Below are 288,358 nucleotides of genomic sequence, written 5' to 3' on the forward strand. Positions count from 1 at the left end.
GTTTGGAGGGAGTCCCAGAGAACTAGAGTGGAGGATCAAAGGAGATAACAAATGAAAAGCACTTTGAAAAACCTTCAAGAGATATATGGATGCCAGCTATTACTAATTGTGATCACATTATTATGGTGGTCACTGAGTCACAATCTAGAGAAGTCATATTTGAGGAAAACCAGATATGAAGGAAAGTTCTCTAAAGCAGTTCTTAGACTGGGGTGTTTGATTTAAAACTGGGGTGAATTTAGACAGGAAAATTTTACATCTTTATTTCTGGATCATTTCTTTCTTTTGTAATTTTATGGAATTTATTTAATGTTCATTCATTCATTCATTCATTCATTCATTCATTCTCTGGTATGAGTTTCATTGCTCTTCAGTACTCAGTCATTGGTAACAATAACTAGTGATAAAAGTATAACTCTAAGGAATTGTAGACTCTACCCAGGTCCTAATTACCTTTTCCATCACACCTCCCATCTAGAATTTGACCCTCTACCCTGCCAGAGCATCAAACACAGCAAGCGTATCTCATTGTCACTACCACTTCCATGCTTCGATTGCTCTGTGCCTCTGCCTTGAAGAACACACAACTGTTAGTTATCTGTAGTCCTCTACCTCAGAACTCCTGACACAGACTTCCTCTTCCCCACCTCCATCTCAGTTGGAGAAAAATTCTAAGCATGTTTTGTTTTAAGTTAGAAATAAAATAGTCACATCGAGGGATAGCAGATACATCATACTTCAGAAACCTTCCAAGACCAAATGCTTGAGAGACAGAAACCTGCTCTCTTATTTACTCAGGGGTAGAGTAGCTCAGATGTGGCCTCAGGTTCCACAAAAGATTTGAGGTTTTGCCCAGTTTTCTAGCTGAGAAATCAGAAATACAGGGATGTCACGCATTTTGCCCAAGGACACCCGGTGGGTGGTGGCTGCTCAGCTGGAATTTAGAGCCCAAGATCCTTCCCAGTTACTAGTCAGGTTCCCTAACCACTAGACCACACAGCCAATGTTTAATGTATGCTCAGCAAACCTCAAATTCCTGGACTGGAGAAACAAGATCTTCCCCAAACAGAGCTCTTTTTGTGAACAATTTCAGCCCCCAAAATATGTATGTATGTATGAATAATATCTGTGTAAATATGTATGTGTGTACATGTATATAAATAAAATTCCAGCTGTAGGCTGGGATTCATGTTGGGAACATTGGTGTAAATTAAACACATCTAACTTCTACAGTTTTGGCAACAAGACTAGAATACTACAACCTTGGATTTTGTCCTAGACTACCTTTCTCCAAAGAGCTCAATTTTCTTTGCAAATAAAATTGAATTCATCTCATAGCACCTCAGCAAGGGATTTGTAGGCAGATATCATCATTCTAATTTTACAACTAGCTCAACCCAATAACTAGCACAAAAATTTTTACTGAATTAAATTGCTTTGAAAGAATTGAGTTGCAAAAGTTGGATATCATAGGACCATCACTGTACAGTAAATTAGTAGCAAAGAGGAGAACAAGAAAGCAAGCCTCTTGATTTCTAGTCCAGTGAATTCACTGGCAAATGATTTTTCTAATTAGTGTTAGGAATTATAACAGAAAATCAAATGTTTATCTTACTTGAGTAGCTTTTAAATATTTAGAATATGTCCCTCTCAATTTAGACCAAAATGTACTTCAATGAGGACAAAACCTTTGACACAGTATATTGAAGGATTCTGATTTCAGTGGTCTTCCTAACATTGTTCTTGGGGGGGCGAGGGGGGAAGATAGTGGATAGAGATCTGAGCCTGGAGTTCATACTGCCTCAGATACTTGATAACGATGTGACCTTGGACAACTCACTTAACCATAATTTGTCTGTAAGGCTATGGAACAGTCTAGATATTTTCAAAGAAATTCATCACCAGAAGGCTGGACACAAGATGATTTTTTTTTTTTTTTTGGCTATCATAACTTCTGACTAAGATATGGAGACCAAGATAAGTGATCTTTGATAGGGTTGTAGGGGCAGTGTGGTATAGTGGAATGAGCTCCTGAGTTTGAATTCCAGCCCTATTTACTAATGGTGTGACCACTGATGATTCAGTTCTCTAAACTTTGTTTGTTCATCTGAAATATAAGGGCAGAAAGAATGGTTTGGAATAAGTGATTCCTCAAGATCACTTTTGGTTCTAAATCTTTGAGGAAAAATACTCACACAATGTGAAATTATACAGTATGGAAGTTCTAAAACACGACTATTGAAGTTCCAAGAGATTGTCACGAAGTGTCCTCATCCCTTGCCTTTTGTTGGTCAAAATGTATTTTTTTAATTAATCGATGAAACAGACAGGAAAAAATCAAGCCAAAACCACATCATTATGAATGATTTTTTTTTAATCTCACACAGTTTAAAATACAATATGAAATCAGGCTACAGTATATAAAAAACTCTCCAGCAAAATGATGTGCCAGCATCAGCTACTAAAACAAATGGAAAAAAAAAATCTCCCCCATAAGAAATGGCTTTTTTGCATTTTCTTAAAAAAAAAAAACAATAAAACATAGACATGTACATCGCTACATCTCTAAGCTACCTCAGCTCCAAGTTTTTAAAAAGCACCTGCTTTTCCTTTTTTTAAAATCTTGCTTTTAAAATTTCCACTTTTAAAAAATATAAATTATATGAAAATACAAGTTGGAAAATAGTCAAACACAATATAACATTTTCCCCCCTACACTTCTCAGCTTAAAAAAATTCTTATGTAAAAAAACAACAATGTTCAATAACTGAGGCAGTATTCTTGGTGGAGATATTCCATTACAATATATATTTTATATTATATATGTATATATGTATACATATATTTATTGTTCCTTGAAACTTCTTTGGAATGTAGGCAATAATGCAACGGATTTATATAGACCCCAACAGAGAAAGCAGCATGCACAGCATGACCAGAGTAGAGATGGTGCGTTTATCCACCATGAAGAAAAGGTAGGTTTAATGCTCCAAAAACCCAGAGTGTTCAAGGCCAAAGTTAGGACAGGCAACACTGGGGGATATCCAGCTGTCCTGCTCAGAGAAGGCCCCAACCTTTGATGCTCCTTCCAACCCTTTTGGCCATGGAATTGGGCTAAAAAGAGGGTTAGCCTTCTCCTGGAGAGAAGAGGGAACAGGAGAACCTGAAGCCAAAATCCATTGACAGTACATTAGACATCTCCATAAAAGTCAGGGTGACATCAAGCTGACCCAGAATTGCCCATCCCTCCTCTAGAGTTAACGTGTTTTTTTTTTTTAATTAAAGAAAGCAAAAAGAACAATTCAGGTACATTTCCAGTGTATAAACCATCCACCATTCATCCTGGGATGGTCTGTCTTTTGGACAGAGAGAGGGAGAACAAGAATCTGGCTAGGCCAACACAATTTTCTGGGCAAAAGCAGAAGCTGCAAATACTGAGTATGGTGACACTAAGGAGGGATTAGGGCTGGGGGTGAAATGGCCCTCATGAAAAGCAAGGTTTGTAAGGTCTAGGAACTACTAGATGTTTCAGCACTCTCTTATGTTTACTATAGAACTGTAGGAATTATGGAATTGTTTGAAAAGCAGGTATTTTCAGCCAAAATTCAAAAGGAAAAGGGAAATGAGATGAATACATGATTCTATGCCAGGTTGCAACTAGCAAGCAAAGAGCTATGGTAAGCCACAGGTTCTTCTTTCCCCCACTGCTGAAACAGGAAAAGACTGAACTGGGAAACTCAGACACTTTTTCAAAGTTTTGCAGCACATGCAAGTATACACAGACTCGGACACAGACACACACACACACACACAGACACACACACACACACACACACACACACACACACACACACACACACAGCTTTGCCAGTGACCAACAAGACAATAAAATGTGGGGGAAAGCAACATAGTCCAACTTGTTCCACCAAAGACCTCCCTGAGCAGCCCCAAAAATCACAATGGGAGCTTTTTTAAGGCACCTGGCATATAACAGGCAAAATGCATAATGTCCTGACCTAAATCCACTTTGTCCACCACTTCCTGTCTTCACCTTAGCAAGCTTGGGACAGCTACGGATCAGTCCCAAAGCCCCTTTTTTGATGATCCAGGCTTTGGGAGCTGACCTAAGAGTAAATATATCCTTGGATATATACCACAAGGTTGCTCAAGCATCCAGTTTCTCACTGAGAGTCTAAAAAGGGCTGACCTGGAAGCAACCCATCTTGAATTTTTTCCCCATTCTCATACTGAAAGCTGAACTCAAGTCTTCCTTTTCCTTTTCTCCATCATCATCTCGTTTATCAGGTATCCATCATGGTACATATGCTAACATCAGGCACTTTTTTTCTCACTAGCTGCTTATTTCCCCCAACACCACATTTTCGCCCAAGACTGAGATAATGGTTCTCAAGGGTCATGTCTAAATAAAAAATAAATGAAAAACACTGAACTCTTGGGGTCTGGTTGGGAGGGGGGGGAAGTGTTCTCTCACAACACACAGACTACCTTTTCTTACTAAATCTAGTTTCCTCCCATCATGCTTCCTTTACCTGCAAACCTTTCCTCTCCTCTACACCATCTATCCATCCTTACTTCTCCTATAACAAGATAACTTATCCAAGGCCCAGTCCTAAGAAGGCACATCCTGACTACATACATACTTAACATTCCTAGTCTCAGCTGATTTCAGTTCTTTAAAGAAAAGCCTCAGGCTTTTTCCCTGCTCTAGAATTCTATACCAAGCTGTTTGCTATGCACCGCTATCCAAACTTCTATAACTCCCCTTACTAAAACTCAACCAGCCAAAATGACTTAATTAGAAAATCTCCAGATCTTGCCCTCTCTCCTGGAGCTTCCTCTCCTCCTTCCTTCAGTAAATTACAAATTTTTCCTTACTGGGAAATGGGTGGTTGGAGCGAGAGGGAGAAAAAGGAGATAACAGAAGAATTATGTGTGATGATCCTAGAGGAAGGAGGGAATACGGGTTGGAGGTGCATAAGTGGATGGCTAGGATATCACTGCACTCAGAACTCATATCCTTGATCTGATAGCTATCTTACATGCCTACACCTTCATTTTTAAAAAATCTACATATGTAATTGAGAACTAACAGGGAACCATCTCCAAATTCATCTCCCCTTCTCACTTTCTTTTCTAATACTAGGCCAGTGCTACTACAATGACTACAATTCCAGGTTACAGCTGTGAAATACATTCAGTTAAAAGACTTAATGATTTTCTTAGTTCTGCATTAAGTCCAAACCCCAAGAGTCTGCTAATAGCAAATGAGAAAATGAACGTGATGATGAGTAATATTCACGGGTGAGATGCACATGCACCAAAGAACATTTTTCTATCCCTGAAACCCAAATCAGTCTTATTTTTCCTCCATATACGAGTCTTAAATTTTGGACTCCTGAATCTCAATGACAACGCTATACTTTTCCAGTGGGGTCTATATAAACAGTTTTCTTTCACTGTGACCGAATTCTCAGCCGGCACATAGAACAAACTCGCACAGAATGGCAATACTGAGACCACCTTAGAGCTTAAGACGATTTTTAAGAAAAAAAAATACTGGCACAAAATTTAATAAAATAAATTTTAAACACAAAAAAAGTTTGGTCCCCTCCCCATTGAAGTCCATTTTTTTTTTTGCTCCGCAAGCACAATAAAAGGCAAAGAGTAAAATTCTTGTGTTTTTCCAAGGTCTATCCCCAGAACAGAACCTTCTATCCCACCCTTTTTGCCCTCCCAGCCCTTAAAAAATTCTACCCTTTCATCAGTCTTTTGACTTCCTGAAGTGTCAGTTTCCTTTGTTTATTAATAAGGCCATAACCAAAGTGGCATCTTTTCAATGAATGGTTTCTATAAATGATTCAATATTGAACTCTCTCATTTAAACCAGATTCTTCTGGCTTCTACAAAGACCCTCCCTTCCCCTTAAAAATCTGTCCTTCCCTAGTTCAGAAGTCCTTCCTTGCTTTCCGTTGGTGGCCACACCACCATCAGTTATAGCTTCGGCTCAGCTTCCCACCCCTGAATGTAAAAACTGAGTTTCCTCACGTCTGGAAAATAATAATAATAAAAAACAAAAAACGAAAAACAAAATGACAATTTAAAATCAAGAGTCCGACTGATGCAGTTGATCTTTGAAATGCTTCAGCAAAGTTCTCCTCATTTCCTTCCATCTCTGTCACTCATCTGCATCAGGTTTGACATCTAACATGGCATGGAGTTCCTCAGGGGTGTACCCAAGCAGGCTCTGCAGGTCACAGACAAAGCGATAGACGTAGCGTTTACCCGCCGTCTTGTGGATGATGTTTTTGTCATAGTAGTAACGCAGGCCCCGGCTCAGTTTTTCGTAGTTCATCTTAGGTTTGTTTTTCCTTTTGCCCCATCTCCTGGCCACCTGGAAGGACACAGTAGAATAAAAATAATTAATACTGTAATTTTATAATACATCTAACTATATATACACACTGATATGTGGCATATAATCATAAAGAATTGGGGCATTATATGTAAAAAAAATTGTAGCAGCTTTTAGCACTGAGGAAAAGAAAGCAATATCTCAAGTAGTGTCCAACTATTGAGAAATGGCTAAAAAATGTGTCATATGAAAATAATAGAATTGATCCATAAAAAATGAAATAGATTGTCTTAGAAAAATCTGAGAAGAACCGTATGAACTGATGCAGAGTGAACTGGGCAGAACCAAGAGTATAATTAATGCAATAACATTATAAAGAAAAAATTTCTGAAAGACTTGACAACTCTGATCAATGTAATTAATTATAAACCATGATTCCAGAGGCTCAAAGATGAAGCATGGTATTCATCTCCCCTGACAGAGAAGTGATTGAATTCAAGATTCAGAATAAGATACACATTTTTAGGCACAATCAATTCAGAAATTTTCTTTGTTCAGAAATATTTATCGTTGGGCCTTCCTTTTGCCTTTTTTGTTTGTTTGGGAGATGGAAGGAGAAAAAAAATGAATGTTTAATTTAAAAACATCTTTATTTTTAAAATAAAATTTTAGTTAAAATTAAATTAAATTTTTCAAAAGAATTAAAAAGTTAGGAGACATTTTTGGTAAGTTCTATTTTTTAAGGACCAGGGAAAATCAAAGTTGGTAGATTTTTGTTTCGGTCAGCAAGGAATACTGATGCAGAAGAAGTAGGGAAACTAATCTAGGACCCTACACAATGAGTAGGGACAAAGTTTCTCAATTTGGAAAAAGAATAAAGTCAAAGCCCTACTCTGGCATCAATACTATTAACAGTATTTAGTCATCTCAGGAATGACTTATCTGATTCAAGAAGGTAGACTGGTACTGCCATCAATATGCAAAGGTCTGAGAAAACCCCCAAATCTTTCACATGACTACAATAGTATCTCTTGTTTAAGATATGAGAAGGAGAAGAATTCCAAGGCTTCTTAAACTCACTTGAACTCTTGACTTTCCCTTCCTAGGTCTAACTTTCCTCCTCTATAAAATGAAGGTAGACAAGATGATCATTAAGATCTCTGAATCCCATGATATCCTAATGGTCAAGAATTCATATCACTGGAAAAATGGAATATGGCATCCAGCTCCAAACTAGTCCTTGTCCAGAGTTCTTTCTCATAGTACTCTCAACATATTCCCTTCTTACCTCATCTGGGTCAGAGAGCTTGAATTCCCAGCCATCTCCTGTCCAACTAATAAATGACTGACAGGATTTATCCGTGAGTAACTCCAGAAGAAACTGCCACAGCTGGATTGGTCCACTGCCTAAAAACACAAATAATTGTGAAGCATTATACCAGATGCATCTCACTTTTCACAAATGTAACCAAATTACAGAGCTTTTTCTTCTCCCCTCCTACTTTCCATTCATCTCTAGGACAAAACAACGAGGTACGTAGTACAAATGATATAGTCAGGTATGATTAGATAAGGTAGAAAGAAAGGCAAAGAGTTATCTTCCCAAAACTAGGATTTAAAGACACAATATGGCCTTATTTCTGATTAACCAATATCATAATCACATTATCATTAACCAGCATCACTTAAAACCAAATTGCAACATAGATACAGATTTATTTGTCCTTTGAGATTTGCTATGACATTGTACCTTTCTCAATGTGATTTTCAAAAAAATCAAGTCATTGTATTTTCCCTAAAAGAATGTTAGAATGTGAGACAGGGAGGTTGGGATAAATGCTTCTTTATCTTAGGTTTGGCTTCCTGACTTGCTAAAAATTTCCTTCTTTCCTTCCTTCCTTCCTTCCTTCCTTCCTTCCTTCCTTCCTTCCTTCCTTCCTTCCTTCCTTCCTTCCTTCTTTCCTTCCTTTTGTCTCTCCCTCTCTGTCTCTGTTTCTGTCTCTGTCTCTCTCTGTATATCTCTCTCTCCCTCTTTTCATTGGAAACAAAGGGACTAATTTACCATCCTAAGTAACCTTAAGTGGCTGGATTGAAAACCATATTGGAAATTCTTCATGCATGGAGTCACTAAACTCTACTTTTAAAAACTATTTATCCCTTGTCTTGGACTTTGGAGCTGTCAAACCCTAGGGTCTGCTAGGGCTCAAACAATTTAGTGGTTTGTTTATTTTATACTGAAAGCTACATGTCACAGCTCCTTCCAAGTCTTTTCTTTCAATACTTTTACTGTCCTCAGTATTCATAGACTACTCTACTAGTACTGATCTCTGCACCATAAATGAAATGGCCAAAAATGAAAAAATTAGTGCACGACCAAAAGGTCTTGGTCGTGTTTTGTTTTTTTTTTTTAATATCAGTGCAAGGCAGTGAACCTTAGAAAAATACTATGGGTATAATACAAGCAGAGGTAGAAGTGAATAGGATGGTATGATATTATGGCTAGGCTGGGGATGAGTTGACTTATGAGGATAAGGCTCATGGTGCTGTAGCTTGGGTATGGAAAAGCTAGCATTTCAGTGCTCTAAATCTGTTCAGTTTCAGAGTATCGTCTTACTTCCGGCATGCTGAGATAAAATAAGTTTTTTAAAGGAGTTTACTGCACATTTCAGGTCTATTCTTAACCTAATGTAGAAAAGCCATGTATAGTAGGTAAGAAGAAAGTCTCTACAACTGGAGGGGAAGGAACTACTAGCATTGGCTATCATATGGTAACCAAAGAACAGCCAATTACTCCAGGAACAGTTCTTGACAGTGCCTTATTCAATATATCATTGGTCTCCATCAAAACCATAACTCAAAACTGGTCAACCCCAGCTCTTCTTTCTTTCTTTTTAGGTCTTGCCCTTTTGATTTCATCGGTCCATAGAGTTCCCCACTGAGGAAATATTCTCAACCAATGTAGAAGGCACTTGCCTTGCAACCTGCAGTCTTAGAGTTGCCTGGGGGCTCTGAAGGGTTAAGTGACTTGTCCAAAGTCCTACAGCCAGTTTGTGGCTATTTAGAAGAGGACCAGGAGCCAGGTCTTCCCAATTCTGAAACCAGCTCCTGCCTCCTCTTTTCAATAATACATGGCAAAGCTTTCACTACATTTGAAGATAATTTTTTAAATTGAGGAAAAATTTTAAAACACTGGAAGCTATAATTCTTACATCCATCTTAATTGGTGAGGGGAAAAAATTTAGAGTGCAATAAGACAAAATAAGAGAAAAAAGTTTTCAAGATGTTATTTTCAAACCACAAAAAATATACCCTACAAATAAGGTAAGAAGGTTTACACAGGGTAAAAAAGACAGCCAATATCTGCCTTTGAGGAAAGTACCTAAGTCACGCTGGAGCCTCTCTCCCCATCAAAGGAGAGCTTGAGAGTTTAAGTAGAATTGATGGGTATATATAACTTTTTCTAGGGAAATTAATAAAAATCACTTAAATACTCCCTGAGATGCCAAGCTAAAGATGAGTAATCGTAAAGACTTCTCAGAGATATGCCATCCCAGGGAGCAGAGAGAGGTGAGGAGGTCAGTAGTCCTTATTGTTTATTCTAGAGCTTGGAGCATAACATGCTGTTACAGGTCCCACCCAACTCTAACATTCTTTGCTTCTGTGATTTCTAGAGGCATAAACATCCTTGGTCTGTGTGTGTGTGTGCTGATGAAAAGTGTGACCCAAGGGGGCCTGCAAGGGAATGCATGAAGGTTGATTACTTTAACTGGTGAGCAAAGCAATGGTGAAACAACAAGTAAAAGCTATCTAAAATACACCATGGAACACTTCCCAAAGCAATCTGGCTTGAGAGTTTGCAGAATATTTCTTGGGCCATAGAATGAATCTGAACATAGAGGAGGAAGGCTCTGGGATGGCCTGTGAGGACATTTTGTGCTACATGACAATTCATGCATCCTTGCACTTTGGGAATGCCACTAGGCAGTCAGAGGTAGTCCCCCTAGGTCTTCGGCAGCAATTCTCCTCCTCAGCTATGGCTTTCTAAGGGACAAGAAGCCCCTGGCTTCAAAAAAGAGTAATTCCTTTCCTCCACTCCACCATGTCACCTAACTTTCTCCTAACTACTGTGATTCTTCTCTACTTTCCAAGCCTCCACTGGCTATTCTAATACTAAGCTTCAATTACCTGTAAGGTTTAGTTTAAGTCTCAATCCCTTCAAGAAACCTTTTCTTGTCCGGTGATCTCACCCACATCTGAATTTACTGCCTTTACTAATTTGTTAATACCACTCGTGTCAATAAAGCATCGACCACCTATAGCATCCCTTAGGCCCATTCTGACTTAACTCTTATATGGCTATCTAAACCCTTACAGGCTTAGCTTTTCTCTTTAACTAGACTCTAAGCTCCCAGCAGGCAAGGAATGTGTACTAGACTACTTTTATGTGCTGTGAAACACCTTGCAGAGGGTCTTATAGGGATCACTCACCAAACTTCGCCCCAAGGAGAGATAAAAGAAGGTACTTCCCTTGCTTCTTTGCAAAACTGAGGAACTATGAATGTACAACACTTCATACAAAATCAAATGGTTTTCCCCCTCTTTTTTTTTCTTTGTTATAAGGAATGGCTCTCTAGGAAATGGAATAGACTATACAGGGAAATGCAGGCAATATAAAAAAAATTGCCAGTAAAGTTCTCTTAAACAACAAAAAAAACATGGATAGACTGATTGAAGACAAAAAGAATTTATTCATTGCTTACTATGGGCCAGGCCCTGTGCTAAGCACTAGGGGTACAAATACAAGTAAAGAAAGACAGAAGCTTGAATTCTAATGGGGAAAGACCACACACTAAAGGGAGCTGAAAAGGAGGACTGGGATTTACCAGCAGCAGAATAGCGTTCAAGTCTGAAAAATGCAGATAATTTAAATAACAGAACCAAAATGTAAAGCTTTAGTCAAGAAGAAAGGGATAAACTACTCCAGGATGGGAAAACAGGAGGCAAGACTGGGTTCCCTACAACCCCTGAAGCACACTATTCATCAGGGTGGAGCAAGCAGAGTTGAGTATGACATTTGGCTGGTGCTTGCCCCAACACAGACAAAAAGGGGGGATTGCAGTTCAATCTCTGTTGGCACCAAGCCAGGGAGGAAAAAGAGCGAAGGTTATTCTTGCTGGTGCTGCCAGAACCATTCGTCAAATCTTCCTGTGTGTACATGCCCTTTCCCAGGAAATGTTTGACCACTTACATTGGGAGAATTGGGAGGAAGGGGGAGAGGGAGGGTCCTTTCTGGGCCTCCTTTCATTGAGACTTTTTCCTTGTTCAAAAGGACTACAAAATCTTTAAGTAAAGACACTGGGAGTTTGGGTCCTTTGCTCCATTTGGCTCCTTTCCATTTCTGGCTTACTGAAGGGAGGAAAGAAGAAAGCATGAAAAGGGGTTTTTACTCTCCAGAGAAAACCTATTGATCTCCAATGGAAAATTACTTTTGGAATAGAAACTTGCAATAGATAAACTTCTTTGATTGGCCTCAGGACAAATCAGTCAGAAAAGCGTATTTATGGATCACTTTCTAGGTGCTAGTTATTGCACAAAGTGCAGAGAATACAAAAAATAAAAAATTAAAAAAAACCCATAGTCAAGATCATGATGATGTCAGCATACCCCTACTCTTACACCCCCAAAGAGCCAGACACTTAACTTCCTTTGCTTTTAACCAGCTTATTCAACTGCAAAATGGGGATAATAATAGCACCTACCTTCCAGGGCTATTATGAAGATCAATTAAGATAATATTTATAAAGTGCCTGGCTCATAGTAGGCACTTTAAAAAAATCCTTCCTTCCTTCCTTCCTTCCTCCCTTCCTTCCAAATACCTGAATTTGCTAGTTCTAATCCTAACAGACAAATATACCTAACCCTGGGGTAAATGAAAAGTTTAGGCTTCTTATCTTCGGCTTTGGGGAAGTTATTGATCACCCTTGATAAAACCTTTATTCTTTCACCAAAAGAAAATAAGCATATAGGTACAGAGTATTAAAAGGGAACTTAGAGGTCACCTCCTTCAACATCCTGATTTTATAAATGAGGAGGCTAAGTGATTTGCTAGGTCACACAGGTAGCAAGTAGACTTGGATTTGAATCCAGGCCCTCTGATACCAAAAGGGAGGGGGAAAAATAAGCAGAATTCATAATTCATTTTTAAGAGTTCAAAGCCTATGTCCTCTCTCATAGGGAGGAATAAGGAGAAAGAACATCAACATTCTGCCTTCTACCAGATAATTCAGTCCAATTCAACTCAATTCAATACAACATTTCTTAAGTGCCTGAGAGAAGAAGTCTAGAAGGATGGGTAATTCCAGCAGGGTTGCCTCGACCTTGCCTCCAGCCAAGCTGACTCCCTCATGGGTACTTGACATGTCCTTGGTTACCAATAGTTAAAATCTTTTCCCATAGGACCCTCACAGTATTGTGTAATAGAAGCCTTTATTTCTCTTATGGGCTATCTTTGTCCCCTCACATCCAAGGTAGAGTTAAAAAGGAAAAAAAAAATCTCAAAAATGGATAACTTGAATGTTGTGCCGAACTAACGATACAGGTACTTTAAGTAGGTTGGCCAAGCAGTCAGCAGACTGGGTCATAGCTCCAGGCCTCCCCAAAACAGACAATGAGTATGAGACTCTAATTACAACCTCCACTGGAGGATATTTTAGCTTCGATCCCTGTAGGTTGGCTCACACTCACTCAGTTTCAAACTACCCTGCCCCTAGAATTTCTTTAAATTCTAAAACTCCAAGCTGCCCCTCCCTCCCAACACACACTCCAGACCCTGCTTATGGCCTGATGACCTTGGTCCTGGGGGAGGAGGAGGGTACTAAGAATAGTGTCAGTCATGGGAAGGGGGAAGCTCACATGCTAAATGTGACTCACAATGGTGTTCCTGTCTGAAGGCCCCCATTGGCAGTCAAGAGAGTCCTTTGCCACAACTGCTCTGGAGTGTCACACATCAGGAATTCACTGGCATCACTGGGAAACTATGCTTCTCAAGTCAGAGCACAGAGCCACAACTACAGTGGGGTCCCTGTTAAAGGGAAGTCTCTGCCTAGGGGGTAGGGGTTGGGGGGGGATTCTAATAGCACACCACGTACAGATGCATACCATTAAGCAGTCTATACAACCCCCCCCCTTGCCCCACCCCACCCCCACCGCTCCTTCCATCAGTTCCCTCTGCCAACTGATTTGTTTTCCTTGTTGGCTTTGTATTCCTTGGTATCTTCAAGTGTTCTCCTTCTAGATGGAATACTGGACTAAGTACCAAGAAAACCTGAGTTTTAATCTTGCCTCTTCCTTCCTACTAGCTTTGGGTCAGTGGGTAAGTCACTTGGTCTCTCTGAGTTTCAGGACCATCAGTCATAAAATGGGGAAAACAATAGCACCAGCCACGAGGCTCCAAGGATATAGGATATATAAAGTGCTCTGAAGACCTTTAAGTATTAGATAATGCCCATTATTATCATTAGCATTACTGTTGTGACTGATGACTCCCAAAATTGACATTCCTCCTTTTTTGAGACAAAGGTTGGGCTCTCTGGGGGTTATTATTAGTATTATAATTATTATTATTAGGTACTGTCATCATTATTATAATTCTCTCCTGAACCAAGAGGAAGATAGTTGGTTCAAAATTAACAATACTGATCTGAAGACACTGATACGTTTCTAGTAACCAGACCAAGTGGCAAGCCACACTGCAGATGCTTTTTTCTACAGAGGAGAACTTCAGGCACCTCAAGCAATCCAACTCTATCTTCATAGGGTCATAGATCTTGAGATGAAATGGTCCTTAGGTGCCATCAAATGAGATATTTGTAAAGCACTTAGCATAGGACTCAACATATAGCTTGTTACAGTTTAGTTGTTCCAGACTCTAAATGATGCCTTTTGGGGGTGTCTTCTTGGCAGAGACACTGGAGTCATTTGCCATCTCCTTCTCCAGCTCATTTTACAGATGAGGAAACTGAGGGGAAAAGGGTTAAGTGACTTGCCCAGAGTCACACAGCTAGTATGCACAGGAGGCTGGATTTGAACTCTTCTTGACTCCAGGACCAGTACTCACCTAGTAAATGCTTAATAAATGCTTGCTCCCCTCGTCCCATGTAGTCCACCCTCCTAGTTGTATAGATAAGCAAACTGAGGCCCAAGAAGTGACTTGTCTATTATTACATAGGCAGCAAATATTTGAGGTGGAATTTGAACCTCAGTTCTCTGACATTATGGCCAGAGCTTTATCCACTATACCACACTACCCACCATCAGGCCTTTGAAACTCTGATAATGCTTTAAATCCTTCCTTCACCAGCCACAAGCAAAAGGCACACTACATATCCTGACAATCTGAAGGTTCCTAAAGATCTTGAAGGATTCATCTTCCCCCCTACCCACACCCTGATACTACCTCAATGGCTTCTCTGCATTTGGGAAAATAGAGACCCTCACATAATGATGAGGAGACTGGATAAAGAGGTATCAAGCAGGTCTTGATAACATTCTCAAGCAGGTCTTGACAACATCTTTTTTCCCTCACTAACCCTGAGCTTTTCTCAAGACCTTTTTCCTCCCTGCTCTCTTAGCAAAATCCTTGCCAACCTAGTAGAAGACTGAGATGACACTGGATCAATAAAGCAGAACTAGCCCCAAAGCCCACAAAGCTCATTTTATCTGTTTCTGCTGACTGACCAACCATTCATCCCGTCTTTGACTTCAAAAGACTGCCTGCCCACTTCACACCTGCCAATCACACCTATTTCTCAAAGAGACCAAATCAAACTGACAGATAGCCCTTATCCTTACTTCTGTGCCCTAACTGTAACTGAACTGAACACTAAGTACAATATTTTCATACTTGAATCACCCCTGCTTCTGACCCCCCTCTGCTGAAAGCACATCAGTATCAGGCTAAAGTTAGGCTTAGGTTCCATCTCAAATTCCTCATTTCCCATTAACCACAGCTACCTTTCTATCTGTATTCTAGGAAGCAAACTTAGAAGAGTTCACTTCCATAAAGATGAAACCTCAAACTTGGAGGAAGCTGAGAATTTTAAATGAGGAGAGATGTCTGAAGATATCCCTTGGAGAAAGAATAAACATCTCAAATATGAAAACTAGTTGCTACCGTAAAAAAAAAAAAAACCAAGGTAAGATGAAAGACTCAGGCACTTTGAGTGCTTCTTCCTCTTTCAGGTAAAAGGAGCATAAAGACTCTTGAATCTCATCTTATCACCATCCTTGCAGGAATACGAGGTTCCACACCTTGTTGACAATGCGGGCTTAAATTATTGCTTTTTTGATGAGTTAAGCTGCATTAAAGGCCTCTGCACAGGGAGGGCACCAGATTTTATTTTAACCTATGAAACTCTCATGGTTGGTCAGCCTTGCACAAGAAGTGACTCCTCTGTGATCAGTACACATCTGGCAGGTGGCCCTAAAACAGAGAAACAGTCTTTTCTGGTCCCTCCCTTCTAGCCAGATGTCTCAACCCACAGTCAAAGAAAGAGAGCAAAAACAGAACACTCAGATCTAGAAATGACCCCATCTGCTCACAAGGCAGCTTTTGGTAAAACTGCACATCTATTCAGTTCCTCAGGCAGAAGGAACTCTGCTGTCTGAATGCCCATTCTCCCCTTTACTAATTCCTTGGCTTCCTATACATTAAATAAAACCTGAAAACTCTCCTCCATGAAGCCCTTTCAGATTGAGCAGAAAAGATTGGCCGGTTTTCCCTGAGCTAGCTCCATCTTGCCCAACTTGTTGCTTGTGTGAAATGTTCTGCCCGACTGCCTTTCCGTCTGTGGGAAAGGGTACATAACTCAGACTAAGGTACTATCATCTACATGGTGACCCAAACCACATCTAGGACAGAGAAAAACTGAAGAAGGGAAAGAAAAGTGTCTATTATTTAAAACTGGTCCCTATAGCCACCCTCCCCAAACTAAAATTATCTTGATTACAATTCATTTCAAAAACATTTATTCAGTTTCTACTACAGGTGACAGAAAGACACATATATACACACATGTTCATGCATGTATATGTATACCTACATACACTTACATATATGTACATCTAGATATGTATATATAACATAGATATATGTGTTCTATTTTATAAAATACATATATATGTACACAATATATGTATACATATATTGTACATAATACAATATATGTATACACACACATATATCATATGCATTTGCCTCTCCCATTAGAGTATAAGTTTAATGTGAACAGGGATTGTTTCATCCTTTGTAATTATTTTTCTAACTCTTAGCACAAAGCTTGACACATGGTGAAGACTTAGTAAATGTTTGTTAACTAATTGATTGAAAGGACTATCCTCAATGCTGGATATACAAGGATGAAAAATTATATAAACTCTGTCCTCAAGGAACTAGCAGTTTAATAAGGGGAGATAAGATATATAGACCAACAAATATGAAATAAAGAATAATGTGCTAGCAGAGAACCAAGCAAGTAGCTATAAGAAAACTGAGAGATGAAGTTACCCTTTCTGGCATAAGCAGTCAGGGAAGGCTTCATGGAAAATGTGGTGTCTGAGCTGGACAAGGAAGCTATGGTCCTCAAAGGGCATGAGCATGTTCCTAGAAGTGGGGTCATAGGGTATTAGCTCACTAGCAGGTGCTCTTCACCTTTTTTGTGTCAAGGATGACTTTAACAATCTAGTGAAATCTATGTCTACTCTGAAAAACGTTTGTTGCCTACAATCATAACTAAAGTCTAAATTTCAGTTACTGAAAGCAAAGATGTAATCTTTTTTTCCCCATCAAAGTTCACCGACCTGAAATCTATAAATAGACACCCCACCCTGAGGGCCTGTAGACCCCAGATTAAGAACTCTTGCTTTAGAAAGAATGAGAAAGGGTCATCAGAGGTTATCACAGCCTAAACCCCCCTAATTTTACAGTGGAAGAGCAAGGAAGTTAAGGGACTTGTTGAAGATAACAGATGTATTAAGTGTCAGAGGCAGAATTTGAACCTAGATTCTCTGACTCCATTGTCTGTTTGGTTTCCCCACTATACTATGTTCCCAGTTCCCCACTATACCATGAAGCACAGTTAGAAGAGGTCAGGACAAGAACAAGGAACAATTAACTCACTTTGGCACATGATGGCAAGTAATATAAAACGAGGTTAGTAAAAAATAGTTTGGAGACAGATTTTGGAGCTTCGGTGGCTTCCCCTAATCCTTAAGAATGGGGTTTCCATTTTATCCTACATGAAATTGAAGACCTTTGAGTAGGAGAAAGTCTGGCCAGTCCTATGGATGGTTTGGAGAGGGGGGAGACTGGAAGAAGGAATTCCATTAGGAGGCTCTTTCAATAGTTTATTGGGACTTTGGCACTGAGATAATACTGTGAGAGATAATACTGTGTCTCTCACTGTGAGAGACATTGCAGAGACCAAATCCACAAGATTGCGTAACTGACTGGATGAAGGGGATTGGGGGAGAGGGAAAGAGGCAAAGATGACTCCAAGATATGACTGGGAAGAAACAGGAAAGATAAAGAGGGAAGATTTTAAGTGGGGGAGGGGGAATCATGAGTGCAGTTTTGTCATGTTAAGTTTTCAACATATTGAGTTTTATGTGATAGTAAGACTTAATGCACTGGTGAGGGAGTGCAGGGCTAAATATACAAATCTGGAAGTTATCTGCATGGAGTTGATAATTGAAGTCAGGTGAATGGATGAGATTACCAACAGAGAAAATGTAGAGAGGGAAGGCCAAGGACAGAGGCTTGGGCGAACACTCCTAGTTAAAGGATTAAGGAAGGTAGATGAACTACTGAAGGAGACTAAGGAATAGTCAGAGAGGTAGAAGTATTTGGAAAAAGCAGTGTCACAGAGGACCAAGGAAGGAGAGATTATCAGTTAATAAACATTTATTAAGCACCTATTATGTGACAGGCACCGTGCTAAGCTCTGAGAAAACAAAGAAAGGTAAAAAACAGTCCCTGCTCTCAAGGAGTGCACAGTCTAACCAGGGAGATGACATGAAAACAATTACACACAAAACAAACAATATAGAGGATAATTTGGAGATAACCCAAAGAAGAACTACAATTAAAGGGGATCAGGAAAGACTCCCTAGAGAAGAGAACATGCAATATGCAGTGCTAGATGTTGTAGAAACATCCAGGCGAATGAACCCTAAAATGTGGCCAATGGATATTGAAATTAAGAATTTATTAATGGTCCTTGAGACAGCCCTTTCCATTGATAAATCAGTAGGGATAGAATTCAGATTACAGGGGCTCTGATGAATAATGAGTGGGTGGAGGACTGGAGGCTACAAGTTTAGATTTCTACTCTTTGTAGAAGTTTAAGTATGAGGGAGAAGACAGATAGAATAAGATGGCTGAATGGTAACAGGGTTAAGGGAAGGTTTTAAGATAAGGGAAATCTGAGCATGTGTGAAGACAGAGGATAAAAGAGGAAATATAATCCATGGAGAAAGCTCTCAGATGAAATGGAAGGGTATAAGAAATCAGTAGTCCAAGAAGTGTTAACTGTATATGTCATAAATTCCATCCATGAATTGTTTTTATTCTTCTGCATATAGGATTTAAAATGGGTTTCTATATGGGCTGTCTGTCTTAAATTTTGAACCCCTAGAAGGCAGGAATGGATACTTTTATTTTATTTTACTTTATAAGGGAAGTGCCTAGATGTGTGATTTCATTGATGTCAGCTACTTGGTATTGAAATTCATTTTGCCAAAACAGATCAGGAACTTGTCTTCAACAGTTTTAGAGAATTACCCAGGGTATGGACAGGTTAGTTAACATGTCTACGGTCAAATAGCAAGTATGTATCAGGGACAAGACTGGTTTATCTACATTGCTCTTACCAAGCACAAAAAGATGGGTAATTAAGCGTTCATTAAATATATTTTGTAACGGTGAAGAATTGTAAAGATTCAGTATAATGCAAAATGCCTCCCAAGAACCTGCATTAGACCAAAGATGGAAACTAACAAGGCAGCCATCACTGACAAGTGAACCAAAAGCAAATTTTGTAACCTAGTTCATATCATAAACATATTACTCCAAGAGTTAACATAAGCCATCTTAAACCTAAGAAGTATACAGTCACAGACTGAGCCCTAGAAATAAAACATTTAGACTCCACAAGATCTCACAGCCTACTTTAAAGACTAAAGTAGTGGAGAGGAAATCACTCTCAATTCTGACTCTGACTTGAAGTACAATTTTGGACAAATCATATAACCTTGTCAATCCCTACTTTCTCCAGCCATAAGAAAGGCAAGAATCCTATGTTTCTCCTACTTCACAGAAATGTTGTAAATTGTAGAAACCACATAAAAGGAAAGGATAAAAATGCTATAAAGAATGAGAATGGAAGGAATGAATGCAGATACTATAAATGTCATTGGATCAAAAGCATCACATGAAACGGAAGAAATTTAATTTTTGACAGAAAATTGTGAACAGTAGATAAGTGAAAGATACAAAGGAAAAAGAAGGAAAATGAATTTCTGGAATTTAATTTGTGAACCTTGACATGGCTATCTGGGGAAAATAGAGGGTATAAAATTGTTAAAAGTTACAAAATGTACGGATAAGTGTTGTAAATAAGAACACAATCACATCTACTTTCAAAAAAAAAACCATGGGTATGTATCCCTGCAAATTTATTTTTTCTAAGTCTGTGAACAGAAAAATAAATAGATGAAAACCGCTTTACAAGTAAAAGTGCTACAGAAAGTGTCTGAGAAGACCTTGGCCACAGAGAGGACTAGATCCTCTTTCTCCAAAAGGTGTTATTTCTCTTCATGTCTGTGCCCCCGATTATCATAGATAAACCTTCCTACATATAAATACTCTGTAGGCAAATCTACAGTCTCCTATCAGGGAGAGAAAGCTTTTGGACCTAGGTTCCAATACTTCCCTGGAAAGGAAGCTTTGTGGAACTATCTAGGGATAAAAGTCACACCTAGGCTGACAGGCACCCTTGTCCAAATCTATCTAAATAGGATCTGGTTGGGCTGTTCCACTTGGGACATACCTCATTATGGCTCATTCGGTGAGTTTTTAGGGTTTAACAGCAAGACAGTTAAAAGCCATTAAAGTTTTGGAGAAAAGACGCTTATTTTTGTCCTGTCTCCTCACACCTGCACTGCCTGAGTGTTCAAGTTCATGTATATGGGGGTGGAAGAACAAAACTAGGGGAGGGAGGAGTGAGGTAGAGGGGAAGCTGTAACTCTCTTAAAGAGATAGGCAGTATATTCAAAAGCAGCTACTTCTTTCCTCTAAACCCACAAATATTTCTTTTTAACCATGTCAAACCCAGCACTGACTCAATGCTTGATAGTGGAACAGTGAAGCTAGTGTCAGGAAGTGGGTTTCTTTATGTCTTTTCTTACCAATGTTTTCTAGGTAACTGTTTCTTTTAAGAAGCTCTTAAGGGTAGGGTGGAGTTGGATTTGGGGTGGGGATTTTGGTAAAGACAATTTATTCTGTGTTAACAACATGGATGACTAGAAGTTATTATCACTAGTCAGAGTTAAGGACTGAAAGTGAACTTCTGACTTCAGTACTTTCTTTGAGTAATGATTCAGTACTGGCCTGGAGGTTACTATATCTCCCTCGGCTACTGAGCTCCCTGGGAACCTACGCTGAGAAAACTCAAAACCGTTAGAATTCTTGGTTAGGTGATTTAAATCCAAGGAGAAAATTCTGGTGCTGTGAAACATCATCCATTCATTCAGCAAATGTTTACTGATAAGCAAGACTAGGTCTAGGAGTTGAGAGAAAAGTGAAATCTGGTGTTCAAAGGGACTCAGAACTCATCTAATCCAAACCCTCTCCCCATCTTACAAATGAAGAAACTGAGGCCTCTCTGAAGAAAGGTTAAGCAACTTGACCATATTCATACAAGTAATAAGCAGCAAAGCTGAGAATACAATAACATTTATAACAAAATAGATGTATTAGAAGCTGGATCAAAGAAAATAATGGGAATCTCCTCCTGTCTCGCAGCAATGTAATGCAATAGGCACCTTCTATTTGCAAGGAAATAGTTATCAAAGAATCCATCCTTCAGAAAGTCTCTGAGAAACTTTCCAACCATCTCAGCTGCCAAAGTTCAGTGCCTCTACAGAGGTGGGTTCTGTGAGTATCATTCAACCAGACCTAGTCCCAGCCTAGTCTCAGAGTTTCAACTTTCACATTCAGTCACCTAGAACTTTCACTCTTAGGCCTCATGTCTAAGGCACAAATGAATCAGACAGAAGGCTGTATAGTCAATAAAAATTCACTGAGTACCTCCCCTGTGCTGAACACCATGCTCTATTTCTCATACCTCAGAAGAGCAGTGGGACCCACCCGGGAATCTTGGGTCTCATGAGCATGGCTTGTCCAGACAAAAAACTCTAGGGAAATTTTACTGATAAGGACCAGCATCAATTGGCAATCAACTCACAGATGCAGCTTTGGGTATTCTCAGTTTAAAATGTTATAACTTGTAGATGAAGAGGTGGAAGGGACTTTAGAAACCATCAAGTCCAACCATCTTATTTTACAGATGAAGAAAATGAGACCCAGAGAAGTTAAGTGATTTGACCAAGGTTACACAGGTAGTAAATAGGAGGCAGTATTTGGACTTTTCATGGTACCATGATGCTTCCCAATCGACATGTTTTATAGTCAGTGCTTTTAGTCAGAACAAGATGAAAAAACTGAGGTCCTGGAGAGCTAGGATGGAGGGATAGAATTTGGAATTCAAAACTTTTAAAAATGTTAAAAAACTTGTTTTAATATGTAATTGGGAGGAAATTTTATATATATATATATAATATTATGTATATTATATATATATATATTTATATTATATATTAAGGCAAACAGAAGTAAAGTGACTTGTCCAGGGTCACAGAGCTAGTGTCTGAGGTCACAGTTGAATTCAGGACTTCCTTACTCCAGGTTTAGCTCTCTATCCACTAAGTCATTTAGTTGCCTCTAATAAAAGCATTTAGGGAGATAGGAAAATTTTAAAACTCTTTGGGATGCCTGGGAAGGAAGTGGAGGAGGCTAGGGGGAGCAAAAGGAGGCAAGTCACAGAAAATTTATTCAAGGAAGAGGAAAATGCCAAATTATAAAAGCAGAGAAAACCAACCAACTCAGGCAGGCTCTTTTCCAATAGATAGCAAAGTGTTTCCAGGACATTTCAATTAATTATCAGAGGTGGGCTTTGTAAGGATGACCCTAGAACTAGAGATCATAGCAGAACTAAGGAAATCTGGCTCCGTGGGATTATTTCACTTCAAAGAAGTAATGATTGAGCTTTGAAGTAGAGACTGAGAAGCATCTCCAGTGGTAGCCAACCTCTCTCAGGATAAGTTGCAGTTTCAGGTCTTATTCAAAAGGTCAAAAGACAAACAGTGCTGTGTGAGACTGAGAGGCTCTTGGGTAGAAGAGGAGAGGAGGTGTTGGAGAGAAGTCTTGCTTGAAACAAACATGGAGACCGACCCCACAAACAAGCAGTCTATTCCCAGAGAGCCTAGTTTTTGCTTACCAATATCAATGATTTGGCAGCTTCTACCTGATCAAAGAGCTCCAAAATGCTGTGACTGGAATAGTAATAGTTAACATTTATAAATCACTTCTTATGTGCCAGGCATTGTGCTAATCACTTTACAATTATTGATTTGATAATTAATAATTTGATCATTTGATCCTCAAAACCTGAGAGGTAGATACTATTATTATCCCCATTTTACAGATGAGGAAACTAAGATAAACAGAGGTTAAATTATTTGCCCAGGGTCACATAGTTAGTATTTAAACTTACATCTTCCTGATTCCAGGCCCAGAGCTCTATCCTCTACACCATCTAGCTGCCCCACCACCACCTCAGAAGGCAAAAGGCTGAAAAGGAAACACCCTCTGCTTCAGATACAACCTGCAAGTAAACTGCCTTCCCTAAATCATTGGCAACTGCTTGGAAGATAGAACAATGCATCACCCTACATTTTAACAATGAGGATAGATATGAACTGTCCTGCTGCAACAATTCCTTTGTATCAGGGGAAAATGATAAAAACAAAAAAACAAAAAAAACAAAAAAATAGCAACAAAAGCAAAAAATTCAGAAGAAGACGCAGTGAAGACAGGCACTGCAGGTCAAAGAAACACACTTCTCTCCAGGTGAACTCACAGCCATTTCAGTCCTCTGAGTTATTTCTATGGTTTCATCAGTGTCACAGTTTTGCTCAATTTCAGTCTTATCCTCTGAGGGTCCTACTCGATTTCCTTTAAATCACAACTTGGAGAAGTAGCCTGATATAGATATAGATAGACAGATATACAAACATACATCTACACATGCATATACACATACACATATATGTGTATGGATAAAACATTTTAGGATTTATATGTGCATAATTTCAATTTATATAATTAATGTATTATTGACATATAATTATATTATGTAATATATATTATAATGCTAGGAATCCTGGATTTGGAATCATCAGGAAAAGACTACCAATTTCCAGATGAAGTTTTACAATCTTGCTTAACCACAGAAAATTAAGATGCTACCTGTGTAATTGTGAACAAATCACTTCAGCTCTCAGGGCATCATTTTCCTCGCCTGTGAAATGATGCGGGTCAACTGATCTCTAAGCTCCCTAACCCTCAATCTGGGATTCTGTGGCATCTTTATCCTATGAAACTGTCCAGCATAAAATTTTTATTAGCAGCTGGCTTGGATTTACCCAGCCTACCTTTTACATGTTCCTCCAACATCCCAGAAGAAAAATCCCTGCTTCCTAAGCCTTACATAATACAAGCCTCTTCTCATTTTAATCCAAATAATCCTAGAATGAAGCTTGAGAGACACTCTTTACTGAATTTTTTATGACTACTCAGGAAAGACTAGTATTTATCAGTTAACAAGCTGAGTGACCTTAGGCAAATTATTTTACCTCTCAGGGTCTAAATTTTCTCATCCATAAAAATGACTGGATTATCTATAAAGTCTCTGCCAGCTCTAAAATTTTATGATTTGACATCTCAGGCTATATCCTTTTTTAACACTTCCCTACTTTGCTTTTTAAAATTCTGCCAGATCCATTGTCCTGTCAAAAGATACTAAACTGGAATCTGGAAATGTCATGTCCAAGAGATCATCATTAAAGTCCTAGTTAATCTGTAACTATTAATAGACACCTTAGCTACAAGTTCTTTCAAATCAATTTGAATTTGGATCATAATAATTGCTTTTAAATCAACAAAAATAATTTTCTTGAGAAAGGCACACAGCTTTTCCCAAACCCCACCATAAACATTGACCTCATCTTATTCCTAATTCCCTTTTCCTGACCACTAGACTAAGATGCATTCCAAGTCTTCTCATTCTAGTATTTGTCAACTTTTCCAAAGTTTTTGTGCTTTAGAAAGAATGCTTTGGCAGCTGAGTGGAAGATGGACTGGAGGAAAAACGTATGGCAGACAGTCCAAGCAACAGGTGTGAGCCAGTGTGAGGTGCTGATGAGAGCCCAGATGTGAGATGATGACGGTTTGCACAAGGGTGATTCCAATGTCAGAGGAGAGAAGGAGGCATAAGAGGTATTAGGAAAGTAAAATAGGTACGCCTTGGCCACAGACTGAATATAGGGGAGAGGAGAAAGAGCTAGGGGTCAAGCATGACACTTAGATCAAAAACATGGGTGACTGGGAGGATGCTGAAATCCTCAACAGTAATAGGGAGAGGAAGTATATAGCCAGTACAGGGATAGTGGCCTGGAAAAGAACTAAAGGATGAAGGGATCAGAGGGTCCAGTGAGGATGATAAACTCTGAATCTAAAAGAATGAAGAAGAAACATGCCATGCCTCTTGGAAGGTGATGAACTAAAACTGTAGAAAGAGACACATTTTTGGTCATGGTCAATGTAGGAATTTGTTTTACTAGAGCATTTAGCTATGTATTGAGGGATTTGTTTGTTTATGTTTTAAATTTGCTCAACTGGGGTAGGGGCAAGGAGGATAGATTTTTTTTTAACGTCTTGCTTAAAAAAAAGTTATAAAAAAAGATAAATGGCAGAGAAGTTTCCTAATCATTTTATCTTATTTAGGAAGCAAGGAGAATAGCCAGATTCCAAATATTATTCTGATTGCTTAATATGCAGGGGGTGAGGTGGAGAAGGGAAGGTTTCGCATTTCAGTGAAAAATATGGAGTTCAGCATTCAGGAGCTATCCTGTCTCCTGCGTTCTACCCTGGATAAGTCACTGTTTCAGTCTCAGTTTCATCATCTGTAGAATGGGGGAAAACATGTTGTTTGGTAATATGCTGAAGGTAATCTAAGTTTGCCAGGATCCAAGTTGTCAGAATATTTCATGTTTGAGAGTCCCAAAGACATTTCCCTGATGCCTAAACAACATACAGAAAATATTGCCCCAGGCACCTCCAACTTGTGATCTTGACTTGCTCATGACGCATTTGAACACAAGAAAAAATGGAGCTCTCTGATGCTATCAGCCTGATAACCGTAAGCAGTTCACAGTAAGGTAAGAAGGTGCATTTTGGCGGAAGCCAGCGTTGCATTTGATGTATTCTTAACTCTGCTAACAGGCGGCCTTTCAAGCCATGTTATCTGTTCCCACATCTTGACCTAATTTAACAAGTTGCCATGGGAGCCCAGAGAAGGTTGATGCAATTTTTCTTATCTATGGAGGAAGAATGTAACTGTGCAAGAGAACACAAAAATTCAGTTTCTAACTGATTTTTACTTACAGTGAAACAACTAAGACATCAAATGAAGGAACAGAAAGTACCTCTCTTCCCCCCTCTCCCACTACACACACACACACACACACACACACACACACACACACACACACACACACACACACACACACACACACACACACCAGAAACTCATCCAGAGACATTCCACTAAGCATGCCTTCACTACCTGTTCCTGAGGAGGTGAAGAAGGGGCTGCCCCTGGAAACTGAAAATTCTGTGTTATAAATGGGGAATGCACCACCAGAGAGGTAGCTAAGTGGCATAGTCAATAGAGGGCAGAGTCTGGAGTCAGAAGATTCATCTTCATGAGTTCAAATCCAGCCTCAGATACTTCCTAGCTGAGTGATTCTGGGCAAGCCACTTAACCCTATTTGCCTCAATTTCCTCATATGTAAAATGAGCTAGAGAAGGAAATGGCAAACCACTTTGATATCTCCTCCAAGAAAACCCCAAGTGGGGTCATGAAGAGTCAGATGTGACTGAAACAACTGAACAACACTAGAGCCATCAGAGGGTTAGAGTTAAAAAAAGAACCAGAGGGAAAGTTATTGGGAGTCACAGAGCTGTGAAGAAGAGTCCAGTAAGCCTTGAGTACAAGAAAATCAGTCACATTCAAGTCTCCCACCCATACCTAACAACTCACCACCCTCTAAAGGACTCCAGTGTCACTGAAAGTCAAGTCAAAGACAAAAAAATAGGCAACAGCATGAAGCAAACAATCTCAAAATATTTTAAGCTTATATTAAACCCCAAGAGACCTCCTGTGAGCAAGATAAGAAGGTTCCTCCTTCCCCTTCACAGAAATGAAAAGGACGTATCAAGACAGAAATAGATTTTCTCAAGGTCACAGAATGTGACAGACAAGAGGATCCCAAAGATCCTCTTTCTGGGTTGCTGTTCTCATCACCGTATCAGATCCCTACAGAGTTGTCATTTAGAAAACAATGAGCAGAGCATTTGCCAATCAGCCCACGCTCTCACATGATATTCTGGGGATCATGGGATCATAGATTAAAGAGTAGAAGGGACCCTAGAGGACATGGAGTCTATCTCCTTCTTTTTGTAGATGAGGAAACTGAGGCCCAGAGAGGCTGAATGATTGTCCAAGGTCACAAAGCCAGTATGTGACTCTTGCAGGATTCATTGTTTCAAAGAAGAAAGAATTTCTTTACAATTTGGAATCATCATTTGGGGTGTGATTATGGGTTCCTAGAAATTATTTACTTAGCTGGTTATGATGTCCAAGGATGCTTCCAGGAACTTTCCTTTTTTCTCCTAACTACTGAATGGCTTCTGCCCATATATTCCCCTCTCTAAACGAAGTAATTAACAAGTAAAACGGGGAAAGTCTCAGGGAAGTGCTCACACCTCCAGAACATTATTTGTATCTGTGCTAAGCAGTTTTCCATGTTGCCATTCAGGCCCTGAGGTCTGATCACCAGAGGAGTCAATTTTCATTACCCTTAAAGGGCACTTTGGATTAAGCATCCTTTCTGATGGCTCATTTCCTTGTCCCAGACTCAACTTGAATTCCACCTTCATTTTTTGTTGTATCTTCAGTCCCTGAGGCTTCGGATCTCAATCTTTTCTTCCTACCAAAGTTAGGTAACTCTGGTAAAGATCACTCAGGTCTCAGTAAATTGTTAATGGTGCTGTAGTAATACTCCGGAAAGCTCCCATAAACCACCCTGAGGAACTGAGAGGGTACAAGTCATCTCTCTGCACTCTTCCAGTAGGCCTCAATGCATTTCCCACTCAGAAAACCCAATAACAAACATGCTTAATGAAATCAGAAGAGTTCCTGTTTCAGCTTGGAATGAGGATATAGCCACTTCTCCATGTTCGCCACTAAAGTTATCCATTTCTACCGGAATCCCACCCCAGAGGGCTGACCACAAACCTCTGCTACTGGCTAGTAAAGAACTGGCCAAAATAGGGTTTCCCTGACCCTCTCTCCAACCCTTCAGCTGTGAGGAAACTCCAAAGGGAACAACCTAGATTATTTAAGCTTTTCCTGTGAGTATTTCTCAAGCCCTGGAGCTAGAAATACAATTTTATACCATCACAAAACCTTCAACAGTTTTCACAGCCAGCTGTGTTCTTAGTACCTAACACTTTGATACTGCTTGCCCATGGGAGTTCACAAGCAAGAAGACAGAGCACACACAGAAAAAGAGAGGCAGGGGGCTTCACCTGTAAAGTGGAGTAGGCCTAAATGACCTGTAACATTCCTTCTGGCTCCAAAGGTCTAGGATTCCAGTAGTGAGGGCACACTGACATTGTTCAAGGTCATGCTCTATGATTTTTATTTCACCAGTGGTTAGTTAGTTGCCAGGGTCGGGGAAGGGTTATATTTCAAGTTCAACAACACAGCCAAGAATCTGGTACTGGAAGTGAGAGTATGAAAGAGGGGTGAGGCCTTTCCAACCACCCCAATAGCAGAAGCAGGCTCTGACATTTTAGGGTGGCCCTGAGACTGTGTCAAACTCTTAAGACCAATACTGTCTTTCCTTCCCCCTTCCTAATAAGGTAGTCCCTCCCCTTACTTTCAGTGCCTTGTTCTTGTAACATCTGGAAGGCATTCCTAATAGTCAGCTAACACTCTGCACCATGGGTGTGGCTCACCCCCAAGCTTTCCTCATTCCAGGTGGCTTTAATTTAAAAATGGAGACCCCATTTTTATTTAGATTTTTACTCAACTGGCTTATTAAGCACCTCCTGTATTCATTAGGCAGAAGAAAGGAGAGGTAAGAGGTTTTATTGTAAGATGAGGAAATTAGTTTAGGTGAACTTTAAAGTCAACACGTCATTTTTAAGGCCATAAAATATACTTTCTTTCACTGAATCAGGGGGAATGAAACATAAATAGGAAGACTTTCCTTGAAGGTCAGTTGAGAATTTACTTCTATAAGCTAGTTAGTTCCTTCATCACCCCTTAGAACCTGATGAAGATAGCCCTGAACTTGATTGCAAGAGCCTTGCGAACAGTGATGCTTCAGGTCACTTTCAGAAATCATTCTGGGAGTCAATCCCTGTAAAGATACAGCCTGGCAACTGCTCCTGAAGAAAACCCAGAAAGGATAGTTCTTGCCTGCCAATGTCCTTGGCACTGTCAAATGGTTCAACACCAGAAACTGATCTGATTTTCGTTTGTGGGAAATGACATGAAAGAGATATTGACATTTGCTTTGCCACTGCACCCTAAGGATCATGGTACCTTTCAATCTGACTCGCTGCTGAAACCTTCCGTATTCTGTCTCCCTCCCCTGCCATTAAAACGGGAACTCCTTGAGAGCAGAGTCTTTTACTTTCCTATTTGCATCATGCTAGGCATGCGGTAAACTCTTATCAAATGCTTTATCCATCCATGCTTTCATTCAGTCATCAAAGCTGGACAAACACAAGACACTTGTCGACACTTCCATGGCAAGATTCAGTATGATATACTTGAAAAGCCACTACGCTGGAGTGATACAATTTGTAACTAAGGAAGAATATAATAAGAGGCAGGTGGGAAAGGGGAGAGAATGTTGCGCTTGTAATCAGGGAAGATAAAAGTTTGAACCCTACTTCCAACACTATTGTTTTTGGACCATAGGTAGACAAGTCGCTTCACAGTTCTGATTCTTAGTTTCCTGGTCCATAAAATGGGAATAATACCAATATATAGCATCTAACTCACAAGGCTGTCATAAAGATCAAATGCTATTGTATCACATTTGCATTAGGCTTTAAGATTTATGAAGTGTTTTTTCTTACAACAATCCTGGGAGGTCTTTCTCTACTGCAATTAGCATTACCCTCAGTTGAAATGACTTGCCCAAGGTCACAGAGCTAGTAAATGTCAGAACAGGCGCCCCATCTTCTAGCTCCAAGACCAGGGCTCTCTCTGATACATGAGGAGGAAAGTGTTTCTCCATCATGCCCCTATCCTGAACCATTTCCAGTCCAGTGGATTACTAACACATAAATAATCACTATTTATCAACCTGTTAGATCTAAAGTAAAAAAAAAAAATAGGAGGTAGGTTTTATTTAGACCTTAAATTTATTTAAATTTAAAAATTTTAACTTTTAATTAACATTCAATTAAATTTGATATTTTAAATTTTTAAGTTTAAAAATTAGTTAAAATTCATGTGGATTTCACTTTGAGAAGATTTTAAAGTCTTGAAGAAAATATTCAATTATTAAAACCTTAGTGCTCTGTAGATCCTATTTAGCTATATTTTTCATACACTTCAAGGCAGAAAAGCTTCCAAACTGCAAATGATTTAGATGCTGCCTTTTTAAAGCTTTGTTTCTGATCTCTGAACCAGATCTCACCACCCATATGTTAATTTCTCCTGTTTTTGGAACATTATTACCTGGGTGATACTGGGCAAATCTCTTAACCTCTGTGGGTTTCAGTCTCTTCAACAATAAAATAAAGTTGGATTGGATGACCTCAAGGTCCTTTTAAACTCTCTATGATCCTATGATCACTGTGTTTCATCACTGTCATGTTCACTACTGTAATGAACTCTAAATCAGAGGCTAAATTAAAAAATAAAAACAAGCCTCATGAGTGAAACAATCCTTTGCATCCTCCTTGACATATCAAAGCAAAAGTTAATGTTTCTTATAGATTCACCAAGGACAGATCTACAAGAAAGCTGAGAGATGAAGGACTTTTTAGCCCAGCTTTGAATAGGTTACTCAACAAATAATGGACTATAGTCAAGAGCATTCAGCAGGCATCTGAGAAGGTAAATTGCTGATATCACCAGATAATGCTGACTTTGGTGGAGAAACTCATAGGCACTGCTAGGGGTGAAACAGAAGAGAGCTAAAAGTACAAATATATCTCACATACTACTGTGAGATACCATCTGGAACAATCTGCTTCTTTTCGCTTCCAATAGCAGCCACTATGACCATGACACCCAACAGAGATGTAAAGTATTTACTATTCCTCTAACAGATAATAGGACCCTCCATTCCAGGACTTTTCATCAGCCCCATACCAGGAGTCATATATAACCACCTGCCCCTTGAGTGGTTGGTGAGGGACTCCTACCTGTGTAGCCTGCCAGAGCAGCTGCAGGAATGACGGGCTTATCCTTGTTGAGTTCAGCACGATCACGCACATAGTCCTTGAAGGTGCCCTTGGGTTTGTGGTTGGGCAAGGCAGCAGGATAGTCCTCTGAATCGAAGCTGTCATAGGAGGGGACACGCTGGAGGCTGTTGAAGGATGACTGACTGCTCCAGGACTGGGTGAGGCGGTCGCAGCTGTCATAACTCTCTATGCTCTCAAAGGAGTCCTGGCCTCCAAGTTTACCTAGAGGTAGGGAAGGAGGGAAAATGGGGATAGGGAGGGAGGGATCAGGAAAAGACAATAGTGAAAACCCTCTTATCCTTCAAAAGGATATTGCTCAGAGCTGCAAGGAGGTCAGTGGTTAAATGAAGCTCCATTGGAGCTACTGGCCATACTCAGGAGTAAGTCAGTTGTTCTGGGCTGAATTCAAGGAGTCCTAAGAGCTGTGCAATCCATTCTACAGCTCTGCTGAACATTCAGAGCTCTATGATCTGCCAGCCTCCCATACAAGGACCTCAGATTCAGAGATACAAACACTAACCAATTTCCCTGTCTTGAAACTCCTACTGTGGGGATTTCCATGCAGCACTTTTGACCTGCAGACCAAATGAGGAAATTGTGGCAGAGTCCTATTCCAAATCTAAACAGCATAAATATCTTAAAAAGAGGATGGCACAGCCTGGTAAAATCCTTTAGCCTTTAAAAAAGATCCATCACACTCTAAGTACATTGGCCTTCCTTGACCTGGGTTCTAAAATACTATCTGGCAGCAATATTTTATAATTATATCTTAGTGAGATACATGTATAGACCTATGTCTCCTACAGGCAAGTAAGGCTGTGGGATCCTTCATCCAGAAGGACACCACCAGCACCCCACTCTAGCCCCGGTCTGTATTTCATGCCCTTTCCAGGTATAGCACGTACTCTTTACTTGAGAGTGTACCTCTTAAACAAAACAAAAACAAAAAACTAAAGATCTGACTTAAATAGTTCATGTCCATAGCAATGTCAGAAATCTCTTATTCTGTGAGTTGCTTAATACATTCTTCACTGACCACAAGATCATGCAAGTTCATTAATTTCCCAAACCAGGTTAAAAACAGCTGCTGGGATTGCACAACAGCTCCTGGAGAAATTTCCATTGGCAAAACTGTTCAAAGCCCAAACACTGACACCAAATTTCAAAAGAAAGAGGCTGCATGGAAAAGATGAGGAGCTTATCAAAATGCCTGCAATGTTCTACTTTAAATATATAAATGCATTTGATTACTTATTAATAAATTAATATTTTAAATAAATCAATTATTTAATTATATATTAAATCTATTTGAATATATGTACACACACATATATACATATGTATGTCAATATGTGATACCAAGAAAGGAAATATAATCTGCTTGATTCAACATAACAGGAAGCAGAACGGTGGCAGTGATTGTGAATGTAGGGATGTATATGCTATCAACTCTCAATTAGTCATCTAGAGATCATTCACACTAAGTTTTTAGTGTCTCCCCCTGCAAACCAGTAAGCTTTTGGGCCAGCTTCCCTGCCATTATTTAGGGAATCTGAACTAATATGCACCTAAACTAAATAGAGCTAATACAAGAAATGCTGCTGCCCTCCTCCTACAAATTGAACAAATACACACATCTACATATGTACACATACATATATGCACTGTGTATTTATAAATATTTAGACATACACTGTACATAAGGCCACATGTGTGTCTGTACACACATATGTATGTACCACATGTGTCTATATAGAAATGTGTGTGCATATATATATATCCACACAATGCATATATGCATATATGAAGCAGTGTGTTAGATACTGAGGATAAGAGGAAAAAATGATGCCTGCTATCAAGGAATTTCTAATCTATAAGGTGGAATTGTGATAAGTCTAATGCAGATAAGTATAAAGTGGGGTAAGAAATAATGAAGGGGGGAAGAAGAGGTCAGACAAAAACCTGTAAGAAAAATCAACATGAGAGAGTGAGGACTAATAAATGGGAGAGGGAATGACTGGAAAAGGACAAAGGAAGGCTTCGTGGAGGAGTCAGCGCCAGAACTGAGCTGTAGAGGAAATGAGACTCTTGAGAGGTGGGAATGTATTTCCTAGCATGGTGGACTTTCTGTACTAATACATAGAGACTGGAGATGAAAATTCATAAAATAACAAGTTAATCCCATTTAGCTAAAACAAAGGGGAGTAGTATGAGATATGACTGGAATGGTAAACTGGAGACTGCTTGTAGGAGGTTTTCAAAGCTAGATTCCGGCACTTGTTTATCCTACTGGCATCCTACTGAAGGTTTCTGACTGACACAGTTAAAGGAAAATTACTTTGACAGCTGGTTGAAGGATGATCAATTAGAGAAGGTGAACGTTAGTGTCAAACAAAACCATTACAATAGTTCAAATAGGGTGTGATAAGGGCCTAAGTTACAATGATGGCCACAGAGATGGAGAGAACTGGGTGGATACGATAGAAATTATGGAGATAAAATCAAGAGAACTTGACAACTGAATGGATATTAGGGTGGGGTAAGATAGAAGGAAAAATTCTCATCTCCCCTCCCCCCCAACCCTGTCCTACGTCCAGTCCCACCAACAAAAACAGAAAATATGTTCTAAAGCCAAATAAATGATTTGAAGAATTATTCACTGTGTTATCTGAACCACTGATTCCCTCCATTAGGATAGATAATTTTGAGTTGACTACATTACAACACAATTCCTTCAACTCCCTAGTCATCCAAAGGAGGACAAATTCCAATGAATTAAATTGAAAAGACTTCGTGGAAAGGTTTGACAGTTCAACCATAGGATTACTGAGTCTATCCATCTGGTTTGCTGTTAAAGTTATAAACTCTCAACTGGCATTTAAAATGTATTGGATTTTCCCATCTAGAAATTCACACTTAGCCACATAATCCATGACCCCAGATGCCAGACCCCCTCCTGGGTCCTAAAAGTGAACAGGACCCTTTGAGATATAAATAACTCATTAGAGAGCTGTTTATATCATGGAACCTGTTAAAGTTAGAGGTCATTTGGGGTTTTGTTTTTTCTCTCTAGGCAATCATGCCAACAAAAGAAAGAAACCCAGAGTCTGCTGTAGCCTCAGATACTGGACCAAAAAAATTCAGTTCATTTCTATTCTCAAGAAGAATGGCACAACCAGTCCATGGAGATCCTTCAGGTCTTATTTGGAAAAACTCTTAGGCAATGCAGCACATTCCCGAGAAAAATGAAAAATGGAGTTGACCCAGGCTAGGTAGAAACTGATGTTCCAACAAGCCTGTGCAGGGCAGAGCAATAAACCACCCCTTTGGTGCTGTTACTGCATTTTTAACCACAGTCAGATGCAGGTGGGGAGAGTAGTGGTTTACAGTAGTAACCTGTTTGTATATTCAACTCTATTTCCCAAACCTGGAGCTGAAACTCTTCATTCCTCTCATTTTCTTCCATAGTGAGCTGGAACCATCTAGATTAGACTATCTGCTATGCTACTATGTTCATTCAAATGAGAGGATTAACATTCCCAGAGGACTAGAGTTCAATGTTTCTGGGAAACTCCCCACCAAAACCTGTCACTAAGACCATCATGACATGCTTCAGAATAAGACAGCCACAAATCAAAATCAAAGTGGTCTAAAGGAGCAAATGGGAGGGCTCTCATGCAACTGACTCAAGAGACTAAGATGAGGATTAATCTTTATAAAACTTCACTTTTGGAGGCCAAGATTAATAATTTCTGGACCAATGGAGGTCTGTTTGGTTTGAAGACTCATTAACACCAAAATAAGAGCACTGTAACAAGACCAACCTCCCTCTGAGGTTTCTGTGGTCTGAATCTTCCAAGACTGAAGCAAAGGGTAAGGAGCGAGTCATTTGTGTGTGTGTGTGTGTGTGTGTGTGTGTGTGTGTGTGTGTGTGTGTGTGTGTGTAAGAATTTCCTTTTTCAGCTTCCCCCTTGCCCATCTGCTTAGAAAAATAGGATAGATAGATAGATAGATAGATAGATAGATAGATAGATAGATAGATAGACAGACAGACAGAGAAGGAGGGAGGGATGGAGGAAGGAAAGAAAGATGGAAAGAAGGAAGGAAGGAAGGAAGGAAGGAAGGAAGGAAGGAAGGAAGGAAGGAAGGAAGGAAGGAAGGAAGGAAGGAAAAGAAAAAGCTGAGGTAGTCAAGGTAAGGGGGCAGATACACAAAAGGGGTGATATATTTAAAGAAACAAGCAATTTTAGAATCCTCTGAATAGATCAGCCCAGCTTTACAATACATCTGAGACCCAAGTTCTAGCCTCTGCCACATTTGCCTAGTTTGTGAACAGAAACCTCACAAGAAAGTCTTTCTAATGTTCTGACCTGTTGAAAGAAAAGACATATACACATACATGCATATAGGTAAATGCATGTGTGCATTTACTTATAATGACATACAAATCCAAAAATAAGATGCCAAAAGGGGAAGATAAAGCTAGTCCCACAAATTCCCCTTCTGCTTAAAACATAAACAGCTTAAGCATTCTCTGAAGTTATGGGAGAGGTAGATGACTAGTTCTGGTTCTAAAGGGGCTTTTCCCTCACTTTTTAACAAGATGCTTGTGAGGCCTCTCAAGGGAAAGGGTAAGCCAAGATACTTAATAAAGACATTATTGTAGGCAATTCATGAAGCTCATTGAGAAGTCTTTGGACTAGAATTTAGAAGAAAATGACATTTGGCATTTTACTCCTAAGCTCTTTCTTGAAATTCTTGAGGAAATGTTCTCCTACCCTCAATCTAATGCAAGTTGCCCCCTGAACACTGATTCACACCTTATTAACTCATCTGTCTTTCCTCCTTGCAATCCAATTTGTTTTGCCTCAGTAATCAAATCTTCTTTTAGACCCCTAATGGACTACACTTTGCTCAAATTAAAACCATCTGATCACTTCGCCTAATATTCTTTTTTTTACCTTCTGTATGTTTTTCTATATTCTGACTTTTAGAGTTGGGGGGAGGGGCAATTTACTTTAATTTATGTTTATTTGTTCTCTCTAAGTCAGCCAGCCCTATTTTTAAAGCACTTCCTATGTTCTCAGTGCATTATTTTATCATAGGCATGTCAAGAAGAGTCAGTCTTCTTAGAATCCTCCCACTGTTTGTTTCACTGGTTTTCTAGCTGAATGTGTACTCTGACAGTTTGGGTTACTCCAAATCTTTTGGCTCCAAAGAGATCCCAAACTAATTGTCCTGAGAATGTCCTAACAAAGGAGAGCACAAAAAAGTAACAATTTCACTACGGACAAGAGAAATCCCCATAGTCAGGTTACAACAAATCTGCAATTTGATCCAATGACATTCTGAAAGCAAAAGTGGGAAATGTATGAAGCTGTTATGTTTTGCTCAGGTGGACTAATTTGGGTGAATCCACATTGACTCAGAGCAAATTCCACCCTGAGAACAGGCTAATCCAAACACTGTAACAAGCAGCTCCAATTCTTACCCACTTTTTCCCCCTCTAAAATAAGAAAGCTAGCGTAAGTGATTTCAACCCCAATGAGGATAGCTTTGCTATTAATAATGATAAAGTTGAAAAGTCCAGTATGAAAACTTTTTAACACCCCCTTATTCAGGACAGAAAAACCTGAATCTGAGGGTCCCCACAATACCAACAAAAGGAAGAAGAAAAGAATTTGGGAAATGGACAGAAAACAGACATTCCTGGGAAGAGGAGAGTATCTAGAGAGAAGGTCTTACCACGACTGGTCCTCCCCATACACATGTTGTCTGGGGTTACAACTTCTTGTTTTATTGTGAAATAGTCAGTAGACAAGGTGTCTGCCTGAAGAGGGTCCCTGCTGAGGATGACTGAGGAGTAGTCATTCTCATATTTGAGGGAGAGGAGCTCCTCGGAGCTGATGGGGTGCAGTGTCTGATACGACTCAGTGATGAAGCTGGGCTCGGAGAACTCTGACGGAGGAACACACTGAGCATGCTCAATGCCATAACCTGCAGGAACAAAAGTTGTACAGAAAAATGTGAAAATTAAAATGATGGGCAAATTGTACTTAGGCCAAGCAAATCTCCACTCCTCCACCTGCAACTGCTAGTACCTTCGCCCATAAGGTCATTTTCCATCTGCTTTCTCTCTCTCCCTCTCTCTCTCACTGTCTTTCTCTCTCTGTCTCTGTCTGTCTGTCTCTCTCTGTCTCTCTCTTTCTGTCTCTCTGTCTCTGTCTCTCTCTGTCTCTGTCTCTGTATCTCTCTCTCTCTCTCTCTCTCTCTCTCTCTCTCACACTCTCTTTCTTTCCCCCTCCCATGTATGTGGGTGTGTGTATGTATGTCTTCCTTTCTCCAACAGGATTTAAAGCTGCATGGTGCACACTCCTGAATCCACTCCTAGGATAGGATGGGATAAAGTAGGCTTTCTACCTGCCATCCAAAACCATCTCCACTTTAAGAAACAGAAACACTGTGGCAAAATAAACATAGGAAAAAATCTTTCATTTCCTTCAGGATGATCAAGAGGGATAAAATGCTCTCAAGATAGGAATTTTTCCCTAGGTTCACATCATAGGAAGAAGGATAATCACAGACAAGTAAGACAATGAACTTACTAATGAAGTAATCCGAGGTATAGCGGGTCTCTGGATAGGTAGAATTGACTCCACTAACTTGATACGGCTTCATGTCCTCTGCAGCAGATAAGAAGAGGAAAAGGTCAGTAGAGAAGCAATACTCCGTCCAAAAGGACCTTGGATGCAGGCACCATGGTGATCTCAACCGTTCTTGTATGAAATCAGCATTTTCATTCACTGAGGCCTTTCCTGCCCCCAAACCCCCAGTCCTTGTCTGGAGTGAGGTCACTGGTCACAGAAGGGCATTTAATTTTATTATTTCTGTAGCTCTGAAATCAGATGTAGGTTCCTGGAGAGTACCAAGTGATTTCAGTGAAATTCAGGCCCTTAACCTAGATGAAATTGGCAAAGTTTATGATCATGCGGTCAAAGAGCTAAAATATAGAGAAGGAAGCCATTTAGTCCAGGCAGGCTATCCTCTGAACCATCTAAGAAAGATATTAATTTTTCTCATTTTTATGAATCTTCAAGAATGCAGATTCCATAGACTCTCTTGATAGTCTTAGGTGTCAGTTTTAATCACCTTACGAAGAATCTGCCTGGGTGTTTTATCCTACCCTAATATTTCAGATATAGGACCAGGTAGGACACTGGTATGGTAGGTCAAACTTGAGGTGTAACTAATCCTGAATAAGAAGAGAGAAAATTAAAACACACAAAAGCAGGAAACTAATCCTTAATAAGGAGAAAAGAAAAAAATGAAGCACTAAGGACAGAAATGATCTGCTTAGAGCAGCTTTAGTCAATTTATAATCCTATAACTAGACTGAGATTAAATCACATGTCAATTCTGTCATGGGGGTATCTGATTTTATTTTCAATGAGTCTGAACCAGGGAAAAGAGGTAAAAATAGAATTGTGAGCATAATGCAGAATTGTTTTTAGGGAGGTGAAAGAGGGAAGGTTGTTGTGATATTTGATTGTATGTTGGGCAAAAAAAGGTTACAGGTGACAGGCCCATACCTGCACAGGGAAACAGTTTCAAGTTCAAACAAAATTATTAAACTCATGCTTTTGTGGCTTATCAGATCCAAACAGCAGCAGCACCCTTTATTTCTCAGCCTTGTACCCTTCCCTCTCCAAACACTGAGGTTCTATTTTTACAGGGTCAGGGTGGTTGTTTTTTGTGTTGGTGTTTTTTAAATTTGCATTTATTTTTAGTTTATTCCAGTTTCCTTACCAAATGCTTTAGCCTGTGTGCAAATAAACAGCCATGGCCCAATTCTACTTTGTCCTCGCCAGTAGTTGGTCTTTTACGGACCCTTTAATTGAAAAGTCAATTCAGGTGATCAGATTTTTGTAATCAAAATACATTAAATCTGAGTCCAGTTCTGTTTTTCTGATTGGAAACAGGCATAGCAACTGGAGAGAGCTGTGGTCTCCAAGAGGCCTGAAAGGACCAATAGGTTTCCCCAGCTAACTACCTTACCACTAAGTAGGAATTTAAACTTCATTCACATCTTAGCAGTTCTGTTTTTGCAGCTAGAAAGGAGATAGGAATTACATTAGTGGAGTACATTTCAGTTGACTAATCTGGTCAAATTTGCTGTTGCATTAACAAGCCAGTACACAAACTATGGGCATCATTTCCTCCCTGAGGAATATAAGCTTCTTGAGGGTAGAGACTGGTGTATTTTTGTCTTTGTGCCCACAGCACCTAGCATGACAGCTAACAAATAATAATCATCTAATAAATGGTTGATGAATTGGTGGATTGAATTATGTGCCTGCTACATATTTTCCTTCCATAAATTGGGCATTCTTTTCTCTATGTACATGGGAAGTCTGTCAGGGTATCAGGAAAGTCTGTGCAGCTATATGCTGGTGTACTAGAACAGAAGAAACAGGAAGATTAACTCATTTCTTCACTGCTTATTTTATAACTTACTCATTCATTCATTCATTCACTTATTCATTAATTTATTTATCTATTTAGTTTGCAAAGGACAGAGGAAAGGGCTAAGGATAACAATTCCCAGAGGAATCTAATTTGAGTCTCTCTCCTAGGCACTATAGAATGGAAAATACTCTTGAACAAAGCAAGGTCTTGTGTAAAATAAAAGTGCTAACCCTGAGCTTTTTCCCCCTCCCCCAGAGTCTGCCAAGGGCTAGAACTGGTGACCACAGGGAAAGGGTGGGACTGGGTTAGAGAGGGCAGCCGGCTTCTAGCCTTACAGTCAGCTGGAGGGCACTGCTGACTGCTGGTAACTACAATTTATTTTAAGAAGAAATTCAGAAAAATAAGAGTAAAAACACCCAAGTTTGCCTCCTGCTGCCATTTCTATACTCAGCCAGGACTGTGGTACATGAGTCACTTGGTCCTAAAAGGTTGGAAGGAGTTAGTAGGGGAGACCATGTCATTACAAGGTTGCAACACAGTGTCCCAAGGTGACCCACGGTTCCTTTCCCAGATGTGAAAGGTGCACTGGACTCTTCCACTTAGAATCAGGTGAATGGTTGACAGACTTGACCTGCCTGTGAACCCTAGGGATCCAAGCCCTCTCATAGATGTGACTAGGTATGATTCCTGCTCAATGTTGTATGCCTTGCAAGAGAGAGAGGAAATGCTAGGCATGGGGGCTAAATGTGGTCACTGTCATAAATTATATATGTATGTTCAGTTTATAAACACTGAAAAAGTTTTTCAGAAAATATTTTTTTAATGCTTGAGGTGGGAGATAAGTGCTATGGATAGGGTCCTAAGTACTAAAAGAAGTTGAGGAATAAAACCTTGCTACAGCTCAGAAATAAAGTCCCAACTTTACACATCTTAGGAGCTCTGAAGACATTGAAAAGCAAGGCTCCACAAATTTACTTTGTATCTAAGGGCAGCCAAAAATTTAGGAGCCAGGAAAATATTATTAAGTAAGGCATATTTCAAATTACTTTTAAGTAGTCAAACATGTTTTGATCCATTTTTCCCCATCCATATGGCCAAGGATGTGAAGAGAACAAGAGACTCTAGATCTCTCTATGGGAAAGATGTCTTCCCTTTCCCCACCTGCATGAGAAACAAACCAGGCAAGTAAGGACAGAAAGGGGACAGATCCTAAGGGCTTTGCCCTTCTTGATCAAAATTAGGTGCCCATAGGTCACCTAAAGACCCAAAAAGAACCCTATGGCAGAAGGTTTACCATCTAAATTTACATTTTTAAAATCACATTTTACTATCAAATAGTTCTATGGAAAGTGAGGTGCAATATTGAAATTATTAGGCACCACAGTAACTTGGATCCTATTCAACTTTATCTGAATGGATACCCAATGACAGTGGCATTGTTTTACTGCTTCTCACATTGTTAACCCCCGAATAAGCCTCCACCAACCCCAGTCATTCCCTGCTTTGTTACCTTTCTGTAGGATCTCTAGATGCTCCCATAAGATGTCCCCAACAAAATCAGGGGCCAGCTCCAAGAAGCAGTCTTTGCCCAAAGCGCAAAGGGCAGCTCCACTCATGCAGAACTTCTGAAAGTTCACACCTTTCAGACTGAACTCATTCACTGCCCACATTACCCAGTCCCGAACATGGGTTTCTGTCCATTGCCGGGGATCTGAGAGAAAAATGAGACATCAAGCCATCAGATTACATCAGATTACATGCCAATGAATGGAGCTCAGCAAATTAACATTTAGAAGGTTTCAGAAGCCAATCATTTGGGAGGGGGAGACTATTTTGTAGATAAAACTTACAAATCAGCTATCAGTGCCATCGTCTGGTTATTATTTCCCATTCCTGTTTTATTCCCACTTTTTTTTATTGTTCTCCCATCTTACCAGCTAAGAGAACGCCATAATTTATCTATAACTAACATACCCAGAATATCCACTACCCTTTATCATTCTAGACAAAGACTTCAATGAAAATGTAATATGAAGAGAAAAGAAACATCCAAGATCATTGCTATGTTAGCTTTCTTACTGTCTTATTTCAATTACCCCCATCACTTTGATGTCCTAGATGTGTGCTTTTATTCATGACACTAGTATCATTTCAAAGCACATCTTGGTTTGCTCTATCTTTCACTACTTTATTTTTTTTTTGGTAAAAGTACAATTCTTATTTTAAAATGTATCAATTATTATTTTAGTAGCATTCATGGCAATCAGAAATAATCAGGTGAATAAGTCATAATAATATCTCTATTAAGTTGCTACGTTGCTCAAAATATCCACAAACCCCCTTCTTCTACCCTCAACTCAGATTATATAATACTCACCATATATATAACCCTTAGTTAGAACTCCAGATTTCCCATAATCACACCAGCCCTTAATGAATACTGACAATGCCAGGAAGAAGAAGGGTAGAAGAAGGCAGGTAATGCCCAACACCAAAAGCTCACTTTGGTCCTTTTTTATACCTCTGGTTTACTAATGGAAATTCAAAGTGATTGGTACCCACTTTATCTTTCAATAGACTGAAGTCTATGACAAAGTGGTATATGAGGGTACATACATATAGGAGGGGAGGAAATGAGTTTTTATTAAGCACCTACTTTATACCAGGCATTGTGCTAAGTTCTTTACCAATATTCTCTCATTTGATATGAGTAGCCCTACTCCAAGAATGCTAAGTTTTGGATTTCCCTGGAGAGGGCGTCAACACCTTTGTCAGAAGGGGATGAAGCCTGTTCAGGGACCACATTGTGGCAGCAAGATGGTACAGCAGAAAGAATGCTGGGCCTAGGGTCAAGAAGCTCTGAGTTCAAATGCAGCCTCAGATACTAGCGGTGTAGCTCTGGAAAAGTCAATTCACTTCTGCCTCAGTTTCTTCAACTGTAAAATAGAGATAATAAAAGCAGCTACCTCCCGGGATTGTTGTATAGGATCAAATGAAATAATATTTGTAAACTGCTCAGCACCTGCCTGGAATACTTAGAGTAGGTGCTTAATAAATGGTTATTCCCCTCCCTTCCTCCTTACTTCTGAAGAAACTATCTTCCTAGATTCAAGTTTTCCATGTCTTCTTCCTCCACAAAGGCTTAATGAAGTCTCTTCTAGGTACTTCTCTTTCCTGTCTTCATACAATCTATTTTCAAATAGTATCCCTAACTTTGAGGTGGTCAAGTTCACAAGTATTTCTTCTAATTGTAGAGAGATGGCAAAGATACGAAATATTAGGGCCGAAAGTAATTTTGACATCTGTGACACAGTCCAGTCAAGGGGCATTTGCAGTTATTCCAGAGGTGATAAAGGATGAACACAGAGAGGTGGTGTGGAAGAGGGAATAGAGAGACAGTTGGATTCCAAGTCAGGAGCCCTGGGTTCAAGATCTGCCTCTGACATATTGGATGTTTGACCTTGTACAAATCCCTTAACCCCTCAGTGCCTCCACACAATTTTCTAAGAATATAACTTGAAAAGGAGGTATTGATCTACATTGATATAAGGAGTTCCTCTCCAGGAATTTTCCACCCTGATGAAATTAGGTCTGGTCAAAAGGGAAAAAAATGACCATGTAAGATAGCACCAAAGACTTTAAGGGACGATGAGATGTTACCTACCTGGCCACCCAGAAGCTAATGGTTAAAAGGGGGTGGGTTAGTAGGATTGTTGGGAAAAGACTGATGTGGCATGAACGCCAGATCTTCCAACGGGCCCAGGCCCAACCTTTATTCTCCCAAGAATGAAAGCATACCTTTGGGAATTCCCAGCCGCTGCTGTTCTTTAGTGAAACCACTAAAAGTGGCTTTCAGTGCCTGTGACATCATTTCTTTACTGCTTGGAGTTAAGAGGGGAACATCTGCACATTCCATATCTGTAAGAAGCAGAAGGAACACAAGCAAGTTCAATAACCAGAATTAGATAAATTAATGAATAAATAAATAACCAGCCCTGAAGGCTCTCGGTTGCAACGAAAGCTCAAGAAAGGGGCAGAAAGTCAAGGAAACACTTGGTTTAACCTTAGAGGAAATACGTGAGACATCAAAGAGCAGCACAACCTAATGAACGGAGAGCTAGCCTTAGAGCAGGAGAGATCCTAGGATCAGGCTTCATCCCTGACACACACAAGTTCTGTAGCCCAGATTTCTAGGACCCCAAGAACTTCCCCAAGACTCTAAACTGTAGAGGAATAACAGATGGGCATTGAAGGGCATTTCTTTTCCCCAAATTTCCATGACAGCTAAAGTCTCAGGCTCAGAGGAAAAACAAACAAACCAATAACACAAAACAACTGCAACAACAAATGAAGGAATCATCTCTATAAACAGATATATCCCAGGCCTTATACACACTACAGAAGATCTAACTATGACCAGGGCAATCTCATTCCAACTTAATTAATCAATCATATATTAAGCATCTATGTGCAAACCTTTATGCTAGATGCTGGCAAATATTAACACAAAAAAATTGGTGTCTTTACTAAAGAAATTTTCATTTTACTAAGAGTACAAATCAAGAAACATTTATTAATTGACTACTATATACCAGGGTCCATGTACATGATAAATAGATACAAGGTAACTTGGGGGGAGGGGTAATTTGAGGAAGAAAAGTACTTCACCATAGGGGAATGGGGATGAAAAGCTAATAATTGGGAAGGTTTCATAAAGAAAATGATACCTAAAGGTGAGTATTGACAGAAGATATGGATTTTGAGAGGTGGGGATGAGAGAGGATACATTTCAGGCAAGAGGGATGTCTTGTACAATTGCAGAAAGATGGGAATGGGATGTGGACTTTGGGAGAAGACCAGTGTGTCTAGAATATAGAGCACCTGTAGGGGAGGACAGTGAACTAAGGCTGAAAGGCAGACAGGTTGGAACCCACCGGAGAGGGTCTTAACTGTGAAATTATTCATCATGTCCTTTGTTTGTGCCCAGTCCTTCCTATGCCCCTATATCATTAAGTAAAGCAATTTGATATAGCAGTAGATTGGTTTGAAAACAGAAGACCTAAGTTTTACTAACTAATTGGTTCTTGAGAGCAAATTCATTTCTGTGTCCTGAGACTCAGTTTTCCTATCTGTATAATGATGAAATGGGAATCTATTATCTTTGAGATCTCTTCCAGCCTCAATTCTAAGATCTTTTGATAAAAGAACATGGATTTCTGGCTGAAATAAAATGCCTTTGAGTTCACCCAAAAGTACAATTTCTGACAAGCTAATAAGTAAAGACAGAAAGATTGGGAAATTTCTGCTAGTGTTACTGGCTAATTTCTCTAAGGCTTTGGCACCAATCCACTTTAATGTTGGAGGTCATTTGCCCTACCCTAACCTGGAATCTAGTCAGTAATGTGAAACTGGTAGAGCTAAAAGGCTGCAATAGGCTAAAGTGAAACACTCCCAGTTAGCAAGCTTTGGGCTTTGGAGAGTTAAATAAGGTCTTAATTCTTTAGGTAGTATTAGATTGGGGGGAAGGATGGCAACTGGAACAAATGTACTGTTGGTAAACCACAAAGGGAAGAGAGATTCCAACTCAAGAGAGTGGTTGAGACAATTGTTATCTCTTTTATTTGCCATCAGAAAAGCTGCAAGAAAACTGCTAAGGGTCTATGTCCTGTTCCCAAGGGGAAAGAGGAATTGATATAGTTGTTGTCCCAAGCCCTGTCTCAGTACTGGGGGCCCTAAAGTCCCAGGGAGTGGTTTTGGTTTGGGTCACTCTGGGACATGCCTCAAAATCTAATGGAAAAATCAACAATCCTCCAGGAAGGCTGACAAAAGATGGAAAATCCCAGATTGTAAGTGGGGTGAGGGAGGGAGGGGAAGGAGGGTGAGGGAGGGAAGACGGTGATTACATAAACATCAGTCCTTCAAACAATGAGCAATCAGTATGTGAGTCACTAAGAAACACATCAATCCTCACACACATACACATAGATGTTTTAAAGAGATATATTGGCAATGGGGCTCATCCAGAAACTTCTTGACCTTTGAAACTAAGACCTTGTCACTAGAGACTAGTACCCTATTGAGAACTAAAGACTTCACTTGAGGGTGAAGGCAATTTCTATTTTTAGAGAGAAATTCAGCAATAAAAATGCACAATAGAATTTCAATAAATATACTTGTTTAGTGGAATTGATCCAGCATGGAACTAGTTAATTTTCCTCTCAGCTCCCCATCTCTTCCCCAATTGGTGAGTTTAGGCTATGTAAGTTCTATTTTGTTTTGTTTTGTTTCCTCCATCTCCTTTCTTCAGATTTATGATTCGATGAAAAGGACTTTACTGAAGGCGGAAGTTGGACTGGACAGCACATGTGGAAAATATAGGACAGGCCAAATGGTGGAGTAGTGGGTCTGCAGCTGATCGCCAAGTGGAGCTGAAGGGTGAAGTCAGCCAAGAGGCCTCAGGCATCTACCAAACAGAAGAGTTTGGGAAACCTGACCCCTGGAAGGGGAGAAGGACACAGGGTAATTGAGGAGGAAGCAGAAACACAGAGGTTCAACAGACATTGAAAAAGGGCTCCCTAGTTTCAGCATCTTAAAACTGAATCCAAAGGGAAGGTCTGGACAGTGCTGCTGAGCTGACAGTTTTCACATGGGTTGTTGCTTCCTGCTTGGAGAGCTTGCATTTCCAGGTTCTCAGTCGTTCCCTTCATAGGAAGCAGCTGGGATTATTTTTGCCCATCCATTTCAATGCCATCACCAACATACCCAGCTACCACCTTGTTAGTGCCAGCTGCACAACGGCTTTGGAGGCTGAGCCCAGATCTGTCTCTCTGAGTGGAAAATACCACATCTCTTGGAAAATATCTAATGACCCAGCTGATGAAAGAGCTATCCAAGCCCACTGGGGACACCTGCACTTGGACTGGAGCTCCCTAGGAATCATATCATCGCCCTTGATCCCAAAGGATTCAGACAGTTGGGGTCAGAGCCTTAGCAGCATTTCTAAAGGAAGGAAAGTATTAGCTGTACCATAAGTGCAGCTAATAAACACACATAACATGAGCATAAACACACAGAGCAGTGGTTTTGCTTTTGTGCCTCAGATTACAAATTAATAAATATGTTTATCAGGAAGTATATTTTTATAAGTGTGTTTATAAGTAAGCAGATTCTTCTTTTGTGAAATCACAAGAGGAGACTCCTACTATGTTACCTGGTTGGTGTTAATCATTATACTGACTAATAACAATAATGTGAGTCATATACAGGCTGAGGGGTGGATCTGAAGGGAGCCACAGTCAGCTGAAGTTTTATCACCTCTCTCAAAGGATCATTATCATACACTCTGGACAATCATTTCAGTTCATCCTAGATATTTCTTTAGAATGAGGTCATTAAGTCTTTCTACCTCTGCTTGATCAAAGGATAACAGAAGTATATCAGTTACCAAAACAAATTACCCAATTTGCAAATGTATTAGAAACATTCATACAATTTTGATGATACCTAATTTGCTTAAGGCCATATTCAAGGCATTATGCTATGTTCTAGAGGGGGAGAAGGCATTTGCAAAAATGATCAATAAAACAGGGTCCCTGAGACACAAATAATTTTAATACAAATTAGAATATGGTAAGTGTACCTAAGTAGCCCAAAGAGCTATGAGGAAGAGATGGCTTCCAGATAGGAGCATTGGACAGGGCAGGACACTTTGAGCTGGGACAGGCTAAAACATTTGGACTTCCCTTGTTGGGCAATGGGGAGCCATTAAAATTCAAGTGACAAATTCAGAGTTGTGCCATTACAAAGATCATCAATTTGTAGGATATATTTGTCTCAAAGGACTAAAATGAACTTCTTATGGCCATGAAACTCTATAACCTCTAGAGAAAGAAAAAAATAAAAGATAGTAGTAAAGCGGATTCTGCTGGCAAATAAAAACAAAGGGACAGGGGCTGGACCAATTATTTCACTGGACCATGGAACTCCCAGATGAGGAAACTCCCTCTACCAGTGCAGGTCAGCATCCTCTCTGAAGGTCTGCAACTTACAGTCCTAGAGAGTTGCCTAGGGTAATAAGAGGCTGAATGTTTGGCCCAGGGTCACAAACCAGTGTATATCAGAGAAGCACTTTGAACCCCTCAAGTCTTCCTAGTTTCAGGGTTGGCTCTTTAGCACTAAGACTTGGCTTGTTCTTTTAAGCTTTGGACTAACTTTCTGGTCCTCAAATCTATGTTAAACATTGATGACTCTTACTCAAAGATCAAGTGAGTTGATGTGGACAGTGCTTTTATATAAACCTGCTGCTGCTACTATTACTGTTGCTGTGGTTGGTATTCTTATTCATTTTAATTACCCTTACTAGTGATGTAGAGGAATTGGTGAGCAAATGGGCCCGGGGGTCTTTGTCCTATGAAAACTATGAGTGTAAGTCAAGATGATTTATAAAGTCTCTATCCTCATGGATGAGGCATTTTGAAAGCAGAAAAGCTTCTCTTTTTTTTTTTTCATTTTAGCCATATCTCAAAGAAGTTTTTCCCCTCTCCCTACTTCATGCCTATTTCAAGGATAATATAAAACAAGGATTTCAATTCATTCACATGCAACTCAGAGGGTACTATTTGGTTTTGAAGAACTCTTTAAGGGTTTGATTTGGTTTTGTTGTACCATTTAAAAGAAATGTTCTTCAAATCAGGAAGTTACATGTCACCAATACTATACAGAATATCATTCTCGATGACTTTGGATATGGTGAAGAACTGCCTTCTAAACCTGGCAAGATTCCTTCTCCATTCACTTCCCAAGGAGCCACTTAAAGTAGGCCAATGAATAATCCCATGAGACAATCACAGGAATTGTGTGGCCATCTGATATGGCATACCCATGGGTAGGGATTCCAGGATACTGGTTCTATCCCTGTCTTTCCACAACCCTGCTCTATAACTTCCCTCTTCCTGCTTATTGGAGTGTAACAAAATGGTAAAAGCTTTGGCCCAGGACTTATGCAATGACATAGAACACAGAGCTGGTATGGTACCCTTCTAACAGGAAAAGAAGATATTTTGTTACACAGGAAAGACACACCAAGATGCTGAACCCAGAGAACAGACAGGGTTGCCTTGTTTCTCAGTGTCTTTGAAAACAGGTTCATTTGAAGAATCCAACTCCTTCCTAGAACTAAGAAACCTAGAACCACAATGAACTGGTGTTTGAAGCATAGAATAAAAAAGGGAATAAAAGGGTAGGTTATGCTTTGTTTCTCTATTTTACTGGGTTCACTTTTCTGGGTCACCTGAATTAGGAATGGTATAACTTGCGGCTAATGAAACCAATGTTTCAGGGGAGGTGGTTGTTTGTTTTTTAAATTGTCATTGCTAAATAAAAGAAAGCCATGAAGAAGCTTTCTGGCTTCCAAAAATATTTCATAATGAATGAATTAATGAATGAGCAGTTGCTCTATTGGAAAGGACAAGACTGTGGAGAAAGGGCATTCAGTATTACAAAGTAGAGAAGGTCCTCAGCTGCTGGGAGGATCTGATAATTTTCCAAACTGATTCTAGGGAATCCTGCCTTTGCTTGCAGGAATGATCTGAGAAGCTCAATTTCTCCAGCCCAAGACAAATTCTCTCTAAAACTGTCTCTGTCTCTTGCTGTCTCTCTCATTGTCTCTGCCTCTCTGTCTCTGTCTGTCTATCTCTCACTTCAAAGAAGAATTCTGGTACAAAAACTTACTGGATGCAAGTAAATCCAAAGAGAATAAGACAACTTCCACTTATTACCTTAAGAAAGCAGAAAAATGTTGAGGTTTTTTCCCCATGCCTTTCATTTTAGGTTGTCTGGTCCTATGTTCACCCATCCAGGTCTTGTGACTGAGACAGGAAGGATTCTAGTATAAATCAAGAAGTGATTTGGGGAAAAAATTGATTTTAAATTGAATTGCTAAATATAAACTACTTAATAACTCCCTTGGCCAAAGGTGAAGATATTCATCCAGATTCCCATATTCCACAAACAGAATGACTTGATAATGTACCTGGGTGTTAATTCCAGGAACTCAGAGCAGTTTAAAAAAGGGATGAAAATCATCAAAATCAACAGATTTAGGCCAACACTAGTAGGTTACACATGCCCAAGGTGAAGGAAAACTTGGGTCTCTACAATTGTCATCTTTGAGGTTTGCCCATCAAAGGTGCTGGTAATTACTCTTAAGGTAAATTCAGTGGAAAAAGAAAACTTAAATCTGAGTCAAAATCCAGCCCGTTATAAACTTTATGAGCCAAGTTAGAATCTTGGCTCTGCTACTTAGAGTATGGGAAATCTTTGGCAAGTTTCTTAATTTCTATGGACCTCAGTTCTGTCATCTATAAAATGAGTGTACATACCTCGTAGGAGTATTTTCTAATTCTGTAGTGGGTCTACCTGTGCAAGCTATTATTTCTATTGTAAATGGGCATTCTGGAGTTAGCTGCTTTTGTTATCTCTTGTTCATCACATGGAGAAAAACTGAACATGAAATGATCTGTAGTAAGTCTTTAGTATAGCATACTTCCTCCACCTCCACCCACGTAAATGGGCCACAGACCTATTTTGGTTAAGGACAGCAGCACCTTTGCTGGAAAACCACTACCACAGTAATAGCAAAAAGCATGAGAAGGTTTATGAAGCTTCTGACTAGGCTTGATCCAAGACAGGGAAAATAGTGTTTCATTCTAACCCTTCCACCTAAATAAAGAAAATCCCATGCTATAATCTTATTTTCATTGTGTATGTCTGAAGTAAGAGGAACAAACATGGTGGAGGAGACAGCACCGGGGAAACAATTAGAACACTTGGCGACAACATCTCAGATTGTCAGAGTTAGGAGGAGACACAGGGACCAGCCTCTACCTGAACAGAAATCACCTCTACAATTGACATGGTGCTTGCTCATCCAGTCTTTGTCTAAAGATTTCCAATTGTGGTCAAATCACTACTTCTCGGCGTGGCCCATTCTCCTTGGGATAGATGTAATTGTTAGAAGTTCTTCACCCTGTTGAGCCAAAGTCTACCCCTCTGTTTAAGCAGGCTGGTCACACACCTGCTGCAGTCAAAAGTCCCAACAATACCCAACACCAATGCGCCTGTCCTATTTTCTTTGTACTGTTTGCATTTTTGTTTCTCCTTTTAAATAATATGCTAATGATTTTTTGACATCTTTCTCAAGCTCTCCTAATGTTTTCACTCAGCAAAATGTTATTCAAATGGAGTCAAAAAAAGGATGGACAAATGATTCCCATTTCACCCTCCGATGACCTGACATGACCAAAAATGCAAACTTGGGTCTCTTGTTACAACCTCTTGGGTTCCACTGCCAATCCACACAGCCACTGACGGAAATTCACACTGTTTGCATACAACATGCCAAGTTGGAGGGAGATGCCACTTCTTAGAAGGAAGCTTGTTCTGCGACAAAAAATACGGTCCTGAGAGAAGTCAATACGTGCCCCAGACGATACAGAGAAATCATCTGGTCCTTGCAGAGTAGCCTGAGAAAAAAGCCTCCAGATAGAAGTGGATTTAACATCTGTAGGAAGTGACCTCAGTCTGTCTCCCTCCCCTTCCCCAAAAGGAGTTTTAACACATTATTCCCACTGAAGTGCTGAGGATTTTGGTGACTCACTAGACTCACACATGGTTCCAATGAGCCCTTGACCATTACATGGTGGGGAGCAGGAAAAACAAATGAAACCAGTTGTAATTCGGCAGCAAGAACTCAGACCTGCCAGACAAAGGAGTTCCAATGCGTTTTCCCAAATTCAGTCAGGCACCTGACATGCGAAAGCTATTTTTAATCGCTGGATTTATTTCTTTCCTATTCCCTCCTCCTCCACCTCAGCAAACTTTACTGAGTCAGGGCAAAACCCAAATCAGTTCCAGGTGTTTAGGGAAACCCAGAAGAGGCTCTTCCGTTTCATGATCCAAGCCAGAAAGCAGAACCTTCCCCTGGACCCCGGAGCCAAGTTTTCTTGTTTCTCCATAGAGTAGGTTAAATCTCCCATTTCCTTTGGGCAAATGGCCTCACAGGGGAAACAGCCAACTGAATGTCTGTGCCCATCTGGAAGGGCTTCTGGATACTGGACTTTCTCAAGCAGCAAAGACAAGTCTTCAATCCATATAACATGGATAACATATATCCCCATAGGCTTGAGCATACATGCCTATGCTAAGTATTATAAACTCCCACAAAAGCATCCTATTCCTGTTCACAAGAAGCTTTTGTTCTGGTGTTATCTGTTGAGAGTCATTGATGGGCTCACCATTCTCCAAGGGAGAAGCAGTAAGATGGAGATATGGTTTTGCACTCATCTCAGTAAGGCTGTTAGTATAGTAAAGAAATAAAGAGTCTGAATATTTCCCAGCAAGCAAGCAAAGAGAAAAAAGTGAACACAAAGTGTGAGTCACAAAGACAGAAGCCCTATCTCTGTCCTACTGTGTTTCATTCTGAGTACCCCCTTAATAGGAGAGACATTGACAAATTGGAACCTACCCTGAGAAGGGAGAATATTATATAGTAAAGAGACTTTAAACTATGTCACATGAGAATCAATGAAAGAAACTGACGGTGTTTAACCTGAAGAAAAGGAAAACAAAACACAAAGGAGACAAAAAAGTCATGGATATTTTGAGCTAGAAGAGACCTTGGAGATAATCTAATTCAGTACTTTCATTTAAAAAAAAAGTTTTATTGATTCTCTTCCTTTTTTTAAAGATCACAGTCCCTTCCCAATGATTCTTCCCCACCCTCAACTTTTATATTTAACAGAACTCTCTTTTGTGTAACAAGTACAGTCAAGCAAAATATAATCAGCACATATAGAATACCACTAGAGTTATTGAATGAAGTGTTTGGGAATGCTGAGTTTGGAATAAGTAACTCTGAATTCAAATTCTACCTCAAATAGTGACTAGCTCTCTGACCCATGGCAGGTCGCCTAACCACTATTTGTCTCTGTTTCCTTACCTGTAAAAGTGAGGGAGTTGGATTCAAACTCTGAGATGTCTTCTGACTCTAAACCTATGATCCTATAGCCTCTCTTCTGGGGGGCACGGGCCATGCTTCACCATCCACCTTCTGAAGTCATGACTAATGACTGTATTAATCGTAATTCTGAAGGGTTGCACTATTCTTTTATAGTACTATAGTAATTATACAAATTGCTTTCCTGATTCTACTTATTTCATTCTGCACCAGTTCATATGTGTGAACAAATCACAAATTAAAGTTATCACTTAAAACATAGGAGGAACAATCCAGGATAGTATTTAGAATAAATTATAAATGATAGTCATCTTATAAACCCTCCCAAGTTTCTCTAAATTCTCCAGTCACCATTTCTTGTAGTATAATAATATTCCCTTATATTCATTTACTGCAATTTATTCAGCTATTTTTTAATTAATAGATACCCACTACCTTCTACTTATTTGCTACTACAGAAATTACAGCAATTGATATATATTATATATATAATATGTGTATATGTGTATATGTATGCATATATATATACACACATATATATAAGTGCATATGCATGGCATACACACACACACACACACACACACACACACACATATATATATATATATATATATATATATATATATATATATATATATATATATATACACACATACACACATGTAAGTGTGTATATATATGGCACCTCTGTTTCTCTTTCTCCTTGAGTTGTATACCTTGAATGGTATCATTGGGGTAAAGGATATGTAAAGTTTAGAGACTTTTTCAGTGTAAATCATCAAATTATAATTTCAACAATAGCTTATTAGTGTGACTATCTTCCTATAGTCCCTTTTCATCTTTGTCCATGATATGTCAACCCTTTCCTTTTATAGATGTGGAAACTAAGACCAAAAGATAGTTGACTAACCCAAATTTACATAGGCCATATGTAGCAAAGGCAGGAATTTTAACGCAGGTTCTCTGCCTATAAATACAGGATTCTTTCCATTACATACTACATGATTACTAATTTCAAGGGCTGGCAAAGTAAAAGATTAGATTTGCTCTATGTAGCCTTAAAGGGGAAAACCAGAATTACTGGATGGGAGTTACGGGGAGATAGATCTCAGAACAATATAATTAAATATGTTTCTAATAATTAGAGATGTTCAAAATAAAATGTAAGGGGTAGGTAGAAAGTGGGGAGTTCCTTGGTACTGATGGTATCCAAGCAGAACCTAACTGATCACTTGTCAGGGATGTTAAAGGGATTCATTCAGGAGAATAGACTAGCAAGGGTCCCCCTACCTGGGTCCCTTGCAACACTGAGATGCTGGATATTTTCTTTTTTGTAACTACAAGGCCTTTTTGATGTCAGCAGTTCCCTCATCAAGTGACTATCACCATCTAATATAGGTTTGCCACCTATATAAATCTGCATTCTAGATCCTGCATTAAACTCCCTTCCCTTCCCCCTGACCCCTCAGTCTTTTAAACTTTTAAAAATGTCAAAGAAAATGTGACATAAAACAAAGATATGACTTTCTGGTTCCTAAAACTATTTGCCATATTTAACCATTTGATGAAAACCAACCTGCACCTTTTCCTAAGCATCTAGGCCTTTAATTTTGTAAATCTCTTATTTGCCATTTAAAGGAATATTTGCCCTAGGGATAAAAATTCTAACTAACTAGGGTCATTTAAATACTATAGTTCCAAGAATCATTTAAGCCTCACTTCTTGTTTTTGCTTTTAAGAGAAAGTTCTATATTGGGGAAAAACTATAATAATATCTTTCAAATGAGCTTTACACAGGTTGGAGTGACTTTTTATATAGTATCTACCCTTATTCTGGAGGGGTCCCAAATTTTATAGTACAGTAATTATTCCTCCTTTCAAAGTGCACAAGAATAATCGTTACTCTACCAGGATAGAAAACACAAATACAGCTCTTCCAATTCCAAGGGCCTTATGGATCGTACATCCAAATGGCTCTTCCCATCATTCAGACTTCTGAGTCAGATTCATCTTCTGCCCCCATCTTTATCTAAAGGGCCTTAATGCTCTTAGGACCAGTAACATCACAAAATAATTCCATTCAAGAAGGGATTTTTTAAAAAATCCAAAATCTTCTATCCTGCCACTATCTCTCAAGCCACTTTTTTTGGGGAGGGGGGGGTGCTATAAGGCTAATGCCAAGTTACTTCTTCCCACTGGGATGCTCATTCATTTGGACAGATACATTTTTGAAGACATTTCTGTCTCTCTCTCTCTCTCTCTATGTCACTGTCTCTTTCTCTCTCTGTTTTCCCTCCTTCCCTCCCTCATCTCTAAATTGCAAAGGACAAGAGGATAAATGGATGGAAAACGTAAATACATTTCTCTTCATTTTTGCCATTTATTTGTTAGGGAAAAAAGTTTTATTTGGAGGAAGGGATGGTTCTTAATCCCCAGCACATTTCACAGAGACAGCTGCTACAGCCCAGAGACTTGAAACACTCAAAGGCTGCTCCCTTTCCTCCACTGAATCAACTTCTCAGACCAGGAACATTTGCTGGTCTTGTGCTAAGCCTGGGCTTCAGGCCCAGTTGGCATTCTGTTTAGAAGGCAAGGTGGAGAGTAGGAGGGGTCTTGAGAATCAAAAGTTCTGTTCAGTTGGGAAAGGTGGGCACTGATGAGGCATAGCAGACAATATGGGCAAAACAAATGGAGTAGAGGCCATTTATTTAGGCTGGACCGGTTGAAGTTTTTCTGCACTTTTGAACTGTTTTCTCAAGGCCTGCCTCTCCCTCCTACGCAGGAAGCAAACCCAGAGACAGGCATCTTGCAGCTAAGGCTCCTGTCTTCCAGACCTAGCCCCTGGGAAAAAGCAGGAGGAGATGGGATTTGGGAATGAGGAGAGAACAAGGAAGAAGAGAAAAGAACAGAAATCTGGAGTCAGGGAACAAGAATAGAAAGTGTAAATAGAATAGAAAGCCAGAAGGTAGGAGAAGAGAAGGGGGAAAAGAGCCATAACTGAAGAAGACCAGGGGAAAAAGGAGGGTAATGGAGGTTTCCAAAGGAAGGGAGTAAAGACACTGAGGAAGAGAGAAAGGAAGATGGATAAGGGAATCAAGAGAGGCAAAGGTATTACAGAATCTTTGGTTCTGAAGGGACTAGATCATCTAGTCACAGAATCTTAAAAGCTGAAAGGAAACTCAAGGGTTATATGGTCCGATCCATACCTGCAGAGGAGATGCTTATAGAATGTCCCCAACAAATGGTCAAATTGTGTCTACTTGAAGATCACTACCAGAGACCCTACAACCACAGCTTCTGGGGGCAGGTGATTTCCACTTTGGGGTAATTAATTGTTCAGAAATTTGTTGTGTCAGCCCCTCCCCCCTTACTTGAAAAACCTAAATTTGTCTTTCAGCAACTCCCAACAATTATACCTAGTTCTAGCCTCTGGAGTGAAAAACAACTATAATCCTTCTTTCATATAAGACCCCTTCAAATAATCAAAAGTAATTATCAAGCCTTTTAGCAAGCCTTTTCTTCTTCAGACTACCGAATTGCTTTCAACTTATCCTCCAATGGGAAAATTACCATCTTGGTCTCTCCCTTCAGGACCAACCCCCTCATTTTCTAGATGAAGGAACTGAAGCCCAGAGAGAGGAGGGAAGCAGGATCATGCTTTATTATTTGCAGAACTGGGACTAGGTCTCGGGTCCCCTAGTCATCAGGCCAGTGCTTGCTTCCATTGTACTACACTCCCTCAGCTATCATGTGATTATAGATTAACCTACTATGGGGTAGATGTAGATAGAGAGCAGTTGCCTGTGGGGAAAAAATTTGGAAACTGAGGCACAGAGAAAGATGTCATGGAGAAAGAAGGGAAATCATATAGGATCTTGGTGTAGCAGAGTCAGACTACATGAATTTAAAGAACGTATCCTCTCAGTCTAGCTTAGGACTCCCAAATAATAAGGCTACATTCCTAACCCCACAGGGCTCATTCCTGGAATGGAACATTTCCAAAGATAGCCCTCTCTAGATTTTCTTGCCAATGGCCTCATTCTGGAATGAGAAGAGCCGCAAGGAATTCCAAGAACAGTCTATTCATCCAAAGATATACACAATGGACAACTAAAGTAAGGGCATGCCCTGTCAGTTCAGCAAATCTCTCTTCCTGCCTAATTCCCACAGGTTTTAAATGCTTCAAGCAATCAATAAGCATTTATTAAGCACCAAACTGTGCCAGACATTCTTCTAGATGCTAGGGATTGAAATACAAAGAATGAACCAATTCCTATTTGAAGGAGTTTTCAAGAAAGAGTCTTGGTTTTAATTAATGATGTTTAAAAATTGATACTGGTCTATAATTTTTCAAAAGCATCTATTTCCCTCATTTATGTATATGTTACACACACACACACACACACACACACACACACACATATTAAATGAGGAAAGGTCCCTTTTTCCAACGGAAAATCAAAAGCCCTTTTAGAGATAAAAGTTGGTCTTCAAAAACCCCTTATAGAGGACTCTGAAACCCCACATCTTGGTGCTGCAGAAAGAAAAACAAAATGGACATTCTTCTTATATTCTGAAACTTTTTTATGCATTTGTGTTTTCCTTTTAATAAATCACAAGAAGAGAAAAGCACACAGAAATCCATCCTTACATAGTATCTGCTTTTGATCCATGGAAAATCACTTGGAAAATTCACAACATTTCAACCCCATTTCCCTCATACCAGTTCTGGGAAGAACTAAGAAAAAAAAGAGAAGGGGATAGCTGACTGCCAATGTGCCAACCACTTGTGATGAAACAGTGCAATGGGCCCCAGACTAGAGGCAAACATTTGCCATCAAGAGTACTACCATACGGGATTGTTTTGAGAATCAAATTAGATAATATGAGAAAATCACTGTGAGATATTATCTACTATCACCATGATTTTTATTAATATCATCATTATTATTACTACACATTCAAAGTTGGATGCATCATCCTGTATACACTGAACCACATTTGCCAGCTTCATGAAAAACGATCATTAAAAGTATATTTAAGTTTACACAGTTAGATTTAAATCAATCACTGGACTTAGAGTGAGGAAGACCCAAGACCATATCTGGTCTCTGACACTTACTAGCTGTGTCACCCTTGGAAAGTCACTTAACCACTGTCTGCCTCAGTTTTCTCATCTGTAAAACAAAAATAATAATTGCACCTACCTCCCAGGGTTGTTGTGAAGATTAAATGAGATAATATTTATAAAGTGCCTAGCCTAGTGCCTGGCATACAGTAGGTACTATAAAAATGCTAGTTAATATCATTCTATCATTGGAGCCTAGAACTTGGAAGAAAAGGTCATGGAGTCCAATCTTCTACCCAGAGCAGCAATCTTTCCTACAACATTCCCAATGAAGTACCATTCAACTGCTGCTTGAACATTTCTGGTAATGGAGAACTCATTATTTTTTGAGGCACTCCAATTCCATTTATGGATAGCTGAAACTCTTAGAAGTTCTTTCTTACTGTGAGCCAAAATCTGCTTCCTTATAACTTGCACCTACATAAAGGCAGATTTTGGTGTAGGACATAGAAAATATAGAATCTGGTGCTGGCCCTGCCTGTGTACTAACCAGGTGGCCTTGGCCCTTAATTAAACTCCATCTGTTAGAAAGATGGGGAACAGAATTCTCTCACACAGTTGTTTTGGGGACTTAATAAGATAATAGATGTGAAAGCCCTTTGTAACCAAAAAGTGCTACATAAATGCTATTAATTATATCATGTCTTATTATTGGTCCTAGTTCTTTCCTCTGCACTACACAGAATAAACCTAATCCTTCTTTCCTGTGGCACCTTTCCAATGTCTAAAGGCAGAGGTTATGTCATTCCTAAATACTGTTTTCTCCAGACTAAATATTCCCAGTTCCTTCTGCTATTCTGCAAATAAGGAGATCCAGACCCTTTACCATCCTAGTCATCCTCCTTTGAATATACTCTAGGTTATCCTGGTCTTTCTTAAAATAGGGCAGGATGAACAGGACCTAATACTCCAAAGTACCTATCACACAGGGTAGCTGTGAGACTCAAATGAGATAATGTATATAAAATGTCAGTTATGCTCACAAATGCCTGAATTATGATGACTGCAATGAGAATGAAAATGAAAGAAAAGATTCACGAGACATTACAGAGAAAGAACTAGCCAGAAGGTGAGTGGACTAGGGGTGTGTGAAACATTGCCAATAGTGTCAGGTTCAATTGATGTGCTGGTTAGTTTTGCTGAACTGCTGTCTTTTTTTTTATTTTGTTACAAGGGATATCTCACTGGTAGGGGAATTGGGATAATATTTTCAGAAGTAAAATTGATGTAAAAACAAAAGATATTAATATTTTAATTATAAAAGAACTGAGGACTTGACAAATGATGGAAATAAGAAGCAAGGTGGTGGGAAGAAGAAGAAGAAGGAAGAGGAGGAGGAGAAAGTGGAGGAGGTGGAGGAGGTGGAGGAGGAGGAGGAGGAGAAGAAGAAGAAGAAGAAGAAGAAGAAGAAGAAGAAGAAGAAGAAGAAGAAGGAGAAGAAGAAGAAGAAGAAGAAGGAGAAGAAGAAGAAGAAGAAGAAGAAGAAGAAGGAGAAGGAGAAGAAGAAGAAGAAGAAGAAGAAGAAGGAGAAGAAGGAGAAGGAGAAGAAGGAGAAGAAGAAGAAGGAGAAGAAGAAGGAGGAGGAGGAGGAGGAGGAGAAGAAAAAGGAGAAGGAAGAGAAGGAGAATTAATGTTTATATAGTGCTATTAGGTTTGGAGGACACTACACTACACTACACACACACACACTACACACACACACACACACACACACACACACACACACACACACATTATCTCCTAAGTTTTCAGATTGGGCTGGATGATGATGCCACCAATAGAAACAGAAGAGTTCAGAGGAAGAGCAGATTTGGGGATAATCGTGCAAAGTTCAGTTTTAGACATGTTGAAATCGAGGTGACAGCATTCCATCTAAGTGGGCCATTAAACTGATTCCTTATTAAGAGCCACAATTAAATAACTAGAAAGTTTCTTTAGAGACAAAGGTATCAGATCAGCCACAGTCCTACACACTGTAACTTGACTCTAGCATAGTGATGTCATTTTGGTCCTCTTTGAGAAAGGAGAACAAGCAGTGTTGGAGCCAAACAGTACCAGATCTCTAGAACCAAATGTTAAATTTCTGATATGAGCATTTACACCTTGGAAATCCATAAATGCTACAAATTAGGGCTTGATTTAGTGCTTTATTGACTATCTAGACTTAAGAAAGTAAAAAAATCTTAATAATGCAGATTAAACTTGAAAGTCAATACTTAAAACTTTTACCACCAGCATACCACTACTTAGCATTATCTATTCAATCCCTCCCTTCCACAGATGAAGGTCTTACTCAAGGTTACTCAACCAGTAAGTGGCATAGCTGTGACTTAAATTCAAGTCTTCTGACTCCAGATCCAGCCCTTTCCTGTAAGAAAACCTCTAGCTTTTCTTCCAATTCCTAGAATTCTTTTTACGAGAAAGAGGGAGTGCCAGACTCAGGAGGGAGAGGTCCTTGAATTGTATTCTGTCTATGAGTCCTAAAGTATGACCATGGGCAAGTCACTTCACCTTTTGGAGATTCACTTTCTTCATGTGTAAAATGGGGATGATGATATCTGGAGCATCTACTTTATTGTGAAGAACAAAAAAGAACTATAAAATGATCTGCAAACCTTATGGTGAAATATGTAAGACATTCATTGTTAAATATGATTTTTATTAAATTAAGTGTTATTATTATATTTAGTGTTCTTGTTACACCAATGCCCACAAGGATCTTGGGAAAGATTGTCAAGTGCTCTGCTGAAATCAAGTCACACTATGTTTATGGCATCCCCCTGCCTCACTTATTGACTTCTCCGGGACCCTAGCACACATCACTCCTTCCACATACCTCTTACCAAGCCTTAGCAAGCTGAGAGGTGTTATACATACACACAACCAATACAGAAAGAAGGATAACTGGAATTCAGAAAGCAGCAAAATAAGGGAGCAGTGGTAATTACAAAAAAGCTTTGAGGAACAATGGGTAGTTATAGAACAATAGATGCAGACAAAGTCTTAATCTATTTATATCTGCCACAGTCAGTCTCAGCCAGACAGGAGGAACTGGACGTCTGCCCTTAATGCACGTCTCCAACTGGACCTGAGTTAGGAGGAGGTCACTGAGAGGAAAAAAAGCCTTCCACTTGAAGGGTGGAATAGGGAATAAAAGTCCTTTTTACTTATGTAGGTCCTGTGTTCCTTTAGGGTAGATCTCTTTAGACCAGCGGTTGTTCATTCGTTTTGTGTCATGGAACCATTTGTTATTTTGGTGAAGCCTTTTCAGAAAAATGTTTTATTTTGCTTTGAATTCATAAAAGAAAGAAATGCTAAATTTCAGAGGTGAGGGAAAATAAATATTTTTCCCATTCAAGTTCACAGATCCCCTGAAATCTATAACACAGACCCTTTGGGGATCCTTGGACCCCAGATTAAGAACCCCTATTTCAGATACTCTAGGATGGCTAGTCACCTTTTGCTGAAGTGCAGCCTTGCTCAGAAGGAGACGATCAGGGATGGGACACTATTTAGCATAATGAAAGCATGAAGAAGGCAGGACGAATGGGCTCAGCCTACATAGATTACAGTAGAGGCCAGATGCTCAGCCATTGGACCTTGATGGGCTGTGTGATCCCTTTCAACTTTCTGTTTAGAAAAGGGAAAGGGCACAGGGTAAAATGGCTCAATATTCCAAGATTAACTTCTTCAAGTATAGGAAAAAAATTACCTAATGACTTTGACTAAACGCCAAGTGACAAAGAGGCAGGGACCTGAAGGTTGGAGACCAGAGTTGAAATTCTGGTTCTGACGCTAGTCATGTAACTACAAGGTTCTGTTAACCTCTAGGACTCAGTTTCTTCTTCGGTAAAACAGAGATAATAATACTTGCATTCCTACTTCATAAGAGTATCATAAGGAAAGTACTTTGTAAACCCTATAGTGATAGAAAAATATGAAGTACTGTTATAATTTCTATTTTGGAATCAGTAGAAAGGGGCCTACAAGGCAGATTTCCAAAACCTTAGTAGCCTTTTTCGGATCTTTGGAAAGTTCAACTTTGACTTTAACAGCTTTTGGAGTGATAATCAGGTCTAATCCTCTCTAAACACCTCACTAATATTCCTAATCCCCCTCAGGATTGCCCAAAGGCCAGCAACAATCAGATAAACCTGAAATAGATACCAAAAACTGAATGAAAGCAGTCTGGGTGTGGTTAAAGCAAAGGCAAGTCCTCTTTGAAGCATTATAAGACAGTTATGACCTTAGTGAAGATCTTTCATTAACAGCCCTTCAGAAAAGACTACTCTATTTGATAAAAATGATAGCTAACATTCAATTTAATACCTTAGTACTTTAAGATTTGCAAAGCACTTTATAAATATCAAATTTAATCCTCATAGCAACTTGGGGGGGGGTGTTAGGTGGAATTATCATTCCCATTTTACAGATGAGGAAACTGAGGCAGACATAGGGATATATGACTTGCCCCAAGTCACACAGCTATTAAGGGCCTGAGATCATATTTGGACTCAAATCCTGATTCCAGTTCCAGTAATCAACCTGTGGCATCACTTCCCTGTATAGAATAAGCATCTTGTGTCTTATTCTCTCAAGGTTTAATGAAAGGTCCTACTGTTGATGTCCAAGAATCCCAAGCCCAATTACAAAGTTTGAATCTCCATATTTCCAAATGTTCTGAGTATAATACGGAGGTATATTGAGTTGTAGAACTCCCACTTCTATCTGCAAAAAGAATTATGCAACAGGAACAGTTTTCTCACAGTTCTAACTTCCACATGATTCCTGAGTCAGGTCAACTGGGTTGGAACAGTCAAAAATTATATCATCTCCCTGTCTACCTCTAGCACCTAGTCTCTCAGTCAATCTCACCACATCCTCTGAAGAATTATCAGGTTAAGTGTTACTTTTCCAATCCTATAGATTAAGAAGCTGAGCCACAAAGCTGGTGAATTGTCAAGGACTACAAGAAGCAGTCAGTAATTGGAAATGGACCCTAGGGCCCACTCCATTGGCCCAGATATCACATGAACCAATATTCTGGGAATGAAGACAATCTATATAGCAATCTGGAAAACAAAAGGAACCAAGGTAACTTACATAGTGGTAAGGGATTAATATATAAACACTGGAGGAACACATCTGGGTTAGAGAATCTGGTGGAAACAAGATACTGAGTGAATTGTTTGACTCACAAAAATGCCATAAAGATCAGAGCTCTGAGCGGTAATATAGACCTCTGGCATCCTAACAGAACTACTCTAATGCCTTACTTTGACAAATATTGCTTCTTTCCTTTCTAGACATATTCTATTCTCCTATTCTCATCATATGTTCCCAACAAAATTCACTTCTCCGACTCTATTGGTACCTTGCTAGTAGTACTTTACTATCACCCTTGCTGGTGGAACCATTCCTTCATAATTTAAGAAACCTATAGAAAGTTACACCTTGAGAGATAAGATACCTATGGTCAGTGTGAATTGACATTAGAAGAAATGTTTGGTGGGAACTTGAGGCAGTCCTTCCTTTGAAGCCTAGGGCTCAGCAGCTTCTAGATCTTCTATTCTAAATTTAGCTACAGTTTATAATTCAACACCAAACCTCCAGATTTACTGAAAAGGATAGTGATGGTTACTTTGGAGTTTGTAAGCACACCAAACATTCTGCTCTATAGCTTCAGAAATTTACAGGATAGGCTATCCAAAAACGCATACTTGGCTCTGAAGAACAATTGGAAATTCTACTATAAACTTGCTGGATTTAAGTAATGAATGACTCAAGATTTCCAGTAAGAGTCACACCCATGGATTATCAAAGAGGTACTTAGGATATACAAATAGATCATTGAGACATCCCCAGACCTGGTTAATTAATTGGATGTTTGACTGGCTTTAGCTGAGGTTACTTCCAAGCTCCCCTGGATAGCCTGCTTAGATCTGGGGTGAGGAATACCTGAGTTCAAATCCAGTCTCAGACACCTACTAGCTGTGTGACCCTGGGCAAGTCATCCTCAGTTGGTTTTCTCATCTATAAAATGGGGATAATAATGGCACCTGTCTCCTGGGGTTGTTGTGAAGATTGAATGACATGATATTTGTAAAGTACTTTGCAAACCTTAAAGCCCCATAAAAATGCTAATTATTATTATTACTTAACCTCTTAGCTTTTGCATTTGCTTTGGACTACTTGGACTACTACCATGAGCACCTCACCAGACACTTTCTCTTGTTCTAATCCGTCCTGCTTCATGAAGCACAAGAAGCTCCATGAATCACAAAATCATAGCCCAGGCCAAATACGGCAAAGAAATTTACAGAATTTGCTATAAAATTTTTAACAGTGCTTCTCCTAGCTGAATGTTTTCTTCCTTGGCAATTCAACGTAACTGGGGTGAACAAAGAACAGACAAATGGCAAAGAAAAAAGAGCAAAGATCTGACAGTAAGCAGGAATTGTAGACCATTCTTTTCTTCAAAATCACAAAATTGGAAAGGACTTAGGGCCCAACTCTTACGTTTCCCCTCAGATCTCATGCTATGTTAATACCACCTCCAAAATAACCTAGAATGGGCTACTCCTCCTCCCAAAGGAAAAACTACATAGAAACAAGACAGAGAATCTGCCATCAGACATAGAAGTGATATATGTAAGGTATAGAAAGAGACATACTTTTCTGGACATGACCACTATGTGAATTCATTTTGCTTGACTGTGCTTTTTTTTTTTTTTTTTACCATTTTTTTCTTTCTTTACTGGTAGCAAAAGGTTATTAATTTAGTATTGCCAAAAGAAAAGAGTTATTGAAATTTTTTTCAAATATACAGAAGGTTAAAAAAAGGGAATTAAAAAGGAAACATAGGGCAGTTTTGAAATTAATATGTGGAATTTATTATACCTTTTTTAAAGGAAGTAACATGAAATGGAGATTTGCAATTTCATATAGAATCCTTTTTTGTATTTTTGAATATAAAAATGGAAATGTCTTTTTTGTTATTTAAGTTCAGAATTATTTTAATTTTAAAAAGGACATGAAGATAATGCTTCCTTTACAAAACCAAACCTAGCCAACATTCAAATTCTCCTATGATTTGGGAAAGCCATTTCCTTTGGGTTTTAGCTGTGATATAGTCACCAAATTGAACTAGATTCTTAAGACTAAGTAACTGAGATAATCCATTCAGAAGGCATACCAACCAGATTTGGGATTCTACATACCAACAATATTCCCTTCTTTTAGCCCAAGTTATGAGTTTCCATTCAAAGCTGTGAGATGTGATGATGGATGACTCGATTCTTGAAGGGAGAGATCCAAACACTACACTAGAGATTAAAAGGCAATCGCAGAATCATGAGACTAGAAGGAATCTTAGAGATAAATCAGTCCAGTGTCTTTGTTTTACTGATGGTTACATTGAAGTTCACAGAAGACAAGTGTCCTTCTTAAGATCTCAGTTATTGGTATTACTAAAGACTATTACCCAGGGCTCCTGATTAAGCCACTGCTTTCCATTACATCACGCTATTGCCTAACAGCCGCCTCTTTAAGATATCTAACTTTTACCACACTCAATTCACTCTGGCTACTCTTGACAATCTAACCAAAATGAAAAAATTCTAATTTTAAACCTAGTGATGGGGACTATCCACGTTAAGATTTATCAAAATGAAAACAAAAGGAGGAAAGAGAGAATTCTAGATTCTTGAATGTCTAGCACCTAACAAAATAATTCCAAGATGCTAGATACTTAACATTTCAGCAGAAATTGAGTTATGGAAAAATGAGAGGGGTGGGGGGAGAAGAAAGAAGAAGAAGAGGAAGAGGAGGACAAGGAGGAGGAAGGTGAGAGGCAGAGAAAGACAGGAGAGAGACAGAGGGAGACAGAAGAAAGGAGAAGAGAAGAGGGAAGGAGAGGAGAGAAGGGAGGAGAAAGAGAGGAGAGGGGAAGGGAGGACAAGAGAAGAGAAAAGAGGAGAGGAGAGAGGAGAGGAGACAGACAAGCAGACAGAATAGGGAAATGGAATTCCCCAGGGAAGAGGGACCGGGATTAGTGACAGAGCTAGGATATAAATTTAAAGAACCTGCTGTAGGAATGTTGGATATCAGTAGATCAATTCACTCTGACTACTCTTGACAACAGTCAAGCTACTCCAAGCTATGAATAAGGCCACATTCCTAACCCAAAAGAGCTCATCCCTGGAATAGAAAAGTTCCAAAGATAGTCCTATCTACTTTTTCTTGCTAATGGCCTTATACTGGAATGAAAATGGTCATGAAGAACTACAAGGACAGTGCATTTGTCTAAGGATACAGCTATCAGCTGAGCTGCAGAAAGGGAATACCCTGCTTCAACAAATCTTCTTCATTGTATAGATCCTGTAAGTTTTTCTTCCTCCCTCTTGATAATGGTGTTTGAACCCATCAGACTTCAGCAAAGACAAGAAAATGGTGTCAGGTACTCCACTGATCCCACAGATGCCCCCGAGTCTCGCCTAAGCCAGCCCTGAAATAGACAGGAGCCGATGGCTTTTTCTGCAGCAAACCCAAGAGAATAGTAAGTCGCCAGGCAGCCCCAATCTCCAGATCGATGTGCTTGATAGGTTTAGACATAAGAGGAAGATGATCAACGATCTTGGGGGAGGGGACCACAACTATTCCTCTTGTGCCTGGTCAGGTGGGAAAGCGAGAGAGACCATGGGATAAAGAGCTCTCATCCCTGCCTAACAAATTACTGCACATCATCCGGAAGCTATTAGGAAATTAGCCTCAAGCTACAGCCACAGCCCCAAGCTTTCCCCGGACTGAAGTGCCTTTGAACAGCCAGCGAAAGGACTCATTATCTCTGTAAAGACTTGGAGTCCTGACCAAAAGGACCATCAGAATAAGGACTGATCTTCGAATGACGAGAGGAGAGAATGAACTCTTACCCAGGAATGCAGAGTATCAAACAGGGGTCACCCACATGAGTACCCACGCTGAGGACTAAGGAAAGCAGGCTGAGAAGCACAGAGGTCAGGTAAATGTCTTGGTTCAGACGTCAGTTCCCTTAATTTCAGTTCTGCATTTATTATTAGGTTCCCTCCTCACTTCACCTGCTGACCAACATACAGTCAAATTGTTTAATTCCTTTGCAACCCACCTTCTAAACCGATTCAACTGAACAAGCGTTTATTAAATGCCTATGAGGTACAGGACACTGAACTAGGTGCTGAAGATAAGAAGGCAGAAATGAAAAACAGTCCCTGTCTTCAAGAAGCTTACTTTCTACTGTTCTACTGATATCCAACATCCCAACAATTAGAAGGATGATATTGGAATCCCATGAAAATAAATAGGTCAGTGATGGAAGCTGGACAAAAGTTCCTGAAAAAGAAGACAGAATAGGCCAACTAAGTAGGGTCACTGTGAAGTGAGGAAGTTGTTAGTGTTACAGATACCATAAATCTAAACAATACCTATCTCAAAAACTCCCCTAATCCCAAATCCCACAGAGGAAAAATGCCTGCCCCAACTTGTATTTTGGAGAAACAAATCTGCTTAATGCTCATTTTATAAGATTTTCAAAAGAATGAAGATAAAAGTCACCATCTGCCTCTTACAAATGTCACCCCCAGAACTTGAAGGACCCGTATAGGGGGTCAGGGAGCAGGAAAACAGAAACAAGCCAAAGCCTGCACAGCAAATACAATGGCCCAGGTATTGCGGAACCCAGTGGAAATGCCGCTGTGAGGAAGGCACAGTCACTGAGTTGTTTGTAACCAAAAAGGGATCTTTTTGGAAAATTCTTTTCCAAGACAGATCATGAGTTTTGTCTCTTGGAATGTACCACAGAAGCTCTGATTGGTCCCTCAGCCCTGACTCAAAAGTCAGCATTCTCCACCCTCAGATGAGTAAATAAATGGACATAGGGAATGAAATGAGGGGGAATGGCTGGGGCTGGGGGGGGGGGGGGGAGAGAAGGGAGATGAAGGGAGGGCCAGAGGAGGAGAAAGGGGAGTCTAGGAAAAGCAATAGCCAGAAGTGCCTTGAAGGAGGTGAAAAGGGGCAAAAAGGGGAGTCCTGTTTCCACTTTCTCAGATAGGGAAGATGAAAGAGAATGCATTTCAGAGACAGGCCGCACTGCAGAACTCAAAGAAATAACTCTGAGTCTAACACACGCACTCCAATTGGGAGAGGGCCCTGGCTTGGCAGCATGCTCGTTGCAGTTTTATAATACACTGAATTAGTCACTGGATTAGCAAGCTCATTTACACACACTGGTGCACAGCTGTTTAAAGACACAGGATCCCCTTTTCTGGAGGCCAAATCCTGGCTTTAAATCAACAATTGCAATTGGCAGCTGGCAAAAGCGAGAGGTACATTCTTCTTAGGGCTACAAGAAGGCTTCCATCACACAGCAGCCTCAGAAAAAGTCTCCAGGAATCAAGAATGGTCCCCTTGGCATCCACTGTGAGAGGAAAAAAAAGGTGGATATGGGGAGTGGGTCAGGGTCCAAACAATCCCAGACATGGGTATGCCACCAATACATCAGCATTTGGAAGACAGCCTGAATCAGGAAGCCACAAAACATTACAAATGAGGATTCAAGTTTTAATCTTGGCCATGCTTATGATTTGCTGTGTGTTACTAGGCAAATTGCTTTCCCTCTCTTAACCAATGGGAAATTAGTTATTCCAAAGTAACCAGGAAAATACTTCTAGAAATACCCTATATCCTAATAGCGAATCTTGAGGCTTCAACAATGTGATAGGAGCCAATTACTGAGAATAATGAACCGGAAACTCCCCCAACCAAAGTTCAAGTTTAGCATAAATGCGTGTGAAAAAAAGAATATGTGACATGGCCACAGTAAGTACTTTGGCCCAATTGGTTAAGAGGGTGTCTGCAGTGGAAACTTTGTGTTACCATGTAGACATCAACCACAGAATGTATGTTGTTACAAGTAACTATTGTACTAATGATAATGACCCACAAAAATGAGGGCTTAGATAGAATATGAGGTTCTGCATGATACTGATGAAGACTATTCTTATCCCTAACAGTGGAGGGAAATTTTTGAGGGGACAGGGAGGAACCATGATTTAGAGACATTGGGGGATAAGGAGGTCTTAGTCTGGCTCAACTAGAATAAGTAGCTTCCTTCTCAGTGCTCCAGAGTTTTGATCTCATAATGGGGAGACACACAGAGCTTTCTTGCCACATAAGGTTGCCAATGAAGGGATGTTAAAACTTTCTGTTAACATTTTTAAAGCAGTAATTTACCAACCACGAGGCAGCAAAGAATAGTAGATAGAAAGCTGTCCTTGCACCCAGGAAGACCTACAGAGAAAGGGCTGACCTCTTTTGGTAGAGGGCATTTCCCCACTAGGTAGTTTGCCCTATAGATAAAATCACTGGTCCAGTCCCTATCCCTAAAGTACCACAGGAAGCAAGGTGCTTTCAGGCTGAAAAATCTAAACTCCTTGAGGGTAAGGGCTGTATCTTTGTTTTTGTATCCACCATGCACATAGTAGGAGCTTAATAATAGCTCTTCTTTCAGCCCCTAGCTTAGGGACCACTTCATATGAAGTCAACCAAGACTTCCTCAGGTGAAAATGATCTCTCCCTCCTCACATTATCATAAAGCATTTCAGATTTCAACTTTTGCCCTCATCATATTCCATCCAGCATATGCTTCTTAACGTATGTTGTCTGCCCCTTATTAAATATTAAAGTCTTTGAAGGTGCTAACGAATTCATCCACTACTTAAATGACTTCTTTAACAAAGATAAGGACTGGTTCATTTTTTGTCTGTAACTGGCACACAGTCAGTGCTTAATAAATGCATCTTGATAATCAGAGCAGGAGCTGTGTGAGAACTTTCATACGATTTTTTTTTTTTTTTGGATTCACCACTTTAGAGCAGCCTGGTGTGTTTATGGCATCAGCTTTCAGAAATACAAAAGGTCATTCCTTGGATAAGACTATTCATGGAAAAGTTGAAAAATAGCTGTTTCTTATGAAGAGAAGTTATGGGCAATTGGAGTTTTGACTCATTTCTGTTCATCATTCACTCTCCACACCAAGCCATCAAGCAGCACAGCTGATAGAAACCATGTGTCTTTGGCTCAGGAGTCTAATTATATGATTTTGTTTTTTCAAAGTAGGTATTCCATTCATTGACCATTGCCTGAGGTCTCTTAAGAGTGTGTTAACTGGCTCAAAATTTCAGTGATTCCACCTAATCATGCAGAAAAGCACAGAGGGAAGGGAAGGATAGGGTGATACATTCTTGCTTCCAAGGGGAGCTTCTGAGAATCCAAAAATAGAGGAATTTTTTTTAATCACCAATGAAATTGGAGGTTAACTCTAGGTCCATCAAGCAGACGCTGATTCATTCTGTGTGTTATGTTTATATATTTTTTCAAACATTCCTCTTGCATCAAGAGTCCTTGTTTGTACACTCCCTCTCTTGGAGGGATATTAGGCAAAGACCAAATTCCTAACTACTTTCTTCAGCTTCTCAATCTGGAAAATGGGGGAGGAGGGAGGGGTAAACTCTGACAGAAGACAGAAATTTGACTTTGCAATGTTTTCTCCCCTTCACTTTGAAATTCTTTCTCTCCACACCACTCCCATAAGGTAGATTTTCCTAGGTATATTGATTTTTTTTTCTTCCCCTGATAACGTGGGACCTAAAGCATGACCTGCTTCACAAATGCAATCTCACAGTACATCCTAAGAGCCTCACGTTACCTCTCACTTCCCTCTCAAACCTTGTCACTTCCCTTCACTAAAAAACTCCAACAGCTCTCTAACGCCACTAGGATAAGATATGAAGTCCTGCTTTTGGTAATGGAAGCCTTACCAATGAAGCCCCAGCCTACCTTTGCAGCCTTCTTCTGCTTCATGTGCTCTATGATCCAGCCAAACTATTCTCACTTTACCTCCCATAGGATATTTTGTCTCCAATCTCCGTTTCTCTATCCTCCCCAAACTCCCCCAACACACACAATGGCTCTCCTCCATGCCTGGGATGTACTCCCTCCTCATCTCCCTCTTAGATACTGCCACCTCTTAGAATTCCTAGGTTTCTCTAAAGTTTAACTAAAGTACCATTCTCTAAATGAAGTCTTTCCTGACTGCCTCAACTGGTAGGACCTTCCCTGCCTTCCCTCCAAATTACCTTGTACATATTTTATATGTACTTGTTTTATATAGGGATAAATATAGATATAGGTATGTTGTTTCCCTTGAGTGAACTTAATTTCATTGAGGGCAGTGACTGTAATTTTTGTTTCTGTATACATGGCACCTTACATAGGACTTGGCACATAGTGGGCATGAAATAGATGCTTGATGATTTCTCAAATGATGTGGATAAACCAGAATCCAGGAGTAATTTCTGAACCATTACTTGGGGACTATAGTAGAGATCACAAACGCCAGGGCAGAGAATGGATATGATGAATCTTTTGCTACTGGAAGGAGTCAAAGAATATGGTAATGCTGAACTACCATCTCCCTAGGTTGTGTAAGGTGAAAGATATATTTCCTGTGTACATGACTTAGGGAGTTCACATGTATATCTCACTCACACTCTGGTCTCAGCCCCACTGTAGTTCATCCCTCCACTATTTAATAATGCTCAGTTATCACCAAGAACTCTCAGTACTTGACAAACATTAACTCTCTTACTCTCTCTCTCTCTCTCTCTCTCTCTCTCTCTCTCTCTCTCTCTCTCTAAGTGTGAGCCTTGTTGCATTCTCCTCCTCCTTTGATAAGTTAAGAAATATCAAGGACATAACTAAAGTCAGGCAGCCAAGAACAGAAGCAGGACTCAATTGTCCTAGCACCAGGGTTATAAAAAATGGCTGAGCAACAAGTGATTGTGGTGCTCTAAACAACAGCATTCCCTCCTCTACTGGCCACTCATGCTTGGGGCAAGCAGTATGAAAGGTACCTCAATCAACTTTTCAACAGGGGATGGGATGAGATAGAAAAGATCTCAGGACATAAAGTTTCTGCAGATGGGGATAGGGGAGTAAGGGGTGGGGGGAGAGAACATGGACTATGATATATTACCCTAAGATCAGGAAAGAGAGACCCAGAGCACCTCTGAGAAGGTCCACTATAGAAAAGGAGATCAGGATGGGACCAAGCCAGGGAAGATCTCACCTGCAATGAGAATGGTGCTGATTAAGTGGAGCTCAACACTTGGAATCTTCTTACTTTAACCAATTACTGGTGCTAATCACAGGCACGGAACAGTGACTACAGAGGTGGACTTGGAGTTAGGAAGACTTGAGTTCAAGTCCAGCTTCAGACACATACTAACTGTGTCCTACTGAGCAAGTCACTTCACCATTCATTGACTACTTCATTTGTAAAACATCTACTTCCCAGTGTTGCTGTGAGACTCAAATGAGATAATAATATATGTAAAGTCTTTGGAAACTTTAAAGTAGAATAGATATTTGGCAGAGGGGATAGAGTGCTGGAGTTGACACTAGGAAGTAATGAATTAAAATCTGATCTCAAATAGAGGGCAACTGTCGGCAAATCACTTGACCTCTCTGTCAGCCTTAATTTCCCCATCTGCAAAGTTCTCATAAATCTGGCCTCAGATGTTTACTAGCTGTGTGATCCTGGGCAGGTCACTTAACTCTGTTTGCCTCAGTTTCCTCATCTGTAAAATGATCTGAAAAAGAAAATGGCAAACCATTCCAGTATCTTTACCAACAAAACCCCAAATGGGGTCACAAGGAGTTAGACAGAGGCTCAACAAAATACAACAAACTACAAAATTTCCTGGCTCTTAGGATAGTGGTGAGAATCAAGTGAGAACTATATAAATATTATCTAAAATACTACAAGTGCTGCTATTCTTTTCTCCATTTCATCGCCCTAGGACAAAGCCCCAGGCACCTTGCTCTAGTTACAGCTCAGAAAGAAGATTAAAAAGAAATCATCCATGTTAGTGTAACACTGCCAAGGTCACTGCATGAAATGTATCATGATGATCAAAGAAGTTTAGGAGCAAGAAACTTAAAAAAAATAACTGCACACACACATACACTTAACTTTAGCAATTTATTTCTTAGTTGAGAAACACTAAACCAAAGCCCTTCCCCTCCTTCAAACGCAGTGTTGAGTCACCTCTACTTGCCAGCCAAGACAGGGTTGGCAGCTTCCTCCTAATTTTGTAAACATTTCATGGTATTTAAATGTTGTGTGGTACCTACAAAATCCCACACAAACCTGAAGGATTCTACTGTGCAGGTGAAGCCCCCAAGCCAGAGACAATCAGAAGTATTACAAGTTTCTTAGGGCTATGTGAGCAGTCAAGCTGCCATATAATGCTGAAACTAAGCTCTGCAAGATATGGGCATAAGCTGGGGAAATCAATTAATCAGTCAATCAACAGACATTGAGTAAATGCCTAGGTGGCAAATAATGTGCTATGGCACTGAAAATACAAGGACAGAAAAATAGTTCCTGCCTTTGAGGAACTTTTATTCTCTACTTCTGAGCTATTGATAAGTATCTCCTCATGAAAATCAGTTGTGTCTGGCTCTTCTTGACCCCATGTGAATTTTCTTGCCAAAGATACTGGAGTGGTTTGCTATTTCCTTCTCCAGATCATTTTACAGTTGAGGAAACTGAGGCAAATAGGGTTAAGTGATCTGGCCAGGGTCAAAAAGATAGTAAATGTCTGAGGCTGGATTTGAACTCAGGAAGTTCTATCCACTCTATCAACTGTACCACCTACCTACCCCAATAGTTATCAGTTAGATGAAATGTGACGAAGAAAGGAAATGTATCTACTAACTGACAAATCTCATAGAGATAATCTTTTTGACTGATTTTAGACAACTAGTTATTCAGGTCTACAAGCATTTATTAAGCACTTACTGTGTGCCAGGAATTGTGGTAAACACTAGAAATAAAAATACAAGCAAAAAGAAGACAGGTTCTTCCCTTGTTCCCTTCTTTCCATGGTTCTCAGAGAGGACCATGACATTGGGACAATGATGCCATGACATGCAAAGGAATTGTATTTAAGTGAGGGAGGGCTGTGCAAAGTCACCAGCCTCACTCCCTCCTCTGGAGCCATCTGGGTCCAGTGGCAATCTACAGATCAGGAAGACTGGAGATGGCTCAGGATGCAGTGAGAGACCTTGGTCTTTTTAAGTGAGGGTCTTTAATAAGTCTCACTTTAATTGAGGTAGGGCCCATTCGGTAATTAAGGCTGGCTAAGAAATGAGACAAAGAACAGTCTCTTTTACCTAGTCAGAGAGAGAGAGAGAGAGCACTTACATTCTAATGGAGGAAGAGAGCACATGAAAGGAATGAAAGGTAGAGAGGAGGAGAAAAAGAGAAAGTACTGGGAAGGGCAGAGGTATCTTCTATGGTAAGAAAGCTGCTGGAATATGAAGAAGTCTGGAGAATGAGGAACAAAACAAAGGGAAGGAGTAAAGAAATGGCTGACCTGGGAGCTTCCTCAAAATGGAGGCTCTGGAATAGGGGTGGGCAACCCTTTAGGGCCGCACTTGAGGACCTAGAGAACCACATGTCACCTCAAGGCTGAAGATTCACCACCCCTGCTCTAGAAGGATGCCCAGCACTCCATGCTAAACACTGGGGAATAGAACAAGACAGTTTTCATTTGGGTGGTGCTTTAAGGTTCACAAAGCATGTTCTTCACAATATCCCTACAAGGGCGTTGGTACAAGTACTATTTTACCCATTTTACAAATGAGGAAACTGATAAAAGTTTGATGACTTTCCCCTGATCATAAGAAGTCAAACCCATCCCTTTAATCCTAAAAGCACCACACTCTGTCTGCTTCCACACACTGCCTCTCAAAAATACAACCTATTATTGAGGACTTCTGTAGCACTGTTTAAGTTAAGCTTTAGAGGACCTGGTACTTCTAAAGAAAAGGAGGATTAATTACCAGAGGCAGGAAACCTGAGGCCTTAAGGCCACATGTAGCCTTCTACGTCCTCTGGTACGGCCTTTTGACTAAGTTGAAGTTTTACAGAACAAATCCTTCTATTAAGGGGACTTGTTCTATGAAGTTTGGATTCAGTCAAAGGGCAGCACTTGAGGACTTAGCCAGTCAAACATGGCCTTGAGGCCGCAGATTTTCCACTCCTCCACTGGACAGTAAAACAAAATCCCATACCAGTCCTGCATATGAAGCAGGCAGTAGACAGCTCTTATGAAGAGCAATGTTATCTGTGTGCATCACACATTCCTAACACTCCCAGATGAGGCAAAACCAAAGCAGGCAGAACAGCCTCCTTGAGACAAATTCAGCCTTCTCCAAAAGAACAGGAGGTGGATTGGTTCCACCCCATAGAACACTGCCACATTAGCCAGCACAGGCCTGATTCAGGTATATTCTTCTGCTAATAACCCAAGACACTGTCCCCCAACTCACTTGATTTCTCAAGACAAGCAGCTAGCAGGAATGGTTTAGACCAGACTGCATTCTCGTTGTAGGAGGGAGATGTTTATGAATGGGGCTGTGGATAGGGAGGGAGGGATACAGCTTGCATGAAATAAGCTAATTAGTCAGATCACATGGCCAGCCCTAAGCATGCAGCTGGGTTGGCTGCATTACCTTTCTGGACCCCCAAACTAGAGATCCTTCCTCTAGACCAGACACAGCAGCTGAGTTGTTTCCTCCTCAGTTTAAAAGCTCAGCTTTCTAATAATCCATTGCCTAAAGCTACTGTGACCAAGGCTTATGGGGAAAAAAAGATGCAATTTCATGGGGGTGTAGAGGGGAGAGGGAGAAAATGTACAGGGAAGCAGGAGAAGGGAGGCATACTAGACAACATACATTATTAGCATCTACATTTAAAAGAGCATTATATTAGGAGGCTTACACTGTTTCAGGGGTTGCAAGCTTTCAAGGCTGATACACTGAGCAGCCACTTACTCCTTCAAGAATCATGGAAGGTTGAAGCTGGGGGCAGGGAGAGGGAAGAGAAAAGATAGCAGTCACTCCCAATCATCTCTTTATACCCCCCTTCCCCCCAATCAGGCTAGTAAGCCAAACCTATTGAGAAAGGTACATAAGGAACATCCTGAGGGAACATCTCCCTTAACCTCCTACTAAGAAGGGAACCTCCTTAGTTTTCCTATCTCTAAAATGAAAGAGCTGGAATAGATGATATTGACTAGTTCTTCCAACTTTCAATCTATGATCCTATACCTATGGGCATAGGTATACATTTGTATCATGTCTCTCACAGCAGTGCTATAAAGGCTAAAACTTTACCAAGGACTGGGAAATGTCTCAATAAATGTATCACTATAAATTCTGTAAAATTATACAAATAAATAGGGAATGTAAATTAATTAATTCACAATCAGCTTAGAGATATGTGTAGCACTCTAGCGTAAAAATATATGCAGCATTCTTTAATAAAACATCAATGGAAATGCATCGTGGGAGACTGTCTTAATGACACTACTAAACAATTTTCTGAACCTAGTTGATTCTAACATATATGTCACGAAAGGTTAACAATAATCAAGAAGAAAAATTCTACCTAAAATTCTATATTTTCTTAAACCCTCTCATTATTCAAATTGGAACTTGACTATGGCATACAATATAATTGTTAATATCATATAAATTTGGGGGCACATAAAGTTCTTGGAACATGACTGCACTATGCTCTTTTACAAAGAAAAGAGCTATTAAGCCTCACAGAGTGCAGGGCCCATTGGATTGGGAGTTAAAGGTCAGGTCTGAATCCATTTTCTGCCATTACTACCTGTTAGATATTGGTCAAGTCAGTTTTAATCTCTCTGGATCTCAGTTTCCTCATCTGCAAAATGAAGGGGCTGAACTCAATGACTTTTAAGATCACCTCAGGTTTTAAGTCTATGTTTCTATAATCCTGTTGTGTTAAATTCTAAATTGGATGAATGGAACTATGTATCTCAAAATAACAAAAGTTAAGTGCATGTAAGCCCTTTCTTACAAAATCATATGATACTATTTACTAGATTGTTTCCTTTTTAAAAAAATCCAATTTAATCATTCACTTTTTTCTCTGAAAAACTAAGAAGGAAAATGCTGAATGCAGTCACCTAATAACACATGTATTATACTAGCATATATATATATGTATATATGTATACATATATATGTATCTATATAAAACAATTAGAAGATATTCTATTTCCTTACCTAAGATCTATTTTGCCATTTGTGCCTTGACACCACTTGCCAAAATTAGTGGCATTCCACCAAATTTAGTGGTCATTCTGATGATCTGAAAAATAAGCTCCAAGTCTTCTTATATTTACTGATTCAATTACGTTACCCACTGCTTTAAAGTTTTCTCAATTGTCCTTGCTATAAAGACTGAAATCATTCTTAACTTGAAGGATCTTTTTTACTGGGGCAGCTCCTTAACCTCCCTTCCAATCCTGTTATCCCCCATCAATATTCACTGTCTACTAGTATAGTCGATCAGTCAATCAGTAAGTATTTATTAAGCTCCTACTACATGCCATGAACCAAGCTAAGCACCGGGATTACCAAAAACAAAAAAAATAGTCCCTACTCTTCAAGCAGCTCACAGTCTAATGGGAAAAACAACATGCTAACAAATAAACACAAACAAGATGTATACAGGATAAATTGGAGATAATGAACAGAGGAAAGGCACTAGCATTAAAGGGGACCAGGAAAGGCTTTTTGTAAAAGATGAGATTTTAGCTGGAACTTGAAAGAAATCACCTTTCCCTTCCCGCCATCAAATTATATCCCACACTTATTTATCATCGTGGAATGTTAGGACTGGGAGAGACCTAAGAGATCATTTAGTCCAAACCCCTAACTGAAAGCATTCTTACCACATGACTCTCTCCCTTCTCTGCCAAAGGACCTCCTTCAAAAGTTTCCTGGAAAATCCTACTTCTTCCATGAAACTGCACCCCCAACTCCCCTTAAAACAGTCTAAATACTCAAAAGTGGAAGTAAGAAGGTGAGAAGCAAACCAGCCCTGAATTAATAAAATATTCATATGCATCCACATTTGTTTTTCCTAAATTTTCACAATATTTCCACCCCTGCTTCTGGTATATTTTTGGCAATGGAAACACCTGGAAGATAAAGACCATGTCTTATCAAGTTTCCTGACCACACACTTCCGAATGGGGGTGGGGTGGGGAAGAGGATGATTATAGACAAAGACGTTTATGTCATTTAGTGTCCAAATATCCAATGAGTCAACTAATATTAGAACTCAAATCCAAGTGTAATGCTGGGGTCACAGAAACTGTCCAGAAACTAAGAATTGAAATCTTGCAATCCTGCCTCCAAATCTTTCCATTTTTACATTAAAAAAAAAAAAAAAAAGATTGGGAAAGGGGCAGTATGATGCTTTTTCCATCTTAAAAAAAAAAAAAGATATTTCTATACTCCTAGAAGTGACATTCCTTCAATGTTCTCCATAATGGTGAGAAAAGAAAAAAATCTACTTGTGTTCACTAATGTAACAATTATATTTCCCCTTACTCAACACTCTTCATTTTCACACACAAGGCATGCAAAGAGTTTACTGTTCACCCACAGAAACTCACCGAGTAAATATCAACGGTTTTGCACAGCTCCACAAAGCTGCCAAAGTTTTAAATGCTTCAAGTGAACTTTCTTGAGGTTAGTTTTTAGCCGTTTCTTTTCAAAAAAAAAAAAAATGTATTCAGGTGCTGATAGATATTATATTGAACTGCAAGTACACTTAAAAATATAACTCATGATCAGGGAGTAGGGGAGGGAGAAGCAACCACACTCTTATTTCAGCTGTCTCTGCATCTCAACTTTGCCTGTATGAACCAAACAGAACAGAAGTTCCTAAGTTAGATCTGTGGGTCACCTAGATCTGAAACCCAATAACCTAAAAGTTAATAATGCTGCTTTGGGCCTAGAAGCAACATCTAAGACAGTATTTCACAAATCCTAGTGTTAGAATGAAATGCTACAGAAAAGGGCTTTGAATCCAAATAGAAAAAATTGGAAAGTACCTGGGGAAAATGTAGGAATGGGCCAAGGAATCAATAAATATTTATTGTTTGAACAACAATATTTTGAGTTAGGCTATAAGCATGGGCCCTTGCCAATAAAACTGGAACTGCTTTCAGCCTTTACTGCAGATAAAAATTTATCTGCATGAAGATTGGGAAATACACAATGGTTTTAAAAAATAGCAAAGCAGTTAGTCCCAAAGCATAGGCAAAGTGGTCGATATTGTCACCTTTGTGCCCTTCTCTGAAGACAAAAATCCAACTTGGAAAATCCCCTTATGAGTTTTTAACAGGAATTAATTTTCACCCAAAGTGGAAAAAAAAGAAAAAATAACTAGAGAACTGTGGCAAGGAAAAATTCTAGATTTGGGAATGGTCTTTTTATCCCATTAGGTTGGAAATACCATCAACAGACCTGGATGGTTATGGACATAAATCTCAGTCCTTTTGGGGATTCCCCCAGCTCTGGTGAAACAGAAGTGCAAATCCTTTGGGAACCTGTAGATTAACAAACTTTACTCTCTTGTGATGATCACATAGGCCATAAGATTTGTTAGCATTTTAAAATTCAAGATAGAAATGCTAATATGAAGCATTTTTTGCCAGCACTTAGTCAAATCATTCTATGATTAGAAAGAGTGGCTCTCTCATCAAGCTGGGGAAAACAGCTGAGAAAAGGAGGTAGCATGGCATAGCGGAAAAGAGTGCTAGAGCTAGAGTCCTGGGTTCAAGTCTTGTCTCTGATACTCCCTGTGTGACCTGGGGCAAGTCATTTAACTCTCCTAAGCCTTGGTTTCCTCAACTTTAAAATGAGAGGATGGAGCTAGATGGTTTTGAGATTCCTTCTGGATTTAAATATAAGATGCCAGTATGTGACTGTAAAGCAAATCCCACTGAAAAGTGTTAAGTAGATCCTTTTTTGTTGCATTGGCCCTTATGACTTTGTTTTTCTTCTCTATTTCTACTAGGGGGTTTGAGATTGAAAAATGAGGGGAAATAGAGATAGGGTAGAGAAGAAGAAGAAGGAGGAGAAGGAGAAGGAGAAGAAGAATCTTTTTAAATGAAGAAAAGCCATAAAGAACTACAAATAAGTAGAAGCACTTTGAAAGTTATAGATTGAAGTTATTACATACTTTAGAAGAAAAGCAAGCTGTTCATAATAGAGATCTATAGTTTTATGTACAACAACCCTAACAATTATTAGCTATAACGCTGAACAAGTTGTATTGGTCTTTACATGTCATAGTATGCGTTTATGTGACATGTCTAGGACCTACTTGTGCATGCACAATTATATATAGAAACAGCATGCTAGATATAGAGTCAAGAAAGCTTAGATTTGAATCCCACCTCAATTAATCAATAAAAATGTATTAAATGCCTACTATGTTCCAGGTACTGTGTTAAGTATAGAGGAAAGGAAGAAAGGAAGAAGGAAGGAAGGAAGGAAGGAAGGAAGGAAGGAAGGAAGGAAGGAAGGAAGGAAGGAAGGAAGGAAGGAAGGAAGGAAGGAAGGAAGGAAGAGAAGGAAGGAAGGAAGGAAGGAAGGAAGGAAGGAAGGAAGGAAGGAAGGAAGGAAGGAAGGAAGGAAGGAAGGAAGAGAAAGGAAGGAACTCCCTTTTTTCAAATGTAAATTCTATTGAAGGAGACAAAATAAATACAACAACCCTAAAAATTATTAGCTGCAACTATGAACAAGTAATTCACCTCTCTGATTCTCAGTTTCCTCATCTGTATAATGTGGGATAATAATACCTGTAGGGCCTACATCAGCAGGGTATTGTAAGACTCAAACAAAAAACATCTTGCAAAGCTTAAAGCATGATACAAATGTAAGCAATACATATAAATGTCAGTTACTGCTAGCAAAATAAGTGTTGAGGGACTTCCCCTTTTCAGCAAATGCTGTCTTAACCCTGAGAATTTGCCTTTATAGATGATAAGATATTTTTGAGCCTAATTTCCAGAAAGAAAGAAAGCAAAACAGCAAATACAGTTATGTTCGTCCTCCTACAAATCCTAAAAGGGACAAATTTTTTAGGGGGAGGATCAAAAAAAATCATCTGATGAGGGAAATGATGGAGAAACTAATCTACCTCTCCTGCCATCCCAAGTCTGTCTTGACTGAATATGCATGTCTGAATCCAGTGAAGGACCTCAGAATGTGAAGGTTCTCAAGCCTCAGGAGACATACACACGCAGCCCTGGAAGTGTACAGCATCACCTTCCCACCTGTTAGACAGCAAACTGCATCTGGAAGTCATTGAGAGAACATGAGTTTTGGTTCCCTGCCTTGTGATCCCAGGGAAGTGCTGTTTGGACTTTTAAGTGTCTTCCTAATGCAACACATCTGGTTTCCACGGCTCTGGTACAGCACAAGGAACAGGTCACCTCACCAAGCCTTCAGCAACACTCCAGTAATAACAAGGAAATCAAGTCTGGCTAAATGGGGCCATGCTGTCACAGGAAGCATTTAGGATAGAAGGGAATTCCTACACATTCCCTAATCCCCTGAAGCACCAAGCAGGCATCATTACCTCCTTGCCCGCTACCCTTCTCCCACTCACCCCCTCCCTTCTTCATACTGATTTTCAGAATCGCTGAGATTAAGGTAACCCTTCTGTTTAGAGTATATGCCCAGGGCTTCCTGCCTCTCCTAAATAAGAGGGAAAATATACTCCCAGGGGCTTTGAGATGCCCAAATGTGAGGGTCCAGGAACCATCTCTTCAGGGGCGATGGCTCCATTGCCTAACTGGTAAATATTCATCTATCTCTCAAGCTAAGCAGCCAGTACCAGCTGTACAATATACTCAGATTCCAGATAATAAGAATTTTTAACTTATCTAAGTAGTATAGAAAGGGGAGAAATTGTGGGCCCTCAGCAATTCTGTTATAACTACAGCCAAAGTGGATTTATCTGGGACCTGTAAAGTAACAGAAACTCCCTGACCCTCTAACTTCTGACATAAACAAAGCAGCAGTTCTCACTCACCTCCACTGCCCCCATGGTTTGGAGGGCCAAGGGGGATAGGAGATTGATGAGGTAGAGAGAAAGCTGCTGGGGGAGGCAGTAAGGAGGGGGTCTGGGTGGACTCTGGTTGTCTGACCAAGGGGTTTGGTTTGTTTCCTGGTGGGACATGATGCTCCTGCAGGGGTGGTCTGGCCTCTTTAAAGAGAGAAAAAAAATAACTTACATAGACAAAAACAGCAATACAAACCAACCAAAAATGCCAGGAATGCAAGTTCTGCCAACCAAATAAATAAATAAAATGAGATGCCTTATAATAACTGGACATGTTGCATTTCTCAACCTTGTGAAACTCAAATACCCTAGTTTAGCTGGTCTTTCCCTTGCCTGGGCAATGAATTCTACTGGGAATGATAGGTCTAGCTCAGGTATCCTTTAAACCATAATAATTAGAGCATCTTAAGATATTAACAGCATTTGCTCAGGTGAGTTAAAAAAGCAAAGCTCCACAGGGCAGAGAAATAAGTCACCAAGAGTAGGATACCAAAAGGTCACCATGACGTGTCTATGCCTCCTTCCCTTTCAAATGGGGAGTGAATAGAAGGCAGCCCTAATGGAACCACCTAGAAAATATTAGCAACAATAATCATAACAATAATAGCATTTATATGATGCTTTAAGGTTTGCAAAGCATGTTGCAAATATTATCTCATTTTATCCTCACAACAATTCTGGGAGGTAGGTATCATTATTATCCCCATTTTTCATTTGAGGAAACTGAGGCACAGAAAGGTTAAATGACTTGTTCAAAACACAAAGCCAGCGTCAGAGGCCAGATCTGAACCCAAATCTTCCTGAATTCAGGTTCAGCACCCCATCCACTTTGACATTTTTGAAATAAAAGAGATCTTAGGAGAACAGATCCCCAAGCTTTTCACACTTCAGGAAACACAAATATGAACCACTCTGTTGAATTCCTACCCATCCTTAAAAGCCCAAGTCAAATGCTACCTTCTTCAGCAAGCTTTCCTTGAAGAATACCTGCCAATAACCAGGAAGCCCTTCAGACCTCACATAGCACTCTGTAATTCTAATGAACTTGTCACATAAAATTGTGCTTTACAGTTACCTATGTTTCTATCTTCTGCTAGTGGAAAGTAAGCTCCTTGATAAGATTTTGTCTTATCTAAGCTTTGTACTTCTCCCATTGCCTAGCATAGAGGTTTACACACAGGATGTTGTTATTAATGACAACTCTCATTTACAGAGAGCTTTAGGGTTTGGAAAGTCCTTTTCTCATAATCATATTTTGAAGGAGGTATTGGCATTTAGCAGACTAAGACTTGTCCAAGGTCATAACTAGTAAGAGCTGGCACTCCAATCCAGGGTTCTGCTGACTCCAGAAACAGTACCGTTTCACTGTGCCTCCATCACCAATGGCTTCTGATGAAACAGGTGAAGCATCACCATCTAATTCCTGTGGATAGGATTCAGTACCACAGAAAGCAAGGCATCTTGCTGAGACTGTTGTCAATTTCCAGAGAAAGGTAAGGACTAAATAGGCTTAGGAAATAGCTGGGAAGAGAGAAGAGGAGAGGGGAGAGGGAAAAAGAGGAGAGAGACGGAAGGAGGGAGGGAGGGAGGGAGAAAGAGAGAGACTTTCAACTGAGGATATCTCTTTTTTTCATTTTTAAGATAAGTAAAATAACTCAAAAGTCTAAAATTAGAACTCTTTTTTAAGTACTATAGTCACCTTACCAAGAAAATGTCGGGGCAGGGGGGGGGGGAGGTGAGGATACAGAAGAAGGGGAAAGAAAAGTAGGATGAAGTATCAGAAATTTATTCATTTCTGATTATTATCCTTAGTACCTTTTCTGCAGTAGTTACACTAAAGAGGAATTAGAAGCAAACTCAAAGGAGGCATCTCCTTTTGACCACATGAAGCCTCAAGAAAGTCACAATTGGGAGTGTTGCAATCAGAAGGGAAAATATAAAAGGTCTTCTTTATACTTGCCAAGTAAATCCAATTCTACCACTATTAGTAACTATACTTGGAATTTATATTTTGAATTCTCAAAAATTCTGTGAGGATGCAATAGGGATGGAGAGGTTAAGGCACCACAAGAGTGAATAAAGAATGTGTCAGTTAATGATATTGGGGAAGGTTCCAGCAGAGGAGGCAGAAATAGAGCTCAGACTTTCTGACCAATCCCAGCCCCTTCCCAGTTCACCATACCATCTCTCTTCATATATTACTGTATTCTAGGACAGTTCTTACTGAAAAAATTCAATCAGATAAAGCCCCCAAACTAGGTACAATGTAAGAACCTAAGAAAAGCAGTGACACAAAGAAGTTGTTCTGATAAATATTTAAACCACTCCTGTGGATACAAAGAAGCCTGTCTAGCCCTGCCACTACCGTGAGAAGAGAAGTTAAACTTTAAACCAAAGTCCTATATGGTCTGATGGGCAAAGCAAATCCTTGCTCATGCAATGCCTCTTCCCCAACTCCCAACCCCCACCACCAACACACACACACACATACACACACACACACACACACGCACGCACGCACACAACACAAAACAGACAGGCATACACAACAAAAGTTTCTTCCAGTATTTGTACTTGGAAGGCCAAATCTGAGTAAAAGTTTCAACTGAGAGACCCTTAGCTGTGGATCTAATGCTAGGAACTTGTAGTGAACAAGCACCATTATTAGTTAGAGCTAAGCATCAGGAACTTAGGAATCCAGTGCTTTTCTCCTACATTTACTGGTTTATTGAGTGACCTTGGGTAAGTGACTTACCTTTTCTATGCTTCTATTTACTTCTCTGTGGTATGAGGGCAACAATCATTAAAGAAGCCATTCTAAGGTTCCAAAATGGAAGGCACCATTTACATATAAATGAATATTATATTTTGTACAATATTTGTTGCATCCTTAAGTAAGATATTGGCAGAAACCAAATCCCATTATGATAAATTCCAAAGAGTTGTCCAAATCAATATTGTTGGGGGGGGTAGAATTTTGTTGCATTGAATATTGTTTGAAATAAATAAATGCAGCTTGGAAAACTTCTTGAGAGAAACTGCCATTGTATAAATTGTACAATGTGATTGTATAATTATACAATTATATAAAATGTGATAGAATTTGACCTGTGGTTCTTCAAAGATGTCTTTTATTTTATCCCCACAAATCAAGCAGCATTGCCTAGGTCCTGTTTTATAGGTGGGGAGACTGAGGATAAAGAGTTTGTTGTTGTTAGCTCAAGATTTACTCATAATGGCAGTGGAAGGAATAAGAGCTCCCTATCCCCCAATTCTATCTACTGTACCACATTATAAGTATGTTTAATACTTGTAATTAAAACACTGAAAATTATTTTTTCGGGTCTTTCCCCTAAGTGTGGCATTTGCTGTACCATTTCCATTCCTGGCATCTATAATACATTACAGATATGTTCCCCTTATTTATCAATATTGTCTTCCAACTCTTGCTCTGTTTCTATCTCTCATTCTGTCCCCTCCACTCCATCTCTGTATCTCTATTTCTCTCTCTCTTTTCTCTCTCTCCCTCTTCCCCCGCCCCAACACACAAATGATTAGGAGGGTTTCTACTAGAGCTGTCATTTGTCATTTTACCTTGTAGTCTCTGTCATTTATATTAGTTAGCATGAGTAGAACCTACTCTAGCTCCCTCAAAACTTGATAACCAAATAAAAAAAGTACAGTTATCAAAGAGACTTCACTTTCCAATTGTGCCTGCATCAGTGTGCCTTCCGTTTTAATTTCAGTACTGCTACAGTCAGGATGCCTGCTGACATGGAATACTGGTCATTTTATTTTTCTTTCTGGGGGAATCTCTACATAACAAAAACATCACAGTCAAATCAACTTGGTTTGGGGTTACAAGCTTAAATCTAGAGAAATGGCAACACTTTCCTTATGACAAAAGAAATGTAACCCACATAGGCAGGTAAGTAGCTCAGTTTATTACTGACAATCTAAAACCTCAACAGCATGTTACTGTCATATTTTTTTTCCCCAAAAAGCACCCTCTGCCCATTTTTTTTCTCTTCCCACTCCCAAACCACTAACCCCAGCAAGTGATAGTCAAACCCTCTGGTTCTTCAAAGACAGCATTTTCCTTTCTCAAACTGTGTTTTTCAGAAGTCCGGTAATGGGATGCAGTTAGTTAAAACTCATGAGTGCCAAAACTTACATGTCCAAGAGAAAATGAAATTCCCTTCCTCCCCCGCTCCATTTCAAATAGTTTACAAAGCAAAAAGTTGGACAACATCAAGTCAAAGACCCAAAATCATTCTCTTTTATTTTCTCCCTCTCTTTCTCCAAAGCATTTTTAGTCCAAGTAGCTGTAATATTTTGGTGCCAGAAAGGCTTTCTAGGGAGACAAAATTAGGTGATGGACTAGGAGAGTTGGTAAAAATGAGTGACCTCAAGTGAGGGGTCAGAATATTTTCAAAGTTCCTCCCATGTCCTTACTCTCATTCCAAAAGGAAAAAAGAAAAAAGGGGGGGGGAGTAGTTAAATAGAAAAGAGATGTGACCGAGGCCATCATGAAGACAGGGGGAAATCTGAATTTTTCTTTCAAGTAGGCCAGACTGTCTTTCTGCCCTATTCCCTAGGGCCTTCAAAGGTGGCCTCTCCACCACCCCCAGTATCCTCCAACAGGCAATGTCAGAGAAGGGCTAACCCCCTACTACAGATTCCATTTCTCACAAAAGTTTAAGGGACAGGAACACACTTCCGGAGCACTAAATAGGGAGGGGGGGGGGCGGGGAGGGAATCATATAAGATGCACCCCCCCACACACACACACACACATACAAACACAGCTGTGAAAATAAATGTCCCTAGGGAGAAGTACCGGGTCCCAGGCCCACCAACCATCTTTCTTCTCCTCCCTGTCCATTAGATCAGCATCCCAAGCTTTTGCAGGAACACATGGGAGTGGGAGGGAGAGCGGGATTGGAAGGGGGTAGGATTGGTGGGGTAAAAGATAAAAAAGAATGGACAGAGGACGAGGCCTCCCCACCTCCCCTGGCTGAGACCGGCAGCATATGGGGGCCTGGCCAGTCACCAGTCACCAGTCACCAGTCACCAGTCACCACTCACCAGGGGAAGGGAGAAGCTCCAGGTCCACTTTCTCTGTCTTGATGATGGTGAGAGTCGGCTTGAGATCAACGGCCGCCTTCATGGTGGCAGGGAGTGGGGACAGATTGGGTTGTAAAGAGGATGATTTCCCCCCCTCTTTATTGGGGGAGGGGGTCAGAATTAAGGGGGAGGGAAAGGGAGAGAACCCGTTTCTCTCCAATCTCAAGCTGGGCTGGCTTTCTCCCCAGAGGAAGGTCCGCGCCCCTGCACACTCTCTCCAGGGAAAGTTGGCACTAGGCGGAGAAGTGAGCGCGCCCCTCTCTCCGTCCCTGGCTGGCTTTCGCTCCCAGTCCCTCTCTCGCGTTCCCTCTCTTCCTCTCCTCTCCGCCTCCGGCCGCCCGGCTGGCTGGCTAACTGGCTCTCCTCTCCTCTCGGTCTCTCCCTCTCTCTCTCTGTCTCTCTCCCTCTCTTCTCCCTCCCCTCCTCTTTAGGGCGTTCCTCCTCGGGTAGTGCTCTGGTTGTAGCGGCCGTTCAATCCGTCCCGAAGCTCGGGGCCAGCCAGGAGAGATCTCCCAGGCTGCGAGGGAGGGAGGAGGGAGGGGCCGAGGGGCGGAGCAGCACAGGGGGCTGGGCCCACATGGCCGGCCAACCAATCCCCCCAGGGCGGCCAAAAGCGAAAGGAAAGGTTGCCGATCAAGGCCAGCCCGGGGGAGACTCCGCTTGGGCTGGGCTGGGCTGGGCCGGCCCGCGAGCTCTGCCTCTCGCCAGGCAGCCGCGGCTCGGGTTCCCGGTTCCCGGCTTCTTGGCGGTACTAAAGGACCTGCGCTCCTAAAGCCGACGCGTGGGAAGCTCCCTTCGGGAGCGAGAAAGCCCCGGATCAATACAATCCCTATTGAAAAGGCGGGGATGAGCTATTGGTGGAGAACATCTGGGTGGGGAGAAGATTTCACCTCATTTCAGGAAAGTACACTTCATTCCCCGCATGCATTCCTTAGGGCTTTGTCACCCGCAGCAGACGCACGTCAGGGATTGCCCCCAACGCTGCGCATACTTTAACAATGTGTGTTGATCAATCAGTCATTCATAAAGACTGAGACACAGGACGTGAGGCATGTGGTTGAAGGACAGTGCATTCAGGCAACGCTGCCTGGAGCCAATGTCCTTCGAGAACTTTACAGATATGAACTCCAGCCTTCTCGTGAGTCAGGATTTAGGGTTATGATTTGGAAGGTGAGTTCATTCTTTTAAAGCGTAGGAAGGATTTTTGGGGAAAATTCACAGGTGGCTTGCTTTAGCATGTGCAATGCACCCTTTACCCAGCACAGCCCTGGATTTCAGCTTTTCTAGTAAAGGCAAATCCAGAAGCAACTCAGAGATTTTTAGTTCTAGTGTCAAATACACACAAGAAGTACCACCAGCACCCCCCCACCCTCCCCTCCATGTATGGAAGAAATAGGATCCAAACTGGAAATCCAGCCCTTTTTTCTCCATTAGAATACTTTACCTCCAATTGTCCAACATAGGGGGTTTTTTTTTTTCTAAAATTATTCTGGTTTCTAAATGTTAGATCATTTCCCTCAATCTCATCCTTCTCTTCACAAGCCCATCTCCTTTGCATTAGGTCCTTCTGTCTCCCCAAGGCAGGCATCCTATGTTAAGACTCCAAAGCTCCGAGATTTTTGCATTTCCGGAGTAAATCACTCACAGACTTTTAGGAATCAAAATATGCATCATCTTTCATTTAGGAAACTGCAGGCGCTTGGTAAGATAGTATCTCATTGAAGTTCATGATTGGACACTTTTGAAGTTATAATTCTACATGGTTTATACTAATAAATTACGTATCTAGTGCTTTAAATAGTAATATCTCCATTTTATAGAGGACAAAAGTGAGACTCAGAGATGATAAATGACTTTCCCAAAGTCACATAACTGTCAGAGCAGGTATGTGAACTGAGCTTTCAGCTAACTCCAAGCACAACATCCCAAAGCATTCATTCCACTTGAGCAAGGGGTTGTTAGGCCTTATACAAATGTATCAATAGAAAGACCAATCTTTGTTTAAGTACAAATTGTTTTTAAGTTGCCCTGAACAACCTTAGAGAGAACTATTTTAAAAAACCATTTCCTGATTTCTATGCATATTATGTGAACTTCAACCATTTGACAACAACTCTAACCTTTCCTCTGTCTATAAGAAACGTACCTCCTTTACCTTGATCTGAAACCAGTCTGGTCTCCTCAAAGCATCGGTAATGTGCAGGTTTCCCACAACAAATCAGCAGTGGAGTCAGGAATAGAATACAAATCTCTGGCTGACCCCTCTTCTCACTGCCGGATTACACCCCGTTCAATGACCAGAGAGAGATATTTGCATGTGGAAATCCTGGTTTTTGAAGGACAAAATCAATTGCGATTCATCTGCGTTTCCAAAAGGTATGAAAAAACAATGCTGGTCCCCAGATGACAAGAACAGACACTTTCTCATTCTGGGAAAATATGGGGAAAACAGCTGATGAATGAATCGGACATGAACAGAGTGGAATGTGCTCTATGGAAAATAGCTCTGAAACAGCATTGACTTACTAACTGAATACAAAAGTTGAGGAACACAACACAATTCTTAGGGGGGATTTTTCTGTTCATCTGTTGATAAGAATAGTAACAGTAATCAGAATAAATGCTGGGATATTTACATCCACATGTGAATTCCTACTTCCCTACTTATTGTCAAACAAAATTCCCTGAAGTCTATCTTTTTTTCTAATTCTCCAATAAACATTTAGATTCCTAAGAGAGTTTCCCTGGCCAGAAATTTTTTGAGAAATTTAAGGTTAAAAGTAACAGCAACCAAAAAAAATCCTGTTAAAAAAAAATTCCATAAAACCCTACCCTACTTAAATTCTGAACACCTCTCTTCCAGAGGGCAAGATCTGTATTAATGAGTTGACCTTTCTATAGAATGCTAAAATTTGCAAAGTGCTTTACATGCATTACTTTATTTGAGCCTCATAACAGTCTTGTGATGTAGATATTACAGGTATTATTATCTCCTTTTTATATATGTAGAAACTGAGGCTGAGAGGTTAAATGACTATACATTTGATCATACAGCTAACTAATAACTGTCAGATTTAAACCGCAGTCTTTCTTACTACAAGTTTAACACTTACATTATATAAGGCTTCCACTCATTGCTCAATAGTAGGTAACTAGTAAGGTTCAGGGACTACTTTTTCTGTCACCCAGTCCTAAAACAAAGAATTTTACATTTGTGACTATCCAAGCAAAGACGTAACACTTAAGGGGACCAATATGAATTACAACCCATCTTTTGATAAGGTATTCTAGGTGGTACTCAGTGAAGACTCAAATTAAAAATAAATGTCCTCTCCTTTCAGAAGCTATATGTGTCATTAATTGAGACAGAAGTATTTTAGTTTTATCATTTAACCAAGAGATACCTATCCCAATGGTACATTACTATAACATACTTCACTAATAAAACACACTTGTAGTTTTATTATATATGTTGCCACAATTTTCTCTTTGTTTAAATCTAACTGAACTTTTCTGAATTCTCCCAAGAATTTTCATTGATTTATGTTTTTGGTAAGTTGATAAAGCAAGTTAACTTTCTGTATAATTTGACAAAATGGGTGCCAGAGAAAGTCACGGAATATAAGAACTGGAAGGTACCTCAGGGTCCATCTAAGCCAACCTATACCTTAGCAAAGAATACCTTCCTTAACATTAGATTCCTTGGTTCTGTCCCCACCTCTACTAGGGCCTATCAATGTTGAATCTACCCAAGTATACAAGATTAGGATGTCATGCAAAGAATCTAAAGGTTTGATTCACCATAGCTTAACCAGCATAAGCAGCTAGGTGGCCTAGTGGATAGAATGCTTGACTTGGAGCAAGGAAGACCTAAGTTTGCATTCTACCTCAGATAACTTACTGACTCTGTAACCCTGAGCACATCTGTAAAACTAGGATAATGTTAGCATGTACTTCACAGAGTTGTGAGGATCAGATGAGAAAACATGGAAAATGCTTTATAAACCTCAAAGCATAATATAAATACTAGCTATTATTTTTTTCTGGGCTCTTTCCTGATAGTTGAAACAGATCAGTTATGTCCAATTTATTGGTTCCCAACCTGTGGGCCTTGTGGGGTTATGGTAAGGGAGATATGTATCCATAAGCACACCAAGAACTGTTTTAATCTACCTTTAATGTCAATAAAATTTTGAGTGTTAATGCAGTTACAAATATGTGAAGGTTTGTGAAAATTCTTAATGTTAAAAAGAGGTCTCTGTACTTCAAAAGTTAATGGAATTGTTCAGTTGTTTCAGTCTTCTGACTCTTCATCATCCCATTGGCAAAGATACTGGAGTGGTTTGCCATTTCCTCCTCCAGCTCATTTTAAAGTTGAGGAAACTGAGGCAAACAGGGTTAAATGACTTGACCAGGGTTACACAGCTAAGTGTCTAAAGCCAGATTTGAACTCAGGAAAGTGAGTGTTCCTGACTCCAGGCCCAGCTGCCTAGCTGCCCCTATTTTATGGGGACTATTATCCTATTCTGTCATGCTCACTCAGGTCCCACTTTAGGATGTGATCATTACTCGTCCTTCAGTTTCCTTCCCTGAAAAAGAGAGATAATTATATCTCACTTTCTATCCAACACAAGTGGATGTCCCAAGGATGAATTAGGTTTAAAATAGAATTTATATTCTAGAAGATACTCAGGGAAAAAATAACAACAGGGGAAGTAAGACTTTATTTTTTAACATTCTTTAAAACTGATGAGCATGAGAGCCAAATGCATGCAGAAGCAGTGAAATCTAGCCAAGTACAGAAACTCTCTAGAGTCATAACATCATGTCTGACCAGGTCAGGAAAAGGATGCCAGAGAAGAGATGCTAATGGTGTCTAGCAAACAACTGCCATTAAAAAATGCATCTGTAAAAACATTAAACACACAAAGACTATAAATGAGATATATTTTCTTTAGTTCCCTCATTCACCCTCCTAAATAGTTGGATTAGAAGATTAAATGTAAAAACTTATTTCAAAAGATAATTTAAGATGAATTCTTCCTTTGGAGAAAAAAAAAATCTTTAATAAATTCTTTGATGCTGCCCAAGGCTTGATTTACCAAACTGAAGAATCTCTATGTTTTAGCTTAAAATTTAGCACATTATTGTAGGTAGGTGCAAAAAAACATTTAGACCACTAACGGTTTATCCAAATTGAGCTTATTATGACTCACATGTCAATTTACTGGTATAAGCACAAGATAAGAAAAAAAAAAGTCTTATTAACAACCTGTCCAAGCTGAGTTGCTACATTTGTGGTTGTCTTTCTCTGAGAAGACACACAGTCCCTGTCATGCACAGAAAAAGGATACAGAGCTTTGAGTTTAAAGTGAGTTATTTCCATGTGACAGGTTCGGTCAATTACCCAAGCACATTATGGAAGAAAAAATACATGGGGTTTAAATATCTACAACTGTCAGGCAACAAGAAAATAGAGATTCTAAGAAACGAAAGAGAATTAAAATAAATCTTAAACTGGGCTGCCAACACACATACACACACACACACACACACATACACACACAGTCTACGGGTTAAGACAAATGTGTGAGTCAGGAAGCATCATTTTACCTTCTGATGTCATAACCTCATCTCTGCTTTGGAGATGATAACCCTTGCCTCTCCCTACCTTCTTTATTTGGAAGATAGCATAACAACAAGTCTAGGGGCTGATTTTATTTTTGTGGAGAAGCAACACCAGAGGTCATTTCTTCTTCCAAACTATTCCCAATAAAAAACAAAGTGCAGCACTGGTCAAATCCACAAGGGCTCACTCACACCTACCTTTGTGGCCATCATCCCAGAAATCAGCTAGATCTGTCCCTTCACCTAAACTGTCCCTTGACCCTCTCTGTGCAGGAAATGAGGGTCTTTATCTAGAATACAATCTGTGCCTTTCCTCTGTGAGTTCCATATGGCTTACAGCTCAGTCTCGGTTTTCTGGAAGCATCCCAACGACAGACAGCCTCATGAGGAATTTCAGGACTCCTATCCCGGAATTAGAGAGTTATCGAGGTGTTTCTTAAAAACTCAGCATTTTTTTTTAAAGAGAAGCAGTTGTTTGAGTTTTATAGGACGATTCTAGTCTATTCTAGTTGATTGAGATTTTTGCCCCTTTGGATCTGTGCCCTTGGATTGTACCTTCTTAATTCAAGAAGGAACCTCGAAGAGTAATGAGTATCACTCATATAACACCTACTATGTGCCCTATACTATGCTAAATGCTTTTTACAAATATTATCTCATTTGATCCTCACAACAACCTTGGGAGGTTGGTACTGCTATTATCCCCATTTTATAGCTGAGGAAACTGAGGCAAACAGAGGTTAAGTGACTTGCCTGGGATCACACAACTCACGTCTGAGGTTGGATTTTAACTCAGATTTCCTAGCTCTAAGTCCAGCTCTCTATCTACTTCATAAACCAACATGCCTATCTATTCAAAGTGATCATCTATTCCAAACCCTTAATTTTATACATGAGGAAACTGAGGACCATAAAGGTGAAGTGATCACACAGTTAGTTAGAAGAAGGCCTAGGGCAAGAAGCCTGCTCTCAGGTCTCTAGGTTGTATAGTAAAAAGATTGTCAGACTTGTGGTAAGTATACATCCTGCCTCAATCACCTGCAGATTGTACATCCCTGGGCAAGTCACTTAACTTCTGAGCCTCAGGTTCCTCCTGCATAAAATGGGGATAATAATGGAATCTTGTCAGTTTCCTCTATAAAATGGGGATAACAACAGAACTTATCTCACAAAATTCTTGTAAGGAAGGGGTGTGTGTGTGTGTATTTATATATGTATGTATAGGTATATATAGGCAAATATAGATATATGTATCTCTCTATACATATATAACATATATAGTATATATATCTTTCTCCTTATATAGTTTTATATATCTATATGGATATATAGAGATATAATATATAGAGAGAGCACTTTGCAAACTCTATATATATTATATATAAATATATATGTACATATATAGTATATGCATATGTATATATGTGTGTATATATATATATGTATATCGAGAGAAAGAGAGAGAAAGAGAGTACTTTGCAAATCTTAAAAAGCTAACTATTATTAACATTATTCCACTCTGGCTTTGAAGAAAGCATTGGTGCAACAGAAACTAGTCTTTCAGCTGAGTCTGTTACTGGGCAGGGTTGAAACAAGGAGCAGGATATGATTTACATAGAAAGAGAAAGATGATCAGACTCTCAGTTTATAGAAAGCTAACAATACTCTGCACTGTACACGCTGTCTCTTGGTGAGCATAATTCATGACACCCACACTGTCATTTGTAGAGGGAAGGAAGGAGCGGAGCATGCACTTGAGAAAGAAGGTCTGGACTGCCTCTGTTGCTGTCTGCAGATTCTTTTGACTATAATTATGAACCATTCAACTACATCTGCAGTCCCAACAATGTGGGATGGATCTGCCTAATCCCTAGTCCAAGCAGCGTTTGAAAATCCTCTAGCTCAGACACAACGTTTCACTCTTGCAGTGAATAAGAATGTCCTGACCAAAAGACAAGAGCATATACTAAACAAGGACTATAACCCTGATTGACAGAGACCCACAGGTTTCCTTCCAACCTAGTATCAGATTACCTCCATAAAGCAGACTAAGCATGTCTCCATGTAGCTAGGGCACTGAACAGATTTTCCTCTGGTGAAAAGCGATTCCCTCCCTCTCATCCATGAAAAGTGCAAAGAGTACAGGTTACTCAATAGGCCACTGCAAATATGCTCTATTGCCCCCTGGGACCATTGAAACCAGCCTCTAATCTAAGTAGACTATGTCTGACATGAGGCTCCACTTAATAAATGTAGGTTGAATTGAACTGAATTAGGGTTTTGGGGAAGAGGAACATGCATACTACTAGCATATATGATAGGAAGACTGATAATATTGTATCAAACATCAGAAACAAAGAACTCTACCCTGGGAGTCATAGGCTAAGTTTAAAGAGCTCCGATCTCCTGAGAGGACAACGGGCTTGGCCCAAACTTCATGCTGCAGGTGGTTTGCTCCCATTAGATGGCTAAGGACCCCATCTGATCTCAGCTTGCTTTTCTCTTGAGGTACAAAGACAGCATCAAACTTTAACCAGATGTTCCCTGAATTTGTGCTTTGTGTTTTTAATTAAGAAAGTTATGGAATCTTCTCTGTCATTCTCAATTTGTATTTGAAAAACTAAGTCAATTGTCATGAGAACACAAATCTACCACCAGAGATGAAAGATGGATGCATAAATAAAGCCAATGTAGCTCAAAGGAAAGAGCGCTGAATTCAGAAGGATGGGGCTTCTAATTCTTGTTCGCCTATTTACTTCCTATGACCTGGGGCAAGTCACATAGCATTTGTAGACCTCAGTTTCCTTATCTGTAAAATGAAAAGTATGGACTAGAAGACCTCTGACCTCTGATGATCTAAGATCCTATGAGGTACTATATCAGCTTGTTCCTGCTGATCCCCTGTTCTTGATGACTGCATCAAATAGAGGAAACAGATAGCACTAAAGAGGAAAGACCCCAACAGGAAATGGAATGCTGGTATAGGAAGAAGAAATAGAGCAGGACACCCCAGAGTACAATGAAAGGGTAAGCAGGGGCCTGACCCAAGCTGAACTTGCTATTCTGGGAACTACAGCTAAAACAGAGAATTAAGACTTGGCAGCTTCGATCCACTCACAGAATCCATTTAGATTCTCACTCCATAGTAAAGGGCCTAGAATTTCAGGAAAAGCAGCACACCAAGTAATAGCAACAGATGTAGATTAAAATTATGGCAGGAAGAGACTGGTCCCATGTTTATTTTGAACACAGGGATCTTGAGGTAAAATCAGAGTAGAAATCTGTCAGGCTAGTATTACAGTGAAAAGAGTGTTAAATTTGTAGCCGGAGCACATGGGCCCAAATTCTGTCTTTACAACTTATTAACTATGTGACTTTAGGCAAACCTTGGTTTCCTCTTCTAACATGAGAGGATTGGATTAGACAAGCAATAGCATCCCATCTCATTCTAAAGCTATGATCATATGACTTAATATGAAATACTGGAGAGTATTTCTCAGGCTCTTCCCCTCACCTCCTAATACTTAGATTAATGTTATTTGATTTTTTTGGAGACTACAACCCTGCCTATATGCCTAGAATAAATAAGCAGGTGAAAAGAAGAGGATTTAGTTTATCTAATGTCTGAGTTGTTGGCAATCCAGTTGCACGAGTGTGTGTATGTACATGCATATGCATACAGGCAGATTAAGAGTCTGAGTTTTTCTTATCTTCTGCCCTAAGAGGTTGTTGTTTTTTTAATCTCTGACTACTTTTCCTTTTTTTCTAGTCCCATAGAATTTTTTTGGGGGGGGAAAGCTAAAAATAATAATAACTAGTATTTCTATATCACTTTAAGGTTTAAGGTTAAGATAATACAAACATTATCTCACAATGCTAGGAGGTAGGTGCTATCAGATAAGGAAACTGAGGCAGGCAAAGGTTGAGTGGCTAGCCCAGCCTGACATAGCTAATAAGTATCAGAGGCTGGATTTTAAGCTGTCTTCCTGTCTCTAGGTACAGTACTTATTCATTTGTTTCTCTTTCACCCAGGATCCCTGAGGGTCTTCTCTCAGTTTGATTTTTTTTTTTATTAAATGGGTCCTCCCTTGAGTAACTACTTAAAGAAGCCTATTCACTGAATGGGTGTATCTCACTCAAAGTGAGAATGCTATAAGACCTTAGCCTGAAAGGGCCAAGGTCTCCCATTGCATCCTGGGCCATCTCCAGTCCTCCTGGTGAATATCAGGACCCTGGACCCAGATGGCTCAGGAGAAGAAGGTGAGGTTGGTGACCTTGCACAGCCCTCCCTCACTCAAATCAAAGTCAACTGCAAGTCGTGTCGTCGTCTTGATTTCATGGTCCTCTTTGAGAATGAAGGACAAATGCAACAACAACTCTATTCATTATGCTACATAACTGCCTGATGTAAATCATCTTAATTATATATTTCATATCTCTGTGAAAAATATATGTGAAGTCAGAATCAAACCAAAAATAAGAAAAAAACAGATGGACAACTCAAGAGCTATATAGTTACCCTCAAGATAATAATAAAATAAAAGACCCAGAGGAAAACTTCCAAGTCTATCATCATGGTAGGATATCAGAAAGAGCATCAACAATTGTCTGAAATGAGAAGGCATGGAAGACTCGTAATCTACCCCAGTGGAAGAAATATAGACACTAATATGATCCCAAATCTACCAAAGTCACTATGTTCTCTGTATAACTATTCATGACACTATAGCACAATTAAGTTGTTTTTCATGTATTTTTAATGAACTTGTTATGCCCATCATCTGAGTGTCCTACATGGGAGAGGAATCATGGTGTCATGGAACCACCAGTAGATTGGAAGGTAGAGGACTTGGGTTCACATCTTAGCTCTATTACTCATTATTTATGTTACCTTGGGCAAGCCACTTAAAATATCTCTAGGTCTCAGTTTCCTTATCTATAAAATGATGGGGTTAAACTAAACAACTCCTGAAATTACATCCAGCTCTGAATTTATGATCCTCTGATCTCATTGGCATAAAATAAAATACCTCATCTAGAGAGTTCAGTATACTTGTCCCACATGTCATACGTGGAAAAGAAAGGGGAAGTATACACAACAAGGCTAATACTCTCTTTGTGTGAGTAAGGAACAGATTGTGATAAACCAGGAGTAGGGAATCTGAGACCTTGAGGTCACGTGCGGCCCTTTAGGTCCTTGAGTACAGCCTTTTGACTGAGACCAAGTTTTACAGAACAAATCCTTTTATTAAGGGGTTTTGCTCTGTGAAATTTGGATTCAGTCAAAGGGTCACACTTGAGGACCTAAAGGGCCACATGTGCCCTCAAGGCCACAGATTCCCCACCCCTGTGATAAACACATGCTGGTTTGCCCAGTGCATTTTATACCAACTTGCACCTCCCTAAACTTAGAGCAGCAAGCCCCTTTGCATACACCATATGTTCTTCCCATCATATAATTTTAATACTAAATAGAGGAAGGCATGGTGAAAGGCTACCACTCATTGGACTGGATTGAGCCTATGAAACTTAGCAGTGACTTAGAAAATTATCCAATTGATTAATGGTTAAAGGATGTGAAAAGGTAATTTTCAAAGGAAGAAATCCAGCAGCCACATGGAAAAAAAAATGCTCATAAACTGATAATTTGGGAAATGCAAATTAAAGCAATTCTGAAGTTCCATATCACAATCATCAGATTGGCAAAGATAACCAAAAAGGAAAATGACAAATGTTTGAGGCACATTAATACATTGTTAGTGGAGGTGTGAAATGATACTGCCATTTAGGAAAGCAATTAGGAACTTTGCCCCAGAAGTCAATACACTCTGCATATTCTTTGACTCGGTGGTCAAAGCTGTTGCTATTCTGGGGACTACAGTTAAAACAGAGAATTAAGATTTGGCAGCTTTGACACACTCACAGAATCCACTTAGAATCTCACTCCACTATAAGGACCTAGAATTTGGGAAAAAGCAGTACACTAAGAGACTAGGCCTATACACCAAAGAGATAAAAGAAAGAGGAAGAGGACCCATATATACCAAAACTGTATTTCTAGCAGCTCTTTTGGTAGTTACAAGGGCCTAGGAAATAAAAGGATGCCCATCAATGAGGGAACGGCCAAACAAATTATGAAATACAAATATAATGCAATATTATGCCATCATAAGAATTTATGGAAAGAATAATTTCAAAGAAACCTGGGAAAATTTGTATGGGCCAATAGAGTAAAGTAAGTAGAACCAGGAGAACACTTTATACAATAAGAACAACTTTGTAAAAACAAACAACTTTGAAAGATTTAAGAATTCTGACGAAAACAATGACCAACTGTGATTCCAGAGAGCCCGTGATGAAGCATGCTACCCATCTCCTGTCAATGAAGTGATGAACTCAAGATATAGCATGAGATGTACAATTGTGTTTAAGATATACACGGAAAATTGTTTTTCTTGACTGTCTTTACTACAAAGATCTTGTTTTTCTCTTTTTCATCTGTGGTAGAGATGACGGGGGTAGGTAAGAAAATAAATACTTATTAATTGAAAAAGAAAAGTAAATGAGGAGTTGCCATTTTTTTAAATGATTTACTAAGGAAGTATAATTTCTCTCTGCCAGCTCGGTTATGATGGACATATTAATCATGCTTTTGGTGACTGAGTTCTTGACTACTAATGGACAACCAAGGCACTGTGGCTGAAAAGTTGGCTGATATTATACCATAGAAACAAATGGGGTAATAGACCCAGGACTCAGCATTGCCCCTGAGCTGTGATGAGGAACACGCACGCATGATTTCTGTTTTCCTCTTTTTACTTCCTCATGGGGTATGTCTGTACAGTAGATTCCCAACAAAATTCTGAACACATCATGCTGGAGTCTAAGTACACTGACTTTCTAAGATTGGCTAATTAATACAACATGCCCTGGTTTCATCTATGATGATCTTAGAAATATCAATCTGACCTATACCTGCCATCCTTCATAAACAGCACCCACATTCTAAGACCACAGTTCTAGAGATGAAAGCTCAAAAATCATCCATTCCATCTGCTTCATTTTACTTATAAGGACATTGGGACCCAGAGTAGCGTTAGGTGGGATGCAAACCCAGGTTCTCTGACTCAAAAGTCAACATTCTTTCCAGTGGAGCATGTGGCCTCTATTCTGTTACAGGGGGCCTCCAGCTATCCTGAATCTAGCAATGCAGAAAGTTCATTAAGAATGATCTTCAAGCCCTCCATAGAGGCAGGGTGATAGAGCAGAGAGGGCACTGGATTTAGTGTTAGACAGTCTGAACTTAGGGGCAGCTAGGTGGCACAGTGGACAGAGTGCCAGAACTGGAGTCAGGAAGACTCCTCTTTCTGAGTTCAAATCTGGCCTCAGACATTTATCAGCTGTGTGACCCTGGACAAGTCACTTAACCCAGTTTGCTTCAGTTTCCCCATCTCTAAAATGAGCCAGGGAAGGAAATGACATACCACTCCATTACTTTACCATAAATAAACAAATCAAATGGAGTCACAAAGAGCTGTACACAACTGAACAACAACAGTAGGAATCTGGACTTAAATTCCAGCTCCACTATTTACTGCCTGATTGCCTCTCTGGATCTCAGTTTCCTTTTCTGTAAAATAAGGATGTTAGATGGAGGTTCCTCCCTATTCTAAAGCTTTACTCTTATGATACCTGCACAAATATCACACACATATCACACACACACACACACACACACACACACACACACACTTTTAGAACTGAGAGGAGGAAGCTGGTGGTACAGAGGATAGAAAGAACATGGGGTCTGACTGAGTTCAAATTCTGCCTAAGATGCTAGGTGTCATATACCCTCGGTTTGCCTCAGTTTCCTCAAATGTAAAATTAGGATAATTATAGCACCTATCTCACAGGGTTTTTGTGAGGCTCTTATGAGATAATATTTGGAATAAGCACTTAGCATAGTGCTAGGTACATAGTAAGGGCTATATACAGTAAATGTTTATTCCTGTCTCTTCCCTTCTATCAAATCCCTCATATGGATTCTGAATTGCACAGACAGACATGAGAGTGACTTTGGAGACTGAAACAGCATCGATAATGATCCAACATCATTATTCCTGTTTAGCTTTTGCTGAGCACCAATCATGCTTAGGGTGCTAGAAATGGAAATTTGACAGGCTGAAACACCAAGTAGGTTGAAATGCCAATGTTTCCTTAGATTCCAGCTCACATTTGTTTTAGTTGTGCATGGATATAAGCACATCTATACATATATATGCACATATTCATATATATGAGTGCATAATGTATGTGTGTATGCATATATGTATGGTGTATATTATACACAATACATGCATGCATAGCCTTGAATAACCAAAACAAATATATATACTATATCCATGCATAACCAAAATAAATGTATATGTACATGTATGTATATATGTATTTATATATAAGTATACATAAAGACCTATATATGCCTATATATACACATACATATAAATATATATTTAGTTTTATATTTTAAAAAGATGATTAGGTCTTCTAGCTGCAAAAGGCCAGCTGTGCTTCTTTTCCCTGGTTCTTGCATCATCATCAGTGAAAAAGTATCTCCAGATGGAATATAGCAGATGATCCTGGTGAGGACAAATGAAGCAGAGCAGACTCTAGTTTAGATCTCCTCTATCTGGACTAACTCCCCTACAGTGGAAAATTTCCCCCACTCCCCAGGCCTCTCACCTCCTTTGAATTAGTGAAATGGAGAGGAGTGAGTCAAAAACTGAGAGATGAGACATAGCGTGATGTCTAAGAAGGCATCATTTAATTGACCTAGTGCAGGTTTAAACCTAAGGGCTAGCAATACATAATGGAACCATCAATGAATTGTCATATTTCTATGGATGGAATATTACAGGTAACCTGGAGAGAGTAGAAAATACAGAACTCATTTCCCAGTGAAAATGAATTTCATCTGATCCATCAAGAACGTGTCTTTTCTCTTTGATTGAGAAACAAACTTGAAAGATCTTATCGTAGAAAACCTGTAGATAGAAAGCATCACAAAAGATTTTGGGGGGAGGATGGGAGAAAAAAGGAGGGAGGTGCATCTGGGTAGAGAGCTGGCAACAGACTGTGTGGGAGGAAAGAATAAATGGCAGTCAACTCTCTTGTGATGGGTTCCCAAGAGAAATCCCTTTCCAGGAATTAAAAATCTTAAATAATGTTGAGAAATTTGAGGGGGGAAAAACAAGATCTTGGTCTTTTCTTTCAGGGAATTTCACACCAGTGAAGGAGGCCAGATGGCTAGCAACAGCAATTTCAGTTCCCAAAGTGGTCCAGCATTCACATTACACTCTGTATCCTCAGCAAAACAACAGGGAGTGTCCTGGGGTGAGGCTTGGGGAGAGGAAGTTAAGAAAATTTAGAATCCTTGTTCCCTCCACTGAGCAACCTACACAAAGACTAGTGTAAAAGCCCTGTAGAGCTTCGATTTCATGGAATTTAGAGCTGTAAAGAAGATCCGATCCCATCCTCTCGTTTTACAAATGAATAAGAGACATCCATGATCACACAAGAAATGGAACTGGGATTTGAACCTAAGTTCTGACTTGATATCTGTGACCCCTTTCCATTATGACAAAGACTTCTTCCTAAATGCTTTCATTGCCTTTTAATATTTTGTGGATACCAAGGTAATGCTTCTATTCTCCATCTGTTAATCCTTCCCTCTCAAAATATGACCAGGGCAACTAGGTGGCACAGTGGACAGAGGCCTTGGCCTGGAGTCAGGAAAACTCATCTTCCTGATTTCAAATTTGACTTCAGACACTTCCTAGTTCTGTGAGCCTAGACCAGTCACTTAACCCTCTTTGCCTCAGTTTCCTCATCTGTAAAATAAACTGGAGAAGGAAATGGCAAACCACTCCAATATCTTTGCTAAAAAATCCCAAATGGGATCACAAAGAGTTGGACATAACTGAAAAATGACTCAACAATAACCTCCATTTTCTGGTCCTACAATATCTTAAATGGCATCATCCAGAACATCATGCACTCCACTACTTTTCCTTCTGAGTTTCAGATCTGATACATGCTCCAGGCTAGACATGGCACCCATTCTTCCTAAACAGGCGGCATCACCTTTTTAAAAGTATTATAATAAGCAATCAGATGAGGGATCAGTTTATTATCTTTGTCAATTGAGTGAGGAAGGCCATCATCATCATCATTGTCATAATTAAATAATGATCATCTTCCTGACATTTTACAGTTTACAGAGCTTTCAATACAACCACTCTAGAATGTGAGGAATGTGTGGAGGACCGTCTCCATTTTATAGATGAGGCTTAGAAAGGTTCAGTGACTTGCCTAGAGTCACACAGCTACCAAGGGCTGGACCTGGGACTCAAAACTCAAGCCACCTGATTATAAGACCAGTGATCTTTTGACTGTGTGAGACAGTAGAAAAAGAAAAATAAACAGAAATCACTGGATTTGGATTCAGAGGACATGAATTCAAATGTTATCTCTATCAATCACTCTCTGTGTGACCCTAAGCAAGTCACTTGACCTCTCAGTCTCAAGTTCTTCATCTGTAAATCAAGGGAATTGGACTGGTGGGTTCTCTTTCAGTTCTAAATCTGACACTATCATGCCTGACATACTACCTGACATGCTTCGGGGGCCCACAAACCACACTCCTCCATGCCATAGCCTTGCATCTGTTCCATTTCCTGCTTTTTGAACCTCAGGTTTTGCCAAAGCTCTTCTCACTTAAGGATCATCTCTCAATTGTCATAGATCACTTTTCTTCTGAAATTCCTAATTCCTAGGGACTGGTGTCAGAGGGAGAAGCAATTTTGCTAAAACAAACTAAAAGAAATTTTGTAGAAATTTCTACTTGTGGCATAGAATACAAATGGAATGAGAATGGAGAATACAACATTGAATGGGTGAATGAAAACTGAACTCCCCCAGCCACTTCTGGGAATACTTGTACTCAGTGCTAAAGGATTTGGGGATCATCCCTTGGTCTTGATGATGGCAGCAGTAGAGGAGGCTGTGTCAAAAATGACTGGTCAATGAACCAAAAACTTGGCCCACTCAGAAGATTTTTAAAGGGAGAGCTAGCTTCCACAGTCACTCTCTTTTTCTTTTGTCCTTAACACGTGGAATGGAACACTTTCTCGATGTTTGGAAAAGGGCCTTCCTCCTACTCACCCAGCAACTGTATAGCTGCTCATACATGGAATCAAGCACATATCCTCTTTAGGTGAGCCTGAGACTAGTTCTTAAGACCCTGGCAACTTCTTCTACTTTGTATTTTCTTTCCCCTGAGCATAGGTGAGCAAACAGTGATCCTGAGATGGACATTTCCAGCCCTGAAGGCAACCTCATGAATTTAAGAGGTCAGGAACTCCTAGGTCTCAGTTAGTGTGAACTGCACTTCAAGAATTACTCAACCCTTTTCGGAGGAAAAAGATGACCACTTCCAAGAGAGTGGGCCCAGGTCATGCCCTGGTTTTCTAGAAGATATGGATCTTGAGGGAGTTGTTCCGATAGAATAGAGCCAATGTAAAGGTGAAAGGTGTTCATGAGTCCTACAAGATGATTCATGTCTTAATGTTTTAAGTATCACCTTCCCAAGAGAAAATAATAGGAAGAGTGAATGAAGCAATAATAAAGTATTTATTAAGTACTTATGTTCCAGGGCACTGTGCTGAGCCCTGGGGACACAAATATAAGATGTCAAGACAATCTCTTCCCTCAAAGAGATTACATTTTAATGGGGCAAGACAACCCATGAAGGGAAGCTGGAAGAGAGAGAGACTGATACAGAGGCAGAAGCATGGTTTGGAAATGGTGACCGGGAAGTGATGGTTCCAGTCAGGGTGAGGTAAAGCTTATCTATCAGAGTCTAATGTGATGGCTGGGGCAGAGTCCAAGAATTATTCTTCATGTTTTCAGTCTTCATCAATGGATATTTATGATTCTTTGGTATTTTAAGCATTTCTATTTGCATGGAGAAAATAAAGAGTTGCCCTGTACCTTACATGAATTGTACTCCTGATTCCTTTTTGGGGATACCTAGGACCTGAGCCAAATTTAAGCTTTAAGGAATTTTCATTCAGAATCCAGGAAGGTGACATAACGAAATAGAGAGGAAACGAAAAATTCTGAACCCTCTTTCTTAAGACAAAGATCCATCTAGGAGTTTTGAAAGTTTATACATAAGACTAGAGCTGTGATCACTTAGTGAGAGAAGGTTCCTGTTCATCCCTAGGCTAGCACTGATCTATTGCTACATAAATGTTATGACACAGCTCTCCTGACCAGTACTATTTCCCTCCTAAATCTGATTCACCTAAATTGTCCATCCTCCAGATTGCAGATCTTACCCATGCCATAACTGTGTCACAACCTAGACTCTCAAAGGCCATCCTCAATGCTTTCGAAGACTTAACAGTAATAGTTAATGGTTATATTTGATTTAAGGTTTGTAAAACACTCTATAGAAAATTATTTCATTTGATCCTCACATCAACCTTAAGAATTGTAATATTGTTATCATTCTACAGATGAAGAAACTGAGGCAAGTGGATGTTACCTGACTAGCCCAGGGTCACACAGCTAGTAAGTATCTGAAGCAGAATTGGAACTCAAGTCTTTTCTACTCCAAATTCAGTATTTTATACACTTTATAAGGTTTCAGCTACATGTGCTCACTGATTGCCATGATACATTCTGGTCTCTCTCCTAGAAAAAGGGATCTCAGAATGCCCCTTTCTCTACCTGCTGGCTCAGCCAAAGACATCCCAGTTCCTTGCATTGCCCTCGAACAACACATAACTTGCTGTTGAGGGGCATCAGCCACATAATCTGCATTTTGGCAGTACCCATCACTGGCACCCAGCCACTGGGGTTGGCAACATAGAATAAGCACTGTCTTCTTCGTACTAGATGCCTGCTCTATTTTGGCAAGAAGGACTAAGACAGCAATGCTGGAGAAGCAGAGTTAATTGGTTTTCTGGGGGTGTTTTGTTAAGTCACCCACCTCAGTCCCAATCTGATTAAAGAGCAGCTTTGCCCTTTCCAACAACCGTGGCAAATAAATGATGGAGAAACTCTACTATGCACATGGTTGGGTCCTCTCTAGGTCTCTTTCTTTTCTTCAGGGCTTTAAGGAGGTTTGGGGAGTGATTCTGGCTATACAATAATGTTCTTGTTCTCCTTTTGCTGCACAGAGAAACCTTGAATAGCTCTGTCTAAAATTATAAGCAGGGCAGCCCTAGGCTCTAAGAGATCAGAGCTCTCATGCTGGGCCTGAACAAAGACCCCGCTTTTTCCTAACAATTAGCCAAGCTAAAAGGACATCTATCTCCATCTATTAAAACCACCACGTGCCTTCAAGTCAGCCCATTGTAAAGCTAATTAAATAACACGCCTCTCTCCCCATGCTGGTCTCCTGATTAGCTCTCTTCTGACCAAAACCACTGTAAAGAGGCATGAGATGTGCAGGTCTGAAACTGCAAAACCCACAGCTACAGCCCCACAGCTCCAGGCTAGATTGTCATCACCCTTATTTCTGAGGATGCGTCCAAAAAATAATTAAGCTTCATACCAATGAGTAAAACAGACCTACCCTCTGACCTCCTGGCACTTAATTTCTAAAATTCTGCTTGAATGCAAAATATTCGGTAGCAAATCACCCATATCTTAGTCTGAAAATACCACTCTTGTAGTAGAGGGGGTAATGAGATGTATTCATTCAATCATTCATGAAAAAGTTTTAAGAACCTACTATGTATGATAAAGTAAGAACCCATGCACTAAATGTTGAAGATCCAATGAAAAAACATGAAGTAGTCTCTCCTTTTAATGAGTTTATGTTCTATTGAGGGGTAAAGGAGATGGGGGGAGTGATAGGAACATAGATGAAGAAATACAAAATATAAATAAAGAGATAGATGTATTTCATCTAGGTTATCCCCATCTCAGATGTTAGTCTAGGTTCAAACTATTATCACATCTGTATCCACTCAAAACCATAGCTCATAAGCATCTTCTGATGATGTGTTTACCTTTTCTCTAGCTGTCCAGAAGACACAACTAATTTCAAAACAAAGGCATTTAATAAAATTCTAAAGCAAGAAAAATAAAGAATATATTCACAATAATATTCTTTTATACTTATTGTCTCAAAGTTCACTCTGCTCCTGTGGTCCCTTCCTCTGACTGGTTGCTTGTCCCAGGAATTCCATTTTAAGGAAAGTGTGCAGGACAGCCATGTCTTCATTCCTCTGCAGGATACACTACTCCTGAGTCTTCTAACTTTCCCAGTCATGTCCCTCCCTTGTCCACTTCTTTTTATGTGTTGATCTCCTCCATTAAAATATAAGCTTCTTGAGGGTAAGGACTGTCTTTCTTCTTTCTTTATGTTTTTCACTTGTATTTTTATCCCAGTGCAAAACACAATGCTAGGCACATAGTTAAGTGCTTAACAGGCATTTCTTGACTTGTAAATCTAGGGCATATTCTCCCACAAAATATATATACATATACATATACATATACATATACATATACATATACATATACATATAGGTGGTGCAGTGTATAGAGCACCAGTGCAGTAGTCAGGAGGACCTGAGTTCAAATCTTACCTCAGATACCTAACACTCACTAGCTGTGTGACCTTGGGCAAGTCACTTAACCCCAATTGCCTCATCCTGGATCATCTCTAGTCATCCTGATGAATATCTGATCACTGGATTCAGATGGCTCTGGAGGAGAAGTGAGGCTGGTGACCTGCACAGCCCTCCCTCACTCAAAACAAAGTCAAGTGCAAGTCATGTCATTATTTCTCTGATGGCATGGTCTTCTTCAGCAGCAAAGGACAAATGAAGGACATACATATATGTATATATGTATATAGGTAACATTTGTGACCAGGGCTGATGTACAGAGAGGCAACTCACACTTCTACTACTGCAAGACTATGTCCTCTAGTGACAGAAGACATCATTTTGATTGGGCTTACTCCCCTCTGGGTCTGGTGCTTATGGGAGGATTGTTGCTCTCCTGGTAAAGACTTCCGGGCATGTGTCTCATGGTGGCTGGTGACTAGCAGGAGCATTGTCCCTACTGAGTTTAGCTAGCTCCCTGCTAACTGCTTCTGATCTTACGTCTTTAGGCTCCTCTCTGGCCATCTCAGCCAATATGGTAGAGTGGATAAAATCTCCCTTGGTAAGGGCAAACTGACAACTGTTTTGTCATTGGGACAAGATCCAACAGAAGAATGCCAAGCAGGAGGGCCCCAGGCTATGGTACCTAAATCTGGGTACAGATTCCAAAGCTACAAATGACCTCAAAGTCGTAAATAACCATCTAACTTAGGATTGATAATAATAGCTCATTGGTTTATAAAACATTTTACAAATGTTATCTCATTTAATCCTTATTATTATCCCTACTTCACAGATAAAGAAACTGAGACCCAGAAGTTAAAAGATTTGTCCACAGTCAGACACCTAGTAAGTGTCCTGGGCAGAATGTGAACTCAGATATTTCTGACTACAAGTCTAGCACTGTATATATGCTTCTTACTTCCTCTAAGGCTTTTAAAAATCCTCTCTTATTTAGCATTCAAATAAAGCTGAGCAAGAATAATAGATAAGCTGAGGAGACAAGATTCTTTAGCCTCGTAGATCTCATTCCTGTCTTCATTCCTGTCTTCGTTGTGACTATTTGTCAGCAGCAAACCTCTTTCCCCTTGGTGCTCTTTTTTGGTCAGTCAAAAGACTCCCAATCTCCCTACAAATGCAAAGTAACTACAGAGTGATTGATTAGAGAGGTTGATTGTAGTAAGGTGGCCCTTGATCTGAGCTCTGAAGAAAGCTAGGGATGATTAAAAGTAGACAAGACGAGGCAGATCATTACAGGCTTGTGGGACAAATAGCCTGGTCAATAACCCAGAGATGAACAATGAAATGCAGCGTAGGAGGAACAGTAAGGAGGCTGATTTGGTCAGAAAATAGCACACAGGCCAATAAACCTAGAAAGGAAGGCCAAGACCAGCCCTTGGAGTCCTCTGGCCTTTGCAGATGACAAAACGCAAACTCCTCAAAGAACAGAAAAAAGAACAAAGTTCTAATAACGTTGCAGAGACATGGACTAGAAAATAAAACATGAGGTTGGGGACTGAGATTTTCCATCCATGTTCAATTTATGTTCAGTGCAGATCAGTAATGGGATCACGGATGGGCTCCATGTCAGTTGTCTCCATTTGAAATTGTCATCTCAGATCATATACACACATACACACACACACACAAGCATGGGCACACACATGCTCACTCAGATTTTAAAAAAAAGTAAAGAGAATGGTGCTGTCCATTTTCGAAACTTGTCAGTGGTGTTTAAGCTTAAGTTTTCAAACCAAGCTTCAGTCTTTGAGGTTTATGGTCAATTTATTCTTTGGAACATGCAAATAGTTGCTTCAAAGCAATAAAAAAAAAGGAAAAAAAGAAAAGATCACTCATCCATCTTCCTGGCCTCTTTTAACAGTTACAAAACAGCAGTTGGATGAGTGAACTGTACAATAATCTCATATACAACTTGTTTCCCTTAAAATACACTTGGGCTTCAGAATTACCAGAAAAAAAAACACTTGGCAAAATATGAATTTGGGCTCTGCCAAGCCGCCAAACATTTAAAAAACAGCTGAAGACACTGAATGGTTCCTATCCTTAAAACAAAAACTACAGCCTCGTAGCAAGAAAACACCAGACAACAATTCTTGCATAACCCCAAGTTCTCTGATGATACTGGCTTTGGGAAAAGACTTTCTACAGGCTTTTTTTCCCATTTTTTCCCAGCATCTCAATTTCAGTAAGAAAAGATGTGCTTTACTGTTTGTCCCAATTACAGAGCAAGTCGAAGACCTGCACCATCAGACCTCCAACATGCAAACTCTAGGATTAGGAATGTTGTCTCTCCACAGTGGTAGCTGTCCTGGCAAACCACATACCTGCTGAAATCTCTGACTCTGTAAAATATTCACAAATAAATTAAGCGTGACAAGATTTGGCGATGAAATGTCACAAAGTGTGCTTTTGGAGCCTAGAGGTCCTTTCTCCCTGCTTTGCTACCACATACCTCAGTTCTATCTTTAAAAGACCTAACTCAATTCCTCTAGTGGACACTTAGGAAACAGCTTGTTCAGTAGATGAGGTTAACGGCTGTCGCATTATCATGGGGATTTTGAGTTTTGGAATTAAAAATAAAAAAACAGGATATAAACTCATGTCACAAGCAAATCTAATAAAACTCTTCCAGGAATGTGTCCTGAATGGATTGTAGGAAGCATTCTGTGAATATGGCCTATGTATGCCATCTTCTTCCATGCCTCCTATCAGAACCTGAGTTGCTGTTGTTGTGTGTTTGTCCTTTGTTCTTGAAGAAGATCGTGACATCAGGATGATGACATGACTTGCATCTGACTTTGATTTGAGTGAGGGAAGGCTGGGCAAGGTCACCAACCTCACTTTCTCCTCCTGAGCCATCTGGGTCCGGTGGCCCAATATTCATCAGGATGACTGGAGATGGCCCAGGATGCAATATGAGACACTGGCCCTTTCAGGCTAAGGTCTCTGTCCTTGAATCCCCAGGCTATGAGAGGTGAACCCCCACTTTATGTTTCCGGGGGCCCAGACTGCTATACTACCAAGCTACCCTGTAGGTTCCCCCACCAGGCCTTTTTGGGTTGTCATCTATTAGAACATAAACTCCTTAAAGGCAAGAATTATCTTGTTTGCTTGAATTTGTATCCCTAGGCTTGGCATAGTATCTGGTACATAATAAGCATCTAATAAGTTATCTGTCTGTCTGTCTATCTATCTATCTATCTATCTATCTATCTATCTATCTATCTATCTATCTCTCTCTCTATCTATCTATCTATCTATGTGTCTGTCTGACTGTCTGTCTAACCATTCATCTATTCATCTATCACCAGGCCACATTTGGAGAATGATGTTCATTTCTGAGCATCACATCTTAGGGAAGACAAGATGAAGTATGTCTACAGGAAGGTAACTACAGTTGTGAGATTACAGAACATGATATATGAGATTTAGGTGAGGAACTGTATATGTTTATTTGCAGAAAAGAATATTTAGGTGGAGAATAGTAGTTGTGTTCATGTTTTTTGAAGGGTCTTCACATGAAAAATATATTAGAATTGCTATGATTGACCCCAGAATTAGAAGAAATGTGTTAAAGTTACAAAGAGGCATGTTTAGGTTTTATGTAAGGAAAATTATCTTCCTAATAATTGTTGTTAAGTCATTTTTCAGTCATGTACAACTTTTTGTGACCCATTTGGGGTTTTCTTGGCAGAGATAATAGAGTGATTTACTATTTCCTTCTCCAGCTCATTTTTACAGAGGAGGAAACTGAGGCAAACAGTGTTAAGTGTCTTGCCCAGGGTCACACAGCTAGTAAATATCTGAGGATTTGAATTCATGAAGACAAGACTTCCTGACTCCAAGTCTAGTACTCTATCTGCCATGCCACCTACCTGGCCTTCCTAATAATTAAAAGTATGTAGAAATAGAATGGACTACTTTAAGGAGTCACAAGATCAGAGATCTAGGGATGAAAGGGAACTCTGAGACCATCCAGTCCAATCTAGATGTGGACACTGAGGTCCCAGGGAGGTTAAGTGACTTGCCCCAAACCACACAGGAAATAATGATCCGAGTTGGAATCTGAACTCAAATCCTCTGACTCCAGAGCCAATACTCAATACTGGAGGATCACTTTTGGGAGAGGGGGTCCATGTTCAGTTTAAGTTGGATTGGATGGCCTCTGAGGTCCCCTCCAACTTTGAGATTCTGTGAACATGTCTTTTCCCAATAACAGTAACAATCTCCTTCTTTTGTACAACATCCTACAGCTGCCAGAGTACGTTCACATATGTTATCTGATTTGACCATCCAAAAAAACCTCATGAAGTAGGCATGGAGAGAGTCTAAGTTTTCTAGCTTCTTCACCCTGCAATTTTGTCTACTTTAAATTAGGAACTCACAGGCAATTGAAACTCTATCTACTTAGTTTTATATATTGCACAACTCATGTCCAACATTCAGAAAATACTGATGATACCCATGAACACAACCTTTGGTCACATTTACTCCAAGCATCCAAAGTTCCTCTCACTCATTGTTCAAAAGACCCATTAAAAACACACCTTCTTTTTCCAAATCACTTGTCATGATTTTTTAAAAATTTCTATTAAGCCCCTTTTAAAAAAAAATCACTTTTCCACAGTAAGGCATATAAGTCATCATTTTCCCACCATGAACGTGGCTTGGTTGAGGAGGGAAGGGGTGGGAGTGAGGGTGGAATTGTGTGGTGGGCCAGTCAACTCTGAATGCAATCACTTCCCATGAACTCACCCCAGCTCCCAGAGCAGGAGTAATCGGAGATGTTATTTGGGGGTGGAAGCAGAGAGATCCTGGGTCTGACTGCACTCATGGGGAGAGCGGAGGAGGGATGAAGCTGCAGTTGGGGGTTGAGAGGGAGTGGAGTTGGGAAGGGAAGGAGAAGGAGAAAGGACAGAGCCTAACCTTCCTTCCCATGGGAACAACAGACATGAACTGAGCTCCTGTGCTCTAAAGGCTACACAACCCTCAGTAGCAGCTGCAGTCAGGAAAAACTTGGGAAGCACTGGAATGAAAGAGCAGCTGGACAGAAAACACGTAATTTTTTTTATTGCCTTTTCTATTTATATATTTATATTGGGATTTCAGAATAAAAGAACAAAGCAGAATTTGTTCCAACACAGACTGCAGTATGAGTTGGACATGGCATTACAAATAATAATAAAAAAAAAAACAACCATTAAATTCTGGGAAATGTTCCATTGTTCTAAAATCACATATCTCGAATTCTTCACCAAAATGCGTATGTGAGCAAGAGACATAGGGAGAGGTTGGTAAAGAGGCATGGGGAGAGGAAGAGATACATTTTCATGTTGGAGTAAAAGATGAGAAGTGATTATTTCAAAAGCATTCAGGTTAGGATGGACTGATCTTTGGGGTGAGGGGGGCTTTCTCCTTTCTTGGCTCAATGGGATACAGTGGAAGTCAGATGGTTCCATTCCAGATCCTACCTCATTAATATCTGTTTAACCTTGGGGAAGTCACTTTTATTCAATCTAATTGAAGAAGTGTTTATTAAATATCTACCAAGTGTAAGACACTGGAGATATAAAGTCAAAACGAAAACATCTGTCCTTGAGGAGCTAATGTTTTTCTTCACTCCTCAGAGTTTCATTTTATCCTCTGTGAAATGGGCATAATAATACCTACTTTATCACATATGAGTTGCAATATGAATTAGTAGAGGGGGCTACCATACCTGATATGGATTGCTGAAGTAATCAGAGATCTTTAACATATTCATTTATTATATACTGGGAGTAGTAGAAAGAGCACTAGATTTGAAATCAGACAACCTGGGTTCAAATTACAGTTTAGCCCCTTCCTAAATACAAGACTTGGAGTTTTCTTATATCTAAAATGAGATGGTCTAGGAATGACTATTTAGACTAGCTAGAGTCTTCCAACTCTAAATCTGTGTTGACTGTGTTCATAAGGCTGTTATCAGCAACATACCTTGTAAACCTTAAAGTGAACTTGCCTGGGGATCCTCCTCCCCTGGTTGGTAAGGATCTCACATAGCACACTGTATTAGGTCAGACCAGGCTCCAGCTCTGTTTCACTTTCCTCACTAACCGACTCCCTATCACCATGGACTCACCTTCTGAGATACCCTTCACCCCTTTTCCAGTTCTGGAACCATAATTCTGGAACTATAATTGCTACTGAAAAGGATATGTCAATCTACTTCCCTACGGCTCCAGCTGCCATCTCTACAACTTTCCAAACTACGTCCTGGCCCCAACTTCTCTTTATGTATAGAATCCTACCTATTAGAATATAAGCTCCCTGAGAAGTAGGGGCTGCCTTCCTTTTTTTTTTTTTTTAAATCTTATTCCTAGAACTAGGGCCATCACAAACACTTAAATGCTTTTTTGCTCACTTTTATAAACTTAACATATTTTAATAAATTTGATTATGTATTAAAACAATAAAAAGAGGTGAGGGCACAAAGTTTTCTTCTGAAGTTACTTTATATGCATCCCTGGACAAATAGCTGAACTTTTTAGGGATCTAGACAACTCTGTAAAACTATTAAATGGCAGATAAGGTGCAGAACTACATTGGCAGAGATTGCTTATTTATCTAACAATTCCTTTATACCAATGAAATCACAGGTCTAGGCCTTTTCCCTATTAAAACGTGGCATAAATATAAAATATTATTAATTTACTAAAAGATTCAAAATTTCTGAGTCTTGTGAAAAGTCATATTGGTGGGAAGATTTTAGGCTCTGGAGAATTTTTGAAACAGACTCTCAAGAGACAAAAGGATGATTGAAGGCAGAAACATCAAGATTGATTTTTGTGATGAGTAAGTTTATTTAGAAAAAATGAGAAGTACACATTTGAACTAAGACCACAACGAACTCATCCTGCAAAAGGCTTGCTGCTATTTCCTTGGTCTTCACTTCTTTATGTGTAATCAGACTTAAAACAATAAAAAGCAAGGTTTATAAAGTGCTCTTTGGTTCACAAAGTTCTGTATGATATCATCTCATTTTATTCATACAACAACCCTGGATGGCAGGATTATTATTCCCATTTTACAGATAAGGTAACAAAGGCAGACAAAGGTTAAGTAAATGGTTGCTCCAAGTCACACTTTGAGCTTATGTGTGAGGCCTGATTTTAAGACCCATAGTCCTCCATTTACGTAAAGGAAGAAGATGCATTTCTTAGCTCTTTTCTAAGACCAAATGTAATGAATGATAGATACATAAACTGAGAAAGCACTTCGCAAAGTCTAAAGTTCATGTTATTTTTTTAATTATCTATGGTATTTCCAAGTTGTGAACAAACTAGAGAAAAAGAGGCGAAAATGTTAACTAGGAACTTCTCATCGTCTAATGAACTCTATCCAGAAGAGTCTATGGACATCATCCTCAAGATGATTTGCTTACCCAAAGCTTGGTGGAAAAAATACTAACATTTCTGTGACCTTCTTTTCTAAACTTTCTAAGTGGTTTAGAAAGAGGCTGCCCAGGAAACTCCAACGGGAACCTAAAAATATTATCTTGACTTTATAAACATCGGGAACACTAATGAAGTGAGGAGCAGCAGGCCGGGGGAATGGAACATTTCATTCAGTTTGGGGAGCCTAGGCAGAGACTGATCAGCTCTCTGAAGGCAGTGAGAGGGATGGAGGAGGGGCCCGGTTTCTCTAGAAGTGATAAAATCATCTAAGGGTCCAAATCCCAAAGAATAACAATTAATTAAGATACATAAAGCAGAGATTCTCAACTTCAATAAAATTGCAAAATTAATTGCAAAGTCAACAGATTGGACCTCCTCTGATCACATGGACAGTGTATCATAACAACAATAATAAAGGCTCTCCAAGGAAGTTGCCTTACAGCTTCCAGTTTCCAGGAAAAGCAACTTGGAACCAGTACACAAAAGCCCTCAAGCAGGGTCCCCTTCAAGTATTTTTTAATTTAAAAAAAAAAATTTATTTTTATACCACAGTCACATCCATTTCATCTCCCACCCAGTGAGCTCTTCCTTGTCACAAAGAAAAACATGTAAGCAAAGCCAACCATCACAGCCACTAAGCTGGAGAGTGTATATTTCACTCCCCATCCATAGTTCCTCACTGATTTCCTCACATAGTTCCCTAGTGAGACTTCCCTTCGGTTCTCATAATTCATAGACTGAACCACTCACTGGATCTTCATCATGTGCTGCCTTGTACTTTCCTGTGTGTAATGAGCAAGTATCCTAAATTTTCCAGGACTGTAAATTGAAGTCATAATATATACTTTGTAAAAAAGGCTCAATAACTATCCTTCTCACTGTATTCTCCAATAGCACTCGCATCACCCTTTTGTTATGCCTTTCTAATGAATTATTTTGAACATTGTTATAGGACAGACAATATGCATGGTACATAGAGAGGCATGGGGCCATCTCTAATGATCCTGATCTAAATCTCTCTATTGGACCAAGATGGCTCTAGAGGAGGAAGTGAGGCTGGCGTCCTTGCACAGCCCTGCCTCACTTAAATTCAATTCAACTGCAAGTCATGACATCGTCTTCCTGATGTTGTGGTCCTCTTTGAGAATGAAAGACAAACAATACAAACTAAAACAATAGAAAGAAAATTTCAATACCAGAAGGAATTGGGTTGAAGGTCATACAGCTTTGTGACCCCAGTCAAATCACATAACTTCCCATTGTTCTAGGAAACTCTAGAATTTGAAGTTTGCAAAGAAGGTGCTGATCCATATTGGTAGAGGGAGATTCCATACCTGGGAGGTTCCCATATGAATGAAATCATAGTTCCAGTCCCTGTCATTGTTTGTGTATGCATTATAACTCCCTATCAGATGAAGAGAGTGGAATTTAGTTTTTGCATCTCTCATGGTATCTAGCAGAGCACTGTACACACAGTAAGAGCTTAATAAATAATGCTGAAATTCATAGATCAAAGAATGTTGAAGCTGGAGGACATCTTAGAGAGCATTTAGACCAGAAGTTCCTAAGCATAAACATAAGAAATAAAATGAAGATATTAGTTAATTTTAATATGATAGCATAACCATTTACAAAATATTTCCTGTACCCCCTTGACAATATTGATGTTTATAACTTAAGAACCCTGATTTAGCCCAGCTGCTAGATGTGGCCAGAAATGATTTACCCAAGACCATAGAACTATAAAAAATGACGAGCTCAATGATCTTAGAAAGTTCTAGAAACATTTACATGAAATGGTAGAGAGCGAAGTGAGCAGAAACAAATGAACACATACATAGTAATAGCAAAATTGTTTTAAGAATGACTTTGAGAGACTAAGTCTTTTTGATTATTATAAATACACAAATTAAAAATAAAGGACATATGAAGAAAGATACTATATGCATCCAGAGAAAAAATTGATGAATACATATAGAATAATTTTACATATATGCATATATATGTATGAATGTGTGTATGTGTGAATATATACCTATTTGTGTCTAATGATAGCCATCTCTAGGGTAGAGGGAGGGAAGAAAAAAGGGAAAAAAGAGTTTACATGATGATTTCATTATATATTCAAAAGGAATGGCAAGTTGTACATAATTAATTTGTAGTTTCATGTGCAATCATCTTTTTTATTATACTATATGTTATGGAAATGCTTGTTTTATTCCATAAATTAAAAAAAATTTAAAAGAAAAAAGAAACCATGATCATCATAGTTTCACCATCTCTTACCTCCTCAGCTGGATAATTGGTGTCTTGACAACAAGGACCACAGCTTCTAGTTTGCCTGCCCCATCCAACTTTGCCCATAGGTGCTCAGGAAATATTTGTTAATTGACAGAGGTCAAAGAAAATAGCAGTCTCTCAGCCCCGAGTTGATTCTCATCATTTAACATGTATTTATAGCACTAGCTGTAATCAGGATCAAACCCTTAAGTTGCCCTCGATGCCGGGAGGTTCCCACTGGAGATAATGCCAGCGCTTGATAGTAAAGCGGCTGCCCCTGTAAGAGCCGGAGCAGGCTTTCAAAGGCAATCCTGAATAGAGGACATTGCAATCCAATCCAGCGGTCCCAAAGACCGAGGTGTCAGAAACAAAGACTACCTAAATCAAAAGGATTTCAGTAAACATATACAACACACCAATGGGAAAGGTGTTCTAATCACAGGTGATATCTGAGACTCCAGGAATAACTACGGATCTAAGAAAACTCTTTGATGGAGAGCCTTAATATTAAAGAAACAATAGGAAGTGTCCTATTCATATTCTACAGATGTGTCCCCCTACTTAGCATCATTTCATCTGAAGTGAATCTTACTGTTTTATTTGCCTCAAGTCTTTAGTGAGTCTTGCGGGATTTCAGGATCATAAATCGAGCACTGGAATGTAGTTTGGAGACAATCTAGTACAACCGTTTCATTTTACAGATGCAGAAACTGAGTCCCAGGGAGATCAAGTGAATTGCCCCAAATCAAAAAGGTCAAAAGTGACAAGGGTGGAATTTGAACTTCTATCTCCCACCTCTAATTCCAGAGTTCTTTTCAAGCATCTTAGCAACAGCTTCATTCTCCTTCATAGGTTTCATGATCAATCCAAATGAACAAATCTGGGTCTTAGGGTAAAATTCTACTCAAAATGGATACAATGCCAAGTCAATGGATACAAGATAATAAAACAGATAGGAAAATGGAAACCTTTGTGTGTATATACATGTAACTCAAAATGCCCCACCTTCACCCTGTAGCGATCTTCTCTCAACTTTTGGAAAGAGGAAGACAATGATTTCCATGGAGCACTTGTGTCACAAATACTGGGCAACTGAAGGAAGGATGTAAGGAAAAGAGATTCATAATGCTTCAGTCTTCAGAGTGGGAGTTGTGGCATGATTCCAAGGAGTGTATAATAAACCCAATACAAATGAAGGAATATGGGCCACATCCCAACCTCCCCCAGTGGTAGCCAATACTTGAACCTCTCTCCAACACAATCACATCCACCTTTATCCCCCAATGATTGCCTAATCAGCCCCTCTTTCTTAACTGTAAAAGCTCCTCCATTCAAGTCTAGACTCTTCCAGGACAGTTATATCCTAACCACTACCCAGCGCAGCATTAGGAAAATTCTCCATACACACCATCATACTAACTCTTAACCCCTTCAGATCAAATTAATAGCAATAATATAATAACAAAAACAATAAAACAACTATAGCACTTTAAGGTTTGCAGCATGCTTTATAAATATCTCATTTTGTTCTTATAAAGAACCATGAGATGTTAAGTTATTATTATCCCCATTTGACAGATGAGGAAAGTGAGGAACGTAGAAAAGTGATTTGCACAGCTAGTATCTCAGGATGCTATCTGTATATCTCAGGATGGATTTGAACTCAAATATTCCCAAGTCCAAGTCCAGCATTTTATCCACTGCGTTATCTAATTACCTCATGGCTATGGCAGGCAGTTCTCTTCAGATAATGTTGGATCAGTGACTGGTAAATGTGTTCACCTCCATTCTCCTTTTTCCTTTTTGGTGTGATAAGGAGTTCCACAGACAGAGGAGGGATGGGTGAATTAAGATCTGTATTTAAGATCTTTTTACATTATCCTTTTCCCAAAATTCACCACTTTTCTGAATTTTTGATATAGGTTCTTATCCCCTCACACCTGGACTATTGCAATAGTCTTCTAACTGGTATCAAGTCTTATCCCAGTATAATCCATTTTCCACTCACCTATCAAAGTGATCTTTCTAAAGTGCAGAGCTGACCATGTCATTCCTCCTATTTTTAAAAATAAATACTCTCCAGTGGCTCCCCATCACCTCCAGGATCAAATATTATTCCATATTCATCTCATCCTTTTTAAATTTTAAATTTTGAATAAGTTTAATCATGTAGATAATTATAGATAAAGTATAGTAGTTTGTGTATATAATTACATGTACATATACATTGAGTATCTCTTCAATTTAAAAAAAAAATCTTCATTTTTTCCTGAATCAAGGAAGTTTAGAGACAACTATTGTATTGGGGTTAACATTTCAGCCTTCATTATCCCTTAGATCACAGTTTTACAGTCTTAATTGTGCCCTTTGATCTAACTAGATGGTAGGAGTCTTCCCTCTGCCCTCTTCTCACCAAGACAGATGTTACTCGTACCAGAACTTTGAAAAATATGGTTTTTTTCCTTGCATAGCTGACCAGCAATTCACTGAATGATGGCTGCCTAAAAAAATCCCTTAAAAAAAGTTCCCTGAGCATTTACATTCTTTGCAAATGTATCATTTACTGATTGGGCTGGAAGGAATCTACAAAACTCATTGAAAATGTACCTAAACCACCTCCAAATGGGTGGATGCCTGCTCAGTTCTGGAGAATCTCCAGGGAGAAAGAATTCACAATCCCCTCTAATAACCCATTCTAGGGTCAAAGTTCTTTATAGCTAGGCTAAATCCCCTTTGCTGTGATTTAATCCCATTTTCTCTTGTTCTAGTCTCAAGGGAGATGCAGAACAGCTGGCCATCCCTTGATACACTTTAAGAATGGTATTAAGTCTGCACCAACTAAGACTTGAGCCTAATCAATTTCATACTTGGTTCCAATTCACTGCTTACTGAAAGTTCAGTCTCTGTTTCAGTCAAGAAGATGTCCGAGTTGAAGATGGCTTGTGAATTAAATGGAGGTACTGGGGAAGGGCCTTGGAATTAGTAGTACTAGTTGTGTGTGTGTGTGTGTGTGTGTGTGTGTGTGTGTGTGTGTGTGTGTGTGTGTGTGTGTGATCTGAACATAGCATTTTCTACTCCAGGTCTAGCAAGACTGGCAGCTCAATATGCCAAAAATTTTAAAAAGTCATGGTAACTGCCCTAAGAATTATGGGGGTGGAGGAGTGGTTTTCTTTGTGAAATTTATAATCTAATGCTTTCTTACATGAAAATAAGTGCAGAAAAAAAGTGAGAGAGATCTTATAATTCCAAGGAAACATGAAAAGCAAAGAAAGATTTCTGGAAAGACCGATGGAAAAATGATGAATTTTTTACTTAAAAAAAAAAAAAAGGAAGAAAAAAAGAATTTCCCTTCTCCATAGGGCAGTCAGTGTTTTGAATGAGCTAGGCAGCCTTACAGAAAAGTGAATAAATGTGCAGAGGTAGGAAGAAAAGGCACGATCTCTGGGTCTCCCTGACTCCTTCCAGGTCTGCTCTGAGATTTTTCAATGGAATTCTCTTCCTCATCTCTCCTCCTCTCCAGAGCAGCAGCCATGCATCACATTGAGTTTAAAATAAAGGGATGTTCTTCCCAAGAATTCACACACAAATAATCTCATTCCCCCAGTGCTTAGGTTTATAAAGCAGACGTCTTCTGCCAGGGGAAAAAAATGCACTCCTCGCTCACTCACATGGAACAGCTGTGAGGAGAGAAATGGTATTTAATTCATTGTGAAATATTCAACAATGGCTACACTGCACTTTTAAAAGCCTTTTGATAGTAAAACCCACAGGGAACAGCCCATCCTGTATGCTGAAAAGCAGCTTACCCACAATTAGTCTCTCTGTTCAGAGGTCTAAGGAGTCTATGTAAACTTTAGCACGTGCTATGTACATTGTGTATAGCTTCAAGGGTATAACCTTTCAGGAACTTTTTAGTGTTTAATATTGCTCAGAGACTCTGTCTGCTAATAAAGGCAGTTGAGAGAAGGGGAGGTAGAGGGCAAAGAGAATGTTAGACTTAGGTCCAAGGATAAGCATATCAAGAGAACCATTTTTCTCAAAGCCGCCATGTAAACTTATACGTACCTTTATGCTTCTATTCTATTGGATAACTACTCATGTCCATTCAACTTCTTTTCTATTCCTACTGCCACCATCTTAGTTCAAGACTTCATTACCTCTTGACTGGGCTATGGCAATACAAGGGGCTCAAACCAGGCTCTGTGGGACTCAAAAGGAAAAGTACTAGATTTGGAGTCAGAGGGACGGAGCTCAAATCCCTCCTCCACCAGTCCAGATCTATGTAATTTTACACTCACATAACCTATCTGGGCTTCAGTTTCTTCATCTGCTGACTTCTAAGGACCCTCCTGTTCTGAAGTTATATCTCTAATCGGGTGTGCCAGCTTTACTGGCCCTCAAGGGCTGATTTTTAAATTTTTAGTGTGAGCATTTATACCTTGGAAATTGGCAAATGCTACAGACCAGGGCTTGATTTATTGTCTTCTTGTTTGTCTAGACTCAGGAAAATGATGGAGAAAAAATGTTTATAGTGAAGTTTAAATTTCAAAATGTGTCCTTGGTACATTTCTCTTTTTTGCTCCCAGAGAGCTGGTTATTAAATATTTACCAGCATATCCCCACTTCCAATCTAATCACCATCCCTGAATATTTCAAAAACATTTTAGAAAGGAGCTCAGCAGTCATCTAATCTAGCTTGCACATGAACACAAGTGTAAGGTATCTGTATAAACTTCAGCACAGCAAATATCAGTCAGCATAAACTATCTATGAAAATTTCAAGGACCCATGATTTCATTTTATCATTCTTTCCTCTAGTGCAGTTCACAGCATTTTACACTCCTCATTCCCCTCCTGGCTGTGCTGAGGACACTCTGGACCTCACCACTATGACTCAGCTGCCTTCTCATTCCGGACCCTCTCTGGGTCATGCCAGTCTTCTTTCCCTGGTAAACAATTCCTTCCAGGGCACTCCATTCTGCAGATGGGCCAGGCCAGCCATCCTTCATTCCCCTCCCAGGCTGTGTCTCAGACTTCACCTCCCTGGTCCCATCTCTTTCCCCTTCTTACTTTTCAGCTTTCTTTTGTGTTCTCTCTTCCCTATTAGAAGGTAAACTCCCTGAAGACAGACACAGTCTTATTTTTTGCTTGCATTTCTCTGTGCAGCCCAAAGCACAGTGCCTAGAACACAGTAAATGTTTAATAAATATTGGTGCTTGCCTTGCCTACCTTGCTGGCCTTAGTATACAGTTAATAAATTGCTGTAGATGAAAAAAAACATTATCATCAGGTGGCCAACTCTGTGGCTGAATCTCTTCGAGTTTTTTTAGCTTTATTTTTCACATGAGAGACACAGTCAGTCAATAAACTTATATTAATCACTAAAGTGCTTTGAAAAGATAACTCAGACATAGTCCCTGCCCTAAAGAAGCTCACAATCTAGTTAGATAGATAAGACACCTAGGTAGCATATGATAGTTGCCTACAAGAGGTACAAAGGAATCATAGTAGGGAAAAATCACCGGTCACTGGAAAGATCAGGGAAGACATCATGGAAAGGGTGTGACATGAGCTGAGTGTGATGGGATGCGTAGGATTTCAAAAGCCAGATTTGGCAAAGAATGGCCTTCAGCCTACAAGAGGCAGGGACAATAAAGGCACCGGGAGTAATAAAGTACAAAAGGTGTTTGAAAAGTGATAAGTAATCCATTGCTTCACATAGTGCCTGGAACATAGTAGGTGCTTCATAAATTCAAGTTGACTGACTGACAATATGGCTGGAGCATAGGACATATAAAAAAGTAATGCTTGAAAGGTAACTTGTAACCAGTTGTGGAGAACAATGAATACCAGGCGTCACCATCATCATTACCATTATTATTAGCTTTTATGTAGCAGATTGGAGTTAACTAGGCAGCGTGGTAGATGGAGTACCAGGCCTGAAGTCAGAAAGACCTGAGTTCAAATCTGTCCTCCGGCACTTACTAGCTGTTTCCTCAATTATAAAATGAGGATAATAATAACGCCTACTTTCCAGGGTTATTGTGAGGATCAAATGAGACAATACTTGTAGAGCATTTAGCAGAGTACCTGGTACGTGGTAAATACTAAATAAATGCTAGCTATTGTTACTACTATTATCTTTGGTAGACAATAGGGAATCACGGAACTTTTTTTGATCACAGCTACACTTTAGAAAGAATAATCTTCACTGTGTTCTTACTCTTGTACCATATCATGGCATAGCCATAACCCTGAATTCTCTGAGGCTGTGTTTAATGGAGTACCATCTCTGCTGAGTGCTACTAAATTATAAGAGTGATAAATGAGACTTAGAGCACAGTCCCAGTGACGGACTATAAATAAAAATAATAGCTAACATTTATATCATACTTACTTTGTGCCAGACACTCTAAGGGCTTTACAATTATTATCTCATTTTATCTCCACAACAACACTTGGAAGTAGGTACTATTTTTGTCCCCAGTTTACAGATGAGGCGACAGAGGCAAAAAGAGTTTTAGGAGACTTGCCCAGAGTCACCAAGCTAGCAAGTGTCTAAGAGCAGATTTGAACTCAGATCTTCCTGAGTATAGCCACTGAACCACCTAGCTAACTCCAAATTCTTTGTAAACCTCAAAGTGCTGCATAATTTTTGTATTGCTAAATGCTAATGATGATGGCAGCAATGATAATGATGATAACTGGTATTCGGAGTTCTCCACAACTGGTTCCAAGTTACCTTTCAAACACTATAGCATCATACCGTCAGTCAGTCAACTTGAGTTTATGAAGCACCTACTATGTTCCAGGCACTATGTGAAGCAATGGATTACTTATCACTTTTCAAACACCTTTTGTACTTTATTACTCCCAGTGCCTTTATTGTCCCTGCTCCTTGTAGGCTGAATGCCATTCTTTCCCAAATCTGACTTTTGAAATCCTACCCATCCCATCACGCTCAGCTCATGTCACACCCTTTCCATGAAGCCTTCCCTAATCTTTCCAGTGGTTGGTGATTTTTTCCTACTATGTTTTCTTTGTACCTCTCTTATGCAGCTATCATAGGCTACCTAGGTGTCATACGCTTCTAATTAGATTATAAGCTTCTTAAGGACAGGGACCATGTCTTACATCATCTTTGTAAAACCACTCAGTGACTCTAGTAGCATAATCATTTGTACATATCTGTTGAGAATGGATGATGGATCCATTGGATGAATGAATGGATGGATGTGAATGGATGGATGGATGGATGAATGAATAAACTAAATCAGACTGACCCATCAAAACAAACAAGCAAATAACATTAGCTCTCCCTCCACTCCAATTCTTTTTTGGTTTGATTATCATGGAAAATGTGTTAGTCAGCAGCCAGCTATGTCTACTACAAATTAAATATTTGTATCCTCCTAAACTAGAGAGATGGGTATTGAAAAGTATAATGTAAGTGGAGCAATATATATTTGATGGGAGGATGTAAATGTGTGTGGGAAAATTGTTTTTATCTACATACCAGACTGCCCCATAGTCATATTGCAATCATTAAAAGTTACAAGAAGTCCAGCTGTGATAAGGTGAGCTCAGGAACTCAATGATTTAGGCTCTGGGAGTAGAGATTGTCTGCAAGACAATGTAGACATCCATGGGCATGCATCTGACGTTTGGAGAAAACTGAACCAAGTCATGTGTGAAACCAAACCCAAAGCGGGTGTAATTGGAGAATTAGAAAAGTTTGACTCTTGTGGGAGGTGCTTAGAATCTCTGAACCTCCAAGGAGTGAATGGGTGAAATGCCTAAAACAATAATCTTCAGCAAGACATGTCAGTGTGTTCAGGTTAGATTGAAAGGAACATAATGGCATTTAGGATAGTTTTCAGTATATATTCCACATATATTTCAATTTCCAGAAGTCACAGACAACTTCCATTCCAAAATCAAACATATTATAGATCTAGCATTAGAAGGGACCCTGTTTAGTCTAACTTCTTTGTTTTTCAGGGAGAAAATAGACCCAAACCAGAATGGATATATAACTAATCCAAGGGAATTTAGGTGGCAAGGGCAAAATGTAAAACCTAAATCCAAATCCTCAGTTGCAACATACTGCTTCCCATCTATTTACCAGGCAACAGGAACCATGCTTGCTTTACTGGGTACTTCCATCATTCTCCGATGATGGCAGTGCCAAAGGCAACTAGCTACATACTTCAAAGCAGTTGATAATTGAATGTGGGATGAAAACATCACATCATCTTCCCACCCAATGATTTCCACGCGAAAATAGATTGGAAGGGCATCTAGCCTGCTAAAGTCTCCTTCTCTGGCTATTCAGGTAGAGACAGAATATTTTTAATTTTTTATATATTTTATTTTCAATTTATGGAATAATACAAGCATTTCTATAACACAATATATAGTTTTAAAAAAAGATGATTGCTCATGAAATGGCAAATCTATTATGTACAATTTTTTTTTTTAATATTGTTCTGAAGTCAAAAGATTTGAACTCAGGTCTCATCTCCATCACTTACTATCTATAGTACCCTGGGAAATCATGAACTGAATTTCCTCATTAGAAAAAAGAAAGGATTAAGCTATAGCAACTGACATTTACATAGGGTTTTACATGTTTTGGTTCAGTCTCTTCAGTCGTGCCCAACTCTTTGTGACCCCATTTGGGGTTTTCTTGGCACAGATACTGGAGTGGCTTGCCATTTTCTTCTTCAGCTCATTTTACAGATGAGAAAATTGAGGCAAACAGAGTTAAGTAACTTGTCCAGAGTCAAACAGCTGGTAAATGTCTAAGGCTGAATTTGACTTGGGTCTTCCTAACTTTCCAGCACTCTATCCACTGTACCACCTAGCTGCCCATGGTTTTACATTTAAATTATTTTATTTGTCATAATAGCCCCTTGAGCTAGCAAGTATAGGCATTAATGGCTCCATGCTATAAATAATAATAAAACTGAAGCTCAGAAAGGGTGTGGCCTGCCTAGGTTCATATAGCTAGTAAATGGACAAGCTGGGATCCAAACCAAATCTTCTGACTACACATTCAGGATTCTTTCAAGTAGACCGCTACTCTCTCACCCTTGTATTTCCAATGTTCTGTAAGAGACAGTCTTGCTCCCTGGACTCAAGGTGATTGAAAATCTTTTCCTTTTGTACACGTGTATTTATGATAGAAACCGTGCTGGTAACAGGTTGATAGATAGTTCAAAAAATAAGCCAACGATTAGAGAACTGATCTTCCCAAAAAGTGTGACCTACGTTGGAAGGCTGTGTCCTGGGGAGCTTACATGATCCCAGTATTTTATCTGTTCTGGTCAGCTGTTAGTGTATACTTTCACAGGGCTCTGACTCTGGGATTTATCCTCTTCACAGGCACTGACTCTCCCATTCACATCACCATTTTTTTTCCCTCCTAGAGATAGTAATGTTGTGGAAAAGCTTATTGTTTAATGGAATCTACATGAAAGGCAGATCAAAGTGTAATTTTCCTACAGTACAAAGCAAATTTTCCCAAGAAGAGGAAAGAGGGTGTTTGACATCTATGAGCTTAAAGAATGACTTGATTATTTTTTTCAACATGTTGAGTTCATAGAAAAAATATAAGGAGGCATTGAAAGAGAAAAGGGGAAAAAGAAGCCATGCTTTCTGCCTTTAGAGACTACAGGTTGCATGAGAGCAGGGCGCATTGTCTTAGACAACTTTCTATCTCATCCAGCACGTCAGTGCTTTGCACAGTAGGCATTTGATGAATAGCTACTGAAAGAGTGAACCAATGAAATGCACAACAATGAAGTCCACTTCAATTTAGACAGACCTAGGTAGTAACAGAGAGTTTGTAGAGAAAATATCAACACTACTCCATGCACTGGACACCTAAGGTCCACGTCTGGCAGAAATTAGGTGAGGCCGAAAAGAAATCAGGGATCAGGCAGTGAAGAAATTAAGGGAATGAGTAACTCATAACTGGTTCCATAGCTATTTAAACTGCTTTCTTGCTTTTGAAATGATCATTTCTACATCAGTGAGAGGAGTGTGGAGGGTTTGTAAAAATCTTGAGGCTTGATCTTATCTGCAAGGATAAATTCAAGCATTAATAACATTCATTTCTTGGACCCTAAGAAGACCCACAAGAAACAAACAGTTCCTTAAGGGTCATGAATGAGACGAACTATGATGCCAACGAGTGGACAGAGCAAAACATACCCCTGAGATCTCTTGCAAGTGAGAAAGGGAGCATAGCTGACTGATAAGACCTTGGGGTCTGAACTGGAAGTTCCTAACTGCCTGGCATCAGGCCACTAACCCTAGCTGCCTCTGAGAGTCAAAGGTTGTACCATACATCAACGGAAAGGTAATTTTTCCTCAATCTGCAATTAGGTCTTATGTTTGACCTATGACCTCTCGCCAATAAGGCATTTGTACTCTCCCGACAGGCAACTCAGAGGAAAATGAATGACTAAAAGCTAAAGGGCATGTAATAGGCTTACTCTAAAAAAAGAAGAAAGAAAGAAAGGAAGAAAGAAAGAAAGAAAGAAAGAAAGAAAGAAAGAAAGAAAGAAAGAAAGAAAGAAAGAAAGAAAGGAAGGAAGGAAGGAAGGAAGGAAGGAAGGAAGGAAGGAAGGAAGGAAGGAAGGAAGGAAGGAAGGAAGGAAGGAAGGAAGGAAGGAAGGAAGGAAGGAAGGAAGGAAGAAAGGAAGGAAGGAAGGAAGGAAGGAAGGAAGGAAGGAAGGAAGGAAGGAAGGAAGGAAGGAAGGGAGGGAGGAAGGAAGAAAGGAAGAAAGAAAGAAAGAAAGAAAGAAAGAAAGAAAGAAAGAAAGCCCAAAATCTATTTATTCATTAAAATTCATACAATTAATAGGAGCTATGCATTCTCTCATGTAAACAGGTATAGAGCAATGTTTTCTTAACAATCCATTAGACTAGACTAGTCTAGTCCTATCTAAACCATCTACCAGTCTTTTGCAAAAGTCAATCTATGTACAGAATCCATATTGTGTCAATTTTATTTATATGTATGTATACATATGTATATACAAATGCTTTTAATATTAACATTTTCTTTTTATCATAATAAAAAGTAAAAATTGATTAATATTTCATGTTTGTATTGGCTAGCAGATATAGTCACATTTGTAAGATTCATAGCTTTAGAATATATGTGTGTATGTATACATACATATACATATGTGTATATGTATATGTGTGCATGTCTCTTTCTAAAAGACAGGCTCCTCTTGGTCCATCCCCCACTGTGAATTCTCAAGGATGACAGCATACTCAGAGGTGCCACTGACGGTAGATTAGAGCAGGTTACTCTCAAACCCTCTTCTCCTGCATCAGGATCTACAGAATAGTGACCAAACAATGCATGAGCTCTCCGATTCAGTTCCTAGCTTTGTCTAGCTTCTCACTTTGTTGGCAGCACCAGGGTTAACCACCCCCCTCCTCACCAGCCCTGCAGAGCAATGATTTCTGTTTTATTTCAGCAGGGGAAGTGTGTGCCTGCCTGATTAGGCTGATGGTTTCCTCTTTTCCCATAACCTTCAGACCCCCATGGCCCAAGTGTTTACTCTCTGAAATAAAAAATCTGCTGGTGTTTTTCTTTTTTTGTGCTAGTGTATTTTGGGAGAACTGTAGGGGTGGGGGGGGGGGAGAGTTGAAGGGGAATGAACACACCTCCTCCCTCTTTCTCCTACTTCCCCCTCCCCACCCCAATTCTTTTCCAGCTGCAGGCTCAGTGCTGAGACCCCTGGCTACAGTGCAAGAAAGAAACTTATTAATGAGGGAGTTTGGTCTCCTGCTTCAGCAGCTATAAACACAGCGAACATCTGGAGAGAGAGTAAGAGTCTCCATGCTGCCAGACACTGAGAAAAACAGGCTGTTTCCAAGATTCCATCCCCCACACACTCCATCTCACTCCTACCCCCCTACACATACATACACTCCTTTCTGCTGAACTTCAGCTCTTCACATCAACCACCCACCCGATGATTTCCATTCACAGACAGATCTGAGCAGCATCCAGCCTGCTGAAGTCTCCTTGTTGCTCTGCTCTGGTTTCTTGGCCAGGGCCAAGTGTCTCTGACTTCAGTGAACACCATCTCCCATGCTCAGCCCCCATGTATAAGAGTTACAAGGGAGGGGTCAAACTGCTTGAATCAAATAAGGACTCCATGCTCTAGGGACTTTTTCCCAACTAGGACTAAATATTTGTGGTTTGAAAAAGTTAAGAGAACTTCAACCCCCCTTCCAGCCCCAAGTCCCTCTTATTCCCCTGTGAGTTCCAGGCAGTTGCTGTTGAGTCCCAGGGTTTTGAGAAATAGCCATCCAGGGATGTGTAAGCAAGAATCCAATGATTTAATTCTAGATCTGCCTACCAAAGCTAGGTTCTTAGAGGAGTCACTTTCTGGGCCTTGATTTCCTCCAAAGCTTTTGAAATCTTGTAATGTTACAGAGTCATTACTCTACAAGTCTGTCTCCCTTAAGGCCATGACTTAATCACTCTTTCTTGTCCGCACTGTAGTTCCTTTTCCTTTCATTAAAACAAAATGGGACCCAGTACGCAGGGAGTGGCAAAGCCACTAGCTGAGGGTCAGCAAATTAGCCACGGATAGTGGCCTGAGGCTTGAAGAAAAGTCATTTCCAGACTACATTTAAAAAAATAAAAAGACAGGTTAAAGACAGGGGATTGGCAGCCTGTTTGGAGGTAGGGGAGAGCAGAAAGTAGGCTTTCCTCATCTAGCCTGACATTTCCCAGTCCCTGCTGTTTTCTTGAATCCAAGTAATGTAATTAAATGAAGCAACACTTTCTTTCCAAAGGATCTAATGCCCTTCAGCTCATGCTGAGGATTTCTAATGCAGTAGGTGCTAGTAAAATGATCCTGAAAACAGGAACCAGCCCACATGCCCAGGGCCTCAAAGAAATTAAAATGAGTCAAATGAAAACGAAGGCAAGCTGCCCTCTCTTCTTGATTTTCATGAAAAATCAAGATACCAAGGAAAACCCTAAGTGTGCTCACAATAGATAGGTATGCATTTTGTTCTTCATTCCATGAAATGGGGAAACAAATGGCACTGGTACATGCACACTGGACCTATGACATATTTTATATAAGGGCACTGGATCTGAATTCTAGCTCTTCCACTTGATGCCTCTGTGATGGTTACACATAATAAACTGCCATTTGTATGTCTCAAATCATAGACATCTATCTTAAATTCAACATGTCTGAAACAGAACTCCTTTCCCACAAAGCTCTCCCCTCTTCCCAACTTCCCTATTACCATCAAGGGCAAAACCATCATCCCTGACCCCCAGGTTTATGACCTGTGATCATCCTGTAATCCTCATTTGCACTCACCCTATGTATCTAATCCATTTCCAAATCTTGTCATTTCTGTTTCATAACATCAATACTTCCTTATCTCTACTTCTACAGACACAATTCTGGTTCAGGTCCTCATCACCTCTTGCCTCCACTATTGCAATAGCTTTTTAATTGGTCTCTTGCTTCAAGCCTCTCCTCACTCCAATCCATCTCCCACTCAACTGCCAAATTAATCTTCCTAAAATATAGATATGATCATGGTAGCCACCCCCCATTCAATACATTCCGGTGGCTCCCCTTTGCCTCTAAGACCAAAAATAAAAACTTCTTTTTGGCATTTAAAGCTTTTCACAACCTAGCCCTTCCTACCTTTCCAGTGTTTATATATCTTAGTCCCACCATGAACTCTATACCTCTGACGTTTTTGCTGTTGCTTGCACAAAGCATTCCATCTGATATTACCTTCTGTCTATTCTGAATGTATCTTGTAAGTACCTAGTTATTTGCAAACTTTTTCCCCATTAGAACATGAACTGCTTAGGGTAGTACCTTTTTTCTGCTTTTTTTTTTTTTGTATCCTAAGCACATGCCATTACAAAAAGTAGTTACCAGATTCTTTCTGATTCACTGACTTAGCTTGTACAAACTTGAACTTCTCTTTATTCCAGTTTCCTCATGTCTAATAAAATAGGCTAATCTAGATGATCTTAAAAGGTCCTTCCAGTTCTAAGCCCATTGAATTCCGATAATGAAGAGGATATAGTCCAACAACCAATACTTAATTTTCAGAAGCTTCATTACCATACATAAAAATAATACAGGAGTATTCTAGGCTACATTCCAAGGTACATTGAAAAGAGCAATTTTCTCCCTCCTCCTCTTCAAAGAGACATGTAACACTTCCACCATTTCATCCATCTTTGGGGTACTTCTAATCGCTGGTTTAAGCTCTATCCAGTGTCATGGTTCAGATGGTGTCCGCCCTTCTCCCAGGAGAATAGACAATAAAACACCTAAAAGTTCATCCCTTCCTTAGGGATTCCACTAGGTTCAGATCTAGCTTGTCCATGAATAGTCTATGCCTGAGAGATCACCACCAGTTTCTCTTACTCCAACCCACTTGCAAGGGGCCCAAAACTTCCCCCAATCCAGACTGACCTTATTAAAGAGGATTTTGTTCCCAGAGGATATGTTCATTGTACTAAAGAATGCTCAGACCAAAATGTTTCTCTGAAACAGCTTTCAGACTAATTACTTTAATGTAATTTCAGAGTTCAAATGACTTCAGGTAAGATATTTTTTCCAACTTACAAGGGAACATGTAGTGAAAAGAATTCTGGATTTGAAGATAAAAGACCTATGTTCAAATACTGGTCCTGCCACTTACTACCTGAGTGACTTGGAGTAAGTCACTTAACCACTCTGGGTCTCATTTTCTTCATGTTTAAAATGTGAGGGTCAGATTAGATAAAGTCTTCTCCAAGTCACAATTTAGGAACCTATTCTTTACAGAGACACAATCAAACCTCAACAACCCTGGAATATAAACAATAAGAGACTTGTTTCCAAGAAAAAAACAAATAAACTTGAAATAGGGTTGGAAGAAGGATGAAATGATAGGAACGTGAGCAGATATCCTCAGCAGAGACAGTTAAAAACACCATTCATAAAATCCCAGAGCTGTCCTGAGATGGTTAGTTGAAAGAACCAACCTGCTATCAGAATAAACATTTCCAAGCAAGGTGATTCTCTATTTAACAAGCCTCTCTGGCATCACATTCAGATTCTTATACACTTAAAAGCCAGGCTGTAGGAGTCTGTTTGTCCTTCTGAGGCTTTCCACCTGGTTTTTGAGAGCCCTTTCCAAACACTCTCCCAATTTTGATCTCCCCCAGCCGCCCAGCCATCTGAGAAGATTCCAGAAGAGACTGTGAGCTGGACACTTGAGATATCTCTTGCTCCTGAACTCTCAGTTTATTTGGGAAAGGCATTCTTTCTTTCTGAAATTTTGCTAGTGAGTGTTTAAAAAGGAGAAATTAGTCATGGTGCAATATAAAAACACCTGCTTGTTGAATCTACCTTCTACTCAAAAATATCTAACATATTCGGCCTGGAATTTTTTCTCTAGCTAAAAACATTCTTTCCCATTGGACTAAAAATTACATTTGGGAAAGTATCATTGTATCTTATTTCTCTATATTTCCCTATCACACCCAACACAGGGCAGCCAGGTTGTGCAGCAGCTAGAGTATGAGCCTGGTGTCAGGAAGACTCATCTTCCTGAGTTCAAATCTGGCCTCAGACACTAGTTGGGTGACCCTGGGCAAGTCACTCAACCCCATTTACCTCAGTTTCCTCATCTGTAAAATGAGCTGGAGAAGGAAATGGCAAATCACTCTAGTATCTTTGCCAAGAAAACCTCAAATGGGGTCAAGAGGAATTGGACCACAATAATAGGAATGTACCCACCGAAGTCCTCAATGCATCAATGACTGATTTTCAGAGTGAATGCAATACAGGCATTATTGAACACATGTATCCCGATACTTCAACACAAATTATAGATAGAAAGAAGAGAAGAAAAAGGAAGAGGAGGAGAAACTTCGAATTTGGATTGCTCTTTTGAAAAGAGAGCAATTATATCTCTTCAGTGCAGTGAAAGAGCAAAAACTATATTATAGCTGGAAGGGGAAAAATTTTAACTTACAACCTAAAATGATTTTCAATCTGATGGCCACAAAGATGAAGCTACGGTCCTAAGTCAATTCTCTTGGGGCAGGGGCGGGGTGGAGGGGGGGGAGGAGGAAATGTACTTAGCTTCATCTAATTTAATTCAGCAATCATTCATTCTTTTCCATGACCACACAGTACACCCAACCATAACCAGTCGATTTTCAAGTGCATACTTTGATTACAAGGAAGTTCCCACTGGTGTGGATTAATAAGTAAAAATACAACACCCCCCCCCCCCCTGCCTTTTCTAGGAAAACTATTCCAGGACATTTCACACTGAAGGTTAATTATTAGTGTTCTCTTCCTATAATAACACTATCATCATTAGCAGTGTCAAAATAAAAAGTATGCTCCTTGAGGGCAGGCATTGTTTCAGATTTTTGTCTTTTAAATCCAGTGCCTAGGAGTGCTTTCCCAGTAGTAAGTGCTTTCAAATGTTGAATTGAATTGAACTATATATTGTCACCTGACACATAATGAGCAGATCCAATGTGTTCAGGGAGTTCAGCTGGAACTCAGGATACCATCACCTGTACTCCAACACCAATTCCAAAATAGATTCTTTGACCCCAAATAAGTTGGAATCTTCTTTGGGACCCAATTCTTCCATCTGTAAACTACTTACCATAAACTGCGTCTCTTTCTAAATAGAGCTGTAACATGAAAGTGCCATGGTGCTAAGTGAGAGGAAATGGTAATGGTGTCTTGGTGGAATGGTACAAGAAACTGATACAAAAATGAATAATGACAGGATAAACTTATTACTGTGGAGCTACAGTGAAAACCCTCATCGTGAGGGATAGAGGAAGGGAAGAGAGGAGTACGGGGTCAGTAGGATCCACTCCAGTCAGACTATAAACAGAAACAGACTTTGCAGCCGTGTCTTGTGTAAGGGGCTCCATTGATTCACAAGGCTCCCGACTGAGGGATGACGAGAAGCTGAGATAGAAAGGGTCTATTCATTCATGAGGAACTCCTGGGCTCAGCCTCCATTGGTTCTTGCTAATGGCTCCAGGCTGATGGGGGTGGGGGGGAAGGGAAGAGGCAGGGAGAGGGTAGGGGAAGGAGGAGATAGAAATGAAAGAAAATGATGACTACAAGATTGTCATGAAGAAATGTACAGCTGCACAGGCAACTGCATGCAAATGTGGCTTCTTTATTTAGCCCTATAGCTAATGTCCTCAGATTCATCTTTCTTTCCCCCTTTCTTGTTGTCTTTGCCTATCCCCCTCCTCCTGTGTTTTTCTAGGTCCCTATATCTCTCTTGATTTTTTTTCTCTTTCCTTTAATTCCTTGGGTCACATTTTTTTAAATGTTTTCTCTTCCCCTTCATTTTTTCATTATCCACCTATTCTTCTACACTCACCCTTATTGTCTGTCCACTTCTACATGTCTTCTTTCTTTCTATATCCCTCACCTTCTAGTTGTTCTCTCCCTGTCTTTGTATTTCACTCAGTCCCACGGTTTACCTACCACTCTTCTAGTCATGTTTTTCCATGTTCCACCTCCCCATCTCTTTCTGTCTCTGTCTGATTCTCCCTCCTTCTCTCTCTCTCTCTCTCTCTCTCTCTCTCTCTTTTTCCCTCCCTCCCTCCTTCCCTCCATCTGTTTCTCTCCCCTCAAATGCCCCATCTCCCTTGAGTCTAAGCTCTTTGTGAATCAAGAGAAGAGGAAAAGAGGAAGGGAAAGCTACAATAAGAGGGCCTAATCATTCTTCAGTGACCCCCTCCTGTTGGGTATTCCAGTCATCAACAGATGTGCAGACACTGTGAAAAGAAGTCCATTCATCCTTTCTTGAAGGGGAATAGGGGTGGGGAGGAGGAGTGGCCATGAGACTGAGACTGAGGAGACTGGAGTTATAAATAGGATAAAAGAAAATGAAAAAATGTAGAATATTTCTCTCTCTCTCTCTCTCTCTCTCTCTCTCTCTCTCTCTCTCTCTCTCTCTCTCTCTCTCTCTCTCTTTCTCTCTCTCTGTCTCTTTCTCCTCCCACCCACCCTGTTCCTCCCTCCCTCCCTCTCCCTTTGTCTTTCTCCCCAACTTCAAGGAAATGTGCTATAGTTGAAGAACTCATTGGTTTGGTGCTTGTCTTTACCTCCCTTCCCCATATCCCAGTACCAGCCCTTTCCCAACTTACACCCAACCATTTAGAGAACTGAAAAACATCCCGAATAAATGCATGCCCCTCCTTTCTCTGGACAGTTCTAATAGAGGAGAAGGAAAGACCACACAGAACCAAGGCCATGGTCAATTTTTCATCTATTAGATGGAGCCTTGGATGGAAGGAGACATTTCCATTCTGTTCACAGCAGAGACTGCCCCCAGCTGGCTAGGGTTACAGCTCCAGTGAAAGCTTGGTGGCTTTTCTGAGTTACAGTTCATGTTGCCTTACTTGAGAAAGAGTTGTCACTCTAGTAAAAGAGGATTCTTGCACTGACTCTCCACCCCTTCCTCCAGCTTGAGCAGCTCCAGGTAACTCCAATGTCATGTAGAGAGGAACATATACTAGGATACTTTCCAGTAATAACAATACCTCGCTTTTTAAAAGCAGTTTCATCCTGTTTTATGTATTTCATGTACGTTACCTCATGCATTCTCTTGTGAACACTTCCCCCTTTGGAAAACTCTTGTGGGGAGAGAGTATTAAACCTAATTAAATCTAAAGTCCCATCTAATTTGAGTAAAAAGAAGGAAATTTCTCTGCCATGAAAAGACAGCAGGATTGTCAAGCTTTTAGTTGGGGGAGTTAGCATTTTGATTCCTGCTAGAATGTAGGTCTGGGTGGAGTTACAACAGCTCCAAAGATCTAAGAGATGAAAGATACATATGGAAAAGGAAAGCTTCGACCTTTGTCACAGGAGGAGAATTGAACCTAAGCCATCTAGTACTGATTCAGTTTAGGAAACATGAACATAATTACCTTTTTTCAGGGGGGAAGTTACTAAAAGTTATTTTTCTTAAAGAACTCCAGTTTCTAGGCTCTGAGTCTTATCTAGGAACTTGTTCAACATCTTCTCATCAGCTGAGATAGAGCAATGGGCCTGTGGTCACAAAGATATGAGTTCAAACCCAGCTTCAGACACTAGCTGCGTGATCATGGATATGTCACTTACCTTCTGTTTGTCTCAGTTTCTTCAACTATAAAATGGTGAGAAGAGTAGTACCTAATTCCAAAATTGTTGTGAGAATCAAATGAGGTAATACTTGTAAAACACTTAGCAAAGTTCCTGGCATATAGTAGGTGCTTAATAAATGCTTGGTCCTGTCCTCGAATCCCCATGTAATAAGTAGATATCTAGTACTTTTATATCTGGGTTACACAGAGAGGAAATGACAGATCAGGAGCTTCAAATTGACCAAGTAAGATAATGTATGTACAGTACTAGGTAAACCTTAATTAAAGGGCTATATAATTGTCAGCTATTACCACCACCACCACCATTATCACCTTCTTCATAGCAACAGGCAGGATATTACAATCCAGAGTGCTTGTCTCTCAGTCTAAGGTTCAGTACAGGTAGTGCCTTTGCTCTTTTATGTGACTAAAACAGTTATCGTTTGACAGTTCATCATTTCAAAAGTCAACAAGAATATATGGAGCGAAAAAACAGGACTCCTATAATCCAGTATCGTGCTATTTCTGCTTCATACTGAGGAACTGGTAAGCAGAAAAAGGATGTAATTGATCCTCTAGTATTACAGTATCTTGACCTTTCTCTCCCTCCTTTCCACTTGCCCTCCTCTTCTCCCATCTTTCTTATCTTTCCTTCATTCATTCTCTCATCTTCCACCTTTCCTTCCTACTTCTTCCTCTCTATGCCTTTATTTGCATATCCCTCTGTCTTTTTCTTTCTTAGTCCCTATAATTTCTCTCTCTCTCTCTTTCTCTCTCTTCTCTCTGTCACCATCTCTCTCTCTGTTTTCCTCTCTCATTCCTTCCCTCATTCAGATTTCTTTTTCCTACAACAAACAGTGAATTTAATTTTTTGTTTTAAAAATACCTGAGTCAAATTTTGAAAAATATGAGCCATTCCCCAATTGATAAATGATCAAAGGATATAAACAGACAATTTTCAAAAGAAAAAAATCAAAGCTATCAATAGTCACATGAAAAAATACTCTAAATCAGCACTGATTAGACAAATGCATATTAAAACAACTCTGAGATACCATCTCATATCCATCAGATTGGCTAACATGATAGAAAAGGAAAATGACAAATGTTGGAGGGCATATGGAAAAATTGGGACATTAATGCTCTTTTAATGGAGTTGTGAAGTAGCCCCACCATTCTGGAGAACAATCTGAAACTATGGCTTAAAGACTATAAAATTGTGCATATCCAGGTACTAGTTCTATATCCCAAAGATATGAAAGGGGAAAAAAAAGGAAAAGGCACATGTACAAAAAGTATTTGTAGCAGTAGCTCTTTTTGTGGTGCCAAAGAATTGGAAATTAAGGGGATGTCCATCAACTGGAGAATGGCTAAACAAGTTGCAGAATTCAATTATAATGGAATACTATTGTGCTGTAAAAAGTAACAGAGGGGATGATTTCAGAAAAAACCTGAGAAGACTCCAATGAACTGATTCAAAATGAACAGAATCAGTAGAACATTGTATGCAGTAATAGCAATATTGTAATGCTAATCAACTTTGAAAGACTTGTCTGCTCTCATCAATACAATGACATGAGATCATTCTAAAGGTCTCATGTTGAATAATGCTATCTACTTTCAAAGAGAGAGATTATGAGCTCTAAGTTCAAACTGAAATTTTTTTTTCAATTTCTTTATTTTTCTTCCTTTTTTGCATCATGGCTAATATGGAATATATGTTTTGCATGACTTCACATGTATAATGGGTATCACATTGCTTGCCTTCTCAATACAAGAAGGAGTAGCTGGGGGGAGGAAGAGAATTTGAAACTCAAAATTTTAAAAACTTAATGTTAAAAAAAATGCATTTTTTTTAAAAAATAGAAGTTCCTAACTGTTGATCTGTATGGAACAGAGGCACATTGGGTCAAAACATGCTGTTGGGTTTTACAGATATTTTCACTGACTTTTTCCCCAAGGGGAATTCCTTAGGGTGAAGTGTAAGCACTATTCAGAATAAAATAAAAATATAACCCATTAACTGAGATGACCTAAAGAGAAAATTCAGGTTTTACTTATGAGACTTAGGGCTTGCTTACTTCATTCAACACTATGTTCTCAAGACCACCTCTAATGTAATCCCCTAGTCCTATCAACTCAGGAATTCATGAGCAGTGAAGTGAGGCAAGCAGATAAAAGGTGCAATGTGTTTTTTGAGAAGCCACAGTCCCCAAGGTAAAAATAAAAGTAGCCCTAAGCATCCAGAATCTCTGGCCTTCCACTTCTCATGGGTCAACAGATCATTTGGTTATAATCCTACAAAGCATTCTGCCTTTATAAACCAGACTCCACTTTTTGAAAAAGTGATGAAGTATTTGCTTAAATATCAACCTCCTTGGGCAGATCCAGCAAGCAATACACTGGAGGGAAGCACTTCCTGTGTTTCCTAGTCAGGGTATTTAGCTACATCTGTCAATTAAGCAAATCTCTAAGTCCCCTACCCCTCCCTACATTCCCTGCCCCAAATATAAATGATGCATCTGTATTTTCTTTATTCATATATCAATTAATTGGTGGCTAAAAAAACCTGTTAGGTCTATCACCAGCCAAATCGGATTTGGTATAAATCATAAAAACAATCATAGTCTGAACTACTGGAAAATTGAACTTTGAGATCATTTTAGTTAAAGCAGCCTCAGAAGCTACAACATGGTCCTCCTGCCACCAGTGGGTGAATATTACCAATGCATTCCCATTCCCCATGGTCTACTTCTGTTCAACTGAGAGAAATCATGTCCATGCTCACATAAACTGCAGAATTCTTCCCCACCTTAGTAATTCCTTTGGCAAGCCCATTCCAGAGGATCAGGAGTCTTGTTACATCTTGGTTGTCTTTTTCTAACTTGGTCTCTTTCCCTAGACCCTTTTTTTATTGATCCTACCTGTTCCACAGTGTTCAAGGCCAGTTGGCACTTCCTGAGTGGCCATCTCATCCCAGGATGGGTAGCATCCTCTCTGCTGGAAGCAACTAGATTGAAAGCCACAGGTCATCCGAGGATCTTCATAGGTGTTGACAGGTCCTTGTCTCTGTGCCCAAGAGAAAAAAAGATCATATCAGAAATAGCAAAGTGTCTTTAATTAGCGGTCAGTATAGTAAAGGCTTCATTTGCGTATAAATCAAAGCTCAGCTGTTTTCAACCTATTCAATCTTGAACAAATCTCTTTATTTCTCTAGGCTTTAATTTCCTTATTTCTAAAGGGAATAATAACCTTTACAGTCTCATTTGGCTTTAAATCTCCAAATCATCCACGTACATCTGGAGAGGGACCTAATAGTTGTAATAGTTCACATATATGTAACTCGTGCCTCCCTCTTTCTCTCCCCCTCCCCTTTTCTCTCCCTCCCTCTCTTATATATGCATGTATATATGTATGTATACACAGAGACAGGTACACATATACATGTGTATGGGCACAAACACACATGTGTTTGTGTGTGTATATGCACACACATATCCATCTGTGTATGTGTCTGTGTATGTGTACATGTGTATATGTACATGTACATGTATGTAGCAGTGGATAGAGTACCAGGAGTAGAGTTTGAAAGACTTGAATTCTAATCTGACCCCTGCTACTTACTAGCTGTGTGACCCTGGGCAAGTCACTCAACCCTATTTGCCTCAGTTTCCTCACCTCTAAAATGAGGTGAAAAAGGAAATAGCACACCACGCTAGTATCTTAGCCAAGAAAATCAACGAGATCCTGAAGAGTTGGACACAACTGGAAAGACTGAATAGTAGCAAAAAAATGTAATGCAGTATCAAAAATACCACATTACATATAATCTATTGTTTAGACTATTTTATACTCTCATTTGATCCCCACAATCACCCCTTACTTCATATAGTGTAAGTATCATCACTCCCCTTTTGCAGATGAACAAATAAAGACCTTGCAGTCAATAAGTGTTTGATTCTTTGTACCAACCCAGAGGCTAGCATATGGTAAGTGCTTAATTGTTGTGTTTGTCCTTCATTCTCGAAGAGGACCATGACATCACAGAAATGATGACATGACTTACAGTTGACTTTGATTTGAGGGAGGAAGGACTGTGCAGCATCACCAGCCTCACTTTCTCCTCCTGAGCCATCTGGGTCCAGTGGCCAGATATTCATCAGGATGACCGGAGATGGCCCAGGATTCAATGGGAGACCCTGGCCTTTTTAGGCCAAGGTCTTTACAGGTTCTCACTTTGAGTGAGGTAACACTCATTCATTGAATAGGCCTCTTTAAGTAGCTACTCTAGGAATGGCACCTTTCATCCAAAAAAAAAAGTGCTTAATAAATATTTGTTAATTGACTGGTTGATTAGGTAAGTTGTCCAAGGCTATATAGTTATTAAACAGCAGAGGTACAGAAACTCAGTTCTTCTTATTCTAGACAGAATTCTTGCTGCTCCAGGGTAGTTTCTCCCAAAGAAGCCCCAAAAGTATGGTACGGTGGCAAAGATCTCTGAGTGTAAAGTTGGAGGACCTGGGTTTAAACCTTGGCTCCATTGCTCCCTACTTGTGTGGTCTCAAGCAAGTCAATTAACCTTGGCTTGAGTTTTGTCATCTGTGACATGAGTGAGTTGGACCAGACTGCTCTCTCTCTAAGATGACTTCCAGCTCTAAAGCCAGGAGCCTGGGCTGTAAATTTGCCCCTCGCTTTCAGTTTAGGGGAGGAGAAGGGATAAAGTTAGCCACTGGCACAAGCCAAGGCTCAGTGATAACATTAATGATTTTTTAGAAATGATCATGAAAGCCTAGATCTAAAAACAACTCTTGGTGCCACAAAGGTGGCCCCTTCCTGCGGGTAGTGCTGCACCTGGGTCATCTCAGATGGATGAATGTCACCTTGCTCTTAGAAAAGCTAATGCCACCAGTGTGGAGAGGTCCCACCACCAACATATACAGTTACCCTTACCACATCGAAAAGGATTAGGGACACAGTGCCCCCTCCGTCTGGAAAATTCATGTAAAACTTTTTGGCTCTCTCTTCATACTAGAGAAGAAGCCTAAGCTTTTTCTTTTTCTTTTTCTTTCATGGGGTGTTTATAGCACCTTATTGTAAAATTTGGGTTGAAATTATACAATGCTGTACATATATTTTATGCATTTCTGAGTTTCTAAACTTTTTCTGTGTCATCTGCTAACCTTCACATGTCATCTGAAGCTTCCTCAAAACTCCTCCCAAATTCCCACTTAATTTATTATGCCAACCCATAATATATCAATATATGGAAAGTCTTGCCATGAAAGGGATTGCTGTACTGGCTATGTGACCCCAGGCAAGTCAATTAACCTCTCAATGCTTTAGGCAATTCTCTAAAACTATGAAATGCAGAGAAAGCGCTAACTTGCATGGATTAAGGGATTTTCCTCACCTGGGAGTTCCCTATGTCCTAGAAATTCTAGGCCTAAATTCTATTGTTGGTAAACTGTTTCAATACCATACAAAATACTGAGTGTCCAAGGCTCCAAGAAAGGAAGTCTAACACTAATAGCAAATGAAGAACAGATAATTTATGTAAAACACTCTGCACACCTTCAAGTAATATTTAAATGTTAGCTATTATTATTTTTTGTGCTTTAAAGTTGGAGAAATAATGCTGTTCTATGAATCTTATAGTATAAAAAATGACCGAATTTTTAGTTCTGACTGCTAAGGTACATCTCTGGGCAGCTAGGTAGTACAATGGATAAAGTACCAGGCATGGAGGCAGGAAGACCTGAGTTCAATTTTGACCTCAGACCCTTACTAGCTGTATGACTCTGAGGCAGTCACTTAATCCTATTTGCTTCAGTTTCCTCATCTGTAAAACGAGCAGAAGAAGGAAACAGAAAACCACTCCAGTAATTTTGCCAAGAAAATCCCCAATGGGGTCATGAAGTTAGACATGACTGAAACGACTACAAAACAAAAAGGTATATCTATGACTCCACATCTGGAATAAGCTACTAAAATGTGTATCTACTTAGTCAGCATTTAACAGCAATTTATTTGAGATCAATAAGGTTTGTGGCCTATAATATGCAACAAATTCAACACAGTAGCACATCCGCCTGAATAACAGGACACATTCAGCAATTTTTTGTTAAAAGTCAAAAGACTGTTCAAGTATCAGAAGAATAGGGTCTAGTGACAAGATGACAGAAACCTCCAAACCCTAAGTGATCTCAATTTCCTTTTTTGTTGGCATTAAAGGCTGTAGAGGGACTGATAGGCAAGACAAGGCAACAAGCATTTATTAAGCACTTATCATGTGCCAGATACTATACTGAGTTTTCACATATGCATGTATGTATGCATGTATATGCATGTGTGTTCTGTTGTGCATATATGTATATACGTGCACATGTATATGTACATCTATGCATATGCTTTTGTGTGGTATTCAATCATAATTTGCTGTAGTAAATATCCATGGATATGAACTATTAAACATGCAAATATATGCCATAGTTGGGGATGGGATAGAGAATGACAAGCTGAGGGTTGGGAATGAATAACCCTCTTTTTTTCTGTATAAGGGATCATCATGGAAGGTGTGATAAGTTTCTCATCATGGCTAAGGACATGATTTAGAATTTGTTCTTTGCATGAATGCTGGTGAATCAAATTGATGGGCTGAAGTTGGTGACTGATTTCTAGCTATTCTGTAAAGTGTATTTAAAAAATCATGAAAACTGACATCAAAGTTAACAGGGAAGTAGATTACATAGATTCAACATTTGTGAAAGATTTGTGCATTGCCAAGAGTTGGTCTTCCCCATATAAGTTTTGTGGCCAAAGAATTCTTATTCCCATTTTACAGATGAGGAAAGTGAAGCTGCTGGATGACTCAGTGGATAGAGCACTAAACCTGAAGTCCAGAAGACCTGAGTTCAAATTTCAGCCTTACCAGATACTTACCAGCTGTGTGACCCTGGGCAAATCACTCTGCCTTAATCCACTAGAGAAGGAAATTGCAAACCACTCCAGTATCTTTGCCAAGAAAACCCCAGGGACAACATGGTTTAAGGGATCACAAGAGTCAGAAGTCATGAACAACAATGAAAATTGAAGAAAGGTGAGGAAATTTCCCTAAGGTCAGATAGCTAGCAAATATGTTATAAAATATCTAAATTATATAATAAAGGATACATTTCCAGCCATTCAATCCCTTCTAAGGTTTTTATCAAAGCATCTGCTTTGATGGGACTGATTGGACCTTTAAATTCTCTTATCCTAATGTAGTGATTGTTCACAATTTTTTTTTTTTTGGAAACACTCTCTCTAGTGACTGAATGCTGTGCTGATAGAGATCTACCACCTCCTTCCCTCAGAGCAGGGTTTGCAGAGTTTTATAGGACATGTACCAGTGACTCTGGAATTTACAGAAATTTTTTTTCCCCTTAAGTTCCTAGGGGTAAATGAATCCATGAACACCCATAATAACGTAAAGTGGGGAGTCCAAGGGAAGAAGGGAGGAGAGAAAGAGCCAAGGGAAGAAGGTCAAGTGAGAACAGGAGTCTGACTTATGCTAGAGTACATAACTCCTGTTCCTACCCACCCAACCCTACCCCCACCCCAACATTATAGTGCTGAGATAGATCAGTCATTGATCCCATTAAAACAATGAAGGTAAGGTGTAAATAGGTTTAACAGTCTAGGGGTGGTGGTGGTCAGATAGGTTATTTACATCTGAAAGAAGTAACAACTGGCAAATTTCTAGTATGTATATATATATATGTATGTATGTATGTATGTATGTATGCATGAAGAGAGGGAGACAGAGACAGAGAGACAGAGAGAGGGAGACAGACAGACAAACACAGAGAGAGGGAGGGAGGGAGAGAGAGAGAGAGAGAGAGAGAGAGAGAGAGAGAGAGAGAGAGAGAGAGAGAGAGAGAGAGAGAGAGGAGAGAGAGGAGAGAGAGGAGAGAGGAGAGAGAGGAGAGAGGGAGAGAGGAGAGAGGGAGAGAGAGGAGAGGGGGGCAGGGGAGAGAGAGAGATTTAAAATGGAGGCTTCTAAAGGTCAAGGACTGTTTTTTGGTTGTGTTTTTTCCCTTCTCCAGAGTTTAACTAAGTGCCTGGAAAGCATTAGGTGCTTAATAAATGCTTGTTGATTGTTAACAGCTCCCTTCCCTGCCCCTAATTTACAATGAGCTACATTTCCAGGGAACAGAACTTCTGGCTTACCTTACCTACTGCTATCAAGAGTTTAGAGAAAGACTGAGGAGGAGAACTATCCCCTTTCCCCTACGCTAACTCGCCCTGCCAAGGAATAAAATAAATGGACTATTTTTTAGTAAGATGAAGTCTCTCCATTCAACCTCCTCCCCTGCTCACCTCAGCTAGTGCCTTTGCATGTACAGGCAGAATAAAAACAGAAGGGAAGAAAGTCTGGGTTGACTACGAATTCCAAAAAATAAATGAGAAGCAAACACTATAATTATGGAAGGAAAATCCCCCAAGAAGTAAAATTTTAAAAACTTGAACTCCATAAACTCAGAATTTGGAGTCATCCTGATAGCAGTCAGGGTGAAGTTCACACTTTCAGTGTTTATTGATTCAGGAATCATCGTTTGAACACTTACTACTTTCTGGGGTATGTAAATCTCATTAATAACTCAATGAATATATATTATATATTGTAAATATATAATATATGAAGTATATATTATATATTACAAATGTATAATATACATTGAGCATATATAATAGATTGACAATATATTAAAACTAGAACTACAGAGATAAGCCACAAGATACACAGTCCCTGACCTCAAGGAGGTTAGATACGTAGAGCTGAAAATGACCTGAGAGATTATAAGATTTAAGGTCAAAATGAACATTTAATGATTATCTAACCAGATTCTCTCATTTTATGGATGGGGAAACTGAGACCCAGAAAGTGAAATTAATTGTCTAAAGTCACACAGGTAAGAGACAAGAGTTGAAATCTGAACCTATGTTCTCTGAGTCAGAACTTTAACTTCTATGATCTCACATTTGGGATTTTGACTAATTTGATTTTCCCCTAAGGGAAGTGCCTGCCTCACCTAGCAGGAAAATTAGAGCACGTGTTCCATTCTCCATTTTGGATCTCACTCAGGTTAAAGACAACCTGGGGTGATACTCAGAAGATCCCACTAAGTTTACTAAGGGTTTTAGGGACATCTCCCTACGATTTGAGCTTTCTTGGGGTGATTCGCATATACTCTTGTCTACCTGTTGTACCACTGAGAAGACAATCTGAGAACAAGACCAGGGAAGAGGGGACAACCTATAATAAGGCATTTCTGGCAAAAATTATTATTTCTTTGTATAAGCTAAAGGGTACTGTACAGTGAACATTTGCCTGGGTACAATAGGAGAGTTGTGGGAGGATAAGATGACTTTTTTTCCTCCTTTAAAAAAATACATGTTTTATTGACATCCTTTTCTTTTACATAACTGTCACTTCCCAATGACTCCTTTTTACTCCCTCCCTTGTAACAACAACAACAAAAAGTTAGCCAATGTAAATCAACACAGCAGGGGCAATTCAGAGACTTTGGAGTCAGAGGACCTGAATTCAAATTCTACATCACTTACCTGTGGGACCTTCAGCAAGTCATTTAAACTCTCTACCTCAATTTCTACATCTGTAAGATGAGGGTGTTAAACTAGAGGTCCTTTTCAGCTCCAAATCTGTGATCTCAGTCTGAAAACAGATGCCTCAGAGGTCTGCACCACCTACCATCCACTAGGCAGGTTTCACCTTCAGGCCTTTGAAAGCAGGATTGATCGGTCTTCTAAGTTTTTAGAAGTTGTCTTCCTTTACATTATCATGGTAATTGTAAAATTGTTCTGTTTTTTTTTTTTTTTTATGAAAACACAAGTTAACAGTTCCTGGGGTGATGTTTTAGCTACTTGGAAGAACAAACGCTTCTTATAAGGATTCATTTATACACAAGCATCACATAGTATATTTAAAGACAAATAATGAATTTGCTTATTAAAACTAGTAATAGGTTGCATGCATACAGGTTTAACAGTTTACACTGTCTTTGTAATCCTGAGATGTAGGTAGTACTAGGTATTATTATACCCATTTTATAGATAAGGAAACTGAAACTTGAAGGTGAAGGGACACAGCCATTTGAACCAAGGGTTTCTGAGCCTTTCTTTCTCACCTCAGAAATTTACTAGCTGTGTGACCTTGGGCAAATCACTTAACTTTTCTGCCTCAGTTTCCTTATCTGCAAAATGGGTATAATAAGAACACCTACCTTGCACGGCTGTAGTGAGGCCAAAATGAGATAATAATTGTAAAGTGCTTACTTAGTTCAGTGCCTTGCATATAGTAAGTGTTGTGTATTTGTTAGCTATTACTATTATTAGTCCAGATTAAGTTCCTCATCTAGAGTCCTTTATAGCAATAGAATCATAAGTCTGGGAGGAAAACCCTTAGTAAGCTGTGTGAAATGGGGAAAACTCTCTGGTCCTCAGCTTTTCATCTATATAATGAGGGATTGAATAAAATCATCTTAAAGTTCATTTGAACTCTAAAATTCTATGGTTGTATGCTAATAAGAAGGAGAATAAGGAAATCATAAGGGATGGTGCCACTAAACAGAGGTGAGAAGCTGAAGCTGAATTTGGAAGAAGTAAAACTGGAGGTTCAGAGATTTGGGGAAACTTTCTGGAAAGTCCAAGCAGAATGCGAACCACCTCACCAGTTGGACAATGCTTGAACATTTTAGATTGCCAGTGATTCAGTGACTGAGATCATAGGATTGAGAGTCAAAAGGGACCATAGACATCTTCGAATTTAATCTCCCATTTTCTAGGCTGAACACTAATAACCAAATGAGAAAGTGACTTGTCCAAGGTTCCACAGGCAGTAAGTGATGAAAGTCCGCCTTAAGCCCAGGTACTCTAAAATTCCAGATCCAAAGCTTTTTTTTTTTTTTTTTTTTTACCACAACATAGAATCATAGATTTAATGCTGGAAGGGACTTAAGAGGTCATTTCAGCTGTGTCAAACTCAAATAGAAAGGGCTCTCAACCTTAATAAGGATCCCTGTGGGAAGCATATTGACTTAGAAAACCATAGAGTAACATTATATATTCTAGTGTGTTTTTAACAGAGCAGCTAAGTGGCTCAGTGGATAGCATGCTAGACCTGGAGTCAGGAAGATTCATCTTCCTGAGTTCAAATCTGCCCTCAGACACTTACTAGCTGTGTGACCCTGAGAAAATCTGTTTGCCTCAGTTTCCTCATCTGTAAAATGAGTTGGAGAAGGAAATGGCAAATTGCTCCAGTATCTTTGCCAAGAAAGCCCCAAATCAAGTCACAAAGAATAGGAAATGATTGAACAACAAAAATTGTATTTTTATTTTTTGTTAAATATTTCCAATTATATCTTAATGTGGTTCAGCTTCACTCCAGAGTGTTGTGGATCACATGTGTCTTGGGCTGTATGTCTGATTCTAGACCTCAGAGAAGAGATAGGGAATTTAATTAGGACCAATATGGATGTCTCTTTATCATGGCAAAACTCATCAGAATGTTTACTTCACTCAAAGTGAGAACCTGAAAAGACCTTAGCCTCAAAGGGCTAGGGTCTCCCATTGAATCTTGGGCCATCTCCAGTCATCCTGATGAATATCTGGCCACTGGACCCAGACGACTCTGGAGGAGAAAGTGAGGCTGGTGATGCTGCACAGTCCTTCCTCCCTCAAATCAAAGTCAACTGTAAGTCATGTCATCATTTCCCTGATGTCATTATTTCTTTATGAAAACACAAGTTAACAGTTTCTGGGGTGATTCTAGACCAACCACTTCATTTTACAGATAAGGAAACTGAGATACAGGGACATTACATAAGTTGCTTAAGATCACCCACCTAGGAAATAGTAGATCTGGGACTAGAACTAGAACTCTGATGACAAATCCAGAACTCATTATTATCTAAGAGAACACTGAATTTGGCGTCTGAAGATCTGGGTTTGAATCACAGCTCTGCTCATTGAGTAAATCACCTAAACTCCCAGTGTCTCAGGTTCAAGTCAAGTCAAGTTACCACTTATTAAGTACACTTACTATGTTCTGCTTACTATGTGCCAGATACTTTGCTAAGCACTAGAGATACAAATACAGCTTTAAAAAGTCCCTTTACTCAAGGAGTTTATATTCTAATGAAGGAAGACATAAAAGGAAGCTGGAAGGGGGAAGAGGAGCAGGAATTGTAGAGAAAGGCCAGGAGGAGACTCAAGTGGTATCTAGCAAGGAATGAAAAATAGGTGGCCTGGGCATCCTCCTTAAAATTGAGGCTTGGGGAGGAATTCTCAATGAGAGGGAAAGGCTAAAGTGACAGAGAGAACTTACAATGTGTAGAGTCCAGAACTGGAGTGAGTGACCAGGTGGAGAAGCTTTGGGGGCACCAGAGCCAAAGTTTGGGAGGAGAGTCAAAAGCATGGCCTGGACAGGAATGCAGTTCCTCATTTATTAAATGAGAGTGGTACACAAAATTATCTCTAAGGTCCCTTCCATCTGTAAATCCTTTGGTCCTGTGAAATGCATGATTTTTAGTTCTGACAAAGAAGACCAAAGCTGAGAGCTATTTTGTATCTTATCTGTTTCATGGGCCACCTATACAAAATATTTTGTCACCTAGAGCTACTAACTTTCGGGTGACTAGCCTCTTTTTATAGAACTTTAATAGAAAGGTGGACACAGAGGAGGAAAGCCAAGACCATGTTGGAAAATGTAGTTTGAGGTCAAGAAATGAAAGATGTCAAAAACTTCTAGACAACTCAGAAGGTTCATCAGAAACATATTGGGCATAGTGAAAGACAGCAAACATTGGACATAGTGAACACTGAACAAAAATGAATCAACTTTATCTTAACTGACAGGAAACAACTGGCAAGAGAAGTTGCAGTCATTTCAGAATCAGCTGTCTGTGTACAGTCAGATCATCAACTAATTAGTGCAAAAGTTACAATCATGACCAAATTAGAAAAATAGCATAAAGTCGAGAAGATACTGCATGAGATGAGAGCAGCTGCAACATGATCTGTTCAAACAGGCTCTCAACTCGGAAAAATGAGAAATGGCCAAAAGTAAAGAAACTGGTTGGCTTTATCAGCATTTCTTACAGATGCAAAAGAGTCACCACAAGGAGGAGGCTAAAAGAACATAGGAATGGATCAATTAACAAGTGCCTACTTTGGGTCAGTCAGTCAGTCACCAGACAGAGCACAAGAATGAAACAGCCCTCGTCCTCAAGGATCCTACATTCTATTGGGACAGACAATATGTATCTATCTCAAATATATATATATATACAAAATAAATAAATACAAGGGTAGCAGTATAGAGGAGGGTATAGATGAGGATATTCCTTTGATTTCCTCTAATTCTGGTCAATGAAATCGTAGAAGATGAGGGACCAATAATAAAATCAAAACTAAAGTCTTAAACCTTAAGAAGAAGGGCTTATACTATGTTACTCCTTTATGGGACATGAAAAAGTTCTCTTACCTAAGTGAAAGAATTAGAGAGCAGTTAGCTACTGCCAGGCCAAGAACTGACCCCAATCCTTGCAGAGCTTTAAGAAAACAAGGCATCATTGAGGCAGGAGCTAGTTCTACCAACAGTGATATCTGGCAAGGGGAAAAAGCAATCTCTAGAGAAAGAATCCATCTCTTGAGAGAGATTACTCTTTGTCTTTTCCCTTTTGTCTCTACCTTGAGACAGCAGGAGATGAATAAAGGAACTTCTCTCTCTCCCCTCCATGGCATCTTTTAGAGAGGAGTTACTCACCAAAAAGGAAATACTTTACCCAGCCAGGAATAAGCCCAGTTAGGAGACAGGATGGGCTTTAGTAGTCAAGAGAGGGTTTGTTGTCAGCTCTTTGTGATCCTGTATGGGGTTTTCTTGGCAAAGATACTAGAGTTATTTACCATTTCCTTCTCCAACTCATTCTACAGATGAAGAAACTAAGTTAAGTGACTAGGCCAGGGTAACACAATTAGTGAGTGTCTGTGGTAGGATTTGAAGTCAAGTATTCCTCCCAGCCAGCTCGTGCTATCTGCTGTACCACCTAGCTGCCCACATAAGAGTATTAGCCCTAGTCATTGCAAGTCAAGCTGAGGAGAGTCAATTGATCCAGCAAGCCCAGCTAAGCCATCAATGCCCAAGAGAAATATTGCCTGGGTCATGTGCATTTCCCATGTGTCTGCCTCTGTTCTAGTGAACTTTCCACCTGTGCCCACCCATTCTTCCCATATTTATAGAAAAATGAACCCCAGAGTCTCTTTGTTTCATTTTGTAAGCCTTGTCACGATTCTTTCCACTCCATTCCAATAAATGTCTTTGCTTGAGTGAATTGTGGCAGCTGGGTGAGTATCAAAGGTAAATACTCTTAAGCTATAGTTTGGGGAATATGGCGTCACTGAGCGCCTTGAACCTGGTGTATCTGGCCACTGGGGACGCAACTTGTGAGGTGGAATTGGAGGGAGGGACCCCACAGAGGGTTCTACAAAAGGCTGTTTGAGGGCAAGGACAGCTGAGGGAAGTCAAGCAAGGCTTCTGGGAGAAGGTGGTACCTCAGCTGAGCTTTGAATGAAACTTAAGCTCCCCAGAGGCAAAAAATGACAGAGTGAATTCTAGGTTTGGGGGCAGCATGTGCAAAAGTATGATGATGAAGGATAAAGCCATATGTGGAAGCAATAGTGAGGCCACCTTGGCCAGACCATAGAGCATTTGAAGGAGAGGTATCTCTAATAAGGATGGAAAGATGAATTGGAGTCAGGTTGTGAAAGTAGATGAATGCCAAACAGAGAATCTGTACTCAATCCTAAAACTAATAGGGAGCCACTGGAAAGGGGAGAGACAAGACAGAAAGATTGATGAGGAGTCTCTTAGAATGGTGTAGGCAAGAGGTGATGAGGAAATGAGCCACAATTATAACCGTAAGTAGAAAGAAGGTGACAGATGCAAGAGGTTATGGGTAGATAAGATCAACAAACTTTGGCAAATGATAGTATATGTGGGGTAAAGGAAAATGAAGGATGACTAAATTGCAAACCTGATTGACTAGAAGACTGATGATTCCCTTGGTAGAAATAGGGAAGTTCATGAGAGGGGTGTGGTTGAAGGACAGATAATGAGCTTTGCTTATGATATAAGATCATAGGATTATAGATGTAGAGCCTTCAGGGACCTTAGAGTTAGTTCACTGTGCCCAACCCCCTCTATTTGATTTTTAAACTTATTTTTTATCTGAATTTCACAAACACCAGATAAAATGTGCATTTCCACATAGACAGTAGAACAGAAAAAAGAGCAATGAACATGAAACCACAGATCTCCATTACATACAGCTTGATTTTCTTTGTAAATATAAGATAAATTCAACATGTAACTTTGAAAGCTGTCCTGCTGGTCCAGAATTCTATCTGACTTTCCTTCTGTTATTTTTTCTGTGCATTAAAAAGCCTCTTTTCTTACTTTCCTTTTGTTTTTCCTTTTCTTTTCTTTTTCATTTTTTTGTTTGTTTTGGCTACAGTATCTCTCCTCTCTTTTTGACCATAAATACATAGTCAAAGAAAATAAATTCCCATATGGACAGGATCTGAAAATGTGTGCTATGTTCTGCATTTTGAGCGTATTATCTCTCTTAAGGACCTGGGTAGCATACTTCTTCATTAACCCTTTGAAATTGTGGTTGACTATGGCACTGATTAGGCAACTAGGTGACTCAGTAGGGGTAACTAGGTGGCTCAGTGGATATAGAAAGCTGGGGATATAGAAAGCTGGGCTTGGGGCCAGGAAGACCTGAGTTCAAATGTGACCTCAGACACTAGCAGTGTGACTTAACCCTGTTTGCCTCAGTTTCCTCTTCTGTAAAATAAACTGGAGAAGGAAATAACAAACCACTCCAGTATCTTTGTCAGGAAAGTCCCAAATGGGGTCATGAAGAGTCCGATACAACTGAGGAACAAAAACAAATAGCACTGATTAAGGTTGTTATTAAGCCTTTCAAAGTTTTAGTTTTTTTGCTTTGTAACCTAATTATATAAATTGCTCTCCCAGTTCTGCTTACTTCCTATCACTCTGTGAAAGTTCATCGAAGTCTTTCTAGGTTTTTCTGAAAAAGTTATTTCATTTCTAATGGTACTTTACTATTGTTACATTCTTATGCAATACTTTGTTCATCTATTCCCCAGTTGATGTGATCCCCTCATTTAACAGGAGGGGAAGTTTTGCTCAAACATACAGCTGCTGAATTTTTAAGGCAGAACTTGAAATCAGGTCTTCCTGTCCCAAGTTCGCATGATAATCACTATAACAGGGGTGGGGAACATGCAACCTTGACCTCAAGGCTGCAGATTCCCCACCTCTGCACTATACCATGCTGCTACTCATGTTGCATTTTAAATGCTTATGGTAAATACTATTTGAGATATCCAATAGACAGTGGTGTTATAAGACTGAAGTCGAAAAGAGAAACTAGGGCTAGATAAATAGATATAGGCGTCACCTGCATTTCAAAGCTTAATCATCCAGAGAGTAACTTTAGATGAAATTGGAAGGAGTACAGTAAACAGACATAAAGTGGAACAGATCTGCTGTTATCTCAACAACAGGAAAATAGTTTCAGACAGTGGAAAGAGTAGAGGCTCTACACAAGTCAGATTGGATTCAAATACTATTTCTTATGCTTACTGTCTGCCAAACTTTGGATAAGTCATTTTGCTATCATGGGTCTCTAAAATGAAGAGGTTTTAGATACAAATATCTTTCTTTTAAGTTCTATACTTGAGATCCTTTGATCCTGGAACACAGTAAGTGCTTAATAAATGCTTGACTGACTCAGATGAAGACATCAATGACATGCTTCTCAAGTGTGCAGATGGCATGAAAGGATAATTGTCACAGTGGATGACGAAGTCAGGCTCCAAATGGACCATCATAGGCTTAGAATGAAGAGATAAGTCCTAATGATATGAAATTTAAAAGGAATAAATATGAAAATACACACATGAATCCAAATGATCAACTTACATGCATAGATGTACATGTATATGTATGTGTACAAGTATATTTTACATGTATATGACAAGGAGGAAGTATGGTCAGTGTGAAATGTGAAATGGAGAAGGGATGAACTTCAAATGTGAAATAAACGAACATCTCACCCGATGGTACTGAAGACGTGCAAGTACCAAAGCTAATGCAATTCAACAAGATGATGAGTTTAGTGGTGAAGACATTTCTTGGGAGCCTGATGATGCAGCCCAAGTCCAAGGACTATAGCTGGTAGAAATGAGGGAAGGCATGATAGCTTTGCTCAAGTATTTGAAGAACTTTCATATGGAAGATTGTCCTTGGCCCCAGAGAGTAGTATCAGGAAAAATAGGTAATCGTTGCAGACCTACTGCTATTAGGAAATACTATGAATGCATAAATGAAGAATGGGCCACGTTGGGAGTTAATGGGTTCTCCCTCACTGAAGGTTTTCAAGTTGAGGTTAGATCTATTCCTTTTTAGTAATACTGTAGAAGGTATGTTTATATAGTTTAGTATGAGTTATACCAGATAGACTTTGAGGTTCCTTCCAATTCCTATATTCTCTGAATTCTTTGACTTCCTAGATCCTCCATTTTAGGGGAGGGCCCGAGACCAGCCATCCCTAATTCTCCAGAGTTAACTATCATGCTTCTGTTGCATCCTACCTCTACTCCTTAAGGTTTCTTTCTTCATTAGTGCTTTCTTCCCAGAGCTTCCATTTTGAGAAAGGGCCCTAGACACATCATCTCTGATGCTCTGAACTAAGCCACTATGCCCCTACTCTGCTACCTCCTTCCCCAGCCCTCTGCTTTTCAGCTTTCTTTTTAATGTGCCATTAAACTGTAAGCTTATTGAGTATAGGAACTATCTTTATTTTTGCTTATATTTGCACCTTCTGTTCTTAGTACCATGCCTGACACATAGTAAGGACTTAATAAATGCTTGCAGACTGACTGACTAACTGAAACCCAAATTCACTCAGAAGACTTTGGCCTAACTTTCTACTTCATTCAGAAAAACAAAATTAAAAAAGTCATATTCTCTAATATTACCACAAGCAGTTGAATGGACAGTCCATTGAGTAAGTCTATTTGGTTAAGTTGGAAAGTGGGCACAGGGATGGGAGGGGATCGCATTTGGGAAATTATATATTAGCTTTCAATGATCCCAGGTTGCTTGCTGCTGCCCAAGGTCATCAGTTTTTACATTGGTATCCTTCCACTGATGCTATATGCTGCAAACCACAGATGCTAAAACACTATCAATTATCACTATACACCCTAACCCTGGACACCTTCTGTCTTAAAAAAAAAAAAGGAAAAAAAACTGGAGGGACTGTAGAAATGCTTGATTCAGATAAATGGAAGGAGACAAAATCTGACTAATATCCTCTCACCACGGTTCTTGTATGACAGTCAACATATGCTATATTGCTGAGGAAAAAGGCATATGGAAAAGGACACTGAGGTACAGAACCTAGTCATCCTCTCACAGTCTCTTTCTGATCACTGTTCAATGTATAGTATGGACTGGTCACCCCTGTACTTGTTCTATTATGAAGTTCCTCCCATATACACTCACAGAATGTCTCTATCTCTCCCAGCTGTTCCAAGCTCTCACAATCAAAGCTACCTTTATGCCATGTACCAAATTACTGCTCTTCATGAATTCTTCATCTTCATGTCTTCTATCACCACACCCAAACTAGTACCAAACCTCCCAAACAACCACCAACTACCCTGGGGTTATTTCCTGTTGCCTTTATATAGGCTTAGTGAAGAACTAGCACCTGCATGCCACTCCAGTCTTGGGTTCACACCCTACCCTTTACCCTCTAACTCTCTAGCATCTTTAGTCTTTGATGTAGTTATCTTGGAAGAATCAGAATTGCAGGTTACCCAAAGAGAAATGAAAATCCTTCTAATGGGTGTGAACAACCTAGAACCAAGGACATATATTAATGAAAAAGGATATGAATTTCTGGTTATATGTTAAGAGTAAAGGATAAGAGGCAGCCCAATTTTTCAGTGATCCCAATGAAATATCAAAAAGAACCTCAAGAACCATTTTGCTTGGCAGATCCTCTACCTATGGAAGAACTTAGACAAAAATTGCACAGAATGAGAAGGCATGGAAGGTAGAAGAAATACACACACCAATAAGACAAAAGAACCAAATAAACATCTCTAAGGCTAGCTTCATACCCTCTAAAAAGTTCTTGCTTAAATATGAGTTGAAGGCACTCCACTGACATTTCCACTTGAACATATTTAAATGAACACCTTATTATATACTATTTTTACCATTCTCTAATGGTTTCAAGCATGTGTGTGTCTTGCTTTTCAGCAAAGCAGTGAATATATTTCTTTGACTTCCTCCATGAAGTAGAATTCAATAAGCATTTGTTGTATTGATGACTCCAATTTCCTCTTTTTTTGTTTTCAGTGGGAATAGAGAATATAGCCTTTTATAGAATGATGTAATAATGAGCCAATATCAAAAACCACAAACAACTGGGCCAACATGTGCCTTTCATAGTTTCCTTATCCAGGCACCTGTATATTTGTTAGACATTTAGTGAATTCACTTAACCATTTCAAAAAATATTAAGATGGCATTTTTACTCAAGGGATCTACATTGTTGGTTTCAATTCATTATGAAACTGTCTTGGTTCGGGAGAAAAAAGGATACTAAGAGTTCAAAAATTTGTATTCTCCAACCTTTAATTTCTTTAAAAAAAGACCATTGATGGTCCAGAAACAATTCTAGTCCATTTTGTCACAGTGACGTTATTGATTTTATGGTGGTTTGATTCTAAGTGTAAGACGTGTTCAAAGGGCTTGCAATACAGTACAGAGGGTCTGAACCTGAGATCCACCAGTATGCAGAAGTAGATTTCAAGGGATCTATCATTATTTCAATATAACTGGTTTCCTATGCACATTATTTTATACCTTTAAAAACAATGTTCTGAGAAGGGTCCCATAGGCTTCTTCCAATGCCCAAGGAGCCCATGATATAAAAAAGGGCTAAGAACCTTAAGTAGGATGAGCCTAGAACTAATCACAAAACAATAAAGTCATAAAGCCAGGCAGTAAATAAATGAAGTATGAAGGTTAGTTGTAGAAATAGAAGTTCAGAAAATGAGAGATCTGTGTGGATAAGGTAAGATTTGAGTTAGATTCTGAAGGATGAGAAAAACATGGAGAGGCAGAGGGGAAAAGGAAGTCCATTGCAAATGTTGGAGAAAATAGTCATGTTCAGTTGGGGGACATGTAAATCTGAAAGTAATAACAAGACAACTGGTGATATGATGAGGGACTGACAATAGGAAACAAAGTATATGATTCCTTTTGTTTCATATTGAATTTTGGCCAGATCTTATTAGTATAGTGAGGAACTCCCTCTTACAGTGTAGACCTGCTTTGTGACTTATGATCTTAGAGAAATGCCTCTGCCACTGAGACCATAAGTGACTTGACCAGTGTCACTCTGTCAGTGTGCATCAGAGATGGGACCTGAACCCAGGATTTCCTGTTTCCAAGGCCAGTTCTATATGCACTAAAACATGCTACCTGCCATGTTCATATATGCATATGTATCCATTTGTATGTATATGGAGGCATATGTATACATGTATATACACATATGTGTGTGTTATATATGCATGTGTATGTGCATGTGTGTACTAGTATAGGTGTATGTGCATAATTTAATGTTAATATAAGGTTAATGGTGGGGGTGGGGAAGAGTTGAAGATCTTCCCTGCCCATTAATAGGCCTCAATGCCCTTTGTTAATTTCTCTTGAGGCACTGGATCAGAGGGTCTTGCCCTCTGGCTCTGAAAAGTGAATAAATACTCTGAGGTGATGTTTTACTTTGGTGGTTACTCATTGGAGGTGTTTGGTCAGATGAGACTCTGGGCAGCTGCTAAGGAGCCCCCTGGCTTTGAACACCCAGATACTGGTGCTTCTCTCTCTGGTAATTATGTATGTATGTAATGGCCAGACAGCTGTATCTGTCTGTTGATCTGTGATTCATGTATTGTGTATGGTTGGATAGCTGGAAGCCCTGCCTGTTGGTCTTTATTTCTCAGCTTGTATTTTCTCAGTTGGTACATGTGTTTGATTAAAGTGATTGCTGACCCCTCAAAAGTTGCTTTACTTTTAGAAAAGCATATCTAAGAACCTGTACAGCAGGTTCTCCTGTGTATGCTGGAGTCCTTGCTATTATACAAGCATGTAGGTATGTACATAGGCATGCAGACTCATGTGTATACATGAGTCTATACACACACGTCACATGCATGTACACACATATGTGAGGATGTAAATGAGAAGGAAAAGGTACAGAAAATTTCTAATATCAACATCAGTGTGCATGTATGTAACCTATTAAGTGCTGATTTAAAGAATAGCTCAGAATACAACTGATGACCATGGGGAAGGAAGACATTCTCAGCATTAGGGAGCAGCTTAAGCAAAGGCACAGGAGTGATAGATACAGCGTAATATACCTGAATTAACAAAGGCAATTTCCTCAGTGGAAATTCCATATACCAATGAAACCACAGGAATGCATACACACATAGATACAAACACACATGTTATCTACATACATGTGTAAGTGTATAGGTACATAAACACACACTCTACACTCCCCCTCCCCTAGGACTTTATTTAGGTGGTTCCCTTCCTATGTCCTCCCTCCTAAATTTTACCAATTTTACCAATCACACTCCTATCTGTTCTTTAAACAACTACTCAGGTTGTTACATAAACAGTGTTGTGGGTATGTTAGAAGGTTTTCTGCCTTTTTCTCTTCTCATCAAAGTTTTTTTTGGGGTGGGGCAGGGAGGGCTATTTAAGGAAATGACCCTTTGAGAGCTCAGTGAGAGGAGAGTGAGATGTAAAGAGGAGAAAAATAATAGAGGAGTGAGGCATGGAAATGAGACCTGAAGGGGGAAATAGAGCTTGGCAGAGAAGAACCTGCAGCTGGATTTGTTGCAGGATCTGGGGAGAGATGGAAAGAGAAGATAAATCCCCATGCAGCTGAAGGAGTAATTATCCCTAGCAAAGGCAGTGTTCAGGTGCTAGCTAAGGGCTGTACCCTGCCTCCCCTTCAAGGGGAAGAGTGAAACACTTAGCAGAGTACAGAACTCACCCTATGGATGGTTGCTTGAAAAAAGTCTGCACTTGTAATAGTCTCATGTGCCTACTGGAGGTAGGTGCCATTTTACATTTCTCCTGTCTTGAAATCACCCGATCTGTGGCTTTTCTGGGGAAGCTGTGGGATTTCTGAGCAGTGGAATCAAGAGAGCTGGTATGAGGAGAACACTTCAAAGCTGTGTGTTCTTTGTCAAGCCACCTGTGTTGGCAAGGCCATGAAAACCTCTACTCTTCTTAACCATCTAGCAGCTACCTGCTTCTGGTCAACACTTCCTTCCTGAAATCCATCCATCAATCAACAATCATTTATTATGCACCTACTTACTGCAGATAGGTGCTCTGAAATTGTGTTAACCACTGGAGATAGAGATATAAAGAACGAAAAAGTCCATATTCTGTTTTCTTGCCTGGGTTCTGGTTGGTTCTCCAACCTCTCCAGCTGTTCCTTTTGTTTGTTTTATGGCCCTTCCTTCTCTGCTTTCAAACTGTGGGTATTGTTTAAGACCAGGTTCTTGGTCTTTTGCCTTTATCTCATGATACCACTTTTCTTGGTAAACTGATTATGGCTCAGAATTTCAACTATAATCTCTCTAGCAGTGACTCTCAAATCTCTATCTCTAGCCTCTCATCATATCTTCAACTGTCTATAAGACCTCTCTACCTAGAAGTCCTGCTATCGCTTTAAATTGTACGTCTGCAACTGAATTCACTATCTTGCCCTCTCTACCTATCAGTCTAAACTTCCTTATTTCTGTCAATGATACCAAACCCAGCTACACAAACTTGAAATCTTAACATCATATTGATTCTTCTCTAGAACTGTTTCTCAGATCAATTATTCTTTTCCTATACATAGTATCAGGACAGTTAGGTGCCAATCCTGGAGTCAGGAAGACCTGAGTTCAAATCCAGCTTCAGATACTTATGAGCTATGTGACTCTAGGTAAGTCATTTAACTCAGTTTCCTCATGTGTAAAATAAGTTGGAGAAGGAAATGACAAATCACTCTAGTATCTTTGCCAAGAAAAACCCAAATGGGGTCATGAAGAGTCATACATGACTGAAAATGACTAAACAACAAATATATATTATTAGCACTCTAAACGTGATCCTCACCCTGTCATATCTGAACTTTTGCAACAGTTAACTAACTCCTCTGTCTGCTTTGCTCTGGCCTTACTCTCTCCAGTTTATCATTTCATTCTGTGCTACAGTCATATTGGACATAAGGACAACTTCAGACATATTGGACAGATTTCTGCCTCCTAAAATATGACTTTGTGCCTTGAAATAGAATATTCCTTGTGTGTGGAATGCCCATCCTCCTCTTCTTTGTCACTAAACTCTTACCTATCCTATAAAGCCAAATTCAAATAACGCCTCCTCTGGGAAGTATCCCTTGCTCCTTCTCTCTAGTGACCCTCCTATACGTATCTCATATAACAGTTTATGCATTTATCATGTACTGCTGCATACAATGAAATTACTCTTTGTACTATTACCCCATATAGCCCTGCCATTGAAGGACCTCTATAGTCCTTTCCTATTTATTTAGCTTATTTTAGCAACGTTGTCCTCTAAAGCCATTGTGTTCATTCTTAACTTCACAGCTCTCACAGATCCAGTCCAAAAACAAAACCAAAAACATAAATACCTTCAGGCCCCATAATTTCATCAATAAAGGCATTTCCTCCTTAGAAGTAGATTTTACGATGAGTTGGTCTGGCCTGAACACATCCATCACTTGGTGACCAATTCATTCCCTAACAAAGAGTCTCTGAATGTAGCAGGTTAGTCCTTTGATATGTAGCTTATCACTGGATTTAAACTCAAATCCTTGCCAATTTCTTGGAAACTGTGAAAATCCGTTCTTTTCTTACTTAACTTGCAAGAACCTGAGGTTACACCCACATGATGAGGAGGCGTTGGAGAAGGAACTTTAGGAAGCATGAATGTAGGCAAAACACAAATAATGCACACATAGAAACATCTCTATAGCTATCTCATCATCTCAATACTTCAAAGATCCATAATTTTTATCTGGATGGGTGCTCTTCCACCGAAATAGCTCTCTAAATAGTCTTCAAGAGTTTCTAATGTGGAAATGTTTTACATGATTACATATATATAACCTATATCAGATTGCTTGCCATCTTGAGGAAGAGAGAAATTTGGAACTCAAAACCTTTTTAAAAATGAATGTTGAAAACTGTCTTTACATGTAATTGGAGAAAATGAAATACTATTAGAGGAAAAACAAAATGAAAGCATTTCTGTGGCCACAAAATTCAACACCCTAAAGCCAATTTGGTGGTGAACATCTCTGAACAAAGCTAGGTAGGTCCTTGGCCTAAGGCCAAATATAGGCCCAGTGATATGGAAACCGTATGTATCAGTTAGTCACACATCTATTCTGGGCCCAGGCCCTACACTAAGTGCTGAGAATGTGAAAAGGATCAAAAGACAGTCCCTGCTCTCAAGGATCTTAGAATCAAACTAGGAAGATGAGAAGCAAACAGATATACAAGCAAGCTGTATATAGGATAAATGGGAAGTCAATAAGAGAGGTTAGAATTAAGAGGGGTTGAGAAAAGCTGGGATGGGATTTTAGTTGGGACTTAAAAGGAAGTCAAGGAGGAGGTAAAGCATTCCAGCCATGGGGCACAGTTAGAATAAATGACCAAAGCAGAGAGATGGAATAAATAAATATGTATGTATATGTGTGTGTGTGTGTGTGTGTATGTATATATATATGTGTGTGTGTGTGTGTATGTATGCATATATTGCCTTTCTCTAACAAAATTGCTAGCAATCATTTTTATTTTGTTATGTGTGTATATATATGCATATATATAGTTGTACGTATTTTGCACATTTTGTTTATATACCCATAGATGTACATCCAATTCTATTCTGCTGTGTATACTACTGAACCTATAGTACATTATGTGAGAGTTGATGTATATCTTGTCTTTGATTCACCTCTGGATACAAGTATTTAGGATACAACACAATAAACTTTTCTCAGTGAAAGTATTTGTCATCATATGATTTTTGAATGTGGGTGAACTGCTACATATATATTTTTTAAAACCACCTGCAAAGTTGACAGTATTGAACAAACAGTACATGAGTGCTATCCTTGGTACACCATCAACAGGGTGTAGTAGAAAAAATACTTGCTTTAGAGTCCAAAGGTCTGAGTTTGAGTCTATACTTAATACCTACTATCTTCTGGGTTCTAAGCTATGCAGCCACCAAGCTGGTTTTCTGGTCTGTAAACAGGAATAATAATGTTTGTAGAAGCTACCTTACCATTTTGTCATAAGGAAAATAATTTTGGTGTTTAAACGTTCTTTGTACGTGTAATTTATAATTTTTTTCTAATTGTTTTCCAGGAGCAGTGATTTGTTGCATCATGGAGTGATGAAAGAGAATTAAACCAGGCAGTAGAAGATCTGCAAAGTCTGAGTTCTTCACTCCAATAGCTGTGTGACACTGAGCGCATCACTTAACTACTCTGACCACTCTTTTCATCTGAAAATTGAGAGGGGGAGGAACAGATGAGTTCGAGGATCTGTCCACTTGTAACATTTTATCTCTTTACAATTTGTACTGATCCATTCCTACTCTACCAGGAATATAGCTTGCACACAAGTATGCATACATATATATGTTTTATGCATGTGTGTATATATATATTCATATTTCAACATGTGGAATATTCCATTTCAACCAATAGAATTAGTTGAAACCAACGTTTGGATAATGGCTAGACTGAGTCAGGAGTTCAGGCTTTGTTCATAGGAGGCCAAGGACTTACTTCAATGCTTTAATACTGATGTATATATGACAGTCTTTACATAATATCATAGAGTATTTTTTTCTTTTTCAGTTTTTTCTCACAATGGTATGCAGAAGCAAGATGGCGGTGTTCTCCTTTTGACAGAAGACAAAACTGAGGCTCAGAGAAGTTTAGAATCTATTCATGAACACTTTAGATGAAGAGACTTAATTGGAATTTGTAATATCTTCCATTTGGGAACATTAGTTTTAGAGTAAGAAGACCTGCGTTGCAGTTCTCCTCTGTCCCAAACGTTTCCCAGCTGTGTGACCCAAGACAGATCACTTAAATATTCCACTTCTCATCTCTAAAAAAGGACTGATTATACTTATGCTATTACCTCAGAGGTTTGTTGTGAGGAAAATGTAATCCCTTGGTGGAGAGGAGACTCGAGTACATTCAAATCTGGGTCCTGTTTTCTGCTTTTACTGGCTAGGTGACTTTGGGTAACTTGTTTTACCACTTTGGGTCTCCGTTTCTTCCGAGGTGAAATGAAAAGGTTGGCTTCGATGACCTCAAGGTTCCTTCTAGCTCTAAGTCTTATCAACTGGCCCCTTTAGCAGCGGGTACTGGCTCACTGAATGGTTGGGCAATCACCCTACTTCTCACCACTGCTTCAGAAACATGAAGATAACCAGGCTCGTTTCCTTGTCTCTCAGTGGGGCGCTAGGAGGGTTATCTCCTCACAGCTCACTGTGAAGCCCTTTAAAGATCCAAAATGTATTAGAAAATGTTAATTCTTAAAGGACAGCACAGCAGAAACTGTAGCCAGCCAGGCTGGCACATAAGACATGGGCACTGGGAAGCTATCTTATATGGGTGGAGTGTTAACTAGAAGGAAGATTGCTGTCTCATCTTAGGAGATAGGAGACAAAGAGAGGACATAATAGTAGCTGAATATCTATAAAGGGCACTCACGTCAAGCTAGGGGAGGAGGAGGAGGAAAACCAGGGTGGTGCAGAGATCAGGAGGAGAAGGCCAGTCGGAGTAGGAAACTGGAAAAGGGCATTTTAATTTTAGACTCTAGATCAGGAAATCTTTTCAAACAATGGGTGATGAAGCTGAGGCTTGGTCTCCAAGACCCCAGTGCATGGAGCAGAGGTTCTTAACCTTTTTGTGGGATGGATCCCTTTGGTAATTTGGTAAAGGCTACGGACTCCTTCTCAAAGTCACGCTTTGAAGTACAAAAAGTTAAAAGTTGTTACTGACATTTAAAATTATGTTATTATTTACACTTGTTATTTTTAAACTTAAACAATAAATATTATATGTTACAAAGGAAGCCAATTATATTAAAATAAAAGTTTTTTCTATCTAAGATCACACACACACCCTGAAATATATTCTTGGGGATCCATGGATTTCAGGGTAAGAAACCCTAGCATTGAAAGTGTGTGGCAGGTCAGACAAACTGAGTAAGAGCTTCAAATAGGAAAGGATTTGAAGTTAAGAGAAAGTTCCAGAGGAGGCAATTCCACTCCTAGCATAGACCTGTGCCACACTTTTCATATGGCTGGCAGCTGAGCTTTGGCCAAGGGGATAGCTTCTTTCCCCACTAGTAACATGCAAAACTTAGAGGTGATGCAATCCAGGCAGTCTGGATGGCTTTTCAGATGATAACATCAGAGGCCGCTCTTGGGAATCAAGACTCAGCTGAAAATTAGGCTCCTATCAGTGATCTGCTGAAAGGACTGCAAGGTGAGAAAGGCTGTTTGTTAAAGATCAGGCCACAACTCCTGGGTGCCTGACTTTGACACTGTCTCCCTGAGACTGATCTTGGCTTGAAGTCTATGCTAAATGGCAGTGTCTGGTAACCAGGATCACAGTGAAGTCCCTCATTTGATGTGAAATCGAAGTCTCTCAGGCAGTGAGTGGCATAATTGGGTTCTAGGGTAGTCTCTGATTCACCCCATAAAGGAGAATGAAGAGAATGACACAAGATTGTGGGTACAGTTCTGAAAGAATTCATAAGAATCTGAGTGAAGGAATTCTAAGTATCTTCAATTCCCAGAATTCTGTCATTTGGAATTAGGACAATGTTACATATCTGGAGAAAGAGTAATTCATACAGTAAATATGTCAATTAAAAGTTGGTTATTGTTAAAGATTTATCATAAAAAAACTATTCGGTTCAAATCTTTTACATGCATACTAAGAGAGCTCAAATAGATACTGCTTTCAAGGAGCTTACAAACTAATAGAAGGAGGATAAAACATGTATACAAATAATCATTGATATAACTGACAGTATGATAAGCTTCCTCACTGGCAAAATAAGAAAGTTGGTCTACAACATGACCTCCCTGATCCATCAATCAGAGCTCTAACTTTTTATGATTCCATGAAAGGCAAAGGAAAGATCCAGAAAACATGCCATGAGAAATTTGAGGAGAAAGCAATCATGTTCAGCTGCAATGGGGATGCTTCATGGTTAGGGTGGCAACTGAATTGGGCTTTGAAGGCAGAAAGGGACTTCAGCAGTCAGAGGTGGGGAGAGAGGAGAGGGAAGAGAGTCTATACCAGCCATGGCAGATGGTATAAAAATGGGCCTAAAGATGGAAGGCAGTAATATGAGACAGAAACATATGTTGGAGCCAGATTGTGATGGGTTTTCAATGCCAGGACTGGGAGCATATACTTTATTTAATAGGCAAGGGGAGACACTGAAGATTTTTAAGTAGAGAAATGAGGTAGTCAGAAATTACACTGGAAAATGGTCTGAATGATCAATTGGAGATGAGATAGACCAGGTGCATGAAGACCATTTAGGAAACTATAAGGCAGTAAGGTAAGCACTATATAGAATGCATGACTGACAAAACAACAAATTTAGAATATACTTACAAGGGACTGTCCCCTCTTTATGTGGACTTTTACTGACTGAAAATCACAGAAAAAGGACATTTGTCTGAGAAATCCAATAGTTCTGAGGACCGGAAAGGAATAAATAAATGAAGAATTTGTTAAGTGCTTACTGTGTGTAAAGCACTGTGTCTATCCCTGGGGAAGTAAATAGAAAAGCAAAACAGTACCCACTCTTAAAAAGCTCATATCTTAACGGGGGAGACAAGACAGATGAAAAGGCTCCATCACCTTGAGGGTAGAGCTCCAACTCCTCTTTAATATCAAGTTCACCGATAAAATCATATCAGTTTCAGATACTGAATCATTTGAAAAGATACATTCCCCTAGACTGTATTACATTGCATTTTTTTAAACCCTGTTTCTCTTTTGTTCTTATATCACCTTCATTTCCCAAATATTCAATGTATGGAGAGGACCTGAGGGAGAATACCTCTACAGAGGGTGAAAGTACTCCCATACACATGTTCACTCACTTCTCTCAGCTCTGAGAATGGAGGCTTTATTTTTTTTTGTAGAGTTTAATCTCTTTATCTCATGTTCCAACCCAAACATCACTTCTAGCAAAGTCTTCTTTATTAGTGGCCACTTCTAACCAAAACGCCAGAAATACTTCTGTTTGGCAGCATTTGTAATCTGAATTTCTCCCATGTCTCCATGTCACAGATCCCAGATTGCTTACCAGTTCTCCTTCAGGATTCTCATACTAAAGGAAAGCCTATTAGGTCTAACCACTGTTGTTAAAGAAAAACAAACCAGGCCTTCTGAGTGAAAGTCCTACAAAGGGGAGAGGCCCTATTTCTATGTAAGCACTTCCAAAAACTAACACATGTAATGGTAGAGAAGAGAGGTGAAGGCTACGTGGACAACCAGAGCAGTGGGCAAGTGGGGGGTTGCTCCCAAGGAGGCCCAATTAAAGGGTAATTACTCAAGATAAGAGAACCAGGTCTGTTTACACAATGGGGTTGTAAACTACTGGCCTATGGCAAGGGAACTTTGATCTTGGTTGCAAGGAGTTAGTTTCTGGTGGCTGAACGTGAGGAAGCAAGTGGGTTTTTGAATGAGATCATACTTATCCTTAACTTCTGGTAACTCTAGATGATTCTGCTGAATACTCTTTTCTGAGTGGAAATTCCCAACCTTCTCCAAAAAGCCACCTAGCATAATCCAAAAACTATGAGGAGGACATGGGCATGGGTGACCAACATAAAGGAAGATCAAAGTTCAGAGTTTAAGGGACATAGAGGAAAGGGCCATTAGACCAGAGGATAAGCTGACTGGCTTGGTAGGATACCTGAGGCAAAATTGAACAAGTCCCATTTTATGTTTATTAACTACCTACTCACTGCCAAGCTCTGTGCTAATAATAGGTCCTACAGATACAAGTGGTACAATACATACCCTCAGAGAGTTCATAATTTTAGTAGAGAGGATGAGGGACACAGGCAGATAATGATAATGCAACAAGTCAGTTTATAATTATGTGCATAAGGGTGATTAAATAGTGTCCTGAGAGAATCAAAGAAGGATGTCAAACAGAGAAAAGGTAGGTTCAAGCGACCCTTACCCTCCCTACCAAGGAGTGGGGAGGACAGTGGTCTGCAAAGGTCAACAAAGAAATACAAAATGACCACAGGATAAGACCTTCCCCAAATGTGCATAAGTATTACTTCAGGGCTCAACAAGGTAGCTGGAGTAAGGCAGAAGAGAAGTGAAAACTTAAATGGCTAAACTCTATCTCTTTCCCACCCCAAGCCTGTCCCCCTAGTGGTGTCAACAAACCCCTAATTCCTTTTGTAAGAAACTCTGCTCATGACCTAATGTCAGAAAATTTGCTCATCCTTTTGGTCAGAGGTAATTCAACCCTGTCTCCCACTCCTTCCCTCCACCCCATCTCACCAGAGAAATCAGAATTAAATCTCCTCGCACTCTGGACAACTAGTCTGTGCTCCCTGAACAAGCCTAGGCCTCAAAGAGGCAATGCTATCTTTATTTTTTCCCTCAGAGTAGTTCAAGGTGCTTCCTAAAGTTGACATGACACAAAGATGGCTAATTTCCGTGGCTTTCCCCCTACATCCTCCCACCTAAAGTGAGAGACAAGGACTTGAATATAGGTTAAAACTAAACTCCTACTTTTCCCCTCCTACCTCCCACTCCTGCCCTCAGGAAGAAAAATTTATGCTCAACAAGTCCAGGTGATATGAGGGAGAAAATGACACACCAGAGGATGAATGGGGGACTCAGAGGGACTTTCAAAGACTAAGTATGTTTGCTGGGGTAGCATAACAGGAAGAGGAGCTTCCTCCCATTGGATAAAAGGATTCCTAACAGAAGGCCATATAAGTACCTGAAAAGTACAGCTCTGGCCTCCACAATGACCAAATGACTTCCACCCTCTTTCTCCTCCTCCCCCGCCATGACATCACTTTGCTCTAAACAGTCTCCCAGGGACACTGGCCTTGCCAGAGGAAAAAATAAGTCCTGCTTTTGACAGAGTGACCCTGAGATAGCTACTGTACTACTCTATACAATGAAGGTGGTTACCTGCCTCTACTATGCATTTCAAATAACGTCATTAAGATCATTTTAAGCATTGCTGTAAGATAATAATAGACTATGCTTCCTATTAATGTGTGTGAATTTTACATACATCAAGAAAAGCTAATGTTACCTCTGATTCACAAAGGCTTAAACTGAGATACAGAAAATTGGGGAGTTTAGGCTTCATAAATCCTAACTTAGAATGTTGAACATTATTACAATTTGGTCCCTCTGAACACTTTCATTCTTATGGATCCTTATTACAAATGAACATCTGATTTCATTAATGGGGGAAGTGTTTTAGAATGGGAGATCCCTCTACCAAGGCAGATTAGCAGCTATTTTGTAAGGTATAGTGTCAGAAAACTGCTTGGGACACTGGGGGCTAGGCTACTTGACTATGATCTTTTGGTTAATATGTAACAGAGGCAACACTTGAACCCATATTTCCCTTACTCATAGGTTGAGCCTCAATCAATCAATCATCTTTCATGAAGGCAGCTAAGTAGCATAATGGGTCTAAAATCAACAAAATCTGAGTTAAAATCCAGCCTCAGACACTTACTAGCTGTCTGACCTTAAATAAGTCACTTAACCTCTGTTTGTCTCAGTTTTCTCATCTGTAAAAGGGGGACAGTAACATCACCTACCTCCCAGAGTTGTTGTGAACACCAAATTCTATCAAATTTGTAAAATATATAGCATAGTGCCTGACACATGGTAGGTACTCTTTAAAAAAGGAAGAAATTTTCTTTTAAATCAAGGGATAGAGAAAGAGTTCATGAACAAAATAAGTTAAAGAAAATCCCAGAAGATAAAATGGGAAATTTTGATTATCTAACATTTTGGCTTTTACACAAACAAAATTAATGCAGCTAAGATTAGAAGGGAAATGGGTAACTGTGGGGGAGGACATCTTTGCAGTAAGTTTCTCCATTAGAGGTCTGATTTTCAAGATATATAAGGTATCAGTTCAAATGTACAAGAGAAAGAGCCATCCGTTAATTGATAACTGGCCAAAAGATATGAAAAGGCAGTTCTCAAAGGAAGAAATCTAAGGTATCAACAGTCATATGAAAATAAAAGTTCCAAATTACTAATAAATAATTAGAGAAATGCAGATTAAAGCAACTTTGAGACTCTACCTCACATCAATCAGATGGGGAAAGATGACAGAAAAAGACAATGGCAAGTGTTACATGAGCTACAGTAAAACAGATACATTACTGAACTATTGGTGGAGCTGTACATTCACTGGTATAGCCATTCTGGAAAGAAGTTTAAAACTATGCCCAAAAAATCATTAAAATTGGCAACCCTTTGAGTAAGTGGTACCTCCACTAGGATTATACATAGAGATCAAAGAGGAAAAGCATATGCATGTACAAATATATTTATAGCAGCTCTTTTTGTAATGGTAAAGACCTTGAAACTAAGGGCACCCATCAACTGGGGAGTAGCTGAATAAATTATGGTGTATGAAGGTAATGGAATACTGATGTTCTCTAAGAAATGATGAAAGGGACAATTTCAGGGAAAACTGGGAAGAGTTGTATGAACTGATGTAGAGTGAAGTGAGCAGAATTAAGAAAATTGTTTGTACAATAACAACTGTAAAGACAAATAACTCTGAAAGACTTAAGAACTCTGATCAACACAGTAACCAGTCATGACTCCTGAAGATTGTTGATAAAGTAGGTTACCTATCTCCTGAAAGAGAGATGATGGATTAAAGATGCAGAATGAAACATCTTTTTTTTTTTCAAATGGTCAATGAAGGAATTGACCTTAATAATAAGATAAAGGGTGATTATAGGACCTTTCCTGGGGAGCTTTGTGAGAGGTGTCTATAGCATGTCTATGGCAACATCTCCTGATGCCAGGCATTTTCACCAGCTGTTTTCCATTCCTAGAATTCTCCCTTCTCATCTCTATCTTTTGGATGCCCTGGCTTCCTGCCCAGGTAAAATCCCATCTTCTACTTCTGCCCATCCCTGTTAATGTCAGTGCTTTCCCTCTGTGGATAATGTCCCATTTACCCTCTGGTCATATAGAGTTGTTTGTATGTTGTCATACAGCCTGTGAGCTCCTTGAGAGCAGGGACTGTCTTTTACCTTTCCTTGCACAGCCCTACTTCACTTCAAACAAAGTCAAGTGCAAGACATGTCATCATTTCTCTGATAGCATGGTCTTCTTTGGCAATGAAGGATGAACACAACAACAACAATCCCCAACGTTTAACACAGTGCCTGGTACGTAGTAAATGCTTAATAGAAATATAAATAAACATGTATATATAAAATTAAAAAAACTTTGTTGACTAACTGACTAGTGTGTAAAATCAGTGGAGCAAAAATCCTCAGCTGTGAAAGGGTCTTTATAGGTCAATCTCTGCCAGATGCATAAAAGCAAATTTCTTGCTTAACTACATATATGTGTTAGAAGATTTTATTTTTTTTCCTTTTCAGTTGGAGAGAGGAGAGAAGAGGGAGAGAAAATAAATGTTTGCTAATAGGAAATTTTAATTTCATTTTTTAAAAAAAGAATGGCTAGAGCCAGAGAGTAAAGAGTTTGAAATGAACATAAAACTACATGTCTATTGCTTTTCTATGAAAGTATGTATTCAGAAATAACAAATATATATTTCCCATTCTATCAATGTAAATAATCTAACCTCCATTCCATTCTTTTTTCTATACCTCCCCACCAATGATATACCTGTCTCAAACTACAAGGGCAGATAACCTGTCCCTCCAAGGAATCAGAGCCAGATCAAATGTGATATTGTTCGTAAAGTGCTTTGTAAACCTTAAAAAAGCTATATAAATGTCTTTGTTTTAGCTGTTGTCATTATCCTCCATCTATATGCCAAAGGTCTAGCTAACAAGTTATTATCCTCCTGTGGTTCTTTTATGGTTTACGTTGGATGAAATGATTCCTTTTTTTTTTTTTTGTAGATGAATAAAAATATTGGGATGTAAGTTTATCTTCTCCAGGTTTGTTGAAAGTATTTTCAGGACAGCAACAATAGCAGACAGGATGATGGGAATGATATCTATGCCATCCTGTTTATATATGACTTTGATTCCTCCCATTTGATCTGTATATTTTGAGACTCTCATTCTACATAGTCTGGGAGTTCTGAGCATCTAGCATGATGCCATCTATTAAGAATACTGTTCTTCTTAAATTTTTATCGGCCAATGTTATATCCAAGTGGGGAACTGTACAATCTGTGATAAAACTCCAGTTCCAATATGCTTATTTGTTACATTTTCAAGAACGTTTTGGGGTCTGTATTGATGGTATGGAGGTTTGTCATCTATTTACCAAGGGTAGAAAATGCAATTATAATTGTCTCATTCTACTCTTTTTCGATGGGGTACAGATATAAACACTTATTTTCACCATCATTATTATTGGTGTTATGATGTCAGAGTCAAAGTCACACTAGCTGAGTTCACTTCATTAAGTATTAGCATTTGAATTCCAGATTTCAACCCCTACAAAATGCGAGAAGGCAAAGTTTATGGGCTTTACAGTTTTCTCTGCAGGTCCAAGGAAAGTGGAGAAAGTCTTGGGAGACCCTTCCATGAAACCCTGGATTTGAAATTGAGATTGTGAGCTTTGCTTTCAATTATCCCTCTTAACCAACTGACTAATGCTAATGCCCCTGAGTTTATATCTCATCCCCAAGTTATAAATCATTTGAATGTTTATTCCTTCTAAGCCTAAAGTTAGAGGTTATCTATTTTGATGGTGCTGGTTTATTGAACTTGAGCTCACACTAGGTGAATGTTTTCCAGAGTGAGTCAGAATAAAGAAATAGATAGACCTTACTCAGTTTTTCTAAACATTCTGCATCCTTTGTGGTGGTAAAGAATTGACTAAGATGTTTCAGTGATGGAGAAACTGAGGTCCAATGAAAGATTGAATGAATGGAAGTATGGAAATACATTTCAAGATAGTCAGAGAATGTTATAATTAGGAGAGGCCTTGCTTCTAATACCTAATCTTTTTCTCTAAACCACTAGAAATTTGAATTATTCTAAAGAAAACAAAATGGCTTATGTTGGTCAGGATCTCTTATCTAATTTTCTTTTTTTCACTCCAATAGCTTTATTTGAATGAAAAGGACAGGGAAAAACAGATCAAAACTTATACATTCTCAAATCTGTGTGTATATTGGTATACAGAAGAGTCAATGCATTCAAGAAATGATAGTTCCCTACATTCAATATTAACAAATGGATTGATATGATTTTTAAATGCATTACATAGATCTGTTTCTTGTAGCCTTGGTACTGGATCTGAATATGCTAGGTGTAAAATGTTACTTTAGTTTTGACATACTTGGAAGTAGCACTTCTTGACCTCAGTGTACAAAATGAAGCAAAGCAACATACAGATCCCAGTGATATATTTTGAAAGTGAAGATCTAGCTCTTATTTAATTGGGTTGCTGTTCTGATGAAGACATGACCTATTAGGAATATATTCTACAAATTTTTTGTTGAATTTGGCAATGAAAACACAATTATATATTTATTTACTACATCTCTATACTTACATCCTTAAGAACCCTTCCCCCATTAAGAATAACTTCCCCCATTCCCCCTAGAAGATAATTTCTACAAAAAGCAGAATTAGTTTTTTCCTGGTAATTTCCTTGAGGTTCACAGAGTGACCTTACCTATCTAAAAGTCCCTTTGCAACCTTCTATTAAGCCAACTTGAATGAATTCTTGGTTGAGTTTATTTTGACACTTTTCTGATCAAAGGTATGACACAACTGTTTTAATTTGTTTAGGGGGTGAGTGGTGTCTGTGTGAGAACAGGAACAGCTTTGGGAAGGTGGGAGAAAAAGTTGCAGAACAACCAGTGAGAAGCGATTTATTAACCCTCCCTAAATGCATCCTTCCCCTTGAACTTAGAACAGCTTTTGATCCACAATTCTCTCCTGCTTCTGCCACCAAAAACAAATATGTTATACTTTTGATCCTTAAGTGTAGATGACTCTAGGAGTCAAGGATTTACTTAAGAGTTCTGTTGTCAAAAATCCCAAAATAGTATCCAGTGCTAAGGTAAAAGCAAGAGATTTGATTCATTTGTAAAAAATAAATAAATAAATTCTGCCTTTTTAATTCCAGAGGAAGTTGAAGAATCCACCAATAAAAACTTTCATCTCTGAATCTATAAATGAGAGATTTGATTTAGATTAGATGTAAGGAATAATTTACTAGAATAAAATGTAACAGATAGAGGAAACCTCTACGGAACCTCTCTTGGAGAGCTTTGTAAGAGATACATGCATATCTGTGGCAATATCTCCAGACTCTGGGCATTTTCTTTCTTTTTTAAAAATTTCTATTTATTTAATTTTAAATTTGTGGATTAAAACAAGTATTTCCAAAACAGTTTAATTTTTTTAAAAGGTGATTGCACATGAAACTGCAAATCTATTACGTACAACTTGTTATTCCTTTTAAATGTATAATAAAATTATCATCCAAATTTTTTTGTTTCCTTTTTCCCTTCCCCCCTTTCTTACCCTCCCAGATAGCTATTATTAGGCACAAATATGTGTGTGAGTGTGAGTGTGAGTGTGTGTGTGTGTGTGTGTAAAAATCATTCTATACACACTTCTGTTTATCAGTTCCTTCTCTGGATGTAAATAATGTCTTCCTTCATAAGTGCTTTGAAGTTAATTTGGGTATTCATAATAGTCAAACTAACTTAGTCCCTCAGACTCTGGGAATTTTCGCTAGCTGTCTCCCATGCCTAGAATTCTCCCTCCTCATTTCTACTTTTGGTTTCCCTTGCTTCCTTCAAGTCCCAGCTAAAATCCCCCCTTCTACAAGAGCTTCTCCCCATCCCTGGTAATGCCAGTGTTTTCTTTGTGTTGATAATCTCTCATTTATCCTGTGTATATATTGACTGTACAAAGTTGTTTGTACGTTGTCTCCCTCCTCAGATTGTGAGCTCCTTGAGAGCAGGGACAGTCTTTTACCTTGCTTTGTATCCCCGATGTTTAACACAGTGCCTGGCACATAGTAAATGTTTAATAAATACTTGTTGATTGACTGACTGGTGTGTATAATCAATGAAGCAAAAATCCTCAGGTCTGAAAAGGTCTTTATAGTTCAGTCCTAGGTCAGATGCATGAATTCTCTCAACAACATCCCAGACAATTTGCATGCCAATGGCTTAGGTTCTACCTGTAAATAGGGGGTGTAATACTAAAAGTTTTCATTGTCTGTTTCAGCATTCCTATCATTCCAGGAATCTAGAGCTTTTCCCAGAAAATCTTTCTCTAAACATTGTACACAGTAACTGTAACATTGTGAAATGACCATCTGTGATAGACTTAGCTCTTCTCAGACAATTCCAAAAGACTTATGACAGAAGATGCTATCCACATCCAGACAAAGAACAATACAGTCTGAATGAAGATCAAACTATCAAGTTTTCTCTTTTTTTCTTTGTCCTGGTTTTCCCTTTTTGTTCTGATTCTTTCACAACATGATTAATGTGAAAATGTGTTTAATATGATTGTACATGCATAGTCTATATCAGATTGCTTGCCATCTTGGGCAGGGGCGGGAGGGAAGAAAGGGGAGGAGAAAAAGATTTGAAACTCAAAATCTTATAAAAGTGAAGGTTGAAAACTATCTTTAGATGTAATTGGAAAAAAATAAAATACTATCAAGTGGAGAAAATAAAGAGACTAGCAATTAAAAAAAAGAAAATCTTTCTCTACTTAGATTCGCTAATTTTAAAATGTCATGGATATCTGAAGGTTTAGGATTTAAGCAACCAACCCCTGAAAAACCAACCCAGGTTCAACTGATCAGAAGACACTAACTGTCCACAGGAAAATGTGTTTAGAGCAAATTCTGTAAAACACATTCTGGGGTCCTCTGAAGCAGAAATCAGAGTCTAGGGTTTTTATTTTGTGCATTTATCCAAGGAAAGACAAGTACTACATCTTAACTATTCCAAACTAATGAGAGTTAACTAGCATTTACATAGTGCCTTAAAGTTTACAAAGCATTTCACAAATATCGTTTATTTCATTTTATTCTCACAACAACCCTGGGAGTTAGATGCTATTATTACCCTCATTTTACAGATGAGGAAACTGAGGCAGACAAAGGCTAAATGACTTGCCCTACGTCACATAACTGATAAGAACCTGAGGCCACATTTGAACTCAGGTCTTCCTGACTGCAGGTCCCATCCCCTATCCACTGTGCTGCTTCTAAAAGGAATTTCTGAACTCACTTCATTGACAATCGAGTTTAGGTTTAAATAATTGTTGTGGCTGAGACGTTCAGTCATGTCTGACTCTTCGTGACCCTGTGGAGTTTATTTTCCGTGGGGTTTTCTTGTTAAGGATATTGCAGTGGTGAATTAAAATGATTAGGCAGGTCAGTTTCTGGCCTCTCTATTCAAAGAGAGTAAAAAGAGTTGAAATCTATAAAAGGGAGTCTCTGGGCCCTGATGGAAAATGAGAGGAAGGAAGAGAATACAACTTACCAGTCCTCCAGGACGAGCAGCCACGGAGTAGGAGGCAGGGTTGCTGGCTGTTGAATCCACATAGTAACTCATCATCTTGGCAAGCCCTGCATGGGAGAGAACATGCACTTAGAGATGTGTGAACTGGGAGCTCTCTTTTTTTTGATGTTTTTTTGGGGAGAACTCTCACCTTCAGTTCTTAATGTTCAACACTGAAAGGATGGTAGAGATCACCTAGGTTTAAGTCCTTTCATTTTACATATGAGGAAACTGAGGGCCAGAGTTATTTAGAAACTTAGCCACAATGAACTCAAAGGGGAATAAATATTTGTTAAGTGCCTACGAGGTAGCAGACACAGTGCTTAGTGGTTTACAAATATCATCTCATTGGATCCTCATAATAATATTTTACATTTGAGGAAACTGAGGCAGATAGAAGTTAAATGACTTACCAGGGGTCACACATTCACTAAGTATCTGAAGTCACATTTAAACTCAGGTCTTCCTGAATCCAGGTCTAGTGCTGTATCTACTGCAGTTCCTAGGCTTCTCATAGCTACCTAATGGAGTCTGAGTCCATAGACTTTCATCCTATATGATACTACATTTTTATTATCAATAAACATTTACCGAGCATTTGCTAAATGCAAGGCACTATCCTGGGTGCTGGGTACACAAAAAGATAGAAAATAGAGTCTCTGTCTTCCAAGAATACTCAGACCATTTGGAGAGGGAAAGTTTTCAATTCCATTTAGTTTAGTTATCATTTATAAAGTGCCTTTCATGTGCAAGGTCAGTGGGGTTCCCTTAGTGAGATCCCAGGAAGAGGTTTCATGTGAGAGACCGAATGGTTCAACGTAATGTGTAGAATGCCAGTCTTGGAATCAGGAACACACTTTCTTTTTATTTATTTATGTATGAATATATGTGTATGTATGTATGTATTTATTTTTAAATGTTCTACAATCGCTACCAAAAAGCTTATATTTTTACCCCCCACCTACCACACCACCACCCCCCTCCCTCCCCAAGACGCCATACAATTCTATATATGATCTACATATACTTTCCTATTGAATACGTTTTCACTATAGTAATGCTGTATAGACGAACTAAAATAAATGGAAGAAATCATATAACAAATCAAAACATAATACACACACACACACACGCACACATATACAAACAAGATCTGCTACATTCTGCAAATAAATTCCATAGTTCTTTCTCTGAGTGTGGAAGGCGTTTTGCCTTAGAAAACCATTGGGAATTTTTTTTTTTTTTTAAGTTCTTGCATTATTACAAAGTTCCAAGTCTACCAGAAAATCCTCTTGCACACTGTGGTCGTTGCTGTGCACAAAGTTCTCCTGGTTCTGCTCCTTTCACTCAACATCAGGTCATATAAGTCCTTCCAGGCCTCTCTGAAGTCTTCTTGTTCATCATTTCTTATGATGCAATAGTACTCCATTACATTCACATACCATAATTTATTCAGTCATTCCCTCATTGATTGGCATTCCCTTGATTTCCAGTTCTTGGCCACTACAAAGAGTGCTGCTATAAATATTTTTGTACATATGGGACCCTTTCCCGTTTTTATGATCTCTTGGGGATACAGTCCTAGCAGCAATATTGCTGGGTCAAAGGATATGCACATTTTTGTAGCCCTTTGGGCATAGTTCCAAACCACTCTCCAGAATAGTTGGATGCGCTCACAGCTCCACCAACAACGAATTAGTGTTCCAACTCTCCCACATCCTCTCCAAAATTTATCATTTTCCTGTTCTGTCATGTTTGCCAATCTTATAGGTGTGATGTGGTACCTCAGAGTTGTTTTGATTTTCATCTCTCTAATCAAAAGTGATTTAGTGCATTTTTTCATATGATTATAGATAGCTTTAATTTCTTCCTCTGAAAATTGTCTATTCATATCCTTTGACCATTTATCAAATGGGAAGACAAATCACTTTCCATGTCAATATCTCAGACTATACGTCATAAACAGGTTACCAGTTTGCATTGGTGGAGGGAGTTTCTCCAACAGGATGAGAAGTGAGATTGTGAAAAGAATACTGCACTTGTAGTCAGAGAAGCTGTGTTCAAATTTGGTTTCTCCTTCTTATGAAGCTTTCACCAAAACATTTAATTTCTTTGGTCTTTGGTGACTTCTTTGAAATGAAGAGATAAGACTTAATGGCCTGCAAGATATCAGCTATCTCTAAATCTGTGTTAAAGTGATGGGTGAGTTAGAGGAAGTACCTACGTTGATGACTGGCAGATCTGATATATTAAAATTCACAATAAATACACTAGTTACTGGGGATACGCAAACATAAAAGGGTAACCCAAGGAACCTAATGAATTCTATAGACTAGTGAGACAGAGTTGGGAGGAAAGAATGACTCCTTAAAGCTGGTATACACAAGAGAAGTATATCTAGGAAGGAGGTAGAACTCAAGCTGGGGTCTAAAGAAAAGGCAGGGAAGCAGAGAGGGACCCCTGTTTGAAGAGTTAGAGATTTTTTTTGCTGTAGGGGAAAAAAGAGAGGGTAAAAATATGAAGGAGCAGCTATTATCTAAGAGGTTTTCTTTCTTTTAAAAAAAAATCTGATTAGGTGTCATGCATAGGGAATGAGGTACTCTCATGATTTAATTAACTTACAGAGGATTAATAAGAAAACTTTTTTTTATTTGTTTCAACCACTGCTGTCATTTCTTTCTAAAATGCATCAGCTTACTTTCCTGCCTCACTAATACACTGAATACAAGTGTTTCTTTGATGATGCAGTGTCCTTCAGTTTCATTTTTCTAAACATTAGTTACAACCAAAATTCAACCAGTCTAGAAAAAGCCTTCCCTGATCCCCTCTAATGCCTTTCCTCTATCAGTTATCTCCAATTTATCATATGTATATATATATATATATATATATATATATATATATATATATATATATATATATATATATATATATTTTATTTGTACATGGTTGTTTGAATATGGCCAAGTATCACCAATTTATCTTACACATTATCTTGTTTGCACATGGTTGTCTCCACCCATTAGACTGTGAACTTCCCCTAGAGGGTAGGGACTATCCTTTGCCTTTTTTTAAAATATCCAGAACTTAGCATACTGCCTGGCACACAGCAGGCACTTAATAAATGATTATTGACCTGCCTTGATAACTTTCAAATTAGCCACCTGGTTGGCAGATGTCAATCCGTCTTTTGTGATGTTTCATTTTAACATGTAAAGATTATTGATTGCATTTGATGACAGATAATGATAGCTGACAGGCATACAGAAAGATTAAAAAATTTTGTATTCATTTTATCATGGGATCCTTACACCACTCATGGGAGATAGGAAGTACAAATAATATTATCCTTATTTTACAAATGGGGAAACATGTTCAAATGCCTCTCTGGTATTTACTAGCTGTGCAACTATGGGCAAGTCAGATAACCTCCCTGAGCCTCAGTATACTTTTCTGTCAAATGGAAATAATAGTACTTACGGTACCTAACACATAGGGTGGATGTAGGGATCAAATGAGGTAAAGTATATATAGTGCTTGGCAAACCACTACTAGGTCTATACTCTCAAGAAGGTCACAGAAAGAGGAAATGAATTCATGTACAAAAATATTTAGTGCAGCTCTTTGTGGTGAGAATGAACTGGAAACTCCCATCAATTGGGGAATGACTGAATAAGTTAAGGTGTATATATGAATGTGACACTATTGTAATATGTAATATGTATATGTAGTACTATTGTGCTGTAAGAAATGATGAAAAGCATGATTTCAGAGAAACCTGGAAAGACTTACATGAACTGAGGCATAGTGAGTTGAGAGGAACCAGGGGACAATTTATATAATAAGAATATTGCAATGACAAATAACTTTGAAAGACTTAAGAACTCTGATCAAAACAGTGATCAATCACAATTCCAAAGGATTCATGATGAAACATGCTACTCACCTCCTGATAGAGACTCAGTGCATTAGGACATATAATTCTTAAAAATGGACAATACAGAGATTTGTTTTGCTTGACTGTGCTTGTTTGCTGAAAGGATTTGCCTTTCTTTACTGTTTTTTTTCAGTGAGAGCAAGGGAGATGGGAGGGAGAGAAAACAGATTTTTGTTCATTGAAAAATTAATTTAAATTTTTAATAAGAATGCAAGAAAAGGAAAATAATGAAGCACTTTGAAAACCTTAAAGTACAAATAAATATCATCCCTTTCCCCTCTGCTCCTTCTTCTCCTTCTTATTTTCTCCACTGGGGCAGCTAGGTGGTGCAGTGAATAGAGCACCAGTGCAGGAGTCAGGAGGACCTAAGTTCAAATCTCACCTCAGACACTTGACACTCACTATCTGTGTGACCTTGGGCAAGTCCCTTACCCCCAATTGCCTCATCCTGGGTCATCTCCAGTCATCCTCATGAATATTTGGTCACTGGATTAAGTTTACTCTGGAGGAGAAGTGAGGCTGGTGACCTGCACAGCCCTCACTCAAAACAAAGTTAAGTGCAAGTCATTATTTCTCTGATGGCATGGTCTTCAGCAACAAAGGACAAACACACACATTTTCTCCACCTTTCATTCATCCTTTTCTCCTTTTCATCCTTCTCCTTGTAATTATCCTTTCTTTTTCTCCTTCTTCCTCCTCCTTCTGTTGCTCCTCCTCCTCCTCACCCCTTTCCCCTTCTTTCTCCTCTTCTTTCTTTTCTACAAAGTGCCCAATGCCACATAGCTAGTAAGTGACGAGACTGAAATTTGAACTCAGACCTGTTAACTCAGATATCAATGATCAAATTTTCACATCAAATTGATTTTTCCACTTGCCATCTTGAAATAAAATAACAGCAGTAAAAGTTTCCAAATTGTTAAGGAATTTGAAAGAAATGTGCTACATTGATAGAGCTGAGAGGAATACTCAGTTGCTCTATATGACACCTATATTTCATAGTACTGAAGATGTTGGTGTACAAGGTTTGGTAGATTGGAAGAGATCACCTGAGAACTTGAGAACATTTTTTCTTTAATTTATTACTGAATCTCTGATACCAGCTTCATTTTCCTATGATTTCAATTTTTAAAAAAATTTGCTACATGGTAGTAAGTGATTAGAATGATATGCTAAGGAAGATTTTGATAATCTTTTCCTGAATTTTTTGAATAGTCTGAATTTAGTCCTGCTTCATGATGCAGGGAGAGATTTTATGACCTCAAAATACCCCTTCTAGTTAGTATATTCTCTGCTTTCATCATAAAATCAGAGGATTCAGAGCTAGAAGGAAATATACAGACCATCTAATCCAACTATTTCCCTCTCCAAGTGAAGAAATAAGGAAACAAATAGACCTAAGGAAATAACTTGCCTGCAGTCACTTGTCCAAGTTAGTAAATGTATTCAAATCCAGGTCTTCTGACTTTAAATCCAAAATCCTTTCCACTATGCCATAAAAAGTAAGGGAGTCATTATTTGCCCATCATCTTTTTGCCACATCTAAGAATTTGATCTACCTTTGTTTGTTTGGGTCATGGGGAAGGGAAGGAACATTTATATAGCATCTACTTTATGCCAGACACTATGCAAAGCCCTTCCCCCCTCCCAAATATCTTATTTGATCTTTATAATAACCCTGAAAGGTAGGTACTATTATTATCCCCAGTTGAGGAAACTGAGGCAGAGTTAAGTGACTTGTCCAGGTTATAGCTGATAAGTGTCTGAAGCCAGATTTGCCTTCTAGTGTTTTGACCCCAAGCCCAGCGCCCTATCCACTGCACCACCAGCTGCCTCTTGCTATGAAATTAGCAAAATCAGTTATAGCACATGGAGAATAGTGTGATGAACTTTCTAACCCAGTTTGTCCAGATGACAATTGACCACTTTTCCATAAAATAGTTTACACCTTTAGTTATCCAAAGGAGTGATACAAGAAATTATCTTTTAGAGGCTTGAAAACTATGGAGTATTTTTTTTTTCATCCTACATCGTGGAGTTTGCTCAACCCTCCCTATAATGACCTCCAAAGAAAGTACCCATAGACCTCTAAGTCAGCATGGGTTACAGAAGAAGCTACAATCACATGACATGCATCCATCATAATAGTCCAATTTTTCTCAGGCTCCTATCAACAAAAAGTGACCTTTCTCCTCTCCAGTGCTCCTGGAAGAAATGTCTTTACTGGCAGTCATATTCTGATGCCCAATTCATGGCCTCAGGGACCCTTGGTCTGCCTGCCAGACTGCACTCCTCCTCATGGAAATGTACTTAGAAAAATGTTTGGAAGAAATATGTTTTCTTTTTCCAACTGACAGTGTGAGGGAGGAAACCCCAGGCCCAACATATGGTGCATTCCGTGCTGTGCTGGGTTCTTGAAGCTATATTCTATATGAGTGACATATCCCTTGAGGAAAAGCCCTTTGCCCAGGGAGGAAACTCAAAAGAGGGAGTTGCCAGAGCTCTCAAGGGCTCTCATCTCAGGAAATAACTCTGGGACAGAAATGGATTAGTGCTTTATTATTTTTTGAAAAAAAGCACACCCTTTCACCATCTGTAGATTGTGACACAGGCCAGCTGCCACAAGCCATGAATACCCTTGCAGAAGCAGGCAACGGGGCATTCAAAATGTTCTTGACTTGTGAAGAAAAGTGACTCCCACCTGAAAATGATAAGACTATTATCTAAATGCATTTTTCTTAGAGCCATAGAATCACTGAATGTTAGAGCTGGGAGTGACCTCAGAGCTCATCTAATCTGACTCTACAGATGAGAAAACTGAGCCTGAGAGAGGGGAAGTGATTTATTCAACATCACCCAGGCAGGAAGTGGCAGAGATGAGCACAGTTCCTCTGACTTTCCTGGCTCTCTATTCTCATAGCGTTTAAAATCTAGAAATCATGTGTCTATGAAGCTGGATTGGAAGCCCTCAGACCTACTGAGGTATAAAAACAGCATAGATACTTGTTATTGAGATATCAGGAAGGACAAGGATAATATTGCTCAAGTGACAACACATACATGATTCAAGACATGTAGCAATGCTTACATGTTATTACATAATTGAGCATACAATCCTGTAGCACAAATTGAAAGGTCAAACCAAGTGGAAATCCATCAGACTGTTCACACTAGTCAAAGGAGCTGCATGTTTACAGATCTGGATGTAAAACCACTTCAAATAATAGCATCCTATCTCTACTCATTTCTAATATGATTATATTTTAATATTTTTTAACATTATACACTTTTCAAAGTGAATTTATATACGTCATTCAATGCCTAACAGCTCTGTGAGGTAGACAGAGCAAGGTCAATCTGTATCTCCATTTTGTGGGTGAAGAGTCTCACAAAGCTTCATATTTGCTCCAAGTAATCTGAGGCAGAGTCAGACTACCTCTGAGTCTAAATGATCTATGTTCTAGGATTCTTATCATCCAACCACATCTCTCATAGTAATGACATAAAGACCTGTGTAGAGCTTTACAGAGAGTAAGAGATCAAATAATAAAGTCACTATTGCCATAGTGAATATGCAGCCACTGAAGCCCCAAAAGTAGCTCTAGCAAAGTATTTTAGACTCTTCTCTGTGACTCCGTTTTCTCTTCTGTAAAATATTTTGTCACTAGCTTCCCCTGTCCTGTGCTTGACACCCACCTTAGATGAGTGGCTTCAGGCTCAGCCAATTGATTAACCATTCTCTCATTTCTCATCAGAGAATTTATTGTAAGACTGAATGTGTCAAGGATATGGAGGCTAAAGTTGGGGGGGAGGGGTTTAGGTGGATGGGAAAGAGAGGAAGTACTGGTCTTCCTACCCCTAAGAAAGAGCTAAGTTCTTAATAAAAGTTGAGGCCAATTCACATCAGTTCTGAGAGCTCTAGCACCTGTTTGTCGATAATTATTTTCTCCCTAGTTCAGGGATGTCCATTCTGTGATATAAGTTTTTGGAGACCATTTCTGATGCATGTTAGGTATGCTATCAGGTGAAAATACACCATATTTAAAATGCTAATTTATCAGTCACTTTTGCTAACTCACCAATAATGCAAATGTGTCGAGTGTGAGGTCATGAACATAGCAATTGCTCAGTAACTATCTATAGGTTGCTTAATGAATGAACTACTAATACTAACCCTTTGATACTTTAATGTAAAAATATAATATTGAGAAACGGTATATGAAAAACGGAAAAGACTGGTAAAAAGTGCAGATGCATCTTATTCTCTCCTAAAAGCTGCAAAATTCAGATAGGTATACAATTATGTTTCCTCCTAATCTCCCATGATTTGAAATTCCAATGAGCATTTAAGCAAAGATTCAGAGAAAGCCATTTGCTTCAGCCTGGGATATAGAAAGGAAACAACATGGTTCCAAAGACTACCACTTCCCCAAGGAACCTTGTCTAAAATGGAAGTATCTTTGCTATTGCTAAATTTAGCAGAGAAATATCATTCATTCATTTGGAATTAATGCTTTCATTTTACAGATGAGGAAAATGAACTCCAAAAAGTGACATGAGAGGAAGCTTCTTGGAGTGGAATAAGTACTGGACCTGAAATTAGGCGAAATCCAGGTTCAAATCCACTCTGAAGCTTATCTGTTCAATCCTGGGCAATTTATTTAATCTCTGTGAATCTCACCAACCTCACAACATAAAGCTGTTGTTGTTGCTATTGTGTTCATCCTTCATTGCCAAAGAAGACCATGCATGCCATCAGAGAAATAATGACATGACTTGCACTTCACTTTGTTTTGAGTGAGAGAGGGCTGTGCAGGTCACCAGCCTCACTTCTCCTCCAGAGCCATCTGAATCCAGTGACCTGATATTCCTCAGGATGACTGGAGATGGCCCAGGATGCAATGGGAGACCTTGGTTCGCACTGTAACATTAAAGTGTTATATAAAATGCCACTCATTAATATTGTTTCCAGTAACAGAGATGGAATTTCAACCTAGGCTCTTTGGCTCTAGGACCAGTACTCTTTCTATGAATAATAACAGAAATAATAATTTGATGAATAATGACTTAAGCTTTGCAAAGTGTTTTACATTCATTATTTCATTCAATTATGATTGTAACTCTATAGGGAGGGAACTATTATTATCTCATTTTACAAACAAAAGTGAGTATCAGAGAAGTTGTGACTTGTCCAGCTAGTAAGTATTCACTTCTGTTAGCTGTGTAATTAGCTAGGATTGGTCTTTATAGAAAAGTAGTAAAAGGGATATAATTTTATTTCCTTTCATATGCTATTAAGGTTTTTTCTTTTTAAAGTCAGCAAGTAGTTGGCTGGATGAAACTATGTGTGAAAAAGACATTTGAGGCATGAAGAAATAGTAACATATGTAAGTATCCAAGTAAACTTAGAAGGTGAAGCTGTCTCTTGGAAAAAGAGAAGCAGACATATATGGATGAGTGCATGCAACATGTAACTTTGAGGGTAGTTTTATGAAAGCTTACTAAAAACATTGATTGGACTTCATGATGAGTGTTTTAAGTATACCCCTAGTTAATGTTAATTGGTTCTCAAAAAAAAAATGATTTAAAAGTGAACAAGGAACAGTTTGTTCCAATGTTGTGAACATTATAAATGGGCAAACAGCCGAACATTGTTACCATGGGGTTTGGCAACTTGACAGTGGGGTTTGGTTCTACTATATTAACAATGTTATTAAAAAAAAAAAATAAGTCAATCAACTTCATGCAAAGTAACCTCATGTTCTATCAATGCTCCCTTCCTATGACCCCATTGTACCAGAAATTACATTGCACATACCACGTAAATAGCCAAGGAGCCTTTGCTGGGAAATGAAGCTAGGAAATGGATTGAACTAGATACCTCTGACCCTTGATCTCTCCTCACAAGAGGTCATCAAGTGGTAACTTTTCAGTAGGCAGAAGGGAAAGCACATTTTTTTCTTACTGTCATTTGAGAAAGAAATCTATTGGAAGTCTATTTGTGAATGTATCATTAGGCTAATTAATGTCTTAGCTTTACTTTTCCCCACTTTTACTCTTCTTTTCACCACTACCAATCCCTATTTGAACAAATGGCTTTAAAATCATGTAATCCATTTTCCTATTCTCTAAATAACTTCATCCTCTAATTAATGTGATACTTCTAATATCAGACTTGCCATTGTATACATGATGGTGTTGATTTGGTGCCAATTAAATCTTAAGCTCAATTGGTACTTATTCTGATACCACAAGTTTGTCTTGGGGGAGCAGAATGATGTGAGAGTATTGGAATGCTTGAAATTTAGAAGTGAAATTTAATGATCCAGTCCCTTTCACGACATATACTTTTTGAAGCCTCTCCTAATACTATAAAATTTCCTTCAAAAAAAGTATTTGAGGTCTTAGGGAGACAGGTTTTGACTCAATAGAAGAAAGAATTAACTTCTTAATACTTAGAGCCACCTGCAAATGAATAATCTACCTCATGAAGTAATGAATTCTCCATCAGTAAAGGTATACAGATACATCTGGACAATCACTTTTCAAGGATACTGTAGAGATGACATGTATAAAGTAGATAGTTATTACATATTTCTTAAAGACTTCTTATTCTAAGATTTTGTGTTGTTAAGATTTTATATCAGAAGCTTGGAATCTATTGAGATATCTTCTGTTTGTTTTGACTATGATCCCCTAGGAAAAGGCCTCTAAAAATATTCTTCTCTATTTCTTCTTAACTTGTGACTAAAACTACCTCCTTCCCCTTGAATTATTCCAGAATTTGGAAATTGCTTTTAGGAAATCAAAGTATGCATTTTGTGCCAACATCAGTTAAGTACAGAATGGTGGTAACAGATCATATGAGAAAATATCTGCGTTGATCATAAAACCATCAAGGATGTAGGCAAGGATGCCAGTTCTAAGCACCAAAAGCTAACCTGAAATCATCAGCTTATTTCATCTGGCTAATTTAAACTGCTTCCCTTTTTCTTGTCCTCCCTCTGTAATGTACTCCTTTCTTATCTCTTCCTGCTAAATCCTTCCTTCAAGGCTCAGCTGAGGGGTCCTCTCCTCCATGAAATCTTTGCTGATCTCTCCAACTGAAAGATCTTAATTCCTTCGATTTTCTTTAGGCACTCTGTCAGGATTTCCTTTTTGTTTTTCTTTTTTGTCAACATCACACTATATCTTCTAAAAGTCATATTTTCTGGTTAGACTTCCCCTTCCCCAAAAGAATGGAAGCATCTTGAGGACAGGAAATATGTGAGGGTTTTGTTTTGTTTTTTTTTAATTTTTGTATCCATAAGATGGAACACTCTGCCTGATTTATTAAATCTACCAGCCTTAAATTCATAACCACTTCTAAATGGCAACAGTCTAAAAGTGGATTTCTATCAGTTTGAAAAAGTGACTTCACAATCTACTGTTCAAATACAATTCCTAAAGTCTTTCTGGTAACTCTGGGGAAGATTCATACTCGACCTCATCATCACAGCACAAAGCACTATGCTTTGCACATTGTAGAAGCTCAGTATTTTTTTAAAATGGGTGGATGAATGAATTTAGTTTTAAGGGGTGGTTTTAAGAGCTCATTCATCCATTTTTCACAATCATGAATGTTAGCTATAGTGACCCTAGTTTAGCTTCTTGATCAAATCTAAGAAAAAGATAAACTTCGAGATGGAAAATGCCACAGAATTATTTGCAGCCAAAGAAATCCCCAGAGAGCATGAGAATTTAAATAATTGTTATTTTCAGGCTTTTAGTGTGTTTAGGGTGTGGTATTCAATGCCAAATTTAGATATGGCTCCAGCCCTTAAGGAGACTGCAGAGGCAACCAAGAAGCTGTGCATATACTGAGAGACCTTGACAAATCCACTCAAAAAATATGGACAATGTCATTCTAACTGGCCTAAATGAGCATTTTGGAATGAAAAGTCCCTAACTTCCTGGGTCTTCCCCATCTTCTTTTACTCTTATTCTCAGAATAGAGATTCATTCATTTTACTGTCACATATTCACTGATTTAGAGACAGAAAGGCCTTCAGAAGTCATTCCTCCCCTCCTCCCCTGTCTTACAGTGGGAGAAATGGAGCCCCAGAAAAGGCAAGTGACTTCCTTAAGGTTACACAGATACTACACAGCAGGGCTAAGGTTTGAACCTAACCCAGTATCCTTTGTGCTGGCACCATGCTGTTCCAACTCTTGAGTTTTTATGTTAACTATTACAAGTTGAAATTGCCATCCCACCTTGATGAAAAAATGAACACCAGATACAAGCAGCTTAGAGAAATTCATAAATGAAAAGGGACATCAGAGAATCATAGGATTTTAGAGATCTTTTTCATTTTTTTATTGTGATTTTAACAAACATCAACAAACATAATCCTTTCAGCATGCAAAGAAAACAGAGGATTGTATATGAAACTGAATTTTTATTACCTAGGCTATTTTTAAACTATGTTATATGTGTTACAATAGTAGCAACACTGTTCTAAATACTTCATTGTTGTGGTTTTGTTGCCTCACTATCATTCCCACCCTGAACACTTTGGCACACATGAATCCTCCTTTGTAACAAAGGGTAGTCAAACTCAACAAATAGACACAAATTTGCCACTTCTGAAAATATATGTAATAATAATAGCCAGCCCTGAGCCAGTACTTTTAACATTTGCAAAATGTGTAAGAAATATTATCTCACTCTGTCCTCACAACAACCACAGGAAGTGGGTGCTATTATCCCCATTTTACAGATGAGGAAACATGCAGAAAAAGGTTAAGTGACTTGCCCAAGGTCACATAGCTAGTAAGTGTCCGAGGGCAGATATAATAATAATAATAGTTAAGATTTATATAGTACCTACTATGTGCCAAACACAGTACTAAGTGCTTTACAAATATTATCTCACATGATCCTCACAATAGCCCTAGGAGATAAGTACTATTATTAATCCACATTTTACACATAAGGAAACTGAAGCAAACAGAGGTCAAGTGATTTGCCTACAATCACACAGCTGGTAAATGTCTGAAGCCAAATTTGAACTCACATCTTCTTAACTCCAAGTCCAGTGCTCTAGTGGCACCAAGCTGTCTCATTCTTTGATAGCGAGAACTAAAAGGGATTTTGGAGGATCATTTAATCTCATTTTACAAGGAAATTGAGACTCAGAGAGGTTAAATGACTTTCTCAAAGAAAATAGAATAGCCTGGATTAGAATTCAGGGATCTAATCTCCTCAGTATCTTTACACTTTATTTCCTAGAGAAATGGTGCTTAGATGCTCACCAAACCATTTCCTGCCCATACTCTCACTATGCAATTCTCCATCATCCTGGAATACCTAGCCTCACAGTGTAAATTTTACAGAGCAGGTATGATCATTTTTGCAGTGTAGACCTGAGTGTGTGCAGTAAATTCAGATCAGCCATCACCTAACTGGTTAGGAATCAGATTATTATTTAGAAAAATTGCATAACAGAAGTGGGGAAACATTGCAGCCTTCTGTGAAAAGCCAATATCTTGATGACCCTTCTGTAAGCTGATATAAATATAAAGTACTAGTGAATTTCTGAGAAATGATTGGCAGGATGATAACTCTCTTCACTGTAGTTAATATTGACCAGGAATTCTTTAAGTTGTTTGATGGTACAGAGAAAAAAAGAGGATAACTTGACAGAGTTCAACCATGATGATGACTCTTTTTTGAGCCACTGTTCTTATTTTTCAAGAGTGTCTACTCCATGACATCTGTAAACTTTGGGAACAAACTCTTGAACTGGACTTTTTGGTAATAGATATAGAAACTGGGTTGTTTTTTTTTTAAGGGGGAATGGGAACAGGAAGGAAGAGGAATGTTCTGGCTGCCACCTGACACAGAGTCTGTCAGGAGGAAGCAGAGTCTACTGAGGACAAGACCACAAGAGTATGGACTACCATTAGATTGTTTGATCCCAAAGAAAACAGCTGCATCTTATTTTATCATCTTGTTTGCTCAGGACCCAGTGTGGTCCCTTCCACGTGGTCTGAGCCCAATTAATACATTGTATTGAATTGAATAAAAATGAATTGGAATTGAAGCTGAAATCAAGACTGAACAGAATCTTCATTTTTATCTAGTGGAATTTCAATCACTATCATTGCTCTTTGGACTAATAGAAAGATATCATAGCCTCATTGTCTTCATCTGTAAAAATGAATTAGATGTCTTCCAACCCTAAAATCCTTTGGTTTTATGAATAGTAAGGATAATAGTGATACATAACTGAATAAGTTATGGTGGCTTCCTAGATTACCTCTAGGATCTAATATAAAGTCCTTTGTTTGGTATTTTAAGCTCTTCCTTCTTGTCTTTCTAGCCTTTTTACACGTTAAATTCCTCTTTACATCATAGGGTCCAATCATACTGATTTACTTGCTCCTTTTACAAAATAGTTCATTTCTAGCTTCCACACCTTTGCCTTGACTGTTCCCCATGCCTGGAATGCTCTCCCTCCTCACCTCTGCTTCTTAAAATCACTGACTTCCTTCAAGATTCAGAAGAAAAGGCAATTTTGACAGGAGGTCTTTCTCAGACACCTTCCCTCCCCTCCAGCCCCAAGTTAGTGACTTCTCTAAAGTTACTTCATTTATACTTTGTATATGTGCATGTATGTGTGTATCTGTGTGTCGTTTATACATATATGTACAGGTTGTCCCCTCCCCTGCTTTTAGAATGTGAGCTTCTTGGGGGGCAGGGACTGTTTTTTTTTGCTATTTCTTTGTATTTCCAGTGCTTGGCATACTGCCTGGCCCATAGTAGCTGTTTAGTAAGTACTTGTTGATTGATATGACTTCTCTGTGTTTCAAAAGTCATATGCCAGCTGATAGTCAAGCACCTTACCAAATTTTCCCTTCTTCCTGAGGGTTACTAGTTATAGTTCTCTTGGCCTCTACTCTAGACTATCTAGATAACCTTGTCTAGGTTGGTTTAGCCATGTATTCATTCAAGCACTGTTGAAAATGATCAATATTACAGGTTTCACTATTTTAAATAACTTACATGATGGGGTTTTCCATTTTGCCACTTCTCTTGGGAAAACTATATAATAGGTCTTCCTGTTAGAAATATTTTCTTGACATTTGACCTAAAAAACTGACCTCTTTCTGTTTATTCCATTATACTATTATCTGGGTTCTTTACACATTTCTTCTCCCTCTAAATCCTTGGCATATTCCCATTTTTTTTTTGGATGGCTGGCATATTCAATTATATTTCATCTTCTTCCTAAAAAGGAAAACTGACTTTTCTTTTTGCCTGATTCAGAAAAGATTATAGATTCAAAGACCTAGGTTCAAACCCTGTATCTACCTCCTAAGAGCCATGTTACCTTGGGCAGTTCAGTTTACCTCTCTGATCTCATTTTCCTCTACCACAAAATGAGGGTACTAGACTCAGATTATTTCTAAGATCCTTCTCAATTTTCAAATTACTCATTTCAAAGGACTCATTACTGTGGCTCTCATCAAGCTTTCTCTACTCTGAAGAACTTAGTCTATAGGTACATATAGGACATGAATTAGCTCTTAATCATATATTATTTTTATTATTAACTGTTATTGCTTGTGCACGTATCTCTTTCCCCTAACTATATTATAGACTTCTGGCAGGAGGGAATAACTGTCTACTTCTTTTTCTATACCTCAAAGAGCATTTTGCAAAGCACAGGTCACATAGTTGGTGTTTAATAAATATTCATCAACTGATTTTGCTCAGCAAATAATTGTTGGTTGATTAGTAGAATGAATCAGTCTCTCCTCTTTCAGCAAACCAAATCTTTTCAGCAAAATCAATATCTTTCTGACGAAAAGTTAGAGAACTAAATGTATTATCGCAGAATTTTACCAAATTCCTTTTTGGAATGAATGGGGAAGGGAATAAGCATTTATTAAACATATATTTTGTGCCAGATATTGTGCTAAGCACTTTATAAATATTCTCTCATATGATCCTCACAACAACCCTGGAGGCAGTTGCTGTTATAATTCCCATTTTACAGTTGAAGAAACTGAGACAAGCACATGACTAGTAAATATCGGAGGTTAGATTTGAATACAGGTCTTGCTGGAGCCAGGCCTGGTACTCTATCCAGTGTACCACCTAGAACTTAGTTCATAATGGTCCCTAAAATATGTTTACCACTGGAAAAAATAATGGGTAAAATTTTGCAACTCTAAGAACAAAAAAGACCATAATATGAAGTATGTTAGGGGACCAGTCTGCTTTTCAGGGAAAATTGAAAGTTAAAAACTTATATTTAGAAAATATACCTTTTTCTAAAGGTACAACTTTCAAATGGAGTCATGACATTCTTCACCCGGAAATTAAATTCTGATTTCTGGGATATGCTCAGGGTGAGGGATAGCATAGCATAGTATATACCGAGTTGACCTTAGGGCCAGGAAGACCTGAGTTCAAGTCCTGTTTCTGATACAAATTAGCTGCAATTCTGAGGAAATCACCTCACCATCATCCTCTTCATCAGTATGCTAGCATTTATTTGTCATCTGCCATGTGCCAGGCACTGTGCTAAATGCTTTACAAATATCTCATTTGATCCTCAAAAAAAAAAAATCCTTGGAGGTAGACATTATTTAAGTGATTTCCCAAAGGTTACATAGTAAATATATTGGGTTGGGTTTGAGCTCAGTTCTTCCTGTCTCCAAGTCCAGCTCTCTATATATCCACTACACTATTTAGTAGTCTTAAGTACTAATCTCTTTTTCCTCTAGGCAACTTTCTAAAACTATGAATTGAAAAGGGAGGGAGGTCTTATCTAAGTTAGAAAGAATTCTCTCACCTGAGAGCTGCCCAAACCAATGAAATCAAAGATCTGCTCCATATCCCCTTCGAACAGGGTGAGAGGGAGTGGGACATGAATAATGGTGAAAAAAATAGTCAGTTTCATACCTCCCTGTAGGACTTGTCTACCTGTTCCAGCTTATTCATGACTAGAGGAACAGAGAAGATCAATCCATCCTTTCCCCAAATCATTGAGAGCTCAACAAAAGTCTTAAGTGCAATAAAAATGGTACCACATCTGAAATCTGTGGATAAGGGCAACAGCCATGTCATCTTATCCACTTAGTAACTTCAGTAAGATAGAAATAAAAGGGACATTTGGACCCTGAGGAGCACATGTGAGTAGCTGTGGGGGAAAAGATGACCCTACAGCCAAGGAGCTCATAGTAATGACTAGATTACTGAATATTTGCTAATTGCCATCAGAAATTGTTGGTTAAATCAAAAAGAAGTTTGGTTTTGAGATTTAAAAAGAAGAATTGTTGAGAAACGTTAATCTATTTACTAGAAAATAAAGAGATATCTCGCATTAGTATTTTCAGCAAGCCCTGAGATTGACAAAAGAGAGAAATCTGACCTTAAGAGACTCTCCCTGAAGTTCATACTCTCCCATTTCATTCATTCAACAGATATTTGTGGATTCCTACTATATATTAGGCACTGTGCTTGGCACTCTTGAGGGAGAAAAAGATGAATATGAGAGATGCAAGTAGGAACTTACATTCCAATAAAGGTATTTCAGTCATTCACTCAGGTATCATGTATAAGACAAAATATTGGTAATTATAATGCAATTATAATGCCATATAGCAGAGGAGTAAGCAAAGTATTTTCATTGGCTTGGGAGTTCCTGTAACAGTTGAAAATGCATTCTGTCTTCTACACAAAGAGATGGTACTCCAACAACAGGTGCTTCTTTCAGCAGGCTATTGAGAAATAATGGGGACTATATGATCAAGAACTAGTCCAGACAAGGTAAAGAAAAGGGCAAAGAAGCTGATAATGAGAAAGCTCATTTTTCTGCACCTTCAAAATTTTTTTTCTATATAAAAACTGATCACTCCTGCTTCACCAATAGTTATAATATTTAACAATGTCTTGCATATGTACTTTAATTTTTAAAAACATGTTATATCTATTATTTTCTTTATTCTCACAATGTTCTCATGAAGTAGATAAGGACAGAGACTAGACCAATGATTTCACTGGCATAGGGAATTCCTAAGGAAACTCTAATCAATGCAAGTCAACACATTTCTCTGTAATTTCTAATCTCAATTTCTGCCACTTCCTACAGCACTGAAAAGTTAAGTGACTTGCCTAGAGTCACACAGACAAGATGTGTCAAAGGCAGAACTTGAACCCAGGTCTACAAGATTCCAAGACCAGCTCACTGTACTCTATTCTATGATGCTTCTCACCAAGTGAATTTAATGTTCACATTTCAGAGGGAAATCGATTCCCAGAGACATCTGCCTCACAGAAACAGTGAGAAGTCAAAACCAGCTGAAATAAGTCCCAGATTATATTCTTCCTTTTATGAGACCACATAGCAATCATCTTTTAAATAAATTACCTTTTCATTCAGACAATTAGACTTGGCCAATGTTTATTTCCCATTGACTAAGACCACACACTGCCAGAGATCAAACTGCTTTATCCTTATTGACCTTAATCACCCCCCTCCCTCCCTCACATCCAACCAGTAGGACATTTGTGGTGAAGGACCTTGGTACATGGAGACCGTCCTGTTAGGATTATGATTTTGGCCTCGAGGACCCATCAGCTGCAGAACCAGGACGGAAGAGGTTGGGTGGCTGCTACTGCTGTTTGTTTTTTCACCATTGAGTTGGCAAGGATGGGAACTGTTGATTTACAATTAGAAGCAGCATGCCTTCTCCAAATATTAATATTAATAACTTTAATAGTGAGCACATGAAAAGAGCTTTTCATCTTCAAAGAACTTTGCCAACATTAAGTCATTAGTCCTCCCTTCCCTGAAACAACAGGTTAAATCCGAACAAAACCAATAAAGACAGGAACAGGAACAGTTCAACCCTATGACCCCATGGCTAAAGAAGTGAAACCTTTTCTTCCCAGATAAAAAGAGATGAAATCCAGAAGCACATCTGATGAAAGAGTTGAAGTGTCAGGACTTTTCCAAATCAACTAGATCTGTCTAGGTTGTCCTTCTGAGATCTGGATTTCCTGTTGTTTAACAAACATCTCTTTTCCAGTTCACAACAGTGGTATGAAGGAGGAAGAAAATTGGTCTTCAGATCAGAAAAATTTATCCACAGTGCAATAAGGAAAATCTCTGTGAAGAAATTTTTCAGTCCCAGAGCTAGCTTAGTTTATTAAACTCTTTGCTCACAAAAAATGCTGTGGAAAAGGAGACTATGGGGAGAATTTAACAACAGATTACAAGACACATGCAAAAGGTAGAAATGCCTGACAGAAACAGAGAATGGGTTGGAATTACCATTTCATGCCTACACTTTCTTCCAAGCTTGTTCTCTAATGCCAGCGCCATTCTATAGTTCCGGGGTATGCAGGGGTGGGTGGAAAGGAAAAAGAAATCTCTCAATTGAGACTCCTTTTCTCACCTACAATTTTATGGACTGCTCAGTACTTTGGTTGCTGGGAGATTTAACCCAGGAGGGGGAAAAGAAAAAACACAAAAAGCTAAGTTAGGTTTGCAGGATTCAAATAGTTTGCAATTTCCTCTCCATAGAAGCAATTCATTAAGCTGAAGGGAAAAAAATGTAAAATGATAGTCTCAATAGGAGCGAAAGACAAAAAGAAACTTCAATCTTTTAACTGCAGCTTTATTCCTTTGGAAATGCTCCAGTATGCCAAAGAACAGCTTCGTGGTCCTGACAAGGAAATTGAAAACTCTTGGAAACACAGTGGAGTTTGCCTTATAAAAGTCAGACAAGGGTAGAGGCGGGAGAGGGCAGGGGGCCACATAGACATTATTATAAAACAGATACATTTTAAAGTATACAGACAAGAGTAACAACTAATAATGAATATTGGCACTTAGGAAACTAGTTTAGGGAAAACACAAAAGAACCTTAAAAGAGAAAAAGAAATCTCATTGTGTCATGGAAGATCCCCACTTTTTAATTCCCCTAAAAAATAACAGATAGAGTAAGAATGTTTAAACAGAAATTTCATACCTCACTACTTTGCTGATTCAGAGAGAGTGAAGGATGTCTTGAGCTTCCCACACTTGACTGTGGTTTCTTTCCAACTACCTGCGGGAATCCTCTGTTCAGAGGCTAAAGAGGATGCAAGGACCATAATGTTCCTAATAGATCTGCCTCCATAAATTGGGGGGTGTGGTCAAGCCAGGGAAAGAGAGGGGGGAAAAACTGTAATCCTAGGCTAGCCTCTGATACCATCAAAGTAGCAACAGCACAAGTAGTCATCCAGTTTTTTTTCCAGATAGGAATACTTGGTGTTGGCTGGAGCAAGAGGGTCTCAGCTGATTTCCTACTTCCTTCTTCTGTTCCTTCTAACTAATACATTGGAGTTTGAGGAGCAATAACCTTCCTTTGTGGAATATCATGAGTTTTCATTATATGCCTGTGCATTAGGTCTAGTCTCTATGGTGATTTTATATTTGTGAAATGCTCCACGTTGCTTTGACTTCCTTTCAGGTCCAAATCTCAAAAACCTTTCCCGTGCACACAGACGCAGACACAGAAACACACAGATATACATGAGAGTTTAGACATGTGTGCAAAAATAACATACATGTGTAATAGAAACCTTTCCATATAATTCACATGTCTGTTTACAAAGTATTTTCCTTGAAACAACAGTGAGACATAGGAAATGAGAGTATAATCCCCATTTTGATAAAGAAACTCAGGTTCAGAGTGGTTGAATGACAGAAGTAGGACTAAGGATCAACGGGTCACAATTAAGATCTAGAAAGGAACTTAGAGCTAATCTAGTCCTCATCTTCCAGAGGATGAAATTGAGTTTAAGTGATTTGTGTGGAGTCCAGAGGGAGTGCATGCTAAGGGCAGTATTTGAACTCATGTCTTCTTAACTCTAGGTTCAGTGGGGTTTTTTTTCCCCCAATGCCACTGTCAGACTTCAAAGCACCCATAATAACTCTATTTTTACTCAGAGGAGAGAATACTTCTGTAGGCTCAGTTATCAAAGAATCTGTCTTGGATCTTAAAACTATGGATTCCCAGGGATCTAATAAACTTGATCACTTAGGATCAAGTTTATTTATTCCTACTTGTCTGACATTTAATGCTTTAAACAACTTAATGCAAACAGAAGAGAATGTAGCTATATTGAGCAGAGCCAGTCCATTAGAGACCTGGAGATGTCACTGAGAAGCAAAACTGAAATGTCTACGTAGGACAACTTTTCTGAGTTAGGGTAGCTCTATGGGCACTGCTTCATGGGCTGTGAAAGTAATGGAAAAGTCTCTTGTCAGCTCTCAGTTAGCTAAGGTGGCATCTATTTACATAAATGCAGTGGACAGAGGGCTGGACTTGGAAGCAGGAAGATGTAGGTTCAAATCCTTCCTTATATAGTTATTAGCTGTGTGACCCTTAGAAAATCAAACCTCTCTCTGCCTCGAATTCCTCATCTGTAAAATGGGACAGTTATAGCTCCTACATCTCAGAGTTGTTGTCAGGATTAAATGAGATTACTGTAAAGTACTTTGAAAACCTCAAATTACTATACAAATGCTAGCTAACATCATCAATCATAATCATCGTCATTATCACAGGCATAAAACTGTAGTGGTTTGGATTCAAGGTCATCCCATCAAAAAAGATTTTCTGAGAACACAGAAACTAGTAATTTTCAAGAAGTCTATTTAAAATAAACATAGAAGATAGTAGTGTCTTTCCTTCTTTGAAAAAATAAGTGAATTCAAATATATGAAAGCTCATTTAAAAAAGAATAATTAAAGGATTGCAAGAATCTTTCAAATCTAACCTGTCACGTGTCAAATGAAACTAGATTTGCTTTTAAAATAGTGCAGTAGTGATAGCTTACATTTTTTCTAGCCTTTCCCCCCATAACGGCTCTTTGAAGTTGGTTGTGCAAATGTCATTATACTTACTCATGGATATGGAGACTGAAACTCAAAGAATTTAAAAGACTTGCGCACAGTTACACAGTTAATAAATGGTAGAGTTGATATTCAAAATCAGTTCTTCTGATACTAATGCCAATGCTCAGCTCATCAGACCATGCCACTTCTCCCCTAAAAACGAAATTTTGCTAAGCATCTGGTATAGCTATACAAAGAAAGCCAATCAATTGGGGCAAAGGAAAAAGGGGCACAGGAGGAAGGATTTTTGTTATTTCGTTTTCCATTATAACATCTTCGCTGATAGTACACGGTTAACAGGCACACCATCCCTGGGTTTCTATAGATTCTGGTCAGCCTCCTTAGCTCACCATTTTCCTCTGCTAGAGACCTGGACCATTTATCCATATTGTATGGAAAGAACAACAAAATCATCCTTGTTCTACTGGGATGCATCAACTTAAATCACTAAGATGATTCTGAGATTTGATTGTCCCATTCTACCATGATGACTAAATAGACAGGCAATTCAGAATTGTCTGTTTACAACAGATATTCTTGACCTGATATTTCAGAGAGTCCATGAACTTGGATGAAAAAGAAATGTGTGTGAATATGTACGTATGCATGTATGTATAAATGTGTATATAGGTATATATGTATGAATATGTATTTGCATATGTATTTGTGTGTATTGTGTGTATGTAGAAAGAGCACATGCAAAATTTGGCACATCCCTCAATTTGAATATTTTAAAAGAATTTCATTCTATGAAAGGCATCACCAGATTTCTAAACAACTCCTCTCTCTCTCTCTCTCTCTCTCTCTCTCTCTCTCTCTCTCTCTCTCTCTCCTCTCTCTCTCTCTCTTTCTCTCTCTCTCTCTTTCTCTCTCCCCCTCATCTTTTCTCCCTCCCCTCCCCTCCACATATGATAAAAATGCCTGATTCCAGGATATTTTCATCTTCTGCAACCAAGTTAACTCTAATCCCTGCTAGCTGTATTTGGTTATTCTAAATGATTAAGTCCAGGAATGTGAATGATGTCACATAAGCCATCACTGCTATATTATAATTACTTAAAGAAATCCCCATCATTCATGGGAAGCAATACTATCAACAATGTCATCTTCAGTTGTAGAGTTTAGGGAGCAAATATGGCACGTAGAAAAGTCTTATACATAGGCATAGCATAAGACAAGATAAGAGTTTAGTCTTTAGGATTAAAATCAAGTGCTGGTAAATGTTTAACAATTGACTCTCTGGGGGAGAGGGATGTATGCACAACATACTTTGAAGTTTTTCTTCATCATTTTCTTAATTCTAGTCAATCAACAAAACACTAAACCAAGTCACAATTTGTAACATTTGCAGATTCCCGAGGTGTTATTGCTCACACTAAAATTTTAAATTTTAAAAATCAGTTCTCCCAAACTGGTTCTGGCTGGTTCCTGTATATCCCTGAAAAACAATTAACAGACAAAAATACTTTGCCCTGAAGGATCTAAATCCTCCCCATAAACACATTCATAAGTATATGTGCATGTGCACATGCAATGTGACTGATTTCATTATCCGTCCTCTGCATAGGAGTTCATTAAATACCTTCACCTTTTTCTAAGTGCCTTCAAAAAGATGGAGTATGCTTAATGAAGAAGCATGGTTTGATGAAAGAAGCATCAGACTTAGCATCCTGAAAGATCTGAGTTTAAATCCCACCTCTGATATTTATCATCCATGTGGACACAGACAATCACTCAGACTCTCTGTGCCTCACTTTTCTCATCTGTAAAACAAGGATACCAATTCCTTGGGTATTCATTTTGGAGGATTATTATGGGGATCAAATGGAATAATATTTGCAAAGTGCTTTGTAAACCTTAAAATATGATTTAGATGCCAAATATTGCTAGTTATATTTGTTTTCCAGTCACATCTATAAGAGAAAATACTCCCTAGGAGTTCTTAACCTTTTTTTATGTTACAGACACAGAATTGTTGTAGGAATTTGCTAAAGTCTATTGACCCCTTCTCAGAATAATAATTTTTAAATGGATAAAATAAAATACATAAGATTGCAAAGGAAACCAATTATATTGAAACATTTTTTAGAGTTTTTTTTATTTGTGTTTTTTGGTAATAGATACCAGGTCAAAAATCATTGATCAGAGTGGCATGTAACTTGGGTTTTCCCTCCTTCTTCCTGCCATGTATGACTCAAAACACTTGAGTGTTTTGGGGATGATGAGTACATCATCATCATCATTGATGATGGTCCTCCTTGGCTGCTTTTGGGTAACCATGCATATGACTCAGCACTGTTGGACTCTTGCTCTTTGAGTTGATAGAGCAATCCCCCATTGGTCGCTGGGTACGAAGAGCCAATGACATAGTGAACCTTAAAAAAAAAAATCTGTCTGGCTCCCTCTCCTCTATTCTTTTTCCTGCTTTGAGTCATATCAGAACTGTTTCAAGATGCTTCCTGTGAATGGAAGGGGGAAGGGCAATTGTCCTTTCCCCTACACTGTTGGCCCTACAACCATAAGCGCTTGGTGACTAAAGCCTATGTCCTACTTTGGTAAGCTTGATTCTGGGTTTTGAGTTGACTTTTCTGTGTTTCTCCTTAGGTTACTGAATATTGATCCCCAAATGGACATAACTAGTATTGAAGGTCACCTTGAGAATTAGTGAGATTCAGATATCCTGGGTTCTATGGCTAAAAATCATTTGGCAACCATAGGAGGACTTCCTGGGAGCTACTCCAGCAATCTTGGAACAGATGACCACCAACAAGGCTATGAACCCTAGCCCTGGTCTGGCTTGCCAAAAGACATCCACCATATCTCTGGGATGGTACAAAGTTGAGGTGAAATGTAGAATACCTAATCAGCAGTCTCACAAAATTTTACATACATATACATATATACACACATAAACATAAGTGTATATATATATATATATGTATATGATGTATAAGTATCATTCTTTCAGGAAAGTATAACAGATGTATTTGATTATGGTTGAATGCTACATATTTAAGTGTATTTCTGTCAAATTCAGCCTTGTGGTTTTTGTGTTTAACATTTATTTTTATGTGTAGGAAATAAATGTCAGTTCCACACTTAGATCATATTATCCATTGGCTATTTTCTATTTGCCTTTTAGGGCAACCCTATGCCCAAATATAAGCTTTAATTAAATATTGCCTGCCAACACTGAGATAATTGTGTAACAAACTGCTCCTATTTATTATAGAACAGGCTTCTCAGGCCCTGATCCTAAGCCTGTTTCATGATGAATCAAGTGAGGGGGGTTCTTGAGTGCATGGAGATGGAGATAGCTTCCCAGCCATCCTTGGTCCAGTAGAAGTCATCATTGTTAGACAAAGAAAGGTTGGTTCCATTGGAAGAGTTTCCAAATAGTGCTGTGAATAAGTCATCTGGAGAAGCAGAGAAATTTGAATCTGAACCAGATTTCTGCTCATTTACTTCAAACTTTTGTTTGGCTACAGCTGTGTAGAAATCCTATGTTGTTGGCTTTTTTTCCCTCAACAAGAAAGATGAATAAGAAGAGGAAGCAGAAGAAGATTAAGACATGATGGTTGGAAACAGAGAAAGGTACAATAAAGGATAAAACAAAAACAAAAACAGATGACCATGGTCTGTTGTATTAACTCATTATTTCCTCCTTCCTCTACCCTCAGTCATACTGCCCAATTACAGGAGAATCGGTGATCAAATGAATATCCCCAGAAATCCATATCTGTGAGGAAGCAGCATCCAAAGTAATTACCAGATTGGAGGAAGGGACATAATCAAGATACCCGTACAACTTGGCATTGCTAGTGCCTAAGTGTCATATGGAATGAAAAGTAAAACCAAAAAATAAGATGAAAGGAGGTCCAGAAGGATAGTAGAACCTATTTCTATTCATAGTCCAGTTCTGGAACCTCTTCTGTGTTCCATCATGGATCCCTTTTCTTTCTATGGCCTAAATCAAAGCCTTTGACTCATTCCTCAGACGGATCAGCCATGGCATGCAAACACGTGTGCACATCTGGCATGCAGGTGTTTTGTGCTCCTGTTTTCCAGATACTACAGGGAGAAGCCAGATTTCTTGGCGGAATCATCCAAGGGCAACATAATATGTTACTCCAAAGCTGTTCATATTGAACTTTCTATTTTGTCTTCTCTACAATATAAAATAGTCAGGGATGTCCCAGATGAATAACTTGGGAAATAGTGTAGGTAAGGCTTATGAAAGGAAGTTTCTCAACTTTGGCTCTGGTGCTCTTCCAGCTCCAGTATATCAATGATTTTTAATGACAGACAGTGGAGAAATTAAAATTTGGGGAAATCAAAACCTATAGAAAATCACACTATTCTTAGTCACTAAGCCTCTAAAGTCTAGAGGCTCAATCCAAGTGCCCTATTCACCTTCACTCGGATGTAGTAAGCTATTCACCCTTCCATGTCTTTACTCATTTTTCCCTTAATTCTTAGAATAGCCTTTCCTTTCTTGGACCATGCCTCCCAGTCTGGATGAGTTAATCTACTCATATTGAAACTCCACCCTGAGGTTGGGCTTGTTGAAAACTTGCCTCAAGGTCTATATTTAGCTAAACCTTTGCTTCCAAGCACCCTGGGCATCTTGGGATATCTTGTCATATACCTTACCACCCTTTTTCCTACCTTTTGCCTTAGGAACAGAAATCAAATCAATATTACCATTGTTTCTGGAAAAGCATGCCAATTAGCTTTCTCAGGGCTGTAATCTCTATTTCTGTGAATCCCTAAAAGAAAACTCCCTTCATTACCCACTACTATCAGGTACATGGAGAGATAGATAGATGGATACATATAGATGCTGCTTTCCTAAATAAATTGACTTTTTAGATTGTAATCTCCTTTAGAAAAGGGGACATCTTACACACATGTACTCCCCAGATGGAAAATAGAACTCCATATACAATGACATTAGTTAGAGGACTAGTATGATCAAATCATACTTGGAACAAAGTATCAGAAGACAGGAAAAGTAATAAGGGACAAAACTGTGAAGGGTTTTAAAAAACAAATGTAAGATTTTAAATTTGATGCTGTCAGCAGTAGGGAGACATAGGAGTTTTTTGACGTCAGGATGATCAGGGAGGGGAGGAGTATCATGGTTTGACCTGAACTTGAGGAAAAGCATTTTGACAGCTGAGCAGGGAATGCTTTGGAGCATAGAGACTTGATGCAGGGAAACCAGTTAGGAGGCTATTACAATAGTCCAGGCAAGCAGTGATGAGAGTCTGAACTACAACGGTAACTTTGTGAGTGGAGAAAAAGGGACATACACAAGAGATATTGTGAAGGTAGAAAGGACAAGATTTGGCAATGGATTGGATATTCAGGTGATTCTCAGATCTGTTTGTCTGGCTCTGACCTTTCTCCTGACCTCCAGTCTTTCATCTTAAATTGACAGTTAGATATCTTGACTGTTTCAAAGACCATCTTAAACTCAACATATTCAAAATGAATCCATTATATTTTCCCCAAGACTCTTCCAACTTCTGAACTTTCCTATCACTGTTGAGAATACCACCTTATTCTCTGTCACCCAGACTGACAACACAGGTGTCATCTTCAACTCTTCACTCTTTCTCACAAAACCCTCCCCCCATATCTGATCAGTTGCCAAGTCCTATCATTTCTACTCTCTTAATATCACTTGTGTATGCCCATTCTCTTCTCAGACCCTGTAACCATGTGGTGGTTGGTCTTGATTAATAGTCTCCCTACCTTAAGTCTCTTCCCACTCTAATTCATCCCATACTCAGCTGTCAAAGTGATCTTAAAGGTCCCATCTGACAATGTCACCCCATGTACACATTTAATCAACTCTAATGGCTCATTTTTTTACTCCAAAGATCAAATATAAAATTCTTTGTTTGGCTTTCAAAGCCCTTCATACCTTTTCAGTCTTCTTAGGCCTTACTTTCTCCACTCCCATCAGATATTCTGTGGCCAGTGACAATGACCTCCTTATTGTTTTTTGAACAAAACATTTCATCTCCCAATTCCTGGAATATTCACTGGTCATGTGCTGAAAAATATTTAACTACTAGCTCTCCAGGGAAAAAAATGTATGTAGGGTACACTTTTAAGATTGATTTGCATTATTAGCTTTTTGTTCATTACTTAAGTCTAGGCAATCAACACAACACTATATCAAGCCCTTATTTGTAGCTCACATTGAAACTTTAACTACCATCTCTTACTAGCTGGGAGGAGCTTGCTCCAGCATATCACTGGGCTATCCCCATGCCTGGAACTTTCTTGTTCCTCATCTGTTCTTCCTGACTTCCTTCAAGTCTTAGCTAAAATCCCATCTTTTACAGAAGCCTTTCCTGGTTTTCTTTAAACTCAGTTCTTTCCCTCTGAGACTGCTTCCACTTTCTTCTATCTATATCTTGTTTGTAGATGTAGGTTGTTTGCATCTTGTCTCTCCCACTATACAGTGAGCTTCTTGAGAGAAGAGAAGGCTTTTTTTTTTTTTGCTTTCTTTGTATCTCTAGCACTCAGAACTGTGCCTGGCACATAGTAAGCAATTAATAAATGCTTATTGACATGACTTGATGAATGAAGTAAGTAGTTAATGATGACAGTAGGATTGCAAGCTTGGGTCACTGGAAGGATGATGGTGCCTCAAATAGTAATAGGAAACTACAGAAAAGGAGAGGATTTGGGTGGAAATACTTAGCTAAACCAGCCTTGTACAGTTTGAAATGTCTAGAGGACATCCAATAGGAGATATCATGGTGCCTAATAAACAATTTCTGAATTGAGTTGAACTCCCTACATACCACACAGGACTATGAGTAGAGAATGTCTTAAAACATTATCTAAATATTGTTATTGTCATTACTAGTTGCTGTTGTTATTTATCTATATTGGAAAAATGATTGAAGAATCTTTATAGAATCACACAACTTCAGAGTTGAAAGTAGCCTCAGAGTTCCATTTGGTCCAATCTTCATTGCCTGAAAGTCCGTTTGACAACATTGCCAATATGTGGCCATTCAATTTTCAGTTGAAGATCTCCCTGTATTAACTGGAATCCAATGAAGTGACTCCCAAAACATTCCATTTCACTTTGGGATGACTCTGGTTGTTAGGAAATTACATTGATCTCTCTCTCTCTCTCTCTCTCTGTCTCTCTCTCTTTCTCTCTCTCTCTCTGTCTGTCTCTCTCTATCTCTCTCTTTCTCTCTCTCTCTCTCTCTCTCTCTCTCACACACACACACACACACACACACACACACACCTTTTCTTCTCCAGGATAAAGGTACCTAATCAATTTTATATGTGATGGTTACAATCATCCTTTCAACCATCCTGATCATCTTCTCCTCATTTTACAGATAAGGAAACTGAGGCTTAGGTTAAGTAATGTGCCTTAGGCCACAAAGCTAAAATGATAGATAGAGGCTGAGTTAAGACTAGATCATAGGTTTTCTGATTTAGTGAAGTATTTTTTAGCTATAATTCCCATCCACAAGACTGCCAAGTAAACTTCCTTTCTAGAATCTAGTAGTTAGGATGTACTTCGGATAGAATATGAACCAAATACTGATGTGTGTTTTCATTGTCATAAAATTGTTATTGAGAGCCTCCTCTGAATCTAAAGCTCATAGCAGCTATATCAGAGACTCTGTGTTTGTGTTTGTGAACTTGTGTGAGCGTGTGTGTGTGTAAAGAGAGAGAGAACATATTGCATGCAATTGTGTGTATGTATACATACACACACATATATATGTAATGGCATAGATATATATAATAAAATGCAAATAAAATACATGATAACAAAGGAAACCAGTTATGTTGAAATATAGTTATCAATTATACTTGCTCATATCTATATATGTATAACTTGCATTATATATACTTATATATTTATATTTATATATTGCATATATATGCATACACTATTTTATACATACGCTATTTGCATCTATGTATATAATAGCAAATATAAATGATAACTTTCAATATATTTATTTTCCTTTTTAATCTTATATATTTTATGTATATGTATAGGTAAATCTATTTGATAACTATTTCAACATAATTGGCTTTCTTTATAATATTATTCATTTTACTTTATGCACTTAAAAGTAAGATGCTGAGAAAAGGCTTCATATTCTTCACCAGATTGCCAAAACTGACCAAAAAAAGGCTAAGAACTTCTGAGACGCTGTGAGAAATCCCAAAGCAGAAATGATTCCTGCCCCTGCGGGACCATGCAGCCGAGCCGAAATATTGAAGGAGTAATTCTCCCCTCAACTCAGCATGGTTCCCTGGAAACCTCTTCTGACAGTCCAGTAATTTCTCCACTGGAAGACAAGGACCAGTGTGTCCTACAAAAATCACAGTAGGTTTTCTAGTTTCCAAACGTGTGTCGGACCAGAAGCCCAGTAACCAAAGTCAGCTGCAGCCACGAACGTGATGAAAGATTTGTGGGAAACCACACTCATCAGTTCTTAATGTTCTCCTTACTCTGGGCTGGCACGGATGAGTGACTGGAAGTGGATTTGCTTACGTTAGATCCCTTTCAGAACACCCCTCAGAGCAAGTGAGGAGAGGCTGCTGCTGACAACGGTCTTTCTCTGCAGTCCACGCCTCTCTTCCACCCTCCATGCCACTGAGACTTCTCCCCAATGTGGAGATTCTGGGAAGTAAATGAGGGAGATCACGCAGGAGTTCCAGGGATGACAGTGTTGGCTAGCTCTTACCTCTCTGCTCAGAACTGTCCTTTTTTTTTTTTTTTTTTTTTTTTACCTCCGCTCTTTCTCCTTTTACTCCTCTTGGTATCATTCAAAGTGTTTTTTCCACTCAGTTCTGTCAGTCTTCTGTCCCTCTTGGGACTACATATCACACAAGTGTCTCAGTGTGTACTTTTCCCAATCTACATAAAAATAATCTTGCCTGGTGAATAATTTATGTCTTATATAGCATAAAGTGAAATGAGGAGTTGGCAATTAACCAGTAAATTCAAGCTATGGAGACAGAATAAGTGGGTCATTCTCATACAACAATCTTCTTTCCCTTTCTTATCTTCAGGAACTCAGCTATCTAAGAGAGCATAAACCTGGGTTGTTTGGGCTTAATTATCTGGATAGTTGTAGCAGTGTAGTCCCGGCATCACTGTTCCTTAAGATATGTAAAATAAAAGCAACTGATTCATGTTTTCTGAATTTCATTTCTGGATGGCTTTCAAGTTTTGATTTATCTACTGGTATGCTTTCCAAGTGGTTTCAGGTCAAGGAAGCCTGGAACATGCCATTCAGTCTTGTAAATGGCTGAGGGTCACATGAAAGGTTTCTCTTTACTGGGAGGGAGTTGAAGGTACAATAGAGTTCTGAGACAAGCTGGGACAAGTTTAGGTTGTGGAAGTCCTTAACATCTGATAATTCTATGAAAAATCCATTATATATAGCTCCTTTTTGGGAAAGCTGACCAGGAGAAACCATGAAAACTTAGGTTAACTCTCCATTTACTAAGTTTATCCTTATAGAACAACATATTACTGGGTTAAAAGGAATCAAGAATTTCCAGAGGTGCCTGATTAAATTAACAAGGAGTAGCTTGTGACATAAAATAGTCTAGACCATTGTTTAATGAAATTGAACTCCTAGGTCCCTCCCTGGTAACCTGAAACATGACTGAGTCCAAGCCAAGGATAGTACAACATGATTCATTTTGGAATTTTGTAGTGTTGTTCTGGGTGTCATTTTGTATCACTGGAGGTATACGGTAATAATTGAATCAATCAATCACCCTACTTCACTAATAAGCAAGAGACTTTAACTCTGACACCTTTATCAGATGAGAACGTCTCTCTTGAATCAATAAATCAGTCAAAGACATTAAAATAATGTACATCTTAACATATCCCATGACTTCTGTCGCATAGCAAGTCAGTTCAGAATCCAGCAACATTCTTGGGTCTAGCAGCAGAGGAGAAAGCAAATCCATTCAAGCCCTTGAGAAGAAATCATTTTGGGGAGTAGAGGCAGGGGAGAGGGAACAGAATCCCTGCATCCCCAACCCCTTGACTAGAGGATAATCTTAGGAACTCCAGAGGATAAGAGGATTTGGACTTCTCATTAGCATTCTAACATTGTCCCTCGAATATCAATGACTAGTAGCATTGCCTAAATAGAAAGATAAGGACATACAAGGCACCATGAGAAAGAGCAGCTTGAAGATTCCACAGGGAGCCCCAGCAGAAAGCTAATTGGTGCCTAAGGGAACTGTTATGACTGTCCCAGAAAAGGGAAAAAAGAATTTCTGATAAAAAAAGACTTCTAAGACCTCTGAGTTACCACCTCTGCCACAAAAGTCCTGAGCTTGAGTTCATGGAGGCTGTAAATATTTTTGGAGAGAATGCCCCTGGTTTTATATATTTGCACCAACTCCTCTTACTCTACCACCTTAGTAAATACCCATTTCTAAAAGCTAATTAAGTCTGACTGGTTAATTGATTAAATAGATTGGAGTGTAGGACAACAGTAGAGGCCCGTGAGTAATAGAACTAGGAAAAATCCCAAGTGCCTCCAGGGTTACCCCTAGGACTGTGAGGGGACATAAAGTAGACTCTCTCTGTGGACAGAAGAAGAAACCAATGAGATTAAGAAGGGATATAGTATACTAGTGCTAGCTGTAGAGGGAACACGCAAATGGATGAGATAGCAGATACCATCAAAGGGTATTAGAGACATTTTGGAAATGAGTCCTAAGTTCAAAAAGGAAGAAACTTCTGAATGACAGAATCATAGCTTTTAGATTCCTTCAAAGTAAAACTCATCTGCCATCTCCTACTTTTCCTGATCCTTCAAATAACTGGCACTCTCTCCAATGTAACAACAAAAGTTGTTATTATTATCACTATAATAATAACTAACATTTACAAAACACTTAAAGGTTTGCAAAGTCATTTACAAATATTAACTCTGTTGATTCCCACAACAACCTTGGGGGGGAGGTGTTATTATTACCATTTTACTGATAAGGAAACTGAGGCAATCAGCGGTTAAATGACTTTCCCAGGGTTGTTAAGCTAATAAGTTTCTGAGGCTAGATTTGAATTTATATCTTCTGACTCCAGGTCCAGAACTCTATCCAGTGCACCTCTAGTTATCTCTTAAAATTGCTTTTGATTACTTTGTATGCACTTTTAAATTTCACCATGCACTTGTATACAGGCCAAACCTACTCTGCCTTTGCCTTTATATCCCCAGTGCCCAGTACCGTGGCTCAGAAATATTAGGGGCTTGATAAGTGTTTGTTAAATTGAATTGAATTGACAGAGTTGCTTTAGATTGTGCAAAATTTCCTTTAATAGGGAAGGTTGTGAAGAGGGTCTTGTATATAAGTAGGTCATGGAGTAGGTAGACTCTAGCAAGCCCACCAAAGATGCTCATACGTCAAGGAAGATCACTTCTATAGTGACCTGTCTTCTCTAGCTTTGAATTAAACAGACTGTACAAGAAATCTTTCATGATGGAAAACCCAAGCTGGGAGCCTCCATCTCTTCTGAGCTCTTTGAGATTTGAGAATTTCTTAAAGGGCTTAGGGAGGTCCATTTGGTGTGGGAGGAAGAGAATCATGATGGTCAGAAAATGAATCCTGCCACTAAATTGCTAGCTTGGCGCCTCACTTTCTTGTCTGTACAGTGAAAGGAGAAGCCCAGACAACATAGCTCTGATTCTACAACAGCAAATATTGGGTCCATGAAATTCTCGGAATTGAATGAACATTTATTTCACAAACCAGGAAGGCGGTTTTTCTTTTTTCTTTGCACTGACTACAGTGCCCACAATTCAAGCTAGAGATTTCCTGCACATGTACTCTTCAGTCCAGAGTTTCCTTACTTTATCAGTTCATTCCCTCCATGGAGAAAGAAATTTCCCCTCCCCCTTCATTTATCCTTCGGATTGTTTTCCTTTAATTTTCCAGTTTCCTTTCCCCTGAAACAACGAAATGTAATGTCTTTTATCTCCTAATTAGAAGATGGGCAGTTGGCTTCTTTCCCCACTGCTTCTGCAAAGTCAGCACCAGTCTCCTACTGTGAAATGAGACAGAATCTGTTCTGAGTCTCAGGGGTAAATCAGGTACTTTTACATATGCCCACACAAAACTGGGAACACAAATGCCTCTGGGTCAAGACAGTATCTAATGCAAGATTCCAGTTTTGGAAGTCTCATAAAGAAATGTTAAGGGCACATTCATTTTCTTTTGACTAGAAACATAGAAATGGCACTCTTGCTTTCTAGAAGGGACCAGTTAGCATTGTGCATCCCACTTTAGAGAAGATGGGAAAAGTCTATGCTTTCTCACATGAGCTGCTGAAACAAGTTGATGGACTCAATCTGACCCTTAGTTTGAAAGGCTTAATACTCCAGATACTTAGGATGGGATAAAGCTAAGCACTTAGAAACTAGATCCCAGCAGAGGTCAGCAACATTTGTAGATACTTTCCACTTTGTAATTTTGCAAAGTAATTTTTATTCCCAGTAACTGAATCAAGCTTCAGTTTTTATCACAGAAGCGACAGACTCCAAAGGGAGAAATAACCATGGCTGTAACTGGACTAAGATACCAATGATAAGGACAGTGAAGACAAGTTGTAGAGTCCTATCTTCTTCATATCTCTGGGCTCTATCACCAAGGTCTCTCTGAGAGAGCCAAAGGTCCTTGATGAAGAAATGCCCTGTGCTATATCTACAGAGGAGAAGTTTCTGATGTCTATTATCGTGGATCCCACTGACTTAGATAGCTAATCCAAGTGTGAACTAGAAGGAAAAAGAGAGGGGATAGGAGAGGAGACAGCCTGGGCTCAGTTTATCTCTGAAGGTATCAGCAAGCAAGATACTAAGCAAAGCCTGCACCAGGGAGACATCTGATCACTGTGCCTATCTGAAGGCATTTCCCTCTTGGATATTTTGCTCCTCCCCTCTGTCTGTGGGAATGACAACTGCATTATTCATTGAATTAGGCATCAGTGCCAAGTCACCTGTACTCCTAGTAGTCTCTTCTCATGGAGATGCCAGGATGGTAAAATAAGATAATAGACGCATAAAATTCTTTGAAAATAGAAGTGCTATATTCATGTAAGGGATTGGGTGAATCTTTGTTCTTGATAGTTCAGATGAATCTTGTCTTACCATATTCTAACAGTAAGGGCCCTATTGGTCAAACATATTACAAAATATATTAAAGAGGAAACAATTTTATTGTAATAGACAAATTTCAAGGGATTAGTATTTTTGGGTCCACTTTAGGGTGAAAGATTTTGCTAGGTAGATTTTGAATGACAGAAGGAAGAATTATACAGTAAGGGACAAGAATATCGCATGAAACAGTGAGGTCCTGATCACTAAAAGTGCTCAGTAAGTAACTATAATACCAACTGTCAAGAATGTTGTAGAAGGAATATCTGTAAATGGGTGAGTGGTAGAACTGTGTCACTGATAGATTCCTTCTAATTCTAAGATTTTTATGATTCTCTGCATGGATGTTATTGGTTGGGAAGAGTTGATGCTGTGGAGAAAATAATGGGGATCTTATGTATGTGTGTCATGCCATCATTTAATTAGAATTTACCAAAAAACTATTCCCCTGCCCAAGATCTCAGGCACATGTAGCTTCCATTACATTTAGTGCCCATTAAGCTGGAGCAAGGACAACTGTATCAACCTCAGTAAAGACAGTCTTTGGTGATAACAAGACATCAAAAGTAGATGCTAAAAAGTGGGGAGGGTGGGAACCATCAATTCAATTTAGATCATGCGCAGCAACCTGATTCAACAAATCTTTTCTCTAAAATTATTGTAATGTAGTAGAAATAACACTAGCTCAAGAGTTAGAAAACATGGGTTCTACTCTCAAATTAATTTAGAAATCGAACAGCTCGCTAAGAAGGTGGCATCTTAGAGAGGGATTTGGACTTCCATACAACAGCTTAAAATAGAGGACTGACAGATTCCTAGCTAGAGATGAAGTACACATTACAAAGGATAATAAGAATGTGTTTCCTGGGTGTCTTGTAAATTTGATCAAAAGAGCTTTAAACTAAAAAAGAATTGAGGAGGAAGAAAATTGCCTATATATATATATCCAGTTAGATATTGATACTATAGAATATACAAGGAAAGAAGAATGGCAGTTAAGGCACTCAGAAACTGAAAAGAAAAAAAATCCAAGAAAAGATCCAGTAATAAAATCTCTAGACTCAAAGACATATACATTTGTTCAAAGTTTAGGCAACAAATAAAGGTATCTAGAAGTCCTGGTACAAAGAGGAAAATTTGATATTGTAGGTGGGATGAAACTCATATGGGACCATGGCTCTAGACGAGTACACTTTTTTTTTTTAAAGAAACATAATAGCTAAAGGTTGGTGGAGAGGGGGGTTGAGAAGAGTAGAATTATATGTTAAGAAAGTATATTCATGGAAGAAAAATAACCAGAGAGAAAGAAGCCTGATGAATAATATTTAGATGAAGGCCAATTGGAGGAAGTAATTGAAGCCATTTGGATACTGGAATACACTCCCAACCAATTGGACAAACAGATGAAATGGACGAGAAGTTTAGGAAATTGATCATAAGCCTATCGTAGAAGGCTGATATAATGATGAGTGACTTCAATCATCCACACATTTGATGGAGCAGTTTCTCTGCTAAAAGTGGAGCAACTAATAATTTTTTTTACTTTCTGATAATTCCTTCCTTCAGAAGATAATCAACAAGGTAAAATTCTATTTTTGATCTGATCCTCACTAAGAGTAAGGAACTGGATTGAAAATGATAAGAATCCTGGGAGGAAGTGACTGTTCACTCCTAAAGTTTGTGACAGAAAGAGGATAGGTGGCTGTGGATAGAGCACCAACCCTGGAGTCAGGAGTGCCTGAGTTCAACTCTGACCTCAGGTATTTACCATGTGACCCCGGGAAAGTCATTTAATCTTGATTGGCTAAAACAAAGAAAGAGGAAATTTTGGCATAGTTTGACATATACCCTAGATTTGGAGAAAGTAGTTTTCAAAAGATTCAGAGAAAAGACAGGCAATATTTCATGGATTGAAAGGCTACAGGGGAAGGAAGCCCAAGAGGGTTGGTAAATGCTCAAGAATGAGACTCTAAAGGCACAAAGGGAAACATCCAATGAAAAGGAAAAATGGAATTTGTCTTAAGAGACTGGTGTGAATGTATGGGGAACTTACCTACTGACTTATATTTTAAAAAGAAATGTGGAATTGATGGAAGTAGGGAAAGCAACAATATGAATATAAGAACATGGCACAGCTCTGGAAAAGTGGAGTCAGAAATGCTAAAGTCTGAAGTGAACAGAGGTTGATGAGGAAAACAGAGGACAACAAGGAAGGAGTCTTGGGGTTTTTTTGCTTTAATTTTTTTTTGTTTTTATATATAATGGGAGAAAATGGAAGATGAAAGAAGGGACAGGGCCTTTACTTGGAGTGGTGGGATGATGACATCTGAAAATGGAGAGGGCAGAACTGTTCAATTCATTTTGCATCTGCCCGGGAGACTGACTCCTACACTGGAACTCATGATTAAAAACAACTAACAGATAGATAGTTGTCATACCTGGAAATAAAAGGGGATCTAGCTGCTCTTGATGAATTTAAGTCCCCTTGTCTAGGTGAACAATATCCCCAGTTACTGAAATAACTGAAAAAGACATAAGCCATTATCAAAGATATTGGGAAGATCATGGAAACCAGGAGTGATACCAATTAATCTATAAGCATTTATTAAGTGTTTATTACGTGCTAGGCACTGTGAAGATATGGTGAAATTTAAAAACACAAAACAGACAAACTCCATGATCTCTGCCCTTGAGGAGCTTACATAAGACTGAAAAAAGGCAAATGATGTCCTGGTTTTCCAAAGCTACTCCTTAAAAATGGAAAGAGAATTGAGTCCAAAAACCATAGGCCAGTGAGAGTGGTTGTGATTTCTGCAAAGATTTTAGAACTCATCATTGAAGAGCTGGTTGGTAAACAACTAGAAAGAAAAGTACAGAATATAAAGAAATAGTGTGACTTCATCAAGAACAGTTCGTGCCAAACAAACCTCATTTATTTGTTTTTCATAGGATTTCTAAGTTAGTAGAAGATGACAAGAGTGCAATGGATATACATTAAAGCTTTTGATAAATTATCTGATGCTCTTCATTTGGAAAATATGAAGAACTATTTTTTATCAGAAGGGGTGAGGTCCACAAACTATGATCTGAGGGTCATAAACATTCTCAGCTGTAGGCTATGTCAAAATAAAAAAAAAAGAATGGGAGGCCAGTAGTTTGCTAATGCTAACTCCTTGATTAGAAAATAACGCATTTAGATGGATTGGATACTGGTTGGATAGCTGGACCCCATGGATAGTTTTTAATGGTTCAACAAAGCAAGTCTCCAGTGGGATATCCCAGAAATCTGTGTTTAGACTTGCTCTGCTTGACACTTTTATTTCTGATTTGGATAAAGGCATAAATAGCATGTTCATTATATTTGAGAGTAACACAAATCTGAAAGGGAGAGCTGAGTCATTGGATGACGAGTTAGGATCCAAAAGGATCTTGACAAGCCAGAACATTGAACTGAATCTATTACTATGAAATTCAGTAGGGATAGACATAATGCCTTGTGATAGAATTTTTTAAAAAATCAACTTCAAAGTATAGGAAAGAAGAGACATGGTTGGATAGCAATTTCAAAAAGAAAAAGATCTTGGGGGGAAGGTTTCTTAGTGATCTGTAAGCTCAATATGAGTCAGTAATGTGATATAACAACCAAACACCCTAATGTGATTTTGGCCAGACCAAGAGGCATCCCTTTCATAAATAGGGAAGTAATAGTTACATTGTACTCTGCCCTCATTAAACCTCATCTAGAATACTATGTTCACTTATGGGAACCATAGGTTAAAAAGAACAATGATAATTTGGAGAGTGTCCTATGAAGAATAATGAGAATGGTGAAGGACCTAGGGTCCTTATATAATAACTGGTTGAAAAAAGTTGGGTAAATTTGGGTTATGAAGGATAGCTGTTTTCAAATATTAAAAGATGTCATATAGAGGAGGGATTAAAAGTGTACTGTTTGGTCCCAGAATGAAGAACCAGTGGCAATGGACAGAAGTTGCAAAGAGACAAATTTAGGCTCAGAGAAATAGAACCTAGACTGTGCTGTCTTAAGAGGTGGTGAGCTCTCTCTCCTAGAAGGTCTTCAAACAGAAGACTGCATGACTACACATCAGTTATATTATATTGAGGATTATTTTCTTATATGAGTTGGACTAGATAGCCACTGAAATCTGTTCTAGTTCTCAAATCTTATATTTCTGTGATTCTATGATTTTATCATCTAAGATTTTCCATTATCTATCTATATGACCATGAACAAGTTGTTCAACTTCTCTGAATGTCATCTGTAAAATGAAATTAAATTAGATCAGTGGCTCTCAAAGTGTGGTCCTTGGACCCTTAGAGGTCCCCAAGACCCTTTCAGAAGGTCAATTAAGTTAAAATTATTTTCATAAAATGCTGGTGTCATTTGTCTTTTTCACTCTCATTATCTCATGAATATACAATAATGCTTTCCAGCAGCTATATGACTTATGACTTACACATGAACAATGAATTGATATCTCATTGGTCAAACTGTATTTTTACCTTACAAATGGGTGAATCTAGAGAAGTGGCTGCACTTGCTGTTTTGCTTGTATCTGTCCAGTATTAGCACCAACTAATCATTGAAGATCTTCTTTCGTATGAATGCTTGCAACAAACACAAATGATACCAAAACATTCAAAGTGCTAAATTACATTTTGAATCTCACAGTTTATCCTAGAACAACAGGGTTGATATTTGCACTGATGGTGCACAAGCAATGATGAGTAAAACTGTTGGCTCCCTAGCATGAATCAAGACAGGGGCACCAAACTATACTAGTCATTATTGTACTCTGCAAGGCCATCTACTCTCAAGAAAGAAAAGAAAAGAAAAAAAGCCAGTTTTACTTATGAATGTCCTTGATGAATCAATAAAAAATATTTGTTTCATTAAATTTTGACTCTTGAGTACACATCTTTTGATATTCTGTGACTGAATGGGAAATATACAAAGAACACTTAAACTATATACCAGTCTAATCATTGTCTCCAGGAGAAGCACTCATGTGATTATTTGAGTTGTGGGCTGACCTAGCAGCTTTTTGCACCATTTTTATCATTTTTACTTGAAAGAACGACTTAACAAGTTATGATAATTCAAACTTGCATATTTGGCAGACATTTTCTCAAAAATGAAGTAAGCCTGCAACTTTGAGGAAAACAAATGATGAATTTGGTTGCCAATGACAAAATTCAGGTTTTCAAGAGAAAACTATTATTTTGGAAAACATACCCACCAGTGTGAGCTTGACAACTTCCTAATATTTAAAAATTTTTCTGATGGAGCAGGGGGATGTTAAAAAATATGATTTTTTAAAAAATGCTATGCAACGAAATGTGTGAACATTTGGAAGATCCACATAACTCAGTAAATTGATATTTTCAAAATGACCAACACATGATGTTACAAAATTATGATTAGATAAACTGTCTATTCAAAGTGCAAGATGCCATTGGATTTTCATGGAACAGATTATGATAGATAGTTTCAAATTCCACATTGCAACTAGTCTTTAAGAAGCACTTATTTATCAAATTTTAGAATACAATCACTCATAGAAGAATATCCACAATTATCTGAAAAGTCTATTAAAATACTCATCCCTCTGTACATATTTCTGTAAGGCTGAAAGTTGGTTATATTCTTCAACCAAAATAACATGTCATAACAGATTGAAGGCAGAAGCAGATAGGAGAATCCATTTGTCTTCTATTAAGACAAACATTAAATAAATGTGCAAAAATGTAAAACAATGCCACACATTTCACTTAATTTTGGGGGGGAATATTTTTATAAATGTATGACATCTATGTTAACATGGGATTGATTCATTATTGTTATGTATAAACAAACAAATACATATTTAAAACATATATCTTTCTTAATTTCTAATATGGAAAGCATCAGTAGACTCTAATACACAAAAACAAACTTTTTTAGGGTCCTCTAATTGTTTTTAAGAGTATAAAAGGGTCCTGTGATCAAAAGATTTGATAACTGCTGGACTAAATGATCTCCAAGGTCACTTCTAATGCTAGTATGTATTCTTTGATTGGATGTTTAGTCCTCAAAGAACAACTGTTAGCAATAAAGTGGATGAGTGGTGTGGTTGAAATGAGCCTCCTAGAATTACACAATGACCATCTGATTCCCAGTTCACTTCTTTGTAGTTCTTTCTAGTCCAAAGTCACAGGTCGTCTTCATAGAGGAGTCGGCCAACATTCAAGCAGCCAGAGATAGGCTCTTATTGTCCTTTAGCAGTATGAGGCTATTGCTGTGTAGCTCCTTCTTCTCTTAGAACTGCTTTTGAGCTTATGAAGATGATGAGTAGAAGTGCTTTCTCTGTTAATCCTGAACCTCTCAAATGAACCTAGATTCCTTCAAAGCCCTTGGTATTTGCTATTTCTGGTTAGATGTAGCCCTCCACTCATGTAACAGGGCTTAATCCATCTCAAGACCTAGATGGTTAATCCCAGAAGGCCCCTGGAACTGCCTCACAAATGAAAGACACATCTATTTAAAAACTGGGCCAAACTATTTAGGAACCTTCAAAAGTGTTTAGTTTGTCTGGATGGTTGAGATTTATTCTCAGTTCATTTACCATGCACTTGTTAAGTCAGTGATGAGCAAAAGGAAGTAGAGGTTTAAAATGAAAAGTCAGCACCAATTTTCTCCAAACTCATCTTTCCCCCTTCCTCCAAACCCATTCCTCTTTCAAACCTCTGTTTCTGTCAAGGGCATCACCCTCCTTCCAGACATCTAGCTTGGCCTTTGAGTGCCATCCTTCCATCCTCCCTCTTCCTCATTCCTTATATCCAATCACTTATTTCATCCCTTCCTCCATCCATCAATCAATTAATTAGTAAACATTTATTAAGCACCTATTATGTTCAAGACACTATGCTAAGCACTGTGAATACAAAAAGAGGCAAAAGAGAGTCTGCTCTCAAAGAGTTTAAAATCCAGTGGGAGAGACAACAGGCAAATAAATACATACAAAATGAACTATATACAGGAAATATGAGAAATCATTAAAAGAGGGAAGCCACTAGAATTAAAAGGGATTGGGGAAGGCTTCCTGTAGAAGGTAAGATTTTAGTTGGGACTGAAAGGAAGCCAGGGAGTTCAGTAGTTGAAGTTGAGAAGGGAGAGTGTTCCAGGCATGGGGGACAAGCAAAGAAAATGACCGGAGCCAAGAGATGGAATGTCTTGTTAGTGGGACACCCAGGAGGCAAGCATCACTGGATCAAAGAGTATGTGTCTGGGGGTAAAGTGTAAGAAGACTGTAAAGGTTGGAGGGGGACTAAGTTATGAAGGGCCTTGAATGGCAAACAGAGTAACAGGAAATCACTGGAGTTTATTGAGTGGGGAAGAGGGTGTGTGTGTGTGTGTGTGTGTGCGTGTGTGTGTGTGTGTGTCTGTGTGTCTGTGTGTGTGTGTGTGTGTGTCTGTGTGTGTGTGTGTGTCTGTGTGTGTGTGTGTGTGTCTGTGTGTCTGTGTGACTTGACTGAACCCATGACACCTTCCACATCTTCTTCTTTCCTCCCATCCACACATCCACAAATCTTGTTCAGGCAATCATCACCTCCACCTGGATCATGGCAGTAGTCATTAATTGGTCTCCATGATTCCAGTGACTTCTTGCTCCAATCCATTCACAAACCTACCAAATAATCTTCCTGTTATAGAGATGTGACCATATCATTTCCCCTGCTTAAACACTTTACAATGATTCTCCATTGCCTGTAGGCTAAAATACAAACTCCTTAGCCTGACCTTCAAGGCATTCCACAACCTAGACTCAAACTATCTTTCAGAAGCAAGTGGGAGCATAGTAGATAGAGCACTGGGCGTGAAATCAGGAAGACCTGAGTTCAGATGTGACTTTGGACACTTATTAGATGAGTGATCTTGGGTTAGTCACTTAACTTCTGTTTGCCTCAGTTTCCTCAACTGTAAAATGGGGATAATAATAGTACCTATCTCCCAGGGTTGTCATGAGGCTCAACTCAGATATTTTTAAAGCCCTTAGCACAGTGCTAGTTCCATAGTAGACACTTAGTTAAGTCTTAGTGTCTTACTTCCTTTACAGCCTTACTGTACACTACCATTCACCTAGCTTATTTTTCCAGCCAAAATGGACTACAAGTTATTCTCTGAACCCACCTGCCATCTCTCACCTCTGCGCATTTAAGTGATCTGCCTCTTCTGATTGGAATATTTCCTCCTCATACCAGTCTGATGAAATCTTTCTCTAACTTACAGGATCAGTGTGACCATCAACTGTTTCATGAAGCATTTGCCCCGGGCTTAAAGTCTCCTCTCCCACCTGAAATTTTCCCCAGGTGCTTCGTTTGTATTACTCCTTTGTCCCTATCACATTTGACTTTGCCATGTTATTTTTTTTAACATTTAATATGTTTTATATTTAATAAAATTAAACACCTCAAGAACAAGGACTGTGTCATTTTTCCCCTTTTGTCACTTTTCATCTTTACTTTTAATTGATTCTTCAAGTGTTTTTCTCATAGTGGTGGCAGAAGTGGGGAACCTGCAGCCTCAAGGACATATGTGGTCTTCCAGGTCACTTGGTGCAGCCTTTTGACTGAGTACAAGTTTTACAGAACAAATCCTTTTATTAAGGGGATTCGTTCTGTGAAGTTTGGATTCAAAGGGCCACACTCGAGGATCTAGAGAGTCACTTGTGGCCTCAACACCCCAGGTTCTCCACCCCTGGGAGAGGATGCAGGGAGAATTGTGTGAGATAAAGTCAGAAATATCCAGGAGCTGTTATATCGTAGAGAGCATTCACTGCCAGGTTCAAGAATTTGAAATTCATTCAGTCAGTAGTATGGAGCCAAAATATCATCTCTCTCATTCGGGGGCTTAAGAAGATAAAGCATGCAGAGCCAATTAGTACGTGTTTCCATGCTGAGACACCCCAAACTGTGGGAGCTGGGGAGGGCAGGATTCCTGTGTTTCTTGGTATGGAATCCTATGTGAAATTGCCCATATAATTTCTGAATCAATAGCTCCAAAGTGTCCTGTTACAGAATCACATTTCTGCATGAAGTTCTTTCGAAAAAGCCACTAAATGCACTTTTTTTTGGGCTCACTGCCATGAACGTCAAGCTGAATGCCACCCATGTAGCTCACAACACAAATCATATGTAATCTGGCAAGAGGGAGGGTTCATTTCACAGCACCCTACAAAGCCAGCATCAACCTTTACCTCTCTTGTCCTCCATCCAATCTTTGTTCAAAGGCACTTACAAGTCAAAGACTGACCTGTTTGCTTTAGACAGGAGAGAGCAGACAGCTGATAGGAGCCCTCCAACCTTTTACTTCCATCTTTTCCTTGCATTCAACACTCTCACCTTTTGCCTTCAGACAGCTCCTCTCTCCCAGTCCTAGATTCTCTTAATACACTGATAGCGTTTCTGAGAACCGTGGTTAGGGAGGGGAGAATGTCTAGAGGCAGGCAGTAAGCCTGAAGCAAATGGCAGACAAGTATGTTTTGTGTAAAACCTCATCTGGGAAGCCTGCATTCCTGGTTGTCTGAATTTATAATATTGGGGAGGGGGGAGGGAGGTGGAAATTACAAATAAAGCGGTCAATGAATGAGTATGAATCAGACCTTTATTCTGAGGCCTGCATAGCCTGAAGTATTAGAATCGAGACAAGTTACTGACTGGCAGCATCATTTTCATAGAGATTACTTTAAAAGATGCTTAAGGCTCATTTCCTGCTCCTGTGCCTGAGGGAACACAACAGGATGCCCGGTGGACATGCAGATCACATAAGGAGCACACAGTGGGCAGTGTATATATCGATAAGGCTGATGAAGGAAAGAAGTGGTTTCACGGCCCTCTGAACCCACTGAAAATAGTGAAGCTTGAAAAGAAAGGCAATAACATTCTCCTAGCTCAGTGATCTTCTCCCTCCACATTCACACTGAATGTTACAGCCTGGAGAAGAAACCTAGAAAATATTGCTTAACAGTAAACCTGTCTAGAAGGAGAGAGGAGAGAAAGGTTAATAACTTGTTTTTAAATTTGCATAATTTTTAATTTGCATAAGTTTTAAATTTGTATAATTTTGTATAATTTTTAAATTTGTATAATTTTAAAATTTGTGTAATTTATAATTTTGTATAATTTGTATATTTAAAACTTTTAGACATAATTTCATATCTTGTACCCCAATAAATCAGTGTGAATTTATTTAGTACCTGTTATGTGAGCTATACGCTTGGAATGCTCTCCATCCTTAGCTCCGCCACCTGGCTTCCCTCAAGTCTCAGCTAAAATCTCATCTCCTCCAAGTAGACCTTCCTGGTCCCCCTTAAAGCTAATGCCTTTCGGCTAAGATTTCCTCCTGCTTACCCTGTATGCAGCTTGTTTGTACTCACTTGTTTGCACGTTGTCTCCCCCATTAAACTGTGAGCTCCTTGAGGGCAGACACTAATTTTTGCCTCTTTTTGTATCCCCAGAACTTAGTATAGTGCCTGGCCCATAGCAAGTCGTTAATAAACGTTTTCTGATTGGTTAATTGATTGATGTTGTCTCCCCTATTAGATCATGAGCTCCTTGAGGATGAAGACTGTCTTTTGCATCTTTTTGTATTCCCAACACTTAGCATAATGCCTGGCACACAGCAGGTGATTAATAAATGCTTACTCCTTGATTGGTGGTGTTGTCTCCCTTATTAGACCTAAGCTCCCCGAGAGCAGGGACTGTTTTATCTTTCTTTGTATCCCCCAGAATCAGGTATAGCACAGCACTTGGAACACAGTAAGTGCTTAATAAGTGCTTTTTGACTGACTACATCTACTACTATGCTCAGAGCTGGGAAGAAGAAGAGGAAGAAGAAGGAGGAGGAAGAGAGTAGGAAGAGAAAGAGGAAGAAGAGGAGGAAAAAGAGGAAGAGGAAAAAAAGGAAGAGGAAGAGGAGGAAGAGGTAGAAGAAGAAGAAGAAATCTCCGAGCCTTAAACCACTTTCTCAGACAACAGATTAAGACACAGAGTGTCCATTGCCTCAATGGGAGAAGATCCTTACCAATCCAATATTCCACATTTCACTTAGCTCTCACCACAACCTTGTGAAGTAGGGAAGGCAGTATTATTGTCTCCATTTTATAGAGAAAGAAACTAAGGCACAAATAAGACAGCTAACTTTTTCTAAGATCAGTTCGTACCAGAGCCAAGACCTGATCAAGTTCACCCAATTCTCAGCCCTGTGGCCTTCTTATCTGACAACACTACCTCTGTGGCAGGCAATCCATTCCCTCACCCACAGCAGAACCCCAGTCAGTAGCAGCATAGAAGTGCGAAATTTCCAGTGAAATACAAGTTTAATGAAGACAAAGATCAGATTGATTTTTATCTTCCTTTCCAAAGTATCTAACATAGGGTTGCACACAGAGTTAGCACTTTAAAAACAGTGTATGTTGAATTGTGTTAAATCGAATTGAATCTAACCGCCAGATGAAACAGGAAGTTTGCAATCCGGGACTGCGTTGCTTGAGCTGTGCAGGTTTCAAGGGAAAGAATCAAGGCTTTGGTAACTTTACGACCTTTTCCATGCTTATCTTGAATTGTTTAGACCAGGGTTTCTTAAACTTAGGATTGTGAACTTTAAAAAAAATTGTGATAACTGTATTCATTATAGTTGGTTTTCTTTGTAATCCTACGTATTTATTTTATGTTATGCATTTAAAAATATGATGCTGAGAAGGAATTCACAGACTTTACTGCCCTAAGTTGTCCATGACCAAAAAAGAAAAGATTAAGAAACCCTAGATTAGACATTATCATTCACGGAAGCAAGTGAGGGGACTACCTAATACTAACCCCATGATTCTCTGATACTTATTGATTGTTAATGATAAAAATTCTATTTTTCAAACAAATAAACTGAGACATACATGTATAGTAGTGATGACTCAGGCCTCTATTGCCTGAAGGACAGGTATGTTACATTTTACCCTTCCCAATGGTTCTCTGGTACCCTTAAAGGGATTTGGGGGGTATTTAGTTTACCATTGGCTTAAGCCCCCAATGATTGTGTTCCCTCAATTTTAGGGTTCCCCTCTATCCCAATTCCACTTAACCACTTGACAGTCTAAGTAGTTTTTACAAAGGAATGTTAACTTCAAAGGTAAAGCAAGACTAGGCAAAGGAAACATCCTTTTACTCCCAATAAAAGACTATCTTTCACCCTTTCCCTCCCTTTTAGGTCCTGTGGTCCTGAGAAACAGGCTTGGGGTTGTAGTCTGTTTTATTTGTCTTTTTCAGTTCTAGGGGCAGGAGGCAGAGTTCCTAGACTAGGAACTTGAGCTTTGGTCACCTTGGAGATAGGATTCCTGGACAGATGTTCCAGGCAGCCAGCAGGGAAGCCCTGGTACTCCAGATTAAGCCCAGGAGGGGTTTGAGCTTGGAACCTGGTGGGAATAGACTATGTAGGAAGTGAGTTAAACTGTGAACTTAATCCCTTTCCTCTCCCTAGAGACTGGGGTGATATAGAAGGGGTTCTGCCTTCCTTCCCATGAATTGGGGGAGGGGCAGAGGGCAATGTTTATGTGTGTGTTCTTGTTATAGCTTTGAAGTAAATATTTTTCTGTAAAAGCTAATTTGACTCTCAAGTAGTAGAATGGAATTGGGGTCCTAGAGACACCTAAAATCAAAGCAACAAAATTGGTTGGGATTGAGTCTATGGCAGAAAAAGTAAAAATCCCCCCATTCCCTTAAGGGTTCTGGAGAACCCGAGGGGAAACGTTGGCCTTCAGACAGTGAGGGTCAAGGTAGTCAAGGTCACACACACTTAGAGATTGTAATGCGTAGCACAGAACCAGAGACCCTGAGATCTAATTCCAGCTTGGCTACTAATTAGTTCTATGACTTTGAACAATTATTCTTGTTCTTCAGTTTCCTAATTTGTTTATCACCCCAAGTATTCACTGGTCAAGTCAGCTGGACAGTTTGGACTAGATGAGCATCTATGTATTTAATGTATGTGCCCAGTAAAGTATAAGCTTCTTAAGGTCAGGTCTCCAACACCTAGCACAGTGCTGGCACATAAAAAATTACTTGTTGAATTGATTTAAATGAGCCTGGAGATTCTCTTTTGGTACATCTATTCTCTAATCACATTTTTCATGTGTTTCAAATGTGCACGACTGCCTTGACTTATCACATCTTTACGTTGGTGGAAAAAGAAAATTCAACGTTACAGGATGTTCGAGCCGGAAGGGACTTCATAGGTCATCCAACCCCATCATTTTACAGATGCCAAAACTTAGGCCTAGACAGAGGTGATATGACAGTATCCAAGGTCACCCAGGTGGCAAAGCCAACCAGAGTCTTCCAATTCCAGCCCCAGGGTTTTCCTGCTATACTTTCTTCTGTCCCATTTGGTCTTTGAACAGTCTTTCCACAGGATAGCCTGGTGTTTTAATGACACTTCCATTAACACCACAGCTGCCATAGCAGTTACTAGTGGAAAGACCCATTAGATCATTTGACCCTATCTCCCTGCCAGGACAGGATATAGGCCCTAAAAACCCTTCCTGGTCTGACAGCTACCTCAGGGTCTATTTATCCTAGCTTCAATAAATATGAAATCACAAACAGGAAGTAAGGTCTTGTCCAAAGCTAATTATAATACCTACTCTCACAATGTTGACATAGAATTGTTCAAACAAGTTTTACAGTGCCATGCCATGGAATTGCCCTAGCAGCCTCTTTGAGATTAATTATAAGCTCTTTCAAATCTCAGTCACTGAGCCGAGTGTGCATCTGTGCTGATCCACCAGAATCATATCAATAACTATACATACATATATATGCAAATATACACTTGTGCATGTATGTGTGTATATGTAGATAATATGTAGGTAGGTAAATAGGCTTCCTTTGTAATTCAAATATTCCATGTTATACATTTAAAAGCATGATCTGAGAAGTGATCCCTAGACTGCTGAAGGGGTCCACAATACACATGATACACAAGAGAGTGTTGGTAAATGTTTAACAACCAGCTCTCTGTGAGGAAAAAAGTACACTCACAACATACTTTTTAAGTTCAAACTGCATTATTAATATTTTTCTCCATTACTTTCTCAAGACAAACAACAGTCCCTGATCTATAATATTTCCTTATTTTTGAGGTGATCACATTGAAAGTAGCATTTGGCTCTTGAGAGCCAGTATAAGTTGGTTCCTATGTACCCTTGTGTCTAATTATATGAACATATATATAATACATATGCATATGCACATATATACTATCAAGACTGATTTTTAGGAAATAATTTGGGAGGTTCTTGAATTGACCTTTAAATTCTGTGCTCTTATAGCAGAAAGGGACCTCAGAGAAAATGTATAAGCTAACCTCCTACTTGCAGCCTGAATGTCCTCTAGAGCAGGGTTCCTTAAATATTTTATACTTTAGTCCCCTTCAGCGCTTCTTAAATTGTGGGTCAAGACCCCATATAGGGGTCCACAGTATCCCTGTAAAGTTGTTACCCAGTTTCTCCTTGAATACTTTCGGGGACAAGGAACGTACTGCTTTCCATCCAGGATATCCTTGTGTAGATAGCTAACATTTTTGTAGCATGTTAAGATCTGTACAAATATCTCATGTGATCCCTGCAACCACCCTGGGAGGTAGGTGCTATTATTATTCTTATTTTACAAATGAGAAAATTTAGGCTGAAACAGGATAAGTGGTTTGCCCAGGGTCACACATATAGTAAGCGTCCAAGGCTGGATTTTAAACTCAGGTCCTCCTGACTCTAGGTCCACCATTCTAAGCCCTCAAAAAAAAATTTGTATATGGATGGAAAAATTAGCATAGACATCAATACTTGTTGGTGCTTTCACCATAGCTTCTTTTGAGTTTTGATGAGTTTTTTCCCCCATTCCTTTTAGTACCTTTCCCACTGTCATATACCTTAAAAATCAATCCCTCAACACCTTCACAACTACATAACCTCCAACAAAGAGCTCTTCTGTGCACACTTGATCTAATCTGTCTGTTTTTCCTGCCTTTGTTCTCTTTAATTTCTAGCACATTTTCTAGTTCTTCTATTGTCACATGTAGGCCTGTGATGCTGGAGCCCAAGTGCTGCATATCTCCTCCTCTCCTTGATGATGAAAAAAGTTTGTTACGAAAAAAAAATCTTTGCAGATCTCTCCTGTTTTTCTTTTTCAGTTGGTAGCCTTCTTTCCATTTCTATTCTTAAGTATCCTCAAGATTAGTTGGGTCTCCTACAAACTCTTTCAACTAGTTTTATCCTGACTCAGCTGTCTAATCAAACTTTAGGGAAAAAACAACAGCAGATATTTGAAAAAATGGTTATAACATGTAATTGGGGAAAAATAAAATATATGTTTTTAAAAAGCACTGACAGTATGGCAAAGATCAAAATTAGTACAAAGTTAGAAGAAATAATTAAAAATGAAAAAAGATATGGCCTGCTATTAAATCAATTCCATCCTGAACTATTAAAGAAATTATTGATCATGAAAAATGGGATGTGAATGAAAAAAGGTCATGGACTATAATAATTTCATATAGAATTTCATATAATATGTTACATATAATAATTTCATGTAGAAGTATAACTAATGTAAATCAATTGCCATAACAAGGAAATCAAAAGAAATTAAAAGGTGCCCTAGCCTAGACACCCTAAACTTACCTGTCTTGCAAAGAGGAGAGAAATATGGGAATCAAGAGCAACTGTGGTTTAGAGTATAAAAGCACTGTAAAATCTTATCAGTTGGTCATGGCGTTGCATGCCTGTAATCCCTGCTACTAGGGAGGGTGAGGCTGGTGAGGCTGAGCTAGAGCTCAGGAGTTCTGAGATAAGTCAGTCAGGTGTTTGTGCTAAGGCTGGCCCCAAAATGATGAGCCCCCTAGAAAGGGACGGGAGGATGACAGTAAGCTGGCAAAGGAGGAACAAACTGGCTCAGGTCAGAAACAGATCATGTTGAAGCCCCTGCGCTTACCAGCCAGCTTTTGTGTGGCCACCACACCCAGTCTGAGTGAGACAAGGAGACTGAATCACCAAATATAACAACAGCAACACAAAACTAAAATTTCTTTGGAGGATGATGAAAGATTATTAACAATATCACTTTAAAAAAAAAAAGAGAATCAGTAGAGAGTTGTAACTGTTAAGAAATATTTGCATGCATTAAGTTGAAATCTACCTTATTCTAACTTTTACCCACCAGTTCTCATTCTAGTTCCAAGAACATGTCTAACTCTTTTCAACATGAGAACCTATCCCATACCTGAAGACAGTGATCACATTTCTCTCTTTCCCTCACTCTCCTCTTTCCCAAGCTAAACATCCCCAATTCTTTTGACTGAGTCTCCCATGGTTAAGAAAGGGTGATAATACATGGTGTTCCAAAAATCGTGGGGCAATTTTTAGCCATCAAAGCTTAAATAATAATTCAATAAACAATTAAGCTTTAATAGCTTAAAACTACACCACAACTTCTGAGACACTCAAAAGTGCAAATAATGAATATATATTTAAATTTTAGTGGCTTAAATCTTCACTAAGACTTTTGGGATACCTTGTAAATCAATCAGCCTGCTCTTTAAAATGAGGAAGAAAGGGAACTTACAGAAATTGTCAGGGCATATTTATATGGGGGAATAAAGAAAAGAAACAGTTCCCTTCAATCTTAAGGAGGATTTTCCAAAATAACTCATATGCTATCTCTCAAAATGAATTCAATCTGCATTATTAATATTTTTCTCCATCACTATCTTAAGACAAAGAAGAGTCAATCCCTGATTTATAGTGTTTGCTGATTTCTGAGGTGATCACACTGAAAATAACAATTGCCTGTTGAGAGTTAGTACAACTTGATTCCTGCATACTCTTGTGTGTATGTGTATGTATATATACGTATAAATATATAGACATACATAGATTTGGAGAAAGGAGTACAAAGCTGTTTCTTTTTCTTCTTTCTCCAATTCTACTCCTTCTTGCCTTTTCTGTCCCATCCTGTTCCTTTTCTTTGCAAATTGATCAACAGTTTTGACATACAAGTGGGAAGGCATTAATCTTCAGCGTAGACAAAAGAACAATGTTCTAGGCATTGCTGGATTTGGGTTTTAAGTCCTACCTAAGTCATTCACTAGCTGTATGCCCTTGGGTATGTTACTTATTTTATCTGTATCTCAGTTTCATCATTTGTAAAATGTGTAGTTGGGAGACAACAATCTCTCGGTAGAATGGGAACAATTATATCTGTACTGCTCATCGCAAAGGGTTGTTGTCAGACTTCAACTAGTTAATTAATACGTAAGATGCTTCATAAACTTGAAAACATCATGTAAACTTCAGTTTTAATTGTCAGTACCTCTGGATGGTTCCAACTTTAAATCTTTCTATACGGACATTTCATTACTCAACTGTTATTTCCCTTGACAGGCTTTCTATCATCAGTCAGGGTGGTGCTTACAATGGCTTCTGTTACACCCCACATACTCTTGTGGTTTAGCAAAACAAGTGGATTTTTTTTAAAAGCCGTGTTATATTAGAATATTCTCTAATTGGTTTATGTATGTCTTTTCTCCCCAACTAGATTGCAAATTTCTCAAGGCCAGGACAATGTTTTACATATTTGTTAGGGGTTTAGGAGGCACCTAGTACAACCCTTTGCACATTGATGGCTATTTATCAGGCCTGCTGCCCAAAATAAAATATCGCAGTAGGATTTCCCTGTTCTCTTAAAAAAAAAAAAAACTTTTATTTTATTTTTCAATTAAATCACTGTTTTCTTTCCCCTCCTATCCACTCCCATAAAGAAAAACAAAACTTTTGGAAGAAATAGGCACAGTTAAGCAAATCAAATTCCTGTGTTGTCCTTGTCCAAAAAATGTGTGTTTCAAAGTAATTCTATTACTTTCTGTTAGGTGGTGGACAGCATCAGTCCTCTGATCTCATGGCTTCTCATTGCACCGATCAGAGTTCTTAAAATTGTTTGTCTCTACAGTGTTGTTATGTTGGTATAAGTTGTTCTCCCCATTCTACTCACTCTACACAGCATCGGTTCATATAATTCTTCCTAGGTTTCTTTGAAAGCATTCCTTTTGCTACTTTGTATGACACAGTAATATTCCATTATATATTCCATAATCCACTCAGTCATTCTCCAATTGATGGGAACTCTCTTAGTTTCCAGTTATTTGCCTTTATGAAAAAGCTACTAGAAATATATGTGTAGGATCCTTTTCCTCTTTGATTTTTTTGGTATGTAGGATAAAAGGTAAACAGGTATACAGAGTTTGGGACTTTGGGGGCATAGTTCCAAACTGTTTTCCAGAATTGCTGGACTAATTCTTAGTATCACCAACAATGCATTAACATGTTTGTTTTCCTGAAGCCTCCCAATCATTTGTACTTTCTTCCTTTTCTTGTCAGTGTCACTGATCTGATGAGTATGAAGTGGAATTTTATGATGGCTTTAATTTGCCCCTGTGCTCTTTCCAAAACTCCTCTGGCATGTACCGGCACAATACAAAGCCATGGACTTTCCAGGACCTACAATAACTTCTCACAAAAGTTGTCATTTTTTTGTTTGTTTATTTGTTTTTCAGTTGTGTCCAACTCTTTATGACTCCATTTGGGGTTTTCTTTCCAAGGATACTGGAATGGTTGGCCATTTCCTTCTCATGTTCATTTTACAGATGAGAAAACTGAGGCAAATAGGGTTAAATGACTTGCTTATGGTCACATAGTAAGTGTCTGAGACCAGATTTGAACTCAGATCTTCCTGACTCCAGGCCCAATCCTCCTTCACAATAGCTGAGTTTAATCAGTCTATGCCCACAATATTGGTCAGTCAGAGCCAGGAATTCTTTGGGCAGTCCTAAGAGAAAATCTAAAAGAAAATAGTAAACTTTGTAAGTATTTGGAAGAAAAAGTTGATAACACTGAGACAGAGAAAAAGACGGAGAAGTTTGCGAAGAGAGATGCCTGGCCAGTTAAAGTTTTTGAGGGACTTCAACTATACAGGAGATGGAAGAGATGTAACAAGATATACAAGACTTGGCTTAAAAGGCAGTGGAACATAAGAGGTCCATTGTGAACTCTGCTTCAGAAATTCTGAATAAAACTTATTTAGGGCATTATAAAAAGGTCCCTGGCCTTAAAGGTATTGAGTCTTAAGACAGATCTCCCACCTCACCTTATTCTGAGTCATACAAGAGTAATTTCAGGATATGTTCTTAAGGAAATTATGGGTAACTAGAGAGAATTCACCCTATTCCTGGGTTGACACAAAACTTTCATTTTTGAGCTTTCCAGAAAGCCCCCAGTAATCAGAATTCTTCCTTGGAGCTTTAGGCAGTGGTTACAGACACTGAGGACAGTCACTTCAGTCATGAGATATATCTATTGTCCTCTGAGGTTTCCTAATTATTCTAGTTAGGACCAACACCAGGCCATACTGAAGAGAAGGCTCTTATCAACATGGTGGTCAGGGAATGCTTCCTGGTGAAGGTGGCTTTGAGTTGGGTTTTAAAGAAGGAATAGAAAATCAACAGGTGAATAGGAAAAGGGAGGAAATTCTTTGCATAGAGAACAGCATGTGACCAGAGTCACACTGAGATGTCTACTTTGTCTGAAGTAAGGAGGGTATGGTGTGTTTCCTCCATGGACTAATAAGACTAGTGAGACACGACATTGGGCTTTACCTGGAGACTGCTTCTCCAACTGAACTGTGCCTCAGTGAGGCCTTTGCATCTGGAATCAGCACTTGATGGGGTTAAACATGGCCACTTTCTTATTCTCTTGCTTTCTCATGTAGAGTTTGGGGAATTAAAAAATAGATGGATGGGAAATAAACTTGGATGGAGGCTAGGATGGAGGCTTGGATGGAGGTAGGGAAACTTTCAGTTGTGGAGAATTTTGAATGCTAATCAAAGGAGTTTAAACTCTACTTAGAAGGCCAAAAAAAAAAAAAAAACCCAACAGAAGAGACTGAAGACCAAACTTATATATAAGGAAAATAATTGATATGAAAAGTGGTTAGCTTGAGGAGGGGTGAAGATTAGTGAGTAAAGACAGGAAAACCCATTCAAAGATTATTGCTATAATCTGGACTGATATTGATGAGGGCCTGTCCAACAAAAATGATAGTGGGAATAAAGAAGAAGTATGTGTAAGATAACTTGTTCAGGTAGAGTTGTTTGGACTTGGTAACTAGTTAGACACTTTATAAAAACTAAAAAAAATAAAGACTCAAAGCTAACCACATTTCAAACAAGGAGAAAGAGAAATATTGAAATCACAAAATGGATTTTAAAAGGTAAGATAATCAGCTGGAACATGGTGAGTTTGAAGTGTTGGTGGGAGATCCAAGCAGAAATATCCTATAAAATACTGGAGATGTTAAGTCTGAAGTTCAGAAGAGAGGTCAAGCCTAGAGACAGACTTGAGAGTCATCTGCAAAGAGATAGTAGTTGAAGCCAAAGGAATGAATGAGATTGCCAAGGAAGAGAAGGTGAAGAGAAGAGCAGAGAAGGAAAGAGGAAAGAGGAGAGAAGAGAAAAGAAAAGAAAAGAAAAGAAGGGCAAAAACTTTTTGCCAAAACTGACTTCCTAGAAGAAAGGGATCCTAAAAGAAAGCCAGTATCATCATTTTTTAAAGGGCCTCAGTATGACCATAGTTCAAAAGTCCAGAGCGTTTTTTCTTTTAGTCAACTAACCACTTCGGTGTGAAAGGAGAAAAAAAGTCTGGACTCCTTTCCCGCTGGAACCACTTTGTGCCCAGCCACTATAACTATAGCCTTCTGGGTCCATTTACTGCATTCTGAAATGGGTGAAAGAAAAAACATCCAATAATCAAAGTATTCAGGGCTGGCTCTCTCTCTCCCTCTCCCTCTCCCTCTCCCTCTCCTTTGTAAGCACCAAGCCCTCAATCGTAGGAAGCATTAGTCTAAAAATAGCCCCTCTACAAGACCCAATCTTTTTTTGAGTTCCATAAAACATCTGCTGAACAGTTTCCTATAACTGTTTTTGGCCATTAAATCAAAGTGAGGAGAAACAATGTTCCATTTCTGCCTTTAAAGCAAAGAATCACCATCAGGTCTTCCTCCCAGACCAAGACAGACAATGAGGCCAGAAATAGCTGGAGGAGGGCTTTGAAACACCTAAATGCCAGAACCCTGACTGAGAATTACTGGTGTCTGTTTCCCTCCCTTTTTAAAGGCAAGTTGCTCATTTCCCAACTTCAGAAAGGAAACCTAGTTGGGCAAAGCCTCATGGGAGAGGCTACACCATGCAAATCACCACCTGCAGGTGTGGAGCTATGTGGTTTGTGGGCACCGAGCAAGGGTAGTAAAGAAGGGTGTATGTGAAGGACTCAGTTGGTGGAGAAGGCCACACATTGCCTGTTCTGAGCAGTGTGTAGGTGTGTGTTTGTATCAGACTGGGTTGGTGGGTTGTTCTATGTGTATACTGAGCGGAGGGTAAATGAGTTTCTATTTACTGGTGAGGCCCAGAGCATATGTCATTCTGGTGGCAGGTTTATATGTGAGACTCTGTTGGTGGCAACCAGTCTCAGTGTTTTCGGTCCATAGTGATTTGTGTTTGATTAGAAAAGGTTAGAGATTAGTAAGACTGTTCCATGAACACAGTTGTGCTGGAAAGGGTTGTATGCGTTTATGAATAAGAGAATAGTTTTCTGGTTAGGTGCCTGTGTGTTTGTAAAGGTCTTTGTATGTTTAGCCTGAGTTTAATTCCAAAATAGTAGGCAAAAGGGATCCACAGAAGGTTTTTAAGTAAGAATCAGATCTCTCCTGATATCAAAAGAAAATGATCATGTGTATGTATGTGTGTTTTCTTTTCCTTTTCTATAAAGAACATTAGATATTCATTTATATAAGCTACTTTCATTGAGGGGAAAAAAACAGAAGATGTAGCTATGAATTTTACCAGCCTTGATAAAGCTAAAGACCTGTGATGAAACAAAGCCACTACCATCACCCTAAACCCTCAGATACCGCTGATGCTTTCAGAAGAGCTGGTGCAGCAGATCTGCCTAAACACCCACGATCTGTGAGACGCCTGCAGTGCCTGAGCAAAACAGTGTGAAGCCCAAGAGAAAAGCTTGTTTGTGAGATTGTTTCTGTGCACTTGTCATTTCTTGACGCAAGATCCATTGTCTATTTATAGGCTTTTATTTTAATATATAAAACATCAGTAGTGAATTAGGTGCTCTGGGAACTGTCAGTTGCAAATGAATTGTTTTTTAAAAGGTCATCTAACTTTGGATATAAAAACAAGGAATGCTGGGATTATACTCACAGCTGGTACAAACCCCTCCCCACCTCACAAACTTTCTTCTCCCTCTTCCCTAGGCACTATACACAGAAACATCGACTCACCCAGACACGACCCTGTATGTTGAAGAGCAAAGGGCAAGTGATGCCTAAGAAAGGTCACCTAGAAAGACAGAAGTTACGGAGAGAGAGAGAGACAGAGAGAGAGAAAGAGAAGAAGAGAGAGAGAAGGAGAAGGAGGAGAAGGAGAAGAAGAAGAAGAAGAAAGAGGAAGAGGAGGGAGAAGAAAGGAGAGGAGAGAAGAGAGGAGAAGAAGGCAGGGGAAGGGAGAGGAGGAGTGGGGAAGAGAGAAGACAGAACATTTGTTAAAGCCCAGCCCTTAATATGTGATGCCAGGAACTAGCAAGTAAGACAATACCTGCTGGTATTGATCTGGAAAAGGTAGAGGGACAATGTACCCCACCAATGGCATGGTTTGGTAAAGGTGATGGCCAAGATGATGTGGAGGCCTGGTTCTGTGTAAGTTAAGACAAAAGCTCATCTATTTGCCTCCATAGTGGTTCTTAGGATAGTGTCTGGTTTGGAGGAGGGAGAGACAAGTTTGATTGCCAGAGTGACAATGGGATGGTTTGGAAACAGTAACATGAAAGTGACATGAGGAGGTGTTTTGACATCAGCTTTATATTGAAAAGCTACTACTATCAATAGCTAGAATTAGCAAAAACTACTCTTTATAAGAAAAATGGATTGCTTCATTTTTACTACCAGCCCAGAAAACCAAAAAATTAGTCCTCACTTCTCTCTAGATTGGGTCATTAACTACTACTAATGCTAAGCAACTAGCCTTCATATAACTGGATTTGTAACAAGTAATAAATTAAGGTGTGTGGCCTAAATGTAGAATCACTGTTCCACTTATGTGACTGACCTCTTCTCAAGAAGTTTTCTTGATTGTTAATCCAATGGGGTACATCTGAAATGGCCCTTAACTTCTAAGTGGACAGGGAAGGCCCACGTAAATCTAGAAACATGTCTGCTACTACCTAGCATATGTAAACAGGGCTTGGTATATCTGGGATGATAAATGAGTTTAAGTTCCTGAGCTCCATGGCCTCAGCAGACATACATCTGGAATTGTCTTCTGATTTTAATTTTGTTATGTTTTCAGTGATTTTTAGGACATTTTCTAGTTGGGTTGAAAGTATAGCCTTTGGATTCATCTCTAGCCCTTGTATGTCCTCACTTTTCTTCCCTTGCCATTTTAAACCCTTCCCAATTAGACACTAAACTTACCTTTTCGGATTTATTATATATTATTCTGCATCACACATGATACAGTCCAGTCAAACTGTCCCTCTTACTATTCTCCACACATGACATTCCATTTCCCATTTACGTCTTTAACTTGTCCTTGCCAATCCTCCTTGTCTCTCTCTTTTGAATACCTAGTTCCCTTCAAAACTGGCTTCTGTACCTCTTTCTATGTGAGGTCTATACTGATGGCCCCAGCTACTAGTGCCTTTCTTTTTTCCCTACCCTGACCCAATACTCTATATTTTGCATAGGCTTATATATGTATATGTTGTCTTTTTGATGGCAGTAACCATTTTCACTTTTGTGTTTAAACTTTTGATAGCTAGCATGGAAACCCTGAACAAAAGCTTTATCGATTGATTAATTCACTAATGTGGAAAAAGTTCTATGTAGTTTCTATAGGCTGCAAGCATGTCCACTGCTTCAGACACTGGTGGCTTGTATAAGATGAGACAGGAGTAAGAAGATAGCAGAACCCAGAAGCATTTGGAGTTGCAGGAAGGAGCAAAGCACATGCCAGGTATACCAAGATGAAACTATCCCAGGGCTGCTCTTAAATAACTACTGGGTCTGGATAGGGAATTCCCCATATATATGTAGAGAGCTCCTCTGTTTATATTGTGGAATTTTCAGGGTGATCCATGGTCCTACAATGAGTACCCCAAGTTATCACCATAAAAACAACAATAGTGAAGAGTCCTAATGGAATGTGATAAAGGACAAGAAGACCTGGACCAGAGAGAAAGGGAAAGAAAGGAGGACAAAGCTCAAAATATAGAGAGTTTTGTAAGGAGAATTAGCCGCTATGGGGTACTGTGTTGGGAGTACCTCCGAAGCCAGGAGAGCGGTATGAGAAGACCAAGCATTAGGCAAAGGTAAGATGAGAGAGGGGACTGAAAGAGAATTGACAAAAAAAACACTAAAGGTAAGCTTCAACTATTATTGTGTAAAATTGACTTACAAGGAAGATCCCAATAGAACTTTAGCTTAAGAAGTGAACAGTCCTGCTCTAAAATCGTTCTGGTCTTTAGATTCCAGAATTCTGAAGGTCCCTGAACTTGAATAATGCAGATGCCCTAATACAGTGATGATTTAAGTAGGGAGCTCCAAAACACAGAATACTTTCAAAGACTATCCATAAGGTCTGTTCTGAATATGAGGGCCATGCTAATTTTGGGATGAGCATCTACACAGCCATGGACTTTAGCCCTACAGTTAGGAACTTTTAAATTATGTCTAAGATTCTTTTAAGCTCTTAGATCCTTCTGGCTAAGGAATTAGAGAACTAAATTCAAAAAGGGAGTTCTTTTCTCCAAGCCAGAATAGCACCAGCCATCCCTGAGTGTCTCAGACTGAGACAGAAATGGGTTGCACCACCTGAAAGTCAATCCACCTTGTCTTCTGGAGCAATTCTCTGATCTTGGGTTTGACAATGTTTATGGGTGGAAAGCCAGAGGGGGCTGAAGTGGAAGATATGGAAGCAAATGCTCTGGTCTGTTTGTTGCTGATAAGTGATTCCAGAAGCAAGCCAAAGGAATCCAGACAGAAATCTAAGAACATACAGATGCTAGACTCAGGGGGCCAGTTCCTGGAGGTATGACAGACTTCAAATGCATAGCAGAAATCTTGAAGGAGGGAAGGGTCTGGCTCCTTTCCTCTTTCCTGACTAAATCTCAAGAACCTTGGGCATGAGAGAAGACTAGGAAAAGGAATTATTTTTTGTGTGTGAAAGTACTATTTCTCCAATAAGATTATAAATTCTCAAAAAGGTCAAGGTTCTATCTTATTGTACCTCCTATAGTGCCCAGCACAGTGGTTGACACATAGTAGGTGCTGAATTTATTGCGATATGGGCATAAAGTCAGCTCAGTCAACATGGTTCTTCTGAGAAAATTTCCTCAAAGTGATGTGTGTGGGGGTGGGGAGGGAGAAGAGATATCATTTGTATCGAGGGGAGAAAAATAAAACACATTGAGATTTAACACGTGCCAAAATGCCAAGGGCAAATTTTCCTGCCTCTTATTTCCAGGCACCCTCCCCAGACATGGGAAATAAATTGACTAGCTTCCTCTCCCCTGATTTTGACAGGACAAAGAAACATGGAATGAAAGCCAGAAGGATGGAAATGACATTTATTTAAGTGTGGCAAATCAGACTGACCCATATCCAAAAGGTGATAATTGAAACAAGCTCCATCCACGTGCCTAAAGAAGAGATGGCTGACTGGACTGAGAATCTTTCCTCCATATCTCAGCTGGAAAAGTACTTATTGAACAGAAGGTCAGATCACGTGAGGAAGCAGGGAGGTGAGGGGAGAGAGAAAGAAGTATCCAAATAATAAGGATGGTGGTGACTGAGGTTGTAAAAGACTCCAAGTGGATGAGCATTTTTCAAGGATGCTCTAGAAAAGATTCTTAGACACAGTTACAGCCACACTGTGTGATGACAAACTTTGATAGACTTGGCTCTTCTCACCAATGCAAGGTTCTCAGAACAACTCCAAAAGGCTCATGATGGAAAATGCTGTCTTCATCCAGAGAAAGAATGACCGAGTCTGAATGCAGATTGAAGCATACCATTTGCTAACTCTGTTTTGTTTCTTCTTCTTTCTCGTGGTTCATTCCATTGGTTATAAATCTTCTTTGCAACATGACTAATGTGAAAATCTGTCTAATGTGAATGTATATGTAGAGCCTATATCAGATTGCATGCCATCTTGGGGAAAGGGAATGGAAAGGAGGGGGGAGACAATTTGGAACTCAAAAGTTTGTGGAACTGAATGTTGTAAACTAAAAATAAATAAATAAATATTTTAAAAAAGAAAAGATTTTTAGTCAAATGCAAGTAGGCTTAGAATACCTGTATATTCCTTTCCAGTTCAGAGATTTGGTGATTCTGTGAAAGGAAACAAAGCTGGTTTTCAATGCCTTCCCCAAGTTAGCAGGAAACTCAGATCTTATGGACCTGTGAATATAATATGGCATCTTGTGTTTTTGTTTTATGGTAAAAAAAATAAAGTTGGTAAATGGAATCTGAGCTTTCAAATAGAGGAAAAAAATAAGAAGTTAAGAAGAAGTCCTTAATGATTGTTTATTTTTAATTTCCCACAGTGGACAGGCCCTCAAATTAGAGAAAAGCAGGGGATGGATGGGCAGGGGAGGAAAAAGCAAAAAGAGATAAAAGAAGGAGAAAAGAGACCATTAAGAAATAAGGGAGAGGGTCTATCCTAATAAATACATAGAGAACTTAAGGATGAATAAAAAGCTCAAAGGTCTAATGATGGGGGAAAGGGGGTAGAAGCCTGTTAACCCTAATCCAACTCCTAAAGGTTGCTCTGATTGTAACAAAAGTTTTACTTTATGGAGTATTTGTTCATTCACCCTTGAACCTGGCTCCAAGACTCCAAATCATTTCAGCTTGAATCTCCAAGATCCTTCCAGACCTCCTTTACTGAGCCTCCTTTAGTCGCATGCAGCATCAGACAACCACCCTCTGAGACAGGAGACAAAAGAGGAAATAGACCCAGAGATGAGACTTGCTCTGTTAGCAGAATCATTGCTTTTTTTCTTTTTTGTTTGCTATTCTCCAATCTGTCTCATGGCAGGGGGTGGGGGTGACAGGGAGGGTGGAGCCACCTTTAATGTAGATGCTAACAGAGTCATCTGGGATTTATAATGAAGGTCTCTTGTTCACTTCTGAGAGAAGGCAGATCTTCTGGTCTTAACAATGGAGTAAGGATGAAGAATACTAAAGCTGGACCCTAGGTTAATCACAAAGACAAAGATATATAAGTTCTGGGCTACATTTGAAAATTAGGCTACTTGAGATGGAATGACAGCCCTGTCATCGACCCTCTGTGTCGAAATAAGTCAAATCATCACATTGTTCCCCCTTAATAGTATTTTATTTTTTCTAATTATAGGTAAAGATAGTTTTCAACATTCACATGTACAGGATTTTGAGTTCCAAATTTTTTTCTTCCTCCCTCCTTCCCTTTTCCCCTCCCCAAGATAATGACATAGCTCATACCTGTAGGATTATATTAAACATATTTCCACATTAGTCAAAATCATCACCTACTTAGTCAGTCCTTACTAAGTGATCAGCACTCAGGCAAGAGGGAAAAAGAAATATGTGTCATTTGATGAAGAAGAGCTTATTGCTGTTTGTCCTTCTTTCTCGAAGAGGACCAATGACTGTCTTGATGATATCTCACTCTCCTTTTAAGATTAATCTATTGAATGTAAAGATCATCATTTTCCATCCCCAAATAAACTTCCTCTCCTACTTACCTCATTTCTATCAATGATCAAATGAGATAATACTAGTAGAGCACACAGCACAGTGCCTGGCACATAGTGAGCACTTAATAAACATTTGTTCCCCTTCCTTTCCTTCTCCCTACACATGACACTACCATTCTCCCTCACTTGGAATGGAATTTACCCAAGGAAGGTTCAAGGGTGGATGGAGAAATCTTCCATAAAGTACAACTTTTCCTATGATCAGAGAAATCAGAGGGTGATGTCATGACTTGCAAGTAAATTGCATTTAACTGAGGCAGAGCTGTCCAAAGTCATCAGTCTCACCCTCTCCTTCACAGCCGTTGGAGTCCAGTGGCAAGACACAGGTCAGGATGATTGGCAACGTGCCAGGATGCTTTTGACCTTTTTCAGCTAAGGTCTTTCCCAGGTCTCAGTTTGTCTGAGGTAATACCCATACAGTAAGTAAAGATTAGGTAAGAACTGAGGCCAAAGATGGCCTAGTTTGCCTTCATAAAAGAATCAATCTGGGAGGGGAAGATCCTCAGAGTTTCTAGTCAAAACAGAAACAATTGCTATTTATAATCACTCTGAACCATTAAAACCCAGACAACTAGAGAAGAGCTTACATCTTCTCAGGAGACAAAACACATATACATGAAACAACTAGAACCAAATATGGATCATTGCATAATCAAATATTAAGTTGTATGCTATATATGGACCAGATTGTAGGAAATACAAATCAGAGAAAGGAGTGTGGATCAGAATACTTAGGGAAGGCTTAGAAGAGGAGATGGCAGTTGAAGTGAGCCATGGGGAGGAGATGGGATTTATATAGTTGGAAATGAAGGAAGAAAAATTTTGGCAGGGGAGAGAGAAGGAAGGACCGAAGGCATGAGCAAAGAATGAGAAGTGGTGGATGTAAGGAAGGATACAGGCTAACTGGAGAGAAGTTGCAGTTCAGAACAATAGGAGATGAAATTAGGTAAATTGGGGGAGACTGTGGAGGGCTTTGTGCAAGAAGTTTGATACACACTTGGTCTGGATACATCAGAAGACGCTGAAGGATCCTAAACAGGGGGTACCAAGAAGAAATCAATGTTTAAGAAGACTGGCAGAACGAACGGGCAGACACTGGAGGTGGAGGGACTGGCTAGAAGGTCATGAAAACAATCTAGACAGAAGGCAACAAAGGCCTAGAAAAGAGCAGCAAGAGCTAGAATAGATGGCTAGGGCTGAATCTGAGGGATGTTTCAAAGGGCAAATCCACAGGGCTTAGTGACTAATGAAGAATGGATTTGAGGGTTAAGGAGAAAGCACATGATGGGGGAAAGGAGGAAGAAGCCTGGTAACCCTACCTAACCTCACTCCTAAAGATTTCTCTGATCATGACCAAAATTTGACTTTATGGAGGATTTGTCCATCCACCTTTGAACTTGACCTTGGTAGATTTGGGGTTTCCATCCCAAGCAAGGGAGAATGATGGTGTCATTAGTAGGGAGAAGAAAAGGAAAGGGAACAAACATTTATTAGGTGCTCACTAGGTGCCAGGCACTGTGCTGTGTGCTTTATTAATATAATATCATTTGATTGTTGATAGAAATGAGGAAAGTAAGAGAGGAAGCTTATTTGGGGCTGGAAAATGATGATATTTATATTCAATATGTTAAGCTTAAAGTGAGAGTGGTACATTCAAGATTTCCTTTCCTTTCAGGTCTCATGTAATACTTTAAGTATTTAAACTTTAAACTTCTATAATGCACTAAAAATGTAAGATTTACATCGATGTTTTTTGCCTTCAACTAGAGACTGGCTAGATGGTACAGTGGATAGAGCCTCAGACACTAACTGTGTGACTCTGGATGAGTCACTTTACTCTGTTTGCCTCAGTTTCCTTATCTGTAAAATGAGTTGGAGAAGAAAATGGCCAATCACTCCTGTATCTTTGCTAAGAAAACCCCAAATGAGATCACAAAGAATCAGACACAACTAAAATGATTGAACAGCAAGAGAGTAAACTCCACGCCATTATGGCACGCAGCACATCTTACAATTAACTCAATACTTTCTCCAGGACCTAACTCAGTGTTCTGAACAAAAGAGTGATATAATAAAGCTTTGTTAAATGAGAGTTGGAGGTCATACGGTTATTCTAAGTCATCGACTTCGAATTAGACTTAGAATCTAGTCCAACCCTTTTATTTTTTAATTGAAGAAACTGAGACCCCAAGAGACTTTCCCAAGAACACACAGGTATCTGGGCTTAGAACTCAGATCAAAGGATTGTAGTTAGAGCCAGAAGAAACTTGAGAAGACATCTAGTCCAAATCTCAAGTTTGAAAACTGAGATCCAGAGAGGAGAAGTGTAACTCCAAATCCAGGTGCCATTCCATAGTACCACACTCCAGGTGATGTACTGGAGCTGAGTGAGAACTTAAGAGTTAGAGGTCTAAGTAGTTAAAGTCACTATGGCTACTCTTTGTTAGAGAGAGAGATTAGTGGGCCAAGCACTGACCACTGGGGGCCGCCCACCTAAAGAGAGATGCCTGCCTGGGCAGCTTAGGGAAAATATATTAATTTCTCTTCTTCCCTCGTTCCATTTAAATTCTACCCAGTTTCAGTGGCTAATCACATCTTCTACATTCCTCTATATTTCCTTCTCTCCACTGCTCTCATTTCTTGTATTCTTCCCCATCTTTTTCCTTCCTCTTTTTTCTTTTTCTCACTTCATTTCAGCCTTTCGCCCAGTCTCTCTCTTGAATTTTCTATCTCTCTCCTCCCTATATTCCTGCCTATTCTTTTCTCTCTACCCACATCTCCCTTTTCCCTTTCCCGTTTTACTCCTCTCTCTTGGGCTCCTTCCTTTCAACTCTCTTAGACTCCTTCTCAAAACACTCCCCCCCCACCCCTTTCTTGGGCTGCATTTTTTCTAGTATATTTTTAGCTTCAGTACCATCCTGAGGATGTGAACAATATTCCTGAGTCATGGTTTTGCAAGGAAGCAGAGGCAGACGGCTCCTTTTACATCTCAAGATCTCTTATCAACCCTTAGCCAGGCCTGCAGGGGAGAGAATTTTATCTAAAAGTTCTTCTGGATTTACTTTTCTGTTCCCCTTTCCCCCTTGCCCTCCCCACCCCCTCAATTTCTCTCCATCTGCTGCAGTGCTGGGCCCTTCATTCAGAAAAGACAGCTGCTCTTACTGCTCCCAGAAAAGTGACTTATGCTTAACATGCTCTCATCCACGTCACATCATCACCAGAGTCAACTTCAGGGCAAGGGCATAGGACTGAATCCAGCCTATGACTCCTGTGTGAGTAAAACCACATTAGGGTGGGAGGGAGCCAGAGGATGGAACTCTAATTCCGTTGCCCCTGAGTAGCTGTGTTACCTTGAGAAAGTCACTCTCTTGGTTTCAATTTCTTTATCTGTAAAAGGGAGGGACTTGGTGAATTCTAAAATCTTTCCAGTTCTAAAGTTCATAGGATCAAAGACTTAGAGCTGGAAGCAGTCTTTTAGGCTATCTAATCCTTCATTTGAGAGATGAGGAAATTAAGGACCAGTAAAGTGACTTGTTCAGGTCATAAAGCTGACAGAGCTGGGATTTGAACCCACTGCAGTCCTCTGATTTCAAGTCAGCACTTCCCCCTTCCTGATTCTATGAGTGTAGCACAGCAATCTGAAGACACCTAGCCAGAATCAGTAATTCAGGGGCCTTGGATACTTAGGAACCTGGGGGTCATTTAATGATATGCCCAGTAAATAATGGAACAGAAAGCTGCTACGAGGCAAATAATACTTTATAAATTTACAAAGTTCTTTCCTTCCAATAACCAAATGAGATATTACATATACAGTAAACCCTGTTTGAAGATCATCAAAGCTGACTAGGCTAATTCAACTAATTTTTATTTGTTTAATTCAATTTTATTTTATTTGTAGTTCCAAATTCTCTCCCACACACTTCGCCTTCCCCATCCTTTGAGAAAGAAAAATAAAACCCATTACAAATATATAGTCAAGCAAAACTAATTCCCATATTAGTCCTGCTCCAAAACATAAATATGTGCATATGTGTATTTATACATATGTATGCATTCATATATGTGCATGTATATATGTGTTTGTATACATATATATGTATATTAATTTCAATTTACACTCCAAAGACATCATTTCTAACTAGAGATGGATGGCATATTCCACCATGAATCCTCTGGAACTTGTTGGTTCTTATGTTGATTAGAGTTCCAAAGTCTTTCAAAGCTATTATTTTTATAACTTTTATCAAGTACTTAGTATGTTAAAGAGCACTGGACTAGGAGTTTAGAGATTTTATCCAAATCTTATCTTTGAAAATTCGTATTGATGAGATATTGGTTAAGCAAATCACTTCACCTCTCTGGGAGTTGTTGCGAGTCTCAAATGAAAGAATAAAGTATTTTTTTGAATGCCAGATATTATTAATATAAATTCTAGCATGACATGACTATAAGCAAGAATGCAGGGTCTTAGAAATCAAGGATCTTCCTTCTTGAAATCCAGGCTCTTGAATCCCCACACTCCATCTTAGCATTACAACATCTTCCATTCGTCTTCACCTCTCCCCCATGTCTTGGGACAGTCACTGAAATCACATTTTTAAAAAAGTAAAATCACATCTGATGCAACATAAACCTATAGCTGGGTTAAGAACAATAATGGTTCTCAGGCTATGGAATCCAATGGGAAACCTTCTATAGTATCCCACATCCTGAGAATCTGGCTTGGATATTTTATAGAGTGACTAATATCCTACAGGGATAGTTCAGGTCCCAGAAACTGCTCCAAGGTCAGCAGCCAGGTGGCACTGAATCAGGAAATCACAGAAATATAGCATTAAAAAGGAGATCAGAATATACTTTTTACAACATTCCCAACAACAAATCATCGAGCCTGAAAACTTTTTGTAATGGGGAATCTACAAGTTCCAAAATCAACAGATTCCATTTTTGGACAACTTTATTTGTTGGGAAATATTTCCTTGCATCCAGCCTAAATTTGCCCATCTGCCACCTTCCCATTCTGTTGCTCCCCCTCTGTGTCTAAGGAAAGCAAGTCTAAACTCTCTTCTATATGACAGACCCTAAAATAGTTTCAGTCAATGAAGATATGCCTAAGTCTTCACTTCCCATGAAAATCTTAGTTCCTTCAACTGACACCATGTGGTTTGGTCTTTAATACCCACTCTGATAGGCTTTCTCTGGATGTGCTCCAACTGGTTTATGTCCTCCCTAAAATGTGGCACCCAGAACCAAACATAATGTTCCAAATGTTATCTGATCAGGGCAGAGTTCCTTGATTTTAAGATGCTCTGGAATCTCCCAAAGGAAAATATGAAAAGGAGTATAAATCATGATGACTATGTCGTGGGTGTAAGGGTGAGGAAGAAAGTCAAGGCCTAAAACAAATGCAGTCTAGTCTGTTCCAATGGAAATGACATATATTCCAAAGCCCCTGAGAGAATGGATGGTGCTGCTGACCTTGGAGCAGTTTCTGGGACCTGAACTATCCCTGTAGGATATTAGTCACTCTATAAAATATCCAAGCCAGATTCTCAGGATGTGGGATACTATAGAAGGTTTCCCATTGGATTCCATAGCCTGAGAACCATTATTGTTCTTAACCCAGCTATAGGTTTATGTTGCATCAGATGTGATTTTACTTTTTTAAAAATGTGATTTCAGTGACTGTCCCAAGACAGTTTTGGTTATTTCTTCAGTATCTTGGTTCCAGAGAGGCTGGTACCTCTGCATTAATCTTAACAGCTCCTTGTCATTACCAAGAATCTAAGAGGTTTGCTGAAGGTCAGAAACAAAGTGGAGGGTTGATTTTTTTTTTTTAACTTTTCCCCTGTGCCCCAGGAGTTCAAATTCCCTTGGCTTAAGTCATCAATGCTATGGGTCCCAATCCAATCATGGTATATTGGTCATGCTATACAGTTCCCTAGTAACTCCTGAAGTTGCATTGGATGTCCTTTTTGGGGGAGAGGTGAAGACGAATGGAAGATGTTGAAAAGTCTTTCAAAATAATATATTTTGTTGTATCAATAAAGGGGGGAAAGGGCAAAGAGAAAGAATGAAGAAGAACAATAATCCTTAGTTCATTCGTTCACTTAAAATTAAGCACTTGTCCTTTCTATAAAGTTTCATGGAGGGGTCTTAAGTCAGAAGTCAAAAAAGAGCTACAAGAAGTAATATAGACAGTTGAGATAAAGCAAAGGAAAATGTCCGCATGAATTTAACTAGAACCATCTTGCCAAGTCTTAAACTCACTTTTTGAACTCTAATGAAACCCAAACCCCTGGGTATTGGGGTTGGTTTATACTGGCATAATGTGATTTCCTGTTTTTGAAGAAAGGAGGTGGGTAGAGGCACAAAGACGTGTTCTGGGCATCAGTCAGCTTTGACAAAACAGTCCTCTCTTGACTTCAGCATAAATGAATCAGAAACAGGAGGATAGAATTATTCTCCAAACACACAAAAGGGTGAAAAAAAATGGGGTGGGGCAGAGGCTTTTTTTTAAAGCAAGGTGGGGCAATTACTTAGGAAGGGGTTTGAAGGGTCTCAGAACAGAGAATTGTAGCATAATGGACATGAAATCTTTATAATGAGTTCCCAGGATTCCTAGATTTAGATGTAGTCAGTGACTTTGCATTGAAACTTGAGTGTTTATGAGAATGGAGGGGCACCCAGGACCTGCTGCTACTTGCATACAGCTCCATGTCTACTTATCACCAATTTAACTGAAGCTATTAAGAGACAAGACCAAACAGGTGTGTGGTTGTTGCTGGTTACCAGGTACTGCAAGGCCAGGGTGTACTGTGGGTCAGCAAAACACATGAAGGAGGAGATTTCAATTTCTGAAAAAGAGCCCATTGGATCCTGCATTCATGACCTGGCTAGACTGCAAGTTCCTTGAAGGAAGGGCCTATGCCTTATACTTTTTTGGATGCCTTACAGCACTTAAGAAAGACAATAGTATGTTCAACATATATTTGGTTCTTGAGATTGCATAACATAATCAGGAAAGAATAAACAAAACATAGGGCAAAAAGGGCCCTTCCCTAGAGTATTCTGGGTAACTGGTAGGTTCTGTTATTAGGACTAGGAAATCTTTGTCAGCTCCAAAAGACCCAAGTCGTTTCCCTTATTAGGAATCTTCTAATACTTTACTCCACAGCATGATACCTAAATTTTGCATTCAGTCTCATCCCCTAAGACTCTATGTTTCCCTAACAACTCCATGGGTGTTGTTTCCCTTTCAACCCAGGACCCTGCTTTTTCTTGTCATCTCCATATCATCATTTCTACATGCTTTTTCTACCCTACCCTGAATATTTTCAATAATTCATTTTATTCTTTTTTCAATCTCACTTCTCTCTCAAGTTCACAGTACCCAGGGATTCAAAACCCAGGATTTAAATTGATGGATAAATCCTTCAACATCTACTCATACCTAGTACTTACAGCTGGAAGGAGCCTTGGAAATCACAAGATCAGAAATCTAGAAATTCAACAGATCAGGAAACTGAGACTCAAAGAAATACATAACTTGCCCAAGACCATAAGGTAATAAGCAACAGAGTCAATTTTTGAATGTGTTTAAATTAAATTTGAATTCAGATTCTCTGAATATGAAACTAGTATTTTTTTTGCTAGTTGCCTTTCTTCATCTTCCCTAAGAAATCAGTCAATCAGCAGGAATTTATTAAGTATCTACTTATGTGCCAAACATGGTTAAGTCCCAAAGATCTTACAGTTTATAGGGCAAGAAAAATATCCTTCCCCCACTACAGATGGGGAAATTGAGGTTCAGAGGGCCTCATGCCTGTCATGAGTCATGCCTGATTTCACTATTATTATACCCTCTAAGTGTAAGAACAGCTAAGAAGCAAGAATTATTATTTCAATAGTATTTATAGGTATCAGTCCTCTAAAGTCCCGTTTTCCAACACAATCTAATCAAATTCTTTATCCCAAGTCAGATGGCTTCCCTTCCCTCTCCCCCTCCCCCAGCTGAATTCAATGAATTAATTTCCTTGAGAAAACACATATAAATTGGTAGAAGGACGAGGGGAAAACCAGTATCTCTCTAAAAGGCCCTTATCCTGTATCCTTTTCAGTAACACTTTATATTAGCCGAGGCTTTATAAGAACCTGCTCTTCATAATAGCCATCTTATAGATAAGGAAATAGAGGCACAAGAAGCCAAAAGCCTAGTCCAAGATTACACTGTGTTTAAGTACATGAGCAAACTAGCATTAGAACTCAGGTTTCTCCCATGTTAGTCTTTTTTCTGCCCAGTGAAATAGAGGGCCTTCTTTCTTTAGGTTTGCTTAATCCAACTAACATGTGTATAAGCTATTCATCACCTATATATGTAATTCTTTGTATAAGAGAAATTATCTGGCAAGGGTAATTCCCTCTCTTTTCAGTGGCCATGTGCCTAAAGTCAGAGCTTCCTTTTGAAATATTGAACTTTTTCAAAATCAAGTTTTTGGGACTAACCCAAAGTGTATTTTCTAACCAGAATTTGTTTGCAAACCCCCCAAAATGGAACAGTAATTGCTGCATTCTACATTCCAAAGCAGGATTGTCATTACATGTAATATCTGTAAAAAATAACCAATAAACAAGAATTAGAATTTCTACTGGAATGTATATGTATATATACATATGTATGTATGTATGTATACACACACAAAGACATATAGAAAGAGACACAGAGAGCTATAGATAAAGATGTGTAGAAAACCCTGTAATAAAAGAACAGCCTATATAATAAAGTCTGATTTTTAGATGCCACCAAATCTGGCTAACTTCCTTGCACTTTCAGTTTTGAAGTTTTTATCCCTCTTCTCCTCCCTCTATCCTACTCTGTGTAGTAATCACTGTTCCCCATCTCTTGTCTTCTGCCTTCTAAATCCCAGGGAGAAATGTGGAGCAAACCCAACAAAAGGGCCACAAAAACCAAAGGGAATATTTATTTTAAGTAGACTGACGTCTTTAGGAAGGGGAAAAGCATACCAAGGTCTGAATGAGGAACCATGACATTCACATAGCTCAGCCATTGTGTAGAGAGAAACATTCCTCAAGACTATGTTTGTCCAAGAAATCAGTCAATTTACGGTTCCCGAGTCAAAACACTCGAGGACTGGAAGCTGGAGTTTCCTGGGCTGAACCCAGTTACTAAATAAAATACAAAGGAAAGAGCAATTAGATGCCATTAATTGTTGCTAATAGCCTAGTGGTTGGCTGCCAAGGCTCTAATCCAACAGATTCAACAGCAGGGATGAAATCATTCTATGCTAAGTCTTGCCAGGGCCCCTCCCCCAAGTCTTTCGCTCCTTCTCCTCTGCCTGGCTTTCCTGATTTTCTTGGTTGGGTGCTACTTTAAGCTTGCTTCCAGACCCACAGAACCTCAGGGCTTCTAGGCACAAAGGATATTTGGAAGCCCTAACTGATCAGCTAGACCAGTTCTACAACATTGGTTCTCGTCCCAGGAGGTCAAAAGAAGCCATGCTCTGGGGTAAATGAAAATCATAATGACTAGTTAAAATTATATGCCTTTAGAGTAATGACATCGCTTTGCATTAGAGTCATCTCTGCTTCATTGAAAAGCAAGGAAAGAGAAAGTCATTACTAAAGCTCTGTCTGAAGTGTGTATCTGAATAGTCTGCCTGGTCCTCATTCACTCCCTCTTCCTCTGAGAGAGACTATTTCATAGGTGGGAATTACCTTATAATACAGCTAGAGCTGGAAGGGACCTTAAAATTCATCTCCTCCTACTCTCTTGTTTTACAGATGAGGAAACTAAGGCCCTGGACAGAGAGGTTAAGATGGCTTCCCAAGGTCACATGGTAATAAATTGCAGAGCTGGGATTTGAACCCAGAACCAGAACAGAACCAGCACTCTCTGCGGCACCATGCTGTTAAAAATATTAGAGTGACAGCTGATTCCAGTTCTTGTGAGTCTACATCTATGGAAGCAATGGTAGAATCTCAAAGTTGGAAGGACCTCAAAAGTGAGCTAGTGCAATCTATGCCTGGTGATGAGTCTTATCAAATACCCAAATCATCCAGATTCTGCTCAAAGACCCCCAATGGTGAGGAAGTTTGTTTGTTTTTTTTAACACATCCAATTATTGGCAAATTTTCCCTTATATCAGGCCGAAATCTGCTGACCTGTCATTGTTCCTAGTTCTGACCTCTAAAACAACAATAGAAACACCAGGATTGAAGCTAAGCCTTCTTCTACATGACAATCTTTCAAATACTTGAAGACAGTTATCATCTCCTCCCCATTCCTGCTTCCCAACAAAGACATCGTTTTTCTAGGTCCCATGTCCTTTGTTCCTTCTATCATACTCACGTGGCTGGATGGACAGTGACTGGGAGAAAGAATAAGGTTTTTAGTTTGCAAAAGCTCCAGTTGTGCCCAAAGTCACCCCAAGTTTCCTTCTAATGAAGCAGGGGGATGGCTCAGTGGATAGAGTGCTGGACCTGGAGTTAGAAAGACTTGAGTTCAAATGTGACCTCAGATACCAACTAGCTTGTATGATTTGTATGACTTCCCCAAGAGGCTGCCTCAATTTCCTCATCTGTAAAATGATGATAATACTACTTCCTAGGGTTGCTGGGAGAATCAAATATGACAATAATTGTGAAGTCCTTAGTACAGTGTCTGGCACATGGTAAGCACTGTATAAGAGTTATTATTATTCTCACTACTGCATGAGTACTGCCCAAGTAAGTCAATCAGCCCACTTTAGACAAATCCCAACGTGTTTGGGTTGCCCAGTTACTCTGAACGTGTCTCACCTTACATTTGATAACAACCAGAATGAGACCCTTGACTTTTCAGAGAAGTGTGGTTTCTTTGAAGCTGGGAGCCCTATATACTTGAGGTGGGAGAAACAAAGGGATTCTGATTCACCAACACTTAGCCAAGGATTCACCAATAAGATCTACATGTTTTGTTTATTCAGAGTTACTTAGAGTATTCTTAGAAACAGAAAGTTATCTTTTCAAAGCCTGAACCCTGAGGTTCATTTCAACCCAGCACTCATAACAACAGTGAAATGCAAAGCAAGGTGTTACATTTCTTCTTAAAGGTGAGGAGCAAAAACATTTTATAAACAACTAGCAACTGAAAGAAAAGAGGGAAAAAAAAAAAACCGAAATCTGCAAACCGTTACCTGTATTTTTGGTTTGTTCAAAAAAAACCCAAAAGGAATTGATATTTTAATGTGTAAAAGGAAAATGATAACCCCATCGTGAGTGCCCAATCTTCAACAATGTGGTCAAGTGAATAAAGAAAAATGGAGTTTGGAATTCCAGTGCTGCAACTCCTAGCAGTGTGGATTTGGACAATCTACCCCTTCTCAGAGCCTCAGTGTCCTTCTCTGTAAAATGGGCCACTACATAATTCATGGAGATACCACAGGATCATGGAAAGAAAAGCACTTTATAAAATAGTATGTATATATGGAGGTTATCTTATTTTGTTACTTCCTGACAGCAGAATTATTTTCTAATGCAAAATCAATCCCACTGTGCTAGAAGTAGGTGCTTAATAAATGTTCATTCAGTAAATTGGATGCTTGAAGGTCCTCATTATGAGTAAATATGTATTGAGGGCCTACATTTAAGAGGAGAAATAAAGCTAGGCTTTGACCAATAGGACAAGCATTTATTTATTGACTTCTTGAGGCCAAGTACTATGCTAAGCACAGGCCACTGCCCTCAAGTAGCTGACATGCTGTTGGGGAGGGTAACCATGTTCACAGAGGAGAAAACACATGATATATATACAAAATAAATACGTAATGATGATGGTGGTGGCAGAATAATAATTGGGAGATCTTATCAAAGAAGCAAGGTACTAATAAACTTAATCACACTATCATGTTACAGACTGGAGGATAAGTATCTCCTCAAGAATATGCGCATTTTTTAAAATGTGATACAGTAGATAGTAGAATGCCAGCCTTGGAGTTGGGGGACCTGAGTTCAAATCCAGCCTCAGACACTTACTATCTGTGTGACATTGGGAAAATCATATTACCCTGTTTGCTTCAGTCTCCTCATTTATTAAAAATGAACTAGAGAAGGAAATGGCAAACCACTCCCAGAGCTTTGCCAAGAAAACCCCAAATGGGGACACAGAGAGTCAGACAGGACTGAAACAACTTAACAGCAAACTAGAGGTGGTTAGTTAAAAGAAGTAAATCCTTGATGGTGGAATTTTAGGCATTAGTGAAAAAGATATTTGGCCACAGAACAGATATCCTTTTACTCTCTAGAAGGTAAAAATTGATTATTCCTCCTTTTGGAAGCTAGTCACCAAAAAAAAGTTAAGACCCAGATTGCTAAGGTAGCTTGGAAACAGGGATGAAATTGGTAACAGAACCTGTTTTCATATCTGGGCTCCACTACTTAATACCTGTGTAACCTTGGGCAGCTCACTTAACCTCTTATGGGCCTCAGTTTCCTCATCTGTTAAATAAATGGCATAAACTAGTTGTCTTCTAGGGTCTCTTAATGTGATACCATGAAGGATGTAGTTGCTGAGGTCATAGTAGTAACCATCAGACACTCCAAGGAACTGTTGTAAAGCCTGCAGCAATGGGGTGGGGAGATAGGAGGGAAGCCCAGGTAGCCACAGAACAAGTGCAACCTCATGTAACTGTTGAGTTTTCCCTTGATCCAAGAAGACTTATGTTGGAGTGTTCACTGGGTTTTTTGAAGTTGCTTTTTTCAGGGTGGGGCAGGGTGACCAAGTGCCTGCCACATCCTAGAGACGTACAGTTTGGTTTGCACCCTCAGGTATGCTGAGACAGAATAGAGTCTATTATTTTCCACCGTATAACAGCTAATTGCCTCCACCCCACCCACCGACTTGGTACTTCTACCCCACAAAAATAAAGCTTCAAAGTACTTGAGCAGTTTCAAGGCACTGGATTTAGGAACTCATTTTATATCCACCACCACAGAAAGGCTGAGTCCTCTGGCACTTAGAGTAGATGGGGACAGCGTCATCCAGTACCTGACCAACAACATTTTAGGAAAGGAAGTGACAAGAAATCTTGCCCAACGCTTGGAAAGGATCAAAGGAAAAGGGCACCACCCGCTTTGACTGATTTGGACAACTTGGTTTGCAAGTTGAAAGCTTCCAGGGACAGTGCCCAGTTTGAGACTTTGGATTTGGCAGGAGAGTGAAGGAAAAATTGGACCCAAATATTTTCCGGGAGTTATATTCTGTCTCTGACGTGTGTGAATCCCATTAGTATTAACCAGAATTAGGCGTTTGTTTTGTTCTGGCCTGGGGATAGTCAATACTTTGGGCTAAAACTGCTTTCTCCAGCAATATGAAGTCTGTAGATTCTAACGCTGATATGTCTTACGAGTTGTTTTTAAAACAGCTTTGTAGCTTGCCCTTAAAGTACATTCAGCAAGGTGGGTCTAGGGTGGAGTTGCAATGAGCCTTGAAAGGTTCAACTCTGCCAGAGAAGAGATTGTGTTTTTGAAGAGCTGTTTTGTCACATAGAGAAAGGTTGTCAAAAAAAGTTTGAATTTCAGGGCTAGAGGTTTCTGGGTTTTTTCTTCTTGGTATTTTTTTCTGTCTCCCCCCTTCCCCCCATACACACACACACACACACACACACACACACACACACATACACACACACACACATACACACACTCTCTCTCTCACACGCACACAAACGGGCACATACTTTGCTTATAATTTTAAATTGTGCCCGAGTTGGTTACTGGAATAGTGACGAGTGTGGCTCAATGGTGCCCTCTAAAGGTTGTAACTCAACACAGCAAGGTAAGAGTCCTAGAGTCAGCCCTCTGCTGAATTCATCTGAGCTAACGCTGAAGGGTTGAATCAACGAAGGACAAAAATGGGCCTTACACCCATCTATTTTTTCCTTCCTTCCTTCCTTCCTTCCTTCCTTCCTTCCTTCCTTCCTTCCTTCCTTCCTTCCTTCCTTCCTTCCTTCCTTCCTTCCTTCCTTCCTTCCTTCCGTTTTCTTTCTTTTTTCTCTTCATTTGTCCTCCCCTCCCTCCTTCACTTTGTCCTTCCCTCCCTCCTTCATTTCTCTTCATTTTTGTTTCCCTGTCCCTTTCTCCCTCCTCCCTCCATCCCTTTCTTCCTCTTTCTTTTCTTTCTTTTTTCCTCTGCCTCTCCCTCCTTTCCTCCCTTTCTCTCCCTATTTCTTCCCTCCTTTCTTTCCTTCCTTCCCTCCCTTCTTCCCCCTTTTCCTCTTTCCTTCCTTCCTTCCTCTTTCTCTGTCTTAATTTCTGTCTTTGTCTCTCTGTCCCTCCTTCTTTCCTTCTCTCCTGTTTTTTCTTCTTTCTCTTCATTTATCCTTCCCTTTCTCATTCTGTTTTCCCCTCCTTTCTTCATTTCTTTTCTCTGTCTCTGTCTCTCTGTTCCTTCCTCCCTTCCTCACTTCTTTCCCTTCTCCCTCCTTCCCTTCCTTCCTCTTTCTTTTCCTCTGTCTTTCCCTCCCTTACTCCTTTATTTACTTTCTCACACCCTCATCCCTCTCTTCTTCCTTCCTCCTTTCCTTCCTTCCCTCTCTCCTTCCTTCCTTCTTCCCTTCCTTCCTTCCTCTTTCTCTATCTCGATTTCTGTCCTTGTCTCTCTCTGTCCCTCCCTCTTTCCTTCCTTTTCTCCTTCTCTTTTTCTTCTTTCTCTTTCTCTTCATTTATCCTTCCCTTTCTCATGCTGTTTTCCCCTCCTTTCTTCATTTCTTTACTCTGTCTCTTTGACTCTCTGTCCCTTCCTCCCTTCTCCTTTCCTATCTTACTCCTTCCCTTCCTTCCTCTTTCTTTTCTTTCTTTTTTTTGTCTTTTCCTCCCTTCCTCTTTTCCTCCCTTCCTCACTCCCTCTTTCCTCTTCCTTTTCTTCCTTCCTTCTTTCCTTCCTTCTCTCCCTCCTTCCCTCTTTCCTTTCTCTTTCTCTGTCTTTGTCTCTTTCCCCCTCCCTCCTTCCTCTCTTTCTTACTTTATTTACTCCTTCCTTCCTTTCCTTTCCTTCTTTCTTTTCCTCCACAATCATTAACTCATCCTTGGCAAAGACAAGCTAACTTGCTTCCTATGGTTTCCATTTACTTTGTTGATCACTACAAATTTGCTTCCATCAACTGCTTCAAGCTGACGCCAGTTCCTGAAGCATCCAAGTGTCAAGATATTTCCCCTTTGGAGAATCTTCTAAGAGCACAAATAACTAACCTAGATGATTTGACATTTTTATTGGGGGGAGGGGATTCAGATCTGTGATATCATCTCGGGGGGTGGAAGTGGGTAACTCCCAGTGAAGAGACCACCTCTGTTAATGCAGTCCAACTTCATCTCTGCAACTTAAGAGAATTGTTTCGTTCCTGAAAGGGTAAATTTGGACCAGGTCCTAGGGTCAATAATGTCAGAGGCAGAACTCGAACCCAGATCTTGTTGACTCTGAAGCCAGTTCTCCTTCCATCAAACTACCTCTTGCCATGTCTTTGCCAGACTATATTCCCAAGATTCATTTATTTCAAAATCTTACAGAAACTCAGAGCTGGAAGGGACTTCGGAATGAGCACTGAGATCAGTGAACCTAGACTCACACCCTGCTCACTACCTGTGTTACCTGAGCCAAATCATTTAAAAAGGAATACTGTGTATCTTCCCCTTACAAGAGGCAAATAAAATATAGCTAAAACCAAAGTATTAAATGACTCCTTGGCACACCTAGAAGTTCCAAAATGAGACACCTAGAACATTGTGAGTTTCTTTCACTACTGACACTGTATGGCCTGTATTATCAAAGTCCATTTTGATTGCAGATATCATAATTACTGTGTCAGAGGGACACTTATAGAGCAGATTGGAGACTGTTCTCACTTCTCTGGTTTGTATACTCCATCCATATAATCTGGGACATTCAGTGTCTGATTGGTCTAGGTATGAAGATGTAATCACCAGCTTCCCCTAAAAGGACGCAGCTTCTAAGAAGCAAGAATAGATTTGTTTAGAACTTAAGGAAAATGAATAGGGCTCATATCAGAGCCCACAGAAGACAACAATACCCGTGGGGGAACAACCCTGCCTTCAGAGACTTATATAACCTCAGTTACTTACGGTTCTAGGTAGAAGTCCAGCAGGGGATACATCAGATCACTGGTACTTTTGTGGACAGATATGCGACTCACATTTCCAGCAGTAACCAGCAGGTAATGTCAAAAGTCTACCCCATGATGGGGGTTGGGGGGGGTGGGGGTGGGGCAGAGATTTTCTGTTTTCTTTCTGTTTTCTCAGCCGCCAGTAGATGGCACTAAACTTTCCCTTTCTCAGAGAATCTAATAAACATATAGATCCTTCTTAGAGATTCTGTAGTTTAATTCCTTCATGTTACACAGAAGGATAGTGAGGTCCAGAGAAGGGAAGTGAAATTATCTGGGGCCACTTCCTAAAACATCTAGAGGAGAAAGAATCACAGACACCTCTAGGACAAGGAGGAAAATATTTTTTTCCTCTGTTACATATATCATAGGTGAAGCCCATAGAGACAATGCCCCTGGGAAACATCTATCTGCCATGCCAGAAAGATGGTCTCATACCTCTCACCATAACTATTCTTTTTAGTATGGCCTTATGCCAAAAGTGTAGTCCCTATCTCCTAACCTGATTCAAGAAAATTGTTACCTAAGACCTTAAATTAATCAATACTTAGGCCTCCTGTCCTTTTTTTCCCCCATTGGAGGGACTCCAAGCCATCTGAAATTTGAAGTAATTAAGGCAATGAAGCTTTCTTTTCCTCTTCCACTCCTGTCCTGCTTCTCTATAGGTTCCCCCCCTCAGAATGGAAACTCCCACCTCATTCCATTGACCTTATTTCCAAACAACTTGCTGGGAAAACCCTATCTGGAGGTTCTTGCCTGACATGATAATGCCATCATAGAAACAAAGATGATGATAATTCTTTGAACTCACAGTTTAGGAGAACATGAGGATGCTCTTGGTCCACTCCCCACTCCCTAACTAGTTTTTCCTTATACGCTCACAACAGAGTCTGTGCTTTCCCTCAGATGGTTACTGAGCTGAAAAGTACGATCTGTTCAACCGACCAAGTTATGAACCAGCCAAATTTTTCACTAATCACTTCTATAACTCTTTATCCAACTTCTTTCTAAATATTTGCACCAGTGCTGCTTCTTGCAAGCTCAGAATCACAAGTAACTACTGACAGTCATTGATGTAGTCAACCAGCAAATGGGCCTCTTTTCATAATACTAGCATCATGCTTCTATGAGCACCACTACCACTACAACTGTTCCTTAAAGTTCCCATGATCTCCACCCAGGGGACTCCTCTTTTTCGTTAAGGGAATGGCTTAATTAATAGCAGCCCTTCTTCATTTCCATATCATGAGAAGTCAAACAGGTACAACATATCCTGATGGCAGAAGAATCCTCAAAACTGACCCTGATCATAAAGTTCTGCTTTCTGGCTCTTCCAGTCTCCTGAAGACAGGGGAATGGGTGGTAATGGGGAGTACATTCAAGTGGAGCCTTTGTTCGCAGCCATTGGCAGGAGGAGGGAGCTGCATTTACATTAATAGTTAGGTTCTACTGCTGCTACAATTTTGTTCCTGCCCTTTCAGTTCGTACAACTGCCCCTGAGCCCATGAACCAGTGTTCCTGTGGATGTCCCTCCAGTGCAAAGGAAAAGGAAGACTGGGGTCAATAGTGCCAGCATTACTGTTGAGAGCCTATAGTTCTGAAATCATGCCCATGGTAGAGGAATTCAAACACTGGACCTGTGGTCAGGAAACCTGGGCTGGAATACCACCACTAACACTACCTCCAAAGTTACTATTATTAGTACCACCAGTGTTACCAATATTTTTATATAGCCTGTTAAGGTTTGCAAAGTGCTTTACATATGTTAATTCACTCAATCTTTATCACAACCTTGGCAGGTAGGGACTATTATTATACCTGTTTTACAGATGAGGAAACTGACACTGAGATATATAAATGACTAAGCTCAGGGTCATATAGCTAGTAAGCAGATAAGGCAGGATTTGAACTTAGGTAGGATCCAAATTCAGGTCTTGAATCTAAGGTAGGATCCAAATTCAGATCTTCTTGACTCTAAGTCAAGGACTCTATTGACTGACACTTCACTTCCTAGCTTTGTGACACCAAGCAAACCTCCTTGGACTTCCCTTTTACAGCCTCCTGTGTAAAACAAGTGTGATAATGCATGCTCTGTATACCTCACAGAATTATGAGGAATTTGTTTTTTAAACAGTAAATGCCAACAGGAAGGTGAGCTTCTGTAGCCAGTATGTTCTGAGCTCTCTCTCAGTATGAGACTGCTAATCTATCCCGTCTGGCTTCTAGGGTACCCTGAAGGGTTGGGGGTTGTAAACAGAATCTCTTTTCTCTATTGCCATGAACTCAGAGCCCCCATCAGTTGTGTCCTTCTTCCCTTTAGATGCCAGTGACTAGAGACCCAGTTCCATTTAATCTCTTAACATAACCAAGTGATATTTACTTCAGAAATATATCAGGAATGTAAAAATATTTCCCTTCAACATCTAAGATGCATACTTCCCCCCTACTCCATCTTGATCTATAAAGAGAGAACAAGCTTAAAAGTTTTTAGTGCCTTTCCTAACATAGCATTTGATCTCACCAAGTTCATATCCAGATGGGACAATAACTGCCAGATGAGTCCTTATCTCACTTTCCTATGGACTGGATTCAGAAGCATTCCCAAAAGTCACTCTCTATTCCATGGGGTATTGATGCTGACTAGCTACAAAACTCAGCCTGGACTCCAATTTCCAGGTTCTTATATCCTTGGAAGCTTCGGCTCCTGACTTTTCAAAACGCAAAACGCCAAAGCCTCCAGATTCATTTCCTTCACTTAACCCAAAAGTATAAACAGTAAAGCAAAAGAACGGAGCCCCATTTTCATAGAGCCATGTGTCAGCCTTGGAGAGAAGAAGACCCAAGGCTTCTCATATTCAGGAATTCTCTTTCACGGGTTGTCATCGACAAAGGAGTTGATGCATCAGAATCCACCAGCAAAAATGGCTAAAGGTAATGGCTAAAAAGGCCCAGGTTTCCGAGCCTTTTAAAATCCTTCATAGGCATTCAAAGAGCCTCTTCTTCACCACATGGTTATCCAACCAGAACCAGCTACAGAACATTCACTAGTCTCTCTAAGACCCTTTCATTCCATGCCATCATAGCTCTCCAAGAAGCAGGCTGCCCAGTGTCCTGCTTGGAGAGATGCCATCTAAGACAATCTCTATGTGTTCTAGACCTCCATTATACATTGTCTTTTTTTATTCTCACTTCTCCAGTCCCATACCTTGATTTCCCCTCTGTGCAAAGTCAAGTCAAAATATTTATTTCCTACAACCCCATAAAAGCTATTGTGGGAATAAATGGTGTTTATTCAAGGCTTTGAGTTTCCAGAAATGCCTATATGACAGTCTTTCCTTTGAGGCTAGAAGAACAACCAAAATAATTTAAGGTTTGGGAAATTGTTCCAAGGTGGAAAAGTTAAAGACGGTGGATTTATATAACACTAGATAGAGAAAGCAGAGAGGAGATTTGACAGCGTTTAAGTCCATGAAGGATTATGTCCTATTCTGTAAGAAAAAAGACAATTTTGAACAGACAAACTACAGTAAGAAAGGTGAGATTTTAGGAAGAATTTCCTAGGTACAAATCTTGTAAGAAATAATGACCAATTATATTTAAGTAGTGTGTTTCACTTCCAAAGTGTTTTATATGGATTGTTTGGAGAGCTGGATTTGGAGTCAGAGGAATAGAGGTCTACTCCTTTTCTGCAACTTAAAATCAATTGTGACCCTAAGAAAAGAATTTCCCCTTCCCCACTCAACTCTATCCTCCACTCAGCTACCAGGGTGACTTTTCTAAAGTATAGGTCTGAGTGTGTCACATTCTACCTTTCTCCCCCCTCAATGAGCTCCGTTGTTGTTCAGTCATTTCTGACTCTTCATGACCCCTTTTGGGGAATTTTCTTGGCAAAGATACTGGAAGGGTTTGGTCTTTCCATATGCAGCTCATTTTATAGATGAGGAACTGTGGCACAGAGGGTTAAGTGATTTGCCAAGGGTAATGCAGCTAGTAAGTGTCTGAGGCCATATTTGAACTCAGGAAGATGAGTCTTCCGGATTCTAAGCCCAGTGCTCTGTCCACTGTGCTACCTAGATGCCCCTAGTAGCTCCAGTGGGTCACCATCTCCTCTAGGATTAAATATGAAGTTGTCTGACATCTAAATCTCTTTGTAGCCTAACCTTTTTTCCTACCTACCTTTCTCATCCTTTACTCCGTTTCACATACTCTATGAACACTGGCCTACTTACAGCTTCTCATACATGACATTCCATTTCCCACCTCCATGCCTTTGCAATGACTGTTCCCTAGGCCTGTTTATCTGTTTCCTCACCTCTGCCTCTCAATTCTTCCTGTTCCTCAGCAGCTAATACCTCTTCCTCTAATTATGTTGGTTGGGGTGGGGGTGGGGAAAGTGTTAAGCAATGAAAGCCTAGTACTAAGGAGCTCTGCAAATCCACTCCCCCCCCCAGTTGGAATTTCCAGTGCACTACTTGGTAAAGAGATACTTTTGTTTCTTAACTAAGCAGATGAATACAAAAGGTACTGATTAGCTAAAGTAAGCATCTCTTTCTCTCTTCAGACTGAATGTGTTGAAGTAAGAAAGCAAGAACTGCGGTAGATCCCAGGTAAGGAGAGCCCAGTCTCTCCACCTGAGTCAACATGAGCCCATGAGCACACAGTCTGTTGTTGCTTATGTCCCTCTTATGTCTACGTTTTCCTGCCTTAGTGATGATGGGTTAAGCTGGAGATGGGTTAAGCTGCACCCTTGTGAAAGGCTTGAATGCACACCCACTGGGTCAGTAGCCAATCAAAAGTCTATCTGTTTTCCATGTGATTAGCACCCAGGAAATAGTTGCAGTGTGTGTGTGTGTGTGTGTGTGTGTGTGTGTGTGTGTGTGTGTGTGTGTGTATGTGTGTGTGTGTGTGTGATCTAGACTTCCAGTGGGAGGCTGCATCAGACAACCCTCCATATGCTCAGAAGGATTGACCTTTCATTGGCGCATCACCTTCTCCCACAACTCCCCACCCCTTTATATGTACTCCACATATATCTTATATTAACCTATTTGCTTACTTATTATACCCCCCATTAGAATGTATGTTGATTGAGAGAAAAGATTATGGGGTTACCTTTTTTTGTATCTCCAGGACCTAGAACAGTGTCTTGCACACAGCAAGTCTTTCATAAATGCTGGAAGCAGCTGGGTGGATAAATGGATAGAGCACCAGGCTTGGAGTCAGGAAGACCTGAATTCAAATGTGACCACAGACACGTACTAGCTGTGTGATCCTGGGCAAGTCACTTGACCTCTGTTTGTTTTAATCTACTAGAGAAGGAAATGGCTAATCACTCTAGTATCTTTGCCAAAAAAACCTCACAGACAATATGGTCCCCTGGGTCATAAGAGCTGGAGGTGACTTATCAACTGAACACAACAGTAAGTGCTAATTAACTAACTGATTTACTGATTTTACATTTCTGAAACTGACTACAGTTTCCTCTCCTGTAAAATAAGGAAGTTGGACTAAATTATCTCTAAGTTCCCTTTTAGTGCTAATACTTCTGTGATGGTATTATTCCATTTGGAATCTCCTTCCCTAAAGTTCTTGTTTTGTTGAGATTGTTTTAAATAAAAAATTGGGGGTTGTCTTTCTGCAGTGGATTGAATGTAAACCTCTCTAAAAAGAAGACTATGATCAACATTTCAGGGAAAATTTCTTCAGAAGGCTGAAAACTACCAAGGGATAGTCCAGGACATCAGAAAATGCTGAATTTTAAAAATGCAAATGTCTTATAAAGTCAGTCTATGGTTTGCAGGAGAGCTGGACTCAGCTTGTAACAGTGACTGGTGTCCTGCACCTAGAGAGACCCCTTCTGTCCAAATACTAGAGCTGCACGTAGGCATGATCTGAAAAGAGTAAGACAATCCGAGCCAAGAAACCCAAGTCGGGGGAAATTCATTTTAAGACTCTCCATATGGATTTCAAGTCATCCCCCATTATTATCACATCATGGCACAGTTCTCCATTTCTGATGGACCTCTGGGCAACAGTCTACATCAGTTCTGGGGGAGAGAGACAGACAAGACGGGGAGAGAGACAGAGGGACAGAGAGAAGAGAAAAGTAGAGGAAAGAGTCAGGGACAAGAGAGAGACAAAGAAAAGGGGAGGGGGGTATCTTAACATAGCTCTCAAGCATTGAAGGAAACTAGGTGCTTTCTGAGAATGGGTTGCCCACTATTGAAGTGATATGCACATAATAGACAGATGATCAGCCTGAAAATAGGGAACTAAGATTCCCTGAAGCTGTAACTTTGAGCCAGAGATTTCCTTCTTTAGCCTCAATTTCCCTATCTTCATATTGGGAATAATGACATTTATTATCCACCTTCTAGGGACAATGCAATAGTTAAAAACAATGGCAGAGAGGCTTTTTGTTTTTGTTTTGCCCCTTAAGAATGTTACTAATTGTGATATCCATTTCTAATTTGAAGCTCTTTCCTGTCATTAGGGATGGATAAGTGATCCCCTTCAATTAGGCTTGCCACAGCAATACTACAGGCTGTTCCCAATAAAGAAAAAGTTGGGAGGGACTAAAAGAGCAAAATTTATAGTGAAAACATATACACATCCCAGAAGTTCCCCTCCTTTCACCCCCACTCCTTTCAAGTGAACATGGGAAAGGAGCATTTCTTCTGCCTGGCTTAGATAGACTATTGTATAGAAAAAAGGAAGCAGGTTAGGTGACAGGTGACAAGTGTTTAATTACCCAAGTCTTTGGCCCTTTGGGATTTCTTTTTTAAATATCAGGAGGTTGGGGAGTGGAGGGAGAATCTATGTCTGAGTAGAATTCAGGTAAACCATAAAAGCTATCATTCTACTTACTTGGATCCTTGTCAGAACTGGGACTAAAATAGACAAGGTAGGCAGTTATCTAAAGAAAAAAACAAAATAGAGAGGGCCATAATCAGGGACATATGGACCTGGGATCTCACTGAAGTGGCTACTCCCCCAAATAGTGGAAAGAAGTCTGGACTTGGAGTCTAAGGACCTGGATTGGTGTTCTGCTCTCTGCTGCCCATATGACCTTCAGTCTCTTCCCCTCTCTGGTTCTTAGTTTCTTCATCTATAAAATGAGGGGATTGGATTAGACAGACTCTTAAGTAGGTTCTGGCTTGAAATCTGTAATTCTATGATCCCTTTGGTACAGACTGCAGTCCTTCCCAATTGAAGTGGTTCTTCTCCAGGTTTTCAGGAAAATTCTTCAGTTTCTATCTGTATTCTGGAAGATGTTTTCTGGAATTCTTAAGCTAAGGGACCCAGAGATAGAATGCTAGGTACTGGAGTCAAGAAGACCTGAGTTGGAATTTGAACTCAGAGACTTAACTAGCTGTGTGACCCTGAGCAAGTCACTTAATCTCTGTCTGCCTCAGTTTTCTCAATTATAAGAGATAATAACGTCTACCTCTCAGGGTTATTGTGAGGATCAAATGAAATAATAATTGTAAAGTGTTTAGCACATCCCATGGTTGGTGCTTAATTAATGCTTGTTTCCTTCCTTCAATCATGTTGCATGGGCTTAGAACTCACCCCATGGACCATGTACAGAACTGAGCTAAGCCTACCCTGGACACTTCTCGGGGACGCATGCTTTCAGCACTAAAAGACTTAGGACAATGTAACAATTCCTTGGTCCTTGTGATATCAGCAAGAGGAAGGGGCTACCTCAAAGATGTCTACTGAGCCAGAAAGAAACTCTCACTTTAACAGAATTTAAATGTAAAAACAACTTCCACTCTCACTTTCTTCCACTCCCCCTTAATATGGGACTCAGAACTCCTTCTCTGTGACTTCCTAGAGAGGGCCAAGGGGCACCTACCCATGACCTCAGTATCAACGGTAACTGCCTGCATATGGCATCAAGCCCTTGTGCCAAGTGGTGAGCCCAAGGCTGGATCTCAGAGCTCCAGCTGCCTCTTCTGCTTTGTCTTCCTGAGTACAGGTGACAGAGTTGTAATACTGAGATAAATAGTGCTGGCCTTTAAGGCAACTTCATGGATTTGTGAGGTCAGGAGCTCCTGAGTCCCTCCGTCAGAGCTGACTAGAAAGAGTTTTCTGTAGCTACATGCTTTTTTTGTTGTTCTTTCAGATTTATTATTTATTTTTAACATTCTTTTGTGTTCCAAATTTTCTCCCTTTCTTTTACCCACTGAGAAGGCAAGCAATGTATCAAGCATACATGCGAAACTATGCAAAACACATTTTGATATTAGTCATATTTTTTTAAAAGCAATATAAATGAAGAAAGAGAAAAAAGTACACTTCAGTTCAGAGTTCATCAGTTCTCTCTCTGGAGGTTGATTGCATTTTTTCATCATGAGCCCTTTGGAATTGTCTTGTATCGTATCGCTCAGAGTAGCCAAGTCTTTCATAATTTATCATCGTTACAACGTTGCCTTTACTGTGCACAATGATCTCCTGGTTCTTATTATTTCACTTTGCTTTAGTTCATATAGATCTTGCCATGTTTTTTTTAAACCCCCCCTTCATAATTTCTTATAACAAAATAATACTCCATCACAAATATGGACCACAAGTAGTCATTTCTTGTAGCATCATACTACTCCATCACAATCATATGCTACAACTTGTTCAGCCATTCCCCAATTGATGAGTATCCCTTCATTTTTTAATTCTTTGTCAACACAATAAGAGTTGCTATAAATAATTTTGTACATACAGGTCCTTTTTCTTTTTTTGATCTCTTTGGGGATATAGACATAGTAGTGGCGTTGCTGAGTCAAAGGGTATGCACAGTTTTATAGCCCATCAGGCACAGTTTCAAATTGCTCTCCAGAGTGGTTGGACTAGTTCCTTACTCTACCAACAGTTAGTGTATCTATTTTTCTTTCATTCCCTCCAGCATATCTCATTTCTGATAGGTGTGAGGTGCTACCTCAGAGTTGTTTCAATTTGCATTTCTCTAATCAATAGTTATTTAGAGCATTTTTTTCATATGACTATAGTCAGCTTTGATTTCTTCTGAAGGCTGCCTGTTTAAATCCTTTGACTGTTTATCAATTGGGGAATGGCTCTTATTTTTATAAATTTGATTCAGTTCTATACCCAATATATAGCTGAAAAATGAGGCATTTATCAGAAAAACTTGCTGTAAAAATTTTTGATATTACTTCATTGTCTAGTTTGGTTGTTGTGGTGGTGATTGTGGTTGTTCAGTTGTGTCCAACTCTCCACGACCCTATTTGGGTTTTTTTTTGCAAAGATACTGAAGTACTTTGCCATTTCCTTCTCCAGCTCATTTTATAGATGAGAAAACTAAGGCAAACAGGGTTAAGTGACTTGCCCAAGGTAACACAGCAAGTAAGTGTCGAGGGCTGGATTTGAACTCAGAAAGAGGAGTTTTCCTGAGTCCAGACCTGGTGATCTATGTCTATGGTACCTTTTAACTAAATGTAGTTTCCCTGCTTGTTCCTTTTAATTAGGTCTATTTTGCTTTTGCTTTTTCTGAGATCATAATTGCTACCTTTGCCATATTTTTTTAGTTCAGCTGAAGCATATTAAATTCTGCTGTAGCCCTTTATTTTAACTCTGTGTCTTTGTTTCAAGTGTGTCCTTGTAAACAACATATCATTGAATTCTTGTTTCTAATCCATTCCACTATCCACTTCCATCTTGTAGGTGAACCCATTCCATTCGCATTCATAGGCATGATTGCCATATATTTTTATCCATCCCATTTTCTTCTGTTTCTTCTTGCTCTCTTTTTCTCTTGTCTCTCCTCAAAAGTCTATTTTTCTTCTAACCAGTACTTCCCTTTTTCTAACCTCCCTTTTGCCACCTGCCCTTTCCCTTATCCCTGTACCTCCAATTTCCCTCTTGGGAAAGATAGATTTCCATATACAACTGAGTGTGTGTATACACACACATGTATGCATATATATATGTGTGTATATATACCTATGTATGTATATAGATACACACACCCATATTCTTCCCTCTTTGAATCAATTCTAATGAGAATAATTCTAATAAGAGTAATGGTTCAAGCATTGCCCACCACTCCACCCATTTTCCCCTTCACTATAAATGCTCTTTCCTATATGCCTTTTTTTATGTGAGAACATTTTTCTCATTCAACTTCTTGTGCATCCCTCTTTCTCACTCCTTCATTTTGGAGGGAAGAGCATTCCAACATAATTGACTCACACCATGCCCTTTGTCTATGGAAATTCCTTTTAACTGCCTGAATAAATGATAAAGTTCTTAGGAGTTTTATGTGTCATCCTCGCACATAGGAATGTAAACAATTTAACTTTATGGACTCCCTTATGATTGATTATTCTGTCATGTTTACCTTTTTATGTTTCTCTTGAGTCTTATGTTTGAATGTCAAATTTTCTATTCAGCTCTAGTCTTTTCATGAGGAATGCTTTAAAGTCCTCTGTTTCATTAAATATCCCCTGAAGAATTACTCTCAGTTTTTCTGGGTAGGTCATTCTTGGTTGTACTCCTAGCTTCTTTGCCTTCCAGAATATTATATTCCAAGCCCTCTGCTCTTTTAATGTGGAAGTCACTAAATCTTGTACAATCCTGACTATGGCTCCATGCTATTTGAATTGTTTCTTTCTGGCTGCTTTCAATATTTTCTCCTTCCCCTAGGAGATCTGGAATTTGGCTGTAATATTTCTGGGAGTTTCTATTTTGGGATATCTTTCAGGAAATAATTGATAGATTCTCTCAATTTCTATTTTACCATCTGAATCTAAGACATTGGGGGAATTTTCCTTTATAAATTTTTGAATTATGACGGCTAGGTTCATTTTTTTATCATGGTTTACAGGTAGCCCAAGAATTTTTAAATTATCTCTTCTTGATGTATTTTCCAGGTCAATTGTTTTTCTAATGAAATGTTTCATATTTTATTTTATTTTAAAAATTCTTCTGACTTTGTTTTATTATTTCTTGGTGGCTCACGGAGTCATTAGCTTCCAATTGTCCAATTCTAATTTTTAAGGAATTATTTTCTTTTTTTGTTGTTGTGGCAAACTCCTTGCACGCCATCTTGTCGGTGTGGATGTCATTGCCCAGGCGCATGTAGTACTTTTCGATGATGACTCATACTGCCTTTTTCATGGTCTTGGTCTGAACACAACCCATGTTAGCTTTGGAGGGTGAAGGAAGGAATTATTTTCTTTAGTGAGCTTTCGTACCTCTTTCTCCATTTGGTCAATTCTGTTTTTAAAGGGTTCTTTTCTTCAAAGAATGGTTGTGCTTTTTTTTTTTTTTTTTTTTTTTTTTTTTACTATTAGGCTAATTCTGTTTCTTGAGGTGTTATTTTCTTTAATTTTTTTTGTGCCTCTTCTCCCAAGCTATTAATTATTTTTTCATAAATGTCTTGCATTATTTTCATTTCTTTTCCCAATTTTTCCTCCATTCCTCTTATCTCTTTCTTTAACTTTGATTGGGCCTGGATCAAATTAACATTTTTCTTAGAGACTTTGCTTAAAGCTGTTTTCACATTGTTATTTTCTTCTGAATTTGTGTCTTGGTCTTCCCTACCACTGTAGTAGCTTTTTATGATCAAGTTCTTTTTTTATTTGCTTACTTTTCTAGCTTATTTCTTAACTTTGAACTTTATGTTAAAGCTGGGCTCTGGTATTACAAAGTAGTAGTTGTCAAAACATTCTGGTACTGGCTAAGAAATAGAGTGATGGATCAGCGAAAAAAAATTAGGTACATAATATACTGCAGTAAATGGCCATAGTAATCTAGTGCTTGATAAACCCAAAGATCCAAGCTTTGGAGAAAAGAATTCATTATCTGACAAAAATTTCTGGGAAAATTGGAAAGTAGTTTGGCAGAAACTAGGTATACATCAACATTTTATACCATAAACCAATATAAGGTCAAAATGGGTACATGGTTTAGACATAAAGGGTGATTATCATAAGTAAATTAGGGAAGCATGGAAAATTTTTACCTACTGGATCTATGGATAAGGGAAGAATTTATAGCCAAACAAGAAATAGAGAGCAATACAGGATGTAAAATGGATAATTTTGATTACATTAAATTAAAAAGGTTTTGTACAAACAAAACCAATGTAGTCAAGACTAGAAGGAAAGTGAGAAACAGGAGAGAAATTTTTTACAAGTTTCTCTCTGATAAAGTTCTCATTTCTCAAATATATAGAAAATTTATTCCAACTTATAGGAAAATGAGTCCTCCCCAAATTGATAAATAACCAAAGGATATGAACAGGCAATTTTCAGAAGAACTCAAAGCTATATGTAGTCATATAAAAAAATGGCTTTAAATCATTATTGATTAGATAAATGCAAATTGAAATCGCTTTGAGGTATTACATCACACCTATCAGATTGGGCAATATGAAAGAAAAGGAAAGTGACAAATGTTGGAGAGGATATGGGAAAATAGCTACACTAATACAATGTTGGGAGAATTGTGAACTGACCTAAGATCTTATTCTGGAGAGCAATTTGGAACTATACTCAAAGAGCTACAAAATGATGCATACCCTTTGATCCAGTAATACCACTACTAGGTCTGTATCCCAAAGAGATCATACAAATGGAAAAAGGATCTACATGAACAAAAATATTGATAGTAATTCTTTTTGTAATGGCAAAGAATTGAAAATTGAAGGGACGATACCCATCAATTGCGGAATGGCTGAACAAGTTGTGGTATATGAATGTAATGGAATACTATTATTCTATAAGAAATAATGAGCAGGTACATTCCAGAAAAATCTGGGAAGACTTAGATGAACTGCTGTTTAGTGAAGTGAGCAGAACCAGGAGAACATTGTGCACAGTAACAGCTATATTGTACAACGATCAGCTGTGAATGTCTTAGCTAGTCTGAGTAATACAATGGTCTAAGACAATTCCAAAAGACTTATGGTGAAAAATGCTATCAGCTTCGAGATAAAGAATTGATGGAGTCTCAATGTAAATCAAAGCATATTTTTTACTGTTTTGGGGGAGGTGTCCTGGTTTTGTCTTTTTTTTTTTTGCAAATGGATAATATTAATATATGTCTTGCATGACTTCACATTTATAATCAATTTCAAATTGCTTGCCTTCTCAAGGAGAGAGAAGAGTGAAGGAAGGAGAGAATTTGGCACTCAGTGCCAACTGTACTCAGCGTTAGCAAAGGGTCTCCTGTAATCTTTATCACATTTTTTACAACCTCCCTTACTATCTTTGGGATGAGAGCTCCCAAAGCTGTTGCTGCCACCTCTGCTGCCAATGCTGCCACTGTGTTTATGTGTTCCACACAATTTCTCCACCCCAGAGTCATAGATAGACCTCTCTTGCCAACCTTCTAAGTTTTCTTAGGCTGGAAAATATCCTACTCTGACCTTTTGTTGTCTCCGCTACTACAAAGTTTGACTTGAGATGTAATTTTAAGTTGTTTGGAGGAGAATTTTGAAAGAGTTCAGCTAAGTTGCTGCCTCTAATTGATCATTTTGGCTCTTATAACTACACTCTTATAAGAGAAGTTGATCAGGGATAGTAAAATAAGATCAAGTCATGGTCTGCCTTGCCACAGGACATGGACCATGAGAGAATTGTTTGGACAGTGCAGAGCAGAGGTGAAGGTTAAAGTTTATTACATTAGTACTACAAAATAGTTCATGATTTGATGTTTTAAATATTAGTCACCTGGGAGGATAAAATAAGAGTTGTGGGTTGTTATTTCATGCTCTGTGTCTTTGTCAGCAAATGTTTATAAGTCTCTTGTGTTTTATTCGTTTGTTCTGTGCAGAGGAAATAGCTGTCCTATACCGGAGCTACAGTGCATGTAGAGTAACTTTCTGCTCCCTTTGGAGGACACATGAGCCAAACCCAGACTTTTCCAAATGATTATTCCCCTGGGCTGCAAGGTGGGAATATAAAGAGTCAAACTCAACCAAAAGGAGATTTTTTTTTTTCTCTTTAGAGGTCATGCTCTTGCAGGGCTGAAACTGACACCAGTCTGAGTCTGGATCTGAGAAAACATCCCGAGTCCCAGGACCAGAGTGAGTCTATTGTTACACAGGGATATCCTTATAGGATGAAGGCCATTGGTCCACTATCTTTTACTTTTATTAGATGGCTGATTCACTTTCTTTTCAGATATCCAGGGTTTTCTGAAAGTCTTAGTATTAAATTAAGTTGTGTTGGCTTTTCCAGTTTATCTTGTATATAGCTTGCTTCTTATATATTTCTTTGCCTATTATCTCCCCCTTAAGATTGTGAGCTTCTTAAGGGCAAGCACCGTCTTTTGCCTCTTTTTGTATCCCACAGTGATAGCACATAGTAGGTGCTTAAGAAATGTTATTGATTGATTTCTATATTGCATACTTACTTATATAGGTATACATAATATGTGTGCATACTGCATGTATATGTATGACATGTTTCACATAGTATACATTTGTGCACACACGTGCACACTATATACAATATATATGCATTTATTTTATGCATATAGACCTATACATTATTTGTATATACATATTTGTATATACATATGTACATACATATATGCATGTCTGTATGAATACACATACCTACATGCACATACATAGGATACCCAAAGGTATGTATGTATATACGTATGCATGAACATACCTACTTTTATACATGTGTGTGCATACATATATACATACATATCATGTGTGCCCCATAAAGGAACATTTTCAATGCTAAAATTTTTACTCTGGCATACACACATTATATCTATATATATATATATATATATATATATATATGTACATATGTATATATGTATATTCATATGTATATATGTAGTCATAAGTCAAGGTACATTGTTTTAATTAAGGTGCCAAGCTTCCAGTGGAAAATAATACACCTTCATAGGTTCACTGCAATGTAGGAAAACAGGCTTTCTTCAGATTTCCCTTGGTCTATTGAATGCCACCCAAACCAAGTGAAGAGTTCATCCATGGTTCTGTAAATTACCCTTCACTGAACAGGGAAAGAAAAAATAAACCTGCTGGGTTTGGTCCCATATAGTGAGTAAAAAGATGTACCTCTGACTTTGAATTTGCTGCTTAGTCTTTACTAATGGAGCAAGTTATTTCTAATATTCACCTATACAAGTGATGATTTCTGTCTTCAAGGACTAATCGTTGTTGGATGTCAGATAATTAAGGAGGCAAATGCCATCTTAGAGGTAAACTACCAGTTTAGTGCTGACTGCAAGCCACTGTTATTGGCAGAAAAACCAAGCAGTGGTAAAGGAAAATATTTATTCCTCTCTGTCAAATAATGAACAGCATTTCCATCCACTGACTTCTACAAGAATTTGCAAGGGGAGATCCTGAATCAAAGTGTGTTGTAGTCACAAAAATCTGCTGCCTTCTGAATTATTTATAGAGGAGAGTAGAAGAAGAAAAATATTATTCCCTTTTGTTCTTTCCTATAACAAGATATTCATGGGGAGGGGGAAGGGTTAAATGTGTCAAAATGACTATCTAGTGCTAAATATAGAAAAAAGAAGAAGCTGGAAGAGGAAGAGGCACTTAAATTGTCCCAGCAATGGCAGCATGGTGAACTACAGATGTGAAAACGGTCGTTTCTCCCCTCCCCCCGCCCCCAAAGATGAAATCCATTTGGAGTCTACAGACTCCAAGTTAGTGTCTAATAAGTGCCTATTAGGTGCACATCACCATGATAGACTTTGGCCAAAATAAAGGAGAGCCAGAAAGAGATGATTTTCACCTAAGGGAGTGAGGGAAGGCTTCTTGGAGGAGGTAGCCCCTCAGTTGAACACTGAAGAGAGGAAGAAGGACATCAATAGATAGAGAAAAGGAAGAGATCTATTCCAGGCTTGAGAGGTGAGGTGAACCAAGGCAAAGTGAGTATAGGAGGCTTGAGGAACTAGTACATGCTCTGAAAGTGTCATGGAAACATAAATAGATTTATATGCACATACACACACGTATGTATCTGAGCATCTATGGAATAAAAACAAAGACAACCCAAAGCCATCCAGCTTCAGGTATTACATTTAAATTAACAGCAAATAGTTATTAAGTACCTGACATGTAGGGCAGCTAGGCAGCACAATGGATAGAGTGCTGGATATGGAGTTAGGAAAACTCATCTTTCTGAGTTCAAATCTGGCCTGACATTTACAAGCTGTGTGACCCTGGGCAAGTCACTTAACTCTCTTTCCTTCAGTTTTCTCATTTGTAAAATGAACTGGAGAAGGAAATGGAAACCATTCCAGTATCTTTACCAAGAAAATCTCAAATGAAGTCATGAAGAGTAGGATACAACTGAACTACAACACCACCAGCATCTATTATGTGCCAATTATGAATAGGTACCTAAGTACCTCTTGTGAATTACTGGCTTATGAAGTAAGTTTCCAGAGGGAGCTCAGTTAAAACAGGTTTGGACACTTTATTACAAATTGAATACACTTTTGCAATGCTTTCCTTCCTTTGTCTTCAGCAAATAAAATAATGTACTATTAGATTTCAAAAAATATATTGCATCCACACCAAAGGAATCATGAGAATTCATTGAATTCTTTCACTACATTTTTTAAAGGGAAGGTGAGGAAAAGCAGAATAAAAGGGCCCTTTATTGATATTGAAATTCAATAATCCATTGAATCATAAAGGCACAAATGAAAGAAAATCTTAAATGTATTATGCAGACCATTCTTTCTCAGAAAGCAAATAAAAATAAACCCAGGTACTTAAGTGCTTGAGTTTTCCAGGTAGATGTCCAAACTCTGGAGTCTTTTCTGATATTAAGAAATTAATTAGCAATTGCAATGCAGCACTGAAAAAGATTATTTCAAAGCATCAACATATTCTTATGAGACAAGATTTACCAGTCCAATGAACTGTTTATTGGATTGTTGGGCAATAGAGATCAAACTAGAATTTTTATGTTAAATATAAGAAAATTATTTGAACTTGTTTTTCAAATCTGTTCTTAAGGTTACCCACCAAGAACCAGTGAGTCAAACAATCCATGATTTCAGCACTAACTGAACAAGGAAGAGTTTCTACAAAAGAAAATTTTATAAGTTTTATTCCTAGGAAAAAACCGACAGTGAATTGGCATCACCATTTCTTCATAAATTCCTACTGACTGGGACTTTTTTAAATGCATGAAACTAAGACTGCCAATTCGGTCACAATGACAGGTAAGCACCATGGGGAGCATGGGTGAGCACCTATCCTTTAGAAAAACAAGTTCACCAGATATGTGCCCATGTGGCATCTAGTTTAAATGGAGCAGGTGTGAATCCTGCTTATCGGGAAATGGGGCCTTCACATTTTTCCAAATACTACAAAGAGTGATGACTTTTTTTTTTTTCAAATTCCACAAACTGCTGGCAAATGTTACTGAACACGTTACAGATGTTTCTTAAAGGTCACTCCAAAGCACACACATCTTCTAAAGCAAGTACATTTTTAAGTACTGTTCTATTATTCACAAATAACAGAAGTGTTTAAGGTGTTCAATGATATCCTTGATAACATGTCAGCAAATCTAGAAATAATTAACATAGCCAAAAATAGTTTTCTCCATTGGATTGATTTTCTAATCTTTGCACATTCTGGTAACGTGGAATTAAATTCCAAATCATATTGACAGCATTAACTAAGCAATGCAATTCAAGAATGTGACAGTCTCAAAAGCCTCAAAAGTGTTAGTTTGACTGAAGGACAGTTTAGAAGTATTACACTAAAATATAGCTAAAGAATCTCTAAATTATGCTTTTAAAAACTGGAGAACTAGAAATTCCCACAAATTTTCCATCAAATTATTAGAATTTAAATACACAGCCAAGCAATTAAGTCTAGTTTTGTCTATAAAATATATTTTTGGTATACAGGCAAAATTTTTAAATGTTACCAATCAAGCCTTTATTGATGACTTACCATGTGCCAAAGACTATGCTAGGTGCTGGGGACAGAAATACAAAAATGAAGCAATCCTTGCTGGCAAGGAGCTTATATTCTACCTGGGGAAATAACATGTCCACATATAAGTTAATACAACATTATGAGGTAGGGAGGACCCAGGTACTGGATGGGAGGAAGATTAACAATGGCTTCATGTAGAAGGTAGCCCTTGAGCCTTGTGAGCTTTAAAGGAATCTAGGAATTCTAAGAGGTGGAAGTAAGGAGAGACTATATGTCTGTACAAAGACGCAGAGAGCAAATGTTATATCGTGCCCAAAGAACGGAGGGTAGACAAATGTGGTTGAACTAGTAAAATACATCAAAGGGATTAATATGAAATGTTTTAAAAGATAGGGTAGAGTCAGATTATAAAGGCCTTTAAATGCAAAAAAAGTTTATATTTTATCCAAAGATAAATAAGGAAGTACTGGAATTTTGTGAACTGAGTGCCATAGTCAGATATATACTTTGGGACCGTCCCTTTAGAAGCTAAATGGTGGGTAGATTTGAGAGAGGAGAGACTAGAGGCAAGGGCATCAAAAAGGGGAAGTGATGAAGACTTGGGCTAAGATTCTGGCCATGACAGGAAATAAGGGAAGAAATATGAGAGATGATGGACATATGAAATCAACAACACCTGACAATTGGATGTGTGGGGTGATGGAAAATGAGGAGTTGAGGATGTCTGAAGGTGTGAACATGAGTTACTAAAAGGATGGTGGTCCCCTTGACAGACATAGAGAAGTTAGGAAAGGGGATAGATTAAGAAGGAAATTATAATGGATTCTGTTACGGACATGATGCGCAAACAGAACATCCAATCTGCAACGTTTAGTAAGTGATACATGAGCAAAGTTCAAGAAAGAGAGAAGGAATGAATACATAGATCTGTGAGGCACCTGCAGGAAAAAATAGTCATGAGACCTGATGTGGTCACCAAACCAGAACACAGAGAATGACCAAAAAGAGTGTCCAGGATAAAGCCTTATGGCAAACACTTTGTTAGGGGCACTCATGGATGGTAATCTAGCACTGAAGATTGAGGAATGCCCAGAAAGGTAAAAGGAAAACCAAGAGGGAGGAGTATCAAAGAAACCCAGAGAGGAGAAAGCATCCAGGAAGAGAGGGTAGAGATCCAGAGAGGTCAAGAATAGGAATTGAGACACGGCTGTTTACTGGATTTAGCAACTAACAGTAGTAACTTTGGAGAGAGCAGTTTCCAGTGAATAGTGGGGTCAGAAGTTGCAATGCAAAGGATTTAAGAGTGAATGAGAGGACAGGAATGCAATGATTATAAACATTTTTTAAATGGCTGTACAAAGTGAAGAAAAACGTAGAATGGTAGTGTAAAAGGATGATGTCAATGGTACAAGTAGAGGAAGCTGGTCTTGGCAAGATGAAGGTTCACTTCAACAGATACTGGGATAAAGTAAGAAAAATCATAACTATGCTACACTGGAAAGCTGACAGTTAGTTAGAACTGTCCATCAGTCAATTAACATTTATTAAGCTCCTACATTGTACCAGGTACTGCGCTAAGTCCTATGGATACAAAGCATGGCAAAAGACAGTTTCTGCTCTCAGGAATCTTTCAGTCTAATGGGGGAGATAATATGTAAACAAATATACAAACAAGCTATATATTGCTTGGTGGCACAATGGATAAAGTGTGGGACTTGGAGTCAGGAAGACCTGAGTTTAAATCGGGCCTCAAACACTTAACCGTTCCAGGCAAGTCACTTAACTTCTGTTGGCCTCAGTTTCCTGAACTATAAAACAGGGATAATAATAACAGCTCCTTCCCAGAGTTCTTGTGTGAATCAGATGATATAATATTTGTAAAACATTTAGCACAGTGCCTGACACTTAGTAAATGCTACGTAACTGCTAGCTATCATTATCGTCGTCTTTAGGATAGATAAGAAATAATCAACAGAGAGAAGACACCAGAATGAAGAGGGTTTGGGAAAGGATTCCTACAGAATGTAAGATTTTAACTGGGATTTGAAGGAAGCCAGGAGCAGATATAAGGAGAGAGACCATTCCAGGCATGGGGAGCAGCCAGTAAAAATTCCTGGAGCAGAGAGATGGAATGTTTTGGTTGTGAAACAGTCAAGAGATCAGAATCAAAGAATATTGAAGGGAGTGGGAAGGAGATATAAGGTGCAGTAAAACTGGAAAGGAGTGGCTACAGGGAATAACCATGGGCAAAGAATCCTCAAAGAGGAAGGATATTCTGATAGAAGCCTTTTGAGTGATTGATGAATATTAAGTGCAGTTCCCTGATCACAAAGAATTCTATCAACTCTTATATTTAGCCTTAAAAGAACTATTCCTGAAGAGCATATCCAAAGCTATCTAGAGTTCATTTACCCTAATTTTCAGGATTCAGTTCCCTTTGTCTTCCTTAGTATAAAAATGCAGCCCCTAATAATTCTGGGCCACACAGAACTTGTCAGCAGCCTGGAAATAAACTTTTCTCAATGTATTGGCTGCTCAATGTATGTGGCTTTGTTTTTCTGAATCATATCAAAGGACTTGAGATGGCAATAAAATAGGACTCATTCATTTTATACTTTTATATGAAATCCTGAATTTTACCAACACAACAAATACAACTGATAATTCAGGAAAAAATACAGATGAAATTTTTCTTGCTTTAATGAGTATAAAGAAAGTGATTATATAATATAATTTGTAGTATCATATTCAGTGGAAATATATATAGATTTGGTAGTTGATCTTAATATTATTATTATTATATTAGTATTATAATATTGATAATATCATTTTCATTTTTAAAATAATTTGTTGAAGTTCATTTCACATAATACAATAGTAGCTGCCAAATGGGGAAGAGAGAGAGAGAAGGGGGGAGGGGGAGAGAGAGAGAGAGAGAGAGAGAGAGAGGGAGGGAGAGGGAGAGAGAGAGAGGGAGGGAGAGGGAGAGAGAGAAGGAGGGAAGGAAAACAATAATGTTGTTACTCTTTTGATTGTAACTCTTGAGGAAATAGTCCTATACCACTTGGCAGAGATTTTTTTTAATTGCTGCTGATAATTTTAAGTGAGAAAATACAATTTCTGTTCTATACATGAAGACCTCGCCTTTAAAAATAATCACAATGCATTATGATCCTTGTAGTATTTCACAACTGAACTGTTTCCCTTTATTTTAAATTCAGCCAATTCCATATTTGAAAGTGCAGAATCAGAATCTTCATAGGGAATCCACCAAAGGAATTCTTCATGGTCTTTTAAAAGCTAATGGATACCAGTAAAACAATGTTTCATAAGTTACCATGAAGATCACTGGCTCTGGCATCAAAGAACCTAGTTTTACATCCCACCTCAGACATCTAACCACTCATGTGACCTTAACTTCCCTTGCCCTGTTTCTTCTCCACAAAATGAGGAAGCTGGACTGAATGACCTCTGAGGTTCCTTCTAGCTTTCCAGCTATATCTATAATGCTAGGAACCTGTAGTTGTTAAAGAGGGCTAAAACTCAACATTTTAAGATCATTTATAAACATTAATATGCTTACCATCAGGGATAGACACAGAAATCAAGGCTTCTGTATCCCAGCCCACTCAATGGGCTCAGGCCATGGAAGAGCTCAAAATTTGAAAATCAAATTAGAGAGGTGGAGGAAAAGCTGGGAAGAGAAATGAGAGACATGCAGTCAAAGCATGAACAGCAGGTCAGCACCCTGCTAAAGGAGACCCAAAAAAATGCTGAAGAAAATAACACCTTGAAAAATAGGATAACTCAATTGGCAAAAGAGGTTCAAGAAGCCAATGAGGAGAAGAATGCTTTCAAAAACAGAATTAGCCAAATGGAAAAGGAGATTCAAAAGCTCACTGAAGAAGATAGTTCTTTCAAAATTAGAATGGCACAGATGGAGGCTAAGGACTTTATGAGAAACCAAGAAATCACAAAACAAAACCAAAAGAATGAAAAAATGGAAGATCATGTGAAATATCTCATTGGAAAAACAACTGACCTGGAAAATAGATCCAGGAGAGACAATTTAAAAATTATGGGACTACCTGAAAGCCATGATCAAAAAATGAGGCTAGATATCATCTTTCATGAAATTATCAAGGAAAACTGTCCTGAGATTCTAGAACCAGAGGACAAAATAAGTATTCAAGGAATCCACAGAACACCGCCTGAAAGAGATCCAAAAAGAGAAACTCCTAGGAACATTGTGGCCAAATTCCAGAGTTCCCAGGTCAAGGAGAAAATATTTCAAGCAGCTAGAAAGAAACAATTCAAGTATTGTGGAAATACAATCAGGATAACACAAGATCTAGCAGCTTCTACATTAAAGGATCGAAGGGCGTGGAATAGGATATTCCAGAAGTCAAAGGAACTAGGACTAAAACCAAGAATCACCTACCCAGCAAAACTGAGTATAATACTTCAGGGGAAAAATTGGTCTTTCAATGAAATAGAGGACTTTCAAGCATTATTGATGAAAAGACCAGAGCTGAAAAGAAAATTTGACTTTCAAACACAAGAATGAAGAGAAGCATGAAAAGGTAAACAGCAAAGAGAAGTCATAAGGGACTTTACAAAAGTTGAACTGTTTACATTCCTACATGGAAAGACAGTATTTGTAACTCTTGAAACTTTTCAGTATCTGGGTACTGGGTGGGATTACACACACACACATGCACACACGCACACACACATAGAGACAGAGTGCACAGAGTGAATTGAAGAGGATGGGATCGTATCTTAAAAAAGAAATCAAGCAGTAAACATTAATATAATGGCTGATACACTAAAAATGAGATCTTTGTCCAAAAATCAGTTAAGTCGATAGACTAGTGGAGAAACAGAAGTACATCGAAATCCCACATTCTTACTCTAAATGAAGCTAAAAGACATAAAGAATCAATCAATCAATATTTATTAAGTACCTACTATGTGCCACAATGCTACAAGTACAAAGGAAGAAATAATCTGTACTTATAAGAAGCTTACGTGCTAATGGAGGTGATTACATCCCTTAATTCTAAGGAAGTTGTAATGAAATGATGGGACAATTCACAGATTTCTCTTGGAGAGGTGAACAAAATTGTCATAGGTTACATCATTTACTTAAAGACTGAACAAAAATATCATTTTATGAGAAAGGTATTTCATCTTTCAATGTTGATGATAAATAAGTGCAGAAATACTAACTTGAATATAATTATAACTCATGTACGAATATTTGTTGCTAGAGGATAAAGAAAAAAAACAACTCTATGAAGAATTTAACAAAATCCTCCAAACCAAGTTTAACCATAGTTTTATACGAGATGAACACAGGCACAAAAACAAAAAGTGTATTAAAAATATGATTCAAGATTAAGAAATAAAAAGAATCAATGGCTTCTAGAATACTTAGAATTTCCTCCAGGGATCCTAGGGTACTGCATATCAAGAATCTTTTCTTCAGTAAGAGACTCAGGCAATGGACATAGCAACGTAGAACTGCATTACAAAATTACAAATCAACATGCAGGAAACAATTGATTAAAGTTTGGGCAGTCGCTTCCAAGTCTGTCATCTGAGTATGACAAAGCCATAGACTATGACTTAGACCATAGACTTAGAGCAAACATAAAATGAACATCAATATCAAATCAGAAGAGAAAAGATGAGGATGACTCCAAAAATAATTTCCACTGTTAGAGACACCCTAGTCCCTGGAATAGTCTCTTCTTTGGAATTCCTCGTATACTTATTATCTCTCTGTCTCTGTCTCTCTTCTTCCCTTTCTCCCTCCTCTCTCTCTCTCTTTTTCTCTCTCTCTCTCTGTCTCTCTCTGTCTCTGTCTCTGTCTCTCTGTCTCTGTCTCTCTCTGTCTCTCTCTTCCTCAGCCACTTTGGGACATCTTGAAGAATGCATAGACAATCTGTAACTGCCTATAGTTTGCTAACCGCATGGTGAATGACAACTTTGATTGACTGTACAGCCAGAATTTGGGGGGGGGGGGTTGATTAGACAGTGCTAGTCAACCAGTCTTAGCCATTCTCTTCAGCTAATCTCTCCTAGCTTGACTCCTACATTGTCTCATTGTGAAAGACAAAGTTGTAAAGGATGAAGCCTTAGGCCTTCTCCTCTCTGAGGCTGACATGTGGTTCTGTTTAAATAGACCTCAGTATTTTTGCTTCACAGTATATTCTTTTCCATTTTAAGTGAAGAAGATTAATTTGGAGGTTTCAACCTTCTGAAATTTCAAAAGGACAGCCTAGGACTCCAAGTCCATGCTGGGTTTTGCAGCCAGCTCAGGATCAATGTCCCCAGGGATCAAGAAGTGACATTCATGCAAAGTGAAATGAGCAGAACCAGGAAAACACTGTACACAGTATCAGCAACGTTATATAATGATAGACTTTGAATGACTCAGATCTTCTCAGCAACAAAATGGTCCAAGAAAAATACAAAGGACTCACAAAGGAAAACGCCTTCCTCATCTAGATAAAGAACTGATGAACTCTGAATGCAGATCAAAGCATACTTTTTTCACTTTATTCTTTTTTGTGTTTTTTCCTTTTGATAAGTGTCTTCTTTCACAGCTATGATTAATATGGAAATGTGTTTTACATGGTAGCACATGTATAACCTATATCAAATTGCTTGAGAGTATGTTCAAGGAAGACTCGTACCTCTGGTGTGATGGCTGCCGAGTCCTTTTCAGGGCTGCTTTCAACCTTTGGTGTTCATTTGTTCCATCCAACTTTCACCTGTGGCTGTAAGAAGCTGTAGAATGTACAGTGGCCACACATGCTTTCAATGAGGATGAACATGGCATCAAGGTCAGCTACCACACAAATTCTTCAATTTGAAAAGGCTACAAGCCAAAACCAACGTGGAGGAACTGTTGGTGCATGATTTTCTGTTTGCAGATGATTGTGCACTCAATGCAGTCTCTGAAGCTGAGATGCCACAAAGTATGGATCAATTTTCTGCTGCCTGTGCTAATTTTGGCCTAATAATTAACACCAAGAAAACACAGGTGCTCCATCAGCCACCACCACACCATCCATACATGGAACCATCGGTTACAACGAATGGAGAAGTTTTGAATACTGTAGATAAGTTCACTTACCTTGGTAGTGTACTTTACAGCACACGCTGATAATGAGATTGACGCACACATTGCCAGAGCTAGCTCAGTGTCTGGGAGGCTCCAAAGAAAATTATGGGAGAGAAGAGGTATTAGACTGACTACCAGACTGAAGGTCCACAGAGCCGTTGTGCTGACTTCATTGTTGCATGCCTGTGAAACTTGGATAGTCTACCAGCACCATGCCAGGAAACTGAATCACTTCCATTTGAACTGTCTTAGGAAGATTCTGAGGATCACCTGGTGGGATAAGGTACCAGACACTGAGGTCCTTACTCAAACTAAACTGCCAAGCATTCACACTATGCTTCAGAGAGTGCAACTTCAGTGCGCTGGCCATGTTGTTCAAATGCCAAATGTGTGCTTACCAAAAAAGGCTATTTTATGGAGAGCTCACATGGGGCAGGCAATCATGGTGGTCAGCAGAAGCAATACAAGGACACTCTCAAGGTCTCTCTCAAGAACTTTGGATTTGATTGTGTGACATGGGAGACACTGGCACAGGATCGCTCAGCATGGCGTGCTCACATCAGAGAAGGTATTGTGCTCTATGAGCAAAGCAGAATTGAGACAACACAAAGGAAATGTAGGATGCGCAAATTTGGAGTCACCACCCCAAATATTCACATGGACTATCTGTGCCCAACCTGTGGTAGAGCATTCTGAGCTCAGATTGGTCTGATCAACCACAGTTGGACACATTGAAACTTGACTTTATCATGGTGATGCCATTTTGGTCCTCTTTGAGAATGAAGGACGACAACCAACCATATCAAATTGCCTACCATTTTAGGAACAGGGAAGGGGAAGGAGGCAGAAAAGTTTGGAACTTAAAATCTTATAAAAATGGATGCTAAAAATTGTCTTGACATGTAATTGAGAAAAAAATAAACTACTATCAAAAAAAAGAAAGAAAAACAAGAAATGACATGCAGTGCCCAGGTCAGAGGTGACTGAAACAACTACTTTTTTGACAGTCATACTGAACCTAGTCATTACCTTAGAGTACCAAGTCTAAGTCTACCATTCCCAGTCACAGAGGTAGAATAAGGGGAGACTGCTCTACAAAATTTATATATATTGCCTTGGATCATAAGACATATTTTTATTTGAGTATCTTTTTTAACTATAAGGCAAAGTCATTAAAGATCAAGATCTACTTTTTTATTTTGGTGTACCCCCATGGTGCCTAGTCTGGTGTCTAGCATATAGTAAACAACAAATGCTGACTAATGAAACAAGTCCTACCTTCTTCCTCTTCTATTCTTTTGACAAACTCAGAAAGGGTTTGAATTAGAGGAATCATAGATATCACACTTAGCGATTCAGGTCAAGCCTTCAAGCCACTACAAAGGATAAGGTCAAATTGAAGGCCATTTTGGGGACTCCTAGGGATGTAAGTAAGAATTGACAGTCTGGAGCAACAGAAAGCATGCTGGATTTGGAGTCAGACAACCTGGATGCACACAGTGCTTTTGCTGCTCATCATCTTTGAGATGCCAGGAAAGTCTGCCTCAGTTTCTTCAGTTATTAAAAAAAATAATAAGATATTTATATAGCTCTTTAAGGTTTGCAAAGCACTATACATAAATTATTTCAATTGATCCACACAACAACCTTGCAAGATAGGAATTACAAGGATTGGTACCTCATCTTACAGATAAGGAAACAGAGACAGGCTAAATGATTACCATAATCACAAAGCTGGTGAATTTCAAGGGTGGAATTTGAACTCAGATTTTCCTCTACTACATCACACTAGAAAATGAGGAGCTCAAATAAAATGATATCTAAGGTGTCTCCAACCTTTAAATCTATGATTCAATTACCTTGATAGCGTCACAATGATGATGATGACAAATAACCTTTATGTAATTCCTACTGTGTGCCAGGCACTGTGCTAAGCACTTTACAATTGTTGCTTCATTCGATCCTTACAACAACCCTGGTAGGTAGGTGCTATTATTATTCCCATTTTAAAGATGAGGGAACTGAGGTCAACAGATGTTAAGTGACTTTGTCCAAGGTCTCATTGCTAGCAAGCTGCACATTAAGGCTTCCAAAGCACTCTTGACATTCATTTCTTTGATTTTCACAATGACTCAGTGAAGCTGATAAATAATAATGATGACAATAATAAAAATAATAATAAATAGCTAGTATCTGTATAGAGTGTACTATGTGCCAGGTACTGTGCTAAGCACCTTATCATTATTATTTCATTTGGTCCTCACAACTACCCTGGGAGGTACATGCTATTATTCTCCTCATTTTACAGATGAGGAAACAGAGGCAAACAGCAGTTAAGTGACTTGCTCAGAGACACAGCTAGCAGCTGTTTAAGGTCAGAGTTGAACTCTGCTGTTCCTGACTGCCTGACCCAACATGCTATCCACTGAGCTACCTAAATGATCTTTACCATTGAATTTCCAAGCTGGCACGAGCAGAAGTTTCTCTTCTGAAAATGCCAAAATAAACTCTAAGCCCATTAGGTCTAAAGCACTGTTGCTTTGAATTTATCCCTATCCAGGGCCCTTGACAGAATTCTCTGTGGTTGGGGGATAGGGAGAGCCTTCCTTGGGCAATTCACTTTGCCTCCAGCAGTCTCAACTTCCCCATCTGTAAAAGAGATGCAAATACATGGTCTTCAAACCCTGCTTCCAGTTTGAAATCTTCTACCTTGAGTGGTCACAAAGAGGATACTACTTGGTGGCCAGAGGTTGAATTTGAGGGCATTGAAGCTTCCATATGGGTCTGCTTTGAAGTCTGCATATGAGTCTCTCCATACCACAATGATATCAAACTCCAATGAGGTCACCAAACAGTTCATGAGGTTTTTACTTTTCTTATTTTGGGGGGATTTTTTTTGGTCTGTGTTTTCTTTTGTAACATTGCTAATATGGAAATATGCTTTGCATGACTGCACATGTATAATCTGTACCTAACTGCTTGCCACCTGAGAGAGGGGAGAGAGGAAGGGAGAAACTTTGGCACTCAAAATTTTAAAAAGTTTAAAATTGTTTTTATAGGTAATCTGAAAAAGCAAATATTATAAAACAGAATCCTTGCCGGCAGCATGTTGACTTAGAAAACTACATATTAACAGTATCTAGGTTCTACTGTGTTTTCATTTATTTTGTTAACTATTTCCCAATTATGTTTTACTGAGAAGTATTGCTGGCTGCCATTCTGGCTAAGATGTTCAGATACCTCTGCCCAACAGGAGAGGGCAAAGTTATTGTACAAAGGTCTTCCCTTTTATTAGTTTGATGCCACTAAAACAAAATAATAAATAAATAAGCCAAGCATGATTCAGAGGGCCAGAGAGCTTCTGTATGTCTCCTGAAAGTGATCTCCTGTCTGCACTGAAAAGCTTTCCCACCCAACCAAGGCTGCCAGAGGCAGCTTTGGAATCCCACTCTTTTGTAGCCAAGAGTAACAGGAGCTGCTGACTAGAAACACATCTGCCTCTTCTCCCTCCTCCTTCTCTTTGGATTGCAGTTTCCAATTCAATTCTTTCCTACTTCCTACCCTGTTACTCTGCAGGTAGCTGAACCTTCAAGAGGAGCTGGGGCAAGTAGGCCCTGCTGGCAAGAGCCCAGGAGAAGTGTGTGGTCCAGGCCACAGTTCACAGAAGCCACATGTGGGGCAGGAAAAATCATCCAGTGGGCAGTTGTTTGTAAATGGAAAAAAAATCCATGATTTCTTAGGGAAAAGGGAGTTGCTAAGAATAGACCACACTCAGTGTAAGCTCTGCTTCTTCTGGTGATCCTTTCCTACTTTATGCAATGAAAAACTAAAGCTTTTTTAACCCCTCTCCCATTTTAAAAAATGTATCCTAGAAGTGGGATAAGTTTGTATCCAAGCATCCAAAAGTGAATGAGGCTCTAGAACACTTGATTACTATAGGGAAAAAAGGAAGATGCCATCAAAAACAAAAGAAAATGAGTAAAACTGTGAATTCCACGTTACTGGATATGGTTTAGATTAATCATATAAATCAAGTGTGGAAGCATGGAGTACTAAATAGAGAGTCAGCCCTGGACGATGAAAACCTGAATTCAATTCCTTTCTTTCATGTATACTAGCTTTATTACCTAAGGCAAATGGTGGAGACAACTCTTGAAGAATAGAAATTGCAAGAGAAGACACTGACCTGCAGTGATAAGGGGAATTTTGTCATCTAAGAGTTCTCTACACCAATGAGGTTCAAGTGCCATCCCTATTATTCAAGCTACTAAGATAATCACCAGGTTGTTCTTCACTTTTTGATATATTTTGTCTTAGTTTTAGAATTTAGAGATAACTATTCATTTAAACCAAAGACTCGGAAAAACTCTAGGATTGCCCTTAATACAATCCATTGGATACCTGGTCCCTACACTAACAAGAGCACCAGATATTTTAGCCTTTTGGAGTTCATCAGGTATCAACTGGTCATTGAGAGGAAGGAGGGAGAATAAACTTGATCACTTTATAGATACACACACACACACACACACACACACACACACACACTACCCCAAGGACAACTTTCTTTAAGAAATCCGTCAAGTCAAGAAGACTATGTGCCAGAAGACAGTCCCTGCCTTCAAGTTCAAAATCAAATAAGGGAAATAGCATGTAAACAATTGTGTACAAATAAGCTTCACACAGGATAAGTTGGAGATAATCTCAGGGAAGGGACTAGAATTGAGGGGGATCAGTAAAGGCTTCTTGAAGAAAGGGGGACTTCAGTTGAGATTGGGAAGAAGGCAGGTAAGTTAGGAGGCAGAAATAAGGATGGAGAGAACCCCAGACATAGGCATTAGTCAGTGAACATGCCCAGAGCTAAAGATGGACCATCAGTTGGAGGATCAGTACAGAGGTCAGTGTCACTAGATCTTAAGAGTTAGAGGGCAGTAATAAAGGGAAGAAAAGGGTAGGAAGGCTAGAAATGTAAAAAGAAGCCAAATTTTGAAGGGCTTTAAAAGCCAAACAGGATTTTATATTTGATCCTGGAATTCACAGGGAGCCACTGGAGTTTACTAAATGGTTGGGGATTTAGGGGCAAATGTTATGAAATTTATGGTCTTAGAGAGTTGCCTAAGCCCCAAAAGATAAGACACATAGTCATCATATATCAAATGTGATGGCTGAACCCCAGTGCAATAGCAGGAGATAGTGCCTGACCATCACCTAACAGTAGACAACTCAGGGAACCCAGAAATCCTATTGATAGTAGAAGACAGGTCAGATTAGTTCCTAGGAAGCCTGTGCTTGAACAAGCATCCATGGCAAGACAATTCCTGAAGAAGACTGAAGCTGTCTTAGCCAACAAACTCAGAGGTAAGGAGGATATAATTATACCATCTAGGAGTCTGGGAGAAGATTTAGACCTAAACACACTTCCCAATCTACTAAGATTGCAGAGGTGAATACTGAGACTCAAGAAGAAAAGAAAATAAAGAAATACTATGGACTAAGAGAAGTCTGAGAATCAAACGAAGAAGAATTGGGTAACTCGAAAACAAACTTAAGTAGAAACAGGTGTGGAATCATGGACCTGTAATCCCTGCTACCTGGGGAAGCCAAGGCTGGTGGGAGCCTTAAACTGAGGTGTTCTGATGTGCATTAGGGCTGAAACAGATCAGGTGTCAGAACTAAGTCCTGCAACAATATGGTGAGCATCCAGGAGTAAGGGTCCACCAGGCTACCTAAGGAGAGGCAAACAGGCCCAGATTGGGAACAGGTCAGTCAGTAAATATCTATTAAATGCCTACTACCTACCAGGCACTGTGCTATGCACGAAGACAAAGAAAGTTAAAAGACAGTCCCTTCTTGCATGGAGCTCAGTGTCTTATGGGGGACACAACATGCAAACAGGTATGTATAAACAGGCAAGGATGTATTGGAAATAATCAACAGAGGGAAGGCACTAGAATTAAGGGGAATGGGTAAAGGGTTCCTGCAGCTGAAACATGAAAGAAGTCAGGAAAGTCAGAAGCCAGAGATCAAGAGAAAGAGAATTCCAGGAGTAGCTGGATTCTGAGTTGGGAGGAGTGCCTTGTTCAAGGTGTAGTAAAGAGGTCAGTGTCACTGGATCACAGAGTGCATGGTGTGGGGTGGAAGATGGAGGCTGTAATATGCAATAAGATTCCATCAATTAACACAGTACCTGATAAGTGCTTAATAAATGTTGGTTGATTAATTGATTAAAGACTGGAAAGGGAGAAGATGCTAAGTTATGCAGGTTTTAAACACCAAGCAAAAGATTTCATATTTAATCCTGGAGGTAATAAGGAGTCACTGGAGTTTCATGAGCAGGGGGAATGATATGGTCAGATATGTGCTTTAGGAAGATCACTGAGAGCTGAGTAGAAGATGGACTGGAGTAAAGAGGCACATCAGAGGGACCAGCCAGAAGGTATGAAGTGATGAGGGCCTGCATCAGAGTGGTGGCAATGTCAAAAGAGAGAAGGGAGCATATCTGAGAGATGTTAAGGTAATAGATTGAAATGGGAGAGGGGGAAAATGAAATGAGAGAGTGGGAAGTAGAGGATTAGACTTAGATTGTGAGCCTTGGTGACTAGGAGAAGCAAAAGTTTCCATGCTAAGTACTGGGATCATGCTTATATACTTCCATCATGGTTAAGATAGGGAAACAAGTCTTTAAAAAAGAAAAAAAAAAGCCTAAGCAGAGTTTCAGAGAAAAGAATATCCTGGACTACAAGAGCACCTGGAAGAAGTAAAATAAGAGATAAAAAATAGAATATCTAGAGAGGGAAAAATGGCAAGGAGAATTAATGTCTTAGAAAAAAGGGTGGTAAACCTTACCTAAGAACTGAAATCCATGAAAATGAGAATAGAGTAAACAAAAAAGAGTAATCCATGGGACAACAAGAAATAATAAAACAGAATCAAAAGATTGGGGAAAAACAAGTAAATATAAGTTATCTATTATCAAAACATCTGACCTAGAAAACTGGTCAAGGAGAGATAGCTAAGAATTATCAGAATACCTGAAAATCATGACTTCTCCCAAAGGTATGAATACCACATTTCAATAAGTTATAAATAAAAACTGCCCAACTAAAAAACAAAGTAGAATTTGAAAAATCAAAGAAGACTAATAAAAGTGAAATTCTTCTCCCTCAAATGGCTTGAAGAGATCACTAAAAGTAAGAGTTGTTTAAAAAGAAAACTAATAAAATAGAAATTACACCAATTGATTTTTAAAGGGAGAGAATAGGAAACTGAATTATTCATGTCAAAGATGAAAAAAGAATTCATGATTGGAGAGGAAATAAAAGAAAATATTAGAAATTATTTTATCCAGTTATAGGTCAACATAATAAATAATTTAGATAAAATTGATGAATACTTACAAAAAACCCAGATTAATAGAAATTAAATAATCCAACGTCAGGAAAATGATTTGAACGAACCATAGGTGCACTCTGAAAAGGAGGGAGGAAACTCCAGGATGTGATGGATTTTTAAATGAATTCTATTAACTATTCAAGAGCTACTAATTCAAATATTATATAACATGTTTTCAAAAACAGAAAAAGAAGGGACCCATTTCACTCTTCTCATGATACAAATATGTTCTTCATACCTAAACCAGAGAGAGACAAAACAGAGGAAAAAAAACTATAGACCAATATCACTAATGAGCACTGAGGTAGAAAATATTAAATAAAATATTAGCAAATAGGTGACAACAACATGTTAAAAAGGTTAAACACTATGATCAGGTTATTTTTATGGCAGGAATACAGGGTTAGTTCAATATAAGGAAAACCATAAAGTAATAAACCATATTAATAACAAAAAACCCACATGATTATATCAACAAATGTTGAAAAGGATTTTTTGCAAAATCTAATATCTATTTCCATTAAAACATTAGAAAGCATAGGAATAAATGAACTTTTCCTTAATCTGGTAACTAGTATCTAAAACCAACATCTAACATTATGTCATAGAGAAAACTTAAAGATCTTTCCAAAACTGTTAAATATAATTCTAGAACTATGAACTATGAGAAGAAAAGAAAAAATATTGAAGAGTTAGACATAGACAAGGAAGAAACAAAACTATCATTTTTATAGATGATATGATGTTATTTCTAGAAAAAATCCTAAGGAGAAAAACTAAAATATTGACTGAAACAATTAGAAATTCAGCAAAGTTGTAGGTTATAAAATAAAGCCACACAAATCATTAGAATTTCTGTAAGTTGCCAACAAAACCAACAATGAAAGAGACAGAAAAATTCCATTCAAAAGAATGGAAGAATGCATAAAATATATTTATCTCCATATGCCAAGGTACAAGAAATATATGAAAGTAACTACAAAACACTTTACAAAAATGCAGACCTAAGTAATTGGAGAAATATTAATTGCTCATGATTAGGCTACACCAATATAAGGAAAAAGGCAATACTATCTAAATTCATTTATCTATTCAATGATATACCAAACCACAAAATGACAGTTTTAAAGAATTAGAAAAAAAATAATCAAATTCATCTGGAGGAATAAAAAAGTCAAGAATCTTAAGAAAAATAAGGGGAAAAGTGGGAAATGGAGGTCTACCAATATCAAATCTCAAACAATACTTAAAAGCAATAATCATCAAAATTATCTGATTT

The 288,358-nt window shown here is 39.1% G+C and overlaps 1 protein-coding gene and 1 long non-coding RNA gene across 5 annotated transcripts; one reads left to right on the top strand and one right to left on the bottom strand.

Moving 5' to 3' along the window:
* Positions 1-5,575: 5,575 nt before the first annotated feature.
* On the bottom strand, positions 5,576-195,472 carry ETS1 (ETS proto-oncogene 1, transcription factor). Of its 2 annotated transcripts, XM_072611552.1 has the most exons (10): positions 195,381-195,472; positions 175,400-175,485; positions 139,294-139,438; positions 43,590-43,709; positions 41,302-41,502; positions 37,931-38,008; positions 37,071-37,322; positions 31,287-31,547; positions 7,662-7,780; positions 5,576-6,412 (listed from the first exon to the last, which is right to left on the bottom strand). In XM_072611552.1, exons 2-10 carry the CDS (start codon positions 175,472-175,474, stop codon positions 6,197-6,199), a joined length of 1,467 nt encoding a protein of 488 aa, XP_072467653.1. In that variant the 5' UTR covers positions 175,475-175,485; positions 195,381-195,472; the 3' UTR covers positions 5,576-6,196. The 2 variants fall into 2 exon arrangements, with proteins under 2 accessions (XP_072467653.1, XP_072467654.1); XM_072611553.1 differs by lacking the exons at positions 139,294-139,438; positions 175,400-175,485; positions 195,381-195,472 and adding an exon at positions 87,087-87,611.
* A 26,520-nt stretch (positions 195,473-221,992) lies between these two features.
* Positions 221,993-238,000, top strand: LOC140505507 (uncharacterized). Of its 3 annotated transcripts, none has more exons than XR_011967539.1 (4): positions 221,993-222,073; positions 232,906-234,661; positions 234,775-235,016; positions 236,230-238,000. It is a non-coding gene; the product is annotated as an uncharacterized lncRNA (long non-coding RNA). The 3 variants fall into 3 exon arrangements; XR_011967538.1 differs by lacking the exon at positions 221,993-222,073 and adding an exon at positions 231,784-231,956; XR_011967540.1 differs by lacking the exon at positions 221,993-222,073 and adding an exon at positions 231,980-232,370.
* The last annotated feature ends 50,358 nt before the right edge of the window (positions 238,001-288,358 follow it).

This window comes from Notamacropus eugenii, chromosome 5 (genome assembly GCF_028372415.1).
Source record: "Notamacropus eugenii isolate mMacEug1 chromosome 5, mMacEug1.pri_v2, whole genome shotgun sequence".
Taxonomy (NCBI): domain Eukaryota; kingdom Metazoa; phylum Chordata; class Mammalia; order Diprotodontia; family Macropodidae; genus Notamacropus; species Notamacropus eugenii.

Excerpts from the sequence above, each read along its gene's own strand:
- ETS1 (XM_072611552.1), bottom strand. The coding sequence starts at position 175,474 with ATGATGAGTTACTATGTGGATTCAACAGCCAGCAACCCTGCCTCCTAC. Across the intron at positions 43,710-139,293 it reads CCTTGAACACTGTGGAACAG|ATATGGAATGTGCAGATGTT; the intron begins GTAGGATCAATA and ends TGCTTCTTACAG. Across the intron at positions 7,781-31,286 it reads TGCTCTGGCAGGCTACACAG|GCAGTGGACCAATCCAGCTG; the intron begins GTAGGAGTCCCT and ends TTGTGTTTTTAG.